At 33.8% G+C, this 288,358-nt stretch overlaps 2 protein-coding genes across 5 annotated transcripts; one reads left to right on the top strand and one right to left on the bottom strand.

Moving 5' to 3' along the window:
- The first annotated feature begins 72,792 nt into the window (after positions 1-72,792).
- Positions 72,793-142,711, top strand: LOC118201211 (sugar phosphate exchanger 3-like). Its single transcript, XM_035373270.2, has 14 exons — positions 72,793-73,077; positions 78,502-78,607; positions 95,410-95,502; positions 99,558-99,641; positions 107,125-107,270; positions 111,504-111,600; positions 116,623-116,707; positions 118,497-118,651; positions 125,310-125,451; positions 131,628-131,653; positions 131,732-131,807; positions 135,285-135,484; positions 139,448-139,513; positions 141,388-142,711. The coding sequence occupies exons 1-14, from the start codon at positions 72,938-72,940 to the stop codon at positions 141,514-141,516; spliced, it is 1,545 nt and encodes a 514-aa protein (XP_035229161.1). The 5' UTR covers positions 72,793-72,937; the 3' UTR covers positions 141,517-142,711.
- Positions 142,712-150,143: 7,432 nt separating this feature from the next.
- Positions 150,144-270,946, bottom strand: Vps16B (Vacuolar protein sorting 16B). Of its 4 annotated transcripts, none has more exons than XM_035373294.2 (18): positions 270,543-270,946; positions 245,943-246,011; positions 224,963-225,062; positions 218,769-218,880; positions 216,562-216,665; positions 208,261-208,317; positions 197,977-198,069; positions 197,735-197,871; positions 195,688-195,715; positions 190,949-191,022; positions 182,621-182,711; positions 178,811-178,951; positions 171,047-171,079; positions 170,594-170,683; positions 158,911-158,997; positions 158,280-158,369; positions 158,094-158,195; positions 150,144-154,635 (listed from the first exon to the last, which is right to left on the bottom strand). In XM_035373294.2, the coding sequence occupies exons 3-18, from the start codon at positions 225,038-225,040 to the stop codon at positions 154,615-154,617; spliced, it is 1,338 nt and encodes a 445-aa protein (XP_035229185.1). In that variant the 5' UTR covers positions 225,041-225,062; positions 245,943-246,011; positions 270,543-270,946; the 3' UTR covers positions 150,144-154,614. The 4 variants fall into 4 exon arrangements, with proteins under 4 accessions (XP_035229185.1, XP_035229171.1, XP_035229178.1 ...); XM_035373280.2 differs by having other exon boundaries at positions 270,615-270,946; XM_035373287.2 differs by lacking the exon at positions 270,543-270,946 and adding an exon at positions 253,998-254,143.
- Between the last annotated feature and the right edge of the window lie 17,412 nt (positions 270,947-288,358).

The raw sequence follows: 288,358 nt of genomic DNA, 5'->3' as shown, positions 1-288,358 counted from the left end.
TTTCATTTCAGCGCAATGTTTGTTTTGTATTAGACATGACGCAGAGAATAAAATTAAATAAGTAGACAGTAATATGATATGAATGTGAACGTTTTGAACCCCGTTTTAGATAAAACTAAAATTGTTATTGAGTATTCAAAAACATTTTATAGTTAAAAAAGTCTAGAGAATTGTTCTTTTTTAACTTTAAATTTTGTTTATGCCTCCTTTTCATACAACAACTCTCAAGAATCATAAAAATAATATTTCCTTTCATTAGCATGATTAATTGCGAATTTTAGAGTTTGTATGCTGTTAAGAGAACTCTTGATACAAAAATTATTCTGTTAACTGCAATCTCTTCTGATCTTTAAGGTGCCGTTTAAACTTCATTCTCTGAGATTTCAAGCTTTTAATTTTCAGTATGATACAACTAATTCTTGAGTTTAAGAACCAAAATTTCGTGTAAAGGCCTGCTTTTAAGAGATCTTGATGAAATTCCAAATCAGAACGGTTTCTCATTTAAATCTGTTCTCAGACAAGGAAATATGAAAATAAAACCGGTATCAACAACCTCTAAATATTTTTATATGAAAATAATCCATTATACATCAATAAGGATTTACGCTTCCTTTGACCATAAATGTTTCGTCATTTGGTAGTTTGTGCGAAGCATGAAAGTGGGTGATATTAGACATCCTTTTTACGTCTCCTGACCAATTAGACCAGAAACAAGTATTATTATGCTTACATCACAATCCCTTTCTTTCTTAGCGTGGCGCCTCACTGGATACTTCCTGCTGAGCAACTGGTTTGTCTATCTGAATAGTCTATACCAGCGTTCTCAACCTTTTGACTAACGCGTACCACCTAAAACCTTTAGTACCACCACTACAAAGTACTACTACCACCACCACTTTTGAACAAAGCTGAGATCGCACACATTTACGAGTGTTATAGAAAAACCTCAATCAAGATGTTGGGGTTTTATTTTTTGAATTTAATAGTTAAAAATATTTTGCTTCTTTGCGTACCACCTATTTTTCTCTTGCATACCACCGGTTGAGAACCTCTGGTCTATACAAACATCTGTGGATGATTGCATGCTGAGATGCGAGAAATATAAATCAGACTGATATTTTTCTTTAAAAAAGTCATCTATACTTCTAGTTCATTCACCTGAATTAAATCTGTCTTCTACAAGTAGTTTCATGCGAAACTGAACTGAAACTGAAACAGAAAAGTACTAGCGAACACCAAAACAGGAAATCGAGAAGCAATATTCATGTAATGATGATAATAACGATGGTTGGCGTTAAATTAGAAAATATTGATAAGTTGATTATAGCAACAAAACGACTGAAGATATATCGAACCGAAATAAGCCGATATTTTTTTCGGTTCAGTTCCGGTTTTCTTTCCGACTAAAATAACGTTTTTTTCCGGTTTTCTGTTTTCAGTTCAGTTTCGGTTCGAACCCCTGATTTTGCCAAAGAGAATGAGACTCTACAGCTCTAAGCAACTTCTTCTAATATGGGAAGTACTTTTGTATAGAAATTTTATTTAGCTGCAAATAAGCCAAAATCCAGCAGGGCCTGTCGGACCTTGCTGACTTGGGACTGGCAAAGACTGCTAAGTTTATGGAACTTAAAGAAAATGGAAGAAGAAAAGTCTGTCATCCTTCAATAGCCCGATAAAAGATATGATAAATACTAGAAACTTCAATAAGTACCACGTGAAAACTATTTCAAAACAATAGACTATGATAATACATATGCCTCTCCAAATGCAGAGATAACGGTTATCAAACCTTTCGTTTTTGCTCTTCACCTTATCTCACTGTTCGGGTTTCGCAATGTAGAAGTGGAACTATTCAGTACTTGAAACTCTGAAAAAACACAATGTAAAGAAAGATTCTTTTGTCACGCAAGCCACTGATGGCAATTTTTATTAACATTTATTAATTAAGAGAAATTCTACAACATAACACTAAAAATTTTATAATTTGATACTGGAAAAACCAGGTTTTTAATATAATTTAATTATAAAGTAAAATATTTGGTAAAACAAACATAGGAAATGTAATAATTATTCACAAAATGCGCTAATTTGATCCAAGCAAGAGTAAAAGAAATGCAGTCTAATTTTGCAGACTAACTGATAAAAATGCTTAAGCAAAAGATTTGTACTTGGTACAGAAAGAAATTTGTTTCTATATTTTTGACCGATAATGAACATTCTTTCTAAGAGATATAAAAGGTTAAATCATGGCTTTTCGTTTTCACAGTTATCTACATCTTTCCAACTGTACCTTGCACCTTTCCAACGTTCATTTTTACAGATGAAAACTGGTGATGCGTAATTTTACGTAGCAAACCTGATGCTGTTACACAACTTTCCCACTTTGCACGTTCTGCAATCTCTCATTTCATCGGAAATGACAATGTACGCTATCACTGCAAGAGACAGCTGAGACTAGATCGAAGTTCAGACACTTTAAGCATTTTTATCAGTTAGACTGCGACTTTTAGTGCATTGAATCGTTTTTCAGTTTCATTTTAAACAAAAAATATTTGAAACGAAATTCTTCAAATTTTAGTCAGACAATCAGATATATAGAATATAAAATTTCACATGATAGGTACACCTAGTTTTACAAAAACAAATTTTCAGATTAGGCTTTAAATAATCCTGCATAAAAAATCCGAACTACCACTTAAAACCTTATCTACTATGCCGACACATTCAAACAGGATTGAAGGAGATTTAAAATTGTTATAAAACGCTATATACATCATATTACATAGTTAATTATTTGCATAAAATTGAATGTTTACAAAGCATTTTTGAATTTTTGCATGTGTAGTGTAAGGATTCTAACACAGAAAAGGAAGTATCGTGAAAATAATTAAGTTTCTGGTAGTTCAAATCTTTCCTCTTGCTGTTATATGTCGCAAACGTAGGCGCCAGTTGTTCAAGAAACAGATAATAAGATTATTTGTTATTTCAAAAATGTTCTAAACTTAAATGAGATTAAAGGACACCTTGTTCCATCTTTTTCATTTTAACTTTGTTATGATATAAATGTTTAATATAAAAATTCGTTTAATAAACCGCCCACCAGCGGCCGAGCGGTAAAGTCGCTGAACACTGGTAGTTCGGTCCGAGGTTCGAATCCCGCGAACGGGCTGGCTGCATGGATGTTTTCTGGGTTTTCCCCATGTGTAACGTGTATACGAGCCAGTTTCCCTTAGAAATTACTCCACGAAGGCATCCCTCCCTTTAGGCAGATAGCCCTAGTGTGCTTTGCCATAATTAAATACACACACCACACGTTTAGTAAACCTTTATCTGAAACATTAAAATGCATAGCAATTTACTTATTTTTCACTTGCTCATGACCCTTGCTTAAAAACCTTATAAAAGTATAATTTAGGGATAAATCATTTTATGAAGTTTCTAAATATTAATGACGAATGATACTTTTAATCAGTATATTTAATAAGGTAAATACATTATATGAAAAATAAACACGATAAAATAAGGAAATTTTTCAAGAAAATACGCATTAGCATTATTCTATATGCATATGCCAATTCTAACAGAAGGGAATAAGAAATGTTTGACTAGAGTTTATTGCTATAAATACTAATCGATGCACTCCTTTCATGCTATAAACGAAATTTTAATGTCAATAAACGCATCGAAATCAGAAATCAATAAAATCTCAGGTTTATTCTAAAGATAACGCCACGAACAGGTAAAATGTGCAAAGCATCCCATGCGCAGCTACTCGTTAATTTACGTATATAGACTGAGCGCAGTGAGCGAATTAGCATTTCTCATTACGTAGGTGCTACATGCTAATTATAATAGAATATCTTTAAGGGAGATATTTCGTCATAGAACTGTATCTGTCTGCGAGTCTTGAAGCAAATATTCAAACACCCTGACGGAGAGGAAATAAAAAAACGGTTTGTCATTGGTAAATCAGAAAGAGCATAAATAAATATATATATCGTGTTTAGAACATAAAATTGAACAGCTGCAGAAACATAAAAGAAGTTAAACCTTTTCGTGAACTTGGTTTTACTAAAATACTTCATTAAGCGAAAGTAAAACATTGTTACGAGTTTTGCACATATGTAAATAGTTTTAGTGAAATTATATGTGAAATTTTAATATATATATATATATATATATATATATATATTTGTATAATGTAACATGAAAATCTAAAGAAGCGAAGCTTTGCAGGAAAAGTAGAAATATAGGAGCAAATCTGTTTAACATTGAGTAAATACTATCTCTTTAAATTGGCGACATATCACCAAGATGGCAACAGTATTGACGACTAAGTTTTTTTAGCCAAATTTGGTGAGAAATCGCCAAAAGTCGCCAAACTTGGGGATCATTTGGCAACATTTTGGTCCGGTCCCTGTATAACTGTAATGGGTATTTTAATTGAATAACTGCAATTGATACTCTACGTAACTGCGAACACATACGGCCCTCATATGTCTTCTAGTAATTTTGAGAAGTGGAAGGTGCTAGAGATCTCTTGGCGCCTGGGGGAAAACTATATGGGACCCGGGAGAGCATCAGGTTCTCAGTAGTATTTGTTTAGTTCAGACTGAATTCGGAGTATTGAGATCCCTCCGTGTTAGCTTCGCTCATTAGATGCGTTTTGCATTGCGTTTTTATTCAGTACTCCAGCAAAATAATGTTGTTTTCTTCATTTTACGAAATAAAAAGGATTCAGCTTTTATTTCAATTTAAGTGCATTTGCGTTCCCCATTCAATATTTTAAAAGCTTCTGTCGTAATATTAATGACGTTGTTTCCAATCCGCCTGACCGAAACCTACAACCAGATCAAATCCACGAATTTTATCTCGGGCAATAGTCATTGGTTTGCATGTCATTGCTACATTATATAAAGAACAAATTAAGTTTGCCCAGCTCCGACGTAATTTTATATGGATCTGCCCTGATGGATGTCCAACCTGTCCCTCAGGGCTCTCTACACTTCTTTCTTTCTTCTTGTACCACTGACCGCTCTAGAGAATTTTCTGCTGAATAGTATTTTAGGTGCTCCATGCCTCAAAGCTTTTATACATTTTGAAATATCCACGTCTTCTCTGAGATTCGAGCTTTGACCCAAGGAGCAGGCTCCCTTCATGCCAACAGAGTGATTTAAAGATTTCTAACGAATTTTAACAAACAAGCCATTAAATTAGGCAAAGATCCAGCTCAATTTGAATTTCGTTTTGCAGTCTTGGTTGAGTTTTATATAAAAGCAGAGCTAGTCTACGGTTAAGTTTACCCCAGTTTGTACCTGATATCGGAATGTGACTTTTCCATATATTGTAGATCCGTAAAGTCTATATTTCTTCTGAATGGTAAACCTTTTCCTAAACATAAACTTTTTTGACTCAAATATGTATATTTTTCAAAAGACATATTATCACCAACATTTGCATTTAAATCAGATATGGCTAACTGCAGTTGAAATACATTGCTGGACATTAAAATTGCTACACCAGAAAAGAAAGCAGACAGCAGAATCTTATCTATTGCACATATACAGTGTAATGTGAAGGAAGCATTATTAAATCTTCAGGTGTTTTGTAGTACAAGGATGCAGAATTCAGTAAACAGAGCTGTAACCTCTGGCAGGAACAACGGCAGTAATCCGGCTGGGCATCGAATCGAAAAGGAGGTCAGATACTATGATATGGTCAGATACGGGTATTCATTCCATGCGATTTCAATTCTAGCCAGAGTTTATATGTAGAAGTGGCTGATGAGTGTGGAGTGTCAGTCTCTCAACAACCCCTGACCAGATTTTTCTCAATGGCTGAGAGATCTGTACAACGTACTGGTCAGGGCAATAGTCGAACACCCTCTTTATCGAGAAATGTCCGTATAACACGAGTTAAATGCTTTCGCTTCCCCCTTATGCTGTTGAAAGTGGTGTTACGCAGGCCCCCCGAAGGTAGGGCACAGCCTCGGTCCTTTTCATATCACAAATGTGGGATGGTTGTCCACATTACCGGTTATGCGAACAAGTGGTGATTGACATGTCCCCAGATACCAGCACGCCTGGGTTGAGCCCATATGACGAATGCAATCTGGCAACGTTAGCTCTCCTCGGTGTCTTCACGCATGGACAAATCCATCACAATGTTGTACACAGAACCGAGTTACAGTGTCAAAATCCTTTATAACATTTATGCTATGCCTGTAACAAAAGTTTATACTTCACAGAAAAATCTATGTAAAATGTAACATTTTTTGTAAAAGTGTATTAAATTCTGTATAACATTTATGTCAACACTATATGAAAATTTTGTATCCAAAGAATTTGTTTGTTTATTGTTCTTCAATAAAGGACGCTAAATGAGCAGACAAATCTTGAAGTCTTTCAGATAGAACAGCTGCTCGTTCTGAGGTTCCTGTGTCCAAGCATGTTGTTCGTCTCTCCACTGAAGGAATTCTACTCTCTACTGCAGGCTGAATGTAAGCCGCAACAATGCTCGCCTTACTGAGAGCATATGGTGCTGCAGACGTCGCCGCACTGTCCATGCTGACACTTGCCGTCCTCCACGCCAGGCAAGTTCCTGACTCTGGGTACGTAACTTAGCTATATTGTACCATAAGGCAGATAGGACAACATACCTGCCCTTTCTGATGTTAGTGGTCTTGGGCCGCTGAGACCTTGAATGGCGATCATTAAGGCTTTCCTGGACCCATTGAATCCATATTATTCTCATGACAATTATGGGATCCGGATGAACATGCCGCGGAACGATAAGCGGCATTCCCGACAGGCCACGATCCTGCTTCTGTCGAATTTCGAGACGTGCTAATTGCAGGATTCTCCTTCTTTCACTAGGCATAACACAACCTTTACACAATTAACGTTCAAATGCGATTTTCGAACGAGGAATGCGCTGTGCGATCTTTCCCATTCACACACAATGTTGATGGCATTACTCAAACATGTTTTTTGCGCATACGCTGGAATGCTAATCATTTGCATTTCCCAGAACGTAACACTTTTCATGAAAATCTGACGTTTGTTGCATAACGCCTTCACGGTATTGCAGTTCTAATGGTCAGCTGTGTATTTAATTGAAAACTGTAGCAAAATAAAAAAAAAGTGTCTCTTACTTCGAATGTCTGCATTAATTTTCAAACTTGACATGTTTATGCTAAGGATTTGACTAAACTGTGGATAACAACATTAAAAACTCCCTTAGACGAATTCTTTCTTTGTACAGACATGCATAAATTTCTTATTAACTAGTATTGCACTTTTAGGCATAAAACTTGCATATATTATTACTAGCAAAAATCTATTCATGGGAGCATTTAATGTTCTCTTGTACACGTTATCTTAAGTTTGGACTCAATGTTTTTTACTTCCTTGTACTAAGTAAAGAAAATACTGTAATCGATAAAATCTCGGTTGTCATATTTCAAAGGAAATATCCATTTTGGTCGTCCTACATGCATTTGAAATATTTTTTGCTTGACTCTTGTACGTACTCAAACTTACTTACTATACTTTTTCTCAAAAATGATTGCAAAATATATACTTACTATATGTACGTACTTATATATACTTACTTATATGTACGTACTTTTTCTCAAAAATGATTGCAAAATATATTTAAAATTAACTCAAAAGGAATTTTTTGTGACGTTGAAATTTTGGGAAATGTTGAAATTTTGTATATGGAACTACTATAACATCTAGTTTTGTATTTCCCTTTTTTCATTGCAGTCGTCAATACCAAGCGCATATATACGCATATATCCACCCGCTTACCCGGCTTAAAAGCACGTACCCGGCCTTTATTTTCGAAGTCGTTGATTGTAGTCATATTCTTCCAATTGCAAGAAGTGTTTTAAATGACAGATATTCATAGTTTGATAACGTTAAATTTTTAAAAAATTGATTTTCGAAAAGTAACGAATTCTAACTACATACATGATGACAGTTTGTATATGTAGTTAGCCTAACAATAAGTGTCTAATAATATTTAATATTAGTTTATTATTGTAAATTCTGACAATATTTTAATATCAGTTTATTGTCGCGTGTGGGTAATTTAATAGGTCGTACAAGAAAGTCATGTAGTTTCCCCATCAGATATTTTACATTTGCTCTGCTAAACACTATTAGAGATAATTATTTGAAATGTATGTTATTACCGACTTGAAATAAACTGCATTTATTACTTCAGAGCGTAATCATAAATACTGACAAAAAGAAAGCCCAGTGCGTGTTTCACATATAAGGTATTTCTCCCCCCTTCCTGGTGTAATGGTCACTACATTCGCCACGTATTCGAGAGGTCAGAGGTTCGAGTCCCGAAGAGGACATTGCTCATTTTTCATCCCTCGTGCTTTCCAAATAACCCTAATGATTCTACACTCAAACTTGGCCGTCGTATATACGGAAGTTAGCCATCTCCGACTCAAAATAACATTGCAGCTAACTGTCGACAATGGAAAAATTAGTATTTTATTAAAAATGTCATTAAGTGTGATTACTTGACTACTATTTTGATATATTTTAAGCATTTCTAGGCTTTCAAAGACGCTACGGCTCGCCAATGGCTGAATGGTGAGTTCACTGAACACTGGTAGATCGACCCAGGATTAGATTTTTTAGATCCTGGCACGTTGCATGGGCGCCTCATGTGTGACCTGAATACGAATCAGCTTCCCTTAGAAATCTTCCAGCAAGGTATTCTTCCTCTTTCTGTATTTAGCCCACGCATGCTTTGCGTAATCGAAACAAACCAATCTAGCAAGTTATGGCAATTAAGCGTCCTCTAAATAAATTCACGCTTTAAATATTTTACTTATACCTTAACGTGAGTTTTGTGAAATTTAAATAAGCGTTAAATTGCTATAGATTACAACCTAACAAAAACACACACACACACAAAAAAAAAAAAAAAAAAGAAAAGAAAAAAAAAAAAAAAAGAAAAGAAAATATGAAAATGTTTCAGATTTTAAATTACGTCCAAAGGGGCGTTTTTCTAACATTTTCTGTGTTACATTTATAAGGTATTTCTCCCGCGTTCCTAACGTGCCTTCGTGGTGTAGTGGTTCTGCACGTTGGGCCGGTATTCCAGAGGTCCGTGGTTCGATTCCCGGCGAAGGCGGTTGCTAATTTTTCATCTCTCCGGCTTCCAAAAAATACCTAATATCTCTACACATTTATTTATTAAATATCACGTTCTTCTCACTTAAGCCATGAAATTCAGTTCAACAGCAATATCACAAAATAGTTTTAAAATGAGCATATCTTTAGAATTTCCGATATAGAAACTCACGCGCTGGAGATAAAAAGTTTTTGTCTGTACAACGTTGCCATTGCTCGCTTTGAAATCCTAGAGTTTGTTATTTAAAAATTCGTTAAAGTTTTACAAAATTTACGAATCGGTAATAAAACAAATTCGAAATTTCAAATTTGGTCTTCCACATGCCCATATTCGTAGGAGGATTACGTCATTCAAAATTCGATGGCTCTATGTACCGTTGTTTTATCGAAATGCGAGAAATATACATACATTTATGCAGATTTTTCAGTATTTAATTTCTTTAAATATAACACAGGGCGATAATACTTTGTGGCAACAGTTTGAAAAGTTATTCGCCGTTTGTAGTGGATCGACGCGAAATCGCAAAACGAAAACAATAGTCCTTCGGGGACGAAGTCCCTTTGGACTTAAAAAAAAAAAAAAAAAAAAAAAAAAAAAAAAAAAATCGCGTTCTAATCAGTTCTACATAATGTTCCATCCAGGAGACTAAAAAAATTGTTAAGGAGGCAGAAATACCTCATTGGTTTCTGAAATTAACTAACTATGTTTTTCATGTTCAGACCGAGCAGGTTTACTTTACATCACATAAAGAATTCATGTTTTTACAGGTGTGTTATTCTTCTTGCTCTAGACCACCCAGTTCTCAGCGCCTTAATAGCGAGCATTAATGTACAAATATCACATACACGAAATCTTAATTAAAACCTTAAAAAAACAGCTTACTGAGACTCCATTCGTTTTGCAACCTCTGTTAAAGTAATTCGAAATCAATCAGTCACACATATCACAGGTAAATTAAATTTTGGGCTACTCATTGTTTTCTTCACACTAGTTACAATTTATGTTCTTACAGCTTGTTAGAGTAAGCAAGAGCTAAAGTATATCAATTTCTACGTTCAGTTCGTAGTAAGGCTCATTCATCTATCAGTCATATTCGTGCTTTTTTATCCATTTTGAACGCTATTGATTGCAATTTAACGATGCTATTGCGTGACTTCGGTACGTAAGGACAGAATAAAGGACTTCTTTTCCTCAAACGAATTATAAAACTGATTTAAATTGGATTCAGAAGAGATTTTTTCGTGGCTTCTTTACGTACGTATGTATGTATTTCACATAACTCAAAAACGAGTAGCCTCAGAACGTTGATATTGTTACGAATTTTGTATCTAGTCAGCTATTTTTAGTAGAATTGTAATTAAAATTGTTTTATTTCCCCGTGCAATGCAGCACGTGACGAGTTTTAAGAGAAAGCTACGCCGAAGAAGCAAATATAAAGGAGCACTCGCATTTAATAAATAGATATCTCGTAATTTATATTTAAAAGGAATAATTGCAATTGACTACTGTGTTAGATGTGACCGCAATTCTACTCTTTTGTTTTCCAAAAATCTCGATAAAACGGAAATTACCAGAACATTAAAAATTAATTAAAATTAGCCTGATTAAAAAGCTTTAAAAAGCCGAAAGAAACATCTCAGTTCAGTTGTTTAATTAGTTGTTGTTGTTAATTGTAGCGAATTCGCAGTGAGATCTGATTAGCTTTCTCTGCGTTTTGGATTGCGCTCTATTTAACGTTTTAGTAGTTTAAAATATAACTACTGCGTGATATTGTACGAATATCTGTGAGGAAAAAATCCAATAACTTTTATCGGGCTTGTGCATTCAATCTATTACTAAACCCGTACGCATGCAACAATATTTTGTATATAGGACTGCTATACCATGTAGTTGTGCACCTCCCTTTTTGATTGCAGTCGGCTGCACTAAAAGTATACAAGTATATATATATATATACCATATCTGTTACTCGGCTCAGTGAGCTCAGTTTTTTTTTATTCTTATATGTTGGTAAATTGTGCATGTTTTGCTTTAAAAATGATTAAATTACGTTGTTCTTCTCTTCTGATTAAGTTTTTTCCTTTTAGTTAATCTGCATGCAATAGTTGTAGAATTATGAACAATTTAAAATTTGTTTAAGTGCTGCTAAGCCTAATGTTTTTTACCATAACAGTCATATTTGTTTACATTTGAAGCTTAGCAGAACTTTGAATTAAGTCTCTCTGCACCTTCAGTGTGTGTTTTGCCGAATGGGACCAAAAGGAAACTTTTAGTTTAGTGCACCGAAAAATCTGCTTTCTTGCCTGATTGCCGAATTGCTTGTTTTTGCGTAGAAACTGTAATTTTAACGGTAAAAATTTTTTTAATTGTTTTAACTGTATTTGGTGTTTTATATTTTCCTATATCTTTCAATTTTGGGTTAAGATATTTGGAGTTTTTATGTATTTTGCCTTGCCGCGAAGTGAGAATTGAATTAGTTGAATGACAAATATATCTCTAATGAAATGCGAGAAAATAAGTTTAAATGAAAGGAGGCAAAATGCATATAATTAATATGTAAGAAACAGCCGAAGAAAGTTAAAATTAATTAGAAAAATAATAAATAGCACAAGGATATTAATCACAAAATCGAAATTTCGAAATGCATCTTTGATTACTGAAAAAAAAAATAGTGCCACAGAAAATTCAAATCTTTTATAGCTTAATAGTACAGCACATACGCATATCACAAAACAAACTGTAAAATAACCATGTTTCAAAAGCAGTTACTAGAGTATTTAAACTTACTTGGCTGCAGGTAAAGAATACCGGAAAATAAACCCAAATTCCGCAATCTCTTTTTAGTCTATGACACAGAAAATGTCCTTACTTTTGCGCCTTCTATATTTGAAATTCCAAATTTAAAATTCTTCAGTATAAAATTTAGACATTTGCGAACTTCTAAAATGCTGAAAAGATAAGGAATGCAAAACTGAAGAAAATTACAATAAAAATAATTGTAGCATGTTATAATTCAAATCAATATTGTGGAGTACTGAATGAAACAATGATCAACAGCGTAGAAAGAATTCGATAATCTCTAAAACCAATGGGATGAGTTTCGTTTCTAAAGCTGAACTCTGTTTCTGACAGCTGCCATACGAAAAACAAGTGTAGTATCTGGTTTGTGACTTGTACTTCTGAAAGCAGACATAATCGAAATATCATTTGGTTCCTTAATATATTACATAGTTATTTATTCCGCATGCATGAATTCCTTTATTCTCCTTAGATAACAAAAGCAGAAGACATTACAAGTGAATTTTCCAAGTATATTTGAGCTACATTTCGAAAGACAGTTAAATCAAGTAAAGCTATACAAATATTTATCTAGTGTTCGTTACTGTTAATGGATTTTTCTGTTCTTTAACATTTCCGGTACTTAACAATTACTGTTCCCTGATTAAAAAACAGTGTAGAAATGAGTGTTACTTACATGGAAGAAATGAAAAAATAACACAAGGGCGAGTGGTATGGCTGCAACTGGAACTAAATGAAAGATCTCAGGATGAAATAGCGGAAGGTAAAACAAAAATGTTTCCGTGATACAAAAGCTAAGATATTTGCCTAATCTTTCTTTTAATATTAATCAATATAGTCAGGAGAAAACTGGTATCGGATCTGTTTGATTAACTCTAAATGAAGTCGTGAAATTTCCCTTAATTTCATGGCACTTTTCTAGAACCTTAATCTCGATATTGTTAGACATACATGTCGTATATTTAAATTTTTTAAGACGATTAAATTATTTAAAGAACTTCAATTTTATTAATGCATGTTTTAATAAAATATTACAATGTTTTCGCTAAAAAATAGAGCGTTTAAATTTATCTCGGTTTTCAGTTATGATAATGAAACTGTGTTGCATTTGCAATGTTTACTTTTATAGGGGTTTAGCCCTCAAATTTCAAAGTTTCTCAAAATGTCATTAATAAATTGTATTTTCTTGTTCAGAAGTCAAAAACAAAAATCAGCGTTATATTTACAAAGTTTTCACAGGACTAGTTTCGATAGTTTTACCGAACCACCATCTTCAATCTTATCTAATCATTATTTCCTATCTTGTTCATTTGCGGTTTTGCAGCTGAAGATGGTGGTTCGGTAAAACCATCGAAACTAGTCCTGTGAAAACTTTGTAAATATAACGCTGATTTTTGTTGTTTGACTTCTGAATTAGTATTTATTCGGCGTGTTATTGTGTCTTAATTGTATTTTCTTGGTTATAATTAAAAAACGATTCTCTCATTTTGTACCTTGATTCCTTTCCTTCTAATGTACAACCAACCTGAAATCGGATACATTAAATGTTGGCAGATATTTTTACATGTAATGTATACGAAATCCAGCCTTCTTGACGGAATTTTCCGTCCGTAACGCTGAGAGGGTTAACACGTTCTTTCTTATAAAGAAATTTTTCTGCACCTCTACTGTTTCATTTGCTGCATCTGAATATGTAAATGAAGAAAGTTTTAAATAATTGTTAGAAGCTAACTTTAGAAGAGAGGAGTGGAAACTTCAACCTGTTGTGATGAAACTCCTCTGGTATTCTCTGCATTTAGCGCTGTTGCTACGAGCTGGCCTTTGACTGATATTAAATTAGTAGCTGTGGGAGAGGGAAGCCAAGTTATAAAACTTGAAATTTAACCTTGTAAATGATTTGAATAATCTTTGTCTCTCCAGACCCAAGAAGCAGGTGTTGATTTTGTTAATGGTTTCAAACTTGTAACTCCAAACTGAAGTTCAAATAAAACCTTTAGTTGCCTTATATTGTGGTATTTACTTAATATTACGGTAAAGACGCTTGAGAATTCTTCCGGTAGTCCAGAACGTTAAGTTAGTATTTAGATTAAATCAAAGGAGCTTAACGTCATAAAATGACAATCTAGGAAAATACAAAACTGCAGTCTCTTAAGCGGGGAGGGGGAATCATAGCAACAAGTTCCCTTTTCTTATTTCCTAGAATTTATTTTTAGCGGAATAGCAATGATTCCGTATGGAGTCCCCCTAATTTGTTGTACAATGTAGAATATCAGCACAGATTCTGACCAAAATGAAATAAAGAAATATTTAAACATCTATGACTGCAAAAATACTTAAGAATTGTCCCACTCCATGCGTCATGAAAATATTAATCTTTTTGAGCAAAAAAAAATGACATTTTGAAATAAATTTATTAAAGAATACCATTCCTTACCTTTTTCCCTAAGCTAAGACCGCATCGAATTTCCCTATTCCCTAACAAGAATGCCAAAGTCTTGCAACAGTTTCAGTATTATAACAGCGAAATGCAGCTGAGCGTTTTATGGGTTGCTCATTATTACATGACCAGAAGATACAATGTTTTGCCTCCAGGAAAGTATGTTTGGTGGTAGCAGATCAAAAAGTAAATTTTGCCAAGCTTAGCATTCAAAGTTTATTCCAATAAAATAAAAAACAAAATAAAATCTTAAAATATTTGTTTTGTATCTTACCCAAATAAAATTTCATTAGAAAGTGACTTTGGTGATTCGCTTTATTAAGATATTTTATTTTCAGATACGGCAATTGTATATGTAAGCCAAAACAAACGGTATTTTATAGGACAGAAATATATTAAATCTTATCAGAATTGGAAAAATACATTTCATCTTTCTGTTTGGGTATTGAAATTTTTACAGACTTCGCGTCAAACGTAGGAAATCAATACTTCAATTTAGAATGAAAATGATTTCAGGAAAGAAAACGTGCGGTTGAGAAGAAAGCCGCTGATCGAATATTTTTACTGCTGAACATTTTTATTACTGAAGTCAAGAGAAGTATTTTTATTTATTTTATTTTAGAAGTGAAGTACTTGAGAAAAAATTGTTTAACAAAGCGTGCACAAGCGACAATTTTTTTTAGTTAAATTCTTAATAAATAAAGATGCACTTTTATTGTAGAACTCACTCAACAATTAATGTGATCATTGTTTGTAATATTTCGTGTAAACTGTAGGAAAGCAAACATTTCGATTAGATGAGATTTTCTTTGGCTTAATACATGAAATCAATACAATTCAAACATGTATACTGAAGAAAGATACTATAATTTCCTCCTGTTTAAGATTTTCACTACGTTCTTTTAAATCGGCCGCAAAATAAAAGCAAGCCTTATTTTTATATTTCTCTTAATGAAGACTATATTTTTTTTAAATTTTATATATATGAATTTATATAGTATCCGTTTCACACTCGTAATTCGTAACAAGCATTAAATTGAAGTTTTAGTACTAGTAAAATAGAAAATAGGCCTGGTGGCGCAGTGGCTAGAGCATCGCGCAGCAGCACCACAGGTCCGGTGTTCGAAGCCCGGGTTGGGCAAGGTCGACTCAGCCTTTCATCCCCTCATTTCCATCCCTTGGGTCGATAAAATGAGTACGAAGTTCTCTTGGGGACTAAACACTGGGGGTCCTGCGACAAGCCGACCACTTGTTCAGGGCATATGCTTACACACCCCGGGGCCCACGGTCAAGAAGGCAGATTTCGGGGCACTGCAGGCCTTGGCCCATTAGGGCTGTTTGCGCCACTGAGTTTTTTTTATTTTAAATAGAAAATGGATTATCAAGCATGTACCTCAAAAATTAGGCATTTTGTGGTACTGTTTCGACAAGTAACAACTGACCAAGAATAGCGACACCTGATGGCTAACCGACACCTGGTGGCTAATGCTGAGAGGGTTACGCTGAGAGAGTTCAATGGGTATTATACCGCACCCTCCACTTATCTGGAGACATGACCTGCCTGAAACCGTAAAAGGCTGCGTCGGAAGTTAAATGCAAACTACCGTGTTTACTCGCGTAAAATAGTCTCACATTTTTTGACAATTTTTCCTTGTGAAAGTCTGGGTGCGACTATTATGCGAGAAAATTTACTACACAATATTGTACACTTTTGACGATTTTTTCTGCTTCAAAACGGGAGTGCGACTATTACGCGAGTAAACACGGTACTTCGAAATTACATGCCCTTAAAAGGCCTGCGGTACTGTTTCGACACTTTTTTCTTCTTTTATGGTTCTGACAATTTTATTTTTCATTTTAAACAGTTAAAATAAAGTGTATACCGTTCTATCTTCTCTTGTCTTCCGTCACAAATGCAAAAGTTATATAAATCACATTTAAGCCATAGGCTATTAAAAATACAGGAAAGAAGAATAACCTACACTAAAATTTATAGAAAAGTACTATTAATAATTTACCTGAATAGCAATTTGATTTGGAAAATAAGTTTATTTGGTTACTTAAATTAAAACAATATTTAAAACAACGTGAACACATGGTAAATAATGAAATAGTAAACATCATTACAAGTGCAAAAACTGAGTTACAACTTGCAGAGGAGATGTTATTTCGAAAGCAGTTAATACGAAACAGATGTTTATCGCCTAGATACACCTGATTTGCTTTTTGATTGATAAAGTTACCTTCAGCCGATTATTTAGCAACTTTTTTAAAATGGACAATCAAGTTAAGTACCGTTATGGTATAAAAACAACTTCCATATACTATGATGGCATCTGTTACTAGTACCAACTGTTGTTATCCAATGCCATTTTCTTTTCCTTTTGGTATGCCCCGCAGTTTTTTATGTAAGGTCGGTTGGAAATTTTGTTTTACTCTGCTGGTTTGCGATAATAATTTTTCCATCGTTCTGCAATAAACAAGCTTATTCTCTTATTTTTTTTTAAATTTATAATCCAGTTAATCCGTTTTTCATAAATAGAAAGATGACTGTGTGCTCCATGACCATTCTAAATTTTATTATATGCTGAATTATTGCGCTAATGCTAGGAGCGTCGAAAGGTATGCAACTGTTGATAGGAACCTGCCTTTAATTCTTCGCTCTTTCAGTCCCGACCCACTACTACTGCTGTAATTCTGTTCATAAGAGCCGCCCAGCCGAAATAGTAGTTAGTGCAGCTGACTGCTATACCAATGGGCTCGGGTTCGAATTCGTATGCGTATAGTGTCTGAGCGGCAAAGGGGCTCTCCAAATACATGGCAAAGCAGAAGTCCTCTCGAGAGTTTGGTGGTAGGGAAAGAGGTGTGGGAAACCCATGGACCACCCCTAGGGGTGTTCTCTCTCAAAACTGGGGTGGAATCTTAGAAGTTAGCTAGGTTCAGCAATATCTCAATCACCTGTGGTACTACTGAGGTGCTCGTCTAGCTCCTACCCTATACCTGTAATTCTGTGCGACAAGAGGACATTCAAAATAAACATTGAACCAAAAGTCTTCCTGAGTGTTTGGTGATAGGGGAAGAAAGAGGGGAGACCTTTGGATTGCCCCCGAGAGGTGTTCAACAAAATAGGGGCTGAGCTTCATAGTTAGCAAAGAACAGCGAGACCTATTATATCTTTGCGAATGCACAGTTACCAATCTTGCTTCAGCCTGTAACTCTACCTCTACCTGTGACTAATGGAGTACATGTGACTTCATGTACTCCATTTGTCTTTTTGTGCCTTAAGTGACTATGCGTATGTACCTGTTTTATGTGTTCTCTGTTTATGCATTTTACGCATTGTGTTTTGTGTATTGTTTGCTTATGTATATTTATGTCTTTTTACGTGTACGTCTTATTGTATTTTAGTTTAACTACCTACCATCTGTAACACCACAGATTGCCTCTTCAATCTGTAATACAGTCCTACTAATGCCCTTGTAAGGCCATGTACTTCCCTTTGACAACCTCAATTATCTCCTGGTGCAGCCTTGTGTGGCTCCAGGGAGCTTTTGCTATAGTTAGAGGAGGGCGTGGAACACATGCCTGTTTACCTCTGTTAGACACCAGGCGTTCCAGTCCTCCGTATCCTACCCACCTACCTCTACCTGCAATTCTTAGCCGAAGATTTAAAAAAAAAATCTTATCACACTCACAGCTCAATAGCTTACAGAATACAAAACTAATGTCACCCTATATCTGGTTTACTTTCAAAGCTTTGTACATATTGATGAAATCTTTAAAATAGTTGAAAAGAGATTTGTAGTCGTTCGAGGTTCCTACTTTAAAAGTCTTTAGGCAGCCCTCTATTGCGCCTGTCCTTTAATCCACTATACATCTACTTATTTATGTATGAAATTAACCAAAAATTTAGCTAACTTCATGGCTATGTGCCATTTTAAAGTCCTTCTTCAAACGGAAAAAAAAATACATAACGAAATCAACCAGAACCTCTATATTACTTTTCCTGTTGGCAATTAACGGACATTTCAAGAATCATTGTGAATACTGTTGAATCAGTATTAATGAGAATCTTTTCAGAAGTTTTTCTTTTCTGGACGTTTCTCGTTATAAGTAGTCATTTTCTCCTATTTCTCACAGTTAATGACCAAAATGCTACTTTGAAATCACATCTCAAGACATCAGAATCATTTTCATATTTAATGCCACTCCCTTATATTTGTAACTTACTGATGCATACCCAGCGCCATCTTGGCTTATGATGTAAGTTTGTGCATGATACACTAATCTGTGAAGAAAAAATCAAATTTGAAGTTTAGAACAAGATTCAAGAATGCAATAGTAGACTACATTTATTTCAAACGTATAGCCCTATTTCTGAGCCATATTATATAAGTATTCATTTACGATAAAAATTAGTTAAGAGAAAATACTAACTTTAATTTGCAGTAGTCTCTCAACTCTCTTTCTCAGTTCGCTTATTTCCCTTTTCTCTTTTAAAAACAGTATCTTCTTATATTAAATCTCTCTAAACTGTGTCATTTCAAATTTAATCTTTCGCGTATGTACTTATGTATCGCCAATGACACAGGCGCTTACATAACGTTTCTGCCGGTCATAATATTCACGTTTTCGAACTGGAACTTAAATTAAATAATCAAAATGAAGCCAAACCAAATCTATATTAGTCATACTTCAGACCTTTGATTTCGGTTTCGGCTTCTTTGTCTTACAAGTTTCTTGCCCACTATTGTTCTTTTTTCTAAATGTAAAAAGTACTAATGTAACTATTCAAGTAAAGTGCCCTCTTGGCTCCAACGTAGCTAAACGTCAGATAGAAATGAAATTAATACTCATATATATTGTGGGTGATCACATTAATTACAAAGTAATTACAAATCCTCATTTATATTGTGGGTGAGAGTATTCATTTTGAACTACACATTGCTCTGTTCTAAGCAGAAATTCCTTTTCCAACAAATTTAAATAAAAGAATTTCAGAATGATTATTAACTATCTATTATTGTTCCGTTGTACAATGTATTCATAATCCTCTCTACTTAGCATTAAATTCCAAAATTACTCCTTGCTTAGAAATGAAGGAAAGTTAGAAGCAGTATTCAACGCCTGTGCGATGGTAGCTTTTATTTGAATACCTGCTTCAAAACATTTAATGTGAACAAATATTAAGCGGACACTACTTATACTTGCAAGAATACCAGGAATGTTTAATGCACCTAAGAGGTAAATTTCTAGAAGTAATGCACGTAAGACTTCCCTGAATTTATCTCCTTTTTAAGTGACTCTTCGAAGCAATATATTCTCAGATAAAACCTTGGGTAAAATGTTGTTATCTGTTTTACACTTCACGAGTTTTATCAAAATCCACTTATGCAAAGAAAAGTAGAGTTTCTATTTACAGAATGCTAAGTACCTCTTTATTCTCAACCTTTCGTTTATGAAATTAAAACGCTCAAATTAATAAAAGGGGTTAGACAGCCATAACTGTTTAGAAATGAGCATCTAAATATAACATTTAGAAATAAAACTAGAAAGAAGAATCCTTAAATATTAAATGCCAAATGAACTACAATTTAATTTTGTTCATATTATGATAGATTATACTTCATTATTTTCAATAACATACAAATACATATTTCCTTAGTAAAGTCGATAAGTGTTTTTACTTTCAAGATTAGGAAGTTATATGACTACAATATAATATGAATTAGTAGCCGTTTGCGCACATGGCACTTGCGCACAAAACAAAAAGCAAGGACACTTGCTCTCAAGAAACACAAATTGCTGGATGGGTAATAGTAGTATGTCTAACTTAAAGACATTTTTTCGCACAAAACGGCATAATCTTGATTATTTGATAACCTGTAGCAGCGATTTTGAGTATTTATCTGCTTTACAAAATTTTAAGCTGTAGAGACATTAGGAGTTTTTTAAAGCCAGAGAGATGAAAAATTAGCAACGCCTTCCCTGGGAATCGAACCACGGACCTCTGAAATACCGGCTGAGTGTGCTGACCACTACACCACGAAGGCACGCTAGGAAGGCGGGAGAAATACCTTATAAAGCTATTGGACTTCACAAATACAGATTTTAACAAAATTTGTATGTGATATTTACGTTAAAGTATAAAGAATGATAAATACCTTAAGGAGTCAGGTACCTTTGAAATATCTAAATACACCCAAAATACAATGCATTTTAAAGCGCTGTATGTTCATAATTGCTGTATGAGCGTGAAAGTTTGTTTGCTTATATTTGCATACTTTACTTCATAAATAATTACTTCATAAATAATTTATTTGCTGCATGCATTTTATATCCCCAAATATTAAAACATTTTCAATAAAACACTTTTTTTGTCATCCACATAATAGTGTAATATAAGCACTATTATATAAACAAATTAGTATGGTACTGTGCGCACCATTATATAAACAAATCAGTATTTTTAGCTGATTTTTTTCCAAAGTAGAAACATAATGTACAATTAAAATGACCTACGTTAAAAATAACATAATCATATTTTTAAATAACATTTTATTTATTTATCTAGTTAGTTATTCTATTTTCATAGCTCCAAAATCAATTATTTTTAACATAATTAAAGATAATTTCTAAACGTTTTAGGCGAGACGCAGAGTAGACGAGTACATTGTTCGCAAGAGAATCAAATTAGCAACATGGCCCTCAGGCATGCAGAAACCCACACCTCCTTAAACAGGCGGTGAAGGTGTTGGCAGAAACACGCTTTGGTTCTACCTTTGATACTTTTGTCGGTCTACTGGCTTACAGCAGGAGATATTTTTCTCTGCTCTTACCAGTACTTTAAATATTCCCGTTTAGGGCTCGACCTTTGTGAAATCCGCAATTAAATATATGGTCTAGGTGACATGAATTTTTCAGGAAAGACGTTTGGAACAGTTTGTCTCTTGAAAGCAGACTGGAGGCTTGGGAGTGGGTCAGGTGGGTTCCTTTGACGAATCCTGATATGTGGGAATTATTTGCAAACTATATACCATGACTACTCAAAATGCACAGAAAATTACGTTCCATATGTTGAAAACGAGAGAGAGTCTTCCACAACCGTAAATTTGAAGAAACACAGTTTTAGCAGAAAATTGTCAGCGCACAGAAATTTCGTGTTGTTATTCTGGTTCTCCCTCTAAAACCTTCCTTTAAATAGTCTCTTGTTTCAACCTCATTTGAATATCACGCGAGCTAGAAATTTACATTCTGGCCGGAAAATGGAACTGAAAGCGATAGGAAAGTAAATTAACATAAAGTAACTGGTTAGAAACTTAAACGTGAATTCTATTATTACAAATTAAAGCTAACCTATTCAGCATACTAAAATAAAATAACTATCTTTCCTATTCCTGAAACATTTTATATGAAATGATTCTTTAATGAACTACGATAATATTGTGAATAAATAAGAAATATATGTTTTTAAACGAAAATTGGAAAGTACACCCAAATGGTAGCAACTAAGACCCAAACAACAACATTTTAAACGCTTTATGCATTTATGTTTCGCACCATTTCTTGACGATTTCCTATGCATAGTAAATTACAAATATCGTTTTTATTACCTTAAAACAAAATTTTAACAATAACGAGGCACTTCATTATTAATTTAATGTATTTCTACTGGAAAATACATGCATCAAACATTGTACAAACAAGTACGGTTCATTGTCGTAAAGCAATGTTTTGAGCTCACAAACAGGTTCACTTGTTAGGCCGATTTCAATTTCGGATAGCGGAGGAAACTGCGAACCCTCCCTGCTTGTATTTGATCAACACCTCCTAACAGAAGGAGGTGTTGATTTGACCCTCCAAGAGATCCGTTTACCTGTGAAAACGGACTTGTGCAAGCCCTGCAGACATTCAGAGACGTTTGTTCGAGATATATCTCCTCGAGTAGACGGGCCATGGCAAAGCTTATAGTGCATGAAATGCGTAAATTTTTTTTGATACTATGAACAAAACAAAAAACTTCTTTTCTGTCTGAAGTTATATAAGCTTTCTGCATTTATAGCCCATTATTAGCTGCATTAGACTACAAAACTGTTAGACGAATATGAAAAGCGTGTACATGAAACAGACCAAACTGCCCCTGATACGGTATATGCCTAAACCAATTCAGAAGTAAAAACACAAAGGCGGTTTAAAAATGAAGAGGCAAGAACGGACAATACGTGAAACCAAAATAAATATTAATAAAATAGCTTTCCCATTACTTTAAAAAGAGCAAAATTCTCTTGCGACAGGCGTTGTCGACCGCTGGCATAACAGTATGTCTTGGATACTCTGAAGACCTACTGCAGGATTCTCTAACTTCAATGACCTTGGATTGGTTATAATACACTTTAGAGCAAATAAAATGAGTGAGAGAGTGATATTGAGATTGTCAAAAATTATCTTAATACTCACGCAAATGATGTGAGTGAATTCTGTAACAGGTGACCATCCTCACTACTAATACTTCTAAAATTTCACAAAGAGCACAAAAGATCACTTTTGGACTCAAGTACTTGAGCTTGATAAAGATCACGAGCAAATAATTTATTTGACATCCCTTGTACCCCCTTGTACCATTATTTGTATTTCTGAATTACCTAATGCTTATCAAGGATAAATTTAATATTTCCCTTCTAAACTCGCTAGAGTATTTTGCGGATTTCATCATAAAGACTCCATTTCAATCCCGATAACTTAATTTCGGACACCATTATTATCGTAATAAGCACTGCCGTTTCAGAGCACGTTTGAAAATTTAATTATTTTAACAAAACATTACGTAGGATTTATTAGCTAAATTTTATCCATGGAATTTATTTGCTGTAAGTCTAGTGAAATTATTCGAGACAGAGAGAAAAGAGAGAAAAAAAGATGTAAAACGAAAATTCATTAACAATAAGTTTTTGAAGTTACAGTCACCTGGCTCAAGTGCTAATGAACTAAGCATGAAAAGTACAAAAAAAAATGCTAAGCTTTATAACGAACTAAATGAAACGTTTCTGTGCAAACATTGAAAAGAATTCTTCAGTTCTGGTAATCGTGAAATTAAATTTACTTGCAAAATGTCAGCTGTCGTTCTTTCATTTCTGTTTTGTTGTTTTGCTGTTTGTTTCAGTTTTTCTTTTTCTAAAGCGTTTTTTCCTACTCACAGGTAGGTATTCTTTAATTCTATTCATTATGTCCGAAATGTTCGTCATTGTACGTTGGTTGCTAATAAAGGAAGATAGTTAAAAATTTATCTCTATCTAATACTTCCGTAACTTTTTTATACTAACAAAAAAAAAAAAAAAAAAAAAAAAAAAAAAAACACTATATCACTTTTGTGAAATAAAACAGCGTACAGCAGAAATCCATACATTCTAATTTACTAAGGCAAAGCTATTTCGGGTAAAGCGTTTTTTTTTTCCGAATAACTCAAGTGAAACTCGTTTTCACAAAAAAAGAAAATGATTCAATTCTGCTCATGTCAGTTTCCAATAATTATGTTATTTTTAAGTAATATATACTTACAAATCTGCAAACAATTAAACCAATCCTTCTTTCTTAAGCTATGGTAACAAGAAGATAAGTTAGTTTAATTTTTTAAAGAGACTCATCAAATAAAAAGTATATTCCTCAAACATTTATCACCTAATACAGCGTACCTTTTTGCGAGGTTTGTATTTCCGTGTAGTTAGCAATATTTTTGCGTGATTACCAATTTCGTGCATTTAATTTGTTTGCGTGGTTACCATTTTTGTACTCCTTATAATTAAAACCCAAATATTTAAAAAATTATAAGATTATGCTTTACGGGGAGACCCTCGTATGCACTCCGACGTTGTCTCTCTCGGAATTCTATACAGGAAGGTTAGCAGTTAGCAAGATCTGGCGACAACCAGCATTGCTTCAATCTTCCCCTGTATATTCATTATGGGAACCTTACTTGAGAAAATAAAATTTAATTTTATTTAATTTTCTATTTAAGAAAATATAACGTCATTACTTAGCTCCTATTCCATTTCATGGAAACCTTTTAATTGAAATGATTAAAACGAAAATTGTAGAAACGAAATATTCCGATTTCATGAGAGTACAAATGATTTAAACAATTTAATTTTGTTCTGGCGAATGAAATATTTGTAAAAGAAGGACCTGTTTAAATGTTGTAATCAAATGTCCCCCTTGACCCCTGATTGCAGCTGGAGTATTGTTTTACAGTATTCGATGAACCCCAATAAGCCATGCTTGGTGTTTCTGAAGCAATTGTTCAAAGTGGAAATAAAATCTGCAGAAACTGATACGAAAAACAAAAGTACTTCTAGATACGTTTTTGTTTTGTTAAGGCTGATTCACATTTTGAATCGTTCATAAAAATTACTGTTGAAGTTATAAAAACTAGTTTGAAACCGTATGGAAACCTTAAAAATTAACTTGCTGTTTTTAGTTCCTAATAAAATTCTTGGCACAAAAGTAGCGAAGATGAAAGTCCTCTAGGTAACAAATGGAAACTCGTTTAGTGAGTTCCTCTTTTAGCAGATTAAATTATTCATCTAGTATGTTCTTTGCCTTTATATGTGTTTTAACTCCTTAAGTGTGAAATTTTGAGATTTTGCACCAATACCTAAGCTTTTTAAATTGACACAAATGCATCTACTCTCATATAGTTACTAATAATTCTTCCCATTGAATGTAAGAAGAATGAGCATTTTATATAATCTGTGGTTTTCATATAATATAACTTTTATATAATCTGAGATTATTCAAGGAGATAGAAAATAAGTAAGAATAATGCATAAGCCAGAAATATTTTCCCTTTTCATGTTTATTTTATACAAACATTCTTATATTACGTATTTAGAATTAATACATTTCTTCTTGGCATGCTCATTTTATACAAACACTCTTAAATTACGTATTTAGAATTAATACTTTTACATTATTTTCGGCTATTATATTACTTAATTATTAGTGATACTTACACAATAGCTTATTTATGGATATTAAACGTTAAAGCATTGGATTTTCTGCTTTAATTCTTTAAATTTTACTTTATCGTGCGGTATTTCAAAACAGTTATTAGTACGAGAGGAAATTCTTCCTGTAAAAGGGAAGTTTTTCCTAAACTTACAATGAAAAATTTAAAAGATATAGAATTTGTAAACTGTATTTTAGCAGATTTCATATAAATATGCACTGATAGAATGTCTGATGTCAACGACACCAAAAATAAATCAGTTTAGAGGAATTAAATCTATCCAAAGTATTTGTCTGAATAACATATTTATTTGATTTATGTTTTAAGGACTCAAGCTAAAATATGCACGAGAAGAGCCATTTCAAATATAAAATGGTGAGACGTTAATAACCGCTGTTTATGTTGAATGTAAGCATACAAACGCATATGTATTTTGTCGTACAAGTGCCTTTTGTCATTTGTGGGATGGAGTTATATGCCTATTGTATTTGGTCAGTCAAATCAGCAACGGCCCGTGCTGTTTGTAGATGATGTTGAATTTGTTATCCAGTCATGTCCCGCACGTGCTCAGTTGAAGAAAAATAGACACTTCAAAACTTTATAGAACACGTTGAGTAATGGCGGTATGGGGATAAGCGTTTTCCTGTTAGAAAATAACTCCTATATTATTGCTCAAGAATGGAAACACAGCCGCTTCCGTCACTAATCTGACGTACAGATTTTCTCTCGATACCTGCGATAACTATGAGAGTGCTTCTGTTGTCACAGGAAATTTCTCACCAGACCATAACTCTAGGTGTAGGTCCAACATCGCTGACAGCTTGGTTCCAATCGCTCACCTGACTTCCTGCTAATCAACATACGACAGTCACCGATACAGAAACGGCATTCATCTGAGAACACAACAAATCTTCACTTCGTCCTCCATCTAGCCCTAGCTTAACATCACCGAATTTGAAGAGGGCGACGATTTGAAATTAGATGTAAGGCGTCCACAGGCATCTGGCTAGTAACTGTCCCTCGAGAACAGCTTTGCTACAGTTTGATGTGTCACTATGGTGAGTGAGTGAGTGAGTGCACCGCTATGATGGCTTCCGACCACGGACATGAACCAAACGGAATTATATACCATCACGGCGGGGAAGACTCCAGAGTAACAAGGTTGAATATTATATACTAATAACAGTTTTTACATATTGTTAACTGCAAGGCACTAAGCGTTATTCTGGTTATCTGCTTTAAGTTCTGAACTTTTGAAACATTATAATATTATCCACGGTTGTTTCTGCTTAGGCAGTGTCCTGAGATTTTCTCTATTTTATCAAGGGCTATTCTGTTTTTGAGTGTGTTAGTCGTCCACATTGCCCAGGCACAGTCCGCTGGTTTCTTCAAGTGCCAGGTTCTTGTATGTACACAATGGAAGTAATAATGGTCCGTGTCGCCTTCCTCTCCGCATTCGCAGAAAGGAGTATCCCTAAGTCTGAATCTGTTCAGGTATACTGGGAATGGTCCATGACCTGTCAAGAACTGTGTTAGGCTAGCACAGTGGGTCTTTATTTCCATGTTAACTTTTGGCATTAAGCGAAATGTCCTTCGTCCTACCTCTGCCTCTGTCCATCTACTTTGCCAATTTTGTAGCAGACTTGTCAAAGTTGTTCGCTTAATATGAGACCAAGGAAGTTTAGTTGGTCTTTCTAATATATCCGTGCAGTTGGCTGCCTGCTTGGCCAGTAGGTCAGCGGCTTCATTGCCTTGAATCCCTGTGTGAGCGGGAACTCATTTTAAAGTGGGTCTTTGCGAAATAGACATTGTCAGAAGCTGTTTCTGAATTCTGTATACCAATGGACTCCGGCTGTTTTGACTTGCGATAGCCGCCAGACTTGATGCCGAATCACTGAGTATGGAGAATTTCTCCTGTTGACATGTGTTCGCATATCTAATTGCAGCACTGATAGCTAGAAGCTCTGCTTGGTATACCGAGTGGTTCGAGCCTAATTTCCTTTTCCACTCGAATGTTACAACTCCATTTTCTAGTCTACAGAAGGCGCTGCCCGTGCCGTTCTCAGTTTTGGAGCCATCTGTGAAAAGGTTATTACAGTACCTCTGAATTGGTTGGTCGTTTATACTGATACCGTCAGAGAGATTAAAAGCTGCTGGATGAAAGTTATTGCAGTTGTTTTGCTCCTCGTAGTCCGAGTGGTGATAACTATGACCCCAGAGTGTTGAAGTTTGACCCAGCCTGGTAACCCTTACGATAGCTGCCTCCTTTTCTACTATCAAATCTAGGGGAGGAATTCCTGCTAGTTGTTGTAGGGCTAGTGTTGACGTGGTACGGTAGGCCCTGCATACTTGAAGTAGCTGTTGTCTCTGAATAGAGAGCAGGGATCTTTTCATATGAGAGGTAAGTTCGCCACTCCAGATTGCTGCTCCATAAGTTATTACTCTTTCTGTAATGGTTCTATGCCAAATTTTTAGTAGCTTAGATGAGATACCCCATTTATGTGAAGTCATGCGTCTCATGTTGTTGCTTAGGATGCTAATTCGAGTCTTAAGATTCCTGACATGTGGCATCCAAGAAAGTCTGTTGTCGAATAATAGCCCAAGATATTTCAATTGGGGAAAACATTTTACCGGTATCCCATGGAGTTTAATGCTTGGGTTGCGTCTTAGCTGCCTGCTGGGTCCTATGAGCAAAGATTTAGTTTTCTCTGCCGAAATCTGAAGCTTATGTGCTCTGGCCCATTTGGAGAACAGATCAAGACAGTATTGAGATCTCATTTCGAGGTTACTTCTTCCTGCCACAAATAGCATAAAATCGTCCGCATAGGCTATGATTCGAGAGTATTCTACGCTCTCAAACTGACGAAATGCCGAGTTTGCCACTATATTCCACAGTGTTGGTCCAAGGCATGACCCCTGTGGGCATCCTCTAAAAACATTTTTGACAAAAATGCCGCTGTCTGATGTTACTTGTACACTTCGATCTTGAAGGTACGAGCGAAGGATGGTAATAATGGCTGTTGGGCAGGCTATGTTGTGCAGCAAATTTATTACGTCTGGCCACCAAAGGGAGTCAAAGGCTCCCTTGATGTCACTCTGGTGCCAACCAAAGCTCGCATGTCTGCCGCAGTTACAGTATGATGCACCACAGACATGGAATGAAATAGGCGATCTTCCCTTTGAGCGGTGACACATGTGCTGCAGGATCCCAGCCTATTTGAGAGAGTACTTTCCCTCTGGTCTGCGCCTTTGCTGATAGCCTGCGTGCTTGGCGTTGATGGCCGATATATGTTTCACTGAAGATGGTATTATTCGCTTTGGTTTTCATCTCGAGTCGAAAGCCCATTCCCCATGGCCATCAGTACCTTTCTCTGACCACTGCTGTCAACACGCATTCACAGTGGATACATCCCTGTCAAGTCTTTCTGTAATATCGCGAAAAGAAAATTCACCTTCTCGTAGCCATATAACACGGTCTCGTTCAAACTCAGTAAGCTGCTGATATTGCCTTCTTCTTCTAGTATTTAAAGGCATCCTTGTCTGATATCGCGGTCACAACAGGAAGGTAAACAAAGCAGATCAAGCTTATATCACGTATTTTTAAAACATACTCAGAGTGACGCTAGTGGCGCCACACTTATTCGTCTAGTGCGAAATATGAATAGATGTCCTGTTTCAGTTATGCAAACATGCCTCCTTCTAAATTTAGTTTATTTAGTATAGCTTCTTCTTGGTATTGGGACTTCATTTTCGATCAGTGTATGTATATATTCTGTTTAATTCGTCATGCTCGGTAAAGTGATTAACCATTCTCTCATATGTAATTCTCGGTGATGTTACGGATAAATGGCCGATGGCTTCGGCCATTCCCGATTAATGCTTAACCAGCAAGTGACTAGTGATTGAAAAACATATTCCGTTAAAATAGTTGTTAAAATTTACATATAGAGTACATCTGCATAGCTTTAAGTCTAAGCTCTTACAAAATCGAAAATTACAGAAAGCAACATTTTTATGTCTTAGCCTTCAATATGCAATTCTTTCAATTCTATACAACGCTTGGCATGCCCATAAAGCTGCTTAATTCTTACGTAAAATTTATCATTTGAAATACTGTTTAAGTCTTTGGCTGCTGTGTTTGAATCTATTCAGTGTTATAAAAATAATGAACTTTAAGACAGGATTTTGCTTTAAGGAAGAAAAATAGTTTGCGGTTATTATACCTGTTGAATTAGGAGAATAATTAAGCATTGCACACTTTTCGTTGTCAGAAACTGTTTGTCGAGAACAGAACTGTGTGATGGCACAGCTGACACCAGTTATTCGATTAAAGTTTTTCTAGCTTAACGTTGTGAATTCTATTCAAAAATCTGTTTAATACAGCTTTTTAAAATATGAAATTCACCGTCAGTTCTTCGTGAAAAAAAATCGTTTTGAATTATTCTTGTCTAATTAAAAAAGACCAGCAGCATCGTCTTTAATCGAGGATTTTGAAATGAGAAATTTGTCTGGAAGAAGTGAAACTTTCTCCAACAAACGTAGATGACTGTTTTAACTCAGTATTATAAAGAAAGCACTGTTTCAATTTCAGTCGCAATTTTTTTTGAAATAATAAAAATTGATATATGTTGTCACTTGGTTTAAATCAAATAGGTATAGCAGCGCATTAATATCGCTCTGCTTTTGAATGCATGTCAGCAGATGTTTACTGTATCAAAGGAAGCGATTAACTATACAAAGAATTCTGTCTGTAAGCAGACGATGTTTTACGAAAATCAAGTTGAAATAGCATAATAAAAAATGCTATCACTTATCCTTCCTGAAATTTGATAGAATTTATTCAAAAATAGTTCTAAAATCTTTGAATACACAGATGGTGTGTTTGTGTGTGTGTGTATATATATATGTATGCTGTCTATGTCATTTATTTTCTCAAAAATTTCAATATAGTATATAAATAAAATTTTAACTGCATTTTGTAATAGCCCATATAGTCTTCTTTCTAATTTATGCATTTTCTCTTTCCATCTTAAAAATGGTAAAATTTTTGAAATAATTACTTGTGAAGAGAATTATCATGTGTATGTAATTATATGCTAATAGCTATCATGTGATTATCATAACACATCTGATGCAAATATTGACATAATGGCAAAAGTTAGACAAGTCCTTTTGTCAACACTATTCAGATTAAAACTTTTATCAACAAACACAGTTCTGAGATAATGTCTTGAGAAAAATAAAGGGTGTTATTCTTTATCTAATATTAATCACTCTTCGCTTTTCCCACGCCTACTTCTGTTCAGCTAACATGTGATCTGCCTACCTCTTCTCTTTATCGCCAGTGTAAAATATACTCTTGTAATTATTCAAAGATGGGCAACAAATCTTACCCTTATTTAGCACTATAACTTTACTTCAAAAACGCTATGCATAAATAAAGATGCGTACCAAGCGGCCGTAATGACAACTTCTTTGTATAAAATTTCTCCATTTTTGTGAACGATCTCTAATGTAATCATTTTTATCAGTTATTACGTAGATGTAAATCAGTAAATTTTCATACAGTAAGCACAGAAACGCATATATATATATATAGAATTATAATTAAATAATTTCAATTTCAGTGCAGAACTATTTAATGTTTAAATTTTTTATGTATGTCAATTTTAAGCATTCGGAAAGCGAATTCCGCTTTCAGTTCCACATTGCTGTAATATAATTTTCAATATAATTATTCAATTAATTCAATATAATTTTCGAATTTGCTTTTAGTTTTAATTTTAAATTATATCTATGTACAACTAAAGGATTCTAGCAGCGAGAGAGATAAAATGGAAATTTAAAAAAAGTATTTTCGAAATAAATCTTCCAAAATTTATTTTAAGTGACTGCTATTTTTAGAATGCCTTTTCCTAAAATTCATTAGCAAAGGCATTTCATTTCCAGGATTATATCAGTTAATCTTGTTCTATAAAATGCAATTCTCGCACTTCATCCGATAACCTGATAGAATTTAGTTTTCTGGTGAGGTTTCTCATTAAATCTTTAATTACATCTCTGAAAAGTAAAAGAGTTTTGAGTTACATAGAAAGAGTAATTCTAAACCTTCATCAACCCTTTATGAGTTAATGGATTTACCTACTATCAAATTTTATCCAGTCGCTTTAGAGCTTCTAAGTCCTTCTAACTCACGGACCTTTAATCAGCCGTTCTGGTCTAGTTTAAAGATTCATTTGCGGAATGCATCGGCAGAAAAGTAGATAGACCCGAACAGCTAAGTAATTCAGTGTAATCAACACAGTTGATTCCATATTTAACATACAAGACTTCCTTTATAGCACTTTATTGAGTGAAAATATTTCATAATTAATTTGATGCATTGCCAAGTGAATATATTGCATAATTAAGTTTAGGCATTCTAGTAATAAGTATATTATTTGCGATTTATTTATTCGAATATTTTTACCTGATAGTTTTAACAATAATGCATTAAATCATGAACATTAATATAACTAATTTACAAAATAGTTTCGAGAATTATTTCAATGTTTATTAATTTTTTTTGTTTTTGTTTGAAACACAAACTGAAAAATAAAAAAAAATTACAAACTACTTTTCTTTTTTAATGCATAAAGCCCCGATTTTCTCTTTAGAATTCTAACGATTAGGCCATCATAGATGATGTCCGGAACGACGGAGGCTGACAGCGCACGCCGTAAGCTTGGTTTTGAACATCAGACTAGGAATGTATTGAGCGCTTAAATTTAAGTGAAGATAATAGGCGATATGCAGAATCCAATTCTAGAGTGCTGTTGGACAAAACTGTGATAGAGTTCAAGCAGATAGCCTTCGCATGCTTCCTTAAATTAAATTCTAAATTAAAAATCTAGCCTCTAGTTATAAAATTGTTTTCCTTTTAACTATAACAAAAGGTACGAAAAGAAAGTTATTTTATTACTATTGAAGACTGCTGTTACAAAATGGGAAATTTACGAGTGACACAGCAAATGAGTACAGTCTTACGGAGTAAACAGAAACTAATTTCCGTGAAATAAAAATACTTATTAAAAACTAATTGCAAATTATTGTGTGCTAGGTTAAAATAGGCATTTCAAGGACATTCTCCCGCCCAGCTTGCTTCATAACCATGGTAATGACAGCTGGGGAAGATGTTCGAATCCCTTAATTTTTTTCCCTCGGTTCGTTTCCGCTTACTGTGTTTCATTTTGTGGGAAGCGCAAGAATGAAGACTGATTTGAACTACGGTCTCATGTTATGTGGAGGAAATGACTGTTATGCGAGGATGACGGCGCGGATAACGATCACAGATGCGGGAACGTCGAAAGGCCTTGAATTACCTGTTATTGTATTATACATGTCATTTCGATGTAAAGATCATTTATTCTTCGTTGCCTCTCTCGTCGTCGTTTTCGAGTTTCATCACCTTCTGGCCACTCCTACTTAGTGTTGCATTTTCAATGTCGGGTAGTGTAGATATTGCTCAAATTCTGAATTCTACGCAGTTAACTTCGTTAAAAACTCATTAAGCTCTAAATCGAAAGAAAAATCATACAAATGTTAAAATTCTCATATATTTGCACAGAAGAGGAAAATTAAAATTCGCTAATGCTTTAAAGCACATTTGATACTGCAATTCCAGAGTACACAAGTAACATCAAGTATAAACAATAATAAAATACTATAGCAGTTAAAGTTCACGTGAAAAAAAAAAAAAAAAAAACCTACTGTAAAAACTACTAATGCGCAAATTTTTTGACCGAATAGATCTCTCTTTTTAGTTTACTACTTTCTACTTTTATATAAAACTATATATATAGTATATATACATATATATATATACGACCTCTAAACGTGATCTCCAACTTTAATTCCAAATTTCTCGCTTGATTTTTCTTGTACGTGAGTCAAACTTTTTGTGTTCTGTTTTTTCTAAGCTGTAAATATTTTCTTAAATGTAAGCACAGGAACTGGAGGAACGTAGGAAAAGGTAGATTTCGCATTTTATACAACTTTTTTAAATTTAAAAAACGAAAACATAATCAATACGTCATATAAAATACTTTTTTAGTTTTTTAATTTAATCTTCATGGGAAATCCTTCAACAACGGGCCAGACCTCAAAAAGGCCCTCAAGGACTTCTTTACGTCCAAAACTACAAAGTTTTACTAAAGAGTATAAAGAGTAGCTATTTGTTTGATGGCATCGCACAACTAGCTACTCTTTGTCAAAAGGCACTGGATGCGGATGAGGATTAGCGGTGATTATTATCTGTACTTTTTCTTTCTGACTGTAAAAAACAGGAAGAAAGGTTTTGGTTACCTTGTACATCATAGCTAATGTTGGTTACTCTTTTAGTTCTAATTTAGTTTAGCGGAAAAATCAGATTTGTAGACAAAAATTTGTCTGATAATTTTTTAACAAACTTAATTCGGAACTTCTTATTGTTAGTTGGAATGACTTTTCAGTGCCTTTAATGACATTCTCAGCACCAATGTCCTATATGTTTTTAAGTTAATTTTGTAACATTCTATATTGTCCATTTTTTAGCATTTTGTTTACATCGTCTATAATATCTCATTTTATTTTATAGTTTTCTATACATAAATAATTACAATAAATTTTGTTTCTTTACACTGATTATTGCGTTAATTATTCAAATGTCTTTAATATTTTCTTAATTTCCCCAGAGCAGGATGTAATTTCGTTCCAGACTTTAACGGGAAATCGGTATTTTAAAGTAATTTCGTTTTTTTTTTTTTTTTTTTATTTTTATTTTTTTCCCCCGCCAAATGAATATTATGCATTTTCCTTCACCTGCACTACTTATTCTTTCTTTTCGTCTTTAAAAATAGATGACGGAATACACTCACTCCTGCAGTGAAAAGAATGTTGTTGTTGTCATTGTTGTTACCGGTCTCACTTGTCTGACAAAAGTCAGCACATGTCATATGCACCTGTATTTGGCAGGAGCCTTGAGCACCATATGAGAGACAGTACACTTCTAGCTTACTTCCTCCCCCAATTTTGAGAGCGAGCAGCCCGGGGGAAGGGCACCCTTCTTCTCCTACCCCCAACCTCTCAAGAGGGCTTTCGGCTCGCCTCGTATTTAGAGTGCCCCCATGCCGAACAGACAATATACATTTACAAGCAACCATGCCTTCTCCAGGACTCGAACCCGCGCCCTTCGGTACTGCATTTATAGTCACTAACTACTATTTCTGTTGGGCGGCAGAGAAAAAAATGCAATAGTTATAGAATGTATATGGTGTATGCATATATAGTTTTTGATGCTGTATAATATAAATTTTGGAAATATTTATAGAGATAGATAGATAGATAGATATAGATATATGTATAGATATAGATATAAATGTTGCATTTAAAAATGTTTCTTTGCGGCATCTTTAAGAATTTTTACATCTATATTTAATAATAACGTTTTAAAGCATTTGCGAGCTCTTAATTAAAAAGCAAGGCCACATTTCTTTTTTCTACTGTTTAAACATTTAGAGTGGAAATTTTTCACATTTTATGGTGTTTCGCAGAGAAGTCTGCAAACATAGCAAAGTAATCAAAGAGAAAGGGACAGAGATATTTGATGTAAGTTACTGATAGTGGCCGTAATCTGAAACTAAGCTTTTAAAAGTAAAGCAATGAATTAGAATTGGCTATTTTAAAAGACAGTTTCGTGCTTGGGATTTCTTTCTTATCAGTAACCACGTACGAAAAATAAAAATGGCAGCTTAAATTGAAATCATTTGGCGTTCAAGATTATCGGATTTTAAATAAAGGCTTCTAGCACTCTTTTATTTTTAAAGAAATTTATAATCACACAGAAAACTCATTAGTTTTATCTGAATAATACAAACTCATAACGTTCACAGTTGAATCGTTTTGGCACTCGATAACAGTAATCTGACCTAATGCAATTCGTAAGGGGTCTCTGGCACATTCTATCGTACACTTCTAAGCACCACTTAAGCACTGCTATGAAGCATGTCCTCCAAATGGTAGAATGCTCATAATAAAGGGGTTTTTCGGCGGCTACATTAGTAAGCTTGCCGCGCTATAAATAACAGTAATTCGTACCTAACGGAGCAGAAATGCTCATAACATTCATGGAGCGTGCAGACATTTGGTGCGAACTATAAGCTGTCGCATATATAGCAGCATCGATCGCGATTCAATTATTTGGTGACAGATCTTTTTCTATTTATTATTCTCATTATCACACTTATATTTATAGATGAGTATTCTAAATCCCGCAGATGAACAGAATGAAATGTTTTGATGGAGTGATGAAGTCTTGCATAGATTCTGGTCTATAATAAAATGATATGCATCATTAAATTGACATTACTGAAGTAAACAGATTTTTCAGCTGTTGTTACTGCGAACGGTATGGGTTCTACACCGTATCATCTACATTAGATAAAATATGGTGCAGGTCTCAATACATATAAGAATATTTACGTTGAAAGGTTAATAAAAAGTGAATGCATATCCAAATTATAAAAATTATCGCATTTTCCATGAGATCTTCAGATTGTAAGTAATACCATACCCAGCTAGCAACTGGAGCATCCGTGGTTTGAATCCTGGTCTCTACAAAGTAGACAGAAATGCGTAAATTTATCAGCAATTAAATTAAAAGCCGGAAGAGAGAGATCAGCTGGGATATATCACTTAGTTTACTCAAAGAGTTAAAACTACCAAATTAAGAAAAAGTAAGGTACTGATTAATGTTTCTTCTATTACAAACTGCAATGAATAAAACATTTAAATTTGTACAGATTAAATGAAGTGTGATTTAAATGTAGCGGAACAAAGGTGACTAATTATTTTATCTAACCTGAGAAAGGCAAAGAGTTTCTGCTGTTGATACGTTTTTACACAACATTCGAGTAAGTGCTTTTCTAATCTAAAAAATATGAAAGAGTTTCTGGTCCTGCACGTGTTAAAACATTTATTTCTCAAGCAAACGAAGGGAATTTTTTTAATTAGAGTATATATATCTTGTTGAGGAGAAAGCAAAATAGTAATTCTGAGTCTTCTCAGCCTTCCTGTGTTTTCCCATTTGCAAGTATGCGCGGCAATTAAATAAATCTCTTAATTCTTATATAATTTTACAAGCAGAATGCCATATGTCGTTATTAAAACAAAATTTAAATTGTCAGCGTAATAAAATGTGTACTAAAGTTTTATCTATATTATTTGGCTTCTTATAATATTTTAATGGAAAGTTATTACGCAATATGTATTATAAGGTGTTTTCTTCCTCCTTTCAGCATGCCTTCGTGGTGTAACGGTAGCACACTCGGGGCGTATTGGTTGCAACCATCACTAAGCTGTCTATTATTGATAAAATAAATTTTATATTTCATACGTCATATTTATAAATGATAAGCTGCATTACTGCGCCTGCTCAACTTTAACTTGAATGGGAAAATGTAATATAGTAATATAAAGCTTCAGGAGTTTAAAGAGCAAAACAATTTTTGATTAGATTACGTTATAAGTTATTTTCTCCCTCCTTTCAGCATGCCTTCGTGATGTAACAGAATAACACTCGTCGCGTATTCGGAGAGGTCCAGGTCTAAGTTTCGGCAAAGACATTGCTCATTTTTCGTGTCTCTTACTTAAATCCACCTAATGACTTAACAGTGTTAGCGGGAAATGCAGTTGCGTTATTTCTAGAAAATAACAGGGAAAGAATATATGTAGCTATGAGATGCAAATTTTTTCCCCCAAAGCCAAAATGAAAAAGTAAAAAGAGACACAAATTTCAGTTCAGCTACACGGTTGCAGAATTTTGCTTTCTATCTCTATCAGCTTCAAAATAACTGAACTTCTGGAATTTAAAGACTCAATCAATTTACTGTAATTTCCGGAAGAAAGGCCGCATCAGCGTAAACGCCGCACTCGAGAAAAATGGCGGGAAAAAAATTAAAATTACACAGAAACGCCGCATCAGCGTAAACGCCGCAATAGATTAAATTGCGCGTGACATAGTCGTGGGCCGTATAAATGCAAAAACTCAACCTAAGTCCTGATATATGACATACCAGTTAAGAAAAATGCATGAAATGAAACCATAACTCAAAAATAAATTAAAGGTAAGAAATGTATAGCTTCTGTGTCGTTTAGAGACATTTTCAAAAATTTTCCGTTCTCTAATTAAAAACTATTCAGCAAGTACTTGTACTCAAACTGATGGGATCTGTATTTGGCAGAATGCCAAGAAAAATCCATTCATGCTGAAGGGGAAATACGTCAGAGTTCGTTATTGCGAGGCAGGTGGAGTCGTGTCCGCCTTTGAAAAAAATTGCAGAAAAGGCAGGGGTGGGGAGAGGATGGGTCCTGGAAGATTCATCGAATGGCAGAGGAGAGAGACTATTCAAACTGATGAGAATGTTGATTTGAAAGAGGGAAGAATGTTATTGTTTTGAGATCTCGATTAGGGTGAATAAGGCATGTTCAAGGGAAAGAATGTAAACAAAATAACGTTCGCAAAAAGCAACTGAGTGGTCTTTTGTGTGGGAACAGCACCAGTCTATGCACAATGACAAGGCCATCCAAACTATGTACAATGACCATCATAGGAAATATTTTATTTTTAGTGCACCTAAACGCCGCATGGGTAGAAACGCCGCACCCGCTGAAAATTTAAGTTTTAAACACGTAAACGCCGCGGCGTTTCTTCCGGAAATTACGGTAAATCAATTTAAAGACTGAATTTAAATGGATTATTCATAACATAATACGAAATTACTGTAGTACTGAAATTTTACTAGGTTTAGTCGCAATGAGTTTAATAAACACGTAGGGGAGAAAAGACAATTCAAAATTACGGAATAAGTATAAAATGTGTTTTGAAAACAGGACAAAAATTCTGGAAAGTTTTACATTTTTGTATTACTTTTATCTACATTAGCACCAGTTTTGCCCTTATTTAAGCAAATATTGTTTCATAAATATTCATATCATATTTCTGTCTCATTCATATCTCATTTCTGTCCTAAAATTATGTCTAAATACCAAATTTTGTAACCATTACATGGAAGATTGTTTTAAAAAAACTAGCATTCAAACTCTTATTTCCGTAATATTACTTAAATTTGGTTTATATTTGATTATATATCTTACAAATTCAATTTACTTTTGGTTAAAAAATTATAAATTGTAATTTGGCCTTAACCGGAAAACATTCCCTCAAGTTTTTTCGGTTAATATACTTCAACGAAGTTAAATTGTAAATAAATTTCGTAAACTTTACTGATTTTTTAATTAATTTCTTTTTTAATTATAACCTTTAAAACTTAAATATCATTATAAAATGTGTAAGCCTTGACTCCTATTCTTAAAAAAACCTAAACATACAGTAACCTAAAGATAGAAAAATTTTAGTTGTATTTATATACAGGCAGAGAAAGGCAGTTATCAGACTTGCACAAAATTCATAACTATTTGCTACATTGTCTATGCTTTGAAAACTTATTCTGTTTAACGCTTTCAGCTTTCCAAAAATACAAAATTCATAGAATTTAATAAAAATGCTAATGAAACTGAAAAAGGAATTGGCATATTTTTATATTTTGATGGAATCTGTTCTTTTTTAAATACAATAGGCCTTCATATACATCAACTAAATGTAGCTACAACATCTTGATATTCGAAATTTCAGTTAATTCGGCTATATTTATTCTGTTGGTAAAATACTTTTACACTGGACTGCAGGTAAAGTAACTTTTAATTTATTTATTTATCATATTTTGCTTAAATATAAATTACACAGTGAAAATAATAATCTCAGCAGTAAAAAATAATAGTTTGATAACTTACGCAATGCTCCGTACACCATACAGGTGATAAAAATAGATAACTGCAGAAACGTTGCAGAGTATAATAGCATAAGACTGAAACAGCATATTTGTTTAGTCTATTTTTTTTTTGGCCTCCCAGACTGTATAGTGGTTAGGGAGAGCCTAGTGCGGAACCGCAAAGCCCAGGTTCGAATCTCGGAGAAGGTATGGATGTAAATTGCCTGTCCTAGGGATAAATAGAAGTTCTAAGTCTTGGTCTGTCCCGTCGTAGGAGGTAACAGTGGCCACCTGTTAGGTCCGTCCATAATAAATGGGCCACCACTTCCGGGCTTAGTAGTGGCGAAAGCCTAAAAATGGCTATTGCTTGCCGTAAATTAAAACAAAATAAAATTAAAAAAAAGAAGTAAAAATACACAAGATAAACAATAAAAAATAGCCTTATATTGTAGTTCGTAACTGTTTCTTAATCAACGTTTTTAATCCATTTATTTTTCGAAAATTGTATTAAATACAATTAAATGTAGATTAAGTTACATTTTGTTCATATCTATTAAAACCCTTTTTAAAATCTTCTTCGAAACTGTACTATATTGTATTATCTTCTATGTAATTGAAAGATAAAATTCAAAACACTTGTAAAAATTAACAAAAAGCTTAATTTGACTTGGTCTAGAAAGGCAAATGGGCGATTCTGATCATCGAAGATAGCTGGAATCGAGCAGCTGGAATTCTACTATCTTATCGCGTACAATTGTGAGTATGTCAAAATCTCATACTAAACAAACAAACATATTTTCTAATGACAAATACACGAACACAATTAAGAAAAGAAGACTATTGTTGTACACAAACCTCTTTGCCTGTAGGACAAAAAAACATGTGGAAAAATATGTGACAAAAATACTTGTATATGAGGAAATTTAACAACAGTTAATATTTTTTCTATAAAGCCAAAAAAAATTTCATTAAAATGCAGAATTATTAAAGAATTAAAAATGTCATGTTCTAGCAAGCACTTGTTTACGAAGGAGAAAAAATAAATAAAGCATGTAAGAGTGGATATAATTTAGCAGTATGTATAGCAAAAATTATTTTTGGCACGAAGCTAAAATTTATCGCCTAATTTTACTCACAAACACCTGGTAAATTGCTTTTAAGATTTTTTAGAAAATTTGATATTCAAACATAATTTGAAAACGATGAAATAACACATGCTATATGCAAGTCTAGTACAATTTCAAGCCATATCTTCAAGGCATGAGAGGAAGGAAAGCAATATAAATTTTCTCGATCTCTACCAAAACGGAAATGATAGAATTGTCAGCCCATTTCGTGAGGTGTAGGTACCTTTTTTACACTTATTGTTACATTTATTGTACTGATTGGCGCATGTAGGAATGCGGTTCAGTTAAAATAACGGCAAAAGTTTTAAATATACGCACCCCTTACAACGGATAAGAAACCGCCCAGATAGGAAAGTGGTTAGTGACTCTGCTGCCGTAGCGAAGAGCCCGGTTCCGAATCCCAGAAAAGGCATGGATCAAAATTGTCGGTCCCTTCATAGGAGGTACCGGTAGCCTCCTATTAGGTGCCACCAAAAATAAAATGACCATTGCTTGTGGCCTTAGTAGTGGCCGAAGCCTAAAATAGCTAGTGCCCACCATTTAAAAAAAAGGATAAGAAGAAATTGATACTAAATTTGATAAAACGGTAGTTCCTTTGTTCAGGAGAGAATGTTGGCACTTTGCACTGAAATCTAGCACAAGAAAAACTTAAGCGTTCATGAAAACGGATCTCATCAACGCTGCGCGTAAGTGTCGCATCCCTCAACCGAAGTAGAGACAGAAGACTAAAACCATATGTTTCCCTAGAACAAGAAATTAAGTTAAAAGACTAAAGGAAACTACTTTGATAAATCAGTTGGTAGAGAATTCATGGTTGGTACATCGGAATGATCCCGATTCCTTCTCCGGTTGAAAGGAGATGATGCAATAAAATATGTAGGTAGAGCGTTCAAAAAAGATAGGAAATGATTTTATTTCTATAATATAAAAAGCATATTCTTTCAACTCAAAATATATACTTTTAACTTCAAAGTTTGTCGGAAGAAGACAGAAAATTTTATGAAAGCAGTTTCAACTTTGTGATTTTAAGAAGGCTTCTGTTATATAGTTGAAATTAGGTTTTAAAGTATAAAAAAGCTTTAGCTTTTTAATATTTCTCGAAAAAAAAATGCCTAGTTAGTAAAACGTTCATTATATTTTCATATGCTGAACATAAAATGTTCAATATTTTTGCATGCAAAATTTTCGGAGATATTCGAGAACGAATTTACTAACTAATATTATTTTTAAGTATTTATCACTAAGCAATAAGAATACTTTCTCTCGGATTCAAAATGTAAATACGGAATAAAAGTTGCTTGGTTTAACTGTTAATGGCTCAGTAAGAACTGCACTGGTTATTAATTTTGAAACTGGCCTCATGAGACTATTAATTACAAATATTTCCGCATATTTTGCATTAATCGAAATTTTTATGTTTAATTTTGTATCTCACTCTAGTTAGCCCCTACTGAGACTGTCAGGAGACTTATCATCCCATTTATAAGCACAACTAAACCCATCCTGACGAGAGCTGACCAAAAGTAGAAGTGATAGTGTATTTCAGATAATAAGATAATTGATTAATTAGTGCTTACTATGCTTTTATGAGTTGTAAGGTTTATTACAACTTATAAAAGCATAGTAAGCACTTCATTATTTGGAGGTTTCGTTTTATACATACCATAAGGGAAGATAAATTTCGTATTTGCAAAACAGAATTAAAAAATTTGTATCACAATAATTTTATATAAGGTTTTCCTTGTAAAATTCTAAACTTTTTAAACCTATGTTACTGGTACATTAAAATGTTTTATTAAAAAAGGGGAATACATTTGATTTTAGCATTGCTTTAATGCGCAGTTTCGTTTATTTAATTTCCCTGTTAGGAAAACTTTCACAAAATGATTTTCACTGAAATCTTTTTGTTATGTAAGCGTTTCCTAAATATAATCCTAAGAATATTTTCTGGAGTAATATTTGAGGGAATTCATCTGAAACAAAATGTAAAGAGAAAGATGAGGTGTGTTCAATGAAGCATTATTTTCCTTTTAAAATGTCACGAACAGAGAAAAGAAAATGACAGAGATGACCAGTGTCATTCTTCTTCAACGTTAAAGATTTCTGTCTCTTGAAATATCAGAACTGTCTTCGAAGAGAAATTAAAAACGCATATTTTCCAAGTATATGTCCTTTTTTTAATGCAGGGCTATTAAAGAGTCTAACATATGCTATGCATTTTAAGAAAACGTAGTCCAGATGAGATAAATATAGTTCAGGTTTTTATGGACAACTGTCATGCAGAAATTTAAATAATAGATCTTTTCAGAATCTTGTGCTAAATCAAGAGCAATCCAATGTTTTTTAGTTCTTGAGAATTGCTAAGGTGAAGGGTCATCTTTCTGGTAACTAAAGATAACTAAAGATCTTTTAAAGAAATGATACATAGCACATATTCAATGAATTCCTGAAATATCGTTATTATGCAAAATGGTACAAATGTTCAGATAGATAAGCAAACGAAAACAAGATATTTGTTTGGAGTTCTTTCTATTTTCAGTTGTTATGAAAACTGCTTGTTCTGCTCGAAATAAGAACAGATAGATACGAGTCCGTCAGCATGGAGTGTGACCTTCTCAGACACTGATGCAGGTTCGGTAACTGTTGCGCACGCTATCTACTATTCAGGCGATCAGCAGATTATGGCCTGCGAGCCAAACACGACCCGCCTCCTGTTTTAATCCGGCTCGTGGGGGTGGTTAATATTGTATTTACATGAAAAAAATTTGAGTAAATCAAAGTTCGCTCTCTGACGCAACTACCGACAGTCAAGTTGAGATTTTATCAATGTGGCGCTACAAATGTTGCTGGTTCTCTCATTTTTGCTTTAGCAGGGCATGTGTTACTGTTCTGCCATGTGTGTGGCTCTCTATGACATTTGGTTGTTTCCATTTTATTTTATTCATTGCTCATCGCTGCCATATCGCTTCCAAGATCAGATAATAAGAGATTCAAAACAGTGGACTTTGAATGTCCAATCAGAATGAAGTGAGAATTAATTTTGTCATAGAATTAAATGACAAAGTATTATGTTTATTTCGTAATAACATAAAAACTGTGCGAAAGAGTATAATATTTGTCGTCATTATTAAGGTAAGCACTCGACACAATATTTAAAATTCACATAAAATGAAGGATCTCTAAACTGATAAATTTAAAAAGGCTTCTTTCATCACTGGGCAATTTACTCGTAAAAGTAAAAAGGGTAATACGAATAGCTCATTTATTAGCTATGAAAAGGAAACCATATACTGATGGTGAACTAATTAATACATGTTCGCTTGTGCTAGCCGACGAAATGTGCCCAGAGGCAAAGGATTTATTTCTATTTGTCGGTCTTTCAGCGAGAAAAACTGTTAGAAGTGTTGAGGACATGGAGACACATCAACAATCAAAAAAAAGGTCAAAAACTTTCAAGTGGTTTTCGTTGCCTACTGATGCGTCGACAGACATTGACACTGTCCAACTGCTGCTGTATATCTGAGGGCTCAATATTGAGTTGAGGTGACTGAAGAATAAGCTTTTATGAATATTCTGCATGTAATCACTAGAGATAAAGATAGCTTCAAGAAGTCGCGAAAATGCTAGCACAGAACAACTTGCAAGGGAATCAGTTAAAATGTGTTAAAACTGAAAGTAAAAATATGTGAGGAATGGAGAAAGGATTAGTTGGACCAATTTTTAAGACTTGTTAAGAAACTAAATATTCATCACATCTGGTAATGCATTGTTTTATTCATCAGCAAGCTATTTGAGAACAATTCATTCTGTCATATGTTATTGAACCAGTTGTGTGAGAGGTTAATTTCATTCACTATCATTGACTTCATCATAGTCCGTTTCGCGATCTTTTATTAGAGATCGAAGCCAAAGATCCAGATATGCTTTACTCACAGCAGCTCGATGGGTCAGCAAAGGAAAACTTTCCTTGAGACGTTTTGAACTTAGAGAAGTAATAGAAATTTTTCTGCAAAACACTGCCCACAACGACTATTATACAGCAGTGAATTAAATGGAAATTAATATTTACTACATACATCATGGGATGTCTTAATAAATTTAACTTAAAATTACAAAATAAAATAGTGCTCATATTTGAGGCGATTTTTAGTTTCTGTATGATTCGAGGAAAGTTGTCTTTAACCTTGCAGCTGTAACGTAGACAGTTCCCTCCTAAGCTGTAACGTGGGGTGTCTCTACACCCCCATGATAAAAGCTCACCAAATTTGTATTTGAGGACAGAATAACATAACGCCATTGCTCCAAAACATTTTTTCAAAACTTTAATGTGAACTAAGTGTGAATAACCCAATTAAAATCATATTATAACATACATAAATGAACAAAAGAACATTTTTTTTTAAACTTACACCTTCCAAACCTGCTTACTCAATTTCGCCATCTGTCACTTGAGGCTGAAGACACTCTGCGCAGATAGAGGACATATGGCTCATACGCATGAATTTGTAGCACTTTTTACAATAAGTTTTGATTTTAATAATCTTTAATAATCAATAAGTATTTCTACCCCCACGTTACAGTTGCAGGGTTAAATATTAAGTTTGCCCAGTGCATCTCGAGCGTCATCTATGGAATTTAGGTCGAGGGAAAATGCAATTTGTGTCTTGAGCTTAATATTTTACCTTGCTTCTGTGCTCAGATCTAATATCGGCGTGTAAAGCCTGGTGGCGAGAGTAACGCACGCCGCAAATAATAAACCGCTAACTAGAGATTCAACTAGCAACGTGGCCTTCAGCAGGTGGAACACGCCCTGATTCTACCAACTAAAACCTTCCTTTCAGTACTATCTCTTTCTACCTCATTTGAATACGCGCGAACTATAAATTAGCATTCTGGCAGGAAAACGAGAAAGCAAGTAAGAAAGTAAATATAATTAGCGTAAACTAACTGGTTTGCAAAACTATGTAAATCCTTATAAATTTTCAGATATACTTCATTTATCGTAGTCACCCACCCTATGTATCCTTCATTTTCTCTTTTATTATATATCACGTTATCATTTTCTAACCTGCATTAACGTGCAATGGCCTATATTAACAGGGGTTACAGAACGAGCATGATTTCCCTTTAGTTGCGTGAATTCATTTATTTGATGTTATAAAAAAGATAGGAAAAAATAATAATAGAGGATAAAAATCTTAGAATACTAAATTTTTTGGACGAATAGATTTAGTTCATAATTATTATACCAAGCTTGTATATACATATATAGGAAATTGCAAAAAAGCATTTTTGCAAGGCACAGAGCATCCAAGCCGTAAAATTATTCTTCAAAAGTTGTTATGAAATTATACTAAAAATTAATGAAAATAAGATGACTTTTCTTTCGTGGCTCTGAACAGAGACAAATAAACAGAAAATAAGCGTTATTTGTACACAAGAAGTGCTTCGAGTTCTTGCGTATCGAATATCATGCAAAGAAGAAAATTCAGAAGCTATAGATTTTTTACTGTAAAATTCAGGGTATAATATCGGAGGCATAAAAGTTACAGTTTAAAATACAACTCGCTGATGATGTCTAGAAAGTGCTTTGAAAGTTCTCGAAACGAAAAGAAAATACAGGAAAACAAACAGAAAGCCTCAATCGTTGAGATATCCCAATGGCCACTGAAGCATTTGACAAGTTGCAAATCAAAACGGATTCGAAAAAGATTTGACCTCACTCTTGAAATTCTGATGGGTTTTTTTAAGTTTCGTTGGGACTTCTGAAACAATTTTGTAACGTTTGCCTACTTTTATAGGGAAACAAAAACCATACTACCATTAAACAAAAAAATCCTTATGCTGGTCTTTTATTTTGAATGCAATCTGAAAGAATTCCTTAAGAATATCTCACAGTTTTATTGCTACGACTTGATGTTGAAGTTAGCTCTGTATTTGCTGTCTGAAATTATTCATCCATAAGTACTGAATTATTTTGATGTCTTCTTATTTTTGACCTCATAAGGCTATTTTGCCTGTGTGTAGGTGCTTGTATAGGGATAACGATAATATTTTCAAGAAACCATAATTAGGATAGAATTGGGGAAAGGAAATAAAAAATTTCACAAATGTGCTGAAATAATTTAACTCCTTTGTTGATTCTTTTAAGCTGACAAAGCTCTGTTGACAGACTGAATTGTTTCAATATCAGAATATTCAGTTAAGTGGTAAGGCATATAGTATTTTATAATTGTAACAGGTAAAGAAGTTCAAACAAAATCGGAACTACTCTTATATGCGCCCTCAGGTCGCCAAATTTCTCGCCAAACATTTTTGGTGAGAAACTCCACGCCGCCATACTACTACCTAAATTTTTTGGTCTACATTTCGAATTTTAAGCCTAAAATGTCTCCAAAAACGCAGTTTTCGCACATGCAAAAACCACGTTTTGAAGACACAATTTAAGCTAAAAATCCGAAACAAAAAATAAAAATTTAGATAGCAAAAACGTAAAGTTTCTAACCAAAAATATTTGACAAGAATCCATGTACACAGCGATACATTTTAACTTCAAAAAACATCTACCAATTGCACATTCTAGGCAGCGAAGGAATCTACGAACTACGCACACCTCGCTTCAATAAATCAACATAACAATAATAAATTTCAAAGAATACCATGTACACAGCATTCTGTTTAAACTTAAAAAACCATGTACGAATTGCACAATCTAGGCATTGCGCACAAATCAAATAAACTACACTAATTAAGACACAATAACACGCCGAATAAATACTAATTCAGAAGTCAAACAACAAAAATCAGCGTTATATTTACAAAATTTTCACAGGACTAGTTTCGATGGTTTTACCGAACCACCATCTTCAGCTGCAAAACCGCAAATGAACCAGATAGGAAATAATGATTAGATAAGATAAGAAAGCCTGGACAAGAATAAGCAAGTGGCGCCATCTGTTGGTGAAACCAGAACTAAAACATAATTTCTTTAAAGGCCGAAGGCAAATTTGGATTGGAATTAGGATCGTTAACTAGAACAGAAAGATTTTTATGAATGTGAAATGCCTCTAGAAAATCCAGTTCTCCAATGGAAGATGTTTTTTGAATAATTTTGGCAGCAGAAAAACTGAAAGTGTGGTTTTCGGACCAACAATGTTGAGCAACAGAAGACTTCTGTGTTTCCTTTTTTCTAACATATGCCTCATGTTCCTTGACGCGAAATTTTTAAGGCTCTCTTACATTGGCCAAACTAAGAGAGCCTTAAAATTTCTCTGAACAAAAGTGCCACGATTTTGCTATATCACATGTCTTTCTCAAAATTTCGAAAGTAACGATAAAAACTTCCTCTAAAGTTAACTTACTACATGAAAACCACAATCCAAATTTTAAACTCCGCTGACAGCCACATACTTTAGCAGCAACCATTTGACTGCAAACCCACACAAGAACTATCAGAAACGCCCTTCTTCGTCTGAGTTCTCATAGCAACTCCGCATTTCGGACTCCGTATTAAAAGTCCCACAGAAATTCCAAAATACACTTCAGTCCTCATAAACACACACGTGAACAAAAGACTCGTTAACAACTCCAACACCGTGCCTTTTAATACTAAATTTACTTTCCACACAATCTAAAATACGCGACTGAAATCTTCCCACCACGTCTATCATTGCAAAATAGGCCATTTCAAAACACGCACGACACGAACTAACGAGCAATTAAACCACTCCAGCAAAAGATTTTTCAACGTCAACAGGGTTGCCATACAACACGCAATCGCGCCGAAAACCATCGCGTAACACATATCGCCACATTTCATGATATTAGGGCGCATATAAGAGTAGAGCCACAAAATCCTACAGGCAGCTCTTTGTAGAGATCTGGGCTATGCCTGAAATTTGCACAGCCACATGAGCTCTCCGAAATCGGCACCGGTTGAGATATTTTCTATGAATGAAATTAAAAACTGCAATTAAGGCTTATTAGCGTAAGTCCTTTAAATCTATAATCTAACCGGATACGTGCTTTATATATTTTATAAGCAACAGCATCTTTCATTGAGGGAAATACGAAGTTCTTTAAATATCTAACTGAATCATAACTATAGTTTTGAGCTTCGGACTTTCTCAAGCATATCATAGCTACTGCAAAATGCTGATTAAAAGTTATAAAAAATTCAATATATTCCTCGAAAAATACGTCTCATGAACAATATCTTCACAAGTCTTGTTTACGATATTTTCCAAAACTATACTTTCAGAACTCATATGTTTCTTTTATAATTGCATCGCTTATTCTATGATTGATTTTACAATTGAGCAAGCTAAATCTCAAATGAAGTCATCAAGGAACTGAAAGCACAGATGCAGGGAAAACTATGAGAAAATTATTGAATGTTTCGTCTGCTGAATAAACACGAAAAGAAAGTTTGCTAAACAAACACAGAAAAGAAATCTAGCTCTCTATTTTTCAAGTTTAATATTTGGTACGAATAAAAGCCTTCGAATTGTTAAAATCTGGAATTTTTAATCAAAAGTTTGGCTCTGAAAAAATTAATTACAGTGCATTGAATGGCCATTGAATAGAATAAAATACTTACAAATTAAATTAGAGATGTAGTTTTACCATTAGAGGTAGAAAAGTGCTTAGTTTCTGAGTTAAAAAGAACAGAAAGAAAAACTGTAATGCATTTTCAAATTTGAAGCTCTGCTCAGAAGAAATGTTTGAATAACCGTGATTGATTTATGTCAGTGTTTTCCAATATGAGCGCTGGGGATATCTGGGGCGAAGGGCATTTCTGATCGTAGGGATAGTAGGGGACGTTCAGGAGAAAAGTGGGCCAAAAATGTTGCATTGCGCAACATTTTAAACAAACTCTTAAACACAGACTTCATTTCATTGACTTATTAAATTTCGCAACGAGTTTTATGATAACAAGTGCAGTAAGCAAGTATGATAACTAAACATTTTAGTGCATATTCATTTAATATTATCAAGATAATTCTTTTTTGCAATAATACCTCTCAGACACGATTTAAGAAATTACTCAGTATGCACTTGTTTTACCAAGTGACTATAAAAAGATTCTTCTGTTTACTCTGTACGAATTTACTTTACCACATAGTCGAACTTTACTCGTAGAATATCGCCGATTTATAAAAGAAGAAGAATTTTGAGAAGAATTATTATTCACTGCCATTTCTCGTTCAGCTCTTACAGTTAATATCAGGCGCAATAAAAGGAAAATCTATATTTTTTGTTATAGATGATATTCTTAGAGGCATAAGAATTCTTCTCTATGTAATTTCTCGTTGATACTGCTCCGGCAACAGTCCCCCGCTATTGTCAGTTTATTCCATGTTCATAACAGTCATGTTAAATTGTTGGTTGTGCATTAGCACTGAAGGCGTAATGAGTACGTTTCCTCAAGCACAGAATTAAAGAATCATAAGTCAAAAGATTAACTACGAAATCTTTATTTTAATAAAATAGGATAATTCTGCTTAACTTAAGCATAACAAAAAGTAATAATGTTCAAGGACATTAAAATTGAAGTATTCAAAAGAATAACTTACATAGAACCATCATCAGTCCTAAATATCATCAGGCTTACCTATATTATGCAATAAGAAAAATAAACAGGAATATACTTTGCCATCGTACCTGAAAGAGAAGAAAGTACTACTGGATTAGACCTTTGGCCAGGTACAAGTAGCTAGGGTGAAAATCAAATATACTGCATTGCACACGAGCTTTACTTTCTCTCGCCAATATATAACTTGGCGCACGTTCGTTTCGTATGCCTTTCGAATTTCATTATGCAAAATACCTAAATTTATGCTAACATAAATGCATTTGCTGTGTATTTTGTAATTAGTTAGGGATGGAACAAATGTGTGGAATGAACGTGCAGGTAAATTTAAATGAAAGGTTGAAATAAGAATAAGATTATGTAAAGTAAAGCTATATCGTGTTTTTAGAAGATTTCTGCTGGTCGTATTCCTTCCAGACATCTGGAAGCATCTGAGCTGTTGAAAAGTTTGTACTTTCTGAAGTGGATCCAGCCGTCTATATTGTAAAACAAAATTTTCATTACACTTAAAAACTCAACCTTATTGTAAGAGGTTGGCTCTGAAAATTTTAGATAAATAGAATAAGTTCTTTAACCAGGTCGTTAAGGACTTCTTTTGCGTATACTTAAATTCTGCCAGGGAAAAGTGTGAGAATTTACTTAACAGTTATTTTATTTTGAAGCAGCCGTTCCTATTATTCCTATTACTTTTGCTTTCAACTCACACTTTCTTACCAGAATGCAAATTGACTAGTACGCGTGTATTCACATGTGGTAGAAAGAAGTTAGTATTTAAGGGAAGGTTTTGGAAGGTGAATTTAGAGCGTGTCTTGCCTGCCTGAATGCCGCGTTGTTATCTTGATTTCTCTAGTGATTAGATTTCCTTCTTGCCATTAGACTTGTTTTACACCGACTCATCAGAGCCAGCCTGCGCGTTAAGTAACCTGTGAAGCCGCTAACTTAACCCCATTTAATTTAAGCTAATCGTTACCTTTTTTAGCTAAGTCAAAAGTTTTGACTTTTGTAAGCCCAAGTTGGTGCCATCTGTGAGCTTTAATATGAGTTAATAAAGGGTTGTGTGTATCTTTCTCTTGACTTAAGGATAGTTTATAAACCTTCCTTAAGTCTTTATGGATAAACTATCCTTGATCCATAAAGACTTAAGGATAGTTTCTTAAACACTCTTCTAACGTCTAGTGTCTATTTAGTTTATGCTACCAAAGTATACGAGACATTATAACTTAATTGCAGAATATTGCGTGTTGGGATCTTAATGGTTTGAATTTCATATTTTCAAATGTTAAGCTTTTAATTTATTTATAATTTTATTAGACACTTTTCAAGAATTTTCTGAAAAATTCTTTTCATTATCAATAAAGATCAGATTTTGAAATCTTGGTGAATTAAAATTATTTATAAAAATTTCCTGCCTACCTAACGGTGGGATGAAAATATTCTATAAATAATTAGGAATTTAATTTATTCTCACTGTATTCGTTTTTAAATTTCTTTGCTCAGGATTTCTAATGGTGAAATAATTTTCCTCGGAGCTACAAAGTTCAAGACCCATAAAATATTTGAAAAGTGCGATTTAGAAGCATATTCACTGAATATCGGAGTTTATAATTAAAATTAATGTTAATCTTCCTTCATGTTAACAAAATTTTGATTAATCGACTTTTCCCCCTTTATGGTACATACTATTTTATTGAAGTTCAACTTTGTTTACTTGGCTTATTGATGTTCAGCTGTATTTAAAACATAAATCTGTGCTTGAAATTATTAGATATCTGACTAGAAATATTAAATAGCCTTGCTCACAGCTATGAAAACATATATGATTCTTGTTGTATAACATATCTATCGAAGGAAGCAAATTTGCGATTTCATTTGGCAGTGTAGAATTTCATATGTGTGAAGCGTCGTTGCTCAAAAAAGTATATTTATTACTTTATATGACAAAATAATACATACTCTTTAAAACTACATATTTTGTTCAAACAAAAAAATCTATGTTTTAACTGGTTTTGACACGCATAACTTCGCAGTATATGAGAAAATAACTGCTAGTCTAGCTTTACAATTTCAGAAGAATATAGACTTTTATTTTTCCAGTCTTAATGGTATTTGATAAATAGATAGTGTGCAGAACTCCCTGTACGTTATCTCTATATTGCAAAAAGTTCTTTTAAATGTTATGTAAATTTCTGAGACAACTGTTTTATTTACATACCTAAAGCGAGTGTATGGAATTTGTAACGATAAAATCTAGATCTGAAGTATACGAGTATAACACAACGCCGCAGAGTACTGTTTTCAAGAGAATCGAATTAGCAACGTAGCCTTCATCAAAAGGTTACACGCGCTAATTCTACCCTCTAAAACCTTCCTTTAAATACTATCTGCTTCCTACCTCTTTGCATACATGCGAACAAGAAATTTACATTCTGGCAGAAAAATGGAAAGCGAAAATGATAGAAAAACATTAGTATAGAATAACTAGTTAGTGAAACTAAGAGAAACCTTACAAGGTTTTAAAACTTTGGTCCCTATTCAGTATGCGTTTGCTAAATGACAGACATGAAAAATGTGAAATCACTCCATGGCTCAGTAATGGTAAATTGTAAGATGTATCAGTGGTGATATTCTACAATGGTGAGAGCATGTTTTGCTATTTTATTTGTGTCATAGTTAGATTTTAATTGTATTTCGTTATTCTGTTAATTCAATGTCTTACTTAACCCCACATACTATTGATAATAATGTATTTTTCATGACAAATGTTTCTCTTATTTTGCAAGTGACTGCAGAGTTAATTAAGCATTTTCCAAAATTTTGTTAATCTTCTGACATGGCTATTATAATTAAAACTATTAGGTTTTAACTTTGCAGATTATGACTTTAAAAATTAATTTTTAAGGCAGCAGTGCAGTATCTCATCTGTCATTTTCCTATCATTTACGCAGGTTTCGTAAGCATAAAAAAACGACATAACCTGTTATTAGCAACACTTTGATGTTGGAGTTTAAATCACATTCAGATACTTGGAAGTTAACATTTATGTGAAAGTTCCAGCTAAAGTGCCATAGAGCTGATTTAAAAACCGTAGCTTAAAATAATAAAATTTTTTCTTATTTCGACATTAGAAACATATACTACATTCAACTATCAACCATACTTGGCAAATTTTATCATTGCTATAATTTAAATGGAACGTTAGAAACGAGAATCATAAGATCTTTTATTTACGGCGGTGGACTCGAAAATAAGCACTTCTCAGACTGCTGCCATTTTTCAGTGCCTAACACCTTTAATTTATTTTGCATATTTAATCACAGAGTAATTTCTTAATTATCTGAGTGATTTAAATGTCAAAAGTTTTTGTAATTTAAATCTTTAATTTTAATAAAGTAGCTAATATGTATAATTCAGTGTACATTTAATTTACAAAATATTCAGTTGATATGGGCTTTTGCAGCATTACTCTAACGTCTAGTTAATAATAGATTCTACTAATACCAATGCATTACATGCCTAGGTCCTGAATCTTGTTGTTTATTTTAATAACACATCTAATTAATATAATTTAAAACTCTTATTTTTAATTGCATTTGGCTGGTAATTATAAAAAATTGCACTACTATTATAATAAATAAAGTGTGTTTCTAATTACATTTATGAACTTTTGAAGAATGTTATAAAAATTGCCTTTCTTAGTCCAAGGGACAATTGGCCTTGAAGAACTCTTAATTTCGTTTTTGGCATTTTGCGTTGATTCACTATAAATGTCAGTTCATTTTTCAAATTGTTGCCACCAAAGGTTAAAGCCCTGTATTATATTTCAAGAAATTAAATAATGAGGAATCTGCATAAATGTTTGTATATGTTTCTCGCATTATGATGAAACAACGCTACCTAGAGCCATCAAATTTTGAATAACGTACGTTTTAACCCGCATATGGGCATCTGGAAGCCTGAATGTGGAATTTGTTGTGTTATCTATGCCATATTTTGTAAAACTTTTACGAATTTTTATTAACAAACTCAACGATTTCAAAGCGAGCAATGGCAACACTATACGAAACAAAAAAACATTTTTCTTTCCAGCGCGAGTGTATCGGGAATTCTAAAGATATGATCATTTTAAAATTATTTTGCGATATTGCTGCTGAACTAAATTTTATGTTTTAAGTGCGAAGAACATGGTATTTAATAAATAAATGTAACATACAAAACGTTCAAAAACGCCCCTTTGGGCATAATATAAAATCTGAATGCTTTCAGATTTTTTTTTTTTGTTTCATTTTATTATTTATTTGTTTTAGGAAAAGTACTTAGACTATAAAAGAAGAAAGATTATTTTCTTGCAGAAAAATATTTAAAATTATATCAAAAGGCTATCTTTTGAGAAGACTTAAATGATTCATTTGCCTATTTCCTAAAAAAGATAAAATCAAGTTTGTGTCGTGTTTCATAATTAAAATGTAAATTTATTTTGATTTTTGTAATCTTATCCTCTCGTGACATACATAACTGTGCATTAAAACATATATATAAGTCCACATGTATCTATGCTAGGAAATTAATTTTACTTATTTTTCATTTCATAGAAATAGTATACGAATACTACTTAATGCTCTACAATAATAAGATAAAGGAAAATTTTATTTGTTTTACACTGAATTGTATTCAAGAATGTTAATTAAAAGTTTGCTAAGTTAAAATGAAATTGAATTGTTTATAAATATTTTCTACATTTGTGTACACAACTTCAAACAAAATTAAGATTTCTGTTATTTATAATGAACACATTTACATGCCGCGTTTTGTATAAGTTGTATGCGGTTGAATTCAAAAGAATTTAATAGTTTTTTTTTTATTTATTGAAAATTATACATTCAGAAATGAAATAGTTATTAAACTGATTATCTACTTCAGAAATAAAAGAGTTATTAAACTGATTATCTACATTGTAGATTTAAAATTTATTCTTTGATATTACATCGTGAAAACTTTTAAATGCAATATAAATTCTGCTATTTGTAATAGCTTTATTGTGAGAATTATTAAATTAAATTACAAAAATTATACTATTTAAATCCTTTTTATTAATTAAATCCTGAATTCTGTTAATACTGAAGTTTGCTAGAAGGTATTCAAAGGCACCTCCAAAAATAATAATTCTCTTGTAGTTAATTCACATTAACTTACCTTTCTTGTTTCAAATTTTTACTTGTTAACTATTCTATTTAAAGTATTCCTTATTTCATCAGACTGATAAATCGTGCTTTTCACGGTATGTAAAATTTTCTGGGAATAATTAAAGTTGTCTTATGGTAACGAAAATTAGAACAGTAATTCGTTATAATGGCCATTTTAAATTCGAACTTAATGAACAACTATCATAGATAAGTTTATTTAATTAGAAATATGTAGTAAATATTAGTTGTACTTCTATTAATTATAATATGTTCTAAGGGAAACCTAAAAGTTTCATCTCCAAAAGGTGTTCAAAGATGAGGATTAGGATTTTGCAAATCAGTTTATAAATAGACGACATATCAGTAAATGCTTAATAATATCAAGAAATTACGTAGCTTCGATTGTCTTTGATATATTTATTATCTAATAATAGTTACTTTCAACAAATATTATTCTCGGTTTATAGACTTCTTTATTTAAAAGTATATATTTGGTGCTAAGACATTATGGAGGAACCATGATAATTTTGAAGTTTCAGATAACTATTATTGCCACATATCTCAATATAAAAGGTAAATTTTGTCCTGTATTTTCCATGTATATGTCTATGATAAAAAAAAATTACCAAACAGAAAGATTGTAATGAGTTTCCCCTTGTCAACTGTTTTCAAGTACTCCCTTCTATCATGCAAAGCATGAGAATGAATTTAAAATATTTCAAAACCACAAATAATTTGCTTACCGTTTGGGATCAGTAAATAAAATTATAAATCTCAAAGGGTACAAAAACTGACAACTTATACAAATTTCTTAAGTAGCATGTTATTCATATAATGATGAATATGTTACATCATTCAGTTTGTGTGGACATATTAGAGAAAAGTATAGGGAATTTGAATAATATTTAATTAAATGCATTAAAATAATAAATATTAAATATTATATTTAATATTTATTAAATATATTGTATTAATACAATTAAAAATTTAAAACTCATCTGTACCGGTATTAAATGTATGTATGTCCAACAAAAATAAATAAAAATACTCCTATACGATGACTTAATGGCTTAGTATATTTATATAAGTCTACAGGAAAAGCATCGCATTTAATATATGCACAAATTTATGAAAACACTTCCTTCATTTTTAGCGTGGCAAATTGTTTCAAAAAGGTAGCATCTTATTATAGGATATTTCCTTTCTATTCAGTTTGTTAAAAATAATTTCAATCTACCAATATGTAATTATTCAGAAATATAAGTGTTTATATATGTTATATAAGTTGCTTATACGTTTGTACCACTTTTCAGTTTTTTATTAAATTTTATTTAATTATTTTTATCTAATTATTTGTTGATCAAAATATACAGTTTTACAAAAATATCCTGAAAAATAAGTAAGTATATTAATTTCAGGATTTCAGAAAAGCATGGGGGGAAAACTTCAAGATTGAGGAGAAACCAGCGCATTTGAAAAATTTAATAAGTACAATGTTCTGTTAAAGTAGAATAATAGTTACTAAAAGGCGCCTTCGCAATAATCGCAAAACAGATAGATTTCGAAGATAACAAGGCTTCACTAGAATGCCGCGATGTGCTGTCGTTACAACCTAACATCCTATACTTTTGCGACGTATGACAATATTGTAAGTTTTATTATTCACGCTACGAAGACAATGAGGCTAAGCCGGGTGCTGATATAAAGCTGATATTAGTGATAAGACCACAACAGGATTTGCCAGATATGGCTTTTTATATGCGAAAGGAATACTAGAGTGGAAACTAACTAATACATCTTCAAAACGAAAATTCCTCTAGCTGAAATTATTGTACCTTGTGAGAAAATTTGGAGTTTTAGCTAGAAGAGAAAGCCTTTTTTATCTCAATTTTATTGAAAACCTTTGACAGTTCGTTACAGTAAGAAGAAAAATTGAGACTGAAGCTCTCGTTTAAATCAAAAAGCTCTATGATAGAAAAGTTAGTTATTAGTCCACGAGTTTGATCAATTTCTACAATTATTAATCCAGTGACAATTTAAATGAAACAAAGAAAAGAGCTTGGGATGCATTTCAGAAAACTGGCAGAAACTTTTGGAAAACTAACACATTAAAAACTATAGCGCTAAAATGAAGTAATTGTATTTATCTTTGAGGACCATAGATTGCAATGTTTCACTAATGTTGAAGTCAGAAAGGTTCCTAAAATTTTCGGAGCTTTTATAGATGAACATTGCGCAATGTTTCATCGCCCGTACAGAAAAGAAATACAATGGAAGAAGCGCTGTGTAGTATAATGGCTGACTATTATTAGATCCTCAAGCTAGAGACAAAAAAGATCTGAAAGGACTCAAATTTTAACTTCTTACCAGAAGGTTTCTTAAGATTTTTTATGTTCTCGTTGAACTCTCTGTTTAATCTATTTGCTTTTGAACACATTCTTGCTGCTACAACTTTTTATTGCCTTTTCAACTTTATTATTAGACATAATTTTTTTTCGTACTTACGCTGCATAAAATTCAACAGCAAGTCAGAAAACGTTTAAAAACAGCATAACTTTAGAATTCCCAATACAGTGTTAAGTGTTCCCAAGAATATTTTTAACCCAGAAGGGCTATTATTCTCGGGCCTCTCTTTTGCATCAAATCACTTTTCTTCTCCGTTTCACTTTTCAAACTAGCCGCTGGCACGTTCAATCGTCTAAACTAGTTACTATAAAAAACCAAAAAATATATAATGCTTTAAATAAATCCAGCTATTTTCTGGGTTAAGTTGGTAATTAGTAAAAGTGATAAAGAACTGGCTGTAACTGCTGGCTGGTTGGTGTTGCATTTAAATCGTTTAGTTTGTTATTCAGTAACAAGCAGATTGAATTTAAAGAAAAATTAAATATCTTACTCTTCACCTAAACATTGGCGTATATTTTATATCTGATATCATTAGAATTTATGATAAAGTGTTAAATATTGCCCTACGTATTTTAGCATTCTGTGTATTCTTTCTTTAAAAATAATACATTGCCACATTTGATGGCAATATCTTTTTACTTGCGTTGCCATACATTTCCTTTTTATATTCGCTACATTACTTCTTTAAAATATTACATTAAGATAACATTTGGTGATAACATCCCTTTATTTGTGTCACAATATATTTTTTTACATTCACTATGTTATTTCTTTAAAAACATACACAGCGATAACATTTGGTGGCAACGTTTAAAAAGTGGTACGGACACAAAACTGAGGTTTAAGAGTAACTAAAAAATCGACAATAAAATAATGTTATTAATTTTAATAATGTGTGTTACTTAAAATACAAATAGTTATGATCAGTTAAATTTTCTCATTTTAAATATTTTATTGTCAAAAATGAACAAATGCTAATTTTCAACTTTGTACATCTCCTTGTTTCTCTTTAAACTAGCGGATGTATGATAGTGAAAATTAAATGTCATATTGTGTCTGTATTCATTTTATCAGAAAACCCAAAATAAGTTAAAGAAGGGGGACGCTTTTTAAAAGCATAGTAAAGTTATTTTTGGAAGAAAGCATAAAAATCCCATTAGTCAAGTGAAAATATTTCTACCAGAGGAAAAGCTTCTGCCTATATCACAAATGCTTTATTGATACTTAGCGCGATCGTTTAAAGCAATAGCGTTATTTTATGTCGTCTTACGGAGCCAAAGAGCTGAAGTCATTTTTACAGTATGATTATATAACTCTATTGATTTCAGTAACTAATTAGGAAAGCTTAAACATCATATTCGAAATTTTTAGCTCAGAATTTTTAAAAAAAAACGAAAAATCTTTTAATTATAATAAAGGTAAGTTTTCCTAAAGAACATTCAAAGAAAGTACTCGTCTAGACCATCTTTTGTAGGGAAATATCAACCTTCCTAGGGATGCTGCACGTGTGGTGCTGCCATCTGCATGTCAAATACTTTACTTACTTCGATATTGAAGTATTTGTACAGGATGTCTACAGCTTAAGCAGTGCACTCCTGCAAATTCAAGTACATCCACAATGGACTTTGAGATAAAAATGCCTGATGAAAGTCTCGTAGCGAGAGATCTTGATGTAAAAATATAAGAAGAGACACTTTGTCTCCGTAATACCATGTCTGTAACGTGAAAAGGAGGCTTGTGCAGAGGTTTTGTGAGTCCTGATAATAAGTAATGGGAGAATGAAAAAATGGTGGAAAAGTTATCAAAGGCCAGAGGAAAAGCTTCTTCACGGTCGAGGACCGAATGCACGATGTAGATACCATCACAGAAAACACTGCTGTAAGCCACTAAGCTATGGTTACCTTACATTTCCGTGAGAAAAAGATGCAAGTCATTCAGAAAGAAAGATGCAGAGTCATCCTTGTAAGAGGAGAAAAAACTCATGTGACTTCATTCCACTAATAATCATCATGAAAATTAAAATATTAAATTTTGAAGTCCATTTCGAGTAATTTCACTAAGTTCAAAACATATTGTAATTGTTTCAGAGTAGATTTAGAAGCCTTACAGAGTTTAACAGTCTTTAAAATTTTGACAGGAGTTTTGAAAGTGTGAATTCATGAAAGAGCTAATAAAAAAATTCTGGGTCAGGAATTTTCGTTGTTTTCTCCTTCTCATTTAGTTGCTTTCTCATTCTATCATCAGGAAGGTCTTTTCTGGGTGAGCTAGTTTCAGAAGTACTGAAAAAATTTACGTCAGCGTGTTGAATTGAGTCATGATTGGTATTCTTCCTTCTGTTGAAAGGATGAAAACCAGTTTAGCGGAGGTATATAAGTGATCTAAATTGCACCTGATGCAAGAGGGTTTAGCATCTGTCTGGAGTTTACAAATGTACGAAAGGTGATACTGAGCACAGTAACGACGCGGCAGATTGTTACATTCAATCTGTCCATGTGCGAAACGCTGACATCTAAAGCAAATCCTGGTGCTTTGCTTGGAAGATATTTTTTTATTTCGATGAAAAAGGAGAACAGGTGGTTTTCTTGGTAGATTTTCCTACTTTTCGCATTAGTTTCACTTTCAATGAAAAATATCCGGAGATTTATAAATCCAGCCTTGGTCGTTCTCTTGAATTACTTTAGCTTAATTCCCGGGTAACGCTTACGCTTATCTTTCTCTGCGTAAATTCTCTGGATTGTCTTCAGCAGAAAATCCGTAGATTATGACTTTGACGGATGAAAAATTGAGTCTCTGTTTTTCAAAAGAGTCCCTACTGCTTTTTCTCTGGTCTCACCAGAATAGAAATTTATTAAATTTCACCTTTTTTTCAAAGTGCCGGAGAAATCGCCGATATCACTTTCGGGCGAGGAGTGGTCTAGTGTCCTTCCACGTGACTTGGGTATGTGGGCATCTAAGTCGGAGGCAGACTTTCTTGAACTGTATTTCACTATCTAGAATACGGTCAGAGGGAAATCTCTATTTTTGGCAAAACAAAATGCAGCTTCCCACTTTCTTTATATGTCAGCGATTATCAAGCGAACTGCTCGATGTTTTCTGCCCTTTGCAAAGTCTATATAGCTACCTATTCAAGTATCGCCACGAAAACCGCGCGAAGTGTCAGTCTTCTTAAAGTAATGCTTTTAGCATATCACGTAAAATGTTTGTCAAATAATTTCACAGTGGTGATGTCAAATAATTTCTCAGTAAGATATAAAGTGACTGATTATCGCCTTGAATACCGCACAGGAGTGCAGTGTGTCCGACTCAATGGATTGATGACACAAAGGGACATAACCTGCTCCGTGAAGATCTCTAAAGTCGATCGAATAGAACCTGATTATGCCGTGACGTGTCCGGCTCTGTGATGAGCCAGACAAAAACTTCGCCGATGTCTTCTAGAATGGCATCTTGAGTGACCTAATTTGGGAATTTTTAATTACTTCTTTTACAGTTTTTTTCAGAATTTAGTTGACAAGAGTAAAATGTAATTTTCTTGTCATGTAGATTGTTGACAATATTCCTATAGTCAGTGATATTCTGGAAGTAAACAAAAATAGATATTTTCTTCATCTTGGCGTCATGTGCGGTGCTGCAAATTTCGGTGAAAATACTGTCAATGGTGGTCCAATCTATATTGTTACGAGAGAAAACAATTGGGGGAATTTTTCTTTGAAATCTTCATTAACCTCAAGGATATTTCCTGCATCTTTTTCATTGGCTGACAGTTTATCAGATTTGTTGCTCAGAAAGATGCAAAGACAAATCAAATCAAATCTTTTTACATTTTGAGCAGGTACCTAGCCTGTAACGATTTTCACTTGCACCAATTAGAATTCCAATTTAATGGCCTTTAAATGTAGCAAATGCAATGCGCACTTCGCCGCCAAAGGCGACAATTTCAAGAAAAGACATTTATTAGTGAGATGAAGATTGCGCTATGTATTAGAAATTATAATGAAGTCGCCAAGCAGGTAGAAAAGTCGCTAATTGTTAACTATTCACTTTTTAAGAAGAGATTACCAATTTTTGTTTGAAATATGTTTTTTTTTAATCTTGTATTAATAGTGACTCAGAAAGATTTTTTATGTTGTCATGAGATGAGTTATCAATATTTTGAAAAAATTATGAATTGTAGAAAGAATATGGGAATCAATGAGATCCATTTCAAGATCTGTATAAATTTGCTCATTTGTGAAGAACGAGGGTGCAGAAAGAACAGATCTTAAAATTTTGTTTTGGACAGTTTGAAGTTTCTTCGGAAGAGGCTTGCTTATTGATCAGTGAAATAACGTTTAATTCTCTCGGGCGCCTGGGCAAGGCCCTATCCTAGTAGAACACAATTTTGAATTTTTCGAATGTTATATAGCATATTGAAGCGATAAGGTAAGTAAAAGTTCTTAAAATAAGCAATACAAGTTGAAACGATGTTATTCAAAGTTCTAATGCTTGGATTTTTCAAAATTTGCTGACTTACGCCCTACAGATAAATATTTCCGGAAAAATTAGCTTAGGTTAGCAGGAGTTGAGTGTCGAACTGGCAGTAGGAGAGGAGGCTTGACTCTGAGTAAGATGGAAGAATAATTGGCTGCAGTGGAGAAGGTGATTGGGTAGGGGATGATCCACAGTGTGCTCTTTCCATTGCCATACTAATTTTGAAGAATAGACGAAGGTAAGGGGAGGGGGTGGAGGGACAATTGCCTGCTGAACTCTAATTAGCAAGATAAGTAAAAGTTAAATAAGAGAGAAATTTTGTAATGGTAGAACATTAATACGTTAGTTTTTTAAATATAGTTAAGTATATATTTGAGCATTATCTAGAGTGGTATTATACGAATTAATTCCTATTAGAATTATTTAGCTCTTCAAACATTAAGAAAAATGATGTACGTTTTATCTATTATAGTTTTAGCACTTCTGAGAGTTGGTTTTAGGTTTTTGTATATTAGATACGTAATTTTAGAAAGTTGTATGCCAAAGATAGATTCAAGTTCTTTTCTAGCTTTAAAAAATTCTAAAAATCCTAATGATTGATCATTTGTGGGAGATTGAGTATTTTTTATTTCGGGCAGTAAATGCTTAGCTTGCTTATTCTAGACCATGCTGCAGTAACATATGTTAAAATATGTCGAATCGTAGTTAGATAAAGCTTTCTTTTGTTTTCGATGGAAAGTGCTGAATTTCTTTTGATCAGAGGGAAGATATTCATAAATGTTGCATTTGCTTTCTTGTTAATGCGCTTAAATGTGAACTGAAATTTAATTTACTATCATGGATAATGCCTAAAAACTTTGCTTCATTTGCAGTTGGAATTTATGAACTATTGATTTTGATACTGTTAGGAATTTGAATTTTAGTTTTATGTCTTCTGTAGTAAAAAGGGCTGCATTTTTGCTAGATTTACCTTCATTTTCCAACTTTTAAGCGAATGCATAACAATATCGACAGCGGTTTGGCATGAATAACGTTTAAGGAAGTAGTGAAAGTAACGGCATCCTCATCATATTTAAGATCTTTAAATGACGAATCCGAAGTTGGAGCCTTATAGAACACCGCTTTTAATTGTTTTTTCCGCGGAGTCATTAATTTTAACTCTGAAGGTGCGATCTGTGAGATAACTCATGAAGATTTTAATGAATGCGTCATGCCATCTGAAGATAAATAATTTTAAGAAAATAGCATCATGCCATACTTTGTCAAAAGCTTTTTCTATGTCAATATAGCATGAAGCCACAGTTTCTTTTTGTTGTTGTTGAAGGAGTCCCCAATATTGTCTATTAAACTGATAATTTAATGAACAATGGAATATCATTTTCTTAAAATTTTGACCAAAGCATTAAAAAAATTATGTGAGAGCATTTTAAGTGCTTTACTTTTTAATCCTGTCAAATCCTGGGGCTTTTCTTGGCTTGAGGTTCTTAATAATAGTAATGGTTCTTTCAATGTTAGTGTGGCCTGTGTGATCTGTACTGTCTTGTGTCTTGAAGTTAATCATGAAATTTTCAGTTTCCATGTTTCTATCTGCATCTTCCATATCATTATTAGTAAACATATTTTTGAAGCCATATATTCGCAGATTTCTTCTTCGGAGTTAATTGGGCAAGACTGAGAATCTATGAGACCTATTTTATTTTGATTTGCTTTGATGACTTTGGCAAGTAACCATACCGCGTTAGAATCTTGAATAATATTTTCTCTATGGATGTCCCATTTTTCATTAAAAAATTAATGAATAAGGGTGCGAATTTCTTTTGTACAGACATTATGTTAATTGGAAGCAGGACTGATGAAAAATGAGCAACGCTTTCGCCGGGAATCGAACCGCAGACCTCTGGAATACGCGCCAAGCGTACAGACCACCACAGCACGAAGGCATGCCAAGAAAGCGAGAGAAATACCTTATATACTCCCCCTTTTAAAGGGCGACTGGGGTTTTTAGGGGACCCAATCGCCAAATCCTGAGTGTGGAGAATCATCATCCACCACCCTTTTTTAGTTCGGGCGCCACTGTAGAGTCATTAAGTTATTTTTGAAACGGGAAGAAAAGAAAAATAAGCAACGCCTTCGCCGGGAATCGAACCACGGACCTCTGGAATACGCGCCCACCATGCTGACCACTACACTACGAAGGCATGCTAAGAAGACAGGAGAAATACCTTATACACTCCCCCTTTTAGAGGGCGACTGGGGTTTTTAGTAATTAAAAAATGCAAAAATTTTATATTCAAAATGCAAAGTTTACATGCTATGAATGCTTGTGCAGCCAAAGTTTATGATGTAAGCATCTACGTAAGCAAAACCACTCGGTTGACTGATTTCAGAAGAAAGATTTCAACATTTGCAGATCATCACTAAAATAAACACAGATACAAGGAGATACTATATAGTAAAAAATGCACATTCATTCAGGTTTGCTAGGCAAGTACACTGGAGAGCCTCCTTGACACAGTCAGCGAGTAATTTCATAGTAATGTGGCACCATCTAATGTCAGGGAAAGTCAGTAGAATTTCCCTGACATTAGATGACATTAGATGAGAATTATAATTAATGAAAATTTACAAAGTCCATCTTGAATAGTAACTTTGTATTACTAAGTAGGAAAATTTTGATTTGTCATATGCGCTGCAAATGAGCACAGTTATCTACCTTCATTTAATATTTCATAATGAAACATACTGAAATAGTTCAAATGCTCACAGCTGAGAGCATTCTTGTAGAAGTTTTCATTTGCTTTTTGAAGAAACTCATCCATGAATTAAAGTTTTGAATCCTCGTGTAAGAGCTTGCTTCTTTCAAAATAATGGGCATTAATCATAACCCTAAGAAACTTGCTCTACACAGTTAGTAGTTTCTTTATATCGATTTTAGTTGCTGCGGCCCAAGCAGGCAATGCGTATCTCATAATACAGCTTATTACGAATATCTACAGTAACCGTCTTTGGGGAAGATGAAGTTTGGAGTATTTTCCAATTATTTGCAGTAAACATTTCATAACTTTTGTAGCCTTGATTCTGATCTGCTGAATATGGTGAGCCTAAGTCAGCCTTTCATTTAGGACATCACTCAGATACTTGGCTTAATTCACGATTGGTAGTGGTTTATCAAAAAGAAGAAGATTTGTATTAGTACGACTTGCTACTTTTCCACTCTTGATTAGAAGTAATTGAGATTTTTGGGCATAGATGCACACTTTTCCCTTACAATACAAGTCCCCTGTAACAGGGATGTCCCCTTGCATCTTCTTAATTGCATAATTTATATTATTAATCTTATTTACCTGATAGACAATCGGAACAGGTTCTGAAAGTAGAAGTAGACTTTTTATCACAGCTTTTCTCTTTCTTCGTCTGATCAGAAGAAACTGGGATTTCTGTGCGTTTATTGAAACATTCTGTGCGTTTATTGAAAACACCAGTCTTAAATGAGCGGCATGTTTTCTTGCAACTTCGCGATGGAATAATTAACGTTAGCTGACTTTACATCCAAGGCTGTGTCGTCAGCGTAACAAGCAAACATTGAGGTAGAACTAGAGATGGGTTTGGGGAAGTAAGCAAGGTAAAATAAATACATAAGTCGGCCGACGGTTGACCCTTGGGATGCATCAGCATTGACTGGAGTCTCTTCCGAAATAGAACTGCCAGCCGAAACTTGGAAAGGGCGGTTAGTCAATGAGTGTAGAAGTAAAATCATTTCTCAAGCAAAACGCAGATCGATCAATTTACCGATGAGCCCCTTGTGCCAGACGCGGTCAAAAGCCTTAGCTACGTCAAGCATGAAGACAGCATTGTTAAGTTTGAAGTGCAGGACAGCCTCAATAAATTCGGCAATCCTTGTGAGTTGCTTGGCAGTGGACAGTTGTTGGTGAAAGCCTAACTGTTCAGGAAAAAGATTTCAGGAAGTAAGGTTTCATCCTCTGTCTGATAACTCTTTCGAACACATTTCCTAGTCCGCGCAGAATACTTATAGGTCTGTAACCTTCAGGCTTGTAGTAATCTTTACCAGGCTTCGAAATCATTATAGTTTTGGCCTTTGTCCAGATGCTTGGGAAGTACGAACTGAAGAGGTATGTATTAACAAGAGAAGCGTACTTCGCCGTCATGTTAGAGGGAAATTTCCGGATAATAGAATTAAAAATTCCATCTATTCCTGCAGCTTAGAGAATCTTTAAATCTTTTAATTAAATCCTAACTATCATTAGGCGTGGACAAGGCAGGGCATTTCGGGTAGTCAGAACGTTGAGCCAATTACGAACACGGAAGAGGCTGTTCGTTTCTGGTTGATTGTCCGTATGCCAGGAGTTCGGCGTGAACTGCTCTCTGAAACATTTAGCAAAAATACATGATTTATCTTGATTTGTGAGACTAATTTGATCACCACTTAAGATGGGCAAGAAAATTTGTGTTTGAAATTCTTGATGGTGTTCCAGAAAAAGCTCTCACTGACTTTCCATTCGTTGGTTCCAAATATCGTGCTTATGTTGTCTGATTAGCGTCTCGTTTGAAATCAGAATTCAGGTAAGGTGATAGCTTTTGCGGAGACATTTCGTTTCAGGAATTGCACTTTTGAGATGGGTGGAAAATCTAAAAATACGATCACTGCTGCTGATTTGTTCAGCCACATCACTAATGCCATCTCGAATGTTGATGGTAAAATTATTGATTGGTTCGTTAATATCCTTCGCAGTTTTCAGCATTTCGAGTTCAGGTGGGTTATTTGAAAATACATTTTGAAAAAGGCTCCAGTCCGTAAGTGTTTTGAAAGCTGTTGACTCAGGTTTAGTAATTCCCAATACAGCAATGATGGGCACATGATATGAGCTCAATTCATGCTTGACTTCCGTTGCGACAAATATAGAAGTCGTGGTAACAAGTAAATCCAGAATGTCCGAATAATCAAGACTGCTTGCACAAAAGGTGTATTTTCCGCAGACATATGGTGCAGTATGGTGCAGACAGGTTGTTAAGCATAAAAGTATGCAGAATATTACCATTCGGCTTAGTCTTTTTGCATTTCCAGTCTTTATGTTTGGCATTAAGATCACCATCCACAATTGTAGGAGTGTCCATCCGAAGAATTTCAGACAATAACTCATGTGACAGTTTACTTTTGGGTACATTGTAAACTATACTGAAGTAGACATTATCTTAGGAAGGCCGAGAGACACAGGAGGTGACAATTTCGTAACTTGGCGCTCTTTTTTCTCTAATTAGGCAGGATTGATAGCTCCTTCTTATGTAGCGCAAGACACCTCCACCGAGATGGATGATGCGGTCACATCTATAAGAAGTATAGTTTGGGTATGTCTCTGTCCAGGAGAATCATGAGTCTCAATTATAATGCCGATATTACTGTTATGATCTATTAAGAAGTAATGCAATTTATGCAGTCTGACGTGGGGCTCCTAGCTTTCTAGATCATGATACGAATGAGAGCTTATTTAATGTCTTATTGGTCCATTATTTGAGTTGCTGGTCTGGTCATCAATTAAATTTTCCTTGTCACCAATTTTGGCAATGAGAGGACTTAACTATCTGATGACAGAGACTAGGTCCGTGAGATTTTTTAGGACTTGTTTAGCCTCAGTTAAGGCATCAGGTGAGATTCACTTGACAGTGCATTCGAGTAAGATTTTTGGTAACAAATCTGTCTGCATAGGACTTCACTTTTGTGATGTCTTCTAAAGCTTCATGTGTGAAAAATCTGACAGTTGCCAGACTTAGGTGCATTATGGTCCATTTGGCTACGACGATTCATGATTTTGTCCACAGCGGAGGCATCTGGGTTCATGGTTACAGGTACTCTGCGTAATATGGAACCAGTAATATCTGTAGCATTGCAGAGGCCCAGCTCTTCCTTTATGCGCTTCAACTTTAATCTTCATTTGAAGAATTTAGCATACATGGTACAAGTTTCTTTGATCTCTCTGTACGGGGAAGGGTGATGACGAAGAGCGGGAGTTTCGTAATTTCTCCATTTCTCTTTCTGTTTTCTCATTCTGGCTAACAGATTTGACTTGAAAGCCAAGCTCTTCTAATTTATTAAGAGTATCCTCTGTCCGGATGTAATTGAGCAAGCTGCGTATAACTAATTTTAGGTGTGTCAGGGGCTTGTTTCGGGGAGTGGGAAAGCGTTGAAATAAGCCCCTTCATCAAGTAGGAAGGATGTTGGTCATTTGTCAGTAGATTTTTGGATTAAGAACCAGAATTTTAATTCAATCCCTAATCATCTCGGGAGTGTAATCACGATGGCTAAATTTGTGTGATTTGAATTGTTTCACTAAATCGTACCAATTATGTCGATTATATTTGGCAATAATCGGGAAGGGATACAAGGAATAATAATTTCCTTGCAGTCTTTCCAGGGGGGGTGTCATGGGTGGGGCTTGCTGTTTGATTCGATGGTTCGTTCAAGGCAGTTTCGTTGATTGGCCGTTGAGAAGGTGCCAAGATCGGCGCAGGCAAATTCTGAAGTTTCTGGCTTGAGTGGGTATGAGGTAGCCGAATTCTCTTTTCAGGCAGTAGTCGTTGCAGAAATTGGTCTTTTTCCGTGCGTTCATCTTAATTTTTTTGAAATCTTTTTAAAATATAAATTTGGATCGTCTTTTGAGCTGTCAACATCTAGAGAGGTCCCTTCGTCAGAAAAGGAGCTGCGATTTCCTTCATGGAGTCAGTAGATGGGCAGAGTGGACGCTTGCAGTTGTTACGTGGCTCATCAACAGTCATAGAGTTGGTGACTGAATGAAATTTATGGGGCTGGAACTTGGAACTTTTTCATTTTTCTAGCTTCGACTTCTTACTATTCTAAATTTTTACTAGTATCCTCAAATTGTCCTTTGAAAGCATTCGCGGGAAATTAGGAGAGGTAAGGTGCTATTGCACAGTGTGCCCATAGACGGGGACGACAAGTACCTGGTAAATAGAACTCAGCAAAGAATGAAAGTTTTCAGAGTTTCCGGATAGCTGTCAAAATCTGTGGGTCGATGTTTACTCCAAAACTGCAGCAGTTAACAGGAAGATGAAAAAATCTTTTTGAAAAATACATAAAATATTGTACAGGTAAAAATACAATGCAAGAATAAAATAATAGTAAAAATCTAATAAATTGAAGAAGAATTTTGGTTAAATGGAAAGTTAAAATGTCGAGACCCAAACCGAAGATCTTTAGGTTCATAGTTTAGAGCAGTGCTCCGCAACCGGTGTGCCATGAGTAGAATTTAGGTGTGCCGCAATCAAATACATGTATTTGACATTTTGCAATTTTTTATCTTGTATTTAATACACAATGACAATTTTTTTCCTTAATAATGTCTATTTTAAATGTTTTTGTATATTTCACTGTTGTGTGGGTGTGTGTGTGTGATTGTAAGTGTGTCAGCATTTGAATTTTTTCGGCACTTCCTTGATAACTCGGAACTCTTTGGTGTGCCACGAAATTCCAGAAAGATTTTTTGTGAGTCGCAGGTGAAAAGGTTGCGGAGCACTGGTTTAGAGTCATTAACACATAGCTAGTGGGACTTCGCATCTAGGAGCGAAACAAATGCACTAATAAGCACTTACACAGCAATGATTTCATGAATAAATAAGAAGTAATTCTGCATATCAGTTGATTTCTTAGAATTCAGAGTCCAGAGATGCAAAATAGTTAAATGCATTCATCCTGACTTCGGTTTTCTCCATAAAAGTCTTAGAGTTTTTAAATTATTGCAGATTCTCTGACTTTCAATGGTTGGCATTTTAACCACACAAAAAAAATTAGACCATTCCAATTTCTTTCAGGTTTTCCTCAGGCAGTCTTGTGAGCTGGAATCTCCGGCCGATGCTATTCGCACCAGCGGTGCGATTAGCCGCTTAAGCTATTCGCACCAACATTAACCACGCTTTTGCATTGAGTCGTCAGATCCGTCATTTGAACCCAATCGAAAAGCTCGGATTCTACGTACGCGAACTGCCTAAGTGTTGTAATGAAACTCTTTTTCAAAAGCGGGTTACTACGTTGGCGTCGTTTATCATTTTTTAAGCGTTGGCGACTTTCAAAAGTTTAGAAAGGAAAATGGGTTCCTTTTCTTATAAAAAGAAGGAAGACGTTTCCTTTTATTAATGTATATATAAAAAAGGGCAGATTTTTGTGTTCGCAATGTTTATCGTTTTTCTAAACGGTTGGAATAGATTAAATGATTGATTTGGAGGGGAGACAAGATCTCGTTTACATTTTGTGTGCTTCTTAGAATACATTTAGCTTCAAAGATGTGTTTTGCGCAAACAACACGTTAATTCCTTCCTCTTTGAAAATTTTCGACAGAGAAAAGATAATAAAAATTAGACAGAGGATTTTTGTGTAGAAAATTTAGACATGAAATAAGTTAAAAGCAATTAAATCAACTATTAAACGAATAATTAATCATATAATGCTGGTTATTAACAATTCTGTATGCCTGTTTATTTTTTTATGGAAATACTTAGAAAGTACAAATTTTCAGGACAAAAGTACTTTGAAATATTAGTACAAACACATTAATAAATTTAATTGAAAAAATTATGAGGTGTAATTTAAAAGACAGAAATAATTTAATGTAAGTGATTTAGATTTAAAAATTTGCACACACAAATGATTTATCAGATTTTATAAGGTTTTATTTCATAAATAACTTTGATTTTGAAATGTGGCATTTGAACCTATAAATATGTGTGCATACTGAAAAAGTGATGAATATATAAGAATATTATAATTTTCAGTAAATTTTCTTATTGAATAATAAATTCTAACAGTCCTATACTATAAGATTAGAGTCTAAATTTGAATAAAAATTCTTCTGTTAAATAAAAGAATTTAAGTAATTTCTGTAGCCTTTTTGTCAATACATTAAAGATTTTTTAACTAATCACACGTCCTCGCTTGCAATTAGAACCATCATTAAATCCCTATTTTATCTAAACATTTCCTGAACATTATCATGTATATAAATTGACCTCTCTTTGTAACTGATAATTATTACTTGCAATTTATTCTCTTGCTGGTGAACTATTAACAACCCTTTCTATTGCAGAGTTAAGGTTAACAACCTTCGCTCTTGCTACCGCCTGCCTTACGGAAATCGGCGTAAAATGCTGGTACCTGGGCTGATTGTGCGCATACGCGAACGTAGGTGGTGTGAATAGCCTGTTAGCTATTCGCCCCGTTGGTGCGATTAGCCACTGCGGGAATCTCCCCTTTCTTCGTTCCGAGAGGGAAGGGAAATTTTTTCATCCTTCTTAAAGTGCAAAGTTCTTTCTTTCTTCTGGTCATTATCTGTGTTTTCTTTTTCCTATTTCTATACTTCTCACATCACTTGTATTTGAGAAACATTATTTCAGCACAGATTGCAGGCAATTCTTCTTAATTTCCTTTACATGTATAAGTTTCGTGTTGCGCGGCACACTTTAGCCATGTTGTTGCGTTGAAACATTTTTCTTTGGTGTGACTGTGCTGCTGAAACGTGTGGCATTGGGTACAGCCCAGTTTGCGTCTGGAAGGTTCGACGAAAACGTCGAGATCTCGAAGCGTTTTAACCTTATAAATCCACTTTCCATCTTCGTTTCGGGTCACTTCCGCAAGTAACATTGGGAGTGGAACAGGAGCATCTTCATTATAGCTATGAAGCTGTTGGATTTTTAAAAAAGGAATTTCCAGATCCGAAAGTTCTTAATTAGTTCTTTATTTCAGTTACGTGGGAGCTTTTCACGACTACCTTAAACGGCTTATCCGAGTTCCATTAAAGGTATGAAATGGAAGCAATTTCACTTTATTGGAAGATTTTTCATAACTTTACGATAGTCGTCTGACTTAAATACTCTAATTTTTAAAGAATATTCTTTCACTTTTCCTCTGATTTTCCCGGCACCTTTTGCTTTCAATAGATATTTCATGCTCTCCCAGTCCAGATTAAAATTTGAAATGATGACTGGTGGCCAGAGGTTCTTCTTCCTAGTGACTTGTACACTTTCTTCAGAATCATTAATTTCTTTTTCCATATTATCGTCCGGAATTGAATTTTTAAATCTGTTACTTTGAAGGTTTTCCTCATAGAATGTTTACGCTTCTTAATAATGCGGGGTTTTTTGAAACCCTCAGCATCGATCTGCGCTGTGTGCCTGATCTTACGTTTAAAAGTGCTGGTACTTTTCGTAGTGATGGGAGCATTTATACCATTTAGTTGCATTTGTAGCGATGGGTACATTAGTAGCAAATGTAGCATTTTGAAAAGTAGCGACTATACTTTCTTTTTTAGCCTTGAGATGATTGTATCTTTCCAAAGAGTGGAAATCCGGAATTTTCAAGATTTAACGATTCATCACCAATGGCGTTTGATAGCGCAAAAATAGTTCCCCAGAAGGAAAGTTAAGAAACGTTAGTTGATTGCACAAGCGTACGAAATCAAAATAATAAACCGGTAAAGCATGTTTGTCGGCATTAAGGTGTGAAAGTTTTAGTCCAAATACAACCAAATCCCCCCCCCCCAAATAATTTTGTTTACCGAAATAATTTGGTGTCATGGTCATTAAACTAATTTTATACAGTTCTTTATTCTTTCTAGGCATGCTTTCTACATTCTTCGTAGTGTCAAGGCGTTTTTGTGAATTGATCCATTGTTACGGGATTTAACTGTATTTTGATGAGCTCTTTTTATAGAGGAAAATGGCAACTCTTATGTAAGCGTGTTTCATTTGTTTTCGATTACTGAGTGAAAAAACTTTCTTGGGGAAAGAGCCCAACAATGCTGCAATCAGCGGCAGTGGATAGTGAATGAAACTGTTTGCGTTCGTGGTCACGTTTGTTTAGATTTTATTCTGAAACTAAAAGGTTCTAGAGATTTTAATGGCTACTCGCCGTTCGACGACTTGTTATGAAGATGATACACTTTCCGAAAGTGAAGATGTTATTAAAAAATCCATTACTATAAAAGTTTCTATGTGCTCCAAATATCATATTTTAGCTTTCATATTAACTTTCTTCAGGTGCGTGACTTCAGATGTGTTTTGTATTTTACATGCTGTTCGCAGCCGGTATCCTACAATTCAGTGAATAAATTAATTTGATGTAAACTTAATAATAATAAGTATAATTATCTATTTTTTTAAAGTTATTTCCTTTGTTTTAGTTTCTGTTACTGAATTCTGTGATATGTGTAAATTAAAATGTTTTCAGTAGTTTTCTATTGGAATAATTGCTTAAAAGAACCTTAGCTAAAAAAAAAATTATGTTTGCTTTAGTATTTTCCGGGGGGAGGGGGTGAACGTAAAATATTAAAAATGCGTATCTTAATGCCAAGAAAAGAAGCTTTTATATAATTTTTCACCACAGCTAGTAGTCTTCTATGGCCGATTATAATCTTTAAAAGTTTAACTTGAAAAATAATTAAACGCGGTGATACATATAAAAATGCAATTTAAAAACAAAACATTATTTTTTAGAGCTATTTTACTATCCTAAGTATTTACAATGTTTTGACTTTGGATATATTGTATTTTAATGCGTTTTTGAATCAAAAATATACTCTAGTTTGATATATATATTTTTAAATGACTACAGTGGCTCCCAAAAGTGTTCGTACACATTCAGAATTTGTAGAAAAAGGCTCTGTAGCCTGGAATTGAATTCAAATATAATGCTCAATATTTTTTTATATCATCTCCATGCAATTTTGAATAAAACTAAAGGCTTTTTTTAATACTGGCTTATTTTCTTTTTCTGAAATTGAAAAATCTAAAAAGGTATAGATCAAACTCGCCAGAAAAGTGATCGTACACCGAAACATTTTCGCAAAATTTCATAAATAAAGTTATCATCTGCCACTTTTTTTTAGTTTTTGCATCTTGATGATGTATAAAAATTCTGTTGGCTTTATTCTTTCCTTCCTTATTTTGTGTTATTTAATATTTAAAACTGGGTCAGTCATAAAGAAACAACATCTTTCTGAAATTCATCATTTTTCATAATAAAGCTGGAAAATCCATCCAGGATATCACTAAATTAATAAATTTATCCCTTTTTGGCTCAGTATGTGATAAAATACTCTAAAGAAGAAAATCAGATCGAAAATGAAATAAGATGTCACCAATAGTGTATAGCAGATGGTAGCTAAGATTTATGATGATAGCTGTGAATTTGAAAGTCTTCAGATATTGCAAACAAAATGCAAAATTTTCCATTTAATGGAATTTGGGAAGAAATGTGGTAATAAATAAAGATGATATAACAAAACTTTTTATTGTGATGACAATGCTCCAATCATTAATCAATAAATGAACATCAGAATCTGTAGTATGGCTCTAAATTAAGAAAGTAGTGCTATTGATAGTGAAGAAAGTGACAGGTTGTTATGAAAGAAAAGCCTTTGATTGACAATTTAGTGGGAATTCTCAACATGGCAATTACAGGGCCTTGAACACTGGAACTTTGTAATTGAACAAAAAATTATATGTATCTCTAGAATTAAAGAGAAAGAATTAGGATAAAGAAAGCAGATTAAACAATTTACATTGAAAAAAATTTTAATAAAAGAAACAAATATTGAGCCATTATTATTATTATTTTATAAATTTTGATTCGCTTCATTTCATGCTTTGTTATTTATGTTTTTAATTTCTGGATGTAATTTTACCTGATGATCTAATATCTAGAAAAATCCCAAATCTGGATTCATCAAAGCTCCGATGAGTCTGGATCTCGGACTTCATACTGTATTTTGGTGACGTGGTGATTGTTTAGAGGGTTGAGCACATAATCAGAAAGTATCAAAATTTATTCTAATCATTTTACCTTAAATGCTTATTAAAGTAATTGCCAACTTACAGACCTGATAGCATCAGTCTACTGATAATTGTAAATTTTTGAAAATAATCTGTATTTCTCTAGTAGTAGCAGCACTGAAATAAAATTTGGTAGTGAGACTGACAGTGGTGGTGGAGTGAATGAGTATCTCATATGTAAGTCTGTTCAAATGTTCCTTCTTAAAAGAAATTAAGACAGTGTCATCATCTGTGATGGTCAAATGAAAGGCCTGTCTTGGCTGACAGTTTTCTAATACAATTTTCAACTTATGCACCTTCATGCTAAAATGTGCTGATATCACATTGTGCTAAAACTGTACTTGAGATCAGATAGTCTTTGAACATTCTGTAGCAGTTCTAGCAAAATCTCTTCTAAAATCTTTCAAATCATTTGCATTAAGTTTGGAAAGAGATAAAAGTACAGTCAAAATCTCGTAATGCTGGTCCATATTTTGACAGAGCTTCATCATGCTGATCAGTGTGTGGATTTACTAGCCCAAACATGAGAATTGTGCACATTGAATAGTCTGTCCAAGCATTTCTCAAAATTTTTTCAATTGGGAATCACGGTTGATCTTTACAATATGGTAACTGGTAGTTTGGCGACATTTTGGAGGCGATAAAGGTTACTACCTGGCACTTTGGTAATAATGTGAGCAGTACTCAGTTCCGATTACGCATTATTTTGTGTGAGGGAAATGAGAGATCATGGGATATGTCATGTGATATTAATCGGACGAATTCTTTAATCGGAATACGGTTCTTTAATCGGAAAAGGGGGGAAATCGGGAAATAACCTGGAAATTTTGTATTTGGCTTTATTCTGTGTTGTGTGAAACAGTGTTCGTGAATTTTTGGATCCCATGGCCGTAACTAAAGTGAATTCCAAATGGGTATTTATGTATGTATTAATTTAATGTATGTGCTCATTTATATTTTAAGTAGTGTTTTTGAATTTAATTATATTTAATTAAATGATAGTTATTTTGTGAATTTTATGTTTGTAGGAATTTGGTATACGTTTTAGTTGAAGTAAACGTGCATGGAAATTATTTAAATATCTGACACTAAGTATTTGTAATGGTTGCGGTATGAATTCGTTGGTGACGTGTATAATGTAATAGATGATTTAGAGGTAAAAGTTTTTGGATATTTTATTTATTTTATATGTGGAAATGTTCATATTTGGAAAGGGTAAATAAGTTTTCGCGATCGGGTAATTTCATATATGTTCTTTTTACCGGGTTTAAAGATTGAGAGAATTGTCATGTATTTTTGTGAAATTTTTCTAATTTATGAGAAAAAAGCAGTGTACATGGATATAGTGAAGAGTGTGCGCAATGCCATTTTTGTGCAATTCTGGGATGTTTTTTTAAGTAAAAATAAGTCGGCGTGTACATGGTTTATGTGTATGTGTTATTTTGAAAAACGCGTAAGGAGTATGGTATTGTGCACTTTTTCCCAATTTTGCAGTGAATATTTGTCATGATTAAGCAGTTTTGTTAGATAAAATTTGTAGCATAAGTGTAATTCGGCTAGTAGATTGTTGGAAGAAGTGTTCAGTAGATAAAAAGAAAAGAAATATGTTTTTACTTCGTGAACACGAAATGGCGGCGGGAAAAAAAGTAGAGGGTTGCTGTAGGAGAGTTGGTCGCCAAATTTTTGCCAAAAAACGCCAAGTTACCATAATGTAAAGATCAACCATAATCACTTATATAAATTAGAGTGTTAGTTAGCAACTCAGTACAGAACAGGATCTGTTTTCTTGGCAGTCATAAATAATTTCATCACTGGAAAAATCTACAATGTAACTGATGGAGTTTCCAGAAATTTTTATATGTAAAAGGATACCGAAATGTGCTGTCTAGTGTCTTACCCCTTTAGTCTTGACAATTTGTAGTACTGTGAACAAATGTGGTATTTGATTAGCTCTACTGCCCTTTCATTGTTCTACAAATTAAAAAATACTATTGTATAACCACTGATTTATGTTGTCTGCATGACAAAAATGTAAGGACATTTCACACAGTATTGAATATTGTTAGTTGTATCTTGTCTTATTCTCATGTTATTTGGATTGCTGAATGATATGACTCTATTATTCTCTTTATATATAAAATTTGGATATATTTTAACATCTAGATTATGGCTATTTTTATAGTATATATGTGCACAAGACAAATTTTGATATAATTTAAAAACCGAAAAGATTGAATTATTTATTACTTTTAAAAGACTTACTTTAAAGAGAGATTAAAGACTACTAGAGGCACCTTGCATCTTATTATTGTTTGGTTACTGGTTAAGTTCATGTAATGGTAAAACAGTTGAGGTTGATTCTAGGTTCTGATGTAATTAAGTTGTCAAATTACTGTTAGAAGTAAAATGTCTCTCTCTCTCTTTTTTTTTTTTTTTTTTAATTTGATATATGCATTTGACTGCTTTTGAATATTGTCTTTTTAAAATGCTAAAGTATTTATGTACTAAGTATAAAAGAAGGTATTTTCTAATTATCTTGCAACCACAAGAAAAGTCGGCAACTCATTGGCAAATTTATGAATCAGTGAAAATCATTTCTTTGGTTATCTTTCCAGCTCATAGGTACTATTCTGCTTATAAATAATAATAATAGCATTTTTATAAAAAACAGACATTTTATGAAGGAAAAAAAAGTTGGTCAGCTGATGTATGCATTTTTTACTGTTTGGAGAAATTATGATTAAGCATTTAATCCACATGTTTTCATGTGTGTGTGATATGTTCACATGTAGGTTGGCTTTAAACTGGGAGTGCAGATAATCGGAAAGTACCAAAAGGGGTAAAAAGTACTAATTTAAAGAAAATGTATTAAGAACTAACAAAGAAAGAGAAAACAGGTTTATCTGTTATTTAGTTACTTACATATCATCCCGTCAACCATCACAGATGTGATTCTACTGCTCTTAACTCATGCCCCTTTTTGATTGGGTATTTTCTTGTCACAATTTGGCCCACCAGCGGCCGAGCGGTAAAGTCACTGAACACTGGTAGTTTGGTCTGAGGTTCAAATCCCGCGAACGGACTTGCTGCATGGGCGTTTTCGTGGTTTTCCCCATGTGTAATGTGTATACGAGCCAGTTTCCCTTAGAAAGTCCTCCATAAAGGCATCCCTCCCCTTAGACAAATAGCCCTCGAGGCTTTGCCATAATCACACACACTCTTCTCACAATTTTTCAAATTACATTGCCATTGTTTATTTGTTTTCAAATAAAGTGTCATATTGTGTCCATTAATACACACTTTTTTATGATAGAATCCCATAACTTCGAAAATAATCCACTGCTTCCTGTTCTGTAGAAGGCATGTTCCAAAGTTTAATAATTTTTTTCAAAGTACAGGAAAAAAGTACCACAATAGTTTATGTCCTTGTTCATAAAAACAAAAGGTGGAGTTACATCAAGCAAAAGCGCAGATGTTACGAGTGTTGCAACATAGTGCTTATCTGTAATTCGTGCTGAATTGCATAGCTTGGCAAGAGTTTCCTGGTTAACAGGATAATTCGTTAAGTGAAGTTATTTATGCTATGTACATAGTCTAATAGAACTGACATTTATATCTTGTCTTTTCTAGCTATGCTTTGTTTCATGCTACAAGGAAGACATTTAGCAATGTAAAGGTTACCATATCAGAAACATGGACTCCTCAAAACCTTTCTCTGCCTGACATCTTTGATGAGGTGAGCATAAAACAAGTATTTCTTGTATTATCTAAAAATGTGAAAATTGTATTCATGAATAAAAGCTGAAAGGTATTTTTTTTAGCTATTCATTTTTAATTATGTAAAATTTCAGACTGAAAGGCTATTGAAAAGAAATTGTTGTACCAGTTTTGTTTATATGTGTTTAGTTTAAGCAAATAAGTGTATTGGATAAAAAAAATATGTATATGTCTGAGAAATATGTGTATGTCTGAGGTAGAGGAGAGATATATTACTGGGTATTTTTTATTTGTATTTATTTTCATACGTTAATTTATAAGAAAGAACAGTTGGCAATTTTTTCTATTAATGGGTTGCCATATAGCACCAAACATCAAAATAAAAAAAATAAAAATCGGTACCATTCGGTTTCGAGGGCCGTAAAAAATCACCAAACTGTTGTTGATGACAATGCTGCCAAAAATAATTGCGGCAAGAAAAGAAGTATAATAGTAAATAACTATCTAAGATTGATGTTTTAATTTAGATTAAAGGTTAATTTCATATACTTTTTTATTATTATAATTTATATGAAAAAGGCTAAACATGACTGAATGAAAGCATAAGATTAAATAGCTATTTCAGATCATTATTATAATTTATATAAAAATTGCTAAACATAACTGAATGGATGCCTGCATCGCTATTTCGCTACCGACTTATCGCTAAAGCATAATTTCATCTAGTTGGTTGTTCAAACGTAATTTTCTATAATGAATGATGCCTTTTCGTTGAAAATATCCTCGGTAAAGTGCAGAATCGCTCACGTATTTGTTTGCCTCTTTTTACAAGGGTAAAAACAATTGGATTTTTATCAATTTTATTTTATTTTTTAAATGAAAATAGGTCGATGTGTACATAGATAAAGTCCCATTTTTCTGCAATTCTGGGATTTTTTTATTATTTTTTTTTAGTGAAAATAGGTCGATGTGCACATGGATACCAAGTATGTGTAATTCTTAAAAACGCGTCAAGCAGTGAGTGATTCTGCACTTTACCCAAAATTCTATTGCCGACTTTTCATCATGGGCAATTCCCAAATTGTTAAATCCATAGGATATCAAAAAAGATTTAAAAACTAAACTAGTATGCAATGGGGTCTTAAGAAATATAGAACTATATAAACTTACGCTATCTGAAATCAACATGTACGCTAGATTTGGCGTGCTGTTAAATGGGCGCATTTGCTAGATTTGGCACTTTTGCGCATGCATTTTCGCTGCAATTTTTTAACGACCCTCAAAACCGAATAATACCAAAAAATCAAACTAGTTGGTTCAAAATCTCTAGATTGCAGCAACTGTAACAATTTGTACGATCTAGATACTTAAAGCTTTGTAGAAAAATGACTGTTTTATTAAATCCAGAATAAACACTAAAGAAGTTTTTACCTGATTAAATTTCAGATTACACAAAAGGTACAGAAGTGGTAATTTCAATTTGAAAAAAAATTACGGAACCACTCTGATATGCGCCCTCAAGTCGCCAAATTTCTCGCCAAATATTTCTGGCGAGAAACTTTACGCTGCGATATTACTATCTAAATTTTTTGTCTACATTTCAAACTTTTAGCCTAAAATGTCTCCAAAAACGCGGTTTTCGCACATGCAAAAACTACGTTTTGAACACACAATTTAGCTAAAAATCCGAAACAAAAACAAAAAATTTAGATAGCAAAAACGTAAAGTTTCTAACCAAAAATATTTGACAAGAATCCATTACAAACTACGCACACCTTGTTTTAATAAATTAACACAACAACAATAAATTTCAAAGAATACCATGTACACAGCATCCTGTTTAAACTTAAAAAAAATTCTACGAATTACACAATTTAGGCAAGGAAGGAATCTACGATCTACGCACTCCTCGCTTTAATAAAATAACGTAACAACAATAAATTTCAAATAATACCATGTACACAGCGTTCTGTTTCAACTTTAAAAAACATCTACGAATTGCACAGTCTAGACACTAAACAACAAAATAAACTAAAATAAATTTCAAACAATTTAAAAAAACAACCATAACGACAGAAATTCATACTAAAGAACCAATGAACATAACATTCTACAAAATAAGAACAAGGATAAAATAAAATGCACTTACCATGAATTAATGCGTTTTCGAATAGCAGAAATATAAATTTCATACTGCCTTTAACATGCCGCCACGTAATCACTATCGTATTTACATGACACACTATTCAGAAAATTTATACTATGGTTCACAAATAAATAAAATCACAAATCCCTACTTCTATCATGCACTGCCATTAAAAATAATCTCCCAGACCCTCTTTCCACACTTCCAGATACCCTCAACAGGATAGCCACAATGATATTTCCTTTTGCCGAACTTCAATTCAACAGCTACCATTTTATCTTTCCCTCCAATCTTCTCAGACACAGAGGCAAATCAACGAGCTCCAGCAAAAAATTTTTCAACGTCAACAGGGTTGCCATAGAACACGCAATCACGCCAAAAACCAGCGCAGAACACATATTGCCACATTTGGTGAAATTAGGGCGTATATTAGAGTTGTACCAAAATTACTGTGGTTTCCGGAAGAAACACCGCGGCGTTTACGTGTTTAAAACTTAAATTTTCAGGGGGTGTGGCATTTCTACCCATGCGGCGCTTAGGTGCATTAAAAAAATATTTCCTATGATGTCATTATGCATAGTTTGAATGACCTTGTTATTGTACATAGTTTGGATGGCCTTGTCATTGTACATAGATTGATGCTGTTCCCACACAAAAGACCACTCAGTTGCTTTCTGTGAACTTTATTTTGTTTACATTCTTTCCCTTAAACGGACCTACATGCCTTATTTACCCTAAACGCAATCTCATAACAATAACATTCTTCCCTCTTTCAAATCAGCTTTCTCCAGTTTGAATAGTCTTTCTTCTCTGCCATTCGATGAATCTTCTAAGACGCATCCTCTCCCCACCCCTGCCTTTTTCATTGTAAATCTGCAATTTTTTTCAACGGCGGCCATCTGCATTGCAATAACGAATTCTGACGTATTTCCTCTTCAGCATGAATCTATTTTTCTTGGCATTCTGCCAGATACAGATCACATCAGTTTGAGTACAAGTACTTGTTGGATAGTTTTTAAGTAAGAAGGGAGCGGAAAAACTTTGAAAATGGCACCTAAATGGCACAGAAGCTATACTGATGGTTTTAAGCCTAATGTAATTTCATGTGCTGAACTAATTGGAAATAGAGCAGCAGCTCGAGAGTTTGAAATGGACGAGAGATGCATTCGACATTGGAGAACTTTTCAGTTCTCTTTTCAGTTTCAGAAGAACTTAAAAATATGCCACAACAGAAAAGAGCCAAAAGAAGTAGTACTGTAAGGTGGCCAAATCTAGAGGACGACCTTGGAAACTGGATAAAGGAGCAAAGAGGGAAGGGAATGGCAATTTTGACTGTAAAAATTCGCTTGCAAGTAAAATTTATGGCAAAACAAATAAACATAAATGATTTCAAAGGAGGGTTTTGCTGGTGTAGTAGATTTATGAAAAGAAAAAATATTTATGTGCATACTAGAACAACAGTCGGGCAACAATTACCAACAGACTGGCAAGATAAAAAGGTATCTTTTCTAAAATATGTGACATATATTATTGACCAAAAAAAAACTTCTTCTATTCCAGATAATAAATATGGATGAAATGCCATTAGCTTTCGATTCTCATTCAAACAGAACTGTTGATGAAACTACAGAACTGTTGCCACTTTGGACATAAACTGTATCTGTGCTTACGATGGGGCATGAAAGAACGTCATTTACATGTGTGTTAGCTTGTGCCGCAAATAGTGACAAGCTAAAGCCGATGATCATTTTTAAAAGAAAAACTATTCCGAAGGGAGATTTTTCTAATGACGTAATTATTTAGGCAAACGAGAATGGATGGATGTTTGGCTTCCTGTCCAGGGATTGCACTGCCCAGGACATGCAGTCCTTGGAAAGGGAGCAGTGTTACGGATTTTGTATTTAGTTGGCTATTTTTATTAGAATTGTAATTAAATTTATTTCATTTCCCTGTGCATTGCAGCACGTGATGAATTATAAGCACGCACAAGAGAAAACTACGCCAGAAAAGTAAAAATACAAGAGCATGTGCATTTCAGATTTAATAAAAGTTTATCTCTGTAATTGATATTTAATTTGAATAAATTTAGTTGACTACAGTGTTAACTGTAACCGTAATTCTACGCATTTTGCTTTCCAAGTATTGTTAGAGCTGTCTTGTGCGGCCGATTTAAAAAGCTATAAAAGTCAGAGAGAGAAAATCTCAGCTCTGTTGTTTTAGTGAGTTGTTGTATACTTAGCTGCTGTAATTTTGAGATCAGATTAGCTTTCTCTTCACTTCGGATTGTGTTCTATTTAACATTTTAGTAGTTTAAAATATAACTACTATGTGATATTATATGAATATCTGTGAAGAAAAATTTCAGCATTTTGTTTTATTTCTTGTGATAAGAATAAATTTTAATTACATAACACACGCCGATATGCTACATAAACACCATCTTTGTTTACACTGCTACAGAGGTATTCTCATTGGCTGCTGAACTCGTTCCAAGTCATCATTGTAAGAATTTTCACTTACCTAAAGCACTTCTGTAGATTTGCAAAAGCTTTGCATTCAGTCCCTTGAACTCAGGCTATAGAGAAAATGCTGCAAGTAATGCACAGGGATTGTCATTTGTTACATCATATCCTTTCTTACAAGTACTGAAATCTATATTGCTATGAAAGCTAGTCAGGTCTTCAGTAATCTTTTTATGTAATGGCATAGACAGTCCATTAATGGGTTCTTTTGGTATCCTAAACACACACACACACACACAAAAAAAGAGATTGTCTTTTTTATTTGTTTGCAAGTTTCTGATATACTTAGATCACATATTTCCAATGTTTTACTTATTGTTTCCTGTTGATTTCCTAGACAGACAAAACAATATTGAAGTAACTTTTCGTTGCTTCCTAATTCTGAAGTAGTCAATTTCAATCCATTTTAAATTCACAGATTCATGGAATGATTGTTATTGTTGTGTTTTGTTCTTTTGGCCGAGACAAAGAAGAAATAATTTTTTATCCTGCTTTCAACATCAGCAACTGATCTGTTAATTGTGAACTTAATTGTTTTATCTAAGATATTATTAGTGCAATTATCTTTTAGTAAATATGGGTTTATACTTTGCAGCAACTTATATGTGGAATATATTTTTCTAAAATGCACATTGCCATTGTCCATTCAATAAGAAGACTGTAAAGTATATTTTAAATTTTCTAACAGTTATTTTAAGCTTATGCCACTTTCCTATCTCTTCTAACTTCAACTTACAATTCCTTACCAGAATGAGTTTTTAGAATCGAGTTAAATGCAAATGAGAAGTAGAGTAGTATTTAAGTCAAGTTCCACTAACTTTTCAAGAGAGAGTTAGGATTCCTGAATAGCGCACATTTGCCTTTTGGCTGTATCTCTCTGTTACTATGCTCGGCCGTATTACATGTCTTTTGATAGCTCCGCTGGTTAATTTAATATTATGGGCCAACTAGTTTAGAATTTTGTTAGATTTGGCTAAATCTCTTTAGCTAGTCATTAGTTAGTTTTTATTTCTTACATTTTGAGTTTAAGCCCAAGTGGAAGCTTTGCCGGACGTCCTGAGAAAGGGGCCGACTGTATATCTTTATTTGGAGCAAATAAAGTGCAATTAACCCTTTTTGAGTTTCTGTTTCTGCTTTTGGACTTAAGTGATTATTCGCTTAGCAGTTCACTGGGTTCCTCGACATTACATTTAACAAGATAAAAGTGAGGAACCCTACAAGAAATATAATTCACATCCAAGTTTTCTAAGCACTGTAACACAAAACCAGTATAGCCATAGACATTTCCTCAACACTTTTAAGAAAATCTAGTTTATTCTGCATTTCTTTTAAAGGCTTGAAATGCAGAATATAAACTCTAAATATTTTTTAATTCCTTCTGTTTGATGCAGTGATGAGTTATGGAAAAAGATTTGAACATTCTGTACACTTTAGTGCATATATAATGGAAGCTTGGAAGCAAGCAGGAAATCACTGAAAATATAGGATACAAGTTTATTTCTGCAGTTGAGACTGCAGAATGAAGTTGTTGTTTCTGCAGTCAGATTTTTTCATATTTATTAAGACAGGTCTGACCTTAAATCATAACATTTGGTACTTTCTGATTGCCCCCACTCCTACCAAAAATTAACGAAAAAGTATTGATGAAGCAGCATATCATATTGCTATGAAGGATTTGTGTGGCAACATATTGATCTCACCAAGAAGTCTTTATGTGTGTCTGAGTTTACACGGATTTGAACTTTTGAAATTTAACAGTTATTTTTCTGATTAAAATTTCTTTTCACATTGAATTCCTTTATCTTTGCTGTAGTGATTCCTAATGGAACTGTGGGGTTTCCTAGCTGATGAAAGATAGTATAGTGTGGCCTTGGCTACTAATGTTCAAAATTAATTTATGATTAGGAACAGCATGAATTATAAACAAATAGCTAAGTTTATTGCTTTTTATTTTCCGGCTATTGAAATGCGACGCTACTAGCATAGCAACATTTTGAAACCAAAACCTAGCAATCATGAATCAGAACTAGTTGCCATTCAGCATAAAGAAATTTAAATATAAATATGAACTACTTATTGCCATTCAACATAAAAGAAATATAAATATGAATATTAACAAAAATATTAAAGTTAATATTATAAAATAATTAAACACATGAACAAATATATGAAATAAAAAATAATTATTTCTCATGTAATAACTGGGCTACTACACTACTCCCCCCACCAGTAACTAAGTTACGTTACAAAGATGGAGAAATAGGTAGTAACTAGTATTGCAGTGTTAACCACTATCAGAATAATTTAGTCAGTCCTTAAATCTAACAGGTAAACGTATCTGCCTGTGCGAGAATGTTTTTGATTCACATCGGAATTTGAGTCTGGTCTCTGCAAGTTACTGTAGTCAGGTTGTATCAACTGGGAATTTTCCTCAGCTAAAATATATGCTGGTTTCAAGCAAACCAGGGATACATTAACACATTTTCCTTTTATGCTAATAGTAAAATATTTGTCCTTGCGATCAATAACGGGAAATGGTCCTTCATAAGAAGGTTCCAGAGGTTTTTTTACCTGATCTATTCGCTGAAACACATGAGAACAATTTTTTAAGTCTATTCAAATGTCTAGTCTGTTCAAATGAATTTTTATGAATTAGTCTAGGTCCAACAACTTCCATCTGTTTCTGGAGGTTATTAGCAAAGGTCTCCGATGCTGTCTGGATACTTGGTTCGCTGAAAAACTCTCCAGGAAATCTGAGACTCTGACCATAAACTACTTGCACAATAGAATAATTTGTGTCTTCTTGAATAGCAGTACGCAAACCCAAAAGTACTGTTGGTAATTTGTCCATCCAAGATATGTTGTTGTGTGCTTTTAATGTTCGATGAAGGCGTTCAGCTTTGCCATTACACGAGGGGTGGTAGGCAGTAGTGTGTTGTAAATTGATGCCACAGATTTTGGATAAAGCTCGTAATGTATCACTTTTAAATTGGGATCCACGATCACTAATGAGTTTACTTGGCGTTCTGAAATGCACAATCCAGTTGCTATAAAAGGCTCTTGCGACATTCTCAGCTGAAATATTTTCTAAAGGAATTGCTTTCATCCAATTTGGAAACCTATCTATGCAAGTAAGACAATAAATATTCCCTTTAGATGGGGGAAGGGGTCCAATGAGATCAATATGGTTGACAGAAAATCGTCCTGGTGGTACTTCAAACTCACCTAATTTTGTTTTGGTATGCCGACTGATTTTAGCTTTTTGGCAAGGAATGCAGGTTCTTGTCCACAACTGTACATCATTTTTTTATGTTAGGCCAAATGAATTTTGATGTCATTAATTTCATAGTCGATTTTATTCCTGGATGTGATAAACCATGAATTCCAATTCGAAGACGTGTTTTCTGAAAGCTTGAGGAATATACGGCCGAATATGTTTAGTTGATGTATCACACCGCAAATATTTACCCGAAGGTATAGAACATTGCTTTAAATTCAAGGAAGTAGTGGTTTGCAAACTCTTCAGTTCTTCATCTTGAGTTTGTTTATCAGCTATTTTATCATAATCTATGGATGAAATTTTGTTAACTGTAGATAATGTATCCACCACAATATTATTCTCACCTTTTACATATTTGATATCAGTCGAAAACTCGGAGATGTATTGAAGTTGGCGAGCCTGTCTAAGTGCTGCTTTGTAAAGTTTTTGACGAAAGGCAAATATTAAGGGCTTGTGATCTGTATAAATTGTAAATACCTTCCTTCTAGATCAGGGATGTCAAACTCATAGGTACACTTGGGCCAAACAAACAAGGTTTAACTTTAGGCGGGCCGCAAAAAAAAAAAAAAAAAAAAAAAAAAAAAAATCAATATTCATAGAAACATAGATTTATTTCGAATAATACAATAATAAACATATATATATATTTATATAGAAAAGAACAAGAAAAATTTAATGTTTACGTCCTGATACTTGACATCTCTTCTCTGCTATTATCTTTCCTATTTCGGGAGAAATTTTGTTTGCAGTGATAACTTTCAACGCTGACCCAAGGTGAGCATCATTAATACGGTTTCTAATAGGAGACGTATTACCTTTCATGACTGAAAATAACTGCTCCCACCGATAAGTGCTACCAAACATGGAAATAATTTCATATGCGAATTTTCGAGTATTTTCAAACCTGGCTGGTAAATATTTGTAAAATTCAGGCACGCCCACTTCAATGAATTTTGCTTTCAAATTTGAGTTGCATTGAATCTCGATCACCTCCATTTGCATATGGCTGGATACTGAGTTAATACTTATTGAGAAAAATCAAAGAAAACAAAAAAAAAAAATTGTCTTCGAGGGAAAACTAAAATCATTAAACCTCGTTTCAAATTCAGTTGTTAAATTTGCAATTTTTTCTGCGTATTTTTGATACGAAGAAGTGTCATCTAAACTTGATTTGTTCATGCTGCACGTCGGTAAGTGCGTCAAATCTTCATTTTTAATTTGTTTTACCCAAAGAACTAGTTGATATTTGAATGCTTTAATTATGTCAAACATGTTCGTAATGATATGATCTTTTCCTTGTAACGATAAATTTAAATCAGTTAAGTGTTTGGTTATATCAACCAAGAAAGATAAATCTTGTATCCATATTGGATCGTAAAACAAACTTACGTCTTGATTTTTCGTTTTTAAAAACTGACATATTTCTTCTTTCAAATCCCAGAATTGTTTGAGAATCTTGGAGCAAGATAACCAACGTACCTTGGTATAGTAGGACAAACCCGAATATTCACTATCTAACTCACGTAAGAAAGCAGTGAATTGACGCTGATTTAAACCTCGAGATCTTATAAAATTTATAACTTTTTTTATATATGACAAAACATTCTCCATATTTATTACTTTCGTGCATAGAACTTCTTGATGTATAATACAATGCATATGATGAATGTTTGAACCGTGAATTTCACTAAGTTTTTTTCTTAGTAATGCTATGAAGCCCTTGTTTTTCCCGGTCATTGATGGAACGCCATCTGTAGCTACAGAATTGAATTTTGCCAAAGGTAGATTGTATTTCTGCAGAAGTCCAAAAACACAAGTAAATATATCTTCTCCTGTGGTAGTACCAGGCATCGATATTAGTTCCAGTAATTCCTCAAAAATGTTAAAATTCTTGTCACAAGAACGAAGAAACATTGCTAATTGAGTTTTGCCACTAATGTCCGTGCTCTCATCACAGGCAATGGAGAAATTTTCAAAACTAGATGATTTAGCTTTGATCTGATCACTTAAATTCGTGGCTAAATCAGTAAATCTTTCCGCAACTGTATTTCGAGACAATGAAATTGATTGGAAAGCCTTCACATTTCCAGGATAAACAATTTCTCCAGCTTTCATTAGGCATTCCTTGATGAAATCACCTTCAGTAAAAGGCTTCGAATGTTTAGCTATCAACTCGGACAAGACGTAGCTTGCATGTACCACCGCTTCACTTTCTTGCAATACTTTACTAAACAAGGACTGTTGCTTTTTCACTCCTAACTTGAGCTCTTTCAACTTTTCTTCTCTCATTAATCCTTCGTAATTGTTATATTTTGATTTGTGTTATTCGTAATGACGTTTAATATTATATAACTTTGGTACATTAATAGTACAAGCAGATTATTTTATCTCACAGCAAAAATATTCTAATTCCCATTTTACTTGGAATATTCTATGTTCGTCAGCGATTTTTTGTTTAATTTTACTACCACTTTGTTTTGATATAGACATACTGAATACAAAGGGCTGGAATAAACACGGTTAACGTTAAAAAGTTAACAAAAATTTATTCTTTCCACAAGAGATAAATCAAAATGCTGAAATATTTCTTCAAAAATATTCTAACAATATCACAAAATGTCAAACGTTTAGCAAAAATCAATTCAAAACAGAGAAACTAATTCTATCTCGCAGCGAAATCGCTACAAATCAATCACAGCATTAAGTAAACAAACAGTTCGCTAGAACTACAGCTACTACTGAGATGAGTTGTTTGTTCTCGGCTTTTATAAGCTTTATAATTAGTTTCTCGAATATACTGGAAACATCTATAAATATCTGGATTTTTGTGGATGGCAACAGCAATTACGAGATATTTATTTATTAGGTATTAAATGCACGCACTGTTCTATTTTTAACCTTCCAACGCAGCTGTCTTTTCAAAAATCATCTGCGTTGCTAAGGCAACATGAAGCAAATCTAATTACAATTCTAAATAAAAAAAAAAACTAAATAAATAAATAACTATGAAATCCGTAACAATATGAATTAAGTAATAATTAATAATAAAGCAAAGTGCATGCGCCAATATATCGTACAAAACTATGATTGGAAAACTGAGACCATGAGTTCGGCCACATTCGGCTATCGGGGGATGCGTACAAGTTCTGAGTGCATGTGTTCCCCAAAAGCCGAAGGTAGCTGAACGCAAGCTACTCACACGCATTTGTAATTTAAGTAGTGTGTGTGTCAGCTCGCTGTGAGTAATCTAACAACTCTGAATAAATTATCGTTAATTACTTAGCAGTAAACATTTCATTTTTTTCTTCGTCAATATGTTATTTTATTATTATATATTATTATTTGCCGATATATTGGCCGGGCCGCAAAAATATTTGTTGTGGGCCGCGAGTTTGACATCCTTGTTCTAGATAATGCTTAAAGTGTCTAACTAAATGATATATGCATAATAGTTCTCTATCATAGGTGCTATATTTTGAGTATCATTTAATTTTTTAGAAAAAAATGCTATTGCCTTTCCATGAGGAGTTTTCGTATTTTTGCAACACTGAGCCAATCGCCGTATCTGAAGCATCTGTAAATAACGCCAGAGGTAGTTCAGAATTGGGAAAAGACGACAGTGCCGTGTTCACTAGGTCATTCTTGCACTTTTCAAACTGTTTTTCAGTTTCTTCAGTCCATTCGATTTTACGTTTGTCCCTCTTTTTAGCTCCCTTAAGATACGCATGTAACAATGCTTGATTCTTCGCTGCATCTTTTATGTAACAACGATAAAAGTTAAGTATTCCAAGAAAAGTTCTAAGTTCATTAATTGTTTCTGGTCGTTTGTAGTTAGTAATATCTTGAACTCTTTCTGGCAAAGGACGGAAAACCTTAGGTGTAATTAGGTAGCTTAGAAACTTGATTTGTGGAACAGCAAATGCATTAATTCTTAACCCAAATGTATGTAATCTTTCGAAAACTAATAGTGATGATAGCCATTTTATATTTGTCTTCTTCTGCAATGGGAATTTGAAAGTAAGCTTTGAATAAATCAATTTTAGGAAAAAAAAAAAAAAATTGTAACTCTTAAAATATGATGAAAATCTTCAATGCAAGGAATTGGGTGTCGATTGGGTATCGTCTGCTCATTCAGTTGTCGGTAGTCCCCGCAAGGACAATATGAACCATCCTTTTTCATAACAAGGTGCAAGGGGCTTGACCACTGGGAGTTTGATGGACGAATTATTCCATTGTCAAGCATAAATTTAAATTCCTCTTTAGCTACAGCTAAGCGTTTTGGATTGAGCTGTCGTGCCTTTGAATAAACGGGTTGACCATCAGTCGTAATAAAATGTGTAACACCATGTTGAATTTGTGTAGGAAAAAGGTTAGGTTTAGAAATTTCGGGATATTTCGACAGTAAATCGAAAATTTTTATGGATTTATTTAATGTGGTTACTGAGTAATCACTGGAAATAGCAGCGACATCACATTGGACACAAAGCTGTGTTACGCCATCAATTAATTTTTTCTTATTTATATTGATAATTAATTTATATTTGTGAAGAAAGTCAGCTCCTAAAATACCTTTTGTGACATCAGCAATTATGAATGGAAACTGAAAATCACGACGTGATCCCAAATCAAGAGTTAGCGTTTTTATGTCACAAGTGGAAATATCTGTGCCATTAGCTGCATACAGTTTGCATTCAGTTTTACATTTATCCTGTGAAGTAGCAGGAATTATGCTTATGTCAGCTCCGCTATCAATAAGAAAGTGCAAATTTGATCTTCGGTCACAAATGAATAAACGAAATTTGCGACAATCCTTCATCTGCAGATTCGAGTTTTCCTGGTTTTTGGAATCCTTTTTTTACCCAAGCACACCGAGGCTGGCATTTCTCTGGAATACATTTTGCTCCAAATCGAAAATGATAAGAACAAAATTTGCCAGCAGGGTCATATCGTTTACGAGATCGGCTTCGAGATCGTGAACGTGAATTACGTAAATCCGAATCCCTGCGTCTTGAGCGAATGGTTATTTGATCAACTTTTTGTTCAAGAGAGGTAATTCTTTGCAACAAATCATTTGCGGGAACGGAAGGAGCATTAGCACTAAATACTTCTGGTTTCTGATTCATATCACTAATTTTATCTGCCGTAGACACTAACTTGGATACATCTTCATCACTAACTAATAATATATTTTTTATTGAGTCAGGTAGCTTCTCCAGGCATAAAGTTTTGATTAGATTTTTCAGACACATCTGTAGTAGCAACTGATCTCAACTTCTGCAAAAGTTGGCTTGGTTTTATGTCTCCAAGTTCGATACCAGTAATCAAACGTTTAATCTCTACATTTTCACTTTCTTTAAATAAATGTAATAACCTAATTTTAGCATCCGAATATTTTGTGGCACTATCGTTCGTTACAATGTCCCAAATATTTTCGACGAACTTAGGTTCAAGCTGTAAAACTAAATAATTAAATTTCGCTTCTTTTGAAACGATATTACTAATTCTGAATTGAGCTTCAACTTGAAAAAAACCATATTTCTGGTTTATCAGTCCAAAAAAGAGGTATTTGTACACTCACCTTATGAAGCTCCAGTGACTGCATCGCATCTTTCATAGCAGTTTCAGACGAGTCATATGTCGATATTTCGAAAATTAACCCGGGTCACCATGATGTGGCATTGGCTACTAATGTTCAAAATTAATTTATGATTAGGAACATCATGAATTATAAACAAATGGCTAAGTTTATTGCTTTTTATTTTCCAGCTAACGAAATGCGACGCTACTTGCACAGCAACGTTTTGAAACCAAAACCTAGCAATCATAAAAAAGAACTAGTTGCCATTCAGCATAAAGAAATTTAAATATAAATATGAACTACTGATTGCCATTCAGCATAAAAGAAATATAAATATGAATATTAACAAAATATTAAAGTTAATTTTATAAAATAATTAAACACATGAACAAATATATGAAATAAAAAATAATTATTTCTCATGCAATAACTGGGCCACTACAATAGCATTTCTTTACAATCTGGTTTGATGGTAGCCAATCTTGCAATAGCTGTTCATTTTACTTATTGTTGGACAAAGGAATATACACTGCTGGCCACCATAAATGCAACACCGTGAAGGAAGCATGCAAATAACATGAAATTTACAACATGCATTAGCGGAGGTGAAATATGCAAATGATTAGAATTTCAACACAGACGCACATCTTGAGTGCCTGTGGCGGCACTTCAAAGTGCTATTTAAGGTTTGGAGTTTTTGACGATTTCAAGTTCGGCATTTGTGTTTTTCTTGTGGTTTTGTCAAAAAAAAAAAAAAAAAAGATCAATTATGCCTCGTAGTAAACAGCGATTATCGTTTGATCAAGTATCTGAGTTCGACAGAGGAAGGATAGTGGCCTACCAAGAGTGTGGATTATCTTTCAGGGAAATTGGTAGTCATGTTGGACAAAACCAAACAATTGTAATGCGGATATGTGAACGTTGGATGCAAGAGGGTACGATGGACCGACGTGTTCGGTTGCATCCACCTCAGTGCACCACTTGACATGATGACAGGAACATTGTGTGTAGGGCAGTGACGGTTTGCTCAGTCACATCATGAACCATAGCACAGCACATTCAGTCTGTAACGCATCATCCAGTGTCTACGCGTACCATTCGACGCTGTTTACAGCAGAGTGGTCCGCAAGACGTCCATTGCTTCGTTTTCCCTTGATGCATAACCACAGGCATTTCTGCTGCCAATGGTGCGATGAAAGAAGGATGTAGACGGCAGAATGGAATGAAATTGTCTTTACTGACGAATCACATTTCTGTCTGCAACATCGCGATGGTCGGATTTGAGTCTGGAGACACTGTGGAGAGAGGATGCTAAACAGCTGCGTTATGCACCGCCACATTGTTTCTGCACCGGGTATTATGGTTATGGGGCGGTATTGGATATCACTGTTGCACTCCTCTAGTACACATTGCTGGCACTTTAAACAGCCAGCGTTACATCTTCGAGGTGTTAGAGTCAGTTGTCCTTCCTTACCTTCAGGGCTTGCCCACAGCCATATTTCAACAGGATAATGTGCCACCACGTGTGGCATGCATTGTCCAAGGGTTCTTCATCAATCACCAGATTGAATTGCTTCCCTGGCTGGCTGGCTCGCTCTCCTTACCTTTCGCCGATAGAAAACATGTGGTCCATGGTTCCTGAACGATTGACTCAGATTACATCCAAAGCTGCCACACTAGATCAACTTTGGCAACGTATAGCAGCTGCTTGGTTTGCTGTACCCCAAGAACACATCCAAAGTCTCTTTGAATCAATGGTGAGGCGTGTGGCAGCGATGATACTCAACAATGGCGGCTACTCTGGCTACTGATTCCGGAAGGAACCACACTTCACAGAAGTGTATAAATTTAATCATTTGATACTTGGTAAACATGTTATCTACTAAATAAATTTTGTTGTGATATCTCTTGTCTTTCATGGTGTTGCAATTTGGGTGGCCAGCAGTGTATATATGTGTGAAAGTCCGTGACGAAGAACTGGGATTATCCCTGAACACAATCATCGATCACCATAATTACTTTTGAGAAGTGTGTGTTGCTTTTATGGAAAAAAGCAAAATGTAAAAAAGTAGACTAGGTGCATGATTGAAATAGACATCAGGGTACTCAAAGAAACATTGCAAATAAGTTTGCGAATGCTCTGCAAAGTTCATAACTTTTTGATGGGGGGAGGGCAAATAATCAAAGTAGTTTATATTCTTTAAAAATATTTCTTTTCAGAAATTGTAAAGGAAATTAAAACTGATTTTCATGAACATTCCGTATTAACAAATTTTTTTTTTTTTTTAAAGTTTGATAAAATGTGAGGAGCTATTTCGTTTTTCTGTTATGTAAAGATATTGCAATATATTCATATACTTTTCTGGATTGATTAGAACTCTTTAGTGATTACATCATAATTTTCATTTGTTTTTGCATAACACTGTATTTATCCTTTAATTGAAGCAGAAAATTAATGTTAGAAATATGTATGGAAGGAAAATTTAAAATTTTTCAATAAGTGAAATACATTAGAATCTGGATTTAATGACTTTCTTAATAATTTTATTTTTCATTTCTTAAATATAAGTAGGAAATCTGAAGTTAACAAATTGACAAAATTTTTCCATATTTGGTACTTTTAAAGCTTTTTTTATTTTTAACTAAGCCATTTTAGTAGTCTTTTATTTTATGCATTAACCCTATTTACATATAGGTTAGAATTACCATTAGTTTGAATGCTGGGATTAGAAGCAAAGGCCTTTTCTGTTAGGCATTATTCACATGAATAAAGAAGAGGTGGGTTACCTGAAAACAGTGAATTAAGTGCTGTTGAAAGATGATGTAGATTTTCAGACATACTGATTTTTCTGATTATATGTGTGTCTGCTGTATTCATCAGAGCATTATTTAGTCTTGAAATTGAAAGAAAGAAATTTGTCATGAAGCATGAAAGGAAAGTAATTAAAGCTTATTTAGAACACTTATAAAAAATTTAGAATATGGAATGTTTAAATCACCAACTTTTCACTCAGTCACAGTATCACTTTTTAAAAATTTAAACTGGGATTTATTCTTTAACATCGAGAATTCTGAACTTTCTCATTACCATAAGAAATTTTTGCAGATGTTTCTTATTCTATTCTACCAGTGAAAAAAATTTTTAATCATAGTGACTAAAATCTCAGAAAAAATTGCATTGTTAAAAGTAGTATTTAAGATAATAAGAGAAAATGCAAGATATAAGTTTTCAATTAATGTTACATTTTAATTATGAATAAAATGTATTAAAGTTATATGTTTTTCATCCCTATAGAATTGGAATGGTCATAAATTATTTAAAGATCCAAGTGATGCTTCATTATTTTTAGGTGTTTTGGATACTGTTTTTATGACTTCTTATGCTATTGTAAGTATCATTTTGTTCAGTTTCTGTCATTTTAAACTTCAATAATAACATTAATAATAATAAATAATATGTGGTAAAGAGAAAATTTATTTAACTAACAAATAACTAGTAGTTATTTATTAACTCTGTGTATAAGTACACCTGTTATGAATCCTCACTTGATACAATGTAATAAGATGCAGACAAAATCTTACAATTCCAAGGATGTTTGATTAAATTACAAAAAGATAAAAACGATTACCGTATCAACACAAAATATAATTTTATTCACCAACTCAGTAGTCAAAAATTCATCTTCTGTTATTTTAACAAATTGAATTCCAAAGATAGAAACTGTTGCCAAAAACGATAATACAATAATATGCAAAGTAAACATTTATAATTATAAAAATATTTGTGTGTTACTTTTAAACTAATTATTTACATTTTATGCAGTTACATTCACTCCCCTTCCAGTAACAAATGTTACGTTAGAAAGATTGGAAGAAGTAATGGTGCTTATCACCAAAATAATAACAAAATTAACATATAAATAAAATATCAGTTTTTGAATCGCAGCAGTGTTTTAAGAATTCTACCAGTTTGGGATTGTTTAAAGCTAATTTGACTTAAGGTTGATCAGCATTGTTTACACAATTTGGAGTCTTAAGTTTCTCTTGTTTAGGGATTTGTTGTGATAGAATATATGCTGGCTTCAGTCTGTTTATGGATACATTTACTTCTTTATTCTTTATCCTGAGAGTAAAATATTTTAGTGAACGATTGATAACCAATTACGGATCTTCATATGGGGGTTCGAGTTGCTTCCGAACTGTGTCAGTGCGAAGAAAAACATGAGAAGCTGATTCTAAATCTTTACGTACAAATAATTTAGGGATGCCTTTCTATTGTATTCCCTTCAGTTGAATTAATTCCATATATATATATATATATATATATGTATGTATAAAAATTCCGGGTGGTGTGTGACTTATTTTCTGTTCAAAGAATTCTCCAGGAAGTTTAATATTTTCTCCATATACCATTTCTGCTGTAGTACAGTTAGTATCATTGTGGATTGCAGTTCGTAGGAAAGACCATACCTAAAAGAACTGTTGGTAATTCCATCCCTAAAAGAACCGCTGGTAATGTTTGACACCAGCAGCCTTTATTGATTTGTGAAGCCGTTCTAACTTGCCGTTGCACTGCAGGTGATAGGCTGTAGCGTTTGAAAACTTAATGCCACAGATTCTTGACAGGGTTTGAAATATTTCAGATGAAAATTGTGTTTCTCAATCAGTTATTAGATACAAGGGTATATTTTATTATTATGGGCTGTTAAAGCAGCCTTTATTGATCGGTGGAGCCGTTCTAACTTGCTGTTGCACTGCAGGTGATAGGCTGTAGTGTTTGAAAGCTTAATGCCACAGATTCTTGACAGGGTTTGATATATTTCAGATGAAAATTGAGTCTCAATCAGTTATTAGATACAAGGGTATTCCAAATTTTTCTATCCAATTGCTATAGAAAGCTTTTGCTACAGTTTCTGCAAGATGTTTTTGAGTAGACTAGCTTCCATCCAATTTGTATCTATCTATACATGTTATACAGTAGGTGTTACCATTTAATGGTGGTAATGGACCAACAAGATCAATGTGTACTTCTTGAAATCTTTCTGATGTCTTTTGGTATCTGCCAGTTATGGATTTCATATGCTAGGATGTTTTAGATTTTTGACATGGAATACAAGATTTCACCCAATGCTGAACATCCTTTTTGATATTTGACCAAATTTTGAAGAGAGTAATTTTATTGTTGATTTGATTCCAGCATGGGATAATCCATGAAATTGATGAAATTTTCGTACAATAACTCTTTGGTATATGGGATTTAACATGCTGTCTTGAGGTATAACACCATATTTTTTTCTGGATGGAAGGGAAAACTGTTTAAAAGTCAAATTTGTAGGCAATGTCTTAAATTCATCATCTCGCTTTTGTTCTTCGACAATTTTGTCATAATTAATTAAGGCAATTTCTTCAATTCTGGATAATGTATCCGCTACAATATTATTTTCTCCTGTAATGTAATAGGGGGACCAGAAAGTAATGTCACTTTCTTACATTAAATTCACACGAATAAATTTTTAACACGTTTTTATTTTTAATCAATAATGTAATAACCCTCATTATCAACAACCTTTTTCCATCTAGTGTGCAGATTTTCAATCCCCGGACCGATATAAATCAATTGGTTTTTGAGTAAAATAACTCAAGATGGCATTTTGGACATCATTCACATTTTCAAATTTTTTGCCACTAAGGAAATGTTGTAGGGATCGGAATAAATGGAAATCCGAGTGTATGATATCGGCGAGTATGGTGGATTGATGCTGCACCTCCCATCCCAATTCATAAATTTTTTCCAGTGTCCGTCTTGCACTGTGCGGTCTTGCATTGTCGTGTTGCAAAATGATGCCTTTTCTATTGACAATCGCCAGATATTTTTTGATTAAAGATTGGTTCACTCGATCCAATTGTTCACACTAAAGATCTGCATTAACAGTTTGTCCAGGTTTCAGCAATTCAAAATGAACACTTCTGCGAATACTCCACCAAACACACAGAAGCCCCTTTTTTGGGATGTAAACCCTTTGTAACCCCTATTAAAACTGCCTTTTGCATTTTGGATTATCATATAGGTCCCATTTTTTGTCTCCAGTAATCAAATGATCAAAAAAGATTCTGTATGGTGTCTCATTGAAGCAATGCATTGCATGTGATGGATTGGTTGGCTTTGTTCTCTTCGGGCAGATTATGGAGGACTCAAACACCTGCTTTGCTTATTTTTCCATTCTGCTTTAAGGCCCACCAGCGGCCGAGCGGTAAAGTCGCTGAACACTGGTAGTTCGGTCCGAGGTTCGAATCCAGCGAACGGGCTGGCTGCATGGGTGTTTTTGTGATTTTCCCCATGTGTAATGTGTATACGAGCCAGTTTTCCTTAGAAAGTCCTCCACGAAGGCATCCCTCCCCTTAGGCAGATAGCCCTAGTGTTCTTTGCCATAATTAAATACACCACACCATTCTGCTTTAAATGTTCTTGGATGGTTGACCAAGGTTGGTTAAGAGGGTTTGACATGGATTTGCTTCCACCTCTACCTTCAGCATGTTGTTGTCGACATGCACAGAAATGACATTACTTTCTGCTCCCCCTATTACCTAATCTCTGTTGTAAATTCTGAAATGTATTAGAGTTGCTTAATTTGTCTTAGATGTGCTCTGGTTTTGGGGAAAAAGCATAGATTAAGGGTTTGTGGTCAATATACACTATGAATTTTCGTCCTTATAACAAATGTTTGAAATATTTAATGGAAAGATAAATTGTGAGAAGTTTACGATCGCATGTACTGTAATTTTGATCGCATGTACTGTAATTTTGTTGTATAACGTTAAGTTTCTTGGAAAAAAAACTCTGATTGGTTTCCAACTACCATTTTCAAATTGTTGTAAAACTGAACCAACTGTCGAATCTGAAGCATCTGTGCACAACGAAAAAGGTAAGGCTGGGGTGGGATGAGAGAGAAGAGCAATGTTTACTGTAGCTTGTTTACATTTCTCAATGGCCTCATCCGTCCAAGATATTTTCTGATTATTTGTTTTCTTTTCACCTTTTAGGTAGTTGTGTAAAACAGCTTGAGTACTAGCAGATAATAATAAGATGGATTAGATAATTTGTTCATACACCAAACTGTTCATGAATCATGATTCCTCTGTATAAACATTTGTACGGGATTTTTATATATTAAAACTCAAAGGAAGCATGAATTTTTTAGTTTTGCTAATGATTTCTTTAAGAATATACAAAGTTATTTTTTCATAAATATCAATATGCATAGTTATAAAAGATATGGAGAATATACAAATTTTTATATAAGCCCTTTACTGATCTGTTTATAAATATACTTTTAAAAAGCTGTTTTCTGCAGAATTTTGTAGCTCATTCTTATGTAATCTGTTTTAGTTTTGATGAAACTGAAATCTGTAATAAAGAATAAAATGATTATTGTAATTCTCTAGGGTTTATTTATTAGTGGTGCTGTTGGTGACAGATTGAACCTGAAATTTGTGCTTGCATTTGGAATGTGTTCATCTTCTTTAACAGTAAGGTTTCTTTCTTTTGTGACGGTGTTTTTTTTTTTTTTTTTTTTTTTTTTTTGTGTGTGTGTGTGTGTGTGTGTGTGTGTGTGTGTGTGTGTGTGTGTGTTTGCATTTAATAATTAAAGCAGTAGTTTCCCCAGAGTAAAATTTCTTTAGTTAAGTATTATAGCAGCTGTAAGCGAATTTTGGGGGTAATGGTACTAAAAATAAAAGGATAAAGCTTTTATTATTTCATGTATAATTCTTTTATTACTTTAATACTTTGTTTATCGTTGTGGTGTAGTAAAGCAGACGTATGTTATTTCCAGTTTTAATGACTGTAAAAACTTTTGTTTTTTATGTTAAATGAAAATACACAAATAAAGATATTATTAATGTTTTATAATAAAATAGCATAAAAATTATTCCTGTTTGCCTGGCTTTTAAAATTCAGCACTTGCTTTCAAGTATAGGGTTCATGATACTGAAATGTCTTACACTTATGTTTCTATCAAATGCTAAGTAACAAACATAAGCAATGTGCAGTTAGTCAGAATAGTCTTCCTTGGTGTCCAGCATCATTCTATCAATGACTAAATTTTCTTGATGAAGGAAGTCAGGAATTTGTTATATGAATAAGTTGTCTACTGTATGCTATCCTTGCTGTCATCATCAGAATTTCTAATCTTTAGTTAGAAGCTAAGAAGCAATCATGATGGCAGAAGAGGGAATGAGTAATCAGTGGCAGATAAATTGGAGAAATGTAATAGGTGAGGATGGGTTTCATGCTGGTGTCTGCATGATCTTTCATATGACATAAGTGGACACTGTCTTGTAACGTGATGGCACCAACTCTGTTGACATCTGTTGGATGTCTGGGGTAATCTGACAGTGCATTTCATGTATAAGGGACAGTCAAAGGAAAACCAGATAGACTATGTAACAAGCATGGCACAGAATTTGGTAAAGCAGGAAGATTTGCATATAGAAGTGCCCTCTGTTGGGAATTGGGAAGAAACAGTGCAAATGCTCACCACTGTATCATTTGTCTGTTAGACATGCTTGAAGTGAGGTCAGCGAGTAGTGTGTGTGTCTTCTTCCATCATTATGGAGGCCAGGAAAGAGGAACAGCATGCTGTAGTGAGTTTTTGACTGCAGAAGAAATGTCAGAAGGTGAAATTCATTCCCGAATGTCTACTGTGTATTCGCAAATACAGTATATAATGTGCACATTCGCAAATACAGTATATATGTTTGAATGGAATAAATGATATCAAGACGGTTGTCATTGGAAGACAACAGTTGGCCAGGACAAGCTCATTGTGTCATTACCTTTCCTGTCATTGCTGTGGTTGCTGCCATCAGAGAAGACTGACAGTGGACAATTGAAGATATTTGACTCATTTTGGAGCATTAGTCATGGTATCGCTCATGCTATCTTGACAAAGCATCTCTCTCTCAAGTTCCGGAAAATCTGTATGCAGCGGGTTCTCCACAGCTTGACCAAGGAGCAGAAGTTGAACAGAATGTTAACATCCTGTAGCACCTGGAATGGTATCATGATGAGGAATATCATTTTCTGTCCCGTATTGGCATGGCAGATTAAACATAGTGCCATCATTTTGAGCCAGAGAGCAAGTGTCAAGAGTCAACAATGGAAGCCCATGGGTTCATATCAACAAAAAAAATCCAAAGCTCTGCACTTCAGCTCGAAGAAAGTCATGCTGATTTTTTCCCTTTAATTGCAAGGGATCGCTACTGATTATCTTTCCAGAATATGGCTCTACAATTAATGCACAGCGGTACATGGAAACATTGCAAATATAAAGCATGCCATCAAGTCCAATACACGTTTCTTTTGGTTTGATATGCTAAATGAAAAACTGCAAACCTTTTATTCTTAGTGTCTGACATTTTTTTAATACTGATTATTATATATAAATCAATTTCTGATTCTAATCTATAGCTTGAAGAGTTTCCATTTTAACTCCATAGAGAAAATCCGTGGCTGAAGCTAGAATTTAATTTCAGGAGGTACTATGACTGACAGTATCTGGAATTTTGTAATTTTCAGAAAGCACATTAAATGTGATTTAAATGTTAGATATGAAAGGGCATTTTTATTCATATTTTTAATAAATATGTAACAAAGATTTAATCATCATGATTTTTGCCGAAAATGATCTATAACAGCATTATTGTCCTAGGCAAATCCTTCTACTCACACTGATGGCAAATCTTTCTGCAAATACAGTCAAAAGTCTTTAATCCGGACTCGTCGGGACTTCGACGATTCCGGATTATCGATTTTTCCGGATTATAGATCATCAGTTTAAATCTAGTAAGATGGCATGCAGAAATTATAAAATTAAAAATATGAAACCGTAATTTATGAAATAAAGAACAATTATGATCTAAAAGGTATCAAAATTTACAAAAAAAAAAAAAAAAAAAAGCTTAATATTTATTTGTTTACTTTATTAAACATTTCTTTCAATGTAAGTTGTTTAAGTTGCTTCGTTTTATGTGATAATACATTCTCTTTAATTCTATAAACAGACATAATTTCTTGTTCAGTTACAAAGTTCCGCTGTTCAAGTCCTATAATTGCTGTGTTGAGAATACCAACTAATTTGTCAATCGAAATTTTTTCGTTTTCAATAACCTCTGTGTCACTTTCTTCACTATCAGAAGCAAATTATAATGACGAGGAATTTGATTTAAATCATATCAAAGACGGAGTACATCGAGATGAAATACTACATTTAGTAAAGAATTATAAGCCAAATAAAATAAAAACATCTGCCCTGAAGATAAAGATTGTGCTGACAGATCAACTTCCAGTTCATTGCGTGCAACGACATCCCCCCCCCTCTCCGCAGAGCAGTGTGAAATTGATAAACAGATTTCGGAATGGTTAGAGAAACAAAGGATATACCTTTATCCATTTTTTGCAGCAATTCTACTTTTTGTTTGATGGACATTGAAGCATACTTTTGCTTTGTAGATCCTTTGGCAGCTCCAGCATTGGAAATTCTATTTGACGTAATCGAAAGTTCAAGCTTACTTTTATAAAATTGCTCTAACAGTCTGCAAAAAATAATAAGCCGGATCCAATTCGAAGATTAAGGAACAACGTAATCTGCAACATTAACTGAAATAGATAATTAGATAATTTTAGCTTATCTTATACTGTCCGTTATACATTAATTGCGCATGCGTAAATGTAATATGCGCATGGGTAAAGGTATAATGCACATGCGTGAACGCATTATGCGTTGATGCATGTGCAGAAAGTTTGTAGCTTTGAGGTCCGGATTAACGACTTTTGACTGTATTTCTCCCATTTATGGACCAGTATTTTTCTCTCACATAATATAATAAAGTTTGCGGTCCCACATGAAAGCATTTTTTGTGAAAATACATTACAGTCCTGTTCAGTGCTTTAATAATGATGAATTGAAAGCAGAGATAAACTAGTGAGACATTCTTCATTTGTAGTATTTCTAAAATAGACTTTTTTTTTTTTCGAAAAACTCTCTCAACTGTTTCAATGAAAACTAGTAGCTTTGCCAAAATCAGTAAGAAAGACTGAATGTTGGGAAAATTATTTACATCATAATTTGGTAATGCCTGAAGTTAGGTATATCTTGTTTGGTTTGCTGTTTTTGTTGCCATATTGACCATTCTCCTTTCAGTAAATCTTCATGAGGTTCAGGAGCATCGTGTATTCCTCAATAAAATCTTACGGCATGTTATATCCTTCTAGTAAAATATCCTAAAGTGAAATTATTAGTGTTTCGTGGACAAGGGAGATTCAAATCCCACAAACGGGCTGGCTGCATGGGTGTTTTCGTGGTTTTTCCCATGTGTAACGTGTATACAAGACAGTTTCCCTTAGAAAGTCCTCCACGAAGGCATCCCTCCCTTTAGGCAGATAGCCCTTGTGTACTTTGCCATCATTAAATAATCCAATCCATGGACAAGGAATGTGTCACTAAATGAAGAGAGAAAAATCACCAATGAAAAGTTTGAAAATTGATGTGTGGTAATAGATTTCCACATCTGTTGTGGATATGCTACAATAGTATTTTTGAAATTTGATCATTCTTGGAATAAGCATTTGTATATTCAAATTATCACACATTTCTTTAGTTAACTCTTTTGCATCGAGGGAGGCCGAAATCTGTTCCCCTCAAACATCTAAAACGCCCATGTATATGAACTTCTGTTGGAATGGATTTCCTTTTCCCCTGCCACGTAGGCTGCTACAGCATTAACAGTAACCTATTTAAGTGAAGTTATTACTTCTCTCTTGGGGATCTTTGTGCGGTTTCATCCATTATGTGTAGTTTCTCGTTAGGACAAGATTGCAACTGCAAGCATCAATACCTAAACGTTGATGCTAAATAAAGGAGATAGAAAAGGCGCATTCAGATAAGAATGACTTTAGTCACTTTAAAAGAATGATTGGCATGTCATTTAACAATGCCCAAAACTATTAGTAAATCATGCAGAAAATATATGTATGCACTCGGGTGACCTGCTGATGTCTGAATGCATGACATTACATGCGACTTTGCTGTGAAAAAGATGTACAGCACTGAATTCAGTGTCTGCATTTTGTCTTCAATTCAGAAGAAATAAGAGAAACATCTTTTACTGTGTGTTTCAGTTGCAACATCTAAATAGGCAGTTTGTCATAATTTTGATACGGTATAAACTTATACTTATTAACACTTATTAACACCAAAATATTTTTTGAGGCTAATCAAATATTTCTTTAATTTCCAAAGATGCAACAATTGGTTCTAGAATTTCTTTACAAAGAAATGTCTTTTATTGTCTTTCACACTATGTAGTTTTGCAGACTTTTTTAAATTCACTTCTTTTTCATTGAAGGAATAAACTTTTTAGTTTTATCTTCGAACACTTCAGTGTGTTTCTGATTTAAAAGAAAAGAATGCTTATTTCGGAAATAATTTCAATAACATTTCGGGCTTTTGAATATACATTTCATATAATAGATTGCACTTCTCAAAATCTGCTCTCTTTACTGATGCTGTACGACGACTTTGCCCTCTTAAATGCTGTATTTGTATACCAGAGTCAATAAATTTTTCATTAATTGCATTTGCAAGAGCTTCACCAGAAACAGCATATTCTGAAATAAATGATAAAAATTCCTCCATTATAAATGGTATATTATTTTTATCATTACTCACATACCCTATACAAAGTGAAAATTGGTCTATTTGCGAAATGTCACTTGTTTCTTTGGCTAATTCCGAATAGACCTGGTTTTCATTAACTCTCTTTCTTAATTACATTTCTTTATGTAAAGAAGTCAAATGAGGTTATTAATTCATTTTGTATTTTGGGGCTAGTTTCTAAAGCAATTTTTGCTGACAGGGCGCTAGAGATGGATCCCCATCCTGGAACAAGCCTTATCGGGGTTGAGACATCCAAACTCCAAAGACCCCACAGTCCCTGCCCTGCTTTATACATAGTCCCAGCAAGAATGAAAACATTGAAACTTAATACAAAATAGGGGTTGCGTAATCATCTTTGCCTTGGGGCACCACTCCTTCAGCATCAAAAAGATTCGTTCTCAGTGCCTTGCCTTACTCTGTCGGTCCCTGTCACTGGAACTCTGAGGGCCAAAGCCCCGTCAAAAAGGTCCGATCTACAAACGATATAGCTAAACCACAGCCAGAGGAACAGACACGGCAGTACCAGAACAGTCCCTGCCAAGCCTGAACCAACCTAATTACAATACTCGGGTTCTAGTCCTGTGAAGTCAAATTATATACCCCCCCCCCCCCCCATGATTGAGACTGTCTAAGTACAGATCCTAGCCAGTACTTCCCAGGAATTCTCCTGAGTCAACCCCCAGGGAGGAATTTTTGCTGACAGTAGTAAATGGCTTTTTTAATTTTTGATCTCCATTGGCTCTAAATATTAGCAATCTTCAAAAATCTTCTTTCATTTTCCTCGGGCATTGTGAAATTTATAGACTCTGATCATTACTGGTCTTGCTGTCGACAAAAATGTGTGGTTTTGTTTCTATTAATAGGTATAAGTTTCTCTGTATTTTCCTTTGCCTCTATCTTTTTTTTTTCGTATCTAGTTGTTAATTTATTCTATTTTATTTTTAATAATATTACTACAATATTACTTTCTGCCAATATTGCATTTTTGGAGTAAATTGGTTTTTCACGACATCTAATAAATTCCAGTGCCTTTTTTAAATTTCAGTAGGGCTGCATGACAAAAGTTCCAATTTTTTTCATGTTTTCCCTTATCCACTTCTTCATCAGTTAAAAATAGTGCACGTGCGAAACAATAAACACCTTTAGCCTTTTAAAAATAAGGAAGCCGCTTAAAGTTTTACAAGCATTCAGATTGAAAATGTGTGTTAGATGTTTCTGTATTCTCACTTATAAAATATTTGTAGGTCACCAAATAAAATTTCTAGCTCCAGTTTGTGTCATTATTTAGTAGAACAGTAACAGCTATATGTTCATTGATTTGATTCTGGATTATGACTTGCTTCATTGCAGGTCAAAATGGCAAAACTGTACTCTTAAGTTCTTCCATCTGGCTTTACCCATTCGCAAAATGATCGGTTGTTGTATATCTTATTACTGATAAATTTTCCTTTCGAATTGATCAGTCATTAAAGAAGCACTTCCTGTAGCCTTTTGTTTCTTGGGAAAATAATGAAGTACATTTTTTTCACCTGTTTATTTGCTCTTCATTTAGGTTTTTTTTCTCAAAATTTTTTATCACAAATTCGAAAAGAAAGATTAATGTAGGTATCAAACATTTTTGGGGATTGTAAACCCTTCAACTTCCCCTAAAATATGACTGTGAGGGCACTTGAGGCTGCTAGACTTTTTGATTAGAAAATTTCGAGAGAATAGACCATTCATGATGCAGTTGCTAGAACCTGAGGTATAAAACGCTGAAGGGATTACTTTGAAGTATAATAGAAATCAGGTTTAAGACAGTCAAGTTTAAAAACATTTTCTTGGTCTAGTCCGTTTTATTTTTATCACCCTGGCAGTTATTTTAAACACATATAAAAATATGTAAGCAGTTTTACATTCATTATCTAATATTGTAGAACACTGGTAAAAATTTCTTTTTTACCTTAAAATTATCCAGTCATGATAAACGGGCAAGAATCCCCCCTTAAGTGGTACTGGTAGAATTTTAAAGATAAAAAAATTAAAATAAAAAAGAAAAGATTTTTTAAAAGATGAAAGATTTTTTTTAAATAAAAAAGAAACTTTCTTATTTACCTTTTCTGTTAATTAAAGTTTAGCTATTATGGTATCATTATGAATTAATCAACAAAAGTATAAGTAAAAGAACATGATTTGTTTCTGTATAGAAAGCAATATACATCTGCTTTTCAAAATAATGCTTGATATTGTATCGTATATTTCTTAATTTTACTATATTGCTAATGTGTTAATAATACTAAAATATTTTTCTGAAGGTTTTCATGTTTGGAATGGTAAGCGAATGGCTTCATTTCTATAACAAAGTGTGGTATGTTGTATTTTGGGCTTTAACTGGATTGTTGCAATCTACAGGCTGGCCTACTGTGGTTGCTGTAATTGGCAACTGGTTTGGAAAATCAAGGTTTGTTTTGTCTTTTTCATATAGCTTTTTTCATGTGTGTATAAACGTTTTCATTTTATCCCATGAGTATGCAGTATGTATTTTACCTGCTTGCATAGAATTCTGATAATATGCATACCTCTAGAATGATAGTGTTCCAGGTAAGTAATTTTTTCAATTATTAGGTCATGTCCTTACAACTTTTGTTTACACATTTTGCTTTCTAATTTTTACTCTAATTGTGGATTATTTGCACATAAATAATGAACTAAAAGCACACTCATACCTTAAAAACTATTTATCAAGATTTGCTGATTTACTGTGAAACTAATATATTTTTAAATATACTTATATATAAAGAAAATAATGTTAGTGAATGTAGTGAAGTGATAAGGAAGTTTGTTGAGGAAGTAAAAATACATTAAAGAATATCATGTAGAAAAATTATGTATCTACCAAAGAAATTATTTCCTGAGTAATTTTTTTGCTTTTATGAGAAAAATGAAATAAATAAGCCCTCAAAAGTAATGATTTCTATATAGGCAAATTCTTCCATTAGGTTTTTTGCTTCCATATTTGGATTAATGATGCCAAAAATAATGCTAGAATTGAAATTTTACATTATTAAAAGAAAATTCCTTTTTTTTTAGCTTCTTTTTCTTCATCATGTTTTCTTTTCTTTTCTTTTTTTTTTTTCTTTTTTTCTGCAAGAAGAATTTTTATATGTGCTGTTTTCAAGAATTTATCCTTATTTTCTGTGGTACAAAAAGAAGTGGGTGGAACACCAGAAATTCACCATTGATCATACAGGGTATAGTCTCACGGCACTAACTGCAATTCCAGCCTAATTTTGAGAAAGGACATCCCGGAGAGTGGTCTAAGGATCTTCCACCCATCTCCCCTTACTACTAACATCTCAAATGGCTTGTCATGTATTTTGAGTGCTTCTTTTCTGCACAGACACTATATGCTTGCAAGCATCTTTGAGCCTGGGCCCATCACTATGACAATACCAATGTTTGTGCAGAGCATTAAAATTTGAATCTGAAAAGTTGTGGACACATAAATGCATGAAATATATAATTTTAACCCTTAGCGCTCCGCACGTTTTTGTACCACTGCCTACCAGCAACTCCAGCACATTTTTGCAGGATCCGGTGTTTTTAAATGTAGCATCCAGAATATCTGCATAAATCTCTTTCTTGTAAATATTTTGCCAAAAAATATGTAAACAGTTTTACATTCATTATCTACTATTGTACAACACTGGTAAAAATTTCTTTTTTACCTTAAAATTATCCAGTCATGATAAACAGGCAAGAATCCCCCCTTAAGTGGTATTGGTAGAATTTTAAAGATAAAAAAAATTAGAATAAAAAAGAAAAGATTTTTTAAAATAAAAAGGAAACTTGCTTATTTACCTTTTCTGTTAATTAAAGTTTAGCTATTTTGGTATCATTATGAATTAATCAACAAAAGTATAAGTAAAAGAACATGATTTGTTTCTGTATTGAAAGCAGTATACATCTGCTTTTCAAAATAATGCTTGATATTGTATTGTATATCTATTAATTTTACTATATTGCTCATGTGTTAATAACACTAAAATATTTTTAATATATATCTATATTATTTTAATTAATATAATATTAATATAATAGTTTTAATATTTAATACTAAAATATTTTTAATATATAGTAAAAAATAAAGAAAGGGATGTGACTATTCTCCTTAATTGACCAATAATCCTGCATATTCGCCAGGGGTATTGTCCTCATATTGATAATAACTCCAATAAAAGCCCAAAACTCGCCCTCTTGCATCGCACGCCAAATAGAATAGTTTCCAAATAGAATCACTAGATATTTCTTTATTCTTTAGAACATTTGTGTAATTGTTGGTTTTTTTATAATTTCATTTACCAATTCGTTTGTGAAAAATAATTTGAAATATTGTGTTGGCTGTACAATATTTGTAAGAATTTGGTCCAATGACCTTTGGCGATACACTAAAATGGACTAAACTATCCGGAATATCTTAATTCTTCCTTGACATTGCGCCATTCATCTAAGTCTTCTGGCTACTCTTCACTTTCACTTTCAATAACTACCATTCGTTGTCTCTTTGGTAGTATAATTTTGGAATCACTACTTGAAGTGTCAGAATTATAATCAACATTGTCTTCCACAATATCTTCTAACAATGAAAAATCAAACACATCTTCACTATCACTCAACTCTATATTCTTATCACAATAATTATTTTTCTTCATGTTGCTAACTATAAAATGGGTTAAATAATGTTTCAATCGTAACAGTAGCAAGACTGAGCATATTTTAACTACAGATAGCAATTGCCAATGCCGACGATTCTGTAACATCTTAAGCCTAATCATGCTAAAAACATTGGGCTCCGCTTCAATCGTAACAGTAGCGAGACTGAGCACATTTTAACTACAGATAACAATTGCCAATGCCGACGATTCTGTATCATCTTAAGCCTAATCATGCTAAAAACATTGGGCTCCGCAGCGGAGCCTACGACATTATGGAACAAATGATGGACGGCTCTGTAGCGGAGCACTAAGCGTTAAAATGAGCTACATGAATTCAAAATTAATAATAAAAGATAGTAAAATATGCATCCAAGAATATGGATTAGTACAAAGTAAAAAATTTGCCGAGATTCATGATGCAAATTTATTATAAAAATAAACCACTGAAATGGGCACAAAAAATAATAAATATCTTGAATGATAAAATAAGTTAATTTTTTAGCCCATCTCTATTATAAATGTGATGCATGTTAAAATGCTTTTTTTTCTAATATATGTGCAAGAAAAGAATGCCATTAAGTTTGATATGCTAAATAATCTGAAAATGCAATTTTTTTTTTTTTTTTTTGGTTGTTTACAATCAAAACTGAATGTAAATCACAAGTATTCATGGATAAAGCAGTTGCGTACTTTCGGAATTTTATTGTATTCTGTATGCACTATTTACAAATTAAGGAATTTGTGATCTGACATGGTTTTGCCTCATCCACCTGTGGAAAACATAAGCTAAGAAGATAATTTAGTAGTTTACCTTTCATGTCTAAAGGTAAACAATCCAGTGCCAAAAACGTAGAAATGATGAAAGCTGAGAGGAAATCTATAGCTCCTGAGTTATAAAGCTTGAATTTCAGTTTGAAGAATTAATAACTTTTTCTAATTTTTCTGCATGTTAAATATTATTCATTTTGATTTTGTATTACATTTTTGCATATGACAAAATTAAACTATTCTTGAATTTTTTTATCGTTTTCCTTTTGAGATAAAATAATGTATAATTTCTGTAGTGAGTTTTGAAATAAGGCGGACTAAACTAACATAATGCTTCATAACTTGTAGAGACATTAGGTATTTTTGGAAGCAAGCAGGATGAAAAATTAGCAACACCTTCCCTGGGAATCGACCTGTGGGCCTCTGGAATATGCGCCTAGCGTGCAGACCACCACACCATAAATGCATGCCAAGAAAGCGGGATAAATACCTTATATACTTCCCCTTTTAAAGAGCGATTGGGAATTTTAGGGGACCCAGTCATCAAATCCTGGGTGGGGAGAATCATCATCCACCACCCTTTTTAGTTTGGGTGCCACTGTAGAGATATTAGGTATTTTTGGAAGCAGGCAAAATGAAAAATTAATGATGCCTTCTCCAGGAATCGAACCATGGACCTCTGGAATACGCACCCAGCGTGCGGACCACCACACCACAGAGGCATGCCAAGAAGGTGGGAGAAATACCTTATAAACTCAGAATTAAAAATTTGTATTTGCTTCTAGATAATTGCTGACATTTTGTAAAGACACAAAATATCGAATTCATATATTAACAAATTTCATATACATTTGTGCATATCGGAAATTATTTGAATTTTCATTGCCTGCTGCTCCAAAAAGTTATGTTTGCAAATGGGGTGTTACAAATTGTGAAAGTTTTTTCAGTCTACCCCAAACTGGTATTATTTTTCAAGTGTTCTGCTACAAGCAACTACACTTCATAAAGCATAATGTTCCATTATTTGTGCTAAAAATAAATTTGGTTATGAGATCTTCACTTGTTGAATGTTGTTATATATATATATATATGTGTGTGTGTGTGTGTGTGTGTTATGTGCATATAAATAATTAAAAATAATGAAACTTGTATTAATCTCATGATTAACTTGTATTATAATCTCTAAATAAAATAAGTGCATATCTTAACAGCCGTGGATTTGTGATGGGAGTGTGGGGTGCATGTCCATCTGTTGGAAATATAATTGGAGCTTGTATTGTGAACTTAGTATTACATTTTGGCTATCAGGTATGATTAAATTTATTTTACTTAGATTTCTTAATTGTTATCATCTTAATATCCGAGTTTTGCATTCTGCTAATGCAGTACAAAGTCTAAGATCTGGAATTGCCAGGACATTGATGATTCTAGATGTCAAAAATTTTCAAATTTTAGATCATCAGTTTAAATCTAATTAAGATTATGTATAGAAATTATAAAACTAGGAAAGTTTGTTTGTAAAATAATAATATTTCACAAACAATATTTCCTAGTTTGAATATTGATCTTAGAGGAACCAAAATTGACAATCAAAGAGCTTAATGTTAAAATTAGTATTGTTTCAGTAAAAATTTTTTTAGCATAATTTGTTCAACCATTTTATGGGTTTAATACTTTCTTTAATTTTACAAAAAGACATTATTTCTTGTTCAGTTTCAAAGTTTATTTTTTCAAATTCTGTAACAACGATGTTGAAATTTTCCATCAAGTAATCAATTGAAATATTTTTCTCAATAACCTCTTTATTATTCTTTTCATAACTGGCAATTATATTTTTTTGGATAAACCATACTACAGGCTTCACTATCCATTAATTGTTTGATAGTTGGAGCATTGCCATTGCAATGAAGATTTTAGCAATAGCATTTTCATTTAGCATTTCTTTACCTATTCCATTAATCAGAAAAATTTGCAGTTCTTTTCTATTAAAGCCATTTGTTACTTTTTTATTTGGTGTATTTCCGCAGCACCGGATGAGTTTTTTTTTCTTCTTTCCTGACAACTGTATGAAATATATTTTTTACAATTTGAGATTTTCCAACATATGAACAAGCAGCTATTCTGTTTCTTCAAGAAAAAGCATGCTGTGTAAAGACTACATTTGAATAATCACCTAATGAAATCAAAATGCGAATTGACGCCAAATGGTGATATTTTCTGCCATTTTGGCTTTCTACAAATTTTTACATCTATTAATTGATTGATGATGGGGTAGTTAATATTGAATTTCAGGGGTGAATTTTAGTTAGCATATTGGCATTTACTAAATACTTACTCTTAGTTTTCTAGAAGTGATTTAAAGCTGGTTTATTTGGTTTATTTAATTATGGCAAAACACTCGAGAGCTGCCTGCCTAAGAGGAGGTATTCCTTCATTGAGGAATTTCTAAAGGAGATTGGCTCGTACATGCATTACACATGGGGAAAACCGCGACACTGCCCATGCAGCCAGCCAATTTGCTGAGATTCGAATTTGAACCAAACTAGCAGTGTTCAGTGACTTTACCACTCTGGTGGTGGTTCCTGATTATGTTTTCCACATCATGTATATTACTGTCTTTTACAAAATAAAGATTTTTGGCAAACTTGAATTGAACTCTTCACCAAGGTTGTATCAGCAATAATATCTGGTTGCTTTGAATCTTTTTTTTTTTTTTTTTTCTTTTTTTTAAATTTTTTTTTCTTTTGCTTGTATATAAAGTTAGTCTTTCAAACTTTCCTTTTCTTTCCTTTTTAATTAATCCAATTGATAGCAAGATAGTTGCTTTTAAGTGTTCAAGAGATTTATTTAATTTCCTATATCATTAAAGACTCAATTTTTGGAACTCTATATATTACTGTATTTTGTTAAATTCAATCAATGAATGTATAGATTAATTTTTGGACTATTTTAACTTCATCAATCAATATGATATGGAATATGGAGAAGTTTCATTAATTCCTAAAAGGTGTATTTAGACACACACATAATATATATATGCAAGTATTAGAAAAACTTGTTTTCGAACTAAGTGAATTTAAGATCATTCAACATTATATATATATATATATATATATAAAGACAAATTGATTATATTATCTCCTAATATAAATTTAGTAGAATGTATCAAAATGATTGAACCCAGAAGTATGAAATTTAATTCCGAAAATTGTTTTTTTTAAAAGGAACTTGAATGTAAATCATGGAAAATTTCTTAAGGGTACTTGAATTTAAATTGTGAAAAAAGATGTTGAAAAGTATTTGAATTTAAATCATGAATAACAAAAATTCAAACTTTGAAAAAGAAAATTAATAAATTAAGAAATTATTACCATTGATTGGAAATTAGTTGACTTTTCAAGGGGAACAAACCAACTCCCGATCAATGAGCAATAATTAATAAATGAAGGTGTTTCGTCTTACTAAAGTAAGAATGAAGATGCCAAACTGGCAAATTTAGTTAGGCGAAAATTGTAGTTCCGTTAAGTGATTGAATTTTTAGAAACCTTGAGACATTAAAGCCAAATTAGAGTACCAAAGAACTCATTCTGAATGTAGCATTTTTGCTAAGACAATAGATTCTTTAGAAATTTTGAGTGAATAGCCAAATTATGTAGTAAAAATTACAAGATACTTGAGTAACGTGTCCCCCGACACCCTCGCTTTTATGCATGTTAATTCAAAAGTATTTTTTATAAAAATAATGAACAGCAGTAATCTTAACTGGAATTATGAAATAGAACTAAAAGCAATTGAAATAAACAGTAATGCCTGATATGGTGTTGGATGATATGAATGAGCACCTAATTTGTTTAGGATTTTCCAAACATGACATTTTGAAAGGCCACAATTTTCACTTATCTCTCTTGTGCTGCTGTTCAGATATGTGAAGGTGAATGCTAATATATCTTCCTGTGATACTTTCCATCCTACCTTCGCTAGTGTGCCAGATTAAAGTCGGCTAGTCATGCAACCTGTCTCCCTTAAATGTTTCAAAACCCGTAGGATGGTCTTGTGTGAAGGATGCGTGCTTGGAAGAGAAAGTTGCCGATACAACCATGCTGATGATCATGCCATACGTTCTCATTTACTGTAAAGTTGAACCATCTAACAATAATCATTTTTCGAAAATTGTTCCATGACCTTCAGCATACAACCCAGAGATCTCTCTTTTATAACTGTCTCAGGTGAACTGGTGTAATGTTTTATACACTAGTTGCATAATGCACAGATTTCACACACCAAGCTCAAGTTGCATTGAGCTTATGCTTTTCACGACACCATTTTGCATGATCTGCATATTGACTACTTGGTTTGTAAAGATAATCAGTGCAAGGATGTACCCTGCAGGGTTTGAACCACAATCCTGTCAACTGAGAATTTCAAGTGATACAACTATGCGATGCAGGCTTATTTTTTGTGTAAGAGATAGTCTTTTCTCTTTTCACTCAAGCTTCATGATTTCACAGTCTTGGAAATCATGAAAAAACAAATGTTCATTTTCAGCACTTTTTTTTAGCATTCTTATCCACAAGGTGTATGTTTAAATCAATGATGCTCTACAACTTCTTAATTCACTTTTTCCACTACCTCATATAATTTTTGAGATAAGAATGATAACTGCTGTTTTCTGCCAGGTGGTATTGTAAGCAGTCTCATCTAGTAGTGCATAGCCACTTTACTATAACCTAGTAAACACATTTGTGTGACTAGAGCTGCACCTTTTGGCAGTTAAATGGGTGATACTGGACTTCAGTGAGCACCCTGTATATAGTATATATAAATATAGTAACAAATAAACTTTTACGATATTATATAATAAAATTAGAATAATTTGAATCCATATAATAGCTGTATAGTTGCAATTTTTTAACAATTAGATTTTGCTTTTAAAGCAATTATAACATTTGAGAGGAGCCATCATTTTTGACAAAACTCTGTAGTGTAGAAAGTTACAAAACAGCATCAGTTGTAGAAAACTCTTGTGTAAAAGAGAGATATGGGAAAAGCCACAAAAACCAATCATGCAGCCAGCTGATTTTTCTGTGTTTTGAACCCAGGCCAAGTTGAACTCCCAGTATTCAGCAGTCTTAACCATTCATCTACTGGTTGGCTGAGTGTTAGTAGATATAATGCTACAGGAACTTTGGATAGATTTAAGAGCATTACTGTTCGTATCTTGTAAAGGTCCTTTATCTCCTTTTGGCAGTTAGATAAATGGTTAAGCATTTAGAGGAAGCTAGATCATTTGATGTGAAGATCGGAGTTAGAGTCTAAACTTGAGTAACAAAGGAAACTTTTATAACACTTGTAATCTCATCCATGAATGATGAAGCTAGACCGAGCAAAACATGACATCTGAATAATCCATTTATCATACTAAGAAAAATTCTTTGGCCTTTAGCCCATTTTTATATTTACCAAATTATCTATAAGTAGAAGCTGGCATAAGATCCTGACAAAAGCATTTGCTGTAAAGGTTTATGCCAGACTGAAATTGGGAATATATTTTTATGAAATAATCTTCAGAATGAATTTCATTTGTATTTCAATGTTTTCTCCTTGTGTTATATAGAAATTTTCCCTTACTTCCTCATTATAATTCTGTACCAGATTCCATTGTGGTACCATGGGTTTTTGAGTAATAAAGCCAGCATATAAAGTAACATTATTATAGCAAATTATCATCATCATATGATACACAGTCTCGTAAATCTGCAGTTGCTTCATAAAGTTTGTCAAATGTGACACAAAAGTGAGATCATTTTTATGTGAGATGAAGATCTGCTTCGTTACTAACAATGACAATCAGAGCTTAATTATTCAGCTGAATGCCACTAGCATTCAGATTCAGTACTCCTCAATTATTAGGTGAAACTAGAATTTTAGCTGGAGTCCCAAATAGGATGTCAGGCTGGCCGCTTTATTCTAATTGTTCATTATTAATTTATTTTTGAACTAAGGTGTATATACTTTTTAATGCATTTAAAAACAGTTTTGTGTTTAAAATTCTATATTTCGGCATTATTTCATAGCTGCTTTCTTTTGTATAACTTACCATTAATCATAGTATAGTTCTTGTCAGTCACTGGGCTTAATATTTTCTAATTTCTAGATCGCTTTTTGTTAAAAAAATCCTTTATCTATCCTGTAGTAAATGTATGACTATTATATTTTTCTTATGATTGATGATGTTTTTTAAAAATATCATCATCAATCATTTTTATAATTGATTCATTTTTGAATCTCTTTTATTAACCTGCTATTGAAAAGAAATATTTTTATTTCAAGTACTCCTTCTTAGTTACATCCAGTATCACATTTGCTGCAGGATGTGTGATACTTTGCAGTTTAGTCGCTTCACCACGTGATGTTGGTAAGAAAGCTTTTTAATTTTTTTTTTTCAAATTTATCCTGTATAATGCATGTTTAAATGAATTTTTATTTGGCCGTAAAGGACAAAAATGGATACTTATATATTATCCCTTTGATCTTTGGTAGAAATTTCAGCGACAGTCACCAACTGGCTATCGATGCTGTGAAATTCTAAGGGAAATAGTCATCCATAATTAGCACTACTTGGTCGATTGATGGGATAATACATAAATATCCAAAAATGTGTAAACTAGTGGAACTAGATCTATAGCAGGTTAATGTGACAAAAATATATTAATTATAAATCTTTGGTGAACTTTTTTATTATTCTTTCCAAAAATATGAATTAAGGATCTGATTTTGAAAATTTTGTTTCTAAAATTTGACAAAAAAAAAAAAAAAAAAAAAAAAAAACAGCAAGCATTAAATGCATGCAACTACAAAATTCCATGTGCATTTATTATGTGGGAGATGTATTTGAAAAACCTGTAAATCTAAATCATTTATGTGAAGCTTAATTAAAAATTTTTGGTATTTTCAAGCATGAATTTTCATATACTTAAGTTTGATAAGGTGGGTTGATTAGGTAGCTCTGAAATTTTAGCTGTTTGAAAGAAGCATCTACATGACCAGTTTAGCAGTCATTTCTATTTCAGTTTCGTATTTGTTTTATTAGATTCAAATTTTTTATTAATCTCTAATGTATGAGAAATTCTTAACATTTTTTATTGTTTCTGATTTTAGTTATTAGGAGATATACTGTTGCTTAAAAATATGAAAAATTCCTGCATGTTTGTAGTTGTAGTTTGCATTTTTTTAATATGCATCTTGGTAATGTTTACTCATTTCAGTAACATCCTTAAGTATGTTTGTAAAGAAGTAGTAATTGTATATTTAAGCAAATATGTAAGCAATTGGGTGATAAACTTATCATTTGACTACCCGCATTTGTGCATGTGTTTGCAAATAAAATAAAAACAAATCCTGTTTTGTCAATTTTTGGTAGATTGATTGATTTTGTATGGTTGATTATATTGTATTTTTTAAACTATCTATAAATATCATTGCTTATTATTTACTGAATGGTTCAAATTTGTGCTATTCATTTTATAACTAGTTCAGAAACTGGCAGAACAGATTAGCCTATAGTTAGCATCATTGTAAGATAGTTATCTTTTAAGCTCTTAAAGGTAACCTTTCTAAAATAGATGGCTTTTGCATGATTTGAAACAATCAACTGCTTGTGTATAAATTATTTGTGCAAAAATTTTGGAGCATTTTCAAATGTAAAATTAGGCAAAGAAGAACCTTAAATTAGTATAAATTTAAAATCTCTGTTAGTTTATGTTAATGTAATATTCACCTGAAAAACAAATATAAAAATTTGTTTTGCCTTATTTTACATCTTACATTCATTTGTTGGTGTAAATGTTTGATTCATGTATTTTGTTGGTGGGAATCAAGAAATTATGTTAGCAATCAACCATTTACATGTAGCCATGAGGTCTGAGCATGCTTCATTTTATTTTTATTTTCATGAATTAATTGTATATGATCTGTGTGATTTGTAAGTTGCAAAAGTAAATAATGTAGGTAAACATGCAATGTCGTGTAGTATATAGTACCTTTAGTACACTCCTTAAGTTGGCATAACATATGCAGTAATTTTGGGTGGTAAACGAAAAGGAAGTTCAAAACATTTAATCATTGTATAAGCTAGAAGCTTTTTTCTTTTCAGTAATTTCTCATTTTACTTGCAGTTTTATTAAGCATTTGCTTTAAATTTTTAGGTCTTCCTGATCCAGATGAGAACTGTTCTGATCCTTCAGATAAGAAACCATTGCTTCAACAAGAGCCATCTTCAAAAGTTTATGAGAGGTCAATAAGTGAAAGGCCAAAAGCAATTGGACTGTGCCATGCTTGCTGTCTGCCTGGTGTTATAGCTGTAAGATCTTTTCTGGACACATTTTAAGAGCACTAACAGATATTATCAATTTTCTGTTAATTTATAATTATGTGCTCACGTAGTGATTTAAGACATTTGTTAGAGCTACATAACTGATGCTGATTTAAAAATTGTTCTTATTTTTGTTTGAAATTATGCTAGGTTTATATTGTTTTGGTGTGAAGCACTGCTTAAGTACAACAAATGAAGTAATTTTATTTAAAACACGATTAGTGCTTATATAATGTTTCAAAGTGATTATGCAATAAAATATCACTTGAATGACTGGTTAAGACCCATATTTCTTATTTTAAGAAATGAATCAAATAACATACCCTTTGAGACTGAGAATTTTGGCTATGTGATGCTGTAGCTATGAACTGAAATTCTGCCTATTGGTTTGACTTAGCAGCTTAGCTCAGACTACACCAATGCGAAAGCAAGTTATCATCAGTGTAGAAATAAAGAACATGAAAACAAGTAAAGAAATAAGCAGTTAAAGGTTTAAAGTTTAAATTTTACATTACATGTTTCTTTTCCAATTTGAGCTAGAAGTTTATTTGAGGTGCAGTTTATGGTCTAACTTAGTGCATAACTTAAAAATTGTCACTAGCTTGTAAAAGGATACCACACAGTTAAAAAATCTCAGTATTTAAAATTAGCATAACTGATATCTGCATAAAACACTTTATATTAAACAATTATTGTGAGGGAAGCCAAGAAAAATAGGAGAATGAAAAACTTAAAATTTAACTGTTTATGAAACTTGCATTTGTGGAGAATAAAGTCAATGAGGGATACTATAACATAACTCTTTCATAACTGTATAAGTTTTCATAACTTAATAAGGCTCCCTTCAAAAATAATCCATAATCTTATTAAAAAAACTACTCAAGACTTCTATAAATAAAATTTTAAGGGATCACCCGCAGACACTGGCATGGACAAAAGTTTTTTTAATGTAAAATTTCATTAAAATACCATTTATGTTATAAAAGCACAAAGAAATAAAGTTTAAAATTATTATCTATGGATAAACTAAAATTGAAAAAAAAAAAAAAAGAAAAGAAAAGAAAAAAGATGCACAGTACACTTAAATTTTATACTACTTCTAGAACTGACTTTTTTAGCAAGAGCAGTTTATATCTTATAATTTTAATAGTTTTATCAGCACATTTCAGACCTTTTTCCTTTATATGTTATTTTCTTATATATGGAAAAGATTTCGTGTTTGACTTATTGCCATTTCTTTTGTGGAAAAACCACCAAAAATATAAATTCCATGTATTTTTATGAAATGATGTCATATGAATCAAACTAATCATAGTCTAAAAGCTTGCTTTTTTTTTCTTCATTTGTTAAAATGGAACTTGGGACTTAGAACTAACCCTTTAACGAATCTTTAGTTGTGGTACCTTTTTGAAACATCCTAACTAAAAGTTTTTATTTAAGGGGAATATTCTTTTTGATACTTTTTTCACATTCAAAAACACATACTTTGTGTTTACATGGAACTATGCATGCATTTGTAGTTTGTTAGCTAGAAGTGTGCATGCAATGGTACTGCTTTTATAAAATAACTTGGAAAAATTATAAATATTAGGTTTACGTAATTATTTTATAAATAGTAGCAATTTAGAATATGTTGGATTTCTTTTTACTCTGAGCAATGCTGTCACCATAGATGTAGTTATGACTAGTTAGTTCATTATGAGGTATGTATTCATACATGTCTGTAATATCTGTGTGCATATTTATGTGTCCATGTACATATGAATATGTGTGCCCATGTGTGTGTATAATGTTGAAGGCTTTTAAAGTGCTTAGTGATTATATAAATATTTTGTGGTCAATCAAAATTTCATCACATCCCTATAGGCACGGGAGAGAGGGAAAATGGTATTCGCAAGATTTTCATGTAGTAGATGCATGATAATTAGATGCTTAGTGAAATTTTATCAAATAAAAGTTCAGTAATTATGTGTATTGTGTGAAACGAAATTTAATAATAGTGATTTAGAATGGTGGCAATGTAGACTACAATTGTATTCATATTATTGACTGATAATAATAGACTCCAAAATTGGTGGGAAACAGTGGCAATGTAGACTACAGTTTTATTCATGTAAGGTATTTCTCCCGCCTTCTTAGTGTGCCTTTGTGGTGTAGTGGTCTGCACGCTCGATGCGTATTTGAGAGATCCGTGGTTCGAGTCCTGGCGAGGGCATTGCTCATTTTTCATCGCTTGTGCTTCAAAATAACCTAATCTCTCTACAATATTATTCACTGATAATATAAGACAGACTCCAAAAACAGTGGAAATATGAATATAAATCCCTGAAGTACCTAAAATTATAGTGCAATTACAGTTTTGTAGATATTTGTTGATTTTTTGGAAAATTCGTACTTTAAAGTGTTTTTTGTAGTTTATTACCAAAAAAGTTATGTACCATATTGCATATTTGACTACTAAAAGCAAAATGTCTTTTGAGGAAAAACTGCAAAATAATAAAAGATTGTAAATTAAATTCATTCCTAAGAATCTAAAGCAGGCTTCAATGTGCCCATTAAGCAGTTTTAAAGTGCCTGTCATCCAGATATCTTAACTTTAAAAATTAGGTATTTCAACAGCAAACACTTGCAACTGTAAGAAAGAACAAAAATTTTAATTTTCTTCACTATTTTAACATTTTTGCAATATATTTCTCAACTGTTTTAAAACTGTACATTTAAGCTTTAGATAAAAACTGAATCTTAGTGGCATCTAGGTAGCACTGCATGACTAGATGAATCGATTTTGTACTGATAGAAATATCTGATTCTGCATAGTGTACTATTGCATACCCCCATTATCCTTGTGTACTCTATCCAAATATGGCATGCTTCGCTTTGCAGCCATAACTTCTGTTTGTACATAAAGTAGTCATTACATGGTTTTATTTTAAGTTATAAAGAGAGTAGAGCCTTGGGGAGGGAAAAAACAAATAAGGGGAAGATGCATCATTTTAAGTGGGCGAAAATTGTGTTTAATTTTTTATAAAAAGATGTATGCTTTTTATGCAATTCATCTGTAGCAGTTGCTAAAAATGCAATATGGAGAGATATTTATCACTACTACAGTGTGCACCAAACTCTGAATCATACCCTCTTGATGAAAGAGTTTGCTGACCTTTGGTCTAAATAAAGAAATAACTCACCAAAAGGAAGGAGCACCCAGACCTGGCTTATTTAAGCCTTACACAGTTAAACACAGTAAGGAAATAGAAGGAAAAAAAGGTGTTCTTACACATATGAGAAACTTGAATCTTGTTTTAAAACTTAAGCTAGTAATTTTACAATAGAAATATATCGTTCCACCCTTGGGAGTTTCTAAAATTTGTAAAAGTTCAATTTCAAGGAAAATAAGTTAGAATGTCTTCTAATGTAAAATGTTTGATATTACTGGGAAATATGCATATATACACTGAAGAGAAAAAACATTATGACCACCTACTCAATAACACACTGCAAGATTTTTGGCTTGCAAAACAGCTGCAATTCACTTTGGCATGTATGCCACAAATTCTTGGTAGATGACTAGAGACGGGTTGTGCCAAATGTCTAAGCAACATTCACACAAAATCAAACTATTCTGACATGGTGGTGTTTGAGCTCTGAACTGCTGCTTCATAACATCCCAAATGTGCTCTATCTACTACTTTATCTGTAGGCATGGTAGACAATGACACTTGGTCAACAGAAGCATACTAGTGGGATGTCTGCTGCGCAGTCCCATATCCAACAGTGTCCACCGAACTGTGTTCCAAAGCACTTGCACTTGAATCTGCATTGTATTGGGCTATCAGCTGAGCCACTGAGTGGTGCTGATTTTGCTGTCTCAAGCAGGACAGTCTCCAACATCCTTTTTCTTTGATACACATGGACGTCAAACACCTTGGTGTCTACTGCTGGTTTTACTGCCATTTATCCACTTTGCATAAACACTAACAGTGGCAGATCATGATCAGTCTACCAGTTGAGCTGTTTAGGAGATAACTAGTCTGAGCCTTTGGTCCATTATACTCTGCCGTATATCAAATTTGATCATCAGCATGTTCCATCACTTGCAAAAGTAAGTGCAAGAATGATAAGTACCTTCTGCAGCAGCAGTTAAATACCATTCCCTCTTAACCGCATGCCTGCACGTCATTCAGATGAGTTCATTGAAAAGTGGCGATGGTCATAATACGTAAGGCTCGTCAGTGTATACTTTTTCGTTTGCTTGTATATGCTTAAAGGATGTATTTACTAATGTTAGTATCCCTCGTCCAGAGTTGATTTATAAAGCACAGATATTAGAATAATGCATAAACATGCAAATAAAAAACAAAATACAAGACATGTTATAAGAAACTAGAAAATTGTAAAGATGTGGATATTGACATTAAAAATTAATATCACACAGCAATAAACCAAAAATACACACACATATATATATACATAATTTAGTTGCTCGTATTAATATTTCTCAGTACTACTTGTAGAATAAGCATAAGTTTTAGAACATGCAGTTCTGATATCATAAAAATGTACAGTTTTTTGTATAGTAAAATCCTGATCTGGCATTCAATTAATCAGAAAGTTAAAGTAACCGGAGAATTTTAGAAGATTTTTTCCCTGAAAAAATTTAGTAAATGAGCATTTTGTAATGCCATTGTATGACTCATAATGCTATTAACACATACACATGTTTCCAAACAGTGTCATTTAGCACTAGTAATGGATAAGTATGACATCACAACTCATTATCAAGAAGCTTTTGATTTAATGAAATTCAATTAATTCTAGATAAGCCAGTTTTATTTTTGTAAAGAAGGTATAAGTTCTATTTTCCCCTCACATTAAAAAAAATTATTAATATTTGAGGCTGCTTGAAGTGGAGTTTTATCAGCATCCAGGCATCAACAAAAGCACCCAGCCGTTAAAAAAATTAGAAACGATTATAAAGTTCTCAGCCATTAAAGAAAAAAATAGCCATGATATGCGACTTTGAAAACAGATAAATAATGGTAATGTGTCATGAAAAATTATTGGTGACATCTCCAGCAATTTTCATAATTGGATCAGACATTTTACTTTTGTGTTTAAGGCCTGCAAAATAACTCTGCTTTTATGTCTGAAGTGCATTTTCTGTATCTTTTGTAATTTTAAATGTAGGCTTTTGATAATCAAGTTGGTAGCAAATAAGGTGATTGATTGTAATAATTTTAGAATGGACATTTCCCCCATTGATTTGGCTTTTCTAACCTGAATTTCGTTTTTTATACATTCCACTATCCGAAATATTCATGCATCCGGAGTTCTGCATTTCCCAAATTTTCCAGCTAGTGGAGCTTTTACTGTACTATTAGGTACAATAGTAGTTAAAATTGTAGTACTTTTCTGATGAAACACCAGCAGTTGTCACTACATGTTAATATCAGTCCAAAATGTAACTTGAGGTAGTAATGACCATCCTAATAATGCATTCAGGATGTATTGTTGCTTGAAAATATAGTTGCAGTTATCTGAACAATCTTGCACTTTGGAGAACTCCTTTTCCTGAAGAAATTTCAGATCCTTCGTCATTTAAACCAATTGCCAAATCATTATATTCACCACATATCTTTTGTCAAAGCTTTGCATGGAATCATTGGATCAAAATGCATGAAGTCTCAATGTTTGACTATTTTGCATTATGAAGTTGCTATCTTTGGAACATTTGCAGACTTTTTCCTGCTGTTGCATTAATGGAATTTTACCAAAATTCTAGTTACTGCAGTTTTCTTTGCTTAAAACAGCATAGCAATCAACAGATTATGATAGTGATAATCAAAAGATTATGGTAGTTTGCTTGGACGCTGAATGAGGAAATTTTTTGCTAGTGATTTCCAGGTGTCACCAGAGATTGTCAAAGCCAGTGTTGCCATATAAGAGGCATGTAGGATTTGATTGATTTTGGTCCTCTATTTCATTTAGTGCTGTAGAAGTATTATATGTTTCTAGAGAAAGTACTGGTTATTTTAGTAAACAAAGAATGGGGAGGAATGATACACTTAAAAGCTTTTCTTTTTAAATGGCAGTGTTTATTTTGAAAGACAGACTTCCATTATAAGAGATAGAACAGGTGCAGGTAGAAGCTAGGACGGTATCTCTGTAGTACCACAGGTAACTGATATATTGCTGAACCTAGCTAACTGTTAATGTTCCATCTTAATTTTGAGGAAGAACACCACAGGGGGGTCTGAGGGTCTTCCACCCCTCTTCCTTTACCACCAACCTCTTGAGAGACTTCCGACACACCATGTATTTTGAGTGCCCCCATGCCAGACAGACACTGAACGTGTGCAAACATCTATGCCTTATTTGGGATTCAAACTCTGGCCTGTTGGTGTGGCAGTTAGTGTTACTAACTACTATACTGGCTAGGGCAACAAGAGATAAGAACTATGCGTTTAATTTTATGATGACCAATAGGAAACACTGGCACATGTATTTTTTCTGTAGAATGTTGTTTAGTTTCTTTTAATGAAAGTGATCCAAAACTTGCATAAAAATGTGAAAGATGTTATTTTTTAAAATATATTTTGGAACACTATGAAAGTAATAATGTACTTAGAAGCTGAATTTTTATTTTCAGTATTCCTTTGCATATGCTTGTTTAAAATTTGTGAACTATTCATTTTTCTTCTGGCTGCCATACTATTTACAAATGGCTTACGGGTGGAAAGAAGATAAAGCAGATCTTCTCTCTGTTTGGTATGATGTTGGTGGTATAATAGGTAAGTTTTTCTATGTTAAGATAACTTTTACCAGAATTAAAATCACAGCTGTTTTATTTTCATTGTGTAATCTGACTTTTAAATCAGGTAAACTTTAAAATTAATTAAGATAAAATTATTAATTAAAGGCCATTAAAAATGTAATAAGGTATAAAATAAGAATTTTTAAATTTTAATCATCAAAATATAGTCTGCTGCAACATGACCTTAAAGCAGGCAATACTGTAAAAATAAACAGCATACAATAATGTAAAAATAAATGGGGTAAAATAAGGGTAATCCAAATGAGAAACTAGGGAAAAAAATAAAAGCAATGGGCTAAATAAATATTGAAATAAATTTTGAGCCAAAGGAAATGCAAACTTGCTAATAAATGTTGTAAATCAATAGCAGCTAATTGCAAATCAAAAGTAAATATATTTTGATGTCAAACTTTTGAGGAAACAAATTTATTTTTGAAGGAAATTGACTGAGTAAAATAATTTATTTTACTTAAATATCCTTGGCACAATTTGACAATTCCTCCCCCCTTAAAGTACAAAATACTTTATTATGATTTCAAAAATTTATTACATATATGCATACTATTGCATGCATATTTTACATTTTAATTAGATATTTATTCTGAAAATCAATCAATAAACCTCCTTATATGGAAGTTTTTGTTTACTTTTATTTGGGTGAAATTTCATGACAATTTTTTTTTAAAGAATAGATCGAAAACAACTGTCATTTTTAGCATTTTATGGGAAAATACTTTAGTCTAAAATTTTATAGCAATTTTTCCATTATTTGTTACAACTAAAAAGCTTTTTTATTGTTTAAACAATGTTAGGAAAAATTTAATAATGTGTGATTTTATTATATGTGAAATGCTTTCTGCAATTCAAAACTGCATTGTCATTCAGTGTTTTCTTGATGTAACAAAAGAATTTTATTTTTAGTATGAATTTATAGCATTTTCATTCTATAATTAATATTGTTTGTTTTTACTGACTTGACTACTTTAAGGACCTCTTCATTTTCTGATTCAAGTCTGGGTCCTTACCAGCATAATTCTGTATTTTCTGTTTGGTCTACATGAACAAATCTTCTTCACATACCACATAACATCATCAACTGCTACATTTTTATGCATTTTGTGTAAAGACTTGAGTTTTCAATACTCCAAGTCAAACCTTGTGTTATTACTCATAGCTTTTTTTTTTTTTAACATTAGAAATAATAATTTAAGAAAACTGAATAATATTCAGCATTATATGGAAAAACAATACTTCTGTGATATTTGTCAGTATATTTTAAATTAAAATTAGCATGAAATGTAATACAACTGGACTAATTACAAAATAGTAGCTATCACTAAACCTTTCTAATATTGGAAGTACAAATTTAAAAATAAACTAAGTAAATTGTTCAATCTGTAATTTTTCCACTAAATAGTTATGTTTTTACCAAACTTAAGGTCAGATGCACAGAGAAGCGGAAATCATAGAATGATGTCACTTGAATTCATAATGTGTGTGAATTTTTGGTGATATGTAGGTTAATATATATACTGTGTCCACAAAAGTCCTTACTTGGCCTTTATTTGCAACTGTTGGTCATAGACATATACTTAGAATTATAAAAATGTGTTAAATGGTGCAAATATTTATTTTAGAGTTTTAAAGGATCAGTTTTATGTAAAATACAAAATCTTAACATTTTAGATATTCCCTAGTCCCTATACTCATATCCAGAAAAAATCTGTATGTTTCTGTATGAACTAGAAAATAATGGTAAAAAATATATATTGTGGCATATATGTATCTCTGGAAATCCTTACATGGTCTCTATTTTTTTCAACCAGTTGGTCATAGATGTACACTTCGAGTTACAGAAATGTTTTTAATGATGCGAATATTCATGTTTTGGTATTGTAAAGAAATTAATTTTACAAAAGTGCAGAATCTTTACCCTCTGCTCCTTATGTTTAGGAAAATTTTGTATGCATTGTAAAAAATTAGATGTATTTAAAAAATTGACCAAGATATTTGGCATTCAAAGATAAGTGAAAGATCATATTCAAGGCCATACACAAATTGAAAAATGAAATGTTTGCATTTGTATGCTATTAAAAGTGAAATATCAGCTATGAAAAATGTTTATGTTAAGCGATTTCTCTGCAGAGTATTGTAAAAGCTATTGATCAGCATTTTTTTTTTTTTTCAGAATGGAAATCTTATTCACAGCCATGTAGAATACGTGTACTTGAAAACTGTGGCATGCTTCATTATTGGCATATAGCCAACTCGTAATATTATCTGCATTAATTAAAAATGAAAAATATTTCTAGTTTAATGAATTTTTTGTGATTACAGATTATGATATTGAATTAATAAAGCTTCATGAGAATATTAATAGTACACTTTTAGACATCAGAAACTTATAAATTTGTGTGGAAATTCTTTAGGCACACGAAAGGTAACAAAATTATAAATTAAAGACATTAGTAAATAACAAAAGGATATTGTTGAATGCCGTTTAATACTTTAACTGTGGATCATCATTGGTCTGATTTTGGGGCTTTGTGGTCTACTGGTGGATCACAGCAATGTTCACATTAATGGCTGCATGTACCTCTGGTGAGTCACGTTTTCTGTTGTTTTATATGGGAATATAAATTTCTTCAACCTCCAAATCACTCTGCTCAAATTGGTCCTTATGCATGTCAGTAGTTAATATGCTAAGGGGGGAGCAAACCAGCCATGAACTATTCTATTTAATAACTAACCCCTCAATACAGATTGAAAATGGCAATAAAAATTTTAAATTTTGAAATTAAATAACTCAGTCAATTTTTGCTGTGTGGTATTGAAATTTTTTGTGTTTTATTTTATAGGGACTGGGGAACATATAAAAAGTTAAGATTTTGTAATTTTTGTGAAAGTGATTTTTTTAAATGCCAAAACGTTAATATTTGCATCATTTAAAACATTTTTGTAATTGGAAGTTATGTCTGTGCCCTACAGGGTTGAGCAAAGTCTGTGACCAGCAGCTGTGAAAGGACAGGTAAGGACTTTAGGGGTACAGTATATATATATATATATATATAATCGAAACAGAAATTGTAAAGCTAACAAGTAATGAGACGTAAGACCTATATGTGTGTGTGTAATATTTCAATATTTCATATGTACACTGATGTGCAAATTTAAGGACAAGATTATTTTTTTCGATATAACGTTGTGCAAAAGCTTTCCAAATTAACATAAATAATAACATAAGGTTTCCAAGATGTAAGAACATGGGGAATGTAAGCAAAACTTCCGGAAAAGAAATCAAAAGGATAAAAAGAAACTTTATAGAAAAAGTAGCATGGAGCATAATGCGATAGATGGTCGAAACATCCATGTGGCATGTGTCCAGCAAGGAACATCTATCCTTTAATAGGGTATATGATCTTTCCTAACTGCTGTGCAAGCTTCACATTGTCTGTCCATGCTGAGTATGAGGTTGTCAATGACTTGTTGAGGCATTGTTGCTCATTCCTCTTTGTAGTGCTAATTGCAGCTCCAGAATCATTACTGGTGTTAAGTTACATACTACCATGGATCCCATACATGCTTGATGGGATTTAGACCAGGAGACCTTGCCAGCCAATCCATGCGTTCAATATCCTCACTCTCCAACAGCTCTTCGATAGCAACTGTGTAATGAGGTAGGGTGTTGTCATCCGTGAAAAGGAACTGAGGACCCATAGCACCTCTGAAAAGATGCATGTAAGGAAGGAGAACCTTGTTACAATAGCGGGCCCTAGTTACTGAACCTCCTTTGGAAGATGTGAAGGTTGGTACAGCTACTAAGCATGATATCTATCCAAATGAGAAATGCGACCTCCAAGGTGGTCCTTTTCGATGATGTTGGAGAAGTTGTTGCATGTTACCCACTCTCTCCAGATGTGTATGTGTCTAGAATAGCTACTCAGACTAAATCTGCTTTTATTCATAAAAGAGTACTCGACTCCATTGATTGTCTGTGCAATTCTGCTATTTCCTGTACCACAGAAAATGCCTACTCTGATGAGAAGTCGTTAATGGTATAAATGTACAGGTAGTCGTTCAAACAGACCACCCTTGTGCAGCCTCCTGACCATGATAAAATGGAATATTAGTCATCCAGTTGCCTAGTCCATGTGTCTTGAGATTTCCCCTTCTGTCTGCCACCTGTTCCTTTCGTGTAGGGCAATATACTGGTTGTCCGCTGCTGTGATTGCTTGTGGATGACCACTGCTGAACCATTGGGCAGCTGTTCCTGTAGTTTGAAATGCTCTCCAAAGTCGTAAAACGATACTGTGAGCAATCTTGAACTCCGCAGCCACACTTGTCACATTTCGACCTCCCTCAGTCTTTCCAATGATTTGATTTTGATTAGTATAAAAAATGTTTTTGTGGAAAAATCTACTTTCTCTCAATTTATAATTACAGAAAGCAAGTGCTAAATCTTTCACAATCTGGTATCCAGTGTAATTTTCCTTAACAAAGCTGAGAATTTTCCATAATGTATTGTTTTCGAAGGTGTGCAGCAAATTTATCATATTTTTGGTGAAGGATGTTTCTGGAAAGAATAAGGTAAACTTTTGAACTATATTGCCTACTTCATTAGCAGAAAAATATCTCCTATTTCCTGAATTTCCTTCTTTATTTCCTCTTATAGTTCTACTCAAAAATCTAAAATGTTCATAAACAGTCCTTTTAATGGCTGTTAGCAGTTTTGTTAAGATGGGTGTTGAATCTGAACAGTGCTCTTTTTTGTAGAATGTAAATCAGTTCTGTAAAGAGTCTCAACTTTGCATTAGGAATAATATCCAAAATAGCTATTTCAATATTTTCAAAATTGTGTTATTGAAAATGTTCTAGAATAGCGGTGTTGTTTTGTTCTTTGATATTTTCAGTACTTAAATTTTTAAATCTTTTTATATGCAACCTATGATTATTAATTCTCAGATTGAGGGAGTTTTTTGTCTGTCTAAAGTAGATTACATTCTTTTTGTGTAATCTGGTAAATACAGTTAAAGGTTTTTCATAGTGTCTGTTGATGTTCATTAGTAGGTGAAAGTGTGGAATTTAATCTGCAACATTTTCAAAGCACAATGCTTCATTGTATAATTTTTATTCTTTTTAACTGAACTTGTTATAAAAGCAGAGGGAGCTAGCTTACTTTGCAGTATGTTTTTTGGAAAGAAAACTAACCTTTTGTGGAAAAAATTGATAAGAAGTACCTCCAAATATATATTATTGTATTGTTGAAGCAATGTGCTTTGAAAATGTTGCAGATTCAATGCCACATTTTTACCTACTAATGAACAACATCAACAGACACCGGAAAACCTTTTAACTGTATTTACCAGACCGCATGAAAAGAGTGTAATCTTATTTATATAGGACCGACAAAAAACTCCCTCAATTTGAGAATTATATTGTGTATACATGTGTGTGTACGTTATATATATTGTATTGTAATTGTACAAAATTGTATTGTAATTATATATATATATAATAACAGTACAATTTTTTAAAATCTATTATAATCATTAAGCTGCTATATATATATATGAAATTTTGTGAACACTGCAAGTTTTTGATGTACTTAAGCTGTATTTGAGCAAATTTAAAGTAATTCATTTTCCTTTTAGAGTAAACTTTGTGAGTGTTGTTATAAATTGTTAGTGGCATTGTGTAGAATTATTAATCGCAGTGAAGTGTTATTCATTCAAATGAAGCAACTTATCCTACTTTTAGTTCCCAATAACTGAACTGGCTGGCTGCATGGGATTTTTATAATTTTTATCATTTAAAATGCAAATACAAGCATATTTTTTTTATCTTATTTTTTAGAATATCTTTGGCGAAGATAGCCTTCACCTATGGCAGATAGCTATTGCAAGATCTGTTATAGTCATAAGGAGTCAGTCTAATCAGAGAACATCTTAAAGCATTGAAATATGTTTCAAATCCATTGCATTCTTTTTTATAGAACTGATAATGCATGTAACAACTTGAGTAGTTTGTTTTTTTTAATATATAAGAACATATCTGAATATTGATACATAAGACTAGTTTTCATTTAAATATAAATGTTTTTAAATAAGTTTCTAAACAGTGTGAAATTTATTGCTTTGATATTCTTTTTTCTAGGTGGTATTCTTATAGGATATTTATCAGTAAGTTCCGTATTTTTACTGTCTTAAGCTTACTTTTCTAAACATAGCAGTTAATAAATGGATTGCATTTTTTTCTAGGATCGTTTAGAAACTCGATCTCCAGTGGTTGGAATCATGCTCTTGTTATCTCCAGTAGTTTTATTTGTTTATAGTGGCAAGTATATGAACTTTTAATACTGCACACTAGTTTATAACAAAAGGTTATTCATTGGTTATAATTTATTAAACTATAAATATTATTGCAAACTTTGATGGTAAGTACGTTATGTATTTTGCACTTCTTGCTAACAATTGTCAAAGTACTTTAAAAGCTGTGTATGCGTACTTTAAAAGATGTAGTATGTGTGTATGGATATTCATTGCATCACATGTTTGAAAAGAAAAATAAATATGGAGAAATAATCAACAGATTTGGGTTGCACAAGTAAAATTGAAAGAGTACATTTAGTAAATTTGCTGGTGCTTTTTATTTTGTGAAATGTTTTAAATTATGTAGATATTTCTAGTTTTATGCATTCTTTAAGTATGCACAAGTGTCTGTGAAGTACTGTTATTTACTTAGCCATCACATTTAAAAAATGACCCTCCCCCCAAAAAATCAGTAAAATATTTTTTTTTTATGAAAAGTGTATTGATGTCTCCAAAATCATATTTTTCACATCTAAGCTATTGAATGCAAAAGTAACATAGTGGAAGAATGCAGTTTAACTCATTTTTTACAGGCACGCCATTTATTAGTTAACTTTAATGGTTTAAGTAATGGCTTTATTTGTACTCATCCTAAGCATGTGAATGTTGTTATAGAGTTTCTGTAAATACAGTAGTGAATTTTAGAAGAACATTTTCTGCACTATGAATAGAATGGTTTTGAAAAAACAAAATTTTAAGTTCATACATTACTCATTAAAGCAGTGATATTCAAACTTAATGACAGTGCAACCCCATAAAAATTCAAACGATCCCAGAAAACAATTTTGGGACTCCAATCAGAATGTCGAGTCTTAGTTATATACCATCAATTCAGATTTTTTTAGAGTTTTTATCCACCTTCCTTTACCAAACGGAGTTGAAGCCCATAGTTTGAATATCATTACGCTAGAGCAAAAGTATTAGAGAATTTTTTATTATGTTTCAATAAACTAAATGCAGAAAATTTCATTCCACTGCATTTAAAATTCATAAAGAATATAAACTTGTTGACTTAGACTTGCATCTTTTCGGTGATTTAAGTAGTTTACCAAGTTTTCCTTAAAAATCAAGGAACAGCTATTGAACAGAATGGTGATTAATAAAACTAGTGAATAAAATAGCATTAGTTATTGACTTTGCAGATAGCCAAGAGAAATTATTAATTGTATTTGTATTACTGAACTTTGCTCATAAAGGTATGCGGTGTTCTTTATTTAATTCATTAAAGTATAATGAATATTTTACTATGCTTCTTACTTTACAGGTGTCATATAAAATTTTAGACTTTATATTATGGAAACTGTTCTAATGCTGTTGCAAAATTCTTTTCATAAATTTTACTACTTAAAAACTTTTTTATTGGAAGTCCATACATAGAATTAATAGTTTTGGAAATATAACCTGTTACATGTTTCGTGAAAACTCAGTACAAAGTCCAAAATCCGGACTCGTCAGGACTTCGGCGATTCCGTATTTGGGATTTTTCTGGATATTAGATCATCAATTCAAATCTGTTAAGATGGCATGCAGAAATTATACAATTAAAAATATGAAATGTAATTTATGAAATAGAGAACAATTATGATCTAAAGGGTATCAAAATTTCCAAAAAAAAGGCTTAATATTTTACTTTATTAAACATTTCTTTGTGTAAGTTGCTTCCACAAAAAATTCAAAAAGTTCCTTTTTCTTTTTTCTTATGTCATATACAGTTGACTTTCCAATGCCATACTTTTCACATAATTTTGAGACTGATATGCCTTTATCCATTTTTTGCAGCAATTCCACTTTTTGTTGAATGGACATCAAAACATGGTTTCGCTTTGTAGATCCTTTGGCAGCTCCAGAATTGGAAACTCTTTTCGACATAATCAAAAGTTCAAGCTTAGTTTTTATAAAATTGCCGTAATAATAAGTCTGCAAAAAATAATAAGCTGGATTAAACTAGATTAGGGAGCAGCGCAGTCCTCTACATTAACTGAAATGCCTTAGAATCAGTAAAGATAATTTTAGTCTAGCTTAATAGCGCATCTGTTATACATTATTGGGCATGTATCACAAGATTGGCGACGAAAGCCAAGATGTTTTGCTAAATTTTGTCTTGCTCCTATTGCGTACTGAATTAAGCCTGAATTGTATTAGTTTAGTTATTTGCCTACATTTATTTCTTCTATATGCTTAAAACTAATCTAAGTCCTGAATAAATAAATTCTCACATATACTTAATGCTTTATCTAGGGCTGGCGGTAAATACCTCCTGGTGCAGTCGCTACGGGTCCTAAATTCTGCTACAAAGCACCTTCCTAAGTTCTAAATTTTCACCGCAATTAAACTTTGTATCCCAGTGCTTTCCCTAAATCATAAAAAACTTCTCATCCCTTAATTTTGCCGCTCGGGGCTTCCCCAAATTCCAAAAATTTTGTCTTCCCTAAATTCTGCCGTCCTGTGCAGTCATATTCTGTCGCCGCTTCTGGGTTTATGGTGAATAACATATCTTATTCTTAATGAAAATAGCACTTAATGTAATCTTTTGGCCTATAAGTGTCATTAACAAAATCTATTTTTAGCATATGAAAAGAAATTTTTGTTGAATTTTTCTTTGTCAACATTTCTTGGAGCATTTAAAAATCTATAATCATCACCAAGCATAATGTTAGCATAAAAGGTTGCCATACTCTTGTTATTCAATTACTAATATAAAAGAAAAGTTTAGACATCACTGCATGAGTTATTACTGAAGCTATCATGTATTGATAAACATGCAGTGATGAAAGCAAAATATAATAAATAATGACTCGCCAGGTCGGCGTCAGGGATATAAAATATGTGAATGTTTCGATTTGGAGATGTATGCCAAGCAGATACTCAGCTACGGAGCAAGATTATTAATCTCTCAAATTTATGCTTACATGATTGTTTTTCCATAATGAGGTATTTTATTTATTGCCTAAGGGAAATTAAGAATCGGAATTTTTAAGTGAAAATCTCCACATGTTTTACTATGGAAGGAAAAATCAAATGTGCATGCATAAAAGCAAATAAATTAAAAGTTTGTGGCTTTGAGGTCCAGATTTTAGATCATTCCAGATAATGGACACCCGGATTTCGGACTTTGTACTATAGTTGCTAAATGCAAACAAGTTTTTTTTTTTTTTTGTGAAATGTTGTCTGATATAAATTAATCTTATTGTGCGAATGAAAGTTTTTTAGTTGCAAAATATTATTATAATGTATTTCTTTATGTCTTAAAATATTTTAATTTAAAGTTCTCTGTGGCTACTCGATTATGCCCAATGTTTTTCATGTTGCCCAAATTTGTTTTATTTTTGACAGAATCTGTATGTTTTTGCATAATTATATTTAAAAAATATTGGGTACTATGTCTTCCTGTATTGCTATGATCCATCATATTTGTACTCACATTTTGCATTTTAATTATTAGGGGCTTCTTCAAATCTGGTAGAAAATGCTGCCCTAATGACTCTTACTGGCACAGTGATAGGAGGTGTGTCAAGCCTTATTAGTACAGCTGTTTCTGCCGATTTAGGAAGGCATACCGAGCTTGCTAACAGTAAAGAAGCTCTTTCTACTGTAACTGGCATCATTGATGGCACTGGCAGTGTTGGAGCTGCTATCGGACAAGTAATAATTCTAAACAAACTGTCTTTTCTGTTTAAATACAGCAGTGATTTTGTATATACATGTGATAAGTTACAAGATCTGCAATATATAAACAAGAAAGCTGTATAAAACAAATATTTCTTTACAAACATAAAAAGTAAAGGTTAAGTTTAATTGGTAGATTATGCTGTCTAAGAGACTGAGAAATGAAGATCTAGTGACTCTAGAGTGCAGAATGCAGTGGTTAAAGGGACTGTAGAAAAACCATTTCATTGTTTTCTTCTGGGGAATGAAAAATAAGATGTACACAGTATTAATAAAAATTAAGAAGAATCCTGAGATTGAGAAGGGACAAATTTAATGGGAAAATGTGGATATGGAAACAAAGAAGAACAAATCAAATAATCTTGGACCATTCATAGCTACAGCCTTCTGCTAGTATATGTAAAAGTTTCATGGTGAAACACACATTGGTTTCACAGAAACCAATGTACGAGATTATTTAAACAAATGTACGAGATAATTAGTTCTTTAGAGCTTATTCTCGCCATTTATATATAGTTACATCATTCCAAAGTAAACATGCAATTGTGATTCCGTGGAAAGATAATAGGGATAAGTAACTATATTTAAGCTATTATGTTTCAGTTATGTTAAAGTCATTCAGTTATGTAAATGTGCATCCCAAAACTTAAATTTATTTTAGTCCTCCGTAAACTGCAGGTAAGTGAAATGATGGATACAAAATTAACAGATATGGGGGGGGCACAATAAATGAATATCAGGGTTGTGGTGCTTCTTGTGTCTGTAGGTAATATGTTCCAACATCTGGCATTGTTGCATCAATAGTAAAATATCACCATTCATAATTTAGCAATTCATGTTATATATATATAATGTGTTATTCATGTAATTTATATAAATAAGATGAAATTTAACTGAGTGAAATGAAATATTACGATTAGATAAGGAGAGAATAAAATATGCTGTATGCTGCTTTGTACATTTGCAGTGTACTTTCTCTCATGCATATGAAGGTGAGGGATCCTTGCATTTTAATCTAATCCTGTACTAAGGATAGTATGGTATTCCTTTAACAGGTGACAACAATGAAAATCATGTTTTCATTCAAAACATTTCCTAAGTACTTAACAGATCTGAATCATGCATGCAGATTTCCTTTGATGATTGGAATATCCTTGGGAAGATAGTAATAGGCATGTTTAGTCTGCTTTATTTCATCATGTTACAGTCTGTTTTTAGTTCATGCATATTTTGTTACCTGTAAATTATTTATTTTTTAAAAATTATTTTTTTGTCTCTTTTCTCTGTCGATAAGATATAGGGGCATGGCAATGCATGCAGATTTCCTTTGATGATTGGAATTTCCTTGTGAAGACAGTAATAGGCATGTTTAGTCTGCTTTATTTCATCATGTTACTGTCTGTTTTTAGTTCATGCATATTTTGTTACCTGTAAATTATTTATTTTTTAAAAATTAATTTTTTGTCTCTTTTCTCTATCGATAAGATATAGAGGCATGGCAATGTACTTTTATCATGAAAATTGAGAGGAATGAATTCAAATCTTTTTGTATATGCTTTTCTGCATGTAAGATGTTCTCCAACAATCCCATTTTATTTTATTCACCAATCTGAGTTTTGTGGTATCAGCTCTTTGTCAGTGTGATATTTTATGATGTAAGCTGTTATTTTCGTAGCAACTAAATCTGTAAAGTACACCTAATCCTATCTTACTGGAGTCAAATGTTAGCAAAACCCTGGGTAAAGCTGTAAATATCTAGCTGACCCCTGTTTATAGACAAATATCTGCATAATTTGTGTGTTCCATATATGAAAAAATAAGATGTAAAATTCTTAGATATCCTCCAATTTATTAATCATTAATTTTTGCAAAATTACATAACACAAGGTATTAAATGATGTACAACACAAAGCTATTTCTAATTTTTTTATATGTAAGTGGTACAAAGAAAGCAGTTATTATAAGTAGACACAAAAAATTTTTATATAAATAGAAAATCATAATCATAAAGACTAGTAGAATAGTGTGTAATCTTTAACCCTACTTTAAAAATTCAGTTATTTGTGCAATTGGGCACTCAAATTATCTTCGATAACTGTGAAGAAATTTTTTTAATATTTTGTTCCAGCATAATCATACTTGAATGGCACTATAGAGAAATTTGAGCAAAATTCCATCCGCATTTGAACTTGTATGTGATTTTGTAATTTGTCCTCTGACCACTTATACTGATACTCTTGTTGAATTTAAAATTTGTCAGGACTTGTGTTTCTCTTGATTTGCTTTGGAAACAAATGATCCTGAATAGGAACAGGGAGCTTACTCAAGCTATGTTCAAGAAGGTGTGAAAGTAGACAACACAAGCAGGAAGGGTATACGAAACCCCTTATTTTCAATACTTTACAGGTATTTCCGAACTTCGGAATACAGAGACCAACCACTTGTGATATGAAAGTAAGAATATAAAAACTACTAACTAAAACTCTAACTAAAAGCTAACTTTAAATTAGTATACAAATGCCTAGCACTAAGACTGGCCTTTATTTAAAAAAGGTATGTATGTAATACGCCAAGCTGCTAAAACTACGATACGTCTGCAAATATCAAGAGGGCTAAACCTCTGGCCTTAAAGGCAACCAGCAACTGAGTGAAAACTTTAAAAATACAGTGGCCAGCGGCTTGCTTCCTAAAACTCCTTCTCTCTGTTTCTTGGCAAAAAGCCACAGCTTAAGTACTTGGCATTAGCAAGACAATTTGCATAAACAAGTTAAAGCATTTAATTCTGTCCGGAAGTAGAAAATAAGAAGTGATAGTACAGTTTTAAAATAAAATAAACGTTAGTAAAACTTAGGATCCTTACAAATTCACTTTAGAAGATTCCACTCTGTGGCATAAGAGTAAACGGTAGAGCAAAAAATAAAAAGTTTGTTACACAAAACTTTTATATCAAATTCCTTTTTTACATCAGTCCCTTAAAAATATTTTTCATATATAGATTTTTATTTAATATGAAATAGTGTTAAAAATACTAAAAATATCAGTAAAATAGTGCTGGCAGTTCAGATCAATCCTGATTTGATGCTAGATGTTGTAAAATTGGGATTTGATTTGAGGACAATAACATAAGCAGATCTTTGCAATAACAATAGAGCTAATAGCATTCAGTACTGAGCAAAAGTTCAAGCAAAACTGAAAAACATCTGTGTGCAAAATGTAAAATCACCTTATAAATCCAAGTTTTCTGATTAAGCCTGAGCATCTGATTTTGCTAAAGGACCTGAGAGTAAGTACCTATTCAGCTGCAGCTTTCATTTAAAAAATAGTGGTGAGAGCACTGTAGAAAGAACAGCATTTTTAGTGCCATTTATTTCTTTGTAAATTATCTCAGCTTTTGGGCAGGCACAGCATTTGATGTTTTGGTGAAAGTATGACAGATTTTACTTTAGTTTTTAGCTATAGTAACCATTTGAAGCAGTCACAAATTTTTTCATGCTCAGCTACCCCTTTGCTGTTATAAGTAAAGTACTGCACTTTGTTTTTTTTCTTTATAGTAACAGATGTCTGGATAAAAAAGAGCTGTGTATTTTGCTAATTTTAAAATGGAAGTTATAGCTTTTGTTGAATATGGGTGAAATTGAAGATATTGTCTACAAGGTGGATGACAATGTTGTTTATTGGTGAAATAGGGAATGCCTATCTGATTCAGATACTGATATTAAAAAATTTGACTAATGTATATTTATAAAAATAAAAATAATATTTTTATCTTTTTCATTGTTTAGTTTTTGTAACATTTTGTATGTTAGAGCATACATTATTATACTAGTTATTTTTAAATGCATGTACTAGTACTAAAAAGCACAGTCTATAGTTTATCTAATATATTAATGATAATGTTGAAGACCCCTTTTTTACATTTTTCAAAATATTGTTTTCCAGATATTAGTGCCAGTAGTAATGAAACGCTTTGGATGGAAATCAGTATTTTATCTGTTCATTATTATGGTAAGTATAATATTAACAGATAATTTAAATATATAAGCTGTATTTTCTATCTTAAAATCATTTTACAATGTTTTCTTATTAATTTTTTATTCGGATTTGCAACAGTACACATAAATGTCTTACATTGTTGGTAGAATTCATTTCATCGTATTAAACATTAAATTTTATTTGTGTTTTATGCTTCTTCAAATTGAATATGTAGAAAGAAGATAAAGCTATCTAAAATCTAGGTAGTCATTTTTATAACATGCTGAATTAGATACCTGAGAATTTTTTGAATGTAGAATAGCAATAAACATAAGCTTTCCTGTATCATATCTGCACAAAACTTTTGTAAACTCTTCAGCTCCTGAAGCATCATAATTCTGCTGGTCACAACTTGTAGCACCAGACTGTCTGTTTCGTAGAGCATGTTCCTAGATAAATTTGAATTGGCAGACTCATGTACATCGTTTTGTACATAGTAGAAATATAAGGATTATTTGAATTTGTTCTTATCAACATAGCTAGGTTCCCAAGCTATTTAGGATTTACTGCATCACTGAAAATTTTTATTTCTCCCTAACTTCAGGTAAAGTGCAGCAAGTTTCATTTCTGCATTAACACTCTTTAGAGGGGAAAAAATGGAATGTTAAAATCCTAGAAGCTGTGCATAATATGAAGTATGGTCAGATCGCAAGTTGATGAAGTACAGGAGGAGAAATTGCTGTACTTTTTGTACCTTTCAGCAGTAATGAAAATGATTGTTTTTTGCCACATCATATCTTTGGATAAGATTGTTATTGGCAATACCATAATTTTTATGAGTTGGGTTCACATACTCTTCCTGTTTATTTGAAGAGAGAAATTTCTCAACCCAAATACATTCTAATAACAGAGACGTGTTATTCTGTTATGGTTTGCAGAACTTTATCAATGCTAAATTGGGGCGAAAGGACCTATAACTACTTGTTAGCAACAAGGAAAATATAAATTTATTATGATGCATGTGTAATAATATAGTATCAGTGAGATACAAGTTTTAAGTATTTCAGTATGGTTGAGTTCTCAGTCATATATAAACATGGAAATTTGATAAAAAATTGACATAAAATTTTAATGAAATTCTATGTTTCTATCCTTAGAAAGGAAATACTTTTGTCACTGTTAGCGAAAATGAAATTGCTGTATGAAAATCATGCACAATAAATGAAGTATACTCCTTCCCTAAATAACAGATTAAAAATAGTAACATAAATTAGTTGCCCGCCATTGTACAAGTTGGCATTTCAAATATACAGACATCGCTTATAAATGAAGACTACAACCTTTTGTGTAATATTCATTATCCCAAAGTTTAAGAAAAATTTAGCTGTTCATCAAGTTTTTGGCAGAATTTTCAAAAAAAATTTCAGAAGTTTTTTTTAATCTGAAGAGAACTTGCATTTTATTAATCTCTGATAGTTTTGTTCAAAATCCATGCCAATCTAAAATTAAAATTTGTGTAATTTTAAATATATGCAGTGTATATATGTGTTGCCTTTCCTGATCCCCTTCCGTAAATTATTCATGTGAGATGAAAATATTTTTACTTCCATTTTCAGAAATGTGGCATGTCATGGCATTTATTGCCTCAAGCAGTTTTACAGTAATTAATGAAAATTTAAACTAAAATTTCCCATCTGCCCAGAAGGGAAAATAATTATTTCTCCATGCAATTCATTTTTATACAAATAGTATTTAGTTATACATATGTTTGCAGGTTGATATGTTATTTATTTCACCTTTAAAATAAACTCATATTATGTGATTTATTTCATGAGTGTTAATTACTTGTAAATCTGATAATATATACTGCATATTTTTTAAAACTTTTTTCGAATTTATCATTTCAGACTATTTTAACTCTTTTATGTGTCATCAAGATTGTAATTCGTGATACTATTGACTTGGTAAGAAGAGTTTTGAGATGGAGAAATTCTACATTGGTTAATGATAAACTTATCAATGCAGAGAGAGAATGAATTTTTTGAGTGCTTTTCTGTTGTTTAATATAATAATCCAGTTTACGTCATACTGCCAGAGAAATAAGCACTTATAAGGATTCACACTAGTCACATTATTTCTGTTAAATGTATTTGTCTTGTGTTATTTAAGTGTAGTTTAGTTTATTATCACCTTTCATTGTTATTTTTGATGTCTTGTGCAAATGTGTTTCATAATATATTTTTATTGTTCTTATGTTTTCATATACTTTTATGTAGTACATGAAATGTTATGTAATGCATTTCACGTAACTTTATGAAGAAAATTCATAATCATATGTAAAACGATTTTGCAGCTTGTTCTGGAGCTTTAATTTATGTATTAACATGCATTGTGAAGAGCTAAATTCATAAGTAAACAACTGTATAAAGTTTTTTGAAAAAATGTTAATTGCAGGCTATTACAAACAGGTACACACAAGCCTTTCATATAAATATGTGTGCTATAAGCTCTTTCTAATTAAAATTAATTATTGCTCTTTTTTTAAGATAAAATTGTTAGTGTTTATTCAGTGTACATTTTATGGTGTCCTAAAACAAAAGAAAGTGTATAAAATAGCCTTTAGTAGAAATGAAAATTTTTATAGTATTTATTTATGAAATTCATTAACCTGAATTTTTATCAGTTATATGGTGGGAACTTTCCCAAAAAGCATTTTGTTAAACCTGGTTTCTGAAGAAAAACTGAATCTGAGTATTTCACTCAGTAATAAAATAAGTAGGTGTACTGTCACTTGGATATTAAAATTTAAAATATATTTTAATGAAATTAGTATTGTGGGATATTTATTCTGTATGCAAATTAACATTTTTCTGTTCATGTTAAATGTGAAATCTGCTTCAGTTACATTTTTCTTATCTGAATTTAAATGGTACTGAAATTCTAAGTTATTTTATGTCTGATATTATATGATATCATAGAAATTACCTTAGACACTGTTAAGACTGGTTTGTTCATGTTATTTTATTGTACACTGTTTGACGGGATTTCATTTGAAAATTTAGCATGTGGTTAAAGTGTATATACATATTTCTTATACAAGGTTTTAAATTTGTTTTATAAAATCATTTTAATAATATTAGATGTTATTTTTGTACCATTTTATACCTTGTTAGATAAATTTCTTTTCCTGGTGTAATAAAAAAACCATATAAAATCTTATTTTATTCTCTGCACTGTAGTTATTCATGGCTGCTTTTAATTACATGCACATTAAACAAGTCTTTAAAATATACTGTTATAAAAACCTCTAAAGTAGGTTAGATACTAAAATTAAACTGTTTACTAATTTTTATATTCTTTGTAAAATTTTTTATAAATATTTTTGATAAAATTTTCTCTCTTACAAACAACTACAGTACAAAGTCTGTAATCCGGACTCGTCGGGACTTCGGCGATTCCGGATTAGGGATCATCAATTTAAATGTGGTAAGATGATATGCAAAAATTATACAATTAAAAATATGACACCATAATTTATAAAATAAAGAGCAATTTTGATCTAAAGGGTATCAAAATTTACAAAAAAAAAAAAAAAAAAGCTTAATATTTATTTGTTTACTTTAGTAAACATTTCTTTCGATGTAAGTTGTTTAAGTTGCTCTGTGTTTGTGCTAATACTTTCTCTTTAATTCTATAAACAGGCATAATTTCTTGTTCAGTTACAAAGTTCCACTGTTCAAGTCCTGTAATTGCTGTGTCGAGAATACCGACTAACTTGTCAATCGAAATTTTTTCATTTTCAATTATGTTCTCTGTTACTTTCTTCACTATCAGAAGCACACATGGGGAAATGCATTACACGCATGCGTAGTGGACGTGCGCATGAAACGCGCATGCGTAAGTTTGTGGCCTTGAGGTCCTGTTTATAGATCATTCCAGATGATGGACGTCCGGATTACGGACTTGTACTGTATTTTATCTGTGTTTGCTTCTGTTGTTCAGCAACTGTTTTATCAATTTCATTAAACTGCTGATAGCTTTTTTGATCAGCAACTTTCAGTTCAAGAATTTTTCTTAAAATCTGCGGGGCTTTTCTAGACTTAATTGATGACAGCATGTCATCACTTTTGCTGTCAGTTTCTGCAGTTCTTTTAACTTTCTCATAGTCAGTTTTTATATATATGTTGTCTCAATATTATCGTGAATTGATGCAGAATCTAAAATCAAATCTTCATAACTTGCCTCACTGATGTCTGAAATATTAGCTATAATTTGCCATTTGTACCAGGCTTCTTCTACATAAAAGCCACACTTTTTAAAACAGCTTTTCACTAATTTTAAGAGATTAGCCCCTACATTGACTATAAAATGCATGGCTTCTAGCAGAGATATCGACTTACTTCTTCAAAGTGCTTGCATTTTCACAAAATTCAATTTTATCCTTCATTTACTGAATGTATTTTCTGCAATGACATTTGAAAGCCTTTATAATACTCTAAAATTAAAGCTGAATGTTAGAATTTGTGGCTTAAGTCTTTTTGCTTCATATTTTGGCATGTTATATGTTATGTTAAGCAAACAAAAAGTTGGAAAAATACATCTGCCAGTGGTTTAATCAGATTTCAAAATTTATACTTCTAGCCACAGAAAGATTGCCCTTTGTCCTTATAAGTTTATTTGCTAATTCATGATTACAAGTATGACCAATGCTTTCCTTCCTTTTGTTACCAGTTCCTTTTCATTCAAAGGTAATGCTTAGAAGCATTTCATGAACTTTTTTATGGTAAAATTAGTGACTCTGTAAATATAATGTATCTATCACAAAGGGGCAATTTTGAATGTCAAAACTTTAAAAGATGGGATACAGAAGTAGTACTTCCACCTCCTATTAGCTGGTATTCGAGAAGGAACGATCGTTCATGTGTAATGATTCTAAAGCATTGTTTTGTTAACCTTAAGATGTGGAAATTCTTGACCCTCTGAAATCCAATGCAGGCAAAGAAGTATCTTACAGATACAAGGACTGCTGGTAGGAAAATTTTGAGTCGAACATATTTTATTGAAGCACCACATACCTGAACAATAAAGCCATGGTCTGCAATGAATAAACTACAAAAATGGATAAATTACAAAATGGATAAACTACAAAAGGCTTTTATAGGTACAAGTAAGATATGCTGGCACTCAAGAATCGATCTCTTGCCAATTTGTGTCGTATAAGCAGTGGAGATGATTTTAATAAACGGCATTTTTTCTGTGCATTTGTTTTGGTTTGTGGAAATTTGAAAATAACAAGTGGCTGAGTTTATTATTATTAACCAGTGAGTTTAACTAGCGGTGTGTAATATTAAGTGTAAAACAACCCGTAAGATATAGATACAAAGCAGAACAATTGCATTTGTGACCAAATGTTGAGCAAGAAAATTAAAAATTGTGAGTATAAAGAAAAGTATTCATTCAAATTCATTGGAACTTCCACAGATCATGGGGTATAATGGATACTAGCGTTAGAAAAAGCAAAATCGATGATAATCAATAATTAAGTAACAGTTGTATGGTACAGTGAATAATCAAAGTACCAAACAAAATATATGATTTGTGTGTGGGAGGGGGGAATTGCTTGAGGTCTGTCGCACAGGATGCTAACTGCTAACTGTATCGATGCATAATGCACATTATTTTGAAATTCTGTTCTGTATTGCCTGCTTTTACATATCCTGCAAAATTATTTTTTTAAAAACAATATAGTGTATGTAATTTGTAAATGTATGAAAATTAAGCTATTCCAAGCTTAGCAATAGGCTTTTCAGTGGTAAAATTAGTGACAAAGTTTGGAACTACAGGCGGTGCCATTTAATGTGGCTCATTTGACCGTACCAGTTTCACTAGCCTTAAAAATAATAGCTTAAGTTTCAATAGCTTAAAAAGAACAGCAATAGAATTTAACTAATTTAATATAAAATAAATAGTAACATATAAATAGCCTATACACAGCATTTTATTTAGGAATATGCAAAAGTGTGTTTATGAACAGGTTGTAATATCTGTAATGCAAAAGTTCATTTATGAACAATTTATAACTTTTGTGAAATTTGCATTTCCCCTTGTATCTGTGCAATGCTGAAACTGACGAGATGTGCAATGCTATTTAATACCATGTATAGAAGGCAGAGCTACATATTGTCTTGTCTGTAGCTGTGGTTCTATTCGTTGTGGTACGATGTATGGAATCTTGACATGGATTTAGCTTTCGAATAGAGGAATGGTAATGGTCCTGTAGAGTGTGAGATTCCAGTCCATGATGAATCTACTATGAAGCAACGTGTTGACTCGTAGTCAAGTACTTTACAGTGGATATGATACAGAAGTTATGCCAAGTTATTTCCTGTTTTCTCATATTGCTTTTTACATGTCATAGGATGCCATGCTTTGTTCATCTGTTCTGTTAAATCAGGAATGTAACCATTAAAACCTTTATTATTTACATCCAGTAATTTCCCTTTGGCATGCAAAAATACTACTGTGTGGCCATCACTTTTTTAACAAACCCCTAACAACAGGTTATGGGTCCAGGAATCCCATTACAGAGTTGCCAACTCTCCCGATTTTCGACCGCTCTCCCGCCAACCCGATTTACAATATATTTCTCCCGACTTTTTCTTATTCTTAAAATTTCTCACGATTTTTATGCAACTTGGCTTAATACTTTGTTACATGAATAAAAAAAGTGCTTTTGGACGTCTGAAAGCAATTGAATTTTCTCTACATTATATCTAAAACAAAACCTTGCAAATCAGATAGCTTCTGCTTTGTGAGTGAGAGCATTATACGTATCCAGAAACGTCATTCTCCAGTTCTCCAATGGGCTTCGAGCTCCACTGCGTGTCAGCTGGCATATATTAGCAAATGAGGACAAAGCAAGTTGTTATTTGGACGTTCTTTTTAGTTATTTCGTTCATTTTGTCCTGAGTTGTGTGAGTACACGTGCCTCAGGGAAATAGTTTTAGAAATTATCATCTTTTGTTACGTCTGCGAGAAAGGTGAAATACTCGTGTACGTTTCAAAAATCGTACACAGTTGACTTTCCTTCCATTATTTCCTCAAGGAAATGTAATAAATTTGCGATGTGTACCGCCTGTCGTTGCGATTTTTCGATTTCGTATGTTGGAAGGGCGGATGTTCTCAAACATGTGCGTACACAAAAACACAAGGATAACATGAGTTGTTTTGAAAAAAACGAAAAATTAAATTTTTCTTCGGAAACAAAGGACCAAAAAGTTATTAATGCAGAATGTCTCTTCTTTGCCTTTTTACTGGAGCACAACCTGCCACTGAATGCATCGGATCACGCTGCAGCTTTATTTAGAAAAATGTTTCCCGATGATGAAATCGCTAAGAAATACTCAAGGTGCAAGAATCAAAACAGGTGCAATTGTTAAAGAAATGGGTTTGAAAAATAAATCTTCAGTTATTGATTGCATTAAAACAGCTCCGGTCTGCCTCTCTACTGATGGAAGCAATAATACCGATTCAAAACTGTATCCGATTGTTTCTTTTTTTGATCCAGAGTCTTCAGAAATTGAGTGCAGTTTACTTTATGTTCCACTTTAGAAGGCTTTAATATAGCACAGCTAATTATTAAAACTTTAAAAGAAAACTGCAGGCACTTTGGATAATTGCTTAGCACTTGGTGCCGATAATGCACCAGTATTGGTAGGCTTGGAAGGCTGGTGTTGCAGGCATCTTAAGAAAGGAAAATTCAGATTTTCAGATTATGAGGTGCACCTGTCACCTCTTAAATTTAGCAGCTGAAAAAGGGGCAACTTCTTTACCAATAAATGTGGATGAACACATTGTTGATATTTATTATTATCTTGAAAGGAGTTCTAAAAGGAAGAAAAAATTGAAACAGTTCCAACAGCTGCATAACAGCAGTTTACAATTAGAAAACTTGGATGAAGTTATAAAATCAGCTACGATTGACACCCAGTGGAGTTTAATTGCAAAACTGAAAGGTGCTGATGGAATTTTAAAATATAGTGAACTGTCTAGAATTGTGTTGGCCATCTTGACAGTTCCCTATAGTAATGCAGAGTGTGAGAGGATTCTCAGTGTTGTTGCAAAAACGAGGACTAAATTTAGATCTAATATTAGAGATGGCACAATAGAAAACTTTTATTAGCGAAAGCAGGCCTACGTGGCAATTGCTGTGAACACAATGATGAAGTTTCTTTCTGAAAGAAAGCAAAATCTGTCACTGTTTATAACATTTGTATGAAAACTGATTAAAGTGTCTTCTTTTTTTTTTTTTTTTTTTTTTTTTTCTTAAACGATGCATGTAATAAAAATTTTTTATGTGTAAGGTATTTTTGTGTTGCTTGCATTTAAGAATTAGTTACTACTTAAAGTTAATTCATTATTAAAAACTATATTTTTATCATTTAAAAAGTCTTTTTAACATTGTGAAAAATCTCCTGATTTCTTAAAAAAATCTCCTGATTTTTGAGTGTCATAGGTTGGCAAGTATGCCATTATAAGTTTAAGCAATGAGTGAAATGTTGCATGTTTTTTGGTGGAAAACAAGGTAAGTGAAATTACTTTTTTCCTTGGCTTTAGTGAAATTTGAAGTACCAAGTGAAAATGAGGAATCGTAATGCACAAATTGAAAAACTGGGTGATTCTAACTTTGAAATACGGCGTTTCCAAGTGAAAATGGTTTTAAACCACTCAAAACTGTGGAAAGTCGTGAAGGCAGTCAATCAAGCTAGAAACTACTGAAACTAACAGAGCCAAACTTGACAAATGTGTCAAAAAAATCGGAAAGTTTGAGCAATTATTGCTTTTATCATGAAATCAACTGAGGGAATGCACATAAAAAATACTGAAACGTCGTTATGAAGCGTTAATAAAACTGCATGAAACTCATCAGCCAAAAAGCCCATTAGCTAAAAGTAAGCTTATGAAGCTATCTTGAAAAAGATGACTGTGAATGAAATAATGGAGGATTACTTAATTTCTTCGAACTTGTAGATAAACTTGCAGATTTAGGATCTGAATTCCTAACTATTTTATGACCGTGTAGCTTAAATGAAGAATTCAAAATTTTTAGAATCTTGTGTTAAGTTGCCTGACTTAACATGCTGTTAAATTACTTAAGTTAAATTACTAAAAGAATATAAAATTTCCAATTTAAAGTGAGGGATGCATTAGTTACTAAATACCACAGCAAAGTGAAAGTAAAATCTAAGAATACAAAATCTTTAGATGCTATAACTGGAAGAGAAAAGGGCGAAACGTGTCAGAATGCAGAAAAAGTAAAAATCCACGACAAAAAGTAGTTCTCTCAGCATTATCAATACAACGTGGGAATTAGGAACACATAAATGGTATCTGATTCAGAAGCAACTGTATGCATGTGTAATGACAGAAATAAATTCGCATCAGTAGCTGAAACTGAAAGTATTCAGTTAGCAAATAATGAACTGGTAGAAGTTAATGGGAAAGTTGAAGTTTATACAATAGTCAATTTAACTTCACAATATCACAACACATATTACTTAATGATGTATTGTACATTACCAAGCTAAAAATTAAATTTAGTCAATTTAGTGACACAACGTAAATGTACTGTTTACTTTATAAATAACCATTCATGGGTTAAAGATGGGAATAAACACGTTGTAACTCAGCGCTTCTTAAACTTTATTCATTCATGACCACTTTTTATCATAGAGATTTTATCCCGACCCCAGATATTAAATATGAAATTATTTATTTCTTTAATAAACTACATATATATGAAAGGAATTAGTTTTAGCATTTGTTTCAAGTATAAAAAAATTAAGGAAAATCACATTTTAACGAGACGGATATGCTTGTTTTTTGCTGCATAGGAAGTTACATCTTTTTGCAATATTTGACACTATTGGATGTAAAGTATCTTCAGTGTTTTTCAGCGTTGAATGATATATGGATTTAATAACCGTTAAATCTGAAAAGATGTTTCATATAAGTACATGGTGCTAAATGGCAGGAGAATATTTAATGCCATTTCAGAAATTATGAGAAATTCAGCTCTAGCTCCAATCTAGAATTCAGTGTAGAATTTTTGTGGGCTTAAGTTTATGTTATATGACTGCTCAACAAATCTATCTTGCATTTATATGGCTGGTCATCAATTTCATTAATGTCAATCAAGAATAGTTTTTGAATCTTAAGATAACTTTTTGAGATTCGATGTAAAGGATTTGAAAACTGTGTATCTGAGTTTTTTAAGTGGCTTATAAAAAATTTAGAAATTTTAAAGTTTTAAATTTTTTTCAGTTATAAAATTATCGATAGTCAATATTTCCAATAATTTTCCACCCTATTCTTCCAAATGCTGCTCTTTTTAATAAAACCTTAAAATTTATCATTCGAAGTTAATGTATTGCTATTTTTCCTTGAAGAAATTAGATTGCTTAGTTTCTTAAAGTATCTTAACATATAGCACAGCATTGATAACCATAAGCCATTTTGAAAAACAGCAGCAAGACCTTGTTGGATTAAAAGTACATTTTCGTCTTTTAATAATATTCTTATAACAACCTGTTGTTTAAATCAGTGGTCTCTAAACAACAGTTTCACTATATATCTGTATACAAATAGAAATAAACAGCACGTATCACTTACTAGAAGTAACATTTATTTTTAATATAAGAATCACTAGCATTTATACATACATTTGCATAGAAATATAAAGATATTAACAAGAACCTGCCACAATATTATAATATTGATTTCAGAAATAGCAATACAAAAAAGTCTAAGGCAGAAATATGCATCTTAATGCGATTAAGTACATCTCATAATATAGTTATACATTTAAATTATTCAAAATAATGAGTGATCTTTCAAAATAGCTTTCTCGCAGCTACGTCATGATTAAGTGTGATGGTTCAACTTCAGTCCTCTTATGTCTGAGTAAATGGATCGCAAAAAAGAGGTTACTGCAACTTCTTTGTTATTTAGTTTACTATCTCAAGATAAAAAGTTCGGAATCAAAATTTGAAGCCATTTTTAATCTTGAGGGCATCCTGAAGAGCAGACACTATTTCAGGTTCAAGAATAAATGCCAGCCTATTATTCTGGATGTACGTCGAATGCTAGCTCCTAGGAAAACACGACCTGCAATTAATTACCCCACTGCTGACTAAACACACAGTTAGAATATTGGGAGGGGAGCACTCATAAAGTTTTAACAAACTGCACCAATAACTGAATTTCAGTTTTCACTTTGAAAATATGCAAACCTTGGGACAGTCTAAAATAAAAAATGCACACAATTTCGCATTCACTATTAAGAAAATAATTAAGATTTTGAAACCTTTTTCGTTTTCCTTTTTGATCGATGATCTAAGAAACATCATTGCTGAAAATGATACCATATTAACACATTTAAGGCGGGGGATCTTGACGAAAGTATGCTAGGTATCGTGGCAGCTGCTTCGCCTCGTTTTTCGTCCTAGAGTGGGCGATATTTTGTGTAATCATAAAAAATTTAGACTTAAGAAAGTTTATTTAAACTCTTAAGACTACAAGAAATATTAAAAAAGAACTAAACACTAATTACAAAAAATGTTTTAAAGTACATATTTATGAGAAGAATCTAGAATTTTTTTTGAGTGTGATAATGTTGATAACACTTGCCATGGTGAAGAGGTGCATTGCAAAACTCACATTTGAAGCAAGTCAACTTTCTTTTTTTATGTGCCGCACAAACTACGCAGTTTCGTTGGGCATATAGCTTTTTGCCTTTATTTTCTATGTGAATTAATTTGTGCTTTTTGATGTGTAGCAAAAGACGTCCAGGTGGATTAATTTTATATCATGGAGTCCATGGTGCTAATCGATGTACCAGGTTGTGGCTCTTCAATGTCCATCAAATCGTCTGCATATATATCTTTATTTTCACGTGAAACCATATTGAAGGATTTCAAAATTTATTGTAAGTAGAATTTGAACAACCAAACAACTTCAAACCACAAAAACATACTAAATACAAATGTAAAGTGGCGATGCGCTAGCTACAGTTGAGATAAATCATAGTACTACGACTTCCGGCCTTTAATGTATTAGGATAAAATAGAAATGGATCATTGTTTACAGTTCATTAATTCATATAGCACAACTGTAATACTAGTAGGCCTCTACTTGCATAAATATTTTCATTGAAATTTAGAGCATTTAAACTATATTTTGACTAGTTATGCTCCACGTATCCTAGTAAGTCACCTCCTGGTTTAACTGATAAAATGTTTTTTCTAGCACATTAGAAAATCGGAATTGCCATAACTTCAAACTAGAAGCATATAAAAGTACAATATTTGATTGTTTTTGATGGTATACCTAGATTTTGGAATAACTGTAAACACATTATGTTTATGTTTTTAAATTTGGTGCCTTTAAAGGAAATTTTTACAAGTCAACCTTTCCTGCATTTTAGAAAAAAAAAAAAAAACTATAATGGCAATTTTACAGGTGTTTCGAAAATATTTCCATATAACGCAAACATTAATAATATTCATAAATACATGATTGATTTATATGCTATACCGATTTGAGTGTATTGTATTTTAAAATATTCTGAGTAGTTCTCTACTTGGTATTTAAATTTGATGATATTGATTTTCTGCGCTTCAATACGCCTAACTCTTTTTCAGGATGGAAATTCTGAAACATAATTTTCTACTTTTGTAACATTAGGTCTTATTAAAGAGTTTGAAGAAAATATTTTTGTAAACTGCAAACAAACACATAATGCAATCTTTTCACTAAAAGCAATATTACAGAAATTGTTCAAATAGAAAATATAATGAAATTTTGCTAGAAATATGCAATACTGATTTATTTGTTAGGTTATTTAATTACGGCAAAGCCTCGAGGGCTATCTGCCTGAGGGATGCCTTTGTGGATGACTTTGTGGGAAACTGGCTCGTATACACATTACACATGAGGAAAGCTACGAAAACACCCATGCAACCAGCCCGATCACGGGATTCGAACCTCGAACCGAGCTACCAGTGTTCAGCGAATTTACCGCTCGGCCACTGGTGTGATTTATTTGTTCTCCATGAAACAATATTACCCGTAGATACACTCATGTGCAAAAGAGAATCAGCAAATTACGTCTATTTTTATAAAAAGTTTTGAAATAAAGATACTATAGTTCGACCGCCTCATCCGCGACCATGAGCGCAAACACGCATGCGCCATTCGGACCGAATTATTCTCAAAATAGGGTGGTAGGATGGGGACTTTCTTTCCCTCCAGCATAGCTCTTTCCGGCGAAGAGAAGACCTTTCACGTCGCAGCAAGTAATACCGCTCCTTTTGGACGAGTCTATGTGTTTTGGCAGAATGCCAACCAGGGTTGTGCAATAGGCAGTTGAACTATACTAATTATGCCACCGAAGACTTGAGCAAACATTTAAAGTTGAATACACATGAGCGTCTGAAGAGCTGTGACTGTGGAGGGAATATAAGTGCACGAGGGGTTTACTGCAATGTGTGTGCTTCTACTCGTTTATGAATTTCGCTGTTTCTCACAACAGTTGAATAGATTTTATAAAGTATCAGGTAAAACGAGTAGCCTCGAATGTATGGATGACGGAATGAGATGGAGAATTGTTGATAGATTGGAGGCAGGCCAGTCACAAGTGCTGGAGGCTACAGCTCAGTGTAATCCCCCACAGCATTACTAAAATTTTTCTCAAATTTTAAATAATATGAATTTCTTACACCTTACTTTTTGTACCAGCCCCATTTATGCAGCTTACAAAATGTAAAGGAATGCTAAGAATTCCAGAGGATCAATACTGTACTCATGTTAGTTGACACTTTTGCATTTACTCCGAAATCTACTTATATCTTTTTTAATTTTGGGGCATTTATGTCTTTAATTTGGTTTTTCTAGTGAATCTGTTTAAAATTCTTTCAACTAAATTACGTGTTTTACAGTTTGCACAGTTTCTTTGCAATTTAACAAAACTTTTGCATACTTAGTACGCAGGTTTTAAATTTTTTTATAATAGTTCTGATTCCATTTTCCCATTATTTTTAATTTGAAATTTTTGAAATCTTTATTAATTGTCTTTCTGTTTTAATGTGCACAACAAGGTTAAACTTAATTAATTTTAATTCACTGAACGTTAAATTTTTAAACTGGATTAATTTTATTGTATTATAATTTTTTTTTTCACATAAATCGTACAAATGTCGGTCAAAAGGCAACACACATTTTACTGTAGATAATGATAAGGACTAGAGAAATGAAATTTTGTAGGTAGAAGCCTTGGTCCTTTGAAAATGTTGCAAAATATATGATCTATTTGCTGTACAGCCATCTTTGTATCCTTAACACGAGTGCATATCCATTCCATAGACTGCCTTTTGCACTTGGGATTGATATGAAATGGCCAAATTTCATTACATGTGATGACGCCATGAAAACATTCTCGGCAATCCTCAGCGAAACTTTGCAGAAGGTCATCACATGTTCTTCCTGATTTGCATAATCTTTTTTATTTACAATCGTACCGCCTTGATCAGTATAGTGGTTAGTGTTCCTGGCTGTTGTATCATCTCATAAGAAGCCAGAATTTTGTTGTAGCAACTGTGCAATGAGATCTTTTCCATTTTTGAGAATATTCTCAACATTTACACAATGAACTTTTCTCAATGACTTTCTCATAATGAGTTAATACATCTTCATCGGAGGTGGGGTGGGTAATTTGATGTTATCGATAAACTGAAGATTTATCGATCACAAAAAAGGGTTAAAATAATTTTTGTGAGAAATGATTCTAATTCAGAATTATATAGTCTAAAATAATGAAATAAGATTATTATGAGATCACTCTCTTGATATACCTATCTCATCTAGAATCGCCAACGGATCAAAAAGAAACAATTTCTTAACCCAATGAAGAAATGTTAAATTATTACATGAAAAACATGGGGATCTTTGTTTTGAAAGAAGCACCTTTAATGGAAATGTGTCTGTCCACTTTTCATTATCAATCTTATTATAAGTAATGATTTAAGCTATGCCAGATTCTGCAGATTAGGAATGCAAAGCAAATTAATCATTGTCCTTTAGTTTTTCCATTTAACTCCCTGAAAAGAAAGAGATAGAAATTAAATACAGAATAGACTTTATGAATAACATTCAACATTCTTTTACTCTACTGTATGTTTTCATGACAAGCAGTCAATAATTTTAAAGCTCAACGGTAACACAGTGACATTACAATGTTACAAATATAGAGTGCAGCATGAAATGTCAGATACTGAAAATGGCTCATAAAAATTTTAAAACAACATTATAGAAAAGTGGGTGTTAAAGAGTGCTGATTGAAGGTCATGGCTAGTCAGTATGCAAGACATGCTCAATATATTCATCTCTGCGCTTTATACCTTTTTAGAAGTGCAGGGACACTCAGCAACATAAATCTTTTATCAATTCCAAGAAAAAAGTTACAATGGCCGTTAGCACTGCATTTAATGACACTCCCATACGAAGCAATCAAAGCAATTACTAAAGGGTTCCACGGTTGCCTGAAAATGTCCTAGATATTGATGTACACAAAGAACTGAAAGTACGAGTATTCCTAGAAGGAAATGCAGAGCTCCACATAACGTAGTTTTGACATCGAAAACGTTTCCAAGACGATAAATTCGTTCTGATTTGCAGCATAATCATCCACAGACCTGAGGGAGCATTGAGGGCTGTTAACACGAGAGCTACCTATCTTGAAGAAGTTATACGCCAATAAGGAGAACATAATTTGTATGTCATGTACTATCCAATGAGATTTTTAATACCAATTAATGGAGCAATTTATTATATAGATTTGAATGGTGTTTATGATACACTCATTTTCCCATATTGTTCATACTAGAAGTTATACATCAATAAGGGGAACATAATTTACATCCCTGCTTACTGATTAATCATGGACTTTCCAATGAGAATTTTAATACCAATTAATGAACAATTCCGAGTAATCTATAGGTTTCAAAATGGGTGTTTATGATACACTCATTCTCCCATGCTGTTTATATTAACCTAATTATTTTCATGTCTGCACACAATATTTCAAGTGGCCTTCACATATTGCTCAGTTTGTAATAAGTCACGTTATTTTCTAAATTCACAGTTAAGTTCATGCATGCATGTTCATTATAGTTATTTTTAACTTCATTAGGCTCTTCTAAGGTGCCTTCAAACCAAGAAATAACATCATTAAATTTAATAACATACTTAAAATTTACTGAAGCTACTGCTGTAAGTCAGTTGCAAAATTATTAAGCGTAGTAAAATGCAGGTCTAAAAATTTTAAAAGATAAAAGAAAACGATTCAAAATCGCTAATAAATGTATAAAAAAAGAAAATTTTATCCATAAAAGAAATAAACGATTTAAATATGGGTTTGTTCAATATGTGTTGTGCACGAAAATTAGAATCGGCAATATAATTCTTCAACAAAATAACATTTTGCAATTTCTGCACAGCAATTTTATACGAGAAATTTAGGGGAAAGAGCAGTTAATCAGAAAATATTTATCGTCGAAATAGATTTGTTTTTAAATATCCGTGTAGTCAAAGTGAATTCGTCAGTGAATCTGTCATGGCAGATTACTTAAAACAGTTACCGTAATTAATAAAAACTATGATTTCAGGATTGATCATACATGTCATTGCTATTGTTCATAACCCAGCAAATCATTCACATTCAAAGGTTCTAGAACACAGGACATAAAATAATACATAAAGAAGGTGTTGTATCTCTATGCTTTAGCTGCAAAGAAAAAATATAATGACTAATTAACAATTCCTTGCAACTGGCACGTTTAAAAATGTCAACATGCCTGAACTTGAAATGGAAAGCATGCAATAGAAATGTTCTGGAGAAGAATATTCATTCTATTGCGCTTGACATTCTATTAGGCATTTTATTAATAGATATTTATTACATTCTAGCAATGTCTATTTATGACATTTTGTAGCACTAGGTGCTATTTCTACTTAGTCCACTGAAAATTTAAGGGGAGGGATAGAAAAATATTGTTAACTTGCCACCTGCTCCCTGTCATTTAATGGTAATGTTAATTTATTGTTTTTAATAGCAACTATACTACTATAATATCACACTCAGATCTCAAAATAATCCAATCACTTAAACTTAATATCAGCATATTTTTGTGTTGAAAAAAAGGGCGGGAAGCACACTTAAAAAGTGATCCGATTCTCTTGAAATTTTGTATGCAGATTTCTTCGTACCGAGTATTCAAATCATTAAATTCTTAAGGCCAGTGAGAGGTTACTTTGATCATAGTGTGCATTTCTACTGTGCAACTAGCATCTTATAAAGCAGGTAACAATTGCAAAAGTTTTTCCTCGTTATCGGAGTTGTATTATTTCCCTGGAGAAACAACAAGTAATGACGTTGCGACGTTATCGAAGCCTTTACAGACTCGTATAGTAGGGATATGTAAAGCAGTCTGGTTATACCGATTAATAGGCCGCCACCTGCACTATACAGACACGACTGCGCAAAGGTGCTGGCACCAACAGTCAGACTCAGGATTCGACATTTTTTTCTTTAATATATAGCAACAGCTTTAAATACAACAACGCTATTTATTAAAATTGATAATCATTATCACAGATAACTGATAATCCATAGCTATCTTTAATCGCCATCCAAGGATTTAATATTACCACCAATAACTGATGATCAATATCACGTTTAAGATAACCAAGTCCACAGGAAATAAAAATTATAGCTTCTATATAAAACTAGTATCTTTTACAGAACGATATGGATATACCGTTTATAAAATCGTGGGTAATCGACTTATAGCGATTTTCACTGAACTTTACTGCCGGTTTCATATGCAATTACGTCTTATTATCACTGTGCAAAATATTTAAAGTGCTATCAAGCAGTAAGTTTTTTATTTCCTTCCCTTCTAGTTACACGTTTTTAACAGCTTTCACATAAACTAACTTTATCAGTTTGCTACATCAATTATTTAGTCCTCTAATAGCCTGGTTTCTTCGATTCTGGTTAGTGCTCGTTAGAGAAGGAAATTAAATTCTGCATACATCTTCCTCACGCTTATAATTAGTACTTGTTAAAAATTACAATGCAAGTTGAGGAAACTTAGTAATCTGTTATGATTTGTAGATTCACATTACATGAGGGGAAAAAATCTAAAAATTTTAAGTTCAGAACAAATTTAGCCATTCATAAATCAAATAAGCAAATGTGAAACCAATGCTTTGCAAATGCATTATATTAAACTTAGGGAGAAGGGGAATTTTGAAAACAGTATTTTAAGAACTGGAAATTAAAAAAAAAAAAAAAAAAATTAAATGTGCAATTATAAAGAAAGAAAATATCGTAAGTTATTAATTTTCATTCAGTATTATTGCACATATAAAGTAAAACAACTTCTGAAACATCATGAAAGTTGTTTAATATTATGTCATTTAACACGGGCATGTGAAAATAAATAGAACATAAACTTTGATGATATATGTAAAGTAAAAGAAATACATTACTTACAGGGTTATTTAAAATATCTGAAATTGTATAAAATTCTGTAGTCTGTGGAAGAATCGTCGCATATTCAATTAAACCTAGTCTATCTTTTTTGTTTTTGAGCATCTAAAATACATAGAAATGATTTTAAAACGCATATAAATCTTCAAACGAATTTTTTGCAACCATATTAAAGTTAGATATACTTACTTCTATCACAACAGAATGACATCGATATTTTTTGGCTAAGCTCATTTTTAAATCTTCATTCTCCACTGAATTTATGTATTTAGTCAGAACCTGTATAAAACATCAATAATAATCAAATGATGATTTTTCTATTAATTTAAATTATATTTTGCACCATAAATTATTTGTTTAAAATAACAGTACATTTTTATAAATTCATCTTAAACCCGGCTAAAACGGATTTACTGATTACAGGAAAATTTACACTGTTTTCTGTCATATAATAAATAGCCACAATGAAGAAATTACACAATTTAATTTGCTGGTATTTAGATAATGCTGGAAAAAAACTACCACTTTGTAGCTAGAAACCTAAATCGGTATGAAATGAACAGAGGTCAAACAGCTAAAAGGTATAATCGTTCGGTGGCTCGTTAACTAATAAGATAATACGTACATCAGACTTCGACATAATGATAAAATATTGCAAAACAATATCACTTAAATTCCTTTAAAATCTTGAAAAATATTTTATTTCAACCGTGATAGTTTTAAGGTCTTGATAATGACACAATACTTAAATATTAAAAAGCAATGTCTCACAGAAATAACATTTCTGTTAGTTTAATGTATGAAACATTAAATAGCTTACTTCAGTTGGAGCATTTTCTTCTGAAAGTACTTGAAGAAGTATAGAGTAACCAATAGGAGACTTGATTTTCATACTACCAAGCCATGTCTTCAAAAGAAAAAGAGAATTACACATCGCTTGTTGACAGAATTAATATAATAGATCATGCGTGGGAAGAAATATTAATAAAAATTTGACATATTAGCTTAACAACAATGAATAGAAAAGCAATTGTTTTCCTTCATTATGAAAATATATTTACTAAACATAAAAAAAAAAAAAATCTTTTACATATCTTGCAGGATATGACTATAAGAATGTAGATTATATGAATATAAGAACAGCAACTATTGAAAAACAACAAACCAGAATAAGATTAATAAAGATGGTTTTTAGAAATAAAATTTTCATGAAGTATGGAAAATGAATAACGAAAAAAAGTTTTCAGCTCTTAACTATTTATAATATACAAACATAATAATGCAGAATGACAGAGAATTTTGCAAGAATAATAAAGTATATGCACAATGACAGACAGTTTTGAAAAAATAATAAAGCGAAACAGTCTTCTATCAAATATGTTTTTTAAAACAGGCCTTGAATGCTTAAAAAACAAAATTAGCTAGGTGTAAGGTTTTGTCCCCAAAAATGCAACGAGTGAAAACAAGCTAGAAAATATTTTCTCTTCGCAGATAAGACTTACTATAAAATAAACATTCCAATATATTTTACAAAAGTTTCTTAAAAACAAATATTTCTCCAAAACGTTTTATTGCCTATTTGTTTTAGCATTTTGCATTGTATCTTCTTTTTCTCAAGATGTGACTGACTGAAATGAAAGGAAATAACATCAAAAACATTTTATTTAGAAAAAAGAAATTAAAAATTTTTTGTTCTCATAAACGCTTCGCTCAGGAAGCAAAACCAAAGACCCTCAATATTGCTTTAATTCTTACAATAGCAGAATAAAGTACATTTACTTCCTTGTACGAAGTAAAAAAGGAAGTATTGTAATCCCGAAAAATTTCGGGTATCATATTTCAACGAAAATATCCATTTTGACCGTTATCAAATGCAATTTAACGATGTTTTTGCATGACATCTGTACGCAAGGACAGAATAAAGGACTCTTTTCCCTAAAAAAACTTATAAAACTGATTTGAAATGAATTCTGAAGAGACCTTTTTCACGGCGTATGTACGCATGTATATCTCGCATAACTCAAAAATGAGTAGCCTCAGAACATTGAAATTTTGTATATAGAACTGTTACAACATGTAAGATGTGGACCGTTTATTTTCGTTGCAATCGGCCGCACCAAAAGTATATAAATATACACTGCTGGCCATTAAAATTGCAACACCAGGAAGGAATAATCTGACACACGTCGAAATCATACGAAGGAAAGTAGATGTTGGGATATGTAACTGATTAGTATTTCAGCGCATTTAAGACGAAGCAGGAGGGAGAAACGACATCTGAAGCACTGCATGAAAGAAAAGTTAATTACTGGATTTCTCATTTGAAAAGCGTTTTGTGAGGTCGGAGTTTGATCAGAATATTGTGTTATCCCTCGAATAATAAGAAGAAATACTTATCAGCAAGTGTCGGAATTCGATAGAGGCAGGATCGGTGTCTATCGAAAGTGTGGATTATCATTCCGTGGTATCGCCCGTCGGACTGGTCGACATAAAACTACTGTCATGCGAATATGAAATCAGTGGGTTGCTGAGGGTCATACTGAACGGCATGCAGGATTTCAACGCCCTACCATGAATAACCGCCGAGGACAGATATATTGTGAAGTCAGCCCTGCAAAAGCGTACAACCACGTAATGGACCATTAGTCAGGAAATAGGCATATTTGCAGCACGTCCAGTATCCGCTCGTACTGTGTATCGACGTTTGCAGCAGCGTGGACAATCAGCACGGTGAGGCCGATGCTATTCGCACCAACATTAACCATGCATGCGCATTGAGTTGTCAAAGGCGGGTTTCTACCTTGGCGTAGTTTATCATTTTTTAAATGTTGGCGACTTTCAAAAGTTTAGAAAGGAAAATGGGTTCCTTTTCTTATAAAAAGAAAGAACACATTTCCTTTTATTAAAGTATATATAAAAAAGGGCAGATTTTTATGTTCGCAATGTTTATCCTTTTCCTGAACGGTTTGAATAGTTTAAATGACTGATTTGAAGAGGGGGCAAAATCGTGTTGACATTTTTTGTACTTCTAAGAATACATTTAGCTTTAAAGATGTGTTTTGCTCAATCAAGCCTTTAATTCATTTCTCTTTGAAAAATTTCGTCCGATAAAAGATACTAAAAATTAGACAGCGGATTTCTGTGTAGAAAATTTAGACATGAAATAAGTTAAAAGCGATTATATGAACTATTACATGAATTATTCTCTATGCCTGCTTATTTTTTTATGGAAATACATGGCATTTTCATGACACAAAAAGTGCTTCAAAGAATTTTGAAATATTAGTACAAACACGTTAATCAATTAAATTGAAATAAATAATGGGATATAATTTAAAAAACTGAAATAATTTAATGTAAGAGATTTAGATTTAAAAATTTGCACACACAAATGATTTATCAGATTTTGTAAGGTTTTATTTCATAAATAACTTTGATTTTGAAATATGGCATTTGAACCTATAAACCTGTGTGGATACTGAAAAAGTGATGAATATATAAGAATATTATCATTTTCAGTAAGTTTTCTTATTGAATAATAAATTCTGACAGTCCTATGCTATAAGAATAGGGTCTAAGTTTGCATAAAAACTCCTCTGTTAAATAAAAGAATTTAAGTAATTTCTGTAGCCTTTTTGTCAATACACTAAAGATTTTAAAACTAATTACTCATCCTCGCTTGCAATTAGAACCATCATTAAATTACTATTTTATCTAATCATTTCCTGAACATTATCATGTATATAGATTGACCTCGTCTTTGCAACTGATAATTATTACTTGCAAATTATTTTCTTAGTGGTGAACTATTAACAACCCTTTCTATTGCTGAGTTAGGGTTAACAACCTTCGCTCTCACTACCGCATGCCGCTACCGGAAATCGGTGTAAAATGCTGGTACCTGGGCTGCTTGTGCGCATGCGCGAACGTAGGTGGTGTGAATAGCCTGTTAGCTATTCGCAGCATCGGTGTGATTAGCCACTGCGACACGGTGACCATTACTTCGGCGTCCCTTGACAATGCAGCATAGAGAGAGACTGCGAGTATGGTGCGCCGAACGACAAAACTGGAATACAGGAGTGAAACAACTTCATCTTTTCAGACGAGTCCCGGTTCTGTATGCGGTATTCTGATAGCCGTATACGAATCTGGAGGCTTCGAGGAGACCGCAGGTGGCCTGCTTGCATTCGATATCGGCTTAGAGGCCCTGCACCTGGTGTGATGGTTTGGGCAGCCATTGGATACAGTACACGCAGACCTCTGGTTCGCATCGACAGTAATTTGAACGCAGATCGGTACATTTCTGACGTCTTACGTCCAGTGGTTGCATCCTATCTTCCAGGCCTGCCAAACGCCATCTTCCAACAAGATCATGCATGACCACATGTTGCACGTCAAGTTCTGATCTTCGTCGATACACAGGGTATTCGATTGCTGCCCTGGCCTGCATGGTCTCGATCTGTCACCCATTGAAAACATCTTGTCATGGATTGCTGAGAGACTGGCTCGCCACCCCTCTCCAGCTAATACCGTTGATGAAGTGTGGCATAGACTTGAAACAGCATGGAATGAGTTGCCCGTTTCTGTCATCCAAGCCCTGTCCGACTCCTTGCCTAACCGGGTAAGGGGCGTTTTAGCTACCAGGGGTGGCTGTTGTTCCTACTAATTTCGCCCTTTTGTAAACCCCTAAACCGCTTACAAATTTAATAATTTTGTCTTCATGCCTTACTCTTTTTACGTACAATAAATAACTTTTTTGTATTTCCTTTCCTTCATGGTGTTGCAATTTTAATGGCCAACAGTATATGTATATATATCCACTCTGTTACTAGGCTCAGTGAGCTCAGTTTCTTTATTCTCATGTGTTTGTAAATTGTGCATTTTTTGCTTTAAAAATGATTGAATTATGTTGTTGTTACCTTTCGGTTAAGCCTTTTATGCCTACAGTTAATGTGCATGCAATAATTTTGGAATTTTCAACAATTCAAAAGTTTTTTTTTAACGGACAAGCCTAATTTTTGTTTAGGATAGCAGCCATAGGGTAAAGTAGACTTTAAGGTACCCCTTGTATTATGGCGAAGTTGTTGTTTGATTTATCGCCAATTTGTTCTTTCATTTATGGTAGCCCGAGTAGTTGAATGTTATGGAAACCGTATTGTGACGTAATCGGGTGCATAATTCTGGGAAAATTTGAATCATGGGATGTTTTGTAAGCATTTTTGTGGTGTGTGTTGGTTTGATTCTTTAGACAGTAGAACGGCCGAATGTAGTAAGATTAATTTGAAGTTTCTGTACGATTTGGAGCGAAAAAGGAAAACTCACTGGTGGGTTTACTTAATAGCCATTATAAGTGTCCTGTATGTAGGAAAGATACGCGTCTAGTCGAACGTAAAAACCATTTAGATGGATTTGAATGGGTTTGCAGGAAGAAAGGTTCAGATGGTTACTACGGGAAGCGTTCGATCAGAAAGAGTACCTGGTTTGAAAAAAGTCATTTGAGTATGATTGATATTTTGATTTCTACGTGGCTCTGGGTGTACGAAGCGAACTCGAAAAACATGGTAAGTGAATATTTGTTTTGGTAGTGCTTAAATGTATAACATGTTTTTCTTTTTTTATGTTATTTTAATGTTTGGTTTAAAATGTATTTTATTGAGATTATGTATTTTTTGTTTGCCTATATTATTAGAATTGGGTGCCCCTTTGACTTTTTAAGTGAAAATATATCGATGTGTACATGGACAAAGTAAAGGGAGTGCGCAATGCAAGTTTGTGCAATTCTGGGATTTTTCTCAAAGTGAAAACAGTTCGACGTGTACATGGATAAAGTCAAAGGAGTGAGCAATACCATTTTTGTGCCATTCGGGGATTTTTTTTAAAATTGAAAATAAGTCGACGTGTACATGGATACCATGTTTGTGCAATTGTTTATCTCGTTATTTTGGCTTTGTGTAGCGGCGACTTTTGGCGGAAAAATCGCCGCTTCGCAAGCCAAAATAACGAGTCAAAGACTTGCACAAAATCGGTCTCCATGTACCGCCAAAAATCGCCAAGGGGTACCCTAAACTATACTTTTACGCAGCCATATTTGTTTACATTTGAAACTTAGCAGAATAGTGGATTTGTTGCCAATATAGAGAAACTAAGCTTCGCAACAACAAAATAACCTCTTCTTTTATTATTGTGAATTAAATTATGCTGAATTCATTCTGGAATTATCATTTAAGTTAGTAGCTGGTTTTTGTGTACTAACTGTAATTTTCATTGTACAATTTTTTTAAAATTGTTTTAACTGTACTTGGTGTTTTATGTTTTACTATATCTTTCAATTTTTAATGAAAATATTTTGAATTTTTATGTATTTTTGCCTTGCCGAAGTGAGAACTGAATTAATTAGAAGCGCATGCGCATTAGGTAAGCGGCGCTGAATCGTCTGTGAAAAACTATTTCTTTTTTATTTGTTTAATTTCTTTTATACATCGTTTTAGATTTATAATAGTATTTGAATAGAACTTGTAAATCTTCAGATGATTTAATTTTTGTGCATTCTGAGTTATGAAATGAATGAGATGTAACGCTGTTAAGTGAACCTAGCGCCTTATGCGCTATCGACGAAGTAGATTTCATTCAAAATTCGTTAACTGTTAATTCAATATGTTTAAATGAAATGCATGAAAATTGCGTACAATTTAATATTCCGTACAAGGAAGTCATGTGGTGTACACATCAGATTTTGTATAACTATAAATAAAAGTCGGTCATGCTTTAATGAAACGAGAACAGGCTCCTCTACTCTATGATATGTAAAACAACCGACAGAAATAGTTAAGACTTAATCTTCAACTATTAAAAACAAATAAATTGCAAAAGATATTAAAAATAAAAGCCCACCCCATGGTCATGGTATTTGACCAAACGGATAAACACTGCATTTTTCTTCCTAAGTTCTATTTGAAATAAGATGACAGGCTGTATGATATTCTCGTCTTAATGAAAATAAGAGGGTCATATCATAAGTCATAACAACTGTATTAGATCCTGCGGTAAAAATGCAGCAAAAGCATATATGAGTATGAAGGGACGTGGAATGCGACTGTGAATGTTACCAAGAAACTGGTGCCGGCCGTAGGAATAAAGGGGTGGGATGGAGAGTAATTGAAAAAGACAGAAATGGAAAGCATGTTTTTATTATAAAATGTTAGAAGGAAAGCACAGGAAAATGTGCACAGATAGCTAATATCCTTCGAAATATACTCCACAAGATCTTCCACACATCTTTGTCAACGACAAGGAAGGCGCTGGAGATCATCGACCTGCGTGTGATTGATTAATATCTGCCATACATTGTCGGAATATCCGTAGCAATCCTCCTTGCTCGCAAAGAGCACCAGGATCCGAAAATAAAAGTGCGGATGCACATAGCTGCATAAAGTAGGGGAAGATGATCAATTGAATCATTCCTGAGATGTCAACAGACTTAAATATTTTAATGAACTTTAAACATTGTTATTGTATTGAATAAAATGCTTAGCGTGCTAAATGAATGTGTTAATATAGTGTTAAACTGTTAAAAGATGTTGTAATATTGTGAAATTAAATTCAATTCCAATAAAGCGTCAGCTCCATAACATCCATGCAGATCGACTTATAAGTAAAACCATAGTCAGGCTTAGAACTGGCCATCACAGAGGATTGAAAATTCACAGGAAGACCTACAGAAAGTGTGATAACTGCCCGAGCACAGAACTGACAACTGTACACACTTTTTCACGTCCGGTCCTCCTTTCTGAACTGTTAAAAATTGGGGTCTTGTTTAAGAAACCGAACTTCTAGGATGATAACATTTTCCAGATTGCCAAGGCTGTCATCTTCGTCCATGGCACTATTTGAATAGGCTTTATCATAGACATGACAACAAGAACAACAATATTGTGAAAGTAGTATCTATTTAAAATGTGTACTGTCTGAAATTTCGAAAGTACCCTGTAAGCAAGCTGAATTTAGAAATATGTAAAAACTACTTCATTGATATGAAGCAAATTTTCCAAAATCTTATTTTCTAGATCGAAGATAGTTAAAATTGCTAGTTAGTCGAAGTCGGAAATGTTAAATTTCAAATTCTTGCCTCAAGGTTGCGAAGCAGGAAGTCTCTAGGGCATTTTGTTGTTATATGCAGGCGATCATGAGAAGAGCTCTACTTGATTGAAACGAATAGTTCCGAATAACCCCCTTCCCTATATCTTATTGGGGAGGTGCTGTAAGGACAGCGAAATCTCTGGTTCCACATCTCATGCACAGTTAGGCTTATAGCATTCCCGTGGTTCCAGGCAAAAAAACATTCGGTGCACGTTCAGAAATGTTCTCAGCCAAGCCTAATGTCACAAAGTCAGATGTGGTCACTGTAGGCGAGTATCCCTTCTGTGGTTCTTCTCTCGACATGAGGGAGGAGCGGCAATGCATGAGTGAGCTCTCCTGCTTATGCTGCTAATTGGACCCAACACCCCTGAGCTAGCCACTCGCTGTGTCCGTTTTTTGGAAGTCAGTAATATGGGGAAGATTAAGCTGCCTTTCACAGAATTACAATCACCGTTTCTACGGTGGTCCGTTCAGGTGCAGCGGGGATTCGTAAAGGTACTGTAAAGCCTGAAATAGAGCTCGGTGTATCGCTATAGTATGTTTGATTCAGCAAAGAGTCGTCCTCTAGAGTTTAAGCCCTTTTAGAAGTCTTCCAGGAATAGGCATTACTCGTGTATGGGTTGCTTACGCAACCTGGGTCTGAGCCTACTGTCCTGGAGTACTATTGTACGCAGTACCATTTACATTGTTAATATTCCATACGTCAAATAAACAAATGCTAGACCCCTGAAACATACTTCAGGACATATGTAGAAAGCACTCCAACACCTTTTTCTCTCTTTTTTTTTTTCATTTCAATATACTCTCTTTCTTTTTCATTTCAATATACTCTCTTTTTGTTTCATTTCAATATACTCTCTCTTTTTTTTTTTTTTTTTTTCCATTTCAATGTACTCTCGCCACAGACGCGGGACGTTTGCAGATATGAGTTGCTCTAGATAGTTAGTGTAACAAGGGCTATACTAATTCTGTCTATGGCGCTATGATGGTGCCCTATCCATTCGTTCCTGTTCTGTTTAAATTCAAATATCGGTGGGCCCGGGCTCGAATCCCGGAAAAGGCATGTATGTTTGCAAGCGTATAGGTGTCTGCAACGTCAAGGAGGCATTCAAAATACATAACGAGACTAAAGTCTTTTAGAGAGGTTGATGGTATGGCATGAGGGGGTTGGAAGACTTTGGAACCCCCCAGGTGTTCCCCTCAAAATTTGGAGGACTGTATTCTAGAATATGCATACGTAGCACATTTATGTGTATGTATATATTTCTATTTTTTACTGTAATCTAGAATGCGTGAGCCTAACATATTTATGTCTATGTACTTTTTTTTTCAATTTTCGCTACAATCTAGAATATGTGATTATAGCATAATGTATTACCCATCCGCTGACAAAAGTTCCCCTCTTGTGTACTCCAATATGTGTGTGTTCACTCTCATTACATCACTGATTCGTACCATGATTTAAGTGCATTTTTATAGATGCACCTGTACAATGTATTTATGTAATTATTTTTGCTTGTATATATAACATGTCTACTGTACTAATGCAATGGACATACTTCTTTGTAACACTCATGACGTTAAGAATTGTAACACTATTTTGTAAACTTTATCAGTTCAACATAGTATCAATTATTATCTGGTCTGCTATACTAAGCATAGACTGTGATATAACAGATATCACGGTTCTTTCCATTAGGATGGAATTGAAATTCCGTGAGGCATCACGTCTGGGTCGGAAGTCACCTCTGCCGTGTAAATGTAAATGCAAAAACGGGTGGAAGCTTAACAGTTAGCTAGGTTCCTGTGGCACAGTCACCTGTACCACAGTCACCTGTGGTGCTGGCCTAACTTCTACCTGTACCTATTTAAATTGAAATTAAATAAAAAGGCTATTTAAGACTTTCCTAGTTCTGTTGTATTCGCATTAAATAGAGTGATAACTCGCTTGTTAGTCTTCAAGGTTCTGTAGAACATTTGAGTTAATATAACACAATTAGGACCCTATATGAACATAAAAAATTAACAGGTAATAACTGAAAGAGAGCAAAGAATTAGATCCAAATTCCTTACATGATGAGACATCAAACATAAGCGTTATCTCGATGTTTAGCCTGCAAAAAGTAACTGCAGACGCTTAAATTACATTGGACAAGTTCTATCGAAACTGCATTCAGAGCTGTTTTCATCATAATTTGCACCAATTTTTACAATGAACTACTTTTTTGTTTATTTTATATTGCACAAAGTTATTCTCCTTAAATATTTAACAATTTTTATTGTTATTCGTTCACACCAAGAATGTTGGACAAGATTATGCCCTAAGAAAGGCGGCTTTTATCCTCAGTATTCTGAAGGATTATGGATGGCTTCTTTTCGAAGTATATAAAAATGTCATTTGAGCTCTAAATTCCTTTGTTTGGTTCATGGAAAGGGGGGGGAAGAAATTGCAATCATTTCAAATGGCATATTGGGCAATATTATATTTTGACTGTCCAGTTTACGACGTATTATTTTGACTGTCCAGTTTGCGACGTATTAAAGCACTGCTAGGAAAGATGGGCCTGTTTCAAGGATTGGCAAAGAGATCTCTTCGAGGTACAGAATTAATGTCATCTAAGCTCTAAATTCGTTTGCTTGGTTCATGGAAAGGGGAAAAGACATTGCAATCACCTCAAACGGCATATTGGGTAGTATCGTATTTTGACTGTATACTTGCGAAGGATTTTTCGGTTAAAGCATTGCTACGAAAAGTCTGCCTACTTCAAAGATCGGCAAAGAGATCTCATTACCAGAATATCCTTGAAATTTCCGCTGCAGACGTACATAGTGTCAAAAAAAAGGTGGGCAGTTTATATAGCTTCTATTTCAGTTAGCCAATCGAGGAAATTCAACCTACATTTTTCACAGCTTGAAAGCGCGACTTAAGATATGCATTAGATTTATATATACGTTTGTTCTAGCATACGTAATTTGAAACAAAATCAGACTTTTTCTGAAATGAGTTACCGATTTTTTTTTCCATATTTTCATTCTATGACTCAAATTATGATAAAGTATCAAGTTCTGTAAAAATCGCGGAATCACTTTTTTGAACTTGGCACTCAAAATTTTAACGTGTCAAGTTAATTAAATTTTGTACATATTTAAAAATATGTCTTTTTTAATTATACTTGATTTCTTCTTTCATAATTCAAGATTTAGGTTCAGTCTAAATAAAATTCACACTTTTTTCTGATTTTTAATAATTTATGTTTAATAATCTAATTTAAATTTGCATTTTTAATAATTTTTATACACTTTTCAAAAACGTTTTAAATTATAACCTGTAAAAGTTTTAACATTATTTTAAAGAAGTTATATTTTTAAGCATATTTGCAAAAAATTAGAAATTTTTTTCCATTAAAAAAGTCTGAAGACATTCGTGAATTTATATCTTGGCAAGTTTTGAACTTTAGCATCTTTGTTATAAGCTGTATTAAAGACGCAAAACTTGGTTTACGCACTTTGTCACAATCTTCAATGAAATGCCACAGTGGTTAGCGTCGCTGACTGCCGTGCCGAAGGGCCGGGGTTCGAATCCCGGAAAAGGCATGGATGCTTGTAAATGCATAGCGTCGGTACTCCAAATATGGGACGAGCCGAAAGTCCTTTCGTGTGGTTTGGTGGAAGGGGAGAGGGGTGAGAGACCATCGGATCCGGATCTTATAATAATTAAATGCTTAATATTACAATATAACCTGGCTTTAGGGTTACTAAAAATATTTTATATTTATCCTTTTATGTGTACAAAAAACACATTTACCTATATATTTTATTTATTTTAAAGCCATATATTTACCGTGTGTGCATCACTGTATATATTTTATGTATTACACTTGATCAGTCAAAACGGATTTTATAACTACTATAAAATTCTGTGAAAAATGTATGACACAAACAAATATGATAATGCAGAAAGCTAAAATATCTAACATTCTAAATCACAAATCCTACAAAAACTCCATGTAAAAATATTTCGACTGTGTGAAGGTGCAATAAAACGTTAATAGAACTGAAAAAAAAAAAAAAAAAAAAAAAAAAAAAATAAGGTTGATATTAATAATTACTGAAGCAGTAGACTTTCCAGTAGTGTGAATTACTCCACCTTCCATTTGATTGAAACGCCAAAGAAAGCATTTAGGTGAAACTGCTGAGAATGTTACTGCTTCAGTTAATTCTTAACAAATATTCTTCAAATGCAGCATAACAAAATATAAACAAAACAAAATAATATAACAAAATATAAACTTTCTTTTCCTTCAAAATGTCACAAAAAGTGTTATCACTAATACGTGTATTAATTGAAAGTAAAAATTTTAAAATACCTTAGACATAAATAATTCATCTACATATTTCCACTGTTTTTGGGCAGCAAAGGATCTCAAGGCAGCCCATGTATATTGCTTGTTTGACAGCTAGGACAAAAAAACAAATATACAGGTAGGCTTATACTTTAGACAGCAGAAAAATGCAAAATAAATCTAACAACTGGAAGAAAATTAAAAATTCCATTTGGCAGAACAAAGAATTATCATGGTAATAAATATCTAAAATATAATTAATTTTAGTAAGAAACAACATTTTACAGCCATTATGAGGGTTGAAAAACAGGTTCAAATTGAAACACAATATCTTATTCTTAGCATTATGCAATGTAAATTTTTCATACTATAAAAAATACAGAAATAATTTAAAACCATAAATTTAATTTTGCGTTTTTTAAGAAGAAAGTAATTCAGAGATATCATGGATATTTATTTCTAAAAAATGGTACTTACACGGTAGTGCACTCGGAAAATACTAAGAGGATACTGAAAGAAAAATGAGAATAACATGATTTGACTCTGCACTATCAGTACCATATTATTACACTTACTTATATACTTACTTATGAAGTACAGTGCACTACCAGTAGTACTCTGCATTGTACTTCATAAGCAAAATTATGAAGGAGAACAAGGAATAAAAATGAAAAATATCTTTCAGAAAGCTAATGTAATGCACACTTTAATATGAGAACTAACAGTAGGCTATTTTGCATATAAGAAAGACAACTACAAATTTTAATTTATAAAATTTCTACATTGAAGGAAAAATTTACAATATTTGCACATTTAAAAATTAATATGAGAACTAACAGTAGGATATATTGCATATAAGAAAGATAAGCACAATTTTTTACTATAGTTTCGTGCACATTTAAGGACAAAAACTTAAATCATATATAGTCTTTCATGACAAACATTGCTTTTTGTTATTAATTTCTTTAATCATGAACTGAAATGGCTTCAAATACTATACTGGGCAAGATTAAATTTAACAACTTTGTTATTATAGTCATTTAACTTTATTTTTTAACATTTAAATTTTCACATGACAGTGTTTCAGTATTCACTAAAATTTTCACTCTTAATGGTTTTAGAAGAAATACAATATGGTATCGTATCATGGCAAAAAGCCGCATTTAATTGTGATGCGCTCTTAGTGTTCAATTAAATGCAAGATCTTGCATAGTAACCTGTGTTTGAATTACAGCTAGAAAAGTGTTTGAAATGATAAATGCAATGAATCGCTATTTGATTATCAAATATTGATAGCATTGAATCATGCAATTGATTGATTTCCAAGGCAGAGAACCAAAAAATTAAATTAATATTATTCAAAACAATGTGACTTTGCAATAGCTTCCACTGGAATGCTGAACGCAGATCACCTCGTCATTTACACTCTTTCACATGTCTAGAATACATAATGAATATATGCTCTTCCCTACCTCAGTGGAGCCTAGGCTATCTCCTAGTTGGTCTTTTGGTCATTCTGCTTTTTATTCTGCTATAATGTTAATTTCTTCATTTCGTCCTCATTTTTTGCACACCACTGAGAAAACTGAGTAATGTCACCTACTTTTATCCATGCAGAGGAAACTTAAGTGTTAATTTTGGTACTCGCATGTGTTAACTAATTTACACATTTAAAACATGCTGTTGAATATGCAGACCTGGTGTATAAATTTGACATGCAAATTTGATATGCATATTTAACATGCATGTACCTGATATATGTAAATGCATTCAAACATGCATTTTATTTTGAGGGAAACAAAATTACAGATTTCTTAAAAATATTTCAAGGTACTGTTAAACATTGTAATCTTAACTACATTACCAACTAGAAGATTGGTTACATATGAGTTTCTCATCCCTTCACACAGGTAGCAGAAGTAAAATATAAGGTTAATTTTTAATACGTTTCTGTTACTGAAAGTCTAGGTTCAAAATAAAGCTTGGAGGTCAAACGTAGCTATTTTAACATAAAATAGAGATATACTTTGATAGCAGAATTTAAAATTTAAGATAAGGATAATTATTCTACACTTTATAACGTACTCTAAAATAACCTTTGAAGTTTATCATAAATCGCTATTTATCCTTTGGTATGGATGATTACCATCTAGTAAATCAAATGAATTCTTAAACATCTTTTCATACACTTCAAACACCTCATTAGAATGCTGATACACAAATTGAGAAATATCAAATCAATAAAAAAGTTCTATATTATGAAGGGAAAATACTAAACCAAGCTCATCTTAAAATGTTATGAAGAAACTACACATTACTCGAATAAAATAACACTACTCTAGGCACTATTATTAATATTATTAGATAAAAATGATTACAATTTAGGAAAAAATGAAATATGGAATATTTCTCATAATCATGTCGAATTTTATGTAATACATCTAATTTTACATACATATATCATATTCCGGTAATTCCAATATTTGAGTTAATGAAAATGCAGCAGAATGAAAGAAAGAAATTGACTGATAATGAAAAACTGCAGTTCTTTATCAGAAAGCACATGACAGTTTTATATAATCTACCGTTTTTCTTGATCTTTTCTGGATAACTTTTAAAATTTGATTAATATTTAGAAAAACTTTTCACTCTTAAAAGCCTGTAATAAAATATACAAATTAAAATTTATACCAGGGAAAAAAAATCTGCCTTACAGTCGCATAGACAAACAAAGCCAACATGGCAGGAGTGAACAGATATCAGAACAACGGCAATGAGAAATTAATGAACAAACGACCTATAAAAAGCATTAAAATAAATAGCAATAGCCTGATTTGGGCTAAATCAATGAAGAAAAAATTCTGAATCCAAAAATCGCATGCTATTGCTTGAACCATCCCTGACAAATTCAAGAAAAAAGTTATTTAATTATGAAATCAATTTAAGACGAATAAGGAAAGTGGAAGAAAGATCAAGAAGAGTGTTTACCTGGCTACTATGGCTGAAAAATTCTGCCTAATGGAAGAAACAAATGATTGGCAAATCAAATTACAGAAATACTTAATTGAGTGATGTAATTTATTTCTTTTGGTTTAGCTAAAATGCTATGGCAAACATGCAAGCACTATATGAAGACTGGCTTTAGATAAGGATGAATATTAAGTTCGGAATGTGTAATTATAATGACTCGGTGCCTTTGCACTAGTTGTGTTGGCTCAAGCGTAGGCCCTGGATATTCGTCTATGCGCGTCTTCAAAGTGTACAGGCAGATTACTGTTCAGTAATTGGCAGATTGCTACATATTGCTTTAGATTTTTAATCATTTGCATATTCAGTCCTGCTTTGTTTCATATTAGATCAAACTATATCTCTGAATGCACCAGTTGTTAAAGAATTTACATAAATACGTTCTCGTCAGCTTACAATGAAGTTATAACCTAATAAGCACGTCATACACTGAAACTAGAAGTGAAAATTGCATCTAATGCACTTCAATTAAAACAAAGCTCATTTTACCATAAAATTTTGAAAATCTCACATAATTTATTTATTGCTGAGATTGGGGGGGGGTAGAAGTACGATTTTATATACATGTCAACTGCCGTAAGACGACTCGCAGATCATTAATACAAGCAACATAATGCACATTATAATTGGAGAATATTTAAAGAATCCAGCCTGGATCATAAGCAATGTTACAACCGACAGTGCCATCAGCTTCATTTTCTTGTGACAGAGGAAATAATAAGTTTCGATGTAGCGGGTATCCATGTTATTGATGATTTTTCAAGCATAACACGATCTAGAAGATATAAAATTTTGATTGCAGAATCTGTTTCTTCTTTCCGTTGCATATTACTCTATAGCAAGCAAGATAATCAAATACCTGCCTTGCACCGTTGGCAAGGCAGGTGCCAATGAGCCCAATGAGGCCCACCACCGGCCGAGCGGTAAAGTCGTTGAACACTGGTAGTTCGGTTCGAGATTCGAATTCCTCGAACGGGCTCGCTGCATGGGCGTTTTCGTGGTTTTTCCCATGTGTAACGTGTATACGAGCCAGTTTCCCTTAGGAAGGTCCTCCACGAAGACATCCTTACCCTAAAGCAGATAGCCCTCGAGGTTTTGCCGTAAACTCATAAGAAACCAAGTCCAACCCAAAGAAACACACCACAAAATATGACAGAGTAGTCGCCAATGTACAATATTTTGCTGATAGTATTCTTCCGCACATGAAAACATGCAAATGCTCGAAAACATGAAAATGAGATTTGACACATCAAAATTTGCCATTCATCCACAAAACATTCTTAGGCTCAAGTAGAACAAGTTACCCAAAAGATGTATAGTCTACTGAGGTATTTGTTTTAATTACAAAACAAAAAGGAAACATATTTGGCGCGAAATCGCTCGTCTGGCGAAAATATTGGCGAGATTCCATACAGAACCTTTTGGAACGAATTCTTACCGGTTTGGCCCAGAATGTTCTCAAACGCATGCCAAAAGCTATATAAACTCTGCTGGTACGCGGAGTAGCAGTCGATCGTGAGTCTATTGAGTTGATCGTCGAGTGTATCGCGAGTTGGTGCATCAAGAGTGTGCATCGTTGGGGGTTATCGAGTGTATCGTCGAATGCATCGCGAGTTGTAGCTTGGACAGTCTCGAGAGTACGTTGAGCTCCAACAACGACAGAACCGAGTCGGGACCTTTACTCTAGAGCTCTTTGCCGTGAAGCTGTCTTTATTGTTATACCCTGATAGCCTGAAGGCTGTGTTTCAGATTGTTTTAGCGTGTTTGTTGTAGTTTTTCTACGACTGTAAACGTGTTTTTGGAGTTGCCATGAGTAATACTGGCTAATAAGTTGTGTTTTCATTCTTCATAAAGTGTTGTCGTCATTCAACCTAAATCCACGAACCCGTAGAATCGCAACAACTGGTGTCAGAAGTGGGATTTGCGAGTGGATGCCAGTGACCCAGGAAAAAGACATGGAGGAGGTAATTTAGTTCACGGACTTCTTAGCAGCTGTAAACGCCGGACTTTAAGAGTTGAAAGCCGGATATGAAGAGATGAAGGCTGAGATCAAAGCCGGATATGAAAGGATGAGCGCTGAGATGAAAGCCGGACTGGAAGAGATGAAAGCCGGACAAAAAGAAATTAAATTCGGCCAAGAAAAGCTGCAAGAGCAACTCCAACAGATGAAAGTGGAGCTTACAGAAGAAACTGGAGTTATAAAAGAAGATGTGGGAATGACAGTAGTGGCATCTGAAGAACTGAACAAAGTAGTTGGTGAAGTGTCTTAAAAAGACAAGGAAATGATGGATGAAACATCGAACGGGATTAAAGAAAAAGAACGAAAATATGAAGAAACAAAAGACGGGAAAGAAGCTTTTGATTCTCAAGTGCATGAAGTAGAAGTGGAAGAAAGTGAAAATGCGACATTTAAGTTCGTAGAAACTGATGATGAAGTTACAAAGTCGCAGTTAGCAAGTATTGAACCATCTGAAAATTCATGTGATGCGCAGACAGATGGGAGAAGCTGATGCACAGCTTAAACAGAGTATTCCGGTACTGCAAGAAAATACAACCACTTCTCGAATTAAGCATGTGTCGCATAATACAATTAGTATAGACACATACTTAATCATTAACCAGGATACTTCTGTTAGTTTTTGGACGACTGTAAATGTGTTTTTGGAGCTGTCCTCAGTAATACTGGCTAATAAATTGTGTTTTCATTCTTTATCAAATGTTGTCGTCAATTACTCCGAATCTACAAACCCGCAGAAAGGCAACAATATTTTTAAATTTTATGTCTCTATAGACGAGGGAAATAAATGAAGTTCTATGGAAATTTATTCCGTTGAGCTTGAAGTAGCTCAAACATTCCGTAGCATGCGTGGGAAGATAAGACCAAAGAAATCCCTTACTGAAAAAGTTAAAAATAAAATATATCAGCCACTGAATAAAAATATTAAAGTAAAGTAAAAGTCATAGGCCTCATCGGACTGACTCTTAACCATTGTGATTGAAGGCAGCGCAAAAAAGATTTAGCGTACCAGACCAACGGTTAGTACAGCGTTTCCCAAACTTTTTTACCGCGGCCCGATACGAGATTTTAAATATTTTCGCGACTCACTTTATAAAAAAAACATTTATTTACAAAATAAATTTTATTTTTTAATAAAAATCAAAATTCAAGTTAATTGTTTGTTTATTTCATACACAAAAATTGCAAAATAATTATATAACAAAAACATAAGTAATTAAAGACAATCCATTATCTTCATTTAAAACTTAAAGTAAATAAAGTAAATTTTGCTTTACATATTTTGACCTTAGTGCGAAGGATGATGCTGTTTTTCATCACATAGTAATTTCAAATTGGGACTTAAAGATGTTAATTTTATTCTCAAATTAGGTTCGATATCCAATCTGTTTCGATACTTATTTTTTTAAGTACACCAAGGCTGAGTATAAAGAACGCAGTTTCACACGTATAAGTGGTGACAAAAGGCATTAAAAATTGCATCGCTTTTCCCCCTTACGCTTGTATATTCCTTTTGACAGCGCAACCAAAAATTAATTAGTCGTACAGTTTCAAACACTTTTTTAAGATCGGTGTCGCATGAAATTTCAATTAAATTATCAACTTCTTGTTCACTAAGGTTAAGCATTTCTTCCTTTTCAATATCAACAGAAAAAGGATCTTTAATCCACATATTATTTGAAGGAATATCCGGAAAGTAGTCTTTACAACTATTTATTAGCTCCGAAAGATGTTCTTGAATTGAAACTGATAGTGTTTCAAGATGTAAATCTTCTTCATCGTAGTTTGAATGGGTTTCAAGAAATTTATGTAATGTTTCAAAAGATTTAAAATTTCCTTTTGAAAGTCGTTGTTTCCACGGAGTCATTTTTTAATTATTGCAGCGACTTTTTCCGATACTTTGAAAATATTTAAACCAAAGCCTTGCAAATTTCAGTTCATTTATAAGGTATTTCTCCCGCTTTCCTAGCGTGCCTTCGTGGTGTAACAGTTCTGCATGCTGGGCCTGCATTCAGAGGTCCGTGGTTCGATTCCCGGAGAAGGCGTTTGCTAATTTTTCATCTTGCCTGCCTCCAAAAAATACCTAATGACTCTACACATTGAATGTAGCAAATATGTCGCACAAATAAGCTACTTTTATTAACCATTCGAAATGGCAGAATCTATCCTTAAATGGAAAAATAGGATCTTTTTTAGATGGTGGGTGTTCATTCAGAAATACCAAAGCTTCGTCTTTCAGCTCAAACAGACGTTTTAAAACGTTTCCTTTTGAAAGCCATCGTGAATTACAATACAAAAGGATGTGTTTATGATCACTTCCCATTTCCTTGCATAATTCGATAAAAAGTCTGCTATTTGATGGACGAGACTTCATGTAATTTGCAAACTTGACACATTCTTCCAAAGTCATGTTTAAATTTAAAGGCATTCGTTTTACCGCCAACGCTTGTTTATGGATACTACAGTGCACCCATACACAATTAATTGCTAATTCTTGAATTTGTTTAAACGAACCTTTATGACAGCCTGCCATTGCACGTGCTCCGTCGCTACTTAACCAAACACAATTCATCCAATCAATGCCGTGACTAGTGACAAAATCATTGGTAGCCTTAAAAATTTCATCTGAGGTCATTCTTGTCGGTAGCCTCTTACAAAACAAAAAATTTTCTTGTATGGTGTCTTCGTCAATATATCTCAGAAAACACATTAGATCTGCATTATTCTCGATATCTGTGCTTTCATCTATTTGCAAGGGGAAAAATTTTGCCCTTTTTTATTTGAGCAACTAGTTCTTCTTCTAAATGTTTCGCGCAATCATCAATTTTCCGTTTAACTGTATTACTTGATAATGATATCGCCGAAAATAAACATTTTTCCTTTATTCCGCATAAATTATTTGCAACAATTTTCAAAGCGGGAAGTATTAATTTTTTTCCAGCACTATGAAGAGACCCAGTTTCAGCTATTAATTTGGAAATTTGAAAAGATGTCAAAGTGAGGGTTTTTTTGACTGGTGAGGTAAGAGTGTATTTTTCTTTTTATTGAGCAGCAATCAATTCATATTTCAAATATATAGCGATACACGCAGCCTGAAGAAAAACCCATACATAGAAATATTTGAATGTATAATTATTCTTAAGAAACAAGTTATTAATCCAAACATTAAAATGCAAATTCAGCAATTATTTCTTTACCTCATTTGAAAAATGATGGTGTAAACAATAAAATATGAGAGTGCTCATTACAGAAGAATCTACCACGTTTCTTTCTCCTGTGATTTCTTTAAAAAGTTTCATTTTGTCAGATTCTTCAGCTTTTTCTTTAAGGTAAGCTTTCTGCAAAATAAAAAATTAAATATATATATATATAACTTCAAATAAATATAAGTTAACGGGTTTATATACTGACATAAAGTTATAGAAGTTTATATTTTGTATCTGTTTTATCTTGTGTAATATCTATGTATCACTGACACATAGATATTACACAAGATTTTTAAGATACACACTAATTCTTCGCACTTATAAGTCTTTTAAGGATATGAGACTATCAATTTCCAGATATTACTGCCTTGCAACAGTTTGATGTTGGTGTGAAATGCATTCTTTCTTAAATTCACTGAAACCTTGGTTAACAAACTTAATTAGTTCTTGAAGATATTTCATCACCCGAAATGTTCGTAAGCAGAAACAATTTTCCCCCTATAGGATTTAATATAAAGTGAATTAACCCGTTCCCGGATCCCAAATGATTGCTTAGAAAAGAGTACTTTGTATGTAAGTTGGTAAAGGGAAACAAATGTTATTCATTCAATATAACACATACACAATATTTAACAAAATGTTAAAACATATAGAAAAAGAGAAAAACTTGAATTAAATTGCACCATAACTCTACGAAGGAAAGCTGACCGCGAAAGTAGAACATGATGAACAAGGCCAAAGGTGCAAAATGTTATTGTTTGAAAGGGAAATCATATTCCGTGAAAATACTTTTTTCTTTTTCTTTTAACAAGCTCGTTTCTACTTCAGCATCGCTAGGCCTTTTCCCATCAAAATTTTGTTGAATATTATGTGTTTCTGTCTACGTTGTAAAATGTTCCTAAACCAAGACAATTGCAAGCATTTAAGCAACTGCTTAATCAAGGTCACAGTGTTTTATGAACCTTTGAACCTTACGCCATTTTGCATAAATTTCGTGGATCAAATAACTAGGAACATCTTCCATTTACGTCTTCTTCTGAAGACGTTCCATCCAGTGCATTATCTGCATTTTCGAGTATCATTTGTTGCTGGCTTATTTGTTCCGTATCGTGAGACCACGTTCGCCACCCAAGACATTTTTCTTTTGGAAGCTTTGTTCGCAAACCGATTTATTCGTGATCCAAGATTCCACTGTAGTCTTTATTTATATATATATATATATATATATATATATATATATATATTTTGGTTGTTCCACAGAGCAACTCATCAGTGGCACTAACCAGTTGGCAAACTGGTTAAGCCCAAAAAATATTGGTAGTTTCTTTCAGATTCAGAGTCCAATGAAGAACTGAGTTAATTTCACATCATTGCTGTAGCAAAACAATCTAATTATGATATATTACACCTCTCCTCATAACTTATGAAAAGCAAAAGGTTAATCAGTTATTAAAAATGACACAAATGTCAAAGAAATGATGGCACAATTTGAGCACACGCATTTTTTCGCTTAGTTCAGCTTATAAATAGAGGTTAGGTATCAACTCTCGTACAACGTAGATAATGCATAGAAATTATTTCCGAGCTTCTTATTTCCTACAACGAAGATTTAAATTTGTTTCAAATAGTTTATTCCAACGGAAATATGGTATTTTGTAATAAAAGATTGATACAGAATGCCACCGTACAGAATCATGCTCGACATAGGAATACCTGTGAAGAACTGGTTAAGCCCAAAAAACATTATACTGTGAAGAACTGGTTAAGCCCAAAAAACATTGTACTGTGAAGAACTGGTTAAGCCCAAAAAACATCGGTGTGAAGAACACCGATGTTGAGCGGATTCCACATAGGGAATTCATTGAGTAAGAAATATTGCCTTTCTCAGATTTAAGATTTTCTTAGATTTTTTACTGCTGTAGAATACTTTTAAGAACAAATATAAATTAGGCTATTAAAAAATATTAGAAGAAAATTAACTGATTGTTATATTTATAATTATTATCTTATTCTGCTGACTTTGGGGTTTAACACTAAAAATTTCTTTTTTACTGTACAGATTGTGCGGTACATGTGTTCTGAAGAGCATAGGAAAGAAATCATGCCGAGCCATAGGCATAGCTAAAATTTCAGCCGGAGGGTTGCAGACGACGTTAGACTGACAAAACTATACAAAGTTTGGACTCGAATACACTAACTGGTCGCTGAAATGACAGCTGAGTACTGAAGTCTGCTGCATTAGAATAAGCATTTCCAGGTCATTCTCCTTTCCGGCTTACCTCGCAACATGTTAACGATAGCTGAGAAAAGATGACTGCATCTCCAAACTTTTTTCTTCCACTTTATTTCCGTTAAGCACGAAAAGCGACCGAATAACGACTGCGCTACAATATTGAATGAGGTGAAGAAATTAAGGACTGTGCGATGATGACGAGATCAATTACGATCGCGAATGAGGATGGGCCGTAAAGTCGTTGAAGTGCCTTTTTGTTAAAGAAATAGACTATAGTAGTAGGACCCAAGACTTAGAATTATGGCGAAATGGCTGGCTGCATGAGCAAGACATGCCTCCATCAGGCAGAGAGCTTACTCGTGCATTGTCATAAACAAGTAAATACACAACGGACTACAACGCATGAGTAAACATATTGTTGAAGTTAAAGGAATAGGAATAAAGAAACTAAACTGATTTTCCTTTTTATTTTCTTGCCTTCCGAACTTTCTTTAACTTAGTCGTTAACATATACTATATATATATATATATATATATATATTTTCTTTTTCTGTTTGCGCTAAATCTTTCTAGTAGAATTTTCTATCGATTTCGGTTCTTTAATCTGAAGTAACTTCTGATGCACACTCAACAAGCTTAACCCTACTGTTGAGTGAACCAAATTTTTACACGAGGCAAGGTATTAAATCAGCACTCAGTAACGGCTCAGACAAATAATAAAAGAAGCATGTTTTGTTTGACGGGGGGGGGGGAATTGTGCCTTCTTTTGTAACCTTCTTTTGTAAAGTTTTGAAATGTTAACTCCTTGTTAACTCCCGTTTTGAAATGAATCCGGAGACTATAAAGACATCTCTAGAGGAATTCCATATAGCGTTGGTATCCTACACTTATTGTCGCGCGCAAAAGAAGATGATAACAGGGAATTAGGGTTTATAATTTTATTTCTTCTGAAAAAAAGGACTTTTTCTGCGACTTGTTGAGTAGCAGCTCCTTTTGTCCATCACAGACTTATTCTTCTATAATATAATATAATGGCAGACAGCACACGGCAGGCATTTCTACTGCTTTTTTTTTTTTTTTTTTTTTTGGTGTGTGTGTGTGTGTATAGTTTCTTGGCAAGCTAGGTCGCCGTATCTCTCTTGCATAAACACATTTGGAGGCTGACGAGACGTTCTTTTCTGCCATTCCTAAGTGTTGGCAAATTATTCAGACAGTTGAAGACAACATAGGAAAAATTTTCCAAGACACCATCTGCAAATTCTATAAGTCAGTGCAAAGTTAGGTAAAAGCTTGTATCCAGGCCAGATGTGGGCCAATGCCTTATTGACTCTCTCATTTTGTGCAGATATTTCTTTTAAATAAAGCACACATTTTTTCTGAAACTGCAGTCGTTATTTTTTTCTGTACACGCACATCACATTTACCAATTTATCTCAATTGGACAATCCTTTTTAATGCATAGATTTTTATATCTTACAGCGTATTTGAAAATCCATTCAAAAATAAATAGGTTAACAAAATTACCCAAAAAGTTATTATTAATTACAGATAAAAAATGTCGTCATTACTTCTATGGATAGTTGCTCTTCAAGAATCTCTTTGTGTTCCTGTACGGATGATATTAGCAGTCCACTAATATTGCCAGAAAGAAAATGGGTACTACAAAAAGAATGCACAATATTTAGAGCAATATAAGAATATTTAGCAAAATAAGAATGCAAAAAATAGTAATCTAAATATTATAACAAATTCACAAAAATTAAAGCCATAACAAAGAAATGAATAAATAAAATTAATTAAATATAAGTATTAAATTTATTATATCAGTGAAGTAGCGAAAAGTTGTTAATGGTTAAAATAAAAGGAAAAGACACAAAAATGCATAGAATATTTTCGAATGCCAACGATAAAAAGTGTGTTGCCATTTTTCTTTGTTAAATGAAATATAACAAACTGAATTAATGTAAAAGATTGTTAGCTGAAATTAAATGCAGATGAGGAAACTTAGGTCAATTATGCACATGATTATGAAGAAACAAATCTACAATATTTTGCTCATTATACAATGACTGATAAAGGGAAGAAATTCTGGGTTGAGGAATGGATAATGTTAGTTCATACATAGAGTAATATCTCACAGCACCGTGTTTAGATGCTAGTTAACATATAATATAACGCAGACAAGGTAAATATACTGGGAATGCATAAACAAACTGTAAGCTATTTGAGGTACGATGTACAAGCTATGTAAAAGCTTTGTAGTACTGTAGGTAATTCAAGGAATATATAGACAAGAGCAAGTATAATAGAGTTAAAAAAATAGACATATGTAAATAATCAGAGGTTATGTGAGACTTACTAGGGACACAGCTTGTTTCATTGTTATCTCCTTTATCTTCTTACTTACTTAATACTATTTATCTGATCAGCTAAAACTTCTGGTGGTGCACTGTAGATAAAAATTCTAAAGTCTGCGCAAAGGCCCAGTAAGATTACCATTTTCGTGTAATTCTATGCGTTTTCTGCTATTTATGGAAATCTGTGTTCCATAAGGAGGTAGAACAGTGAGAAACATGGCGAAAGAAATTCGTGCTACGATAGAGTCTCGCAGACTCGATATAATGTGGACTGAGAGAATGTCGAGCTTCCAAAAAAGTCGAGTTTTAGGAATAAGAGGTACGTTTTTCAGAACTCTTAATATTTAACCCTTTGATGTCCAACACCTAAATCCATGGTAACTTTCTTTACACTTTCCCCTTTGTCCAGTTTCTTTAAGGCATGTAGTTTCATTTCCATTGTCACGTTAGTTTATTTTCTTTTCTTTTCGAACTACGTTTTCATTTCACAGAATATCAAAAGTTCCCAAAAATATGTAACACTTATACGCCTGGATATGAATTGGAGAACGACACTCGCAATGAACTGGCGCGAGTTTAGTTTGTAATATGATGCAGTCACAAAACTTCAGACAAGTATCCTAACGTTTCGCAACAACAGAAAGAAATGTGAGCGAGCGGCCAGCCGCTACCTGACTTTCTTCGTATCCTCGAAAGCAGCAAGCAGTGTTGGCAAGTGTTACAACATATCTTGAAATTTGTTACGCAGTTCCAAGAATTAATGGTACATTGCGAAAATGGCAAAAATTACAGAAAAAGAACACTCAAATCTTTGAACAGAATAGAAAGTCATACGCAGAAATAATAATTATATGTACGGTATGTAATATGTCTTCTGTTTGGCCTAGAGATATCTTAAAAAAGTTCCTAAAAAGTTGTCAAGTTATAGGGAATGTCGAGATATTGGAATAGCGTTTACAGGTTTCTATTGTAATTATAAATTTAAACTGAAGACTGATTTTTAGGAAATGTATTTTTTAAATAAATTTGGCTATTGGGAAAATGTCACTTTAAAGTAAAAAAATAAACTACCTTGCGTATTAATAAACATTATTTCTGTTTATTAATTACACCTGCACTTTGGAACTAGAAGCAGCAGGTACCAAAACCATAAAAATAAACATACTCATTTTAGTTTGAATATCCAATACAAAAATATCAAACCTACAAATACTGGAATGGAAGTAAGATGCTGCGAGCTAGTATTCCATGCAAAGTATATAATTTTGACTGGAGAGACTATGATAAGAGAATTTAATAAACACTGCTTGTTAATCTGATCAAAATTAATAGTTAAGCACATATTTTAGACTGGATCTAGTACAGTATACTGAGTAAGCAAAGAGCAAAACTACATAGCTTTTACAAAATTTTAGTCTATCATACGTGCATCAGGAGATTAAAAAAATATTATGCGTGAACTACTAACGAAAAGCTTATTTTTTATTCAGGAATAAGCTAATATTATATTATATCGTAACATTTCCTACTGTAATGAAGTTAAATTACAATAAAAATCTTTTGGCAGTAATTTTTCTTTTTTAACAGTCTGAATTGTAATTTTAAAATATGATGTTCCAATGAGATCTAAGTGTCCACTCAAAAAATCATTCAACTTACACGCGATTTTTATGTTATCAAATAAATCATGTTCTCATGTTATCAAATGTACGTTATAAGGTATTTCTCCAGCCTTCTTGACATGACTTCATGGTGTGGTGGTCTGCACGCTGGGTGCGCATTCCAGAGGTCCGTGGTTCGACACCCGGCGAAGGCATTGCTCATTTTTCATCACTCCTGCTTCGAAATAACCTAATGACTCTACAGTGGCGCCCGAACTGAAAGGGTGGTGGATGATGATTCTCCACACCCAGGATTTGGCGAAAGGGTCCCCTTAAACCCCAGTCGCCCTTTAAAAGGGGGAGTATATAAGGTATTTCTCTCGCCTTCTTGGCATGCCTTCATGGTGTGGTGGTCCGCATGCTGGTCCGCATTCCAGAGGTCCGTGGTTCAAATTCCGGCGAAGGCGTTGCTCATTTTTTTTCACTCCTGCTTCGAAATAACCTAATGTCTCTACAACGTAACGCCGGAATCTTAAAGATATTCCTACTATAAAAAGGAATAAGCATTACAAGTTTTATTTACTTTTACCATACAGGACCAATGGAGCAAAATTCAATACTTCTTTCCATTATAATTAGCACAACTGCGCAACAACAAACTTTGATACTTTACTACACGTTAAGAATTCACGTTTTTAAATCATTCGATACAGCGCTCTCCGATAGCTTCTCCGATTTTGTTAATTTTGGCTCTGTAGCAACTTCAGTTACTTTCTCACGACCACACAGAAATTCCCGGAATCGTAACGTCTTCAGCTATACTCTGACTTCCAGACATCAATTGCCGGAAAAATTTAACATTCCTTTTAATCACATAGTGTTTTCAACTCTTTGTTTCATTTCAAGGCGTTTCCAAGGGGAACACTGTTTCATTTTTGAGAACAACTGGAACGTGGAAATCCTTCGCTCAAAGTTCCCAAGCATCTATTTGTACGCGTATTGTTATGCATCGACTGTCCGTCGCTAACCACCCTTGTGGATGGTTCTAAATTAGATCCTAGGAATTCTCAAGGAAATTTTTCCCAGGCCTATCAGCATTATACCTGCAAAGAATCAGAGTGCATTCGCCAATCGAGACAAGCTCTGAAAATTTTGGGCAAATGAGAATCAAGGGTCTTCCCGAGACGCCTAGAAAATCCCGCATAAAAACGATGATCCCCTCTCCGGTGTTAGTTAGTGAAAGGGAGATATTTCTTGTTTTGTAACTTTAGATCTGCCATGAGCATTTTCGGCTCCCTTTATCAAAAGCATCTTCCTACATCTTTGCAAAAAGATCCGGTAACCGATAGCCGGGTATCCGTTACATACCTGAGAGCAACTTGATCAGAATGGCCACCTGTGGCCAGGAGATGATAAAAAAAAGCTATTTTCTCTTATCCAAATATTCATGCTGCACTAGGTATAACTTTCGAAAAACAGCGTTCGACTAACGGACAGGGAACTTTCGCACAGAATTTGCGAAACTTGTTTTTATCAACGTGAACCAACGAACACTTTATATTGTAAGTTATTAACATAACCTAGAATTTCAAATAAATTACATACGCTACCTCCTTTGCTTTGTGTCAACTCGTTACAGCGAGCATACGTAAGGCCAGTTTACACCTGTCCGAGCAGCTCATAGCGAGCCGTTCGTTACGACTTCTTTGACAATGTAAACGCTCACTTCGACCAAGTAGAAACGTAGGGGAGATGAGTCAGAGGTTTCGTTTCTACTTTGAATCTGTTGAAAAATCTATCCGGGCAGTTACTCCGAGCAGCGGTCGCAGAGACGTCGTGACAATGAGTTCTATAACGTCGAAAATGCCGAGATGGAGCGATAGCCAAACCATGGCATTTTTTAATACATACGCATCTTATGAAGTGTTATGGAACGCTTCACTGCTTCATTAATAAGTTGCATACTTCTATAATTATGTGAGCTTATATTCATTTTTCTATAAGCATCCCTACATGAGGATGCAATAAATATATGATATTATAAACTATAAAAATGGAATTATGAAAAAAATATGTAGATCTGTTTTATTGGGGATATTTAAATTTGTTACTTTGTATAAAAACATTCTGAGGTATAATTTGTTACAATTCAGCTTAGATGAGAAACACTGAGTACAAGTACTTAAGGCGTATTAAGGTTTATACAAATTATGCTAGATGAATTCTAATTTTCTTAAACTATCCATTTCAGCATTTTAATAGTTTAATTACTTTGTTCAATTACTGTGTGTGTGTGTGTGTGATTATGGCAAAGCTTCGAGGGCTATCTGCCTAAGGGGAGAGATGCCTTCGTGGAAGACTTTCTAAGGGAAACTGGCTCGTATACACGTTACACATGGGGAAAACCAGTTTAATTACTGTATTTAATATTTATTGATATCACTTTATATATTATTTGTGCGTTGTCCAGAAACACAATTTCAGTAGGATCCTAAAATAACAATTTGCGATAAGTATTTTCCTGTTGGAACTATGTCATAATATATATTTATTCCTTTACCTGTGATAATATATGTAATATTCCCAAGTTTTTTTGCTACTTCTTATTTATTTAAGATTTTTCTGAATAATTAGGTAGATATAATACAGTTTATTTCTGTCGTGTTAATGGTAGCCTTGAATAAATATTCCATGTGTTAATTTTACATTAAGTTCTAGAAATAATACAGTTCCAGTCAGAACTCTGCGTAATTAGTTACATGCACAGAGAAATACTGATTTTGTGGATTCTGGATGAATAAATATATTCTTTCTATTAATAAATAATAAAACACATTATTTATTTCACATTACTTTGTTTATAGATGATTAATTAGATGTAAATAAACAGTTATATATAGTATAAAAACTTTGTTAACTTGAATTTCAATAACCACAGTTGACTAAATAACTTCCCTCAATAAACTGAGTTTCTTTGAAATTGATTGTCATTTAACTTCCCTTAATAAACTGAATTTCTTTTAAATCGTTTAATGAATATACTTTGAAAGTTAATAAATTTCAGTTATGTTTACAGAATATATTTTAAGTCCCTTGTATCTGAAATACAATAAAGTTTGTGTATCTTTGGACATTCTCGTCCCGAAAGTCATTTAATAGTTGATTTGATGCTCCTAATACATCGCGGCGTGCTGCCCAGTCACGTACTCATTTCTTTTACTTCTTTATTTTTTTCAAGAACAGACATTAATTCGTTTGAAACTGTTCCGTAGACTTCAAGCACTGCAGCTGCCACGTAGGTATCCATTTTGTAAACAAACGGACGCGAGTTGTCAGTCCACTCTGATTGGTGTAAACAATCTATTGGAGTACTGATCCGTTCACTTGGTTCGAGATGCCCGGACGAGCGGCTCGCTACAAGCTGCTCGGACAGGTGTAAACTGGCCTGTCGATTAATTTCAAGACCTGACTTTAGACCTGCTAAATTTGCCGTACGATGCTAACTTTCAACATAATATTTCTCAGTGGCTTTCTGCGTTGCTGAAGCCATATTTCTTCTCTCATTCAAACTTTTTGACAAATAGAGGAAACACGTTTGTAAAAGAGGTCTATTCTAACCTCCTTGATTTGTTTATTGTTCTCAGAAACTTCTCGTCTTCTCATCAATGACAAAGCAATAAATGTGTCTTCTACCCTTCGGGAAGAAGAAGACCAAGACCTTCGGGATTGTTATCGAACGTCCGGCGCCTTTTTATACGGTCTGTCCATCCACGGTTTACACTACAATTTACCCTTTGGGGGGGACGAAACAAACTCCTCTAAGTGGAATATCCAGTAGCGCCCTTCAAATATATGAAATTGTTTTTTATTCTTTAGAATGTTGGGGCGACCCAGTGTCACCTGAATCCCATTCTCAAAGTAAAAGACAATGGATTAAATAACAAAGGTCAAAAATATTAAATACTTCAAGACATAATGTAACATAACATTGAAACGACGTTACATTTTAATTGCATGATGTCTTGTGAATGTTGATATATTTTCGAAAATTACTTGAATGCTCAAACTGAAAATTGCACAGCACACAGGCAAGAAAACTCTGATCCTTTTCACCCATTATGAATGAAGCATTGTATTCTACCTGAGAAAAATATGTTTGAGAATTGCTTTAATGTTAGCTTAAATCATACAGCAGTAGTACACCTATTTGGGAATACAAATGTTAAATCATAAAAATTTACAAACAGTTTATACGGAATTTTAATACACTGCTGGCCACCCAAATTGCAATACCAAGAAAGACAAGAGATATAACAGCAAAATTTATTTAGTAGATAAAATGTTGACCAAGTATCAAATGATTAAATTTATAGACTTCCGTGAAGTGCGGTTCCTTCCAGAATCAGCAGCCAGAGTAGCCGCCATTGTTGGAGACCACCGCTGCTACACGCCTCGGCATTGATTCAAAGAGACTTTGGATGCGTTCTTGGGGTACAGCAGACCAAGCAGCTTCCACGCGTTGCCAAAGTTGATCTGGTGTGGCAGCTTGGGATGTAATCTGGGTTAATCGTTCAGCAACCATGGACCACATGTTTTCTATCGGCGAAAGATCCGGAGAGTGAGCTGGCCAGGGAAGCAATTCAATCTGGCGATTGACGAAGAACCCTTGGACAATGCGTGCCACGTGTGGTCGCGCATTATGCTGTTGAAATATGGCTGCGGGCAAGCCCTGAAGGTAAGGAAGGACAACTGGCTCCAACACCTCGGAGATGTAGCGCTGGCTGTTTAAAGTATCGGCGATGCGTATTAGAGGAGTGCCAGAGTGATATCCAATACCACCCCATATCAAAATACCCGGTGCAGGACCAGTGTGACGGTGCATAACGTAGCTGTTCAGCATCCTCTCTCCACGGTGTCTCCAGACTCGAATCCGACCATCGTGGTGTAGCAGACAGAAGCGTGACTCGTCAGTAAAGACAATTTCATTCCATTCTGCTATCCACATCCTTCTTTCATCGCACCATTGGCGGCGGAGACGTCTGTGGTTCTGCGTCAAGGGTAGACGAAGCAATAGACGTCTTGCGGACAGACCACTTTGCTGTAAACGGCGTCGAATGGTACGCGCAGACACTGAATGATGCGTTACAGACTGAATGGGCTGTGCTATGGTTCGTGATGTGATTGAGCGATTCGTCAGTGCCATGCGCACAATGTTCCTGTCATCACGTGAAGTGGTGCACTGAGGTGGATGTGATCGAACACGTCGGTCCGTCGTACCCTTTTGCATCCAACGTTCACATATCGGCATTACAGTTGTTTGGTTTCGTCCAACACGACTACTGACTACTACCCTGGAAGATAATCCACACTCTCGGTGGGCCACTATCCTTTCTCTGTAGAACTCGGGTACTTGATCAAGCGATGATCGCTGTTTACTACGAGGCATAATTGATCGTTTTTTTGAAAAAAAAAAAAAAAACCACAAGAAAAACACAACTGCCGAACTTGAAATCGTCTAAAACTCCAAGCCTTAAATAGCGCTTTGAAGTGAAGCCACAGGCGCGCGTGATGTGCGTGTGCGCTAAAATTCTAATCATTTGCATATCTCACCTCCACTAATGCATGTTGTAAATTTCATGTTATTTGCATGCTTTGGTGTTGCATTTTCGGTGGCCAGCAGTGTATTTACACCTATATGTTTCTGAAAGAATAATAATTACCCTCTCCTCCTTTTTTACAAAAATATCAGAACTGCGATTGTATAGTAATGTAAAGTAACACTATTTTACTATGCTTAGGATACTAAACTAGCACTCGGTAAAGGATATATTATCAAGAACGGAGGGAAGACCTCTATCAAACCTACATGAAAAAACTCATAGGATGTACACCTAATAATGCTAGTTTACAGCTTTATGTAAAGAATTTGACAACTAACCTAAGACAATTTTCGATCAACTTCAATTTTCTTTCAATCGACTGAACTTGGGTAACTGCTTCATACTTTAGCATCTATAAGAAAAATAATGAATAGTAATTATGTAATTATCGAAAAAGAATTTTTACATTCAGGGTTCCAAATGCAATAAAACTAGTCTAGTCTAGTCTAGCAATAAAACTTATTTAAAATATATTCACGTTATCCAAATCTAAAATAATATATACAAATATCTCACAAAAACTGATTGACAGTAAAAATAATTCTTTCATAAGTTTATGGAACGTTTCAGACTACATTATTATTATCATTTACCCTAGTAAACTCAATTAACAGAATTGTAATAAACAGTACATTTATTATTTTTTATACTTTTGTTTATTGTTATATTTATGTGATAGTAAAGTATGTAAGAATTTCAAACAAATACACTTAGTTCAGAAATGTTCTCATAATTTTTTCTACTATAACAAAACTTACGGCTTGAAACAGTTATCATTTGAATGCTACAAAGAAACACATGGTGTTTTTTTTTTTTTAATTGACACTACTCAGAGCCATCTGTAGCTCAACTGGTCAGCTAGAATGCCACCAGATTTGCTCGGAGGACTAATGACGACATGGGAAAAAAAAGATTCGATCAAAAAAATAGTTCCGAAAATTGCCGATAGGAGAAAATATGGCGTTGTTCTTGTCTACACAACTGAAAATTTGAATGAAACGTAAGTAAAATTTGAAAATACAAATGCTCGGTTACGTAAACGACGGTAGCGTCAATAATTGAGTCCATAAAGGTATGAGAAAAACAACGAAGGGCATTCCGAATGTTAGCTGGGTTCAACATGTGTCTCACTTTCACTCAGCGCGCACTATTTATGAAGTTTTTGGTCATCATTAATCGGACGCAGCCGCCGCTCTTCGTGAGTTTAGCAGTCGTAACAACCTATGTAACGGTTGTTACAATCAGTTAATGCACTGAAGGGCATGTATCAGAATTTTAAAGAAACAGGATCCTTAGCAGTTCGGTTTGGTAGAGGACGGAAACTGGTGTCAGGACAGATAGCTTCGGATGTCGCGACTGCAATCGCTGACGGCCCCCATTGCTGTTAGTAGGAATGCACAGGGGAACAGCGCAACAACTGGATATCTTTCAACAGTATGGAAAATCTTGAGGAAAGTGCTTCATTTCTATCAATTCAAGATAAGCTTAGCAGGAATTAAAACACAACGATTATGATAAATGGGTGCCATTTGCTCTGACTGAAGGCGATGATGGTTGTCTATGAAGAATTTTGTGGGAGGATGAGGCCCATTTTCACCTAAATGAGGCTCTTACCCTCACAATTCTCGAATTTGGGCATCTGAAAAATTCCACGCAGTTCATGAAATCCCAATACATTCATAAAAAGTCACTGTTTGGTGTCGCTTCACCGCAAATTGATCAGTAGACTATTCTTTTTTGAGAACATTATTCTAACAGACCACAAATCTATACTGTTACCACGCAAATGTATCGTGACACGCTGACCATTTTTATCATTCAGGAAGTTCAGAGACAGTGGCTGTATCAGGTAACTTTAAAGCAAGATGGAGATCACAGCCCATTGGTCTATCAGTGCAGCGGCTTGCACCGATAGACAACTGTTGACTGTGCAGTACAACATATCAATGGCTTTGCTGGCTTTCCTGGTAGGATGTTACATTCGGCCGTCGGGAATGTTGCGTATAGGATGCAATATGTGATCCACGAGAAGGTAGTCATATTGTAAGAGGTCTATGCTCTCACCGAGGAAGCGCTTTTATTGAGTAAAGTGCTACGGCGTACTCAAATATTATTTCCGTAACCATTTGAAGCATTTTATTTGCTGCATTAAAGCGGTGTTGAAAGCAAATATTTTTTTTTTTTTTTTTTTTGTTATAGATTTGCCTAGTTCTCATCTGCATACACTACAATAGCTTCACATTTTCCTCTAGCGGCATTTTTTTCCTTTGAAATTTTTTCCCATGTTGTTATTAGTCCCCTTACCAAATTCGATGGCATTCCAGATGGTAGATCGAGCTACAGATGGCACATTCACAGTGCATGACCAAAACAGAAATTTGATTAAATTGCAGAAAAGCCCTGTGCATAGACTTGATAATTTTACTGTGTTCAACGTATTGCGCGTATTAGGGATTCTTTTCCTTTTTTTTGGTTTCCTTTTCTTAATAGACAATGATAAAATTAATGATCTTTCAAAACTGCATGAATTTTTTCTAAACTAAAACACTGCTCAAACTGCGTCGCAGCCCACAGGTTTCATAGCTTTCGAGCGAAATTCTAATTCAAGCCGGAGCTCCAAATAAGACGATGTCTAGTATTTTATTAATTTATTTACCATTAATTTAATAATTTTATAAAATTAATATATTAATAATTAATTAATTAATTTTTATTAAATTTATATAAGAGATGTTCAAATGAAAAGGTACGAAACGTCGTAACAACCAAACCGGTTTCAATTTGATTATGCCGCTTTGGCATAACGTCGTGAAACATCTAAGGGCGCGAATGCAGTACCCAACATGGCCGTGCGCATTTGCAAACGCCCGCACATGACGCCAGAGTGAAGAAGGCAGTTGTGTGTTCCGTACAATTAATGAGGCAACACGTGTGATGCCATCTTGGCGTTCTCAATGCAAAATTCGATGACTGAGAAGCAGCGAGATGTTATCAGATTTCTGACTCTGGAAGGGGTTAAACCAGCCGATATTCATCACCGAAAAGTGGCTGTATACGGAGCAGACTGTGTGTCGAACAAGTAATCACTCTGGGCTTCCCAGAGTACGTCACAGCCATCACTTACTTCTATCTTAAGGATAGACACTTTATCGTTCGTGTAAACAGTTCACTCTCTACCCCACGGGCTATAAAGGCTGGCATCCCGGAAGGGAGCCTCCTTGGGCCCATTTACTATAATATCTACACGAACGATATCCCACAATCACCACACACCACCCTAGCTATGTACGCCGATGACACGGCAATTCTCTCAAAAAATGCATCTCCTGGCCCAGTTATACAAGCACTTCAAACACACATTCATACACTCGAGTCCTGGCTCAACGCCTGGAAAGTAAAGATTAATGTGGATAAGTCTGAGGCCGTCTGGTTCACCAAAAGGACTAGCATCGATAACGAAGACTCCATCCACATGTACGAGATCCCTATTCAGTGGACTAAGCAAGCCCGATACCTTGGAATTATTTTGGATAGGCGACTCACCTGGATCCCACATATTACACAGATTATAGCCAAGTTCTGTATCCGTAAATGAACATTTACCCCTTTAATTGACCGGAACTCAGTTCTTCCTTTTGACAACAAATTACTCATTTACAAAACCCTTTTGCATCCCATCCTCTCATAGGCCTGTCCTATTTGGGGATACGCTAGTTTTACTAATGTAAAGAAACTCCAAATACTGCAGAATATCTTACTCAGACAAGCGGCGAATTGTCAGAAACTCGGCAATTCACCAAGAGCTTGAAGTACCAACTTTATATGTTCTCTTTGCTAGTCTTGCAGAACAATTTTATAAAAATATACCAAATGTTAATAACAGCACCATACCAGTGCTAAACTATAATTATAATATTGACAGCAATAGAAAACGGCCGCTTGCGGGCCTCAGATACCTTGATCAGTAACTGTCTTTCTAACCATTCATATACCTAGTTGCCCACCTTAATTATATCTATGCACAATCTCATACTGCATTGTTTTTCTGGTCAGCTGCTAATTGTTGTATAGATTTACCCGTATATAATGTACATATTTCCCTATTTTTTATTATGCATTTATGTTTACTGTTATTTCATGTTATGCACTCCTAATATGTATACATTGCACATGAGAGACTCTCAATTCTGTGAGCTAAGGCATTTCTTTTACCACGCCATTTGCCTTCGTCATGGCCTGCACCGCAGGTGTGTTTCTGTTGGACTCATTTATGTGCTCACTCAGACTACGAAATGTTCTTGAACTTTTATTTTCTTCGATACGACTCGTAAACTGTTCGAACTTACAAAAAATCGAAAGTCGGAATCATTACGCCGGGATAGCGTCTACACGCGGGCACCCGTATTTGCGAACCTCATCGAGTTTGCCTGAGCAGACAAGTCAGTGAGAAAGTGGAGTACCAGTTTTGCTCCATATACGTCCACCATCCGGCAATGAATATCGGTTTAACCACTTCCACACTCAGAAATCTGTTAACATCTCGCTACTCCTTAACTGTTATCCTGTTTCCAAAACAAAGCCCTTTAATCAGATAATCCAGCTACAGATAAGTAAGTAAATAAGCAATCAATAAAGCAATTAGAACTTTTAAAAGCTTTCAATTTCAGGTATACTTGGATTCACATTAAAAGAAATAATCGGAATGGGAAGAAACAAAAACAGCTTACTTTACTTTTGAACTTGAATGAAATCATAAAATAAAATCTTGCTATTCAGTTACATAATGCTTTTTGAATGGCATTCAGCATTATTTTTTGTGCTTTAATAGTTGACTGTAAAATGATCCACTAACTTATTTAGTTACCTACTGAAAAATTAATTTAAATACATTAACTCACAGCAGAAAATGCGTTACGATGTTTTTAAAAAATGAACCTCTTATTTCACTTAACAAAATGCAGAGTAATTTAGAAAATTAAAAAAAAAATTCTTTATGCAATAAAGAAATTTTACATACCGCAGCTTCATTTGGTTTTCCCAGTAACCTAAAAAATATGAAAACGTAAAAGCTATGATATACATAATTAATTAGAAGGTTATCAGAAAGAACTAATCTCAGTAACTGTAAGTTTAATAAAGGATAACAAAAATTAGGATGCACATAAGCAATCGTTTTAAAGGTGCAATAAAATAATATGTTAGTCATAGAACTAGGAAGAATCTTAAAGCATAAGCAACGGAAAATAATTTAAAAGCATTAAAATGACTTTTATCTACTACTATCTCTTATAGGCATGTAGAGTAGTGGAAATTACAAATTCAGGGTTTCACAAGAGCAACTAATCTTAACATGGTATAGTTATTCATTTCAACTCCATTTATTATCTGCATTGTAAGCTTATTTAATAGATAAAAAGTTAATTATTAGTCAATGGAAAGATGCTGATGGGAAATCTCATCGACAGTCAATAAAAAGATGCTGATGGGAAATCTCATCGAAAATCAATGAAAAGAAGTTGCTACGAAATTTGATTACTAGGATTCCAATATCCAACATAATGGTTTGGTTAAGGCCAAAGCATAGTATGATTATCTACCTCAAGAAGAGAGTTTAAGTAGAATCTAAGATGAAGTTACAAAACTTTTCCGGAGCTAATAAGGATAAGACAGTTTTGACAACTTGCATTCTGAAAATTTCCGATTACTACCTAATAACTCAAACAGGATTTTACCATTCTGTTGCCAACTGATGTCAAAAAGAAACCCGTCTGTAAAATAAAATTAAGAAAAGGGAGGATTTCAGTTTCGACGTTTGTTCTTGAATTTCTTTTTTGAATATAAATAATTTAAAAAGAAAAATAGTATTTAAAAGCTCATGTTTGAAAACGAGATTACCGTCCAAATAATGTAACAGAAAAATGACAGAAAGAAAGGGAAAATGAAAACATACAGTGGTTAAACAGTTAAGAATCTGATAGTACAGTGAATTAATCATTCATGGGTAAACTGAGACTTTGAACCTATTGGAGGGAATCTAAATAAATCAAGCTATTATTATCATGTGTTATTGATTACTTAATTTCATTTACTCAAACCAGTGCAACAACCAGTAATCTCAAACATTTTACCTAAAAAGAAATAAACTTTAATCAAATAGTCTTAAGAAATCATTTATCCTGCTGATATATGAAAACATCTATGAAACTTTTATAGGATCTTGGCTTTTCTAAATTTTTAAAAACGGCAAATAAATTTCTTTTTACTTTGTTTGCTTCTATTATCCAAATTGATTTCAGCTTAATATACTCTCTCAAAAGTTAATCGATTTAAACACAAATTTATAACCAGGTATTAAATAGAAAGCTAAGGAATGCCTATAGCCCAAAATCTTAATTGGTTCATTTTAATTTTAAGATATCGAAATAAAATTAATTACTATTTCAAACTTTCTTTCATAAACCATATATTTGAAAATTGTGAATGGAATGGTGCAAATGTTATACAGACTCTATACAAACCGTTTCATGTGCAATATGAGCAAAAACTACGAACGAAATAATACACATTAGGTAGAGCCCCGGATGTCTTAAAAATGAAAAATTAAACATAAAAAACTCCCGTACTATAAACGTTCAGCAGAATAGAAAAATCTGACGAAAGGATAAAATCAGTTTAAAAAGAAGTGATGTAATCATAACAGGACATAACACTAAGCTAAATTTAACACTCAGCAAATTTATTGAGTCTGTAAAATAAACTGACGAATTTTGAATAAAGATTAATTAAAAAAATTTGCAACTAAATTTTAAACATACGTTATTAAAATACATTTAAACAGCAATATATACACATACGTACTGCAGTTTAAATATGCTGTCATGACAATTCCTAAATGTTTAAAATATTGTGGAACACAAGTTTCTAATAAATGTTCTTAAATTTCTATTCCATCAGTAAATTCTAATGAATGACATCTGATTTATAACTGCTTAATATTCTTAATATAACAGTAATGGTGCAAAATTTTAAAATGAAATATGTAAGAAAGGCTATTAAAATCATACAAAAGCATATTTGTCAGTTCATCAGTTTCATGATCTTCTTCTAGGTACGATAAATAAATATTGATTGCATCAGGAAACCTTTGAATTTCTCGATGAAAGACTGATCTCTTCAAAGTGTTTCTTAGGAACATAACTACCTAGAAGGAGGAAAAAATGACTGATTTTGAGAACGCGAAGCATAAAAATACATTTATGAGTTAAAGGAATATCTTACTCAAAATACTCAGCGACATGATACCTACAGCAAGAATGACGTTTCCATCGTGATATTTCACAGCTTCACTTAACAGCTCGATTTTTTCTCTTCTACTTTTAAATGGTTCCAATGAACAGCTCTAAAGTAGATTAAATTATGGATATTAATACATTTTAATTTCAAAAGAAATAACAGATGTATGAAAATATAACATATATATAGATGCTATTGCAATACAGGACGTCCGGAAAAAAGTGATGAACAAGAGCAATACATACATACGACATTCCAACAGTTTGCAAGCAATGCAAATTAGCCATTTTCGAAAGCGTATTTGAATGTGAGTGGCCGAAAGTTCTGAGGATGCAAATAACATATATTGCAGCCAATCACGATTCACTGCACGAACATATATATGCTAATTAGGAAGTCATTGAAGACGTCAGTATTCTGAAGGATTTAAGAAGGTTTATTTAATTGCTGATACGAAGTGTTTATAACTTTCTGGCATACGAGTCTCCACGACTCAAAGAAGACTGACAATAAGCGCTGGCACGGTATCGCATGCATTGAAGCAGGGCAGTCAATCAGAGATGTCGCTGTTTTCTTTGGCGTTAATCATTTGGTGTTTTCTCGGATGAGGAAACAATTCCAAACAAGTCAAACTATTTTGGAGATCAGCATATTTGTAAGGTAAAATCAGTATCAGTATTTGCAGGAATCAGTATTTTAAACTAAGAAACTATTATGATTTGAATCTGTACATCTTCTTTCCGTATGCCTTACCAGAAAACAGATGAGATAACCATTATTTAAGCTGAGATTTCTGGAGTTTGAGACGGAGCATGTTTCTGGGTTTGTGTGCACGATATGTGTTAGTTTCCTACCAGCTTTGCTAGTTGTAATTATTCGGCTTTGCGTTATACGCTGCTGATATTTTGACTCTGAAGCTTCGGGAGAATTACTGAGCCAGCTTCGAGTAATATTAAATTGTGTATTCTTTGACTACTGTTCCACGTTTAACTTAAATTTGATTGTTCTGTTTAGTTCCATCACCACAAGCTATGGCAGATTGTGTCAGCACAAGAGATTGCGTATACATTCTAAATTCTGTTTTAAAAAAATATTATTTACGACTTCTGAAACCTTAATAGTTACTTTAGACATAGCGATAAGCCGCTTTATATGTGTTGGGATTATTAGACTCATTACCAGTTTCACATGAAGTGAAACCCCACATACTGCTACAGCAGTCAAGCAGAATCGACAAGCGATCTCCACAACTGTTGTATCCGTTGTTGCGACGCCACTTGATAAGACAATCTCTGCCAGTATTCTGCACACAAGTCTTCACATGAAGGGACTGCCCGCCCGAGTACCAAGTGTTTGTATTCCACTAATCGCCCAGTCCAGAGGGCTTTTAGTTTAGTTTACTTGACAACGGCAAATCACTCGAAGCTATCGGTAGCTATCGGTCTAAGGGAAGAATGCTTTCGTGAAGGACTTTCTAAAGGAAACTGTCTTGTATCCACATTACTCATGGGAAAAAGTTCAGGCACCCAGCCAGTTCGCCGGGATTCGAAACTCGGACGAACTACCAGTGTTCAGTTATTTATACCGCTCGACCAATGGTGCCCCTCTGATCCAGACAGCCAAGATCAAAGTGATGTCGTCAGTATCTCAGTTGGACTATCTGAGATTGGCGGAATATTCTGGTCACGGATAAGTTCAGATTTGTCCTGGAACCAGATAAGCAGGTAAGGGTCTGGAAAGAGCGAGGCACATGGAATCAGGAGCAAAACGTTATCGAATATCTTGCATTTAAAGGTGGCAGCATCATAGGATGGAATTTCAATGGAATATCGCATCCAGCTGCACATCTTTTAAAGACGGTTTTGTAACGCCTGTGCGTTATCAGGATGAAGTCCTCTATCCCATTATGAGACTCTACGCTGCAACAGTTGGTCCTGATTTCATCCTTATGGATGATACACCCATCCTCATAGAGCCAACATTATTAATGACTGCATGGAAAGGGAGGCATTTTTCGTACGGAATGGACGTCTTATTTCCCCATCTTAATCCTACTGAAAATCTTGGGGATGCCGTCGGACGTGCTATCTGTATATGTTTACTTCCTTCTTCCTCAGACTGTTGAAAACAGCCCTAATGGAGAAATGGCTATGCTAGCATCTACGTCGGTTTATCAAAACTTGAAAACATACAAGTTTGTGTGAAGATTCAGTGTAGTCAGGTACCTTATTAATGTAAGTTTTGTTTATTTGTTTTTAGGTTAAAACATGAATTTTTATACTTTCTCTTTTAAGACGCCTTAACTAAAGGTAATGGGGATGGAAATGTTCATGACACAAACACTGCAACTTTTATTTTGTTAAATCAGCTACCTTTGTCAGCGATCTTTTTTTTTATTTGTTTTCATGTGAAATTCAGGATGAATTATTGGTAAGTATCAAGATTATTCTTCATACTCTGGAAAGGATGACGAAGCTGAGGGCATAAAGTATCTATCATTGGAAAAAACACAGTAAGATTGTAAAATAAATAATTTTTCGGATTCAAAAATAAAAATATAAATATTCTCAGCAAAGTTCAATTTTTAATTTTGTAAAATAAAATCTCCAATATATATATAAAAAAGTATTGTCCCCCCCCCCACTCGAGGGCCTCCTCAGGGACGCAACGCACTGGCCTGATTTTACCGGTGGTAGTTACGGTCCTGGTCCCTTGACATGAAAGTTTATTATCTCCGTACGCTTATTCGTCACAATACATCACAACATATCATCATAATTAAATTAATCTGCATCAAATCTATAAGAAATGTTGTAAACTGTATCAGGCTTTAAGAAGCAGAAAACGCGAAAAGTCAAGTTTGCCCTCGCCGAGATTCGAACTCTGGAATTTCTGATTGCCAACCAGATATGCTGCCAATTACAGCAAGACAGCATGCCGCAGGGAAGCCGAAAATTCGTCATATTCTTCCCCAATTAAAGGTGACTGGGTTGGGAGGAGACCCAGTAGCCAAATCTATGTGGTGAAGATTTATGCTACACTATATTTTAGGTGAGTGCCACACGTACAGCTATTTTATAGTTTTTTGTAGCAGAAAATGTGAGTAATCACTACGACTTCCAATCATGGATCTTCTGATTGTTAGCTGAACGTACTATTAGTTACACCCTAAGAATACGCAGTGTGGAAGAAATTCCTTGTATTTTCTCTGATTTTTGAGGGCGACTGGTTAGGGAAATCAATATGGTGACGAAATATCTTTTTTTTTTATTATTATTTTTTTATTAAAAGAAACACAACAAGTTCCCCATGTACCACATAGTATCACATGGGGCTTACAGAAGTAAGTATGAAACACAATACAAACTAAACAGAAGAGAAAATTGAAATAAAATTAAGGATGATTACACAGTTTTACAATGAATTGACAAAAAGTGTTAAAAGCACTTCTCTCGGAAATAAATTGGTAAAACTCTGGAGGCCAGTTAATATTAAAATTTTTCAGTCCCAGTTTCAAGACTTTTCTTTCGCTCTCATATTTAGGACATAGAAGAAGCACATGTTCAACATTCTCCTCGCCGCCGAGGACACAGTCACAGACAGACTCAGGACTCAACTTAAATCTGTTCAAATAACTTTTAAAATTCCCATGTCCAGTAAGAAATTGGGTTAATTTATAATTTGTGAAGAAATGATGACATGACAATCTCATTTCAATAGAAGGGAAAAATCTTCTATTTAAACTCCCTTTATTTGAATTGATGAATTCGTGATTCCACGACTCCACAATGCTTTCATACATGACCTTCTTATAAGAAGGAATTAGGGATATTGACAAAAGTGTCAATTTCCCGCTTAGTCGCAGTCTTAGCAAGGAAATCGGCTCGTTCGTTCTCAACAACACCTGTATGATCACGAACAAATGAAACCGAAATATTTTTATCCTTTAGATTTTTCAGTTCTTTTTGAATCTCGATAATGATATTATTAGAAGAAGAAATACATTTTAAGATCCCCAAGGATGAAAGGGAATCAGTATAAATGAGATAGTCTGAAACAGCACTGTTTTGTTTAGAGACCCATTTGACGGCGAAGTTTAAGCACAAAAGTTCAGCTATGAAAACAGTACATTCATCTCTGATTCTAAATTCAAAGTGCTCAAATTTAAGACCATTTTTGAAGACAACAAATGCGAGACCAACCTTGCCATCAATTTTGCTGCCATCAGTATAGCAAGTTACAGGCGAATCATCTACGATTTTATTGCTAAACTGAATAAAATTAACAGCATTTCTTTCCGAAGGATGAGGGAGATCAGATAGAGGTAATATACAATCATACTGAGAGACAGTAGAAGCAGAAATATTTTCCTTATAAGCAACAGAATGAAGAATGGCAATGTCAATTGGAGGAAAGCCAGAAATTGCATAAACAGACTCATAGCTTACGGTACGATATCCACATATGACCCGCAGAAGTATCCGCCTTTGAACACATCGTAAATATCTATAATTTATCTTCTTCTTGAGCGATATACCCCAGACTCTAGAGCCATACATAATGAAGGGTGCAATTCCTTGTTTATAGATGAGCGAATGAACGTTTTAATTAATACCGTATGTGTTGCGTGCAATACGACTTAATCCACGCTGTAATTTATCACATTTCTCTGATACATAAGTTAAGTGTTGTTTCCAAGAAAATTTACGGTCAAGAAAAACCCCAAGATATTTCATTTGCTTTACCACAGTCAAAGGGGTGCCATCGAGAGATAACTGAAATGCATCATAACAGATGTTTCGCTTTTCAATAATCATAACCCTGGTTTTATCAGGATTAAAATCTAATTTAAAACCTTTTGACCAGTTGGAGGCGAAATTTAAAGTCTCTTGTGCCTGTAAAAAAGTAGCAGAAAGGTCCCTACTCTGGAAGCAAAACAAAACATCATCCGCAAAGGCTATAGTATCACAACAAGCAAGATTTTCCAGTTTTAATAGGAGATCATTAATAATAATATTCCAAAACGTAGGTCCTGAAACAGAACCTTGAGGGCAACCCCTTTCAAGGTGACGGATTGCAGAAGCCGAGCCCAATTGCAATTTGGCCGCCCGATCATTAAAAAAAATCAGCAGCAAGTGAAAAAATATTCATTGGAAGTTCCACTTTTTTGAGAAGATTGAGAATACAAGGCCACCACGCATAGTCGAAGGTGCCTTAATATCCAAAAGACCAAAATAGTGTGCAAGTTTTTCTTTTTTCCTCTCTGAACAATTTCATTCAAGCGTAAAAGAACTTTATTGAGGTGTAACAGTTTTTGAGGTGTAAAACCATACTGATTAGCAGAATGAAGGTCTTCATGGCGGAGATACCAGCAAATTCTGTTAATAAAAAGTTTTTCCAAGCACTTACCCAAAACAGGAAGTAAGCTTATACACCTAAGGTTATCTAGGCGAGGAATCCTAGACTCATTTCCTTTAGGAATAAGAATTACTTGAGCATGTTTCCAAACACGTGGGAAAATGCCAACATTTAGGCAAACGTTAAAAAGTTTATGGAGAAACTGAGGAAACATTAAATGAAACTGTTTAATAATCTCATTCGAAATAGAGTAGGACAAGGTGATTTATTTGGTTCCAGCATAGAAATAACTGTATTATCTTCATCACAAGAAAACATAGGATCTACAAAAGAAGAATAAGCAGTACGCGCAGCTTGACGGTATTCCTTATGCAAATCATCATCATTTTCCTCTAGATCCGAGGGGAAAGATTTCTGAAGCACAGCAGTAATTGTCTCTTCTAAAGAGTTGGTTGTCTCTCCAGTAGAGAGACAAATACCAGTTATTTCAATTTTTTTTCATGAAATCTCTTTTAACTCCATACGTGTAAATCTTTTTCCATACATTGCGAACATCAATGGTCGAAAGAAATGTTTTCCAAGACTGAGATTTAGCATCGGCAAGCTTTAGATTGTAAACTTTTCTATATTCAAGATATTTACTTTTATAAAGTTCTCTAAGAGGCGGATTTTTACAACGCTGAAATCTACGCCTAGAGGCATTAAGCCTTTTTCTCATACAAAAAATTTCGGCAGACCACCAAGGAACATTGTGCTTACCATGATTCCTAACAGGTATGGAAATTTGAGATGCCTGGAGAAGAACAGAACTAAAATTCTCAACAAGAGTATTTAGGCGAGAACCGTCAGTACAGTCGTTAAGAATATCAATGAAACGGGTGATGCGAGAAGAACAAAATTTTCGAAAACGATCCCAATTTGCTTTCCCTGTATTGAAGATTTTAAAAGGAACATTTGAGGTGTCTCGTAAGAACATAGAGAGACAAAATTCAAATTCAATCATCATATGATCAGAAAGGGATTCTTTTTCAGACAGTCGCCAACTCGAACAAACGCCAACGAAATATCGTCCACCATATTTTTATTCGAATGCGTGGAAATAATAGGTGCCTCCGGAAACCAGAACTATACTATGCTGTCGCCGGAATCAAAACCTTTAAAAATGCGCTTGGTGGAGATCACTTGCTTTTCCCTTCCTGAAATGCTCCCGCTCCTCCTCTTGAAGCATGGCTAAATATTTCATAAGCATATGTATACTGTAACATTTCAAATTAACGCTCTTTCTGAATTTAACACAATATGAAATCACATCCGAGTTCTACAATAAATAGAGGACAAAATGTACCATTTGGCTTCTACTTGTTGCGACTTAAATGTTGAAAGAGCACTTCTATCCTACTGCAGGTGCTAATATATCTATATATACTCTTTACACAATAAAGGAAAAGCTTGCCATGTGTAGAGAATAAAAAGCAGGCTTACAACATTTCAGTTAACCCTTGGACATTTCAAAAGTATGCAGTTAAGGTCTCTATTGAATATGATAAATAAAAGGTGGAACCAATCAAGCTCTGAGAAGATAATATTATCAAATTTCTTTTCAATGTAAGGAAAGATATTCGTCAATGCAGAAGAATTCAGTTGACCACACATCTAGATTCACTCTGAAATATTTACAAACTATTTCCAAAATTCGATTTTATTTCTGAAAATAAAAATGGTTTTGATATTTTTATAAAATAATTATTAGACTCCTCCAAACCCATGATTTAAATGAAGGAACATACCAGCTTTTTTATACAGTTTTGCTTTAAAAAATTTTAAGCTAAATACTTCATTTAAGCTACATTAGTGATACAAATTTGAATCATTCTCAACACTTCATAGTAAATTAATGCATTAGAAAGATAATTCAGTTCCTTTTTAAGTTAAAATATTAATACCTATATTATATCATTTTCTGTGTAAGCAAACATATTTGTGTGACAAATGTATTACAATTATGCCAAACAAAAGGGAATGCCAGATATAAACTGATCATATCGTGCTAAAAAAAAAAGAAAAAGATGTTTCATATTTTATGCACAATAAAATTCAAAATTATAGTAAGAAACGAACAGTTCTAATCAGACAAGTACATTTGACCAGCATTTACTACAATACAGCATACTGATCACAAATTAAGAGATTGATAAAAACAATTTCATACCTTACATAAAACATTAATCATACAATATACCAGTAAAATGAAGACATTTTGAACAGAAATTATTAATAAGATAAGTAATAAATTAAGTCAAAGCAGATGACAAATATCTGCCTTTGAAAGCTTTCACATAGAACTTTCTGAAACGAAACAAGTTTACATTCCAGTGAAGAAAACTATAAAAAATTCACATAGACAGGCTGTTCAAGAATTTTACCTGCAAAATAAATTCTCATGTTCACAGGCTTCAGCTGCACAATCATTAATGGACAAGTGGGGGTTATTATCACAATATAAGACAACATGAAGTACTAAAAGACGATGTAGCAAATTAAATAACCATTAAATTTTACAAGGCGATTCTAAATTGCTTTTACAAATTAAGAGGGGTGATAGTACTCATCCAGATGAACAATAACGATAGAACATAGGGTCGCATTCCACTGAGAGGCAGAAAAGAGGAATATTAGAATTCCAACCTGAATTTACAACAGTGTGGAAGAGCGAATGAATGAGACCAAAAGTCGCGCAATTAGTTTAGTGAACAACTCACAGAGAATGCACAAAACGGATGAAACCGAAAACTTGACTTTCGAGTGATAATTCGAGCTCAGAATTTGATGGCAAACACTCAAATGCACATCTTTGGGTCACAAGGTCTCAACCTCGCAAACGATTGCAATATTGAAAAGTTCATGCTGTATTTTGGCTGTCAAAAATTCGTATGCCACAGAAGGTTGCTCCAAGTAGAATGAGTGCAGTACAGTAAGTCCAGGAAGACAGGATAGAAGATGGAAGGGGAAAAAACTGCTACCTTTATACTTTGATATCACTACTACCTACCTATACTCTGATATCATTTCAGTATTTTCCACTGCTTAGCTCTCATTAACAAAGCATGCCATCAGCCACTGATCTACAGGACCATGACTTCAGCCTCCAAGAAATTATGGGCAGATTGGATTGCAGATAGAGACATTGAGCTCTGAAACCAAAGGCTCTTATTGTTATCTATGATATTGTGTCTTTAGACAAAACCATGAGCTAGGAAATTAAAAATGAGGGTCTGCGGAAGTTACAAGAGAACCATAGAAATGAGTCCAACAAGAAAGTATTACAACTTCAAATACAGCAACAAAAGGAAATTGTGAAAAAAATGTCTTTAGAAAAAGAGAAAGATAAAAACGTTTTATGATCCGCGAAATTTGAGCAAAGCGGGACATGATGCAAAGTTTTCGCATAACGATATCACCCTAATAAAGTAGTAGCAAGCTACAGAATAAACAACTTCAGCGATAATGCATGTCTCACTTTAGAAACATCTTAAAATGTAGACAACCACAAGTCACATTGGATAAAGTCTGAGTAAAGCTTAGGCCCAATGAGTCTCAAGCAGAGTTCTGTGGTGGTTGCAGACAAGGAAAATTAAAGAAGATACCCCTCCCCAAACAGAGTGATTTGATGCTTTTATGAAACGAAATTTTGCATCCAATATATAACATCCTCCTCATCATTTTCCACTTATACTGTCTTCACACACTCTCTTTTTTTCAGGTACAGTAAAATTAAATTGTTATCTATTTTTATCTGTTTATTATTGTGTTTATCCTCCTCTTTTTTTTTTTTTTTTTTTAATGGGAAAATCTCCAAACGGATGGAACCAACGGAAATCCTTAAATATTCCTCAATCCGATAGAATCTCAGGTAAACCCAAACCGATGGAAATCGTTATATACATATCGTACAAAAATATGTAGTTTCATGGTAAGTTAAGTTGAAACTTACTATTTACTTGCCTTTTTGTATTATTTTTATAGATTGTATTTATTTTATATTATTATATTTCATTTTTATGATGTTTAGATTAGTTTTTTTAGTTTGTTTTGGCATGCATAATTCATGTCGGAGAAGTACCTATATAGGTAAGGGTTTCTAAATTAGTACTTTGGGTTTGTACTCTTAATTACATTGTCTATGTACTTTTAATTAAGAATTTTTGTTTCCTATAGTGGATTTGCTTACTAAATTTCTCGAAATTATTTTACTATTAAACCTCTCATTTAAACATTTCACTACTTTTGATTTTTAGTAATTCATACCCATGCTTATAAGGATGACAAAACATGAATAGAGTAACTGAAGAGTTAGGTTTGGAAGCAACTTCCTCTTGAAAAAAAATCTGTCTCCTGCCTGCTCATTAATTATTCACTTAATACAAATTAATTTAGTTTTCAACATTTTTTTAAAGTTTTTAAGATAAAATTTTTGGCTTATTACATATTTTTTCATGTATTTAGATGCTTGCACTTAATTTACTTACGCTTTCTGAATCTGAAAGATATTGCCAATTAGTTTGCAGCAATAATAAAGCATTTTATTTGTTTACAATTGAATTTTCATAATTTAAAATTTTAATTAGCTTTATATGAATGAGATAATGATGTTGTATTTGTCAAATTCAAATTTCATTCCTTGCGACAATGGCACAGGAGAATTATTTAATTTGATTTACCTTTACTAATTAGTTTCTTATGAAACAATATATATATACATATATATGAAACAATATATATATATATATATAATGATTTCCATCGGTTTAGGGTTATGAAATTGAGCACCAAGTGCTGTTGTAAAGTTTAATTAAGTACATGTTCTGAGGTTTCACTGCATATGCAATTAATATGTTTTAAATGTTTCCAAAAAGTGATAACATAATTAAAAAAAACTCACATAGCCAAAAATCATATTTTTGATTGTTTCTGAAGGACTTTTCCCTCCACGTTCCTTCTAGAGGAGGAAGAAAAAAATAAAGAAAAAAATTACTACCAGATTTAATACCTTAAAATTGTGAAAGCATATAAAATGCAAGCTACTTACAGTGGCAAATAATTTATTGCTTCAGCTATTTAGTTTTTTAAATAGTATATACTATTTTAATAGTAATTATACTAATTTTTTAATATTACTTGTAATAACTACTTTTTTAATTTAGCAAGAAATTAGGAAACTCACTTTCGCAGAAATTTTATCATTATTAGCAACTAACAAGACATATTCATTAATATGCTGAGGTTGTGGGTTTAAAAACTTTTCAAGATATTCCATTCTTTAGTTTCATGTGAATTTTTAATAATGCTCCTGCTTACAAATGGGAACTCATGGATGGCATAGTTGTATGGTCATTTTTAAGTGACACTTGCTTCACTTAAAAGCTTGCATGAATACCAAAAGAGTTATCAGATGGTAGCTGTAAGTTTGTGAGTCTTGTAAATTAGCTTCCAGATATGATTACTGCAAGCTCACATGAACTACAGGATTTTGAATGTGAAATAATACCTACAGCTAGATGAATAGGACATTCATTTTTCAAGCTGGTTACACAGTCAGCTATTGTGGATTCATCACAGGTGTACACTGAGTGCCATCTGGGATAACCACTGACCTGACTTTGTTTAAAAGTCTTACAGTGTTAACAGTCCTCCTGGCAGAAGGGATTATTTCTTCCATATGTAAATATTACATAAGTATACAAGACCTGTGTACAGGCATAGATATGTTAATTACAAACATTGTCTTGGATACAGTTACATGAGATATGTAGATATATTTATGACAGTATATATATTTATGCATTTAAACATTATATGATTTCATATTTACAATACTGTTACTGAGATAATCACAATTAAACTTGTAATTAAGCTACACATTGACTGGAGTTTTTCTGTTACATTTAATTGCTTTACAATATTATTTTTAAGAAGTATATGCAAAATGGACAGCAATGAGCTTGCATTACAATAATTTGTGCTTTCACAGTCCAGTTACTATTTTATGGGGCAAGCAGTTTTTCTAATATTCAATAGTTGTAACACGATCTGGCTTAGTCTGGATAAGGAGTTATGTGACTCAATTTTCTGGTAGCCTAGCTGATTTCCTTGGAATAGTTGCAACTGCTATTATAGTACCTATGGAGGGAGTATCTGTGTTACTGTTCAATTACTTAGGTATTACTGTTGTTAGAGATAACTGCACTAATCTGCTGCTCCGTTTCTGCGAGTTGTCAATTCAATGTACTCCACTTTTGTAATGCCTCTCCCCACCACTTTAATTTGCTATTGAAATTATGTTGCAAAGATCCAATTTTCAAGGGCAAAACATTCTTAATACTTTGCTGAGCATAGTTGGATCATCTCCTCCATCTTACTTTTCCCCTGCTTGTTGCCGCAAATATTCTCTGCCAATTGCGGCCAGTATTCACTGTGAATACTGGCCGCAATTGGAACGCAATTTATTGGTGTATGGGCAGTTGAAGAGGTAGTGATCTTCATCACTTACCACGCCACATTCGCATCTCGGTTGCCGAATCTCTTAAAATAATGTGGGAAGGAACCATGGCCAGTGCAGAAATGAGTTTGTGCCTCGCTGTGTGTTTTAATTGAGCATGAAATTTACGGAAAAAGCTTGCAGGTTCTCCTCCCTGTGCTTTCACTTCCCCATCTTTTCTGACATTCTTGTAGAAGGCTATTGAGCATTATTTTTTTAAAAATAAGAGTGTGACTCACTTACTTGATTTTTTTATCCTACTGGGATCATTGGCTACAGATTTTGTAAGCAAGTACACTGCTTCCTTGCCAGTAATATTACACATGAGCTGGAACCCAGATCAAGTTGTGCCTGTCATTTGGTGGAATCCTTAGAGGAATTTTTTGTATGCCTTGCACTAAAGAACTCCTAGTCTTATGCCCTCGGATGGCCTCTAAACTAGAGGAGTTGCTATATACACTCTTCTGCAAAAAAAAAAAAAAAAAAAAAAAAAAATCGAAGCACCAAGAAGGACTTTTGCGAACGTGACAAAATTGGGTATGCAAAAACATCTTGATAGAACATGCAAATGATCAAAGTTTCAAGGCAGATGAACAGGAATTGCGATCATAGCGCGAATTTCTAGTGCGCATTTCGCAAAGTATAAAACCAGTAACAGAGGAGGAAAATTTATCTCTTTTATTGCTGCGATTGTAATTCCGTAAAGAAGCAACTAAAGATGCCATTACGACGATATCGAAGACCTTACAGACAACTAAAAGACTTCGAACGTGATTGTATTGTAGGGTTGCATGAAGCTGGGTGGTCATACCGAGCAATAGGCCGCCACCTGCAGGTTACAGACACTGCTGCGCAAAGATGTTGGCAGCAATGATTGCTACAAGGAACTTGCCGACGAAATGAAGGCTCTGGAAGGCCAAGGAGAACAAATGACGTTTGTCTTTGACTCCACAGCATCGGCGGAGTCGTCTGGAATGGTGTCGAAACCGATCATCATGACTGCCATCAGACTGGCAACGTATAGTGCTCAGCGATGAATCCCGCTTCGCTCTTGAAGCAGATGACCACCGTGTCCGTGTCTGGAGAGGACGGGGCTAGCGGTCCCAATCAGCCTTTGTTTTACAAAGGCATACAGCCATAACCGATGGTTTAGGGCGCTATTTCTTATGACAGCAAGTCATTTTTAGTCATCCTCCGTACATCTTTAACAGTTCAACGATATGTTGATACCAGCCTGCGGCCGGTTGCGTTACCCTTCATGGCACGTCATCCTGGGGACATTTTCCAACAAGATAATGCCAGGCCACATACCGCTGGCATATCTCTGGACTGTCTCCGTGCGGTCGATACTCTTCCTTGGCCAGCAAGGTCACCAGACCTTTCACCAATCGAGCATGTCTGGGATATGGTAGGCCGCCAAATTCGGGCACCAAAAAATATCGCAGATCTGGAGCGACAACTGACGAATGCCTTGCAGAATGTGTCGCAGGATGACATTAGGAACCTCTACCACTCCTTGCCTCGACGAATTCAAGCATGCATTGCCGCCAGAGGCGGTTCGACCAACTACTAATTTGAATACTCATTGAATGATTGAGAGCCGTAAACAGGTACTATGAACTTGATTTTTTAATCATTTTATTATCTGTGTATGAGCTATACATATATTCAATTTCATCAAAAACAACCACTTTCTTCATGGTACTTCGATTTTTTTTTTTTTTTTTTTTCAAAAGAGTGTATAATTCAATTTTCATTGCAAAAGAGTATACCCTTGTTGCTAATTGATGGCAGCTTTTAATGCTGGAAGTTCTGCCCGAAAGATGGTATTATTGCCTTCCTGCCATCTTTCTCAACTTTTAAACACTTCTCCTTCTTGGAGTACACAGTACGCGCAGCCTGTGCCCTTCTCTGACTTTGAGCCACCTGTATATATAAGCTAGTGCTTTCTTCCTTGGCAGGGCGTATTGCAAGGGCACTGAATAAAATAAGTCCGTTTCTGGCGGGTGTCCTAGCATGATTGGCTTGCGCTTTTCATAGATCACATGTGTACAGAAGGTACTTTATGAAAAATATTACGAATCATCAGGGATGTGAAGCGGCCGATTACGCATGCTTAAAGATTATGACCAATGCAGCCTTAGTAGAATTATTCATACTAACTGAAAAGTGATACTATATGAAATAATTACCCACTTTCAGTATACGAGGAATCACAAGAATATCTACGTATGAAGTCAGTAAGTGCAGCAAAATTTAGCATTAATGGGATAAGGCAGGAGAGGATACATCAAAATGCCTTGCTAACAGGGCAGCAGGCACAGTATCTCACACGGGCTCATGAACATATTAATTGTGACCATAAATGATTGACGTAGAGAACTGGAAAGAAAAGAAACCAGTTCTGGTGACTTACAGTACTACTTGCTATAAAGTGGTAGTAGAGTTCAGGTATGGTGAGCACACACTGACGCCATGGATTCAAATTGGCAACAAGCTATTTTGCAAATAGATACAGAAACACAACTCACAAAAATTTTGCAAATCGCACAGAAATAGCCAACATGATCATTTAGACAACTTAACATGTTGCAGAACAACTGGAAAACTGGAGAAAGGTGTCATAAAACTAAATGCTTTCCTTTCTTTCAGGTTAGAATAATGCGAATTTTGATAGTGACAGCTTTAAAGCAGGATTCTAAGGTAAAATGCTGTCAGATAAAGAAAATTGCAAGTAAAAACTCGTATGATAGAATTTGTTTCGGTTCCCATATTTTCATGCATACTTAAGCCAGTTTTGTAATAAGGTACAATTTTCAACTGCGATGTGTGGCAAGTTCATTGAAATAAAATCTTTTCAAACTTTACTGTCTTCTGTTTCACCTTGTAGACTCAGACTCAGTAATGATTCTGGACGTCAGCTATGCTGGCAAGAAGATAGCACATGATATCACACCACAAACATTATTGAAAGAGATTGCTATGGTGACCAAAGTTTTTTGTCTGGAAAGACATTAAGCTGAATGGATTTATGGAGTAGCAGATAATGATAGCCTGCACGATAATCGGAAATATTCGCGATAATCCTGCCTTATTTGTATTTGTTCTGAAATGCCACTAAACTCGAGTTTACTTTTATGGACGAAAACGCGGCACCCCATCATAATGAAATTGTTGATATGTTGCTGAAAAATGATACTGACGAATGGATTCATAATGCTGTGCCATCGCAAGCAGTGTCCTATATCTTTAGCACATGAAGTTTTAAGTGCGTAGAGAATTTTATGTACTTTACACAATGCATGCAGGCCCTTGTATGGCCATATAATGGCTTGATTACGGGATGTGCTTTAGATAGTTGAGGGATGGGAATGATACCCGATTAGTCTGTGCAAGCCTCCAGGACCTGCTCTCATCTGTCACCTGTAGAAAGGATTGCGGCTCGGAGGGTAATGGTTAGTGACATTGACTTCCGTACTAAAGGGTCTAGGTTCTAATCTCGAAGGGTAATGGTTAGTGACATTGACTTCCGTACTGAAAGGTCTAGGTTCTAATCTCGGAGGAGGCATGGATGTTTGCAAGCACATAATGCGTGAGAGGCAAGAGGCACTCAAATACACGGGAAGCTGGACATCTCTCGGTAAGGGAGGGGGGAGTAAGAAACCCTCGGATCGCTCCCTGCTCCAGTTTCAACTCAGACGGAAGGACTGAAATTGGGGCTGAAGTTTAGCAATCAGCAAGGCCTGGCTATACCTACTATATGCACAGGCTATATGCACAGGTGCAGCATGTACCTGCCAGAATGGACTAGCCTGCTCTACTTCCTAATCTAAATCCTACTGAATACATCTACAACAGGCTGTACTGACATTTTGCCATATATCCATATTCACAGGCAGATGTTCAACAGTTGAATAATGCCCTGACATAAGAATGGACAATGGTAACATAAGAACTTATTAATAACCTCATCTAAAGTAAGTACATGCAGTTCAAAAACATGCAATGCATTTGAGGTGATCCATTCTTCCATTGAACACCACTTTTATCTTTAATAATCTCGTGATTCATTTGTATCTACTTCACAATCAATTCAATGTAACCCATTGCTGAATAAAGTACATTTCGTATCTATTATTGTTATTAAGCTGATGTCATCACTTCAGTATTATCTGAGGTACCTTATGTATAACTACAACATGAGCTGAAACAATAATAAAAAATTCTTTGCTTCCTAAGACGTGCATACTAACGCTAATAAATGTACATCCCATCGAAGAAAATGGCAGTCGTATGAACAGGCTTTTAGTTTTCACGCTTGTGTTGGATTGAATCAGATCACAGTGATATGCAGTAGGATTTCAGCATATTGAGAAGGGAAGAACCACCAGTGTTGGAGATTGCAATTAATCCCAAACCACAAATGATGGAGAGAAAGACATCTGGTTAGGATCTGTCTCGACGAAAGTGTCTGACCATGTACGTAACTAATGTATGTAACAAACATTAAATAACCTGTGAAAAACTGGAAGTTCTGTGCTACATGACGCATCAGCTATCACTCACTCTAGAACACATGCATCTGCACTTACTTTAGTGCAAAGAACTTCATGCATGCACTAGGAAAACACCGCATTGCCTACTTACTGGAATGATTGCTCTGTGCGGTAACACGGCGGATAAATTCCTGTCTGGAAGAGTGGCCATGCCACAGTGAAAGGTTCAGTGAAATAGTATATGCAACCTGACAGAGAAAAATGCAACACCATGAAGATCTGGTTACAAATGTAAATTTCAAGAAACATGCAGCAAAACGATTTATGTAAATGATCTGAGATGCAAGTTATTCATGTGATACATTAGCTAGATATAAGAGAAGGAAACAACAACTATGTCAAAAGCTGGTATTCGCTGTCATCATGGAAAACCCGTTTTTTGAGGTACTTTTTGTATCAATGTGAGATGACACAGGAATAAGTTTCAACAAATCGGACGTTTTCGTGTGAGATTCGCTTAGGACTATAAGCACTGGTGGGTCCTGCCGTCATATCATAGCTGAAACGCATCTACAAGTGTTCACTTCCAAAGGATTTAGAAAAGATGAACTGAAGAATGGAATGCAAACCATGCCAGAAGTATAGGTTGGTACACGCTTGGATTGACAAATCCGAAAGCATGTCATTGATCTTAAAAAGCATGATTGTTGACATTATTTAGAATGCTCAGACAGCTTTGGATGTTTCAACACCAGTAAGAAGAAATTCTAGAGGACTAGCTAAAAGCAGCTTGCAGTCATGCTGCACTTGACACTTAAGACGGCTCTCATTGACGCAAAGCCACTTATGCCAATAATTGCAGTCATAATGGGACAGAACCTCTTGAAAGATAGAATGGCATCAGGTAATGTATAGAGACAAGTCTTGATTCTTTTCACCAGTTATAGTCGCCGAGTACGAATCCGGAGGTGACAGGACCAATACTCCTGCAACTGCTGAGTGCCATACTGCCATACACCTCAGTTCGAGGTGCCATCTTCATGGCTAGTAGGTCAGCTCTGGTTTATATGAGATGCACAATGATGACACAACGATAGATGGGCGAACTGTTGCAACCGACTGCACTACCCAACTTCAGCAATGAAGAATGCTGCCTACCAGCAAGATAACGCCTACCTGTACACTGCAATTACCAGCAGACAAGCCATGCAAGGTAGCAAAATTCTTCCTTGGTGAACGATGGAGAACTAACTGTCTAAGATGCTGTCATATCATCATCGATCCCCGAAGACTCCATACTGATTTCATCTGCATCTCCCAGAACTGCTTCTTGTAATGTCACAAGACACTGCAATACAGCTGTCGAATATATAGTGTTAAGTAGGAAGATCTGGTCTTATTTCCTGCTTATCAGGATATATATATTTTTATCGCGGTATTACATTTCCTTTTTTAAATTTAAAATTGCTTTCTTTGTTCTGTTTGCCAATTTGTATCATATGCTACTCATTCTTTCATGGTATTGCACTTTCTCTGTACGGCAATGTAAATGCAGAGCAATAAAGCTCCTAAACTTGCTGTTAGGAATAGAAAGACACTAGCTTTCATAACCAAATGGGCCTCGCTCGTACTACCCAGAATTTAAGCAGCCAATACTGCATCACTGGAGCACCAGAGTCTATGGCTGTGCATAATATTCAGGGTATACTTGGAGCAGTTTATTAACACGGTAATGAATGACCACATAAGGCATGAAGTGTCTAATTTTTACCTAGAGAGTTTATATGAAATGCTTGTTGATCTGATTTGCTAACAACTGAAAACATATTGTTAGGATTACATGACTAATACATGTTAGACAAGCGCACTTACTATTAAAGACGAATTTATTGGGATACTATAACAAAATTGTATTAAATGTGCGTAGATTGGCATATCTGGCATGCATACCCACCCTCTCATTCTTTCCATGCCATTTATGTTGCGTAGGAAGGACGACTGAGTTCATTTTGCAATCCACAAATCTAAAAGAAATGTAAGTAATCCACAAGTAATTCACAAGTTTAAGAGTGTATACTTTGAAAATGGTTCATCCTTCTACTCGAAAGAAAAATTATATCTTTATTCAGCATGGCTTTCACATTTCTTTTCACTCGGATGCTACAAATTTAATAAATCATTGTATAAATGTTGAAAAATTCTGTACTACCTGGACAAAACATTCAAGAGGACTGAAACTTTTAGCAAGCTTCTGAGCTGGCATATCTTCTTCTTCCCGTTCCATATGAAAAGTTAACAATTTTTCAGCTCCTTCTATAAAATAAAATATGTACAGTAATAAGAAAGACTGGTATGTAAAAGAGGCTGAGAATTTTATCAAGGAAATATAATTTCTGAAATTTTTCACAGAAAATGGTCAATGACAAATGCATAAACACGGTAAAGGCAAAATCCAATTTTACCATGTTATGGAACTATCAATTTGCATCACACTTCATCACCACAATTAGCAGAAATAAAGGATTATTTTATTAGGCAATAATTTTACCACAAGAATCAGAACTTTAAATATGCAAATATTTTGATACGTATAATTTTTAATAATAAGTAAATAGCAGTTTACACAAATAAGTGATTTGCAATGGCAATGAATTTTTAAATGCTTTTACGCACAGAAAAATATTTTCAATCAAAACAGCCTACAATGATAAGATAATATTTAATTTACATTTTGCATAGTTTGAATACTAAAACTTTATAACTGACCAAAAAGAAATGTTACAATCTACAACTTTTCTTTATCTTATAATTGCAAACATTTCTTTAAAAATGAACTACTTCTCATATTCTTAGTGTTTATCATTAATAAGCTGAATGAGATTTTCAGATACGTAAAAATGAATTAAATAAGCTATTTCCTCGGCTCTGATGCTATATTAAAAGACACAAGAAAACCTTTTGGGAGTGTGAAAATGTCTTCTTCCGACATGTATACATGCAAGCATATGTATTAGAAGACAAATGCAATAACTGAACCGAATTAATTTTCCATTTAAGTCTTTTACCGACAAACAGCAAGAACTTGAGATACAAAGGCTTTTTAGAAAATTAAGTTGCCATTAACAAATTAAAATAAAACTAAAAAAAAAAAAAAAATCATCTGTTTTAATTTCTGAAAATTTGCAAGGGGAAAGTATATTAGAGGAGAAAATGAATCCAACACCAAGTGAATAATCACAAAAAAAGAAAAAAAAGAAAAGAAAAAATGATAGATATTGATCAGTTCTTGTTAACTTCTCCAGACTGATAATAAATGCTCATCAATAACGCAACTTATTAAACTAACATTTAAACATTTTGATCCATGATTTCGTTAATATTTAAGATAAATTTGAATGATCAAGATTTATTGAATAAAATCGACGGATATTGTTAAATGTTATGACAGTAACTTTAAGCACCTTTAATTCTTCTAAGACAGAAAGCGAAACGATTGCATCGAGTCTACTGACAGAAAAAGCAGTGTATGGGTTAAAACACAAGAACTCCATCGGTAAGAGTGCCACAGAAACTGCATCGGTGTGATTATCAGTCTCTTAGTTTTAATTTTCTGCATTCAAATTTAAGCGTTTCATTCAAGTACAGCAAATCCGACATTTGAATAGCAGAATCTGAGTCTCTGCGGATTTGATATTTAGAGGACTGTGTTTCATACTTAATTGACAGCCTAACTAACGAACACATGTTTTTAGTATATATTTCCAACAAATGCTGTGATTACGTCAGTGAACAATATTAATTTCGATTCCTATGCTATACCATAAGGATTAATTTTGATTTAATACTTCGTCCTCTGCGAAATCCTGGTGATCACTCAACCAATATAAGATGCAAAGCTTGAATAACAGTGTGTCAAATTCCAGTTCTGTGTATTTCGGACTGAACTTTTATTTAATCGAACAACGTACGCTCGAAAAAATGTGTGGAAAGTCATACGGGCATTAAAGAATAGGCTGAAAGTTCACCATGTTTCAAATGTATGGATTCTTGTAATAATTAAAAACAGAAGAAAAAAACAGCTGAAAGCGCGAAAGTATGTTCTTTACAGTAACAGCCCTAACTTGAACAATTATGAATAATAATGGTAATAGACCAAAATTAACAAAATTATTTCTATAAAAATTTTAGAAAACCTTTACATAGCATAAGATTTTTTATAATACCATTAAGGAAACACATTAAAAACTTATGGCCCAGGAAAACAATACAAATCATTGTACAGTACAAATCGATCCCTTCCGCAAAGTTTGTTATTGTTTACCCAAATTATCATGACAATTTTATCACGATTTTTGATTTTTTACAGTTTTCATTTTCACACACATATATACGGAAATTCTCTTAAACTACGCATACCATTTTCAGCAGCTTCATTCAGTCCGTCACACTTGAAAAGTTCATACTGGTTCAAGTTATCATTGTTCTTCAAAGATGAAGATAATTTTGTTCTTTCAAATCGTGAATCCCACTGCAAAATTTCACATAATACTAAATTTAATGAACTTATTTTTGCTTCCTATATTTTAAACAAAATATTACATTATGAATTAATTTTATAAAAAATTATAAATACCAATTATTTACTTTGTTTTGAAAAATTCCTTTCATAACTACAATTTATTTATTCTAAATGACGTATATACGTCAAATATTTCATAAATAATAAATCTGAAAAACATGAAGTGTTTCTCATGAAATGTTATCTGAAAACTTATGAACATGTTCGTCCCAATAACTAAATGTTCCACATTTTTATTTTTTTTAATAATGATTAAGTTATATTTGTTTTAAATCATTAGCACAATATATTCCAAAATGTGTCTAAAGCATCTCATACACACAATACACAGAAATATTCACACTAAAAGCAAATATTAACTATCATATTATCTAACGAATTAATGTCTCAAGCTAAATGTAACCTGCAACAAATAATACAAATCCTACATCAAAAGTCTAAGTTAATTTTGAAGTACACAATTATTTCGGCAAATAAATTTCCTCCACTGCGAAACTGATCAAATGCTCTGAATGCATTATCTTTGACATTACCATTTACGCAGAAGAGAAAAATCGAATTTACAACGTATATTCTAAGTCGCGATCTCGGAGTATGAAAAATACAAGTTGAGTTTCTTTGATCGGCCAGTTAGAACAAGAATATGTAGCACTGCCTCCTTTTTATGCAGCTTGCGTTTGTGTGGTGACCAGATAAAAACCCACACGATGAAAACCAATACAGCAGAAGAATCAAAGAAGAAATCTCACAGTTATGATTGTCATATGACAAATACCCACACACTCCTACATGGGTAGAAACCCACACAGATAAAATATATGACATACTATATATGTGACGAACGAGAATAAATTTTACCATTATTTTCAGTTTATGCAAATTACTAATTCAAAATTTTCTTACATTTCGTATATATGAAAATAAAAATAAATTTCCAAAATTAGAATTTTATTTCAGTTTCTGAAAACTTTACACCTACTCTCAATATATATATATATATATATATTGAAAGTATATATATATATATATATATTGAAAGTATATATATATATTGAGAGTATATATGAGAGAATGTATATATATACATTCTTTGACAGAAAATAACGACGCATCAAAAAAGAGTTATCTGATTGCAACGACTTTTCACATGCGAATACTTTCGATCCAACATGCAAATGATAAATTTTGGCGGCCAATGAATTAATTGCTGAAACAGTCGTTATTTATGAACTTGCAGCTGACGAAGATCCTAGCTCCTTGCGCAGCGAGCTTATTAGCTTATTGATAAGCATTACTCAAACAATTCACGAGAAAGACCAATCTGGATTAATTAATCTCCCGACCTTGTCCGTCGGACTCAAGCACCAGTGGCCGAGCGGTAAAGTCGCTGAACACTGGTAGTTCGGTCCGAGGTTCAAATCCCGCGAACGGGCGGGATGCATTGGCGTTTTCGTGGTTTTCCCCATGTGTAACGTGTATACGAGCCAGTTTCCCTTAGAAAGTCCTCCACGAAGGCATCCCTTCCTTTATGTAGATAGCCCTCGAGGCTTTGCCATAATCACACACACACCCCCGTCGGACTCAAGAGCGATGTCAAAAGCAGGAAAATCTACCATGAAAAACTCCTTTTCATTAAAATGAGAAAATTTCGTCCAGGCAAAATATCAAAGATCTGCTTCAGATGTCAGAGATACGGGCATGGTCAGATAGGTTGTAACAATCTTCCACGCTGTTTTTACTGTGCTCGAGATCATTTTCTTGCACTTGTAAGCTCCCAGGAGATGAAAAACGTACATGCATTAAATGCAAGTCAGATAGATCACATAGTCATTTCGACTTTATCCCTTAAACAGAAGCCAGAAATCCGAGATTAACCCGAACTTACCTCTGATGTGTTCTCTTTCAATACTCACGTTTCTTCTACATTGATCAAAAAAGTAATTTCTGATATCTCCTAGGCCGAGCAAGCGGCGGAAGATCATGGTCCGAATTTTGTTCATCAACTTTTTCACGAATTCATAGTATTAATTAATTGTCATAGAATTTTGTTTAATTATTATTTATAATGTTAATGTATGATACACAAAAGGAAATTATTGATGTAAATGTGTTTTTGTTTAATGCCAAGTAGCTTTTGTAGAGTGAAGAGTTGTTCATATTTTGATTAATCGCGATTTATAATTATTTTAATTTGTAACTGTTTAAATTGTCACAATGTTCAAGTATTTGAATAGTGTTTAGTAACTATGCGTTATTATGATTCCTCATGTATTTGTACCTATATTTTCTGTTATACCTATATCTTTCTGTTAATAAAGTTATTTGTTGGCAGCTTCAGGAAGCCTGCCAGTCGATAAATAAAGTAATCTATTTAGAAAAATAACGGTGGCTCTTCTTCAGCAGCTAAATAACGGTTGTGAATAAACCCTGCATATGCCAATTTAAGGAGAGGTGCAATGATAAATAAGTCTTACCAAGTGACGTTGCAAACAGTTGTGGAAGTCACTCTTCGATTCCGCTTAGCTACTACAGCAATATACAGAACTCGAAAAGAAGTGGTAAGACTTGCTCAGCCGAGCACAGCTCTCCAAATTTGACTTGTTTGGAACTGTTTCCACATTCGCAAAACTATCGAATGATCAATGCCAAAGAAAACATAGACATCTTTGACTGACTGTCCTGCTTCAATGCATCCAACATCAAGCCAGCGCTCTCTATCTACCGTTCGTCTTTTTCCAACCATAGAAAAATGAATACCATCAAAAATTATCCTACGAAAATTATGAACGCTTTGCATTAGCATTTAAATGAAACTCCTCGAACTCTTCAGAATGCTGGCGTTTTCATAGATTGCCTGATTAACGTATGCTCGGACAGTCATCTTGGCTGGCTGCAATATATTGCATACTATCATCTGCATTCACAGCGATTTTCAGCCACTCAAATTCAACTACGCGCTTAGCTTTCGGAGGCCAGTGCTTAATTCTCTGAGTGGCCGTTCACTGTTGTTGCTTAGCGGTTATCAACTATTCAGCGTTATAAATCACGGGTTGTCAAAGTAATCTGCACCTCGAGAAGGACACTCGATCAGACGAGTCATTAGAGATTGGTAAAAAATAAATTAGGAAATTTTAGAAAATTTAATATCTGACAAAAGATTATATAAACTAAAATTTTGTCTGTAATTATAATAAAAAAAAAAACCATTTCTTATTTCCCGTTAGAACATTCCTTGAATTAGTTTGAATTTCAAAACTTTACATATTTTCAAGGGAAAAAGTAAGATAAATAAATAAATTGTTTAAAATTAGTGAAGATTATTTAGAAATATTTTTTTTTAACTATTTGAAATAATAGCGGTACTTCACGATTTCGGCAGCATATTTGAAGACTTTCAAAATACACAAAATTGGATTGTGTCTCCTTTTAACTCCTATGCAAATAGAGAAAACATACAATTTTTTTTTTTGATGAACTAATTAGATATGTCTATTAAACTGAAACAAAGAGATTAATCAAGGATAAGACTAACTGTTTTGTATGGAAATAAATTAATAAAATTTAAAAAAATGAAAAATCTTCAAGTTTGCCCAGCAGTACAATCTTTCATTTTAGTATTTGTACGGCTAAAGCTGGATTTAGACCCTAAAACACTTTAAATGGCTAAAGCTGGATTTAGATTTTCTATTTGTACGGCTAAAGCTGGATTTAGACCCTAAACACTAACTGAACTTGGAAGACAAATGATTTACAATTTAAAATCATAACCCAGTATAAATAGTCTAGTAAAGGGGGAAGAAGGAATCTTTCACATTAAAAATAAATTTTACTTAAACGCAAAAATGTTGCTTGATTAATTGCAACTGTTTTCTAAAGTACAATTTATTTCACTATTGTAGTTAACTACTATTATTCAAAATTCTTTTATAAAATAAATTTAAAAGTGTATTCAGTATCCAAATGTCACTGGAGATAGGGTCTCCGGAATTTTCAGCAGCAGTCGTTTGCAGAAAAATTTAAAGCCGTTATACTGCAGAATCTTATTTTTAAACATTAATAATCTATTCTAATGAATATTTAATTATTTTACAATACATTTACATATTTCAACACATTTCTCATCTACTTATTTCATTTTTATATCTCATTGTATAACATAATTTGCAAAATGTAAATATATATATAATGTATATACACATCTCGTTTGCATAATACTTCCTATATTATTTTATACTTTTGAAAAACATTATATATTATTTTTGTTTGCTCTCAACACAAAAAAGAATTTTAAAGCAAACAGTATCAGAAACACATAATGCATATTCATAAACATAACTTACAGCAGCCTATTATTTTTAGATATAATTCTTCATATTCATAAACATACTATTACAACCATCACTAATTATATATTATAATTATACTATAAGCAAATAAATATAAACAAAAGTAACATACACATAAAATATACTGATAATTTAGATAATCAGTAAATAAATATAATTTAAAACTTACTTAAATATATTAGATAACATCCAAGTATTCACATTTATTTAAATTATTTATAATCCTTATGATTATTCCCATGTTTTTTTTTTTTTTTTTTTTTTTTTTTTTTTTAGTGTGTGTGTGTGTGTGTGTGTGTGTATAAATACATCTCATTTTCTTTTGAAATATTAAAAAAATATTTTGTCCTAATACGATCTGTACAAATACATTCCCATAAATAACGTTTAAAATTTGCATTTTGTTCGTCAGATCCGCAGTTAAAAATTATGTTTTTCTCATGAAATCTATATAAATAATCTGGCCATTGCCCATGACCAGTTAATGCCTGGTTTACCGCAGAATAAATTTTCCAGAAAATTCCTTCCTTCGGAAAAACATAATGAACATTTCTCTTGATGGTGATGATAAACCTATCATTTTCCCATCTTTCTTTCCAATTATGCATACTTTCTCTTTGTAATAGTGTTTTTATTTAATCTATAGATATGGTGGAACGATAGAATCTGTCGTAGTTGCAGTTTTCGCGGCATTGTCTGCAGCCTTATTTCCTAAATGTATGACCTTTAACACAATTAATGCTCAGATATTTCCTTGAAGCAAGTACTTCAGCACACTTTGAGGAAAAAAGTCTGTATAAACTTAAGCTGGACATCCCGCCGAACCTTTTTCACTCATCCAGGTACCAGCCCATATTAATGCTTCTCTGAAAGCTAATAATCTAGCTTCAAAGATTGTATTATTTAATTTGAAGTATTTTTCTTCGCATTTAACGTCATTAAAATCTGAAACAAAACCAGCTTCCGCTCTATTATCAATCACCGAGTCATTAGTAAAGATTTCTAATCCACGTTCCTGTGGATTATCTTTGTACCATTTAGTTATTTCTCGCTTCGCTGAATAACAGTAATACTTATTGTCCTTAACATCAACTTCTGTATTAGTAAATCTTAAATTTCTGTATATTATATCTTTTATCAAAAAACTTCTGTGGCCGATATAATAGTATAGTACTAGAATTTTGATACCAAAACAATGATGGCTTATCTTTGTTTCACTCAAGTTTATTGTAAAAAATTATGTTATAAAATTTTACTTTTTAAATTTTCAAATTTTTGAAAATAAATTAATTTGAAAGTTATGCTTTACACATATACAGCACAGTTCCCTAGGGAGGGAGCAGCAAAAACTCTACAAAAACTCACATGACAAAATTCAGTCTACTTTCAAGATTTAAAAATCATTCTGCAAAACCCAATTTTTGCAATGAAACTGAGTTAAAAATGATAAGCTGTTACTGCCATGATACCGAAATACTAAAAACATCGCTGCCACGAGATATAAGGCTTAGAAATGGAATTTAGCTTTATTACTGTTGATTCCGGCAACTGAGAACCTAAGTTCCCCTCATAATTAATTACACACGCTGTCTATAAGTTACATATATTTACTAGCTATTTCTTTAATTTTTTCATGTATTACTTCATACAGCAATATGATCTCGAAAAATGTGAAAAAAGCTTACACTGCTTTCACCAAAGTCAAACCCTCTGTGAGCAGATGTCCAGTAATCTTCATCTGATTCACCTTTTCTTCTATCCATTTTTCAATCTGCTTTCTTTCAGCTAAAGGAAAAAATGATCAAAACAACAGTTAACTAATACACACAAAAAGCAGTTTTCTGACAAATTAATTTAATAATTTTTGTTTTAGACTCTAAAATTCTGTAAGGAAAAAAAAATATCGCACGCTACATTTTTTAAATTCATAATACTGATTGACAAAACGAAGTTTCAGAAAAAAAATTTACATAATAAAGAAGCTGTGTATATCATATTAGAGTTATACAATTAATATTTCAAAATGTTTAAAAACTAAGCAAACTAAACTACTTTAAACTGAAGGTAATTCTTTACACAAATATGTATAGAACAGCACGAGCTAACTCCAACTTGCATAATACTATATAACTAGTACTATGAGATCAGTTACTAAAACCAAGAAAATGTGGTAGTACTGCCGCCCAAACGGGAAAATGCTTAGTGACTCTGACTACCGTACCGAAGGCATGGTTCCTTGTAAATGTATACTGGCTTTGCGGCATGTGGGCACTCTAAATATATGGGGAACCGAAAGTCCTCTTGTGTGGATTAATAGTAGGGAAAGAGGGTTGGAAGACCCTCTCTAGACACCCTCGGGGTGCTCTTCCTCAAAGCTGGGGGGCTGTGTAAAATCCTACTATCACCTATATGGTGCCCAAGGCTCTTGCCAACCTCAGGTGTAATCTTTTAATCCTTGCTACGATGAATTTCGCGGACTTGTTCTGATAAGGTCCGACAACTGACATTAGTCACAACAATAGTATTAGTGCTAACGTTTTAAAAAGCAGGAAGCTATATTGTAGAGACATTACGATATATTTTTGGAAGTAGTCAAGATGAAAAATGAGCAAACACCTTCGCCGGGAATCGAACCACGGACCTCTGGAATACCGGCCCAGCGTGCAGAACCGCTACACCGCGAAGGCATGCTAGGAAAGCAGGAGAAATACCTTATAATATTATAAGGACAATTCGGAAAATAGACTCCGTTGTAGCGTGGGATGCACAACCATTGTTACATCAAGCAATCTGTGATTCAGTAAGCTTTCTGCTGTCCTAGTGAGAGCGTCGCATTGCTACGCCTGTTCTGGTTATAACGTCACAAAATGTGCGCTGTTATTGGAAATCCTGCGAGGCAAGAGGAGTAATACGATTTCTTTGGACAAAAAAGCAAACAGCGGCAGACATTCATAGCGACTGTGTGTTGTATACGCAGTATACGGTCCACACATTATGAATGAAGGTATAATGAGTCAGTGAGTAAGATTTTTCAAAGAAGGAAGAACAAACATTTATAATGAATGAAGAAGTGAGAGGTCTTCTGTAGTGAGTATCTCGTCAAACAAATTGACGACAAAATCCGTCAGATCGGTCGATTCTTAAACTCGGGAACTTTCGCAATAATTTCCGAACATTTCTCGAATCGCTTTGTACGAGTTAGTCATCTGAAAATTAGGCTACCAGAAGTTCTGTGGTTCATGGGTACCGAAAATTCTTACGCAGATCCACAAAACCAATCGAATGGACGCTACCTTAAACATTTTTAGATGAAAAGCTGAAAATAATTGTTATGTATAAAGACGGGAAAATTACTCGTATATTAACAACAGCGGGGGACATAGATCGACGAACTTCGACACCAAATACGATAGTGAAGGATAAAGTTTGCAGTGTTGATAGCATTGAAAGCATGGATTGAGATCTAGCACAGAAGCGGATACCATTAATTTCTTGATTATTCAGGATAAGGACAAATCTTTATATAAAGATTTAAAAACAAAGGCCGGTATCACTTATAGGAGAATGCATTTAAAATTAGAGCTGAATGGTTCGAACAATTCTGGCGTACAAATTTACACAGAACCTTCTTATGGGTGAAGCAACAAGGGCAGATAAGAAGCGGCAAGGAAATTTCCCTAACTACTGGCAGAAATACACTCATGTCCATAAATTAAGGATAATTCAGAGTCACGTGGAAATCGAACTCTAAAATAAATATATCACCTGTAAAATCACTACACACATCTTCAAGAATCATATGCAAATTTCAGGAAGTAACCAGATGACACCGATGGTACGTCACAATGACGAGAGTGTAAGAGAATGATATATGAGAAATACAGGCAAAGAAGTAAAATTGTTCGCTGGCGCTTTATAAGCATTTCAGTGTAATAACCGAATCGCTATAACACAAAGGACGCATTTGGATGATTTTTTACGTGGTAGAATTATCGGCCGTCTGGAATGTGGGCGTACCTAACTGGAAGTATCAGACGAACTTGGAATTGCCCAGAGTGTCATCTCCAGGCTTTGGCAACCATTCCAAGATGACGGTAATGTGAGTAGACGTTACAGCACAGGTCGCCCCAGAGTTACAACGCCCGAATGAGGACCGGTATTTGGCAGTTACTGCCAAAAGAAACAGGCGGAGCACAGCCTGAGACCTGTCTCGTCAGCTCTCTTCAGCCACTGGTACGACAATTTCAAGGCAAACCGTGTACAGACGCTTAGGGCAGATTGGTCTATATGCTTGTAGACCTGTCAGATGCGTTCCACTTACTGCAACTCACTGTCGCCTGCGGTTAGCCTGGAGTAGAAAGCATGCATTGTGGACACCGCAACAGTGGGCTTGTGTAATGTTTTCCGACGAGTCCAGGTTTAGCTTGCAGTCTGATTCTCGCCGGACTTTCATATGGAGAGCTCCAGTATCCGTTACCACCAAGAAAACATCATTGAACGACACCGTTATGGTGGTGCAGGAGTGCTCGTTTGGGGTGGAATTATTCTGTGTTCCAGAACTGACCTGCATGTTCCAATTGGAACCATGACAAGTTAAATCTATCGGGACGTCATTCTGGAACAACATGTACGTTTGTTTCTGGGCGCCATGGGCGCACAATTTGTGTTTATGGATGACAACGCCCGTCCTCACTGTGCAAAAATCGTAAGCGAATGCCTTCAATCGGAGGATATAACACGTATGGACTGGCCAGCATTCTCACCGGATTTGAATCCAGTAGAGCACGTGTGGGACATGCTTGGCCGACGAGTTGCAGCCCGTCAACCTCCTCCTACATGTCTACCGGAACTTCGGAGAGCATTGTTTTTGAGTGGTGTAATATCCCCCAAGATCAGATCGATAATTTGATACTCAGCATGCCTAGGCGTTGTACGGACTGTATTGCATCGTCTGGGAGACATACAATGTATTAACAATCATACCAACCATGTAATATTGTTTTTTTGTAAATAGTTTTTTTGGTAATTTGCTCCAGGGAGAAAAAATCGCTAATTTGTTTAATAATATCAAACATATAGCATCTTTTTTTGCTCTTTACCTTTTGTTTAATAAATAAGCTTTACAAATAAGTCAAATTTGTTTTGCTTCTAACTTTTCCTTTGCCTGATTTTGCATTATCCTTAATTTATGGACATGAGTGTAAATGAAGAGGGGGGATATTGGCCTGAACATTTATCTAATACTGACGAAACGGCTGTATTTTCGAAAAGGATATCAACATGTCCTTGTATCGCAAAAGAACAAACATCTATGCCTAGGTTGCAAATGATGGGATCACTGTTAAACAGTTAACTACTAGCTACCACTGTTAAACTACTAGCTACCCTTAACTGCGCATCGAAAGAAACAGTTTCAAGAAACTTTCGCTTCCAGTATATCTGATTTATTGAGTATAGAGCCCTTCCCAGAAGTCTTCCTTTCCTATGAGGATAGAGTTGCGAGCGAAACATTTCCCACAGCCTTGTAAAATGCCGTACGCGCAACTCACTGCTGAGCAGGACTACTGCGGGTAGAAACCTCCCGTTCAAACCAGTGTTGACAAACACGTGTTTCTCGCAAAAGTTTCTAACAGTGTCATTATATGTGCTAGGCCATTATGATCGGCAGCAACACTTTTAAAACTTAAACCGATAAGCCGAAAACAACGTTTCTCTTCACAACGATCTACGTACAGCGCTGACGCTTATTCTACAGAGCCAAATTAGCTGTTACGAAATATTTTTCTTATTTGTAAAATGATATTTTGTTTTCATATTCTTTTACACATTTTTCACGCTTTTATAGTTTATGTACGAGTAAATATTGCTGCCTAATGTTTCATTTATAGAATAGTATAAGTACACACACCATACATATAAGCAGTGGAACCTCGGATCAAGAATGTTCCACTTCCCGAACAAATCATCTGAACAAAAAACGCCTCGAATGATGACCGGTGTCTCGAGTAACGAACACTCAAGTAGGCAACATATGATTTGTAAACGTGTTTCGAAGTAACCTGTGCTACATAATTAACACTTAAAAAGACTTCCTGAAACATCATTTTAATATTTTTTATTGCTTAACTCTCATTAAAAATGACCTGGCAGCAAGCGACTTAGAGGACATGTTAATTCGGCTTGGAGGAAATCATGGCCAAACTGGGTTGCTGGCAAAACCTTGAGCGATTTGACATTTAAGATTTTTTTTATCTATAATATTGGAAAAAAAAGCAAAGAAAGAAAGGATTACTAATTTAAAGAGCAACAAAAGGAGACTGCTGATAAAATGTCTTAAAAAGAAGACGAAGAACGAAAAATGATACTAGTTCTCGGACCCGCGAAATTTGTGCAAAAGAAATAAGATGCAAAGTTAAAGATTTATAAGCCTGCTAACAACAGCGATCTAGAGCATGAGTATTTTCAATGACAATGACATGACTCATTTAAAAAAATTTAAAATTCTGGCATGAACAAATCACATTAGAATAGTTTTGGGTGAAATAGAGATTCACTGAGTGTCAACCAGAGTCAAATGGCACTAAGAGACAAAGAAAAGTAAATGAAGCTGTCTTCTGATGTTTTTTAGAAAGAAATTTCGCATCCAAGCAATATGATCTTCGTAATTTTCCATTTATTCCCTCCACTCTTCTCCGTACAGGTACAGTAAAAATTAAATAAGATGTCGACTATTTTATCTGCTTAAAATTATGCTTATATTTTAATGATTTTTCGTTTTTGATTATGTCCATTTATGTTTGGTTATGATTTCGGGTTATGAATTTATCCACAAATAACTGTTATAAAGTTTAAATAAGCAGTCACCTGTGATCATGGAATGAATTAATCATTTTTACATTAATTTTTTAAGGAGGGGAAATTCTTCAGGTTTACGAATATTTCAGTTCACGAACGGCCTTCAGGAACAAATTCGTCAAACAGCGTTTAACTAATATATAGACAAAAATTCAAAATTGAGTAGTGAAAACATTATCCGTTGTTCGGAATGCGTAGGGTTTTCATGTTGAAAAAGTGGAAAGAAGAATTTGAAGTCTTTGTTGAAATGCAGGAAAAGTTAGGACAGGGTTACCTGAAGTTGGCGAAAGAAAATTATAGCTAGAGTAGTTTTCCTGCTAATTAAAAAAAATTGAAGTTTTCAAACAAAAGAAAATTAATCAACTTCTGGCTAATTGTCTTAAATGTACAGTAAGAAAAGGAAAATCTTCCCTTGTTAAGGCTGCTAACAAGACTTTGAAATTTGAAAGAGGCCCATTAGTTAGTAAAAGTAAAAAAGCCAGATCAGACAGTATTATACATTTGCACAAAATTTACAGGGATAATTACACAATATTATATATCTTCAGACTGAGGGACATCCAACACTATTCGCCGAGAAAGTTTAGATCTAGTATTGCCTTAACCCTGTTAGTAAACAGATCAGTGTGAGTATTTAATGCTTGCTTTTTTAAGTTAATGAAATGACATCGTACTACGTTCGTACTGAGAATTTTAGTAAGAAGCAAAATTTCTTGCCGAATATCTTGTGTATCTGTGCAGATGTTCTAAATTCTATGTATTTGATTACTCTTAGTGTTACTTAATTTTTTTTTTGAAGAAAGAATGAAAGATTTGCATACCATAGTTAAAGCTGTAGAACATTTCACCATTACCTTTACATAGAAAATTCCTGCTCCATACAAGTTCATGCATCGTTGATCTAGCTGTCAAATTTCAAGAATCCCGAAAGCAAAATTGCCAGATAGAGAGAGACTCCAGGAATACGACATAACTATCCATCATAGGAAAAGATCATCGCACGTAAGCGCCGAGGCCCTGTCCTGAAGGCCCTGCAGAGATAGCTGCCGATATTGTTCCAGGATCGAAGTAAACTACGAGTAGGTTAATCCGGTCGCACGTGAAATTACAAATTCAACAGTGTCTGACCAAGACCCATGGAATGACAAAGAAGTCAGGAAAGAGCAGTTGGAAAACGGCAACATTAAATCCATAATTGATGTAATGGAATCTTCAAACAGGAAACCTACCTGGCAGGACATTTCAAAAAACGATATTGCGCTCTCTGGGACTCACTGCGTATTCGAAACGGAAACTTGTATCGGAAATCTGAATAGGATGATGAAAAGGCATTTCAATCGCAGCTGATGCTTCCAAGATCCCGGACGTCCTTAAAGAATTACACAGCAGTCCAACAGGAGGCCACTTTGGAAAAAAGATGTTGCATGAAGTTAGGGAGCGCTTCTACTGGAGTAATGCAAATATTGACAAGTAAAAGCGGTGTCAATGTTGCAATGTCTCTGCGGGTCAGAAAAGGCCCGAAGACTCCAACGTTACAGTGTAGGAGCGCTTTTCGAACGCATTACTTTTGACATCCTGGGATCTCTGCCACAAACTGCTGATGACAACAAATACACCCTCGCTGTCACTGACTACTTCATATTTGAAGCCTGAAACATATCCTATTCCTGATCTCGGTAGCCAGAGGTAATAATAAAGCATTGGATTTCCAGGTTCGGGGTGCTTCTTCAGTTACATTCCCATAAAGAAAGGAATTTCTTCTCGGCTGTAATTAAAGAACTCTGCAAGCTACACGGCATCGACAAAACCCAAATGATACCTTTAGATTCCCAGTCAGACGGCATGCTAGGAAAATTTAATCGTACCGTCCTTAACGACATCTCGCACGTGGTTTCCAGAAACCAAAAGGACTGGGACAAGACGTTATCTCCGTTTTCACTGGCCTATTGCAGTGCTGTTCCACGAGACTGCCAGCTATTCCTCATCCCAAATGCTCTTCTGTCTGCCTAGTGATCTCCGGAAGCGCCTTCATCGCCTGAGGAGTACATTCAAGATCTGCAGGCACGGTTTCAAGTGCTGCACAAAGTTGCAGGAGAGCGAGTCAGCTCGGCGACGAAGATAAAGAGTGATACGACACAAGAGCTACAGACCATTGATTCAACGAAGGTGACGAGGTGTGGTTTTGGAATCCGATTCAACGGAAACAACTTTCTCTAAAGTACAGTGACTTTGGGACGGACCTTACAAAGTCCTAAACAGGCTGAACAACGTTGTAGTTCGGATCCATAAGTCATCAGATTCTATGCAAAAGGCGTTCATTAAGACAGGCTAACCATTTACTATGGCCATCGTACATACTCCCCATAGTGTGTATAATGTAAGTAGAATACTAAGACCATAGTCGTATTAGTATACAAATTTGTAAATTTATGCATTTGTTTATTGGCTTAGCATTTAATTGTTTTTATGTTATTTATTGCAATTATTGTTTAATTATTTCATTGATTTGCCTTAGTTGTAACTATGGCTTCCTGTCCATATGTGAAATTGTTGTAATTTTTTTTTCTGCATAATGTAACATGAAAATCTAAAGAAACAATGCTCTGCTGGAAAAATAAGAGTACAGGGGCAAGTCTATTTAACATTGAGTAAATGGCTATCTTGTTAATTTAACGAATTACCGCCAAGGTGGCAATGCTTTTAGAGACAAGTTTTGACACGAAATGTTACGAGAACTCACTAAAAGTCGTCAAACTTGGCGACATTTTGGTCCGATTCTGTATCACCCTGACGGGTTCGTAATAGATTGAATACGGGTTCGTAATAGATTGAATGCACACAAACTGATGACAGCGGGATAAAATTTATTTTATTTAAAGAAACACTTCACAGTTCTGGAATTTTCCACAAACATATTCGTACAGCTCTTCACAGTATAAGAGAGTACAATCAGTAGTTACATTTCAAACTGCTAAAGACGTTAAACACAACTGATTGCAAAGGGCATCTGAAGAGCAAAGCTAACGCAGAGATATCGCAATACTCCGAACCACGCTGAACTAACAACTAATGAGAAACTGATGCTGTCTCTTGTCTTATGTAGTTTTCATCGGCCGCCGAAAAATTTTAAGTATCTCTCGAAATTACTGGAAGGCGTATGAGAGCTGGATATAGTTACAGTTGCATAGAGAATCAATTACAGTTATTCTATTACAATACCTGTAGGTATCAATTACAGTTATTCTATTACAATACCTGTAGGTCTCTATGCAACTGTAGCTATATCCAGCTCTCATACGCCTTCCAGTAATTTCGAGAGCTACTTAAAATTTTTCGGCGGCCGATGAAAACTACATAAGACAAGAGACAGCATCAGTTTATCATTAGTTGTTAGTTCAGCGTGGTTCGGAGTATTGCGATATCTCTGCGTTAGCTTTGCTCTTCAGATGCCCTTTGCAATCAGTTGTGTTTAACGTCTTTAGCAGTTTGAAATGTAACTACTGATTGTACTCTCTTATACTGTGAAGAGCTGTACGAATATGTTTGTGGAAAATTCCAGAACTGTGAAGTGTTTCTTTAAATTAAATAAATTTTATCCCGCTGTCATCAGTTCGTGTGCATTCAATCTATTACGAACCCGTATGCATGCAACAATATATATCTTCCACAGTTTCTACTAGTGGTATGTTGGCAGTTAAGCAATAAATATGAATATCGTCAAGAAAAACAAGAGTAAGATTACGGACAAAATCCGATTTCTAAATTTCTATTTTAAACTGCAAGTAAGCATGTTAATCTTTTGGTGACAATCAGATGAGATGTTGTTTTTGACATATTTCGAGAACCTGAAAATTGCGGTAACCAATGGCATAACTGGAGTTCTTGATTCCTAATTAAGCCCTGGCTAATAATGGAAAAAGAATATTCTGCACTCTTAGTATACTCCATGGTTTAAAACACTCAAAGAAGTAAAGCAGAAGGTGAAAATGAATTTATCGAATAATAATGATTTTTGTTATGGCTGATTAATCATTAAGCAATATAAACATGCATTTATAGAAATTATAAAGTATTTTCTCCCTCCTTCCAGCATACCTTTGAGGTGTAACGGTAGCGCACTCGGCACGTATTCGAGAGCTCCAGGTTTGAGTCCAGGCAAGGGCATTGCTCATTTTTCAACTTTACTGCTTTAAAATAACCTAATGACTCTACAGTGGTAAGCAAACAAAATGTTGAGAACAATAATTAGTCACCACCAAGATTTGGTGACTGGGTCCCCTAATCCCCAGTCCCATTTAAAACGAGGAGTATATAAGATATTTTCTCCCTAATTCCAGCATGCCTTCGTGGTGTAATGGTAGCACACTCGGCGCATATTCGAGAGGGCCCGGTTCGAGTCTCGGTGAGGGCAGTGCACGTTTTCCACGTCTCCAGCATAAAAAAAACTAATGCCACTACAAACTCTAAGATGAAAAGTAACAGTAGAAATTTTTTGCTCGAAAAGTTGGTAAGTCAGAATTTACCTAAACTTTGTCTATATTTAAGTCAACATACCATAAAGAGTGAAAACTAGGGCCTCGATTTTGACTTGACACAAAGTATCACTTGGTCTAAATCAAGCTTAGTTGGTAAGGCTTAATATTGTTTCCCGCTACCAACCTTGACGATTCCCTTTTTCCAGTTTTAACAGTTCATCGAAAAGTCACTTTCTGATGAATACCTGCTTTCGTGAGTTTAAAGGTTTAGACCAGGGATGGGCAAACCTTTTCGGTCGCGGGCCAAAAATCGATAAAAAAAAAAAAAAAAAAAAAAGTTTGGCGGGCCAAGATAAATTTTTCTAAAATTTTAAAAACTATATACAAGCAGTACAATTTAAATATGTTAATGCGATGAATGAAATTTCCATTTCATTTTTATAAGTTCCTTATAATGAGGTTCGAAGTGAGATGCACTGATTCTAAGGAATGAGGCTATGTGCTCCTCTGTCAGTCTACTTCTGATATACACTGACTATCATAAATTAAGGAAAAATCACAAAATCACGATTACTGAAAAAGTTACATGTAGAATTTAATGAAACTTACTCACAATATACAACACGTAGTAAGGTATCAAATAACTTAAAAAGAAATTACCAGACAAACATGGTAGTATAGAAATTAGCACATGTATAAAATGAACAAATCGAAGGTGTCAGTTTGCTATAAAAAAGTACCTTCAATATGGAATATGATCGCCTCTAGAAGCAATATAGCACATAAGGGATGTGTGATGCTTTCAATTATGCGGTCTATAAGTTCCATAGGAAGCGAGAGCCATTGCTCTTGCAAAGCAGTTGCTAGCGCGACAAGGGTCTTAGAGGGCGGATTGAGAGCAGCTAGACGTCTCCCTAAAGCATCCCAAACGTGCTCGATAGGATTCAAGTCCGGGGATCGAGCTGGCCACTCCATGCGCATAATTGTTTCCTGTTGAAGATAATCATCTACGATGCGAGCCCTGTGTGGTCTTGCGTTGTCGTCCTGTAACAGGAAAGCATCACCTATTGCCCCGGCATATGGGCGCACATAAACATCAAGGATGTCATCTCTATAAATATGAGCATTCACGGTTCCCCTTGGAAAGAAATGGAGGTCTGTGCGTCCACCCAAAGAGATACCACCCCAAACACAAACATTGCCCCTTCCGATTCATCTCTTTCACGGATGTTTGAAGGATGATAACGGGTTCTAGGTCCTCTCCATATCAAATAACGCCTACTATCGCTTTCTAGACAAAACCTGGACTTATCCGTAAAGAGAACCGCCCTCCATTGATCAGGCGTCCAGTGGACATGTTGTCGTGCCTACTGAAAACGGTCCCTCCCATGGCGTGACGTGAGCGGTACACAAATGGCTGGTCGCCTCGCATACAAACCACCTTCGTGAAGCCTTCTACGCACAGTTGACGTTGACACGAACCTTCCGGTGGCTGCAGCAAGGGAGGATCTAAGAAGAACCGGAGTAGCGGTTCTATTCCTGCGTGCACATAATGTCAAATATCGGTCATCGGCGCTCGTCGTAGCAAGTTGGCCGTCCTTGGCTGAACCTCCTAGATGCCGAATCTGTAGTTTGCCTTCACAGTCTGTGAACCACAGAAGGACTCACATTTAGCCATCTGGCCACTTCTGTTTGACTTTGTCCTGCCTCTAGTCTCCCAATGGCTCTCCATCGCAGTTCTGCAGGCAAATGATGCCTGGAGGTCATTGTTACGAATTGGCTATCTCAGATTTCTGATGTCACTGTCACAGTGAAATATGTGGGCTTGCTCTCAAACATGGACTTTTATGCTCCTCGCAGATGACGTATCCCGAAAGCAGCGCCACTAATTTGCATATCGCAGTTTTACTCAACTACTCTTATTTGGCAACATATTCAAATTGTACACGGTTTGGCTTATTTTTGAGGGAGTTATCGCTATTTTTGTGATTTTTCCTTAATTTATGATAACCAGTGTAATTCTTTCTAAGGTTCATAGTAGAAAACATTTCTTCACATATATAAGATGAAGTAAACATAGCACTGCTTTTCTGGGCGTGGGATATTAAATTTGGGGAAACTTAATTTCGATAATGATTTGTAAAACCCTAACTTTGGCATATTTAAAAACAACTGCTTGAGATGATTGTTAAATTGCAACTTAATTAATTCTAGCTGCAAATCTGACCTCACTGCTTCACAATTTACGTCGAAAGGCATAGTAAAAATACCCAATTCTGTTTGAATGGTAGTGAAATTTTGAAATCTTCGTTCGAACTCAAAATGCAGTTTTTTTCAAGCCATCTTCATAATTCTTAAGCTTCTCTTCATTTACTGAGGGTATTGAATTTAACCTCGGGAAATCAGACAAGTAGTTCTTAGCTAGCTGTCCAGCAAACATATTTAAGTTTTAAGTTAAGATTAAGTTTTAAGTTAAGTTTTTTCTAAGAGGTTTAATTCACCTATATTGGGTTCCCATATGTTTGCTCCCCGAGAAAGAGATAACGCTTGTTGGCGCCAATCTACAGCTAAAACTAATAAAGAACTTCCGCTTTTAACACTTCACCGATTGAAAGCTATCTGTGCTTGCTATTTCCGTCAATTTATGTTTTCTAGAACAAAAATAGAGAAAGTACAAAGATCATCAGTTCTTTGGAAAAAATAATATTTAAACAAAGCAGAAAAGGAGACGGATATATAATATATAAATATATATTTCTTTTAATTTGCCTTAGACCGGCAAGTTAAAATGCTATCCGCGGGCCGGATAGAACCTTCCGGCGGGCTGTAGTTTGCCCATCCCTGGTTTAGACGAAATGGTTCTGGCATTGACCTGGCTTGGTTTTCGATTTTTAAAATTTATTAAATATTTCTCTTAGACAATTTAGTCTCATCAGAATAATGAACTTCAGGCATTTTCAAAATCTGCAAGATTTTGGTATATAGTGCCCATTTTTTCAGTTTTACTTTCTTCTAAAGCAATAAAACTTCTTTTTCACTGCTTTGAAAAATAAATAAAAAATGTAACAAATATATAGTTAAGACTAACACATATAAAGGGAAGTAAATAAAAAAAAAATAAATAAAAAATAAAAAACTTCTCCGAGAAATGAATATCTAGCGACCGATCCGCTCAACCAATCGAAATTGAATGTCACATTTTGATAGTTGAAGCTATGCGCTCGAGATTGAAATGATTTAAAACAATATACCTTTCACGATTACAGAGATAGTGAAAAAATTTTGAAATTTTCGAATGGCAACACCGCATTTTTCCTCTGGAAATTGATTAACGCATTGAAACCCATAAATGGCGTAGGAATGATACACGTATGACGAAAATTACCATCGTAAAACATTTGCAAAGGACTTAAAAGACAACACAGAGAGGAGGTACATTAACCCATTTTGTATAATTCATAGGATTCAGAAGAAGCCCCAATCACAGGACGCGATATGCAAAGAATAGCTTGTGAAAAACTTTAATAAGCAGTGTGGGAAGACACTTACAGGGAAACAACGAGGTGAATTATAAAGCTGTTTTGTCTGAACGGGTAAAATGCAGCCGAAGCAGTTAAAGTTTATCGGCGAAATCATAAACTAACATGAGGACCATGTTCCGAGAAAACTGAGCGAGGCATGATAGAAAAAACTGAAGAAACTGGATGCACATGTCATAGACCGCGATCTGGACGACCATGTTTTCTTGTTGAAGTTCTTGTGGAAGTTTATAATACGATTACTGCAGATCCATTGCATACTGCAAGGAGTGTTGCTTGTAGTTTGGATGTACCAAAAACCTACGTCCTAAAGCTTCTGAGCTTTGTTCCGCGATTGTTACCTTATCGATTCAAGTGCGTTCAGATGTCGCAACCTAGAGATCAACAATAGGGTGTCGACTTTGAAAATTTTTTCATCAGATGTGAAGATAGCAGGTGGTTGCTCAGGATAGTAGGAACGGAAGACGCGCACTTCTTAATTGGAAGTGTAAACTCCAAAAGCTGCATTCACTGGGCTGACGAAATCCTCACAATATGACACTAGCGCCTTTACACAACGCTAATGTGACTGTGTAGTGTGGCATCCCACGCACGTTAGTTCTCGGTCTCCACTTCTTCGAAGAGGACACGTCCACCGACAATGAAAACATGCTGCATCACAAGCGCTGTATATACAACGATGTTGCAGAATTACGTAATTTCAGAACTGCAGCAACAAAAAGTCTTTGACATGACATAAATTATTAAAAAAGTAAAGATTAAAACATTAATAATATTTATTAATATAAATATAATAATAATATATAATTACTTAAATTCACTAAATGTAGTTAAAATTAATGTCTAAAACTCGTCATGAATTAAAGAAAATACTTATTTATCATAATTTGTATTTTCTTGCGTTTATTTCTGCAGAAATTTTTTAAAATTCCTATGCACCCATTTTTTTTCGGTCATCTGAACTTCAGCATTTAACAGTAACAAGACTGAATAAAATTAAACATACAGAAGATTGAAATTAATATGCAACTCTTGTCCAATTCATCTAATTTGTAGATCAGTACTAGCATAACATAAAACAGCTGAGCAATTCATCGATTGTTCTGAAAATTCCTAGTTATATTCTGGATTCGATTTCAGAAAAAAAGGGGAGGTTCCTCTACACATATAGCCAGTTTTTCTTTTTCTTTTTCTTTTTTTTTAATTTTTCCTACAGGTTTCGCTTTTAGAAGCTAAAAATCTCGAAAGCAGACTAAGTATCAATTTTCAATTCATCGGACAGTTTCGTCAGAAGATTTGAAAAGAAGGGAAATTTATTTTAATTTGTTCACTTTCAACGAAATGTTAAAATGGACTTGAATGGTTATTTCTTTATATTAATTCTAGATCAGAGGCGTAGCTAAGGTTTTCAGCGCCTGGGGACACCTAAAGATTTTGCGCACCTTTCTGTGTTCCAAGAATGGAAAACATTTCATTCTGAAATGTGTATCATCAATTTGGCGCCCCTTGGATGTTGCGCCCGAGGACGAATGTCTCCTCTTGCCCCACCCTAGCTACGCCACTGCGTCTAGATGCAATATGCATTCACAGAATACGATATACAAAGATCAGCATATTGTGTTCTGTGAAATCATATGGATTTTATTAGTCATTTTAATTAACTAAAATCATATTAATGCAATTAAAAAATTTCTCAAAAAAAAAAGCATATAATTTTATGAAATCAACTTTTGCACAGTGAGTAGGGTGAGTTATGTAAATAATAAAATATAATTTTTCATATGAAGCCCATTTAACCAAATTTCCAATGAATTGAAATATTGATCATACTTTAATTATATATAAAATTCCTTATCAATTAAGTACAAAGTTCGCGATGATATAATATTATGACTTAGACTATCTACAATTTAGAACACAGAATTCCTTGGTTTTGAAGACATCTTCCCCTTATTAACCACTTATGAGGAAATAAAACACACATATGAAACTATATCCCAACACTATCAGATGTTTTTCTCATAACAGTGGAAACAGTTCTCTTTTTATAACGGGTTCTTCATCAGGAATGAGATAAGACACCTAAGAACCTCCTAAGACTACGGCATTAACCGAAAACTCTCTCCTATTCTTCCAAAGAAAGGCAATTGAGTAATGCATTCCAGATCAGAGAAAAGGACAGCAGATGTTACTGGACTTTCCTTTTTAACGAAAAATAAACACATTGCTTATAAAAAAGCTTGCAGCAAAGTGTTCCCTAATTCCCACGGTAATTCTTTCATTATGATCCATGCATGTATAAGTAGACATATAATAGTGGTAGCAGTCAATAAAAAGTTGAATAACTGGAATTTGGGACCTATTAGCAGTCTCTAGGCCATTTTTCTTACTAATTTTTTTTTTTTTTTGATGCTAGAAAAATTTCAATGAATGTAATTTTTAATAATCTATCCCTATTTGCCTCCAATACAAGCAAGTGCTGCGGCTGAGGGGAATAAAAACAAACCAGCTATTAAGTGCATTTAAGTTGGAACTCTGAGTTTGAGAAGTTGTGAAAATATATTCTTATTTTTACACATGATAACCATATAAACTCAAAATTAATTTTAAAAGATAGCTGAATATACATGCAAAAGACCAATTTTTCTAAAATGAAAAATTTGAAAAAACACAACTTTGCATGTTTACTATAAAATGAAAGCACGATGTATAAGCAGAAAATGCCATATAACTTCATATTAAAGTAAACTTGCTTCTTCCATCAAAATATGTTAAAAATATAGAATATTTGGCACATACACATAATAAAAAAATGTTGCTAAACACTGGTAGTTCAGTTTGGAGCTCGAATCCTGGCAAACGGTCTGGCTGCATGAGATTTTTGTGGTTTTCCTCATGTGTAAAGTGGATAGTTTTCCTTAAAAAAGTGTTCTACAAGGCATGCCTCCTTTGCCATGTAGTGCTGAATGGCGAAGCATAAAAACCTTCCGTGTTGAATTTTTTGAGGAATATTGTTTCTTGAGATCGAAAATAGAGTGCTGATCATCAGAGTTCTGCACTTTCTAAATATCACCACCCTCTTCCCGAAAATTTGCCAACAGTTGTAGAGACATTAGGTATTTTGGAAGCAGGAAAGATGAAAAATGTGCAACGCGTTCGCTGGAAATCAAACCACGGATCTCTGAAATACGTGCCCAGTGTGCAGAATACCACACCACAAATGCACGCTAAGAAGGCAGGAGAAATACTTTATATACTTCTCCTTTTAGAGGGCAACTGGGGTTTTTAGGGGACCCAGTTGCCAAATCCTGGGTGTGGAGAATCATCATCCACCACCTTTTTAGTTCATGCGCCACTGTAGAGACATTACGTAATTTTTTGGAAGCAGGAAATATGAAAAATGAGCAACGCCTTCCCCGGGAACCGAACCACCGACTTCTGGAATATGCGCCCAGCATGCAGATCACTACACCACGAAGGCAGAAGAAATACCTTATAAAGTAGCACACTCAGAGTGCATTCCAGGGGTTCAGGACTCGAGTCCAATGCCTTTGCCGGAAATCAAACCACGGACCTCTGGAATACGCGCCCAGCATGCAGACCACCACACCAAGAAGGTGGAAGAAATACCTTATACAGTTGCCGACTAATTTTTCGCCAAGCTAAGACATGAAAGACAACAGTCATTTTCAAAAAGGGCAGCACAGTAGGAATTACATAAAACAGCAAACAATTGACAAAAATCAAAAATGCATAAAATGTCCATAATAAAATACTTACTTTTCTGTTTGCTCTTCTCACCATGTAGACAGCAATCTGTTTTAGCTTCAAAAACTGTCTCCACATACTGTTGTTCTCCTAATGTACACAGTGATTTGATTTTGCTTTAAAAACATCAGAGGACTGCACAAATTTTGATCCATAAAATTCAATCGTTAAGTGCAACTTTATGGAATGAAAATTACTGCTTTCTTTGTTGAAGAAAACAGCAGATTCCTGAAGAAATGCAACACTTTCATGTTCATCAGCCTAGGAACTCCACAGTTCCATAACGATTCTTTGTACGAAAAGAAATATCGAATGCAATCAAAACAAACTAACCAGAAAAATTACCGTTGAATCTGAAGATGGAAATCAGCCATCATCTACTCTGCATGCACGCATGCCTAGGGTGCCAATATATTTTTGCGACATAGTGCATTACCTCATGTATACTTTGAGGGGGGTAATCAGATAGAACCCAGAATTTTACTGTATAAAAATTTAAAAACTTTTGAAACCGAGTTTACATATTGCAAGTTCTTAAAAAGAAAAAAAGATAAAGTTCAGAATATAATGTCTGGCACTTCTGAATTATTTGCATTCTCTGACAAGAGGTTCTGAAGTATGTACAAAACAAGCACATCAAAAGTCTGCTATGTAAAGGGAAATAAAACAACCAATGGCATTTCATCACCACCACGAGAATCATCAGGCTACTTTTTAGACTCATAACTTAGAAAGTTTGAGTCTAATGGTTGTAGCTATGCCACTGTGATTTCATATCTGAAGGCCAGTTTACACCTCTCCGAGTGACGCACAGCGAGCCTCTCGCTATGACTTTTTTGACAATGTAAATGCTCACTTCGTCCGAATAGAAACGTTGGAGAGATGAGTCAGTGATTGCGTTTCTATTTCAAAACAGATGAAAATCTATCCAGGCAGCAACTCCAAGCAGTTTTCGCAGAGATGCCATGCCCAATTTTTTCGTTATGATGAAAATGCTGAGAAAGAGCGATAATCTAACTGTGGCATTTTTTAATATATATGCATCTTGTGAAGTATTATGGTATACTTCCCTATCTGAATATTACAACCACTGTATACTATTACCTAAATATAATAAGGATATAACTACTGGTCAGAATGCATTTCGGTTTTTGATATTGTAGAAAAAACACAGAAGAAAATTAAATTAGGGTATCAGATTTAAAATATTTATTCCTGAATTTTTTTTAATAATAAAAAAAAACAGTTAAATTATACGTTACTCAACTACCTAATAAAATACTGTTTTCATTTAAAAAATAAATGAAAGAGCAAACATTTGATTTTGTTGCTATAAATGTCTTAAAACCAGTTTCTACTCATGGCCAATTACACCTAATAAAATATAAGCTAAAATTTTGAAATTTTATTTACAGACTTTCCTTTTTATTTGAACAAAAAATTCAATTGTATTGACATAGAATCAGTCGGAAGTATTAAAGTAAAAATTGCCGACAGAAGGCGTATGTGGATATTACTAACATGTTAAAATTTGAGGGTGTTTGAAAGCTCAAGCAAAAGATTAATAATTTTTGCTCAACCTCATACACACAAAATGGCCTTTCACACTTCTGGAATAAATATGCTGATTGTGCATTTTGGCACTCGAAATAAATATTGCAGAGAACTGTAGGAGTCGCCCGCCGTCAGAAATTGAAGCACTATCTGCGTTTTAATTTTGCTGGCAGAGCATCCTGAAAGAACCTTTTTTTTTTTTTTTTGAATAAGGAGTGACCATTCCCAATAAAGTTCTAAACTATCCTTCATCTATTCTGATGAAGTTTTTCTAACTTCGGATATCCTCACCCCGAAGTTCATTTTAAAAGTCGATTTAATGCATCACGGCAAGCTACCCAGTCACATATTGATTTCCATTTCTTCTTCTCTCCCCCCAGAACAGAAATTAATTCATTGGAAACTGCTTCGCTAACTTCAAGCATTGCAACTGCCATGTCGGTATCCATTTTACAAACAAACGGAGGCGAGTTGCCAGTCTGGCTCTGACTGGTGAGAACAATCTATCAAATTACAGGTCTGTTCACTCGGTTTGAGATGCCGTTGCAAGGGGCTCGCTGAAAGTCACTCAGAGAAATGTAAATTGGCCTTTACTCATGAAACTGTTTCTAGACATTTAAAACAAAGGTTTCATGGAATATGTTTAAAAAAGATAGACTATTTCTGTAAAGTTTAACAAACTAAGGTAAAAATTCGACTTGTATTTAGAAACAGGATTAATATTTACATAGTTTCACTTACTTAATCTTCTAAACTAATTACTTTCATAATCAAACAATCTCTCAGGAATAATTTGAAAAGATGGCACTTTGGTTAACATCAGTGATGTGTCTGGTAATATTTTTTTTTTTTTTTTTACTATGTCAATTGGGATAAAATGATTATACAGCGCAGCTGCCTAGAACTGTAACCAGTCACCAAAAAAGTGTGAAACTTAGTGTACAGCATAATAAAGGATTAAAAACACATTTAAAATAAAACCAATTTATTTTTGAATATCATCATTGGTGGGTGACCTACTTTTGAAACACCACAGCACACATGCTAAGGTTTTTCAGTGCCAAGCAGCAGCTGTTGCAGAGAACTTATTTTGAGTGTGGTCACCATTCATAGTGATTTCCGATTTGCAAGATCACCTTTTGCTAGTTAAATTCTTTTATCGAAATACTGATTCTGCACCAGATGCATTGCAGATATTTCTTACTCTGTAGAGGCTTCGAAACGTTTCAGTCATTAAATGACTCCGAAAAGCGATCATGAAATTAGAAGCAATGTTACTATGTTGGCAATTCGTACTAAAAAAAGAAAAACAACCTTTTCTACAGAGATATTAGAGGAGGTTGCAATTGTAGATGGGAAGGACAGACCTTCAAATTTCATGGCCAGCATTATTATGTTCACTGCATAACACAGGAGTTGGATGGGCTGTGTTTAACTGCAAGTAAGATTCTATAGAATATCCTCTGATATTATCTGTACAGACACTGACTTGTACAGCAGTTGCTTCCACATGATTCTGACATCCCCACTACAGTTTCTTGCTCACTGAGAAATTGGCTCAAAATTGCTTTAAAACATCCTCTAGACAAAAAAACACACATTTTTCATTTGGATTGTTGAATACTCACAACTGCTTAATTTGGGATTCACAAAATCAGTACTCAAACATACACAATCTATTGCATTTCCCAAATGTACGACACAGATGACATGCTTCATTTATTCTAGGGCCATACGTCTACATGTTAACTCCTAAAATTCCAATGGATGCCTAATAACCGAGATGCAATATGCAGCACTTCTAGAGAATGAAACTGATCTGGCATTGGAAGCAAAGTTTTTATGCAAGACAGAATTCCATACACTGCAGAGTGTTAAAAATATTTTCAAAAGACACCACAGAAGAACAGTCAGTAGTATCATTACATGTGGCCTTCCTGATTCCATGCCATTTTTGACTTTCCCCAGCAAGTTACCCGACAGCATTTCACAACACAAGCACACGTCCAACAATTTGCTCGACTGTAGAACTTGATATCTTGTGATTTCAGAGGGTAGCTGACAATGATAGCCACCATATGCAGCCTGTTTTTTTTTAATGAAAATTGTATATATCAAAATGTCTACTTCTGTAAATGTATACCGAATGTGCCATTTACTATACTGCTGATATTTGAACTAAATGGCTTTTTTATTAAATGTCCTTCCAATTATTTCATTATACTATACACAAAGATTCACACACTTCTGACAAACGATTACAGTTTTAGGCAGCTCTCAATAGAGAAACTTCATTAATGGACACTGTATTTTTCTATTAGTGTAAAACATTCTAAGTCTTACTTCTACAGGACATCTATAAAGATCTGAGCATCATTTGCTTTTACATTATCTAATTTGGCTAAATATATATTAAGATAAAAAAAAAAAAAAACTCAAGCATTTAAACAGTATAAAACAAATCTACTACTTACATCACTTTCCTGTACATACAGTATCTGCTACAATTCAGGATTAGCCAGTAGCAGACCTTTCCTATGAACCTACAAAGAAAAGCTATGAGTCTAATATTTCACATAATTAAACTGTATTTCCAGTGTCATAACTGCAACGTACTTCAGAGATTACTCTGACAATAACTTATTTTTAAACATCACACTGAAACCATTAATACAGTAAATAGCTTAGCAGCTGTAAGTACACTTGCAACAAAGGACAATGGAATGTTTTTTCAAAGTGGGCTATACCTGGCACATTTAAAATACTCAGAAAGGCATCAAAGAGATGATGTGCTGGCTTTAGGTTTCAAAGGAGCAGCACTGATATTATTCTATTGTAATATTATAAAATTAAGTATAATTGATTCAAATAACAATAATTGCAATGCTGTATTCAGTCGCACAAAATTTTAATGCTTTATAACATCTTTTGATAAATGTAGCTGTATACAAATCGCTGAACTCTGCAATTTACGAGTTCTGTAAATAGATCTCAATTGTAATACTGATAAAAGATTAACCTATCCACCTTACTGGTTCACTATTAAAATAGCATTGCTACAAATTAAATGCTAAGTATGTTTATATTATTTTTGTTGCTTTGTATGATTTTCAGCACAGTAATTTCTATTTTAATGAGATTAAGATGTTGTGCTACTTAATATTTATACATGCAATTTTTTTTCAAATAATACCTGTTAAAGAAATCACTCTCTAAATTAAATTATATATAAGCCCATATGCAAAATTAAGAGAATTTGCAAAGGTACTAATTATGCCACCGAAGGAATTATGCAAATATTCCGAGTCAAATATATAAGCATTCATGGGCACGTCTGGCAGAGTTGTGACTGTAGAGGGAATATAAGAACACAAGGAGTTTTTGGATATTTGTGTGCCTTCACAGCATTTACCTCTCGTTGGTATATTGCACGCAGGCCAATCAAAAGTGCAGGTGGCTACAGAGCTTGTGTAATACCCAGAGTCATCTGCAGTCTGTGGAAAACTGTTTCAAGACACTGGATTCATACATATCGAGGAGACCTGGACAAGGTTGATCAAGATCAATGACGACAAATGAGGATCATCATTTGGCACTTTTAGTTCTATTAGAGCTATACTGCCACTGGAATTTGAGTTACACTGTTTACACTTGCCAAAAATCTTCTTGAGATAGGGCTGTATGCCAGAAGACTCGGTCCCTGCAGCATGCAAGAGAGTATGTTTAACTCTTTGAAATCCAGACCCTTCACTAACTTATGTCCTCAAAATACCGAAGCGCCCGGAATAGTTTTCCAGTTTCACAGCAGAAAATAGGTGTGAAGATTTCCAATGACATTCTTTGTACTTTCTAACAAAGATTCCATTAGCCTTTGACCCCGTTCTTTATAAAACTACTCTGAAGGTCAGACCAAAAAGCCTTTCTGGCTTTGTTATGATCCCGACTTTGTTTATTTCTGTTATTTTTATAGGAAGGAATAAATTGTTTAAAAATAAATATAATCCTTAAATTTTTAAATTGCTCTTTTATTGCTGTTTAAAGCTTAAAAGCACACTGTGCAACAAAAGAATAACAACGAAATGTCATGATCAACAAAAAGATAAGAAATTTCTTAGGACAAGCTGTCTGCAGTAAACTGATACAATGCATTTGGGGAAACTGCACCTGCAATTGCATATCTTAGGGGAAGGGAAGAAAACAAGATTACAATCTCGGCCGTTTTTAGACAGTTCTGGTTGTTTCAATGTAGGGCCGTGTGGGGCGAATTAGATGTAAAGGAGTTAACATGGTGCAGACAATATGTGCTTTGGATGAGACTGCAGTGGAACACTGTGCTTTTTACAGATGATTTGAGATTTAGCCTGGACATTGATTTTCGGATTCTGATGTACCTGGAACATAATACCATCCCTTCATCAGGGAAAAAGATCATTATGGTGGTGATGGTATAATGGTTTGGAAAGGCATTATGTTGGACGGCTATATGCCCCTGCATCCTTTGACGGGCAGTGGTCGCGCCCTGAAACCACCAATTTTCGAAATTTTTCCCGCTCCTGTTTCCAAACTGTTTGAGTGAAAAACCGATTGATTACTTATCTTTTACCTCTAAATAACACAAAATTACTGCAGAACTATACATTTTTTAGGTCTTAGTATTTTAAATCGGATGCCTTTTAAAATTCATTTTCAGTGAGACAAAATAACTTCCTTTTATTTATATTAATAACTTAAAATTAAAAAAAAATTTTTATCGCACATCATTATTTCTATCATAAACAATAAAAATACAGCAATAATTAAACTGCATATATAAACAACCTGTGTATATTTATGATATTTCCTTTGTGGTTTCAGGGCGCGACCACTGCCCCACTAGAGCATTGCGTTACAATGCTCACATGCGTTACGTGCCCTGAAACCACTGCTCTTTATAGTAATGTTTGCTGCTTTGAAATAGAAGTGTTTATTTTCACCCGGATATAGATAAGGGGTTTTGAAATCGCAGAGTTATTGTATTACCAAACAATACATGCACCTGCCCCCATAAAATATTTTTCTTTCCAGAGATTTTTCTCTGCTTTCAATATGCTTGCTCTCTATGCTAGTACTGTGATTTTCTAAATTATTTTGGGAATATGGAATATGTGGACTATTTTGACCAACTAAAAAGCCTATATGAAATTGATAGAAAAAGTAAAAAATGGTGGCATCGAATCTTCTTGCATTTTATTGATGTCACCATTATAAACGCCTTCATTATATACCGAATGCTTCCAGAAAGTGACCCCAGTTTGAAAATACTCAAGTCTTTCAGAATGAATATAATCAGTAATATGATATGAATGGGAAACGAAGGATTCGTACCAAAGTGAAAAAGATCAAGCCTGCCTATCAACATAAAAAAACGTAAATTTTATGTGCCAGATGAAAAACGACTAAAGAACGCAGGACATATGCCAATAAAATGCAAAACCCGGTGGTGTAGATTTTGTAGCACAAGGGAGAAACCTCCTAGAACAAGATACAAGTGCGAAACGTGCAGTGTTGACTTATGCATGTACCAAAAAGATAAAACATGCTTTGAACAGTTCCATAAAAAAATAACTTAGTTCTTTGACATTAAAAAAAATTACCGAGCTTTTTAATATTCTATTGAGTTTTTTTAATATATTTATCCCGATTTCTTTATTATGTACGTTCTTATGTTTTCACTCCTGCAGAAAAATTACATAAATTATAATTTTTTTTTCTGATGATATACTTTGTAAAATAAAGTAAAAATTTTATATTTGATGCAATTTTTAAATGCAGATTTTTTTTATTCGCAAATTTCGTCATTCATTGGAAATGCGTCCTGATTTCCTTATTATGTACGTTCTTATGTTTTCACTCCTGCAGAAAAATTACATAAATTATAATTTTTTTTCTGATGATATACTTTGTAAAATAAAGTAAAAATTTTATATTTGATGCAATTTTTAAATGCAGTTTTTTTTATTCGCAAATTTCGTCATTCATTGGAAATGCGTGCGGAAAAAGGCAAGTTGTTTTTTCCTACTAACTCAGTAAGTTTCAAAGTCCTAGACACATGCTGGTTTCATAGCGAAACCACCACTCACAGATTAATGGGCGGGAGTAGATTTTTTTAAATTCATATATTATTTGTCTCTAGGATCATAATATTCGATTTCTAGTGTTTTTAGTTAAACAAATTTTTAAAATAATATAGCGCGCGTCAAAGGGTTAACAAAGGCTCACTGACCGCTCTGAGATATGCAGAGATCATAAGAGCCCTATTTTCAACTTTTCAGGAGCACAGTCGGTACTTGTTCCTGTTAACACATTGTTGACCAGTAACAAGTAACTTGCTTACCATACCAAAAAGAAATATCAAATAAATTTGTTGATATTAAACATTATTATTATATTAAAAATTATTTATATTATTTCACGTTCACATCCAATTATGAAATAATAGCATTGATGCGAGATAAATTCTGAGTACAACTGCCGGCCAATATTGTATTAATGGATGACAACGCTCGTCCACTTAATGACTTAGATTGTCAACTATTTATTACCTGGAAGCTTGAAAATATTTGCACATGCATAGGCTAACCAGATCTCCTAACCTGATCCCTCTAGAGCATGTCTGCGATGCTCTTGGAAGGACAATTTCATCTTGCCATCCTCTACCAAGAACTATTTTGGAGTTGAAAATTGCCTTGCTGCAGGAGTGGGAATCACTGCCACAGGGATTCCTGTCCAGTATGTGGTCACACTATGCCTCCTGTCTGGCTATGAGAAGGAACTACTCTCATATTAGACTCAGTTGCAGTTTGATATCACAAGATGGATTTTGGACCTTCCTGCACTATGAGCTTTATTGAGAATCATATGCACATAAAATTACTTTTGAATGGTACATCTCATTCTCTGTTATAAATGTTGGCTCACACCAAATTCATTAAAATCTGTCCATTAGTTTTCCAGAAATTTAACATAATGCAAATTCTCTTAATTTTGCACACTAGTTTACATGTACATATGTGGATTATACAAATACATGTGTATTGTTCATTATTCACTTTTGCAATAATTAAACTTTTTAAATTAAGAATTTTCATTTTTCATGAACTTTGGATTCAAATAACACCTGTGACTATGTTACATATTTATATCTAATTTACTTAAAGCTTGATACAATCTGAATTTCTAATCAAATTATATTTTTTGGGGGATGTACACTCAGAAGAAGGGACACAGATGTCTGGTGGATGTCCCTTATTGGGAGGGACTACTGTAATTTCTTTTACTGTCCCTTATTTACAAGAAATGAATGCATAATGCATTTGAGTAGTTTTTTTAACATATAAGAATACAGCATAACAAAAAATGAATATGTTAATTTTAATTACTGTTTCTACTAAATTTAGAGGGAAAACATTAAGATAATTATTAATGTTAAAATTATATGTTATCTGATTGACAAATTCTAATTTTGTCTTATAGCTAATATAATTAAATGCCTATCATTACCCACTATTAATTTGATTAGAAGTACACTTAAAACTCTAACTGCTGAAATCCCTTTGCAATCAAAAAAGAAATAAAATACTGAATTTGATCATGATACAGAAATGAACTATTACACATCTGGTTCAAATATATATATGAGATAATCATAAATAGAAAATTAATAATTATCTATTATATATATACACACACACAAGGCATCCACAAAGTGCCTGAACAACTTTAATAGCTTGGGAATGGAACAATTTATATTTTTAGTACTGGTCACATTTTCACAAACATGGTTCAAAGTACAAGTTACAAAACCTAGATGACTAGCAAAATCAGCTCTGGCTGACGAACTTCCAAGTGTAGGCAAATGCAATTAATCAATGTATCAAGCTAAACTCTGGCCATTTTTGTTTGTTCATTAAAGATAAATGGTTCTAAAATCTTGTCATGCAGCATCTCACACCAAACATTCACATCTGGGCTTCAAACAACCTTGTGACATAAGATTTCTGGATTTCCAAATCCTCTTGTTACATGCATATTAAATCAAAACGAACTGTGCAGAAAAAGCTTTGCACAGTTCGTGAAAAAGCTGTGCAAAGCTTTGTCATACATGCAATAACACCATTAAATTGTTCAGCACTGCCTCTGAAAGAATGCTCACCATAACAGAGTGAAGTTGTTCAGGGACCCTTGAGAACCCCCTAAACCACGACAACAGGCGAAGTAAGTTAGGCATCTGCCTCAAGTGAAGATAAAACAAGAGAAAATTAATTATCAATAAAAAACTTAACCAAAAAATATCTGAAAAGATTTTTAAAAAAGATTTCTAACTGGATTTTCTATGATATCAAGCTCTCAGATTGCCAATCTGCTCTTGGGCTCATTCCTGCTAACACAACATTTTTTCTTTTTAACTTCATTACAAAATACTGCGTTCTTCACGCTTATGCCACATCAAATTCAACGGTAAAATCATAAATTGTTTTTTACAGCAGCATATTCATAGGATTCCTGACAGTGTTAAGCATAGCCATATATTTTTCTAAACAGGTAGACAGAAACTAAGCCAGCACATCTATAGTATCACAGGTGAATGTGATATAGCTGAAATCAGCTAACTGTTAAGCTTCTGCCCCATTTTTCAGGGAGAATATACTGGAGGGGGGCAGTCCGAGGGTCTCCCATCCCTCTTCCCCTACCAGCAACCTCTCGAGAGAATGTTTGACATGCTAGGTACTTTGTGTGCTCCCCTCCTTGCCATATAGACATTATACCTTAACAAAGATCCATGTCATTTCCAGGATTCAAACCCAAGCCCATCAGTATAGCAGGTAGTGTCATTAACCCGTTCAGGACCAGCGTCACGTATCCGCGATGCAATGATTCTACTCCTACCAATCCAGCATCCCATATACGTAACACTAAAACGGAACGATTTATTTGAATTTTTATAAGCCAGCAGATGGAGATAAGTGGCAACTGTTTTCACATAGGTCGATTCATACGGCATTTGACTTTCATATACTGGCATTAGTTTCTGTTTTGTGCTTCTGGTTTTCATATATTTATTGAAATAAACAAACTGGAAATCACAACTCTTTATAAGTACGCCTGTGCATTAAAGAAGCACAGGCGTTTTTGTTTATTTCGTTAGGATTTTCTTTCTTTCTTTTTTTTTTTGTGTGTGTGTGTGTGTGTGTGTGTGTTTCTATTTATTTTGAAACTTAACATAAACTTTCTTGGTTAATTAAAAAGTAACATTGCAACATTATTACCAGAAGGGAAAAGACTCACCTTTCTCAATGTGTAATGCATCTTATTAACTCACCTTTCTCAGGAAAGAGCCAACGTTTTTGTTTTTCTTACTCGATTTAATAGGTCATTATATATAATAACACAGGCATTATATTTTGGTATATATTTACTTTACATTGACGTGATCAGTAACATATCCTGCCAGTGGGGGGGGGAGGTCTTTCCTTGACCACTTTCCGGTCATCGTGGACACTGTTTTCAATTTAAAAAACAGGAAGTTTTCTAATATAAACCTGATGTCATACAGGTTTTGAGGATGAAATATTTCTGAGTGTCTTTTGAAGAAGTTTTGGGACATGGTGTTGGGGTTATACTCAGTTCATTCCGTTAGCCATGGCTAAAAGACCTTACTTAAAAACCTGTCCAAAGTCATCAGACACTCGACCTTTCCGTCTAACTGGAAGACAGTTTCTGAAAATTTACATTGACGGAAAAGGTAATAAAGGTAGGAAAAGCTGTGCTGTGTGCGCTAAAACCAAGGAAAAGCAAAAATAAACAACGTATTTTGAGTGTAAAATATGTAATGTACGGCTGTGTGTCGATCTTTGTTTTGAATTATTCCACACACAGCAGAATTTTTAAATTGGAATTTAATTACCTACAGATAATTCTTGTTTAGGTTTTTTTTTTTTTTTTTAATTTTGTATTTGTAATTTTTTTTCATGTTTATAGTATTTATTTCCGTGTGTATAGTTATGATTTTAGTATTTTTCCTGTTCAATTTATTTCTATTAATGTGATATTCTTTATATTAATACATATTAAAAACAAGTACATAAAATACGCAACTTCAAAAATTGAAGTCATAATATTAAAATGCTGATTTTAAACATTTTTTTTTTTTTTTTTTTGTAAAATTAGGCTTAAATGCTGAAAATGCGCGGGCCAGAGGTGACAATCCATTTCAGCGGGTCCGATCTCGTGACTGCGCTTTGTTTTCCCGGCACTGGTCCTTAAGGGGTTAACCACTATATGAACAATACCTTACATACCAGGTTTATTAGCCTGGTCTAAAAATTTCAAAACAAACTAAATTTTAATTCAGCCAAATAAAAATAAACACTAAGAAATTAACTCAAATAATTATTTTTTAATACAGAAATTATCAGTTTTTCTCTTTACACAGTCAAGCCTTGCTCTTTGTAATTAAATTTTATGCAGTTTTAAAGTGAGTGAAACCTTACATATTTTCTGGAAAGCCTTGTTATATGTGTAGGTAGCTTAGCTGGGGACATTTGTTCTTTGGTTTAGACAGCAAACAATCAATATTTAAAGCCTATTATTTGGGTTGCACATTTCCACAAACCATATAAGCTACAACAAGAGAAAATGCATTTACTTAAATGGAATTTTGGAACAGCTACAATAATCAGAAACATTTTAAGTCATTAATTATATACAGAACTGAACAGCAACTTGATTTCAAAGAGTGATGATTCTATCTAGGTAAATGAGTACATCAAATCAAACAACCACGAATTACATAATGAAATGCTTATTAACATAGCTGAATAACAGTTTTATAAAGAATGGGAGGACAACTCAGATGACAACAACAACTGTGCTGAAGTGACTACATGAGAAGCTGAACAACAATAAAAATTATTAGAATGGTTGAAACCTTATCAGAGCAATATTACGGAAGGTGATCTTAATGTTGAACACAGACTTACAACGATTAAACAGTGCAATTTATAGCTGCAAAACAACATATAAAAAGAAAAGGTCAAAGAAGAACTGCAAATCGATATTGCAATTTTCGGGGAATAAAGAAAGAACTGCAGAAAACAAGCAATTTAAAAATTATATTTAATACGGGTCTTTGAATTTGTTTATGGTTTTTATTTATATCTTTGTTTTCATATTATCGTTTTTTTTTTTAAATCAGTTATCATTTTTCTCATCTTATTCCCAAATTAGTCTGGTTTCAAACAGTTCAGGATACTGAGAGAGTTAATTAACTGGACTATGGAAGATATATAAAATTCAGAAAGAGAACATATTGTTGAAAGTAACAAAGCTGCAGGTGTGTAATACTGTAGTCCATTTGAATAAATATATACTTTTAAAGCCAACATAACTACAGGTACGCAGTATTTTGTCCGGTGTAAAAAGAAAAGCCATAATTATATTTTTATAAGTTTTACTTTATATGATTAATGCTTCAGAATTTCCTTAAAAAGCATTTAGTTATAAAACCAAGTATTTTCATTTCTAGTCACTAAATAGTAACAAACTTAGGTCTTTTAAAAATAATTCATAAATGAATGCGGAAACTGCATTAAGAATAACTCAGCATTACAGTTTACTAAAGTTATAGCTGAAAAACTTCAGACAACTTAATAATAAATTATTTGAGATCTTAATTTTGTCTAAAAAAACAGTCAGAATCGGCTATTGTACTTAACTCGTGAATTAAATAATCAAGTACACTTAAATATTTTAATAAATTATTTAAAATGCATGAAAATGTACTTAATACATTTATAACAACAGTATTGGACGGATTTATAACAATAGTATTAGAGATGGAGACTCCCAGAGACCCGGGTATTTTGGTTATTGCACCTCTTTCTCCAGAGGCGTCCAGGGTGGCATAACAGCTCCTGCCCTCAACCCTGGGTGACAAATTTGAACACAGCCAAAGAACTGAATCAAAAGTCAGTGGCAATTGGGCCCCAACCAGTGACCTACAGAGAGAATGAAATACAGGTCTTAGTCTGGCTCCCTATGTTGATCTAGGACAGCTGAAACCCTAAGGACAGCCTTTCAATGTCTAAACATTCCCTCACAACCAAGAAGCAGACAAGACGGTCCCTGCCGAGTCTGAACATATCATCAAAGAATCAATGGTTCCAGTCACTGCTAGGACTGATTATGCACATATCTTAGCCAGGACAAGAGAGTTATCCCCCAGTCAATCTCCCCGATATTTATAGCAATTACTTTACTTGTTTTAAACTAATCAGTGATAATTTAGCAATTTTCACCAGTCAGTAATACTTTTTAAATGCAAATTATGTTCATATAATATAATATTAAACCAGATTAATTTTTTATTTTTTACACAGAAGAGCGTTTATTATGCCGTTTTGGTTAATCTTTGGATTATGGTAACTTGGCGATTTTTTAGCGACCAACCCTGGTACAGCATGCTGCTAGTTTTTGTTTGGACGCCATTTTGTTTTCACGAAGTAAAGGCATGTTTTCTTTCTTTTTTTTTTTTTACTCAACATTTTTTTCCAACAATCTGCTAGCCTATTTACGCTTATGCTAGAACTTTTATGGAACAAAAGTGCTTAATCATGACAAAGATTAGGTGTGAAATTGGGAGAAAGTGCAGAATCGCAAACTGCTTGCTGCGTTTTTAAGAATTTAAAACAGCTTTAGTAGTGGTCCTTTTGGCGATTTTTTGATTTGGCGACAAACTTTGGTCACTAAGGTAGACCCAGCTTTGAAGATCGGAAAAAAATGGCGGATTGTCAACAAAATCCGATCTAGACTAAATGACAATCCTAAAAAATAAGCTCTTGATCAGAATAAACAGTCTTTCTCTAATTTTCAACATTTCTAGTACTGCTATGATAAATTCTTGAAACACTACCGTAAATGAATTTATGGCAGTGATTATGTTATGAGTAATGAACATGAAATTTACAAAAGGCTAATATTTTAAATTACAAAATATAATATTAATGTATTAAACATAAATATTTCAAGTAGTTCGCTAATATTTATATTATATTAGTACTTAGCTAATATTTTAAATTAAAAAAAGGTTAATTTTTATGTTATGAATAATGAAATTTACAAAAGGTTAATAAATGCATTTCAAACTAGTATATGTTACTTTAGTTTCTTAGATTCTGTTATTAAAAGAAAATAAAAAAATATTTCAAAGTGAAGGAAATCAAATTAAATTATAATGGGCAAGTTTTGTACCAGTGTTAGAAATACATTTTATGATTAAATTTTGTAAATAGTAAAAATATTAAGAAGTGGGTCTTTTTTAATCCCTCAATTTATTACAAGTAATTTATGATTATAATTTAAAAGCTAAAATTAAATTATTATAATGAGTAAATTTTGTACCAATGGTAATAATACAATAATCTTAAATGATGACTTTTGTGAAAAATTCGAACAGTCATTGGAATCCACTAGTAGTGGAGTGATAAGCCACTGAACAGTGGTAGTTCAGGCTGGCTATATGGGAGTTTTTGTGGTTTTCCGTACATGTAATGTGAATCTGAGCCAGTTTCTCTTAAAAAGTACTTTATGAAGGCATCCTTCTTCTGCTAGCCAGCATATATATTTATTTTCTATTCATAATTCTCTCTTATTTTTCTTATTTCTTAATTCTAAATCTTACTTCTGAAGTGAAGAAATGTTGCATCTATAGGTCGAAAAATATGGTCAATATGTTTGCAAAATCCTGTTCAGTTTTGGACAGCATTTAAATAAAATAAATAATTTGTATATGATGCAAACAAAAATGCATTACACTATTTCATGTAGTGAATAATTAATCAGGGAACAAAGTACATTGTAACGTTCCTTTATTTTGTAACCAGAGTTATTTTATGCTTGGGATCTTTACTGTCAATTTCCTCCATCCGTTTTCTCACCAGAATCCAAATGAAGTTTTTAGTTTGTAAAACAAATCGTGTTTTGCCTTTGAGACCACATTACTAGGTTGCTAGATAAGGTAAGATTTGTAGTCTTCAGTCTTGCATTATAATTGCTGATCGTTGAATTCCATGCCGGTTAAGTTTTTAACTAACTTTGCATTAAATTGATTTGTGTAGCCTTTGGCTACAAATTTATTTGAATTTAAATTTTACATTTGAACTTAATTGTTATCATAAGTTATCTTGCCACAAGTGGTTGCCACAAGCACAAAGTGTGCCTTCTGTTCTGTACATCTAAACTTTATAACAGAATAAAAGTATATCTTAATAAGAATATATCTAAACTTTATAATAATAACATTTAAAGACATTGAAATCGGTATCTAAGTGCTTGCCATGTAGTCAAATTTTTATATAATTGTACTCTTACTTTTATTATAGAGTTTTTATTACAAAAAATTCAGATTTCTGTTAGGTAAAATGTTTAAGTAATGTAGAAAATTTGCATAAAATTTAAAATAAAAAGTCGACTGTTCTGTCAACATACTATTAATGAAAGTAATAATACTCAGTGAAGGTTATTCATATACAGCTATTAGGTTGTCAGATTTACAAAATTTGAGAACTCTAAATTATAAGCAATATATTCCATAATCTAAGCAACATTATATTTTAGATAGTCAGACAAATTATAAAAATTTTATAAAAGCAATAATGAAACCTAATTTTGGTCCTGATTTGAACCTATGAATTCATGCAATTACACATCCCTATATTTCTAATATGAGGCAAATAAGTATTTTTAGACCATGCTAATTTTGATCTCCTTAGCATGCAGAGTTGACATATGAAAAAATGTAAAGACTTATGTGATGTAATATTAAAAGCTCCAGTTTTAACTACCAAATTTTGGCTTTTTAAAAAATATTTTAAATGTTGTACTTTCCTAACACAAAAGTAACTTTAAGAAAAACATGCAATTTATCCCTCCTGCCATGAAAGCTCTGATATCTACCAAATTCGTTTAAGTTACGTGGACAGAAATGGCGGCATGTTTTTAAAGCCCAGTATTTAGGGTTACCAAGGTTATCATAATTTTTCATTTATCCCTCCAAAATGTCGCCAAACAAATTTCTCGCCTAAAAGGACTATTAGTTCAACTCATTGCAAACTTTTATTCATAATCATGAACAGCACTAAAACTTATACAGAAAAAATTACAGACGTCCACCTTCAGCACATCCAACACCAACACATGTCCTGAACGAAAAAGCACATGGTCAACAACTCTTTAGTCAATGTTACAGTTACATATGAAAATTTAAAAACAATAACACAGCAAAACAAAAATGTTCTGAAAATTCACACACTTAATTTTAAAAAATTAAATGCACATTATTACAGTTATTAGCAATGACAAATAATTATTACACTTTTCTTTCATAATTTAAATTGATTTTTTTACCAATGTCTGAGCTATCACCAGGCCACTGAAATGCTAAGTTCAAATCCAATGTATTGGACTGGTGCAGCCATCTACTGACAAGATAGTGAAATGCAAAGTGTTCTAACATTACTCCCTCACCAGTAACTAAGTTACGATACTTAAATTGCATTGGTAAGGTCAATAATCGAATAACGTGATCACTACATCTCATGATCAAAATGCACTTCACGTATAAAAGAATGAATTTCTAAGCTTGCATCTGGTTCTGAATTGTAAGGTTATAGTAAATTAAAATACAAATAATAATTAAGGTAGCTGGAACTTCAAGATATATCACTAATCTTTTTTGTTCCATGCTGGAAATCCACATAATTGTAGATACCACATTCAATATTCTATACATTCATTATACATTTCATTATTATATCTCAAAGTTAATATATACATACATACTCCATATCTGGGCTTAACTGAACAATTCAATGACATGCTTTCAGTGACATGAAAATAGTTAACACCAATAAAAATCTGATCAGTATTACTAAAATTTTCACATTTCATAGCAGGTATTTTAACCCTTTGAGGGGCGGTATGTAAAAAAATTTAAATTGTTGTAAAATTTTGCATGAATTGTAACTTATGGACCCTAAGAACACAAAATTGAGACTTAAAAAAAATCTAGAGCAAAATCCTGAATTTTGAGAGCCGGTATATATTTTATACCGGTGCCCCTCTACGACATTTTTTTCCCAGGTAGCTGCCAGTTGTTAATTTTTGTTTTTTAATTTAACTTTGCGTTCTTTTGATGTACGTCTGTAGAGATGGGTGCTTGAATATAGTTATGCAAATCTAAAGACAAAAACTTTTAGAATTTAGCTAGAAATTTAAAATTTAAAAAATTAAATTAATGTTTTTATACATTTTGACGATGAAATCCAGCTGAACATATTTATGTAAAATATGGGTAAAAAGGTGGTGAAATTGATTTAAATTCAATATAATTATTTTATGAAAAAATTTAGTAAATATAACACTGCATGTGTAAGCCTATCATGCTGTAAATGAGCTATTATAATGTTACAAGGAGATGTAACACAGCCGAAAATTAAAAAATGAAACTCTACGACTCGGCTAAAAAATTATGTTGCATTTTTAAAATTATTATATTTTATGCTTTAAATAATATATAAAGAAGAGCATGCTTCCTGCTATGATACCAAGAATCCCCCCCGCACACACACACACACATTTCCGACTATCAAGGCTCATAAGGGCCCCTTTTAATTTTTTGTAAATATAGGTTGTAATATATCACTTTGTTCAGGGAGAAATGCTGTTAAACAATTTTATTATTTTATATGTCTCAAAGCTCTTATTGCGATTTTCAGCCCCTTTGACCTCCTAAGGGCCCCTTTTCAACTTTTGAATAAATAAGGTAGTAATATATAATTTAGCTGAAGAAAAATATCTCTGCAATAGAAGCCCCCCCTTTTTTTTATTATCAGGCCCATGTGTCCTGTGGAACCATCTTTTAAACTTTTTCACAAACACAGGTTATATTATTTTGTTAATATTACCATAGAAAATTTTAAAAAAAATTGTATACGTCTAAAATGAAGTGTATAATGAATATATTTGTAATGGAAAAAAGGAAATGTTAGACTTTTTTGTTATCTTTTTTCAAAGAAAATTTATATAATTAATTAATAACATCAAAATAATTCTAAATATGTTATACAGATGTTTTCTGGAATATATGGCCAAATGTTCATCAGAAAAAAATAGCATTTATTTTACAATTAATTTTCTAAGTTTATAAAATTTCGTTATTGTAGCAAATTATAAAACCTGAAGCATAAAGTATTATACATAAAACTCCAAAGCTTTTTACAAATTTACAATTAATATAAACATGTACTTATCCATGAAATGCTATTGCGAATGAAACTTCTTGAAACATGTTTCACTATTTGTTTGCATGCATAAAGGAATATCACAAGTAGAACAAATCCATTTTGTTCTTTTTTGTTTCTTTTCCGTGCTGCATAATGCGCATCGTCTTAGTGTGCATCGCACTGCAAGATGCTCAGCATGTTTCAACCTTTTTGCTTGTGGTACAAAGGGTTTGTGTACTTTTACGGAAACAGGTGATTTCACCGAAATTTTACGTTTAGGAATATTATCACTTTTGCCCAAGTTTATTAATCCTGTGACAATTTCTAGCCGAAAATCTTTCAGAGGCTTTTGTTCAGATTTTTCGTGGCATATTTTATGCAAAATATAAGAGTTTACTACAGTTACATCTAAAAAATGGAAAAAATTCTATGTCACCATTTTTTGCTTTTCCTGTCATTTCATATATACTTTTCAAATGATCAAAGTGATCTACAAATCCCATGTTATTATTATAGTCCACAATAGCTTTTGGACAGGGAATGTTTTTCATATTTCCGTCTTTTTCCTTTCTTTGTACTTGAAGAATTTCAGTCGGTTGATTTTGATTTGATAAGACATTCACGCATCTCTTATGTTTCCATTTTATGCATGTAATCTTGTCGCTGCTAACTGAGAAATCAAAATCTCCTCTGCCCAAGACTTTTTCCTCTTTAAGATTTTTAGGAAGGTTCTTCCTATTCATATTTACTGTTCCACAACAATAAATATTTTGCGTTTTTAGAAACCTAAATAAATTATACGTTGTGAAAAAATTGTCCATAAAAAGGTTGTGATTTTTCCCATATAATGGAGTGCACAAATTTTTTACTACTCTTTCCGCTAAATTTTTTTCTGCTACTTCACCTGTTTTGCCAGTATAAATGTCAAATTGGCAGACGAATCCGCTTTCATCGCATTGCATCCATACCTTGTAGCCACGTTTGATCGGTTTCTTTGGCATGTATTGCTTCAACGAACAACGACCTTTAAATTTGATCATCGACTCGTCTACAGCTTGATTTTGGTGTGGTTGTAATGCATTCAAAAACTTTTCAGCCAAATTTGACAAAATTGGCCGCAATTTATATAGTTTATCAAATTCTGGGGATCCCCTCTGAGGTTGAACAGTATTATCATTCAGGTGTAGATGGGATAAAATCCACGTAAATCGTTTCACGGACATTTGATCAGAAATGTATGCATCATGCATTTCTGGTGTAGACGACCAATAATCCCTGTAACTGGGGATCCTCTTTATTCCCATCAATAAATTTATTCCTAAGAATTTTAACAGTTCGTTTAAATTTAAACTGTTAAAATGTTTGTCCTTTTGTGTTGCATATAAATTCGTCTGGAAAACTACATTTTCCATCAGCACCATGTCAAATAAAAACAGAAATAGGGCAATAGGAGATTCGTCTTCCATGGACAAAACTTCATCCGATGGCCCTGATCTTTCCGAAAATTCCGGATTTACTGTCACGTCATTTCTTTTTTCCCACGTTATTTCTAATGCCTGAGAAGGGTCTATCTCTTGCATATCATCAGCACGACTTTGATTCTCGTCTAAGTCTGATTCATACGAGACATATACTTCTTTATTTTGTGCTGAATATTCTTCATCAGAATTATCGGAAACCGCAATATCTGAGCCATCAGAAGGAAGCTCTTCGAACAGAGTAAGTGCTTCCTCTACAGTGAGTCCTCTTTTAGGCATTTTCTATAAAACTTCACTGTTCTAAATTATTTAAAAATTTGCCCGTTTTTTTCCTTCCAAAGGTAAATGTTTTGCATCTAAAACTGGCCTCAGAAATATTTTCCCTCCTTTCACCAACTGAGAAAATGTATTTCGAAAACCACCTATTTGTATCCTAACCCTATTTTCTTGTGTTCCCTAGTCTCTTATGTGAAAGTAACAAAGAAGATACCCTAATGAATAAAAGCATGCTTTCAAATCAGCAGTTTTTCCATTACACTAAGAGATGGAGCTAAAGTGCATTTCCAATGTCCGGTATTTTTAAGTGACCTTTCCCTTTGTGTGATGTTATCACAGTTCCTTTGTGAAGTGGTGTGACACCTGCTCGTCAATCACTTCTTTTCATTTTAGATGCATTGTAGGATTTTGGAAAACACGAAACAACGGGGGTCTTTAGGGGCTAACTTGCCACACTCAACCTCCTACAGTTGTTTAACGTTTTGACGCCAGACGAGAATTATTGAAATTGATGAGTCTTTAGCGTGGGAAAGGGCGAAGTGCTGAAATTAAAATCTTAGGTAAACAGACGAATGAAAAACTTGAGTGGAGTATACAAAGAATAAACACAAAATAATATACTTGTATTCAGTCCTAGCACAGGATTATTAAACACCCCATCCACTCCGAACATAATATTGAATCCTAAACAACTTGTAAATTAATCATAAACAAGTTACTACGTTATATACTATTATAATATAAAGAAATTCTGTCATCTCAGAGAGTAGAGAAAGAGAAGCCTGGTGCTGCCATCTATTGGCAAGGTACCCTCAGTAGGGGCACCGGTATATAATATATACCGGCATTAAAAAACGTATAAATAATATTCTTTTAATTATTAGTTTTGATTGAAATGCATTAAATATATAAGGTTCAGCATGTGTGCGTCATATATTTGAAGATTTTGAATTTTTTCCTCCCCTCCAATGGAATTTATGAATATTGAAACATGACACCTTTGAAAGAGGTTTATTAATTTCATAACTGAAAAATATTGAGCACTAATAGGACTATGCTGCCATTTAGAATCAAAAGGAAACACTTGAAACACAAGATTACAGCTTTTGGTGTAGCAAAATTAGCATTTTTTCGGAGGTTAAAAAATTGACAAACAACCGGTATATATTATATACCGGTGCCCTTCAAAGGGTTAAACACCAAATGCACTTTTCTTATTTTACTCACTCCTGACTGACTCAATGCAACACTGTCCTGAATATACACCTTAGCAACTAATATTCTTTGAAAATTATTAGTTTTCTGAAAAACAGGTATTAGTACTGCATTAAGCTGCAGCTGGATAGAAATTATATTTGCTCTAAATCTCATATATGCCTAATACCAACATGATTAGAACACTACTTATTTACATACAGCTCAAATTCTTAATTTTCAATACTGCAATCTAACATTAACAAATTAGTGAAAAAAACATATCTCATAATACATAGATATATGTGCACTACACTATATAGCACTGAAATATTCTAACTGAAACAATAATTGTATTTTATAAGATAGCTTCTAAGGAGGTAATGCAGATGTTATGCCTAAGCAAAAACACACTGTATTCCAAAACACAATAATACCAACCCTTACAGCTAATACATGCATATAGAATTTGAAGCAAAAATTTCTAGAACAGTAAAAACAATATGGAAAGTATATCTGAATATATTCATGAACAGTAATATATTGCTCAATATCTACACCACTACGACTCTGGTATATTACAGAAGATACATAAATTAGAAATTATAAAATCAGTATACATTATTGTGAAGGAGATAAATACGATATGACATTAGCCTTAATTGGGGAAGTAGATCATGAATAATAATATTTGCATTAACAAGAGATAAGAGTTGTGATTTAGTTTTAAGTTCGAAACCTAACAGGAAGTTTTATTTCTCTACCACAACGAGTGTTTGTTGGGAAATTACTATGATGCATTTCCTTTGAGGATCCACCATTGACATCGTCGTCAAGAAGCAGATTCGGTAGTTCTGGCATGCTATCTGCATTCATAAGGTAAGCAGGTTTCAGCCTATCAATAGAGATGTTAACATCTTTTCCTTTAATATGCACAGAATAATACTTATCATGTCTTTCTGCTACAGGAAATGGGCCATCATATGCAGGCTCTAGTGGTTTTTTCACCCGATCAACTCGAACGAACACATGAGTACAGGTCCTTAAATCTCTATGTACAAAAACTTTTTGATAAGACCGACATGTATCTGCAGACTTCATTGGCTTTACTAGGGCCATCTGCTGCTGAAGATTGTACACAAATGTGTCAGGTTCAACATGGACACTGGGTTTTTCAAAAAATTCACCAGGAAGCCTGATATTGGTACCATATACCATTTGAGCAACAGAATAGTTTGTACCATCTCTGATAGCAGCTCTTAAACCCAACAAAATAGTGGGTAGCATATCACTACATTTTACATTATTGTGAGCTTTTATTGCAGCCTTTAGTGTCCTGTGAAAGCGCTCTATTTTCCCATTACATTGGGGATGATAGGGCGTTGTATGCAGAAGTTTAGCACCACAAATAGCAGCAAGATTTTTAAACATTTGGGAGGTAAACTGGCGACCTTGGTCAGTTACAATACACTGTGGCACTCCAAATCTGCTCACCCAATGGTCATAAAAAGCTTTACTCACCAGTTCTGCAGTGATCTCTTCTAATGGAACTACCTCCATCCAACAGGAAAATCTATCAATACATGTTAGACAGTAAATTTTACCATTAGATGGTGGCAAAGGCCCAATCAAATCAATATGGATGATGCTAAATCTGGCATCAGGTTCTTGATATGTGCCAAAGGTCGATTTGGTGTGTCTTGTTACTTTAACTTTCTGGCACTGCAGACAAGCTCTAGCCCAATCACTTGCTTGTTTCTTCATCCTGGGCCATACAAATCTGGCAGTTATCTGTTTTACAGTGGATCTGACACCAGGATGTGCAAAACTATGGATATGATCAAAAATTTTCTTGCGAAAACTTTGAGGTACATATGGGCGAATATTGCTAGCTGAAGTATCACACCATAGGACATTTTTAGATTGTAGTACATATTCCTTGAAAATTAATGAGGTGTTACTTGCAATTAATTCTTTCAACTCAGGGTCATTCTGTTGTGCCTTTGCAATTTCTTCATAATCAATTACAGATATCTCTTCAATTCTGGAGAGAGTATCTGCTACAATATTGTTCTTTCCACTAATGTGCTGTATATTTGTAGTAAACTGGGAGATGTACTGTAACTGACGCAGCTGCCTAGGTGAAGCTTTATCATTCTTTTGCTTGAATGCAAAAATCAGTGGTTTATGATCAGTGAAAATTTGAAAATCTCGTCCTTCCAGCATGTATTTAAATTGCTTCACAGAGAGATATATTCCAAGCAATTCCCGATCATATGTACTGTATTTTCTTTGAGCCCCATTTAGCTTCTTTGAATAAAATGCAACTGGTTTCCAGTTACCATCTTCATACTGTTGCAAAACTGAACCAATTGCCCAATCTGAGGCATCAGTGCACAGAGATAATGGACATTCAGACTTTGGATAACTTAACAGGGCAGTATTAGCCAAGTCAGTTTTGCACTTCTCAAATTGCTTTATGCTTTCTTCAGTCCAAGGTACTTTACTTTTATCTTTGCTCCCTTAAGCATTTCATGTAGCATGGCCTGGGTCTGCGCTGCATCTTTCAAGTACCTCCTATAAAAATTTACCATGCCTAAAAACGTTCTTAAGCCATGAAGAGTGGATGGCAGTTCATAATCAAGAATAGCTTTAACTTTGTTTGGCAGAGGTTGCGAACCAGAAGGCGTAATGAGATACCCCAAAAATTCAATTTCTTTAACTCCAAATACGGACTTTGACACATTTAAGCATAGGCCATAGTTATCAAGCCTTTCGAAAATTAGGCTCAGATGTGTTTTATGCTCATCCTCAGATGACGAGGCGATTAAAACATCATCAAGATAAAGAAAACAGAAATCAAGCCCTCGAAACACCTCATGTACAAATCTTTGAAAGGTTGAGGGAGCATTTCGGAGACCAAAACTCATAACGTTAAACTCGTACAGTCCAAATGGTGTAATAATGGCTGTTTTTGGTTTATCCTCCTCAGCTATGGGTATTTGATAGTATGCTTTGAATAAGTCTAATTTTGAGAAAATTGTTTTCCCACTCAAGATTAAATGAAAATCCTCAATCCTAGGAATCGGGTATCTGTCCGGAATAGTCTGCTCATTCAGACGTCTATAATCACCACATGGTCTTAAAGTTCCATCTTTCTTTGTAACCAGATGCAGAGGACTAGCCCACTGTGATTTAGATGGCCTGATTATACCATTGTCTAACATGAACTGAAACTCTTGTTTTGCCAAATTCAGTGTCTTAGCATCAAGCTGCCGAGCACGAGAGTAAACTGGCTGTCCTTTTGTAGCAATATAGTGCTGGACCTTATGTTTCACTTTGGTGTTCAATAAATTGGGCTTCGTAATACCAGGGTACTTTCGCAACAGCTCAGAGAATTTTACAGAATTGCTCACTGTGCTAATCGCAGTATTTTCAGTTACTGACATTACATCACTATGTACAAACATATTTGTCACACCATCAATTAATTTTCTCTGGCGAATGTCAAGCAGTAAGTGAAACTGATTCAGAAAATCGGCACCTAAAATTCCTCTGTTTACTTTTGCTACAACAAATGGCCATTGGAATGGGCGACGTAGTCCGAGGTCCACGGTCAACACCTTACTTCCAAATGTTGGGATTTCAGTTCCGTTAGCTGCGTATAGCTTGTATGAAGTGCAGGTACTTTTAGATTTCGTATCAGCTGGAATCAAGCTGATATCTGCTCCACTGTCAATAAGAAATTTGATTCCTGTTTTTCTGTCTTTGATAAAAAGGCGAAATTTGCGGCAATTAATGTTTCCAGTAGCAGCAGGGCTTGCCGCTGATTCTACTGCTAGTTGCAGTTTTCCGGCTGCTTCCAACTGCAGGGAGGTTTGCATTTATCAGGGTAGCATTTTTTTCCAAATTTGAAATGGAAAAAACAGCATTTTCCATCTGGGTCAAAACGCTTGCGGGATCTGCTGCGGCTCCTATTTCTTTGATGCCTTTGACTTTGTCGTCTGTCTCTTGTGTGTCGAACACTCAGAGTCGCAATTTGTTGCTCAAGTGAAGAAATTTTTTTTAGCAACATATCATATGGGCCAGCTTCTTGGACCACACTCGCAAGCTCTATCCGGGGATTCATCTCAAGAACTTTATCGGCCACTGTGGCCAACTTATCAGTACCTTCATCACTAACAATTAAAATGTTTTTTACTTGGTCTGGCAGTTTCTCCATCCATAAGGTTCTCAGAATTTTTTCAGACACATCATCAGCATCTCCAAGGGCACGCATTTTTCCGAGTAGTTGGCTGGGCTTTAGGTCTCCCAATTCTAGTCCAGTTAGCAATCGCTTGATGCTTTCACTTTCTTTAAAAGTGCTCAGAAGTCTTTCTTTAGCGGCTGAATATTTGTTTGGCGTGTCGTCTCAAATGATGTCCCAAATGTTTTCTATAAATTTGGGTTCAAGTTGTGCAACCAGGTAATTAAATCTTGTGTCTTCGGAAGTAATTCCACTGATTTTAAACTGTGCCTCTATGGTGAAAAACCACATTTCAGGTTTCTCTACCCAAAATGGCGATATCTTAACACTCACTTTACTAGCTTCAAGTTTTGAAGTAGATGCAGATTCGCTGTCCAATGGCATGTTTGCAATTTTAAGTCAAACTAAAACATTAGCATTCCTAATAAAACACGGGTCACCAGATATTAGTTCAACTCATTGCAAACTTTTATTCATAATAATGAACAGCACTAAAACTTATACAGAAAAAATTACAGACGTCCACCTTCAGCACATCCAACACCAACACATGTCGTGAACGAAAAAGCACATGGTCAACAACTCTTTAGTCAATGTTACAGTTACGTATGAAAATTTAAAAACAATAACACAGCAAAACAAAAATGTTCTGAAAATTCACACACTTAATTTTAAAAAATTAAATGCACATTATTACAGTTATTAGCAATGACAAATAATTATTACATTTTTCTTTCATAATTTAAATTGATTTTTTTACCAATGTCTGAGCTATCACCAGGCCACTGAAATGCTAAGTTCAAATCCAATGTATTGGACTGGTGCAGCCATCTACTGACAAGATAGTGAAATGCAAAGTGTTCTAACAGGACTAATACTAAAGCTGTGCCAAGAAGTGCACATACATGGTATCCATGTACACGTCGACCTATTTTCACTTAAAAAAACATCCCAGAATTGCACAAAAATGTCATTGCGCACACTCTTGACTTTATCCATGTACACTGCTAGAGTCCTAGCTAGTAACCTTTATCGCCTTACCAAAATGTCGCCAAACTACCTGTTACCATATTCCAAAGATTACAATCTAGGCACGCCTCTGATGTGCATTACTTATCTTCTCTACTAAGTAATCAATGTTGTTTCAAATAATTTATATTACTCTAACACTGCAAAACATAACTCATACAATATGTCTCACTAAGCAATATTAAATCAGTTTGTAACTACTTTAAAAACAGAGTGGGAGAGGGGGGTAATATTTTGAAAATTTTACAATGAACTTACCAATTCCGCAGAGAACCCGGTAAATGTAAACATCGCCAACTTTGGCGATAATAGTTCAAACCTGGTAACCTAGCTAATTCATCCTATTCGCTTATGCGAAGGTTGTCGTTGTTCGCATTTGGAGATTTATATTATTTTTCTCTTATTATTATTTTTTCTGAATTTTTTAACAACGAATAGATAGAAATATTTTCGCATAATTAAAGAAGTTTTCGTCGAAAGATGCCGGTTCTCGGGTCGTCAGTTCGGGATCAAAGGAAGAAATTATGGCGGGAAGGGTGAATGCTAATTTGTAACATGGATGTTCACGTTATGTTCTTAATTATTAACAGCTGTAAGCACGCAGAACCATGAGGTTTCCAACCCCTATAATAATTTTAAAATGTATAAAATTCTAGTTTTATTAAAAATGCTACTGAAGAAAATTTGATTACTGTTGAAGGTTATTTGTATTGTGAAATATATTATGAAAAAGGATAGGTATTTGTTTCAACGTAAAATGCTTTAAGCTGTATGCAAGTAACTTGAAAAAAAAAAAAAAATACTTAAAACTATGTAAAATGGATATATTGAAGGTCATGCATTCATTAATTTATTATATGGGCATGGCTCTTACCGAAATACATCAATTTTATGTATCAACAGGCAAAGTACTTAATAGTGAAAAAAGACATTTGTAATAGAAATATTAGTATTCTATATGAATTAGAGAAAATACATATAAGTATATAGTAAACGTAAGCATAAGAATACTAATTGTTATTTTTTAAATGAATTTTTACTTCGTTATGTTTAATACATTGTTTTCTGTGCTAACTTGAATTTAATAGAAATTTATTTTCGTATATCACGTTTAACCTGTTAGTTTTATATCTACATACTTATTATCTGTGAATTTTTACTACCATTGTCTGCTAACTTGAATTTACATCACTAAAAACCACGTTTACAAAATATCACGCTTACGGCTCGGCTCATAGTAAAACTGCAACGGCGCCAAAGGGTTCTTTCCCGAAGCGCCAACGGGTTCTCTGCGGATGAAAACCCACCAAAATTTTACAAATCGCATTCATTGCTAGGCATCTTATAAATGAAATATCTTTTGATTTCATAAATAAAAAAACGACATCTTAACTAAAGATGAAGGGGGGAGAAAAATACAAAGACATTGATTGTATTCGTAATTTTAAATTCGCTAACAATTAATCAAACTACGAAATGAACATTCAACATGAGTATCAAACAGAAATAAATAAATTTCATGATACATATTACCTGGATATGAATTAGACATACATATCAATACAGGTTTCATCAAAAATAATGCAAAAGAAAAGTTCCACCTACTATCAAATAGCATCACCTCTCCACCGCGTTTTCGTAAACTTTAACATGTGTCGGGTTTTGCATTTCAACAAGAGTCCTTGTACCAGATTTTCAAGAACACAGATAGGCTAGCTCATAGAGCATATTCCACCGAAACAGGAAGTGAGAAGTGTTGACGTAGTCATATTGACTGCTATAACGTTGGACCGAGGCTAAGTCTTAGTACGGAAGTAAATCTCTAATAGATCTACTAGAAAGTATCTCTAAGAGCTTTAACCATGGTCATTAGATATCTACAGGCTTGCTTCACAGATTAGTGTCTTCACTAGGGAAGGCTGATCTTTTCTATGGTAAACGCAGGCGACTGTTTTGTTTTGATGTAGTACGTAGCTTTTAATTTCAAATACATTGGAGATTTTAATGATCGACAGATGGCGCTAGAAGTTCGTCGAGGACGTCAAATGTACCCAAGCTGTTGTTTTTATCCAACGTTGTTAACTCTTGTCGTAAGGAGCAATAAATACCATAAAGGAAAAATTACTAACAGATTTTTCAACAAACTGAGAAAATAGTACTTAACATTTTATATCAGTATACTTCTCGTAAATTTCAGGTATTGATTTTTCTGTTCAGTGTGATATTTCACACTGTAAAGCAATACAAAAAAAAAAAAAAAAAAAAAATATATATATATATATATATATATATATATATATATATATAAATAAAAATAAAATAAATAAATAAATAAATAAAATAAAAAAATAAAAACTCTGATATATTTTAATGATGCATATCCCATAACTTGTAAATTACTTTATTTTGGAATATGACAGTAATTCTCAGCCTTACAGTAAGTTCTGACTGCTGATATCAGCATAATGACTATGAAACGTTCTTTATATATATATATATATAATAACAATTTATTTCCTAAACAGTATTGATTAATTGATTATATTATCTCCTAAGTTTAATTAAAATAGAATTATTTTAAAAGTGTGAATCCATACTGGTAAGTTATATTTTGAAAGATGTTTTGAAGTAATTTGAAAGCAAAATGTTAATAATGTTTTAACGGGGACTGGAGTTAAATCATCATGAAGAATAAAAAAATTTAGTTGCAGAAAGGTGCATTAATCAATGTAGTAATCAATAATCAAGATGCAGTATGATCTTTAAACTGATATTAATACCTCCGATACTTTCCATAGACTGAATTTATAACCTTCTGAATGTAAGCATTTATACACTAATAAATCAGAAATTGGAATATTAAAATAAATGACCTAAGTACTTGGAACACACTCGCATTCTTGATGAAACCGATTTTCTAATCCACTGTACTCTAATCCATTCCTCTCCTCATATAAAGACTCCTAAACTTATTCTATAGAGTCGAAAATTTATAGGAACTTTGCTTCGGATTTTTGGAGCCTCTTAAAGAGCAGCAAAGCGTAAAAAAATCAATATTATCTTCTTTGCTTAGCGGCATTTCCGAAATACTCACTTCGGTACTACACGAAAATACGTGGTTAGCATCTGCATAACAGTTTATGGATCGTTTCCAGCAACAGTAGGTCGATTTTGATGCTCATCTGAGAGTTATTTGTTTTTTTGTTTTGTTTTTGTTTTAGTAACTTTGCTAGTACAGGACGAGCATTTTGGTTTAATTGCGAATAACTGCCAGCATTTCTTGTACTCCTAAGCGGAATTTATACTTTTACCGAGGTATGTGGAGTGGACTGGCGGACAGAGTAATGCCAAACTCAATCAATCAATCAATCATGCATGTATGGCAGGGATATCGCGCGAAGTGCGATGTGTCATGCTCAATTATATATCTGCCACAAAGGCACATGAGAGTGTGATCTGGATGAAGAAAAAAAGGCCGGAGGTAAGTAAAGCGGGGTGACCATGCGTCACAAGGGGAGACAGTAATGGCCAAGGAGAGGCGGAATACGCGCAAAATCAGAGTAGTAAATGTTCCTGACTTGTACATGTGAAATAAGCAGTAGACAAACAAGAGAATAAACTAAAATAATATACATACACAATATAAACTACGAGAGAAAAAAGAAGGATACATAATTGCATGATACATATATTACACAAAATACAAGAAAAGGTAAAATTCTGAAAACTACATGTCATATGTTCATAAGCGCTCACAGGTTCACAGCTAAGGCGGAAAATTTGCGTTTCTATTAATATGTGTTGCGTAAGGTCTCAGGGTACAGTCCTCTTGTAGAGGAACATAAATGAAAGTACTGAAATGTGAAAGGTTCTGGCAATTGATGGCTTTATCAAAGAAGCCTGTGTTCATACGGTGAAGGTAATCCTCGAGTCGCTCAATCTTTCAGGTCTCTGTGCAAAGTGTCATTTGAAACGAAGTAAGGCGCATTTGTCATAAGACGAAGTGCCTTGTTCTGAAAGACTTGTAGTTTTTGTATATTAGTACTAGTAGCGGCCGCCCAGGCCGGTGATGCGTAGGTGGAAGATGGGTCCAATAACCGCTGTATGTAAATGTCTTTTCTTTGTAAGATTTAATCTAGAATTTATGTCTATAATCGGCTCAAGATATTGCAGTGCAGTCATAGCCTTGCTACGAGCTTTAATTACATGGTCTTTGCATTTAATTTGTTGCTGAGAATGACACCCAGATACGTAGCTTTGCGTACAATCGGCACATCACATCTACATCAAAATGTTTTAGTGCGGCATTAAGTGGAGTCCTGGGAATTTTCTTTCTTATAACAATTAGCTGTGATTTCTGTGCATTTATTGCAATCCTCCATTTAGTGCACCAATGCTCTACAGCGGCCATGATGCTTTGAAGTTTGGCGATGGCGTGTTCTGCTGTGAGGGAGGTAGCGGCTAACGCAGTATCATCTGCGTAGCACCCGAGAAAAGTATTGAAGTCAATATTGTACCTTGGAAATTCAGCTACGTAAAACAAATAAAGAACGGGGCCAAGAATTGATCCTTGGGCCACGCCAGCATTAAGACGTCTGCATTCTGACTTATCATTACCCATGCATGCGTTATATTATATACAAATGATTGCGTTTTAAATAACGTAAAATAAAACAATTCTTTTCTCATAACATTTAGATGATATTAACATTATTTTTGCTTAAAATCGTGAATTGATTTCTAAACAACATGGCTATCAAATTTTTTATCACCATTTAACAAGTAAATATTTTATTAGTATTGTAATAAAAAACTTATAAATGGTATTACGCTCGAAAAAATTGCATAACTTAAATTTTTTGTATGAAAATATATTTTTCTAAGAAATATCTTGTTAAAGCATGCTATATGTTTCACGTTATATATATTACTTTATAAATATTATATATTTTCCCATACTAAACCTGAATTTGAGAAGAAATATAGTGACGCTTTAAAAAGGGAAAAAGCTATTCGCCCGTCTCTAAAAATACCACAGCTTGTAGTTTAACCTAATGTAAAAGCATATCACAAACTTGCGATAAAATTCCCAATTTCCAACTGCCCGTATTAAATTGCAAAATTAGGCACACGGTAACAGCTTACCACATTAAAATCAACTTCCACTTAACCCTAGACAGACTATCAAGTTCACTGTTCATTAATGTAACACGAGCAGTCTCTCACCAGCTACGAGTACGTTCGCCAAATTCGGCAATATTCATCGTTCTACAGCACGAGCTGAAATTAAGAAATCACATGATTTAGTTTTATTCTTTTATGTCTATTTTTATAAACTTCTAGACTAAACGAATTATTGTGACGGAAGCCAAGAAAAAAACGGTAGTGAAACTTAAATCTTAACTATTTAGGAACAAGACATAACAGTAGCATAATGATTAAAATGTATATAAACACATATATAAGAAGCGTGCTCACTAAGATGTTTCGAAATTTTCTAAAATGTATTTGACGTTTTCAATCGCATGCTATACTTGCAATCAGTCGAAGCTGCAGATTTCACTGATTTCTGTCACATTTTTCAGTTTTTTTAAATATTTAAAGCAAAAACTGTTGAATCCTATTTTATTCAAGTCAACGGCCAGGACGCCTAGAACATCACCTTATATTTTCTTTTTTCTGATGATTTTTTAAACGTAACAATATGACAATAAGCATATCATAAAATCTGCTTTGAAACATTCCTCCTCAAGCTTATAATTTTATAAATAAGACAGGGTGACCAAAATGTCTCCTTATACATGCAATTATTTTGTTGTAACTCTAATAACACTTGCAGTTATTTGCCCAAAACGTTCATATGTTCACCACCATTATCCCTTCAGAACCTGATACACCTGAACGTCCTCCGATTCCTCCGCTTTGGCAGCTGCGGTGTCATGTTCTGGAAGGCTTCAAGCACCCTTAACCGCACAGCATTATTGTCCACTTACTGCTTCTTCCTGATATATGATTTGATGAACCCCCGCAAGGCATTGTCTGATATCGGAAGGTCCGAACTTCGGGACGGCCAAGGATAAGGGCCTGGTGAATTTGGTGACCTACGTCCTATCCACTGGATAGGAAACAGTTCATTCAGGCTTTCACGAACTGTCAAGTGTGAAGTGGACGGTAGTTCCATCGTGTTGGTAAACAAATTCTACCATTCTACTATTTTGCAAAGCAAATAATGTCCTAGAGTGCTCCAAAAAATCAAATTATGTGACAATACGTAACAGAGAAAAATTTATGACTTCAGAACAGTTCATCCAGTGTGAAACAAAGGGTTTATTTATTTTTTTCTTTAGTCCTACACGAAATAGTCATTGAAATATTCTGATTCTTAGCGCTTCCCAAACGGAAGAAGTGAGTAGACTTCTGTCTTAAGTGACGAAGTCTGCTTAAATTGCATTATTGTATTTGGTAAACTTAAGTATATGCAGTAAGGAACATTCAAACCTAACGTATGTATTTGTAAGAATGTGAAACATACTTTGTTTGGTTCATGATGCAGTATAACGCTAAATATGCATCATGTTATAATAGTTTTTAAAGATGACAAATAACTACGTATATAGTAGACTTATAAAATTTTTTAACTATATGAAGATATGCTTATAACTATATGAGCCGTACAATTCAAAGTTCTTCGTTTTTATGTTATAAGTATATATAATATTATGTAAACTTACAATTCATTAATAGTATTATGTATAACAATATAACTATTATTATTAGCGTTTCAAATTTTAATTTCTTAATAATTTGTCTTATATTTGTTGTATATTTGTTGAATGAGCAGGAGTACGTATAAGTTATATACAATGAAATCTATACAGAAAACAAGCTTATATAACAGCTGATTGTGAAGGAAAATTACAGTCACTTTGCTCTTAAATCTTTAAGTTCAAATCTCTTCGAAGTCCACTTGTCTTCGTGTGCCAAATTCACCAATCAAGTTATACTTAACTAATTTATGTTAGATTAATCCTGTTTTACATAGCGTTTGCTAATATCCGCGGTATTTTTTTTATTTTCATATAAATAAGTACTGAAGTGCTCCTGCCACGTAATATTTCTAATTTCTAATTTGGCCCGCAGTCCTTTCAAAGTTCCATATGCCTAATGTACAGGTTTCAATAGTGCGCTTTTATGACTACTTTCTTACATACAAAACCTACAAAGCATGACGTCTGACACCCGGATATTTTTCAAACCTTAATCAATGTGTTAAATTTGCATTTTGTGCGGTTTATTTTACTTTAATTCAGTATTTCTCAGTATTGTAATTGTTGTAATATAATAAGAAAAGAATACAATATTTTACTTTAAATAACGATTTAGAATTTTAATATACAAGTACTAACACTTAAGTTATTAGAACCCCATTTGGAGAATGTTATGATTTATTTTTAGCTCACCTTGTAGGCTATTATTTCTCATTGGGCGTTGCGCGCGCGCGTGTGTGTGTAATTATGGCAAAGCCTTGAAGCTATTTGCCTAAGGGAAGGGATGCCTTCGTGGAGGACTTTCTAAGGGAACTGGCTCGTATGCACGTTACACATGAGGAAAACCACCATTGGGCGTTGCATAGCAACCATTTGTTCTCTTACGATGAATCAATTAAATACTTACTTTTTAATGCATTTTTTTTGGCTTGCCATGAAAAGTTGTTTACTTGAAGTGCAAGCTGTTCTTATGCCATTTGTTTATTTAAAACTTTGTTGCAGAGTTATGGTATATTTAATTGTGGAGAGAACATGAAAATATTCAGCATTGGAGAAACCGTAATTATTCGCATTATTCACTGGTCTGAGATCTAAAATATTCATATAATATTGCATAAGACGATATTAGGACAGTAATCATTAGACTGCTTTTATATAAATTTCTTTGTTTGCCTAGAAGTGCTGAGTGAAAATTTTTTTTGTGTCATACTATGAACATTTAGCCAACTGTAATTTTACTTTCATGAGTGGATGTATATTTTCAAACTGATGACTTAGTTCCCTGAAAAAACATCTTTACATTTTTAGGATAAGCTTCAAGTCCTCCTTTTTTAATTTCTTAATTTTTATTACTGCAATAAAGGAAATATGAGAACAATATTGTACAACATTAAGATGCATATTCTTTAAGTCACATATTAAGACACAGGAGCAACTAGTTTCCTTGTTGTTTGATAAAATCTTGAGCTTTAAAGTTATATATACGTATATATCAAAGATTGAATTAATTAATTGAAATTCATTGATATAGAAATAAATTTCCTAATACTTGCGCAATAGCTGCAGAGTAATATAATAATAATTTATTTACTAATGGAATATTGAGCTGGTTACTAATGGAATATTGGCTTCTGGGTTACTTCATTCAGATACAGTTCTACTAACTTTATATGAGGAGATAATGTACTCAATATTCCATCAGTAAATAAATTATACATACATATATATGTGTGTGTGCATAAGTCTAAAATATATATTGAAGAGCCAAAAAAATTGTATAGGCATATGTATGCAAATAACAGAAGTATGGACCAAATCCCAGCAAAGCGTATTGGTTGGCACCGCCTGTATAAGAAAACAAGGGGCTGAAAAAGTTGTTAGATCGGTTACTGCTGCTACAATGGCAGGTTATTAAGATTTAAATGAGTTTGAAAGTGATGTTATAGTCGGCGCTCGGGAGATGGGCATAGCATCTCCGAGGTAGCGATAAAAATGTAGATTTTCGCGTACAACCATTTCGCTAGTGTGCCGTAAATATCGGAATCCAGTACAACATCAAATCTCTGATGTCGCTACGGCCGAAAGAAGCTCGTGAAAGAACGGAACCAAGGAAGACTGACGAGAATCATTAAAAACAACAGACGTGCAACCTTTCCTCAAATTGTTGCAGAAATCAACTAGCGCCAGTGTGCAAACTATTCAACAGACCATCATTGATATGGGCTTTCTAAGCCGAAAGCAGAATCGTATACCGTTGTTGACTGCACAGGGTTTCTGATGCTGGAAACGTGAAAAGTATGCAATGTCCTCGCCGGGACTCGAACCTGGACCTCTAGAATACGCTACCGTTTCACCACGAAGGCATGCTGGAAAGGAGGCAGAAAATACCTTATAACACGACACAAAGCTTTACGCCTCGTCTGTGCTCGCCAACACCGCGACTGGACTGTTGATGTCTGGAAACATGTTGCCTGATCTAACGAGTCTCCTTTCCAGTTTTATCGAGCGAAGTGCAACATGCTGTTCAGAAGAGGTCATCACCTCGCATTCGTATGGATTTGTGGATTATTCTTCATGATTCATGGCGTGCATTACCTCCATAAAAACTTCAGACATTAGTCGAGGCTATGCCACGTCGTGTTGCAGCTTTTCTGCATGCTCGCGGGGTCCTACACGATATGAGGCAGGTGTAGCAGTTTTTTTGGCTCTTCAGTGTATAATCTTTCTATAAGTATCCTTGATTATAAGCTGAAAATCTTCACTTATGACGCTTTCGACTTATGTAAAAGATTTTCACTAGTTCTCTAGAGAGAAGAGGAATTCCTCACTAAAATGATCAGAGGAAGACTACTGATGTAAGTTCGCAATTACAGGTGCTGACCACAGAGGAATGAGGAGACAGTATTGATTTTCATCGTAAAAATATATGAATACATGCAGCACGTCATGAAATATGGACATATTAATGAAACCTTTCTTCTGAAAATACATTATAAGGTATTTCCTACCTCCTTTCTCTACGCCTTCGTGGTGTAACGGTAGCACACTTGGCGCGTATTCGAGAAGTCCAGGTTCGAGTCCCGCCGAGGGCATTGCTAATTTTTCATGTCTCTTGCTTCAAAATAACCAAATGACTCTACAGTGGCCCCCCGAACTAAAAAGTGGTGGATGATGATTCTTCACCGCCAGGATTTGGGGATTGGGGTCCCCTAATCCTCAGTCGTCCTTTAAAGGGGAGTTATTTTCTACATCCTTTCTGCATGCCTGCATGGTGCAACGGTAGCACACTTGGCGCGTATTCGAGAAGTTCAGGTTCGATTCCCGCAAAGGGCATTGCTAATTTTTCATGTCTCTTGCTTCAAAATAACCAAATGACTCTACAGTGGCCCCCCGAACTAAAAAGTGGTGGATGATGATTCTTCACCGCCAGGATTTGGGGATTGGGGTCCCCTAATCCTCAGTCGTCCTTTAAAGGGGAGTTATTTTCTACCTCCTTTCTGCATGCCTGCATGGTGCAACGGTAGCACACTTGGCGCGTATTCGAGAAGTCCAGGTTCGATTCCCGCAAAGGGCATTGCTAATTTTTCATGTCTCTTGCTTCAAAATAACCAAATGACTCTACAGTGGCCCCCCGAACTAAAAAGTGGTGGATGACGATTCTTCACAGCCAGGATTTGGGGATTGGGGGTCCCTTAATTCTCAGTCGTCCTTTAAAGGGGAGTTATTTTCTACCTCTTTCTGCATGCCTGCATGGTGCAACGGTAGCACACTTGGCGCGTATTCGAGAGGTCCAGGTTCGAGTCCCAGCGAGCGAGGGCATTGCTCATTTTTCATATCTCTTGCTTCAAAATAACCTAATGACTCTACAACATAAGCATAGAAGTTTAACACCATGAAAAGCAACTTTATTCGGCACACAGAAAAAGAATTTCATAAACACAAGGTGTATGTTTTTATTGGGTGTGCGCGAAACTTGTTGCGTTTTCCAATGACAGAATTCTATTGTAATTTAGAACACATTAATTAATTTTTTACCTGTAGTATATTCTCTGTTACTGTCTATAAACTAATGTTTTTATTAGGTAAATTTTGCATCCCGTTCTTGTAAAATTCCTCTCTTTGCCTGTAGAAAAAATTTTGAAGTCACCGCGGAGATCTGTTATTGGAGTAATATCCAATGAATACAGAGGGGGAGGTTTGAGCTCCTGCTCGAAATTCCTGTATTTTCTGTGTCCAAACTGATGTGTGGGGTTTTGTGTTGTCTTAATGGGATATCGCTGCCTGCCAATTCACCAACGATGGGCTATTTTCTCTCAGAACGTCGCAAAAACGTCCTGCTACAGACAATACACGGACGCATTTAATATTTAGTTCAGTAATATACGCTCCCTATAGTTCACTCCTCTCGAATTTCATCTCGATCCTGGAAATTTGTTTTATAAACAATATGATATCATTTGACATTCTTGTAGAGAATCCACCTTTCATCACCTGTTACCATGCGACGGAAAAAGCCCGCTGCATTCTGCCGGGAACATTTGAATTGAATCAACTCTTTCCATCTCTTTCCTTTTTCAATCTTGTTCTCAATTAGGAACAGAAATTGTTATTATTAATAAAGAACAGAGTTAAAAGGGAGGTTAAAGTGCAATACTTGGTATGTGTTTGAAATCGGGATTCAGAGAATTTCCGAAATTGGTTTCGTATTACTTGTTTAGGCATTATTTTTAATCCTCTGACCTGCAAGGCAGTGATTAAAATATATATATGGTTATATATATATGGTTTAGAATACTTTTATGACGTCTTTAAGAAAGTACATATACGAACATCGTTAATATGTCGTCCAAGAAATTAAAACAATATATTAAAAGTATATAAATCCAGCTATTAGGAGCATTTTGGCATCAAAATCAAGAAAATTATTCATAGAAAGGCAATTAAACCTTACTACTTTATTCATGAATGTGAAGTAAATTTGACAGTTTATTATTAGGAATTTAACTTCAATAATAAAAAAAAAATAATTTATTGCAGTTACGCTAGAAGTTACAGAATGAGAGTTATGCTTTTAAAGTACAATACTCTACATTAATTTAGCTGTGCCTTATAAAAATTGTAACTACTGTGACTGCACTGAGCTATTAAAAGCAGTCTTTCTAAAACAAACTGTAGGATGTTTTAAAATGAAGTTAATGTTTAGTTTCGTGTGGGTTGGTAGAACTAGTACAGTGTGAGATGATTGTCAATAGGAACATCACAGAGAGTTAAAATTAAACATATAATGTGCTTCAGATTTTGAATAAACATAAATAAATATCCTGCTTGATGATATCCTTTAAAAGGCTATTTTAGGAAAGGGATGCATTTTACTTAATTAAGGAATTTATAAAGTTCAATAAAACAAATCTAAATAAGGAAAAGGCAAATGAAATAACTCATAATTTTAATGAGACATGATTTTTAAAAATTACATTAATCAGGATCAGTTATTTAATATCACGATGTCAATAGTAGTTTTAAAGAGAATGATTATTTATTTTATCATATTTAATGGGATTAAAATGTAGATTTTGTTATGATTACTGACGCAAATGGATGTGAATTTATTTTGATGCAAGATTTTGTACAAAACACTTCTGTAAGTTAGAACTTACGACATATCCAGCTTTTACAATAATGCGAATTTAAAAAAAAAAAAGAGAGAGAGAGAGAGAGAGAATAGGTGAACAAATAGGAATAAAATAGGAATAAAAGTATGAAACAGAAATCTTATGCGGATACATTTGTATTATCAATTTTTATCGCATGAATTTTACTTACATGCGTAGAAATGCGGCAAATGGAGACGATCAATTCTGAATTTTATTCTTCTCTTTCATGTAAGTGCACCGCTTTTATTTACGCACATAGGAAATTGAGAAAAACCTAAGATTTACTTATGATCTGATATGTATCTTCAATAGCTATTCTTTTCTACTCGAGATGAGAAGAAACTGTGAAATTGAATTGAAAAGCTCTTCAGAGGAAAAAATCTACCGCCGAGAAGAAGGAACACTTTACAGATAATATCAAGATGGTAAGTGACTACTTTGATCCAGAAGATTCAACGCCATTGAGACTGTACTTCGATTTTTTTTTTTTTATTCAGAAATCTTCTCCAAAGCAAATTGCAAAAAGTAGTCATTAAAATTTGAGAGATCTTAAACTTGAAAATTGCTAAAAAGTTGAGTGCTTTATCGGTACTTTCATGAATGACGAAATTCAAGATTCTGGAATATCACAATTGTGTTGTAAAAAATTTGGTTGATAAAATCTATAATTAAGAAGACGATGAAAATAAATCAATACGAATAACTGCGAACAAAATGTATTGCAGCGATTTCTAAATAAATAGTTTCTCATAAATTCACTAATTTGCTGTGCAAGAGATACTGAGTGTAATATTATTAAAATTAGTTAAAGATGACCATAGACGATTTTCCTAGTAAAGTACCTAATACTTCCAAATGCAATATTTCTTAATTAGGTTCAGAATTTTATAACAGCAAACTAAACAGAATAAGTGAGGAGTGAAAAATTATTAGATTTTTATGTGGTCTCCTTGAAGCAACCCTGTTAGCAAAATATTCGCTATTATTTAACTAGCTAAAATCAAGCATATCCTTCAGGTAACATTCTCGATTTTCGAGAACGTGTTTACTGATTTACATCATTTTCCCATGTTTACTATCTACATAAATTCAACACATTTAAAGGAACATTTATAAAAGAAACCAACCAATCAATCAATTATTCAATCAATTATTCAATCAATAATAAAAAGTTAAAGCTTTTCTTTTCACAATTGATAGTAATTACAATTGCGCCCAACATAAGTATAGCTCTTGAGAGGTTGGAAGGTCCTGCATAGATGCGACGCGTTACCAGGGTAACGGTTTCACCTACATAAAAGGAGTATGATAAATGCATATATGTCAAACCACGTTTTCTTTCGAAATGAGTGAGTTATTAATTACGATTCAGAAATCAAGATTTACCTGCTTAGGCTAAGTATGGCTTCTGGGAGGACACGGGAAATTAATTTGCAGTTACCGACATATAGGGAAAAAGGTGAGAACTTTGTGTATTCAGGGCGTTCCCTAACTCAATCCCAGATGAACTTACCAGCATTCCGAGTCTTTAGTATTTGTCCATTGGTATGCTGATTTGCTGACCTATAACTGTTGTTTAAAATAAGCTCAAATCATTTCAGGTAGAATAATTCTAACTGTTTACAAGTTTCGATAAACCAAAGATAGAGTCCGATTGCAGAACAGGCTGTGAGCTCGAATCTAAAGTAGTCTTTACTGAGGGGCAGGGCTGAAATGGATCCCCTGCGGAGTGAATCCTCCGAAGAGGTAGCATTAACAAGAAAGATATTGAGCTACAAATTTTCTGAAAAACATTTATATGAATCTACTCATCCGGAATTACATACTAGTAAAAAAAAGATTAGCTGCGAATATTTTATACATAGACAGTTAAAAATCGTGAAAAATAATGAGATTTCGTGATACAGCGTTATATGGCTAAATTTCAAGTTGTTCAAAACTTAGTTTTGAAAATTTGAAAAGCCTCCAAGCTGAATGATTTATGCAATGAAAATATAAAATAATAAATGAAGAGATAAAAAGAGAATGACAAATATTTTTTGCTGCCAATACACACTAACTTAAAACGAAAGTTTAAATAAATATGATGCAAATTTAATATTTCAAAAACTAGGCCAGAAAACAAAAAATTCTAGAAATCAGTTTATTGTAGTAAGATGTTTAACTCTGCAATCAGTTTAGCTCAATACTAGTAACATGATAATAAAGCTGCTGATGTCGGGTTGAACACATAGCACAAATAAAACGTAGTAAAAATAAACGAAGAAGTAATTTGTTTTACCCCAGCAACAGTTAGCAAATTGAATCAAATAGCAAGTCTCCAAACTGCAAGTCTCCAAACTGCAAGTCTCGCACCGGTAATTCGAGATCAATTTAGATTAAAGGGAATGGTTTAGCTGAATGGTGGGTGTTCTCGTGGTTTTTTTTTTTTTTTTTAATCGCATAAGTAATTGGAATGGATTCCAGTATCCTTTAAAAAGGGCTTCCGCTTCTTTTAGAATTTTTCCGGCATCACTAGACTTTTGAAGCTCTTTCTTCTAACAATGCGCAAATTTCTCATCTGCCTAAATTTCGAGCACATTATAAGCTATATGTCATTTCCCCCCTTCTTCGTCTTGTAAGTCAGAATTTTACTGCTTTTTTCTTATAAGCCGATGATGTATAGTAACGTATTTTTTTTTTCAGATACATTATTTGACAAAACATGTGTGAATTCACTTTAAAATGTGTTATCTGATTCAAAGTCAGTTTCTTTGACTGATGAGGCTAGGATCCTTTCTATTGCTTCCTCAACTGTAATTTACTTTGGACATTTATATAAGTTAGAAATCTAAGAGTTCATATTTTTCAGTTAATATCATATTGCGTAAGATTTATCATTTTCCAATGCTGCAAACAGTATCCAGATCATATTGCATACAGTTATGATCCCACATAAAGGAATAGTTTAGAATTGAATGTCTAACCCAATGTCTTTTTCATTTTTAGAATTTGGGTTTCAGTTTGATTGTAAGTTAAAAAATGTATTTTGCAGCTTGCGGAAAAAAAAAAAAAAAAAAAAAAAAAAAAAAAAAAAGGATATGTTCACGAAAAAGTAAAAACAGTTTGCGCTTAAGTGAATATGTGTAATATAAGACAAACAAAGGATACAAAATTTGATTACAATTAATTTTAAAATACAGCCTGTTGTAAAGTTTTGCAAGGTGAAACCTCTTCTTCGTTGAAAAACGTTTTTCTTTCATCAGGAGGTTTTGGTTTGGTTTTGGCTTATTAAACTATGGCAAAGCACTCGAGAGCTATCTTCCTAAGGGAAGGAATGCCTTTGTGTAGGACTTTCTAAAGGAAACTGGTTCGTATACATATGGGAAACAGCACGAAACCGCCCATGCAGCCAGCCCGTTACCAGGGACGGGAACCCTTGTCCGAACTACCAGCATTCACCGAAATTTGCCGCTCGGTCACTGGTGGGAGTTTCATCAATAGGTTTTTTTTGGTTTTATTAGATTATGGCAAAGCACTCGAGGGCTATCTGCCTTAAGGGAGGGATGCCTTCGTGGAGGACTTTCTAAGGGAACTGGCTCGTATACACGTTACACATGAGGAAAACCACGAAAACGCCCATGCAGCCAGCCCGTTCGCGAGATTTGAACCTCGGACCGAACTACCAGTGTTCAGCGACGTTACCGCTCGGCCGCTGGTGAGCTCGTTTCATCAATAGGAGTTTAGCATTTAAATTTAAGAGCAATTTAATTTTTTCTCTCCAAACTCATTTTAATCTCAAATATAAGTTTGAAATTTTCGAAGTAAGAAACACACACACACCAAAAACCAGATACTTTTGTTTATTTATAACTTTTTTAATACCTAACCAATTTTGATGAAACAAAAAATATTTTGTTTTTACAATAATAGAATCATTACAGGATATCTGATTTATGCCATTGCAGGCATGAGTTGCGGACCATGACGCATCATCTAACCCTGCGTGAGCGGATTCAGCTGGCATCTCGGTAATCATAATGGACACAGGTAGCAGATATTGGGAGACGCATTCGCTCCTGAAAATCTAGGACGGAATGAAATGTGAAAGGGGATCAGGAAATGTTCACTCGAAAAGTCCTCAGAAATTACAAAGATAGGAATCTTGCTAAAGTGGCCTAACCCGACACACATTCTGAACTGCTCTGATGGAAGAGTTGAAATTTCGTCCATGAAAATCACATTATTGCCAAGAATTATCGCCGGATCGCTATGATCATCAGTTGGAGTATGGGAGGTGATGTTTGCTTGGTATGAAGACAGGTTCGATTTTTTTCAATGATATCTTACGGTCAGATGAAGTCGTGTTTCATGTTGAGATATTTATTAACCGACACTATTGTTATTATTGGGCAGAAGAGGATCAAAGTGTGGTTGTTGAAAAAGTAAACATCTCTCAAAGGTCACAGTGGGGTACAGCATGACATCTACGAAAGCTGTGGCTCTATGCATCATTCAAGACAAAATAAATGCAGAACGGTGCCTTGCTATGCCTGAAGATTATATTCACGATATTGTATCTACGGGGGAAAGTTACAACGACCTTTGTGGATGTCGGCCCGCCTCATTTCCGTGCGTATTTCGATACCCATTTTCCAGGAGCCTGGTTGGGACGTCGGGGCCCCTTGAATGGCCAGCAAGAAGTCTCAACCTCACGCCCTTTTACTCCTTCCTCTGGGGGGGGGGGCAAAAGAGGAAGTATAGCATAAAACTAAAATTCTTGATGAATTGGAGGAACAATTCACCAATTTCTTGCAAATGTACCGCTGGAGTATCTGAAAAACTCTATTGCAAACGTCTCCAAACGTTTACGAAAATTTATGAATAATAGGGTAGTTAGGTGGAATTTTTTCAATGCATTACAATTATACCGCAATTAACCTTTTGTAGACGGATGGCCAATATATTGGCAGTTGTATTCCCTGTTTGAATGGACAGGGTTGTCCACTTTAATGGCCATGTCTTTTCCCCCCATTTTACAGGCTGAAAAGTGGGGTGAAATGTCAAATTTGACGTCCCTGGGGCTTCAACAACTTATCTTTTTCAAAGATCTCCCTTTCGCGACATAGTTGCACCCCTCTGAGAATCCATTAAACTACACAAAAGAATCTTTATTGCAAATAGGAGGTGATTTCTTAAAGGGGGGAAAGTATTCGGTTCAAGATTTCCCGTCTTTTGGTAACTTTTACTGCTACCAAAGCCCGGCCTCAAAAGGTTAAGAACTACATGCTTTTTATTTCATGAAAATTATTTAAGAATTAAAAAAGTTATAAACAATTTTCTAATAAGGAGTTAACTTCTGTGTACCTTGTAATGTTAAAAAATCAGTGGCGTTCAGTCAAAGCAAGTAGGAAACTAAACATATATAAATCTAATTACATTTGGCAATGCAGCTCTGTTTTGGCGATTTTACGAAATTTGAAAATTTCATCAGAATGTTCTCTATTGTCAAGGAAATTCTTTAGAAAATTAGTCATTGGCGGTTCAAAAGTCATATTTAGCACTTTCTGGGGAATGCTACAAGTGATATTTTATTGTTATGTATTTCTGTATAAGTATATACATGTGAAGTTTTGGAGATAAAATTGCGGTTTTAAGGTTAGAAGATTTTCCTTGTTAGTCAAACACCTTAACAAATTGGAGAGGGAGAATGGAGGGTGCATCTTATCAGATCGCATTCGCCCCTAGTTAAAACTGTAACTGCTCACAAATTTTGCTGCAATATTAAACATCATGAGAACACTATAATTCCATTTCAAAATCACGAATGAAGATCACAAGAAAAGCACACATATCCAGTTAATACTCTTCTTTTGGTGATAATTAACATCATTTTAAGGCGTTACTTTATCGTCTTTCATACAAAGAAAAATTTAAATATTTTTGACGGACACCACCCTGTTTTTTTCTTAGACCTGATTCTTGCTACCTACAACGGAGTAGAGGATGCTACTTCCCGGAATTTCAAAATACTGTATGGCCTAAAAGCGCTGTCGACCAGTCTCTTTGAAAGAAACTTTTGGAGTAGTCAAATACCGAAAGGAATTTTACACAGTGACGCTATGCAGTTAGGTCCCGTAGTCCATCCTTCCGTTTGAATGGTTGACGTACACCAAATATAGTAGTGAACGGAACATTTTCGTAATCGTTGCAAGGAAAAGCCTAACCTTTAAATTAGTTCTAAGGTAACATATTTCTAGTAAAAGTTTCTTGCTGCATTTCGCATCCGTAGGTATGACGTGTGATTAAAACTTGCAAACTTATCACTTGTCCAGAAATCAGTGTGGAATTTGTTATCACTTAAAACTATTCGAAACTGGCTTCCGTCTTCGGTAGCGCAGTAACGGAGCTCCTGTTAGCAGTCTCGGTTTGTGTTTCAGTAGACATCTAGAACTTCATAACTTGAGCCAAAATCTGAAACTGAAAAAAACATAGAAAAGAAGGAACCAGAACGGCTGTTTAGTAGAACGGGTTCATATTTTCATAGAAAAAATTATTCTTAGCTGCTTTTCAGTAGAATATACTGGCATTTTAACTAGAATGGGATCCAGGTAGCCGTTATTTAATTGAAACTAAGTATTTTGAGCTTAATGTTTTCTGGATATTGTTGAATGATACAATAGTTACTTCTCGTGATTTCAATATTTTTAGTTGAGCTTTTAATTCAGCCTTAAAATCTTTTAATTTTTTTCAGCTCTGTATTTCGTGAAAAATATGTTTGATATTTATTATGTAAAGTTAAAAAATGCCTCTAGAGATAACTCGTTTTAGTAATGGTTATGGTGACATTTCACATTAAATGACAACATTTACCACTTATAATTGTAAAAAAGTAACTAAATTCCAATTCTTCACGAAAATGATAAGTCTTCAATTTTTCCCGTATTCA

This window comes from Stegodyphus dumicola, chromosome X1, assembly GCF_044657685.1.
Source record: "Stegodyphus dumicola isolate Sdum_Otavi_A_Nest chromosome X1, ASM4465768v1".
Lineage (NCBI taxonomy): Eukaryota > Metazoa > Arthropoda > Arachnida > Araneae > Eresidae > Stegodyphus > Stegodyphus dumicola.
This window is presented reverse-complemented; position numbering and strand designations above follow the sequence as displayed.

What these genes read in the sequence shown, in the direction of transcription:
- LOC118201211 (XM_035373270.2), top strand. Translation starts at nt 72,938, where the DNA reads ATGGCTACTCGCCGTTCGACGACTTGTTATGAAGATGATACACTTTCC. An exon ending in CGCTTCACCACGTGATGTTG is followed by an intron (nt 116,708 to 118,496) that starts GTAAGAAAGCTT and finishes TTAAATTTTTAG; the next exon opens with GTCTTCCTGATCCAGATGAG. An exon ending in TGATGTTGGTGGTATAATAG is followed by an intron (nt 125,452 to 131,627) that starts GTAAGTTTTTCT and finishes TCTTTTTTCTAG; the next exon opens with GTGGTATTCTTATAGGATAT.
- Vps16B (XM_035373294.2), bottom strand. Translation starts at nt 225,040, where the DNA reads ATGGATAGAAGAAAAGGTGAATCAGATGAAGATTACTGGACATCTGCT. An exon ending in ACCATCATTTTTCAAATGAG is followed by an intron (nt 171,080 to 178,810) that starts GTAAAGAAATAA and finishes TTTTTCTTTCAG; the next exon opens with TATCCTCTTAGTATTTTCCG. An exon ending in GTCATTCTGTTGTGATAGAA is followed by an intron (nt 158,196 to 158,279) that starts GTAAGTATATCT and finishes TATGTATTTTAG; the next exon opens with ATGCTCAAAAACAAAAAAGA.